The sequence below is a fragment of the Passer montanus genome, unplaced genomic scaffold (assembly GCF_014805655.1).
Source record: "Passer montanus isolate IOZ18808 unplaced genomic scaffold, ASM1480565v1 scaffold31, whole genome shotgun sequence".
Lineage (NCBI taxonomy): Eukaryota > Metazoa > Chordata > Aves > Passeriformes > Passeridae > Passer > Passer montanus.
In genome coordinates this window covers 11,208,793-11,436,561 of record NW_024367819.1, presented here as the reverse complement: position 1 = coordinate 11,436,561, position 227,769 = coordinate 11,208,793, and the positions used below count along the sequence as shown (strand labels likewise).

The 227,769-nt window shown below is 39.9% G+C and overlaps 2 protein-coding genes across 8 annotated transcripts; both read left to right on the top strand.

The window, feature by feature from the left end:
* The first annotated feature begins 1,590 nt into the window (after positions 1-1,590).
* Positions 1,591-147,029, top strand: GRB10 (growth factor receptor bound protein 10). Of its 4 annotated transcripts, XM_039714760.1 has the most exons (18): positions 1,591-1,756; positions 1,856-2,088; positions 37,699-37,796; positions 62,800-62,893; positions 90,530-90,746; positions 93,547-93,688; positions 122,623-122,779; positions 128,632-128,747; positions 130,764-130,838; positions 133,921-134,058; positions 134,585-134,695; positions 135,965-136,063; positions 137,494-137,571; positions 138,230-138,382; positions 139,215-139,281; positions 140,269-140,356; positions 143,006-143,099; positions 143,921-147,029. In XM_039714760.1, exons 3-18 carry the CDS (start codon positions 37,746-37,748, stop codon positions 144,065-144,067), a joined length of 1,827 nt encoding a protein of 608 aa, XP_039570694.1. In that variant the 5' UTR covers positions 1,591-1,756; positions 1,856-2,088; positions 37,699-37,745; the 3' UTR covers positions 144,068-147,029. The 4 variants fall into 4 exon arrangements, with proteins under 4 accessions (XP_039570694.1, XP_039570696.1, XP_039570693.1 ...); XM_039714759.1 differs by lacking the exon at positions 1,856-2,088 and having other exon boundaries at positions 1,592-1,756; XM_039714761.1 differs by lacking the exon at positions 1,856-2,088 and having other exon boundaries at positions 1,593-1,756; positions 138,230-138,346; positions 143,921-144,189.
* A 5,809-nt stretch (positions 147,030-152,838) lies between these two features.
* DDC (dopa decarboxylase) lies at positions 152,839-225,962 on the top strand. Of its 4 annotated transcripts, XM_039714889.1 has the most exons (16): positions 169,253-169,318; positions 169,456-169,523; positions 175,024-175,260; positions 180,456-180,569; positions 181,252-181,371; positions 185,724-185,858; positions 189,562-189,705; positions 196,000-196,066; positions 198,179-198,273; positions 200,072-200,139; positions 207,224-207,300; positions 210,981-211,000; positions 211,736-211,834; positions 218,365-218,466; positions 221,968-222,210; positions 225,056-225,962. In XM_039714889.1, the coding sequence occupies exons 3-15, from the start codon at positions 175,060-175,062 to the stop codon at positions 222,181-222,183; spliced, it is 1,458 nt and encodes a 485-aa protein (XP_039570823.1). In that variant the 5' UTR covers positions 169,253-169,318; positions 169,456-169,523; positions 175,024-175,059; the 3' UTR covers positions 222,184-222,210; positions 225,056-225,962. The 4 variants fall into 4 exon arrangements, with proteins under 4 accessions (XP_039570820.1, XP_039570821.1, XP_039570822.1 ...); XM_039714886.1 differs by lacking the exons at positions 169,253-169,318; positions 169,456-169,523; positions 225,056-225,962 and adding an exon at positions 152,839-152,990 and having other exon boundaries at positions 221,968-223,285; XM_039714887.1 differs by lacking the exons at positions 169,253-169,318; positions 169,456-169,523; positions 225,056-225,962 and adding an exon at positions 153,297-153,353 and having other exon boundaries at positions 221,968-223,285.
* The last annotated feature ends 1,807 nt before the right edge of the window (positions 225,963-227,769 follow it).

The following is a 227,769-nucleotide window of genomic DNA, read 5'->3' as shown; positions in this document are numbered from 1 at the left end:
ATCAATTATGACATCATTTTTGTCATAAAAAGTTGCACCATATGATCTTTGGAGTTCCCTTCCGATCTGGGCTGGATCTACGTGTGCAGAAAATTTCTTATGTAAGCATGTGGGACTGTGATGCCAGCCTACTGTGAGTAGGTGCCTTCTTGCCTCTGGAGTAATCTCAGGTAGAATCTGATACACCTGCATTCACCTGGACAGGAGACAGCTTCTCCTTTGGTGAAGCACCACCACTCCGAGGCTGGACGCACAAAACCGAAGATCAGGGTGAATAGTGGCTCACAGGAAGGCAGGACAAACCAGCCCGAAGGTGGGAAGAGAGGGCTGAACGGGGCTGGGAAGTGACAGCCCACAGAACAAGGTCCTGATGGACTGGGTCAGGACAGGACAGGTCGGGCAGCAGTGGTGCTGACAGACTGAAGAGCAGTGCTCAGCACTGCATCAGGCGGAGATGGCCGAGGGGAGCGTGGTGCCCAGGAGAGGCTGGGACTGGTGGCATGAGCGGCGTGAGCAGCGAGCAGGCAGCAGAGTGGCACGTGTGTCCAAGAGGCTGAGGTGACGCGCTGAAGGAAACTGGAGAGATTATTTGAGGACTTGAACAGGGAGAATAAGTGGTGAGAACTGAGCGAGAACAGAGCGAGACCAGAGCATGGCTGGAAACACGGGGACCGGAGGGCGGGCTGATAAGAAAAGCATTCCTTTAAATACAGTAAAGAAGAGCCAGGGAGGAAGAAAGAGCAAGAGCAAAGAAGATATCATGTTACATTTCAAAATATATTCAGCTCGGGCGCTCAGCCACAATACTTCCATTAGTCTACATGCATCTGTCTAGGAAGAAAAGCCCAGCGATTTCTCCCACTTCTCCTTGGGCTGAATTGCCTTTTATAGGGCTGACCACTTTCTTATGAGAGGTGTTTTTGCATCTAGTGAAGCAAATATTCCTCTCCTCACAGAGTGTGACGGCTCTCGTTGGAAGTCAATACATTTTAAACCAGTAGCTCTTAGGGAGGCGTGCAATTTGCTTCCCTTAACAGGACTTTTCCACAGTCCGAGTTATTTGCAAGCTACTTGGAGTTGCCGTGGTGAAACAGCGAAGGTCCCAGTGCACAGAAGTTGGCAGCAGCAGTCTGTAGGAGTGCTAGTGGCAGCCTGAGGATGCCGGGAGGGCAGGGCGCTATGCAGCACGGAGCAGCTCTGAAGAGCCCACCGTACAGTCGGCACATGCCGGGAGCCTGCTCCGCCTGTCTGGAGCGCAGGAAGGGGAGCTGGGGCACTTGCCCTGCGCAGTTTTGCGGGGAAAAATGCGAGAACAGGACAGGACCGATGAGGTTAAAGAAAAAGTCCAAGCACAAACGCCTCGCGTGTGGAGATGCTCTGTTGGTTTTCTTTTAAAGACAAAACAGCCCTTCCCAAGAAAAGCACGCGTCGGTGCTACCTGCGGGTGAGCTTTTGTTAGGGGGCAGGAGCCCCGCCACAGCCCCACGACCTTCCGCCTCCAGCGCCGCTCGCCCCGGGACGGGGGAGGGCGGGCAGGGGCGCCACACCGCCCGCGGCCGCCGGGGCTCCCGGCCGCCCCGGGAGCGGGGCGGGGCCCGCCGGGAGTCAGCTGGGCGCGAGGGGAGAACGCGGCGGCGGCGGGCGCCGTTAGCACCGGAGCCGGCAGCGCGGACGGGCAGGCAGAAGTTTTCTCCGCAGATCCCTCCCGCAGCCCGGGGACGCCTTGCGGAGGCGCGAACGTCCCTGTTCGCGTTGGGTGTGTTTTGCTTATTTTTTCCTCCCCTCCCCTTTTATTTTATTTTTTTTCTTAATTGCTTTTTTTTTTCAATTGTATGATTTTTAATTTTTTTTTCAGTTTTAATTTTTTCTTTTGTTATTGCTGGTTTTGAGGCGCGTGGCTCCGAGAGCTCGCTCTCCCCCGCCCGCGCCCCACTCCACCGCGCCGCCCGGAGGATCCCCCTCCCCGCCCGCGCCCCCGTCCCCGTCCGCGCCGCGCACGACCCTTCCCCCGACCCCTGAGCCCGCCCCAAACTTGGCGGGTGCGCGGCGCCCGGCGGGGACGGTGCCGGCCGCCTGCCCGCCCAGCAGGTAAGGGGCCGGGGGACGGCGCGGGGCGCGCAGGGGGGCGGCTGCTGCTGCTGCCCCTGGGGAGCCGCAGGGGGTGAGGCCGGGCCGGGGTGGGTGAGGGCTCGCCGGCTTCTCGGTGGCGGAGGCTGGTGGGAGGAGGAGGAGGAGAGCAAACTTCCTTTTCCTGGGGCCGCCGGCGAGCCCCCCCCACCCAATGCCCGCGGGGAGCGCCCCCCGCCCGGCGCGGAGCCCCCGGGGTCGGACGGGGTTCGCCGGCGGCCGCGGGGCTCGGGGGATCGGCCCTTTTTCCCGTCTCGGGGCTTCCTTGCCGCGTTTTGTTTGCTCGCCTGCTGCGCGCCTCGCCCGGCGGTGCCGGGAGCCGGGCTTTCCCGTCGCCCCGCGCTGGCGGAGAGCGAAGACCTGCCCCGCCAACTGCTGGCGGTGCTGCTGCTGCCGCCGAAACTCGCCGGGGTTCCCCCCGCTCCGTTTAGGGCTGGCGGATGGGCAGTTCGCAGAAATGCCACCCCGGGGTGCTGCCACCTTCCTGCTCACCCTTGGCATGGGATGTGCCCGGCCCCGTGTGCCCGCCGGAGAGCGGCCCTGCCGAGCGCCCGGCCGTGCCCGCAGCCCCTCGGCAGCCAGGGAGACCCTCCCTGGGGGGCGGTGCGGAGCTTCTCCTGCCCCAGCTCCCCGCCGGGAGAGGCGGGCACGCATGGCTCGCATTGTATAACCGTGGTACTGCAAGCCGGGGCTGAAACTGTGGCATCTTTATAAGAACAGTTTGCAGTTAATTGGTTTGGCAGATGAACTCCTGCACAATCCTCTTGCCCGCTTCTGTTGCTCAAGTGCCAGCGCCCCCTCCCACCCCTTTCCCCCTTTTCCCCGCTTTCCTTTGAAGCGTCGCATAACTCTGTATTGCCAGCAGGATGGAAAGTGCTGATTCAGCAGCCAGGAGCCCCACTCCATCTGAAGTGGTGGTCTGCCTGAAATGCTCCCATTTGTTGAAATGGGAACATGTTTTGCTGGTATGTCAAAGCAGCATTGATCAGGTTTTCTAAAACAGACCCAAAGAATGTGGTTTGCTTTTCTCTTCTCCAAGGCAAAATGAATTTGGGGTTGGGGCAAAGCAGGAGGGGGCAGGATAGAAAGGATGTGGGCATCTGCCACTTTCAGTTACACTTCTAAGGGGCAGCTGAAATTGTTTAGCCTCTTGAATGTGCTTATGTGTTTTAACGGAGATGTTGTGGGATGTGTAGCAAGGATGCTTTAACACTCCAGCTCCATCTATTCCTGCATTCTGAGGCTGGTAGTTGTACTTACAGCTCTAGAAAAGGTACAGATAAGGGCAACAAGGCTAATCCTGGGATTAAAAGGAGTGAGTTATGAGGACAGGTTAAAAAAGAAGCACCACAAACACATGGAGATTAGAAAACCTTCTTGGAAAAGGGGAAATATTCTTGAAACTTTAGATGAGAGCTCTGGCTGTGCTTCAGGATGCTTTTGGGGCTGAGGTGCGGGAGGTAAGCAGGATGCTCTTCCCATGCTGTTAGTCTTCCTTCAGGGCTTAACCTCTCAGAGCAGCATAAGAAGGAGAGCTGTTCCAGAGCTGTATTCCTCTGGCTACATTTGTACAGCTATACGTTAATATCAGAGCTGCTTGAGTTTCCTTTCTCTAACATCAGACTGTTGTTAAAATTCAGCACAGTGTAGAGCAAACAGCAGAGCCTGGAGAGTACTGTTTGGTAGCCTTCCTGCAAGCAGTAAACCAACAGGGCAACAGACCCTGACGCTTGCCTCTGGTGCTCATTATACCATGTTCTGGTCTGATTTATTTTCTTCACTTGGACGTTATTTGTTCTCAAAGTAGGTCTTGTTTGCCCTGGCTACATATTAAAGATCTTGTGGTACTTCCATGGTTTTCCTTGGTTTTGTTAATCAAACTATCCCTTCTCTTAGCACTGTGTGAGTTGGCTTTTATCCTCGCATACAGCCACACCTGGATTGCAGTAGAGTGTTCCTGTGTTTTTCAGTGAGTAGTCCAAAAGCTCTGCCTAAATGCAAAATGGATTTCTGCACCTCAGTTCTGCTGAAGTGTATAGTGTGCACTCTGTGAATAAAACAAGTGTTTGCAGCCCTCTGTCTTGTGAGTGCCTAAATTACTCTAGCAAGAATCATTACGAAGGTTTTTTAGAAATCTTTGGTCATGTTCCCATCTGTGCTTGGGATGTAAATGGACAAAAAGTATCTGGATCTTTCTGGCAAAGCTTATCCTTCCAAGGCAGGGAGTTCCCAGCTGGCAGAGGAGAGGCATAGCTGGGTCATGCACTGCTTCTGCCAGCAGCGCCAGAGTGTTGCTCTGGGAATTTGTTTTCTGACAGCCCCAAATGGCAGATGTCCCTCTAGATTATGAGGCACCGTCAGCTTCCCTGGATGCAGGTAGCAGCAGCAGCAGGCAAACTGAGGGGCTCCTGGGTGGTGTCACTCTGGGTGGGACCCTACTGTTGCTCCCTGGTGCTGTGCCTCTCTGCACGTGGCTGTGGAGGTGATGGTGCTAAATGAGGCCAGATTTCTAGGTATAACTTCTGCCTAGACCAGCTCAGCTCTGTCTCAGGAAGTGTATGTATATATTTGTGTGTGAAATGCACTCAGTTGCTTCTTCAGAGCACTGAAATGTGGGGTGGGCAAATAGGTGGAGGGGTGCCTTTTGATGTCCGGTGCTATGTGTTTTTAGGATGCATTTAAGTATTTGCTCAATTAAAAATTTCACTGTTTGCAGCAAACCCTGTGGTGAAACCCCTTACTATTACTTAAAAATTAATCTTTTAATTCTAGATCTCTGAGTGGACTTTATTAATGGGGTCAGGGGAAAAACTTCACTTTGTGCTAACATGTCTGTCTTAACTAAGACTAAGGAAAGCCTGCTTTTCTTTGGATTTATCTCAGCTATGAGAGTATTGATGGCAGTTCCCAGTGCAGTGTTTCTTAAGTGTGCCCACCTGGCCCAGTGTTTTCATAAACAAGGAAGATAACTCCTGAGACCTCTGCCTCTGTCAGGCTTGCATGCAGCTTGCCAACTGGCTTGGCTACAGTGTGATTGCATAAGCCTCCTTCTGTAGGAAAGCAGGCTAAGAAGTTAGGATTGTTTTTCTTGGAAACTGGACCTGCTCCTGGCTGTGTCCAAAATATACCAGTTGCAACTCTTCACCCAGGGAAATCTAGGAATGGAGATCCTTTACCAAAAAGTTAAAACCCCACAATCTTTTTTAGGAATTACAAGGGATGAGGTTGCCAAGGAATCCCTTTATTAGCATTGAGCTTTATTTACAGGTTTGCTATCTTTACACTGCCTGCTGGTCAGGAGAGCATGTTGCAATCTAAACTTGGATATGGCAAAATAGTCTTGATTCCCATTACTTTTTCTCCCAAACCAGTGGTTGTTTTGAAACATAATATTATGAAGTAAACAGAAGCCACCTCACTGACTTCTCTTTCTTTATACATGTTGAACTGTGCACTTCTGAACTAGTCCTGTGCCAGGTCTTTGCTATTCTCATGCCATCTGTTGAATTGGATAGCAGTTCTCCCTTTAGCTCAATATGGCTCCTCTGTCGCATTGGGAATGTGGAGAGCACTGTCCTAGAAAGCCAGAGTCCACTATGAGAGCATCATTAAAGAAAACTGTTGATCAGTATGAGGTGTCCTCTCTACAAACAGTCTCTTAATGTCTTCAGTGATGGAACAACTAGAATAGCCCGACTTTATAAGATTTTGTTGGATATATTTAACATTCTGTTTTCTTATATTTTTTCCCCTGGATACCACCTTGTCAGCAGATATGTGTGTAGAAAGACAGTCTCTACTTTTTTTGTACAGGTCCTTCATCTGAATATAGTGGTTATGTTTCTAACAGCTTTTGGACTTCAAATGTCCATAGGAGCACTGAATATCAGTGCCAAGAGTCTTGAAACTCTTTAATAAGGAGATGTTCAATTCACACTAATGTGCATCCATTGACTGAAAAATTCCTTCCCTCTTTGCCTTCCTATGATCTTTCATAAGTCATAGATGGATCAGCTCATACAGAGCACATGGACGTAGCTCTCAGGAGGCATTGCAAGTTCATCCTCTGCTTTAGAGTAGTGTCCTTGTGAACAATTCTGTCTTTCCTGGTCTCTGTAAGAGAAAAGACCAGGGAATTCTGTTTAATGGTGAGGAGTCATTCACAAAAATATGGGATTATGAGCACTTGGTGAGTCACTTTCCCTTAGAAGGTGGCAGCAGCTTTATGGCTGCTGCTTGGGTTTTTACAGGCAAGCAACCTGTAGTGGCACTGACCAGAGACTCAGGTGTGGATTGAACAAAACTAAAGTCAGGATGAATAATGATGGTTTCTTCAAAGCCCAGCACTAATGCTCATTTACAAGTCAAGAGAGCTTTTAATGAAACCTGCTAATTGCATCCCAATTAGTTAACCCATGGGGAATGCAGATTACCACTCCTGAACGGTTACAGTAAAAGCTGTCATGAAGATCAGTTGTTTTAAAGTGGATGATCTTTTCAGCAGAGTGGAACACCTTCTCCCATATCATGGGTAATACAGCATGTAACTACTGCTGTAAATTAGTGGGAGGGACCTTCTTTCTGAATCTTTTCAGAAACCTTTGGTAAGTCATTATATTCCTGGATATCAAATGATAACTTTGGAGTGAGTAAAATGGTAGAGGAAAATGTGTAGTTTGCTGACATATGATGTGAAGTAAAATTACAGGTTATATCAAGTTTGTAGATTATTCCAAATCTAGTTTGGCAATCTAGGCACATGGCATGAAAGTGTACCTCACTGGTACTGAGAGAGGTGAAATGCATGTCTTTTGGAACTCTGCCGCTTTCAAGACTGCTGTCTTTGAGATTATGCTGTTTCAGGTATGATGGGATAAGGCATACTTGCTAGAATGGTTTGACCTCTTCTTGGAGAAAGGATCAGCAGTGAGAAATTCCTCCTTTACCACATGATGATGGAACAGACTCTATTTATTCTTCCCTAAAGTGAGAACTGGGCAGAGGTTAAGGAGGGGTTGAAAGTCTTGATTATATTAAGCTGTGTATTTCTGAAAAGGGCTTTGGGACAATGGTTGATAGTCACGGTCCTTGGATGCAGAGGTGATGAGTGCCCTAGACAAACTTCCTGGGAACATCATGGACATCTCTGCGTTCTCTTCTTGTGGGCAGATGCTGTAGAATATCTGAGAAAGAAACTCAGTGCTCTGTTTCTGTTGTATTTTTTTGTTGGACTCCAGGGGAAGGCTGCAAGAGCTTTTCCCATTATCTTACCCTCCTGCTGTTGAGCTGTCATCTTTAGGCCAACAGCAAAAAGTTGGGCAGCTATGTTGATCTTAATGGCCAACAGTTGTGTTAATGGTTGCAGTATTAACCATTGGACAATCTTGTTGCTCTAGCAGTAATATTCAATGTATTTCTTAGCAAGTCTTTTTCAGCGTTTGTGGAGGCCAAATCCAAGGACCATGGGGACGTTCCAAAAAAGACTGTTTTGCACAGACAGGGATGAATGGGGTAATTGTAAACACATGTTTGGTTAAACCACGAGCAAACCAACCTCTCATTCTTCCCAGCCTCCATCAATGCCAGCTTCTACTAGCTCATAACAGGACAAAAATAGGAAATGACTTTCCTGGCAGACAAACCATAGAGGAAATACCATACCATCCTGTTGGAATAAACCTATAGCCCAGTGGGAAGGAGCTCTCCTGCTGAGCAGCAGTGGGGATTTCTGCATTTGTTCACACAGTAAACATCAGAGCATGGTCCTTCCACTCCCTTCATGCTCTTGCTGCAGAATTTGTGTCAGCAGAGAAATCTGAGAAACTGAGTGTCTGCATCCAAGCTGAGCCTGTGGTTGCTGAAGGCATCTAAGTAGGGGTGGATAATACTCCATGAGACCAGTATCATTCTTCCATTATGCATCCCTGGTGAGAAAATCAATAAGCAGGGAGAATCTGTAAGTCTGTAGTGTCTTTTCATGGTGGAAATTAGCACTTGATGAATACTTAGAAACTTCTTTCAGTGCTCAGCATCTAAATTCTCCCTTTTAATGACTTGATCTAGTGACTGCAGATCTGCCCAAACTCATGTTGTTGGTTTGTAGCATAGACTAAGTTTTCAGAAGTTACTTTTTTACTTTGCTTAACTTTATTTCTGGGTTATCTTCAGGTGCTTATTTTAATTTTGAAACTGTGAGGAAGAGAATCCATTAAATATCATCCAGATCTCTTACTGCTGATGTTGCTGTTAGTGAATTATCTGTGGTTCTGTGACTGATTTGACGCTTAAACATAGTTTTGGTGATGGAGTTGCAACTGGGCTCTGTCTGTGCATGTGTCATATATTTGTAGATGTCAAGCTAATTGGCAGCAAGGATTTAAATCCTTTACTAGAGAAAAAACTGCTAGAAAAATTTTCCCAGATACTGACTTTATTCGAGGATGGTAGGACAAGATTGTTGTGCATTAGAAAGGATTGGAGCAAAGTTTTCAAAGCTGAAATAAAAATGGGGAGGTGATTTTTTTTTCCCCTCCCTGCTTTCTTCTTTCCTTCTTTTCTGTGATGTTCATGTCTGCCAAACTACTAGGTACAGATTCAGATAGGAGAACGTTCTCTCTCCTTAAATGGGAATTGAGAGAGGGGGTGAGAAGGACTGGGGGAAGGTAAAATCTGTAGGTTGGTCTTGCTTAGTGTACTGTTAAAGCTCTGAGCATCCTTGGAAAGGAATGAGGAGCTTTTATTATATCAAAGCACAAGTGTGGAATTAAACTTCAAGGAGTTGGAAAAGCTAAAAATTCAGAAGGCTTTGGCACAAGACAAAAATATCACCAGCTTTCTTAAAAGGCCTGCTTTCCCTTCTGGCTCAAATATTAAAGTCCATTTAGGAGAATGCTAAGGGAGAAATATGTATTGCAAGACCATCGATTATTTCTGAATTAATGTCTTGTGGGGGATCATTCTTCATTCTAATAGCTGCTCGTGCTGACATCACCCGAGATGTCAGGGGATTATGTCAGAATTCAGGCCTTGATATTGTGCAGAACAATGGCTCAAGTGCTGGCAGATGCTTTCTTGGTGGGTCAGGTTGCTTTTGTTTATCCTGTCCATCTCTTACTGTGATGTTCCAGTTACTGTACATGGTCACAGCAAGAAGTATAGTAAACAATTTCCAAGAGAAGCTTATCTGTGCAGTGTGATTGTGAGGACAAAGTACTTCTTGCCTCTGCATCTTATGCTAGAGGCAGATTTGCCATCATCTAGATGCACAATGCATGCATTTTTAATGCTTTATGAAAAAGCTCACCAGCTGTAACATTGTTTTCTTTTGTTTTGTTCCATTATTTGTTGTATGATTTTGTTTGTCATTCCAGGAATTCTGAACTGAAGTCAAAAAGTTGAGTCCAAAAGTGGGTGGGTTGGGTGATGGAGGTTTTTTTTTTTCCCTGTTCTGTTGGTTGGTTTCTTGTTGGTTTTTTTGTTTTGCTTTTTCCCCCTCCCTGGCTGCTGGGCACCTAGCTTTAGTTTTTAAATTATTATAATGAAGGCCCTTGTGGTTTAACCTGTCAGGCAGCTAAACACCACACAGTTATTCGCTCGCTTTATCCCCACATCAGTGGGATGGGAAAGAGCTATTGGAAAGAAGAGAGAACTCCTTAGTTGAGATACAGATAGTGTAGGAGAACTGAAAAGGAAGGTAAAACAGTAACAACTGAAAAGGGGTATACAAACAAGTGATGATTTGTGTGATTGCTCACCACCTGCTGGTTGATGCCCACCCAGTCTCCAAGCATCAAGCAGCTGCCTCTCCCCAGTTCTTTTCATGATGCCATGCATGATGCTGTGTAGTTTGGAATATTCTTTTGGCTGCTTGGGGTCAGCTGTCCTGGCTGTATCCCTTCCCAGCCTATTGTTCACCCCAAGCCTCCTCACTGGTGGGGTGAGAAACTGAAGAGCTGTCGACTTGGTGTGAGTGCTATTCAACAATGACTACAACATTGGTGTGTTACCAGTATTATTCTCATCCAAAATCTGAAACACAGCTCTGTACCAGCTTCTAGAAAGAAAATAATTCTACCCCAGCTGAAACCAGGACAGCCCTGTGAGAGGAAAGAAATTGAAATAGCCCTTTATGATGCTCTAGAAATGAGTAGACTGGAATGTCACAGTCCGTGTGTGATTTTCCTGAACTGATTCTTTTGATATACTTTACTGGCAGGCTATTATAACATTACACATAGTCATCACATTTAGTAGTTGAAAAGTTTTCAAAGAGGGATTGTGTTTATTTTCCAAAAGGCTTCAAGAGAACTGAGCAGCAAGACTGTGAGATGAGCTGTAGGAATGGAGAGCAAATGCTGTTCGAGCTGCGGACATCTCTGATGTGTACTCAGACTTATTTCACATTCAGCATGCTTTTTTTTTTTTTTTTTTTTTTTTTTTTTTTTTTTTTTTTTTTTTTTTTTTTTTTTGTTCTAGAGCTGATGCTAATAAAGGTCAGGAAAAATCTCTGTGGAGTTCCTTGCTAGCAAAAGTGGGTTACACTCTTAACACATGGGGAGTCAGAGGAGCATTGCAAAGGTTCTTGCAGCTGATGCAGTTTAGGTGTGTGGTAGCACTTTTAATGCCCAGTTGATCTGTTGGATAATTTTCTTCCCCAGTGTGCTTTGAAAAACAGTATTGATACAACCTTCAGTAGGAGAATGGCATTGGCATTGCAAGATGTCTTGCTAGTCTAAGCCTTAGGTAATTTTGGTAAATGTGTAATTGATCTTCATTTACTTGGAAATGATTCCTCTTCCCAGGAGCAGGAGAAGTTCTGACAGGTGTTTAGAAAATGGATGAATTTGAAAAATTCAGTGAAAGAGTCCTGTGCTGTAACAGTCTGACTTTGTTTTGCTTGTATTCATCTCTGAGAACTTCTTGGGTCCTTCATGTCCGACAGTCCAGCTCTTCCTTAGAAAGATTTATTCCCCAGGGGTCTTGTATAAAATTCATGTGAGCTAAGGTGACATACCTGTAGGTGATGTGAAGTTGCCTTTCTGGTCAATTTGACAGTGCTTGGTAGAGTTTCAGGAAGACAGCACATGTGCAGCTGTCAGAGAGGCTGGTCACTTCTACCTCTTTGAGTATTTAAATACGAATTTTTTTCTGTGTGTGAAAGCTCTACAATTTGAAGAGGTGAAAAGACTTTTCTCCAGGAAGAGAGGCACATTTTCATTTCTCAAAGGACGTGGGCCATGCTAAGAGCTGACTGCTACCAAAAGCTTGACAATATTTTGTTGGAATGTTTTGGTGTCTTCCTGTGGGCCAGCTTGGTGGTTCACTGTGTGGTGCATGGCTGACTCTCTAACTGGGTAGGAAAGCTATCTTGTGTACTTGTTTTTTCTGGGATTGGTTTTCTTCTGGGATGAAGGATGGGACCAGTTCTTGGAAGCATGTAGTGGGGCAGCTGAGGTGAGGTGCTCTTCCAGGGAAAGGAAGAGAAATGAGAGAAGGATAGATCCCATGTCTTTTCAGTGTCAGCAAACTGCTGGGCCAGCTTAGCAACCCATCAAGTATTTTTTTTCTTTCTTTGTGAATTTCAACAAATCCTTTGGAGCTACACAAGCAAACAAGCTAAAGACTAAACCTGGCTTTGTAGAGGAACTCCAGAGCCTGCAAGTATTTGCAAGGTTTACCTGTCAAAGGGAGCTTTCTGCAATATGTAGGGGTTAAACTTGTGTTTGATCTCTTTGCTGCCCTAGAATGTGGATCAAATAGATCTTGTGTTTATTCATGTCTTTTAAATTTTACTTATTTTTCTAATAAAATGGACCTGTGGTACTGGGTTGTTTTCTTAAAATGAGCATGAAATGTGTCAGTGCTAGGTGGGGTTTTTATTGAGCAACTCAGCCGTAACAAAAATGTTACTCTTGCTTGTACATTTAAAGAAGATAAAAATAGCACCTTCACAGTTTCAGGAGATTATGTAAGGTATGTGTAGCTGTATCTTATTATATGATCGTCATGAAACAGAGCAACTGAGGAAGTAACTGGTAATAAATCCATCATTATTCATATTATGAAAAATAGTAAGCATGATAGCTGTTCAAACACCAGAGATTTGGTTGACTTGCTCTGAAACGTAGTGGTAAAACATATTTGTTTCAGACCAGTTACCAGCTGAAATGTTATTCTTTTTTCCTGGAATGTCTCATCTGTTCCCAGTTGCAGAATCCCAGAACTGCCAGTGAGCTGCTTCAGCCATTCTGCTCTGATCAAGAAGGGTTTCTGTAGCCAAAGTCAAATAAAGGCATTTGAGGTGACTGCTCTGGTATCTGCTGGGAAATGGTCTTGGTGGCTGTGGGGCAGATCTTGCTCTTGAACACCTGGGACTCTTGAGGCACTGCCTTAGAGCTCCAGTTTCTCAGCCATGTTAAAGCTAGTCTGCTTTAGCCTGAAAAAATCCCAACCAAACAATAACTCTGCTGACTGAAAACCAAAATGAGTTCTTCTGTAATTTCAGTTATTATTCTTGTCTGTGGTAAATGGGGAATGATTTTGGGGGCAAGGTGTTGTGGATTTTCTTCATTTTACCAAACAGAGTTAGGGAAGACTTGGGGTTCAGGATTGCACAGCAATGGCTGGGGTTTCTCTTTAGAAAAGTTCTGAATAGTTTTTCCCATAATTTTAGCACAAAAATGATTAAGTTTTGACTAGCTCAGTCCCTCTGGCTGGATACCAGTTCCATTGTATGTGAACTCTTGGATGGATGGAAGAAGAGATCTTTTCTCAGCCTTTGTTACAGGGACTTGCCTCCATCTAGAAAGAGTTTCTGTCTTTTGCAAGGTCATTTGGAAAGTGACAAAATATGTATTAAGTGTTCTCCCCATACCCTGTGTTTTACTTTGAGCACTCTATCAGCTGTTGACTGAAGTTCAGGTTTTATAGCAGATGCTACTTATGATGCTTCAGTTGCTTGGCATAGCTGTGTCAGGTTTTGGGGCCCTTGAGGTGAAGAAAGTAATGAATGAGCAGTAATTTCATGGGTACACTAATGTGGTTTTGTACAAATAGCAAGTTTCTTCCTCTTTTTAGGGTATCTGGCCAACCTGTGTGCTTTCCTTCAGCTATGTCTTATCTGCACTGACTTTGGCAGTGGTTCAGAGAAGATTCATCCAGCCAGAGAAGCATTCATGGGACAAGTACTTTCAAAAATTAATTGTTTTATTTATTTTTCTAAAGTGTGTGGGGACTGAAGCTTTCTTCCTGTGTGTAACTGTGGCTCATCTAAAGTCAATGTTTGAGTACAGACCAAGTGGTGTGGTCAGAGTGAATTTTTGCCTAAACCTATGTTAGAGCCATAAATTGTTGCATTGTGTGGGTAATGATGCTTTCATCCAGTACTTAGTCTTAGTCACCTCTGCCTGCCAATATCCTCTAATTCTGCAGTTGTGACTCTGTGAAACTAAGCAAGAAGTGTGTGATTTGTATGAGGAGCTCGAGAACTCTTTAAATCCTTAGTGTCTTGAAAACCTGGAGGTTTCCAATGTGCAATATATATGTACACTGGACATATTACTGTATTATACAGCTCTTTTATGGTGTCTGAGGGAGGTGTATCTCCTCTGCAGTTCAATGCATGCTGCATCCAACACTTCTTTGGAATCCCTGGGACCTTAGGATGAAGCTTTTCAGCAATGTGGTGTATGGAGGGCTGCTTTGTGTTGAAGTTTGAATGGGGCAGGGGGGTTGCTGGGCTTAGTGGTAATATGGGAGCTTTGTAGGGCTGTGGCTGGAGCTGAGAGGCTTGGAGGAGGGAGCTTCTGGTCAAGTCTTCTTAGAGTCTTCTGGGATCCTTTTAAAAGTAGTGCTGTAATGGGGTGACTCTGGATACCTGACACCTTAGCCATGTCAAATGAGGTCCCTAGAATACCAAGGGACTGAAAGGTTTTAATAAAAGTGATTTTTACCTGAAGTGCTGTCCCTGAAATCCATTAACATCCATCCAAATAGCCTACGTAGCTTAAATGAATTTTAATGACTTTCTGCCACTTTTATAAAAAGACTCTATTTACAACCTTGTTGCTTTAAGTGCAGCCTGGATTACAAGTGTTTTATTTTATCAATGGAGATGATTTTGTAGCATAGCAGTAATCTTCCTAAAGGTTTGCCTGGCCAATGAAGAAGTAACAGGATTTGTATAAACCAAAGCAGAGCAATCTGAAGTAGCTGTATCCTAAAACTGACCTAACCTATAAAGCTTTGAATTTTCATATCATCTTCCACTGGGAAACACCACAAAGTCTCCTGCTCTTTTGCATCCTGTAAGAAAGAATTGAGCCATCCCATTATTAGGGAGGAAAAAACTGAATACAGGCAAAATATCTAAAATTTATCTAAGAGTATAAATGAAGACTAACTAAAAATGGTTGGATTTTTTAAAATTGTGATACATACTGCAAAAGAAACATCAGAAACTATTTCAGTCTGTTTTTGAGCATTTGATTAGCAGTTTCTAAGTGACCTCTGCTCATATGTGTGTTTTGTAGCATTGGGAAGGGAGAGGGAAAGCTGCTTTAAAGGGGCCATGCTGAGAACCTAGAAGAGAAGACACTAAGAAGGGCAATATTGATACAGTTCAACTTTTTCATCCCCTTGATCTTTTGGAGATCTTTTCCTTCTCATAGTGCACCCATTTCTCAGCAGTGTGAGATGAGAAGGAATCAAATTGACTTCCATCATCACATGTGGCTTTCTAGTGTGATGTAGAGAAAAGGCAAAGTAGGTTGCACCCCACTGTTCTCTGCTGAAGATGATGTGATGGGTGGGGGAATGTCTTAACTCACAGCATGGCTAAATCATGGCTCTGAAAATCATTACTGATATGATTGTCTCTTTGGAGTAATGCTAACACTCTCTTGGAGCTGCTGTGAGGCATCTGTATGAGAAAAGCCTGCAGTTTTTGGTGGATGTTTTGTCTGTGTGATGGTTTTATCACTCTGTATTTGCTCCCACGTCCCAGCTCATGGAAGTTAAATTCTCTCAGAGATGATGGCTTCTCCAAAGGTGGAGGAAGTGTTAGGAAAAAAATGGGGAGAGAAGGAGTATTTATACCACAGTGCATAGTAAACATCCCACTTGTGATACAGGTAGCTAAGTTGTTTCTAAAACTTGGCCTGGTTTTGGTCCTGGTCTAAACTATAAGTCTTACTTTGGAGTGGATGTGCTGGCCATTTGGACAGTCAGGGATTCCAGGGATAACCACATGGTGAGGCACCTGAGCAAAAATGCTTCTGCTGAATGCAAATAGTGGCACAGTTGAGCTCCATGAAGTGGAAATGTGTGCTTAACCTTTCTTAACTTCAGGTGTCTACACCTATGGATTTTATTTTTAAAAACCATTTTATTTTTTGTTCTTCTATTTTCCAGCCCTGTTACTATTTAGGAGTGACGAGTGCTTTGCCTTTGGGGGAGTGTCAGCCTCGTGGTCCAAGGTTCTGGTATCTGCAGTTGTAAATCTGCAAAGTGGAGAGCAGAGGGTCATTCCTGATAGAGAGGGATGGGCACTGCCACTAATCCTGTAAATCCACAGTGGGTCCCTCCCATGCACAGAAACCTGATCTTAGCTCTTGCATCTTAACATCTACATCTCCTTCCTTTGCTGTGATATTTACATATAATTCCTACTTCTTTAAACAAGAGGGAGTTGGATCTAGTCAGATTTGAGGAAAGCTGCATGAGCTAGCCTTATGAATATTTATCTTTGCATCATCATCTTACTCAGGGATACTCAAGAAAAGATGACAAATGACTGTCTTTTTGACATGCACAATATAAAGCAAATGCAATTTCAAAGCCTCCCTTAAGCCTCTGTGGCATGCTTAAATATCTTCCAGTTGCACAGTTAAAGGCTGAAATAAGTCTGGATTTGTGAGATTTGTGAAATGCCTATCCCCAGCTACTTCCATTGATGAAAATGGTGGAGGTCAAACTGGTGTGTGGGGAGGGGGAGCTGAAGAGAGAAAATTGTCTGAAGAAGATGGTAGTGCTTGCAGTTATGTCTAATCAGAGTTCATTTCCTGTAGATATTCCCAGAGGTTTTGCATAGTGAGAACAAATGCAAATGCAGTTTGGAATACACTGGTGCTCACAGTCCATGAACTAAAAAAAAAATTGAAGGGAATGAAGTTTTCTTGGTTACCCCTGCCTATACCCCTCCAAGCTTCTAGAGATGCTTGCTACTGAGTAAGTGTAGTGCCAAGCTACAGAGCGGTAGGATTGCACCTTGCAGTACTGTCTCCAGTTGGTTGTGCTGGTTATCTTCCACCCTCTTCTGCAAGAAGAAATTTCTCTATTTCTTGTATCTTTCAAAAACCTGACAGGCAGTGAAACCATGAGATTTTGATCTACAGCTTGTAGACTGAGGCTAGGCATTAAAAAATACATATTACAGTCAAAGTGGTGCTTCTGCTATTTGTGCTCCAGAATGAGACTAAAGAGCAAAATTCATAGGGCTGAGAGTGCAATCCATGTGTCTCTCTGTTGTCAGGTTCTGGTTTGTTTGTGGTGTTAGGATGTAACTGGATCTGTGTATCAACAGAGGCGAGTGTCGATGTTACGCTTCTTGAAAAGGTATTTTGACACCTAAGGTTTTGAGTTGGTTGGGGGTTTTCTTGTTTTTTTAGGACTGAGTCCTTTCAGCCCGAAGGTTACAGTTGGTATGCAGCTTGTTGGTATTCTGATTTTGGGTACTGCGCTATGAGAAAAGAGAGGAGACAATGCATCTGTTAAGCTGCTTTTTTTTTTTTTTTTTTTTTTTGTAGCACAGTGCTAGAGCTGGAGAGGAGACTTGATTCTGGTAAACTAGTCAATGAAAAGCTGGAGTGTAGCTGTGTTTCTGATGGCAGCTTGGTGGCAGTGGTTGGGAGAAACTGCTTATTCCTCACAGTCTTGGGTATTGACTCACTGGGGTTTTTTTCCCCTTGAGCAATTTTGACTTGGTGCTTCTCTTTTATCTTTTCCCTATGCCCTCGCTCCACCCAGTACAGTAATGTTTTCCTAAATCTTTGCTTTTTAAACCTTTCTGTTTCTTCTGAAAGTTGTGGGTATGGAGAAGATATTATTCCCTCTTTCTTTGCAGCAGGCTTTCATAGATTTGAAAGATTTCATCATGACCCTTACTTTTGCTTCTTTTGGCTAAGCTCCAGTTAATTCTGTTTTTTCTTTTTCCTCCCAGATGTCATGTTTTTCTAATTCTGTGATGTTCCTATTGCTTTTGCTTGGATTCTTTCCAGTTGATCTTTTCTGAAATTTGCTGAAGATTGGGTACAGCTTCATGCTGGAAGCTTTATCAGCCACAAGTAGAGCAGAACTGTTGCTTCATGATTCTCACATATGTTCCTCTATACATTCCTCTATGGTACTTGCCTCTTTCTCAACAAAGAATTTTCCAGTTTCTAAAGCTTGCTTTGAATTAAGTCTTTTAGCAAGCTGACAGCTTGAAGTTAGCAGCTTCCCCAGGTTTAATAAGTATCATTTTCTCCTTCATTATCTAGATCATTAGTGTTAGAATAGTGTGGGACCAGGGCAGATCTCTGCAGAGGTTATTCAGTATGTCAGGCTATTATGTGAGTATGTCAATTTTTTTTTGACATTCCAAGCAAATATAAGTCAGTGCAGTTGCTCAGTCACTTTCAAATCTGCCATTAGGTGACTGTTTGCACTGATAACAGTAAGACAAAGCTTTCTTATCTTTTTTGTGAGAATGCAATTTGAATCTTTTGATGTGGTTTTGCTGATGTCAGGATTCAGATTCAGTGTCTATTGCTTCTGTGTTCCTAAAATACATTATTCTGACATAGTAGGCTGTTGAGTTGGTTTGACTTAGCTTAAACATGAACAACCAGTTTTTGTTGAGTTCAATCTTTTATTTTCTTCTTGGTGCTAGCCAATGGGTTTAATGGCAAATGTGTGAATTAAGCAACAAGTATAATTCTTAATGTTTTTCTTTCCACTCTCTTCCCCTCCCACTTCTGTAGGAAATCACTGTTTGCCATTCTCCAGCCTCTGCTACTTTGTCAATCCATTATGGACTTTCAAAAATAACCACTAATGATTTGAAGCTTTAAAAAAAAAGTTGGTCCTTTTTTAAAATCTCTTTCTCCTGTCATCACTAGCAATAGTTTGGGTTTATTTGTTTCGGGGTTTTTGTCATGGTTTGAGTTTTTTGGTTTTGGTTTGATTTTGTTACCTTGTAGCTTTTTTGAGAAAGTGATGAGTTGACTGACCTTTCCCTTAATCATTATTTTATTGCTGTGGAATTAGAGTCAGTTTTTTATGTCTCTTGTTTCACTTTCACTTATTTTGCTATTGCAATAATTGTCTGCAGGCTATTGCTCTTTTAGAGGAGTGCAGATGAATGGCCTTTGCTTGACCTCTTTACCTAGCAAGACCGACAAACTATTGCTTGCTTTTTGTCATGTATGGGCAACAGCAAAGCTTAAATATCTTGGGTCTGAGGATTAACTAAAAACTGAAGATGAGAGAGAATGAACACTCAGTGGCAGAAGGCTCTTATCAAACACAGAGCAAGTTCTTTCATCCAGAATCGATATACTGAATGGTTAAAGGGCAATGCCAAAAGGCTGAATTTTTGCCTCAGCTCTTTTATCAGACTTGAGTTTGAGAACAACATTTAGTTGTTGCCCCTGATCAGCTCAGCCATAATTCAGAAGCTATGAAAAGTTTTACATATGTTGCTTCTGCTACTGTCTGAGGTTAGAATAATTGGAAATAGAAAGTACTGAAATATACTGATGAACCCAAAATGCCTAAATAGTGATGTGATAAACTAGAGGCTTAGTCTTGTGTCACCACCAGATCTAGAAGTGTGTTGGATAAGGGGATGTTGACAGAGTGGAGAGAGTGAACAATGCTGATGCTGTTCACAAAATAAAACCCTTCTGAAAAGGAACGTACAGTTTCAAGAACAGATGGTCTAGTGGTAATAGAGACTAACAAATTTTTGTTGGCTGGCAGCCGTCTTTCAGGTTAGGATTTTGTCTTTAAAGCTCTTTCATAGAGTTGACTTCCTTGCTGCAAAGTACTTGGTAAAAGGACGGAGTAAATTCCTCCTGGGACCTTGTTCTTTCTGGTTTAACAAAAATGAGATTACAGTGGAAGTGCAAGGTGAGCAACAGTCAGCTCACGGTGACAGGTAAGGCTTTGTTGGAGCAGCCCATGGATATTTTGGATTTTATTCTGCTCCCTGCACTCCAGAATTAGCATGCTGCAGGACGGTTGTCACCCCTGTGATGGAAGGTGGGATGACTGACTTGGAAATATGCACAAGTCTTGCTTTGATCATCTCATTTCTTCTGCAGAAGAAGCATATTGTTTGTGAGACAGAGCTTACATAATCCTCCTTCTGTGGTGTGTGTAAACATATTTAACACAGGCCTTTTGTTTCTTGACTAGTTTAAATTTAATCCATAATGTACGTGCAGTGTGGAAGGGGACAGAAGAGGGGTGAGTTAGAGTGCATTTTAGTTTTATCCTCTCCTTCAGTGCCCCAGAACTTGTGTGGATGCAAACCAAGGAAAATGGAGATAGAATAATCCCATTCTTATCTTCTGTCTGTGCCCTAAAGACAAAGTGACTGTCTCTAACTAATCAGTGGTATTGCAATCCTCAGTCTTTCCTTGCCGGGTTGGTTCTCTTGTTGCACAGTAGCTGGGAGAGAGGCTTTAAATGCAGAATTAGCATATAAGCCTGTGCCATTTTTGGCTGGCTGTTAATGTTTAAAGTCTTTAAAGTTGCCCACCAAAGACAAGGCAGAAGAACAAACGTTGGCCTGGGTATGTGGCATGTGTGTTCTTGTTTAACATCGGAATTTCTGGTATGGCCAGGGATGCATGCCAGCTTTGGCAGTACAGGGCACAGTTCAGATACTTAAGTACTGTACTAAAAATAACAGGACTATTTTAGACTGGGACCCAATTAGGGAGAGAATGACTTCTTGCTCTGCAATAAGTAATCTGAAGTAGCAGGCAGGCTGCAGTGAGCACGTAAACTCGGCTGTTTTGCTTGTGGAGCTGCCAGTTTTGACGCTGCGTCCTCACTGTTTCGTTAGATGCTTTTCCAGAGGTTAAATTAAAAAAAACAAATGAAAAAAAAAACCAACCCAAAATGCTCCTCTTCTGAAGGCAGGCTTTATGTGCTTTAGTTCACATTTTGATATTGAAGTGTTTAATAGCATTACAGCTCCTAATCCTCCAGTGTTGGCTTGGGAAATTCCTAGAAGGCAGGGAGCAGGAGGTGAGGAGCGATGCTCTCCCTGACACACTGAGTGAGCTTCACTCTGCCACACAGAAGGGCAGTGAGGGTGAATTTGGGCAGTCGAGGAGCAGAGGGGCTGTTTGAAAACAATTGCTTGTCCCTTGGTTTGCCTCCTGGGCATGGAGGAGAAGGGAGTATGGTTCCTGAAGTTTGTTGCTGCTGCTGTTGTTGCTTTTCTGTGTCAAGAAGTACAGTGAAAATAACTTGCATATTTAACCTCCTGAAACAAAGCATTACTTTACACTTCACTAGTTTCTCTCTGATGGTTTTATTTTTTTTGGTGATGCTGCTGGCTGCCACCTTCTATTAGATGGCTTGGATTTCAATGAAGCAAGTTAGAGGAATCTGCATTTCTCAGTGCACAGTGTGTGTGGGGTGATGGGGAAGGGACAAGCATGCTCCAGCATCCAAATCCTCTGGTTCTGGAGGGTTTTCAAGTGATTGGCTGCCTCTGATCACAATTTTCTGCCACTGATGAGAGTGGGGTTGTGTATGAGGGAATGCTTTATGGAGCCTTACGCAAATGCTGCATTGGATAGACTTGAGCTGATGTCGAGATGAAAGTGAAATGCACCTAAAATTTCTATTTTTGTAGACGTCTTTCTAGCATGCTATTTTGAGAACATGAAAAAGCCATAATCTTTCTGGTGTTGTGACTCTCAATGCTGTTTTGAAAGTAGCTCTACATTTTTTTCTTCAAAAGAAAAAGCTGATAAGAGGTGTTCAAGGCTTTGTTCAGCTGTGGTCTCTTAGCAGTATTCAGTATGGTGTTAGCCTTAAGTTGTGATTTTGGGAGGACTTAATAATGTTTCCTTAATCATGTGGGAATCATATTCTTTAAAACATTAGATTTCATTTGCTCTTGTCTGGCCTGAAATGCAGAGGAGTGGTCTTCATAGATGCCAGTTATGAAAACTGCACATTCTGTATTCCTTGCTAAAATGTATTGCATCATGGGCGTAGTAAACTCCCAGGGAAATAGTGGGATGGGCGCTTTGGCGAAGTGGATCATGTTGTATGTTGTGGAGAGCCAGCGTTTTGGTGTGTGCTTGTCAACTTGTGGGCTACACGTATTCTTCCTTCTGCATGCTGCAGCAGCCTGCAGGACTTGCTGTTGAAAGTAAATGTTACATGGAGGATGCCTAGCAACTGTAGTTTTTATGTCTGTGCCTAATTGTTCAAGGTGCAAATCTGTTAGATTGGTACAGCGTTTTCTGGAGGATGCAGTGTGGCAGTGCTGAGGTGGTGCTTTGGAACCATGGTTATGTGGCTGTTCCTCCAGCTCTTCTTCACCACTATCCCCATTAGGTTAATGTCTAGCACCCACAGTTCTCAGCCAGCAATGTTAATTAAAAAAGAAAAATGTTTATTTGAATTGCAGTTGCTTAGGTAGAAAGCCAGCAAGGAGTTTTTCTCTGCTTTTAGACCCTTCTGCTTTTTGGTGAGCTGTGCTGCAGTTATCTGGAATGTGCACGTTTATTGCTATCATTGCTATCCCTTATGAGCTTTCCCCAGTGCTTGCCTGAATTATTATTATTATTATTTTAACACATTCATAAATCCAGTCACCCCATGGGAAAGATTTTCAGGTTTCCTATAGATTTCAGATTATCTGAATTTTTCTTTTGAGAGGGAATGCTTGTTCTCTGGGCACTTTTTCCATGTCCTCTATAACTGACTTGATGTCTGCCTTCTTTTCCTTCAGCTGTCTCTTTTCTGTGCCAAATGATCCAGTACTGTTCGTTTCTGCTTTAGGAATTCCTCTTCTCTGTACTCTTTCTAATTCTGTTTTACCCTTTCAATGTCATAACAGCCCACAGTTTTCAAGGAGTGGGTGTGCCCTGGGTTTAATGACTTGTCATGATTCTGCCTTGCTTGTGGCAGTTCGTTGATTCTTAATACTGTATTTCCTTGTGAGATATTTTCAGCTTTTTTTTTTTCTCCTCCCCTCCCTCTTTCCTCTAAGATGATACTTCAAACAAGAATTCAGACTCCTGACACTTACTTCAGTGGTACACACAGGCAGGGTTATTCTTCTAGCATATTGGCTTGAGTTTGTGGAAATTAAATCAGAGTTGCCCTTTTGGCTACCAATTTGCCTGTGGTCATGAGATCCTTCTGCTGTGCTTTGCATGAAGCTCCAGCTCTGACTGAACACATTATACTGCTGGAAAACTTTGTGTCACCTGGTTGTCACATTTCAGAGAGCTTAAGGGTATGTTGAAAAGAATGGCCACTGTGGTAATTCTGAAGACTTCGTGTATGGAAAAAATCTCTGTGTTTTCCTACCTTTAACTGTTATCCTTTGGCTGGGTGCTAAGGGGGTAATTACTCCTGCAAGCTACAGCAGCTCGGGTCCTTCTAAGAGTCCCTAGGGATAATGGCCACTTGTGTCTTGTTCACACAGTGCCATAAGCTTTGGGTGGATTTGAGTTATAACTTCTGCAGAAGCTGTAGTGACATTTGCTCGTGCCATCTTATTGGTTATTCATGTCTGTGTTATCTAGTTTTAGCTAGTTCTTTCAGAAGAGAAGTTTCAAGTTCCCTGGATTTACCTTGAGCTCATTTCTGAAAGCATATAACTTAACATCTTTTGTGCTATGTCCAGATCCCTTTAGGTGTGACAGGGTATATAGAGCAATTAACAGCTTGATGTTTTACTTCTAGAAATCTTGACTGAATTATTTCCATTGTGCAATTTACAGCAATCTTTTAATGTTGGTCTTAAAATGTAATGTGTGAGCAGTTATTTAGTAAACATGGTGCCTGGTTGGCTTATTTATTTTGACTTTTTTTTAATGAACAAATGTAACATCTCTTAAGGAACTAAAACCAAGCAGTCCTTACCTTTTCTTTCTGTCAAGAGTCCTTGAAGTTTTGTAATCCTGAATCCTTTGCAGTTAAGGTGAGTTTCGATGTGAGAGGTGGGGGAAAGACTTGATTTTCCTGTATTTTGCAGCAGAGCTGGTAGCTGATGCCATTCTAGTCTGGTCTAAGTCTTGTGCCCCAAGCTCACTCTGGGCATTTTCTTGAAGGGACCATAAACATGAAATTGATTTGCACTATCCTGACTTCTGGGGCTCCTGCCTTAGATTGTAGGGCATGTCTGCATCAGTACATCCTGGGTTTAACTTCTGAACTTGTGTCCCTCGTCTGCGTTGCCTGGTCTCAAATTACTGGGACACCAAGTTAACATCTTTGAGAACACTTGGCAGAACAAAGTCAGAGGAATGTACTTCTTGGTTAGAAAACCTAAATCGTCAAGCTCTGCAGCAAAAAGATGGATATAAAATTTCCGTACCTGAGTAAGAAGTCAGGCAGGCTTTCCCCTAGCAAAGGAAAAGACTTGGGAAGCTCTCATGTATCTTTTGCAATGTTTCTAGCACATAATTAAATACTGCTTTCTTGTCCAGTCTGAGAACTTGTTTATGAAACCTAATACTGCCCTGTGAAACTCAACACTTCGCTGCTTAATACTACAGCTTTAGTGATACCCAGTGAGGTGGACAGGGTGCTTTGTGTGTTGGCTGTTTCAGGCGTCGTGAAGGCTAAATACAGCACTTCCTTCACTGGCACTTGGAGGCTGCACCCATTCCTGGGGAGGGGAAGAAATGTCCACCTCAAGGGTCAACCCTGTAGCAGATGCATCCTTAAAAAATGAATAAAACAGCTGAGTCACTTGTTCATTCTTTTTCTTCCATGCTGCTGGCCAATCCAAATACTCTTGAATTTCACACAGGAGGGAGAAGGCAGACAATACTGTCTTTTATTATTCATACCCTGCAGCTCACTATCTTCTTCACAAAATACGGGTGGCGTCTGTCTGTCTCCACTTCATGGGAAAGATTAACAACAATTAAGGTCAGCAATTAAGGTTGTGAAAACCTTTGAATAACTGCAACATCTGTTCTTATACTAGAATAAATAAAATAAAGCTGAAGCTCTAATTGCCAACAGAGTACTTGCTCATATCTGTTTTGTAATTGTGGGCTTGTGAAATTCGTGTTGTTAACTGGTCCCTTGCTGGCCAGCATCACTGGTCAGCAGTCAGTGCAAGCTTCCACGCTTTTCCCCAGAGCCACATGCTGAAATTGAGGGTGTTGGATGAGAAGTGGGAGCTGTGTGTAAAGTTGGGGACTCTGGTGATGGGGGTCAGGTTGTTCCTGAGATGGCTGTGGGATGTTGTCGGCCCCTTACCTTGGACATAGCTGTTTATCCTCTGAACTTCCCAGTCCATTTCAGTGTCAAATAAAACCATTTTTCTTAAACTGCTCTTGACTCTGTTTTTACTCTTACTTTGAGACAGAGCAGGGTTGTTGATGGGAAGGTTACTTTTTCTCAGTCAACTGTCGTTTTTTTCCATAAGCTCAAATATGATGGCAAGAGGGCAACTAATTGGTCTGAGATGGACATTTTTAGAAGTAGTTATTTCCAGTGCTGCCTCAATGCCTGACTTGCATCAGAAAAAAAAAATAATTACAAATTAAAGAGAATGTCCTGAACTTCAGTTAAGACCATTCACTCAGGTAAGGCAATTTTGGTATATAAGAATGTTCCTTGAATGGAGCATTGAATGTCTGGTGAATGGAGTAGAACATTCCAATTAGAATGATCACCTGTAGTGATCATTCAGTCCAACTGTCTGACCACTTCAGGGCTGACCAGAGGTCAAAGCATGTTGTTAAGGGCATTGTCTAAGTTCATCTTAAATACTGTCAGGCTTGGGACATTGACCATTCCTCTAGGAAGCCAGTTCCAGTGTTTGACTACCCTCTTGGTAAAGGAAGTGTTTGTGTGTATCTAGTCTGAACCTCTCCTGACTCAGCTGTGAACCATTCCCACACATCCTGTCACTGGATATCAGGGAGAAGGTTTCCGGTAATGAATGACACACTTGCCTAATTTTGTCTGACTATCCGGGGTGATTTCTTAACTTGTCTGCAGTGCAAACGGTCAGCAGTGTTGTATTTTCCATCCAGAGAATGAAAGCTTCACTGCTGCTCAAGTGCCAGGAGCTGGAGCCTAGTCCTTCTTGGCACATGTGGCTTCCACAGAAGGAGCTGTTTGTGTTCTGACTTGGCGCAAAAGCAGAGTCATTCTGCGCTTTCCAGTTGTCTTTTTTGGCATGTTTAAAAGTGGATCTCATTAGGCATTTAAACCTTAAAGGGTTTAACCTGCCTAAGACAGATCTGTGTTAAGACTTAGGGATCTACCATCAAAGTCTGGTAGAAAATCGAGCATGTCTTTCTGTCTCTTAGGCCATGGGACAAACAGGTGCTTGTTTCCTGGTGTGCTCAATATTTTTCCCTCCCCGTGCATTGGTAGTGATCTTCTGTAATCCTGCATTTCTTAACTTGAGCTACAAAGTCTTTTCTGACCAAGTGCTGCTACTTACTGTCATGGGAAAAATTATATCTGTAATTCCTGCTTCTTTCTTGTCCCACTGAGACTGACCGGAGTGCTGCATTAAGCAATGTGTTGTTGCATTTCTGTAGGAGCAGAATGTGAGGGTATGCCTGCAGCTTAAGAGACAAGACTAGGAAATTCTGCAAGCTGGGAACTTCTCTGGGAACAGTGGCTATCATCACCCGCCACAGAGAGAAGAGCACTTCTGTATGGAGCAGCCTTCTCAAACCTGACTTCTGAGAGGCATCCAGCTTCAATGAACTTCTTCTGTCTTGTGTTTTGGAGAGAAACATTTTGGGTTTGTATAATGAGGACGTTGTAATTTAGTTAAATGGGAGAGTCCTCATGAAAATTGTGCTGCTCGTTTTAGGCTGTTGACTTATACAAGTTCCTGGACTGGAAAAGATGCATAGGCAAAGATGTTGCAGGAAACAAATGTGATCATTTCCAAGACAGTGCAATTTATCTAAGACCAGTAATGCAATAAAGAGGAGACAATATTGGGCATTGGTGGCAAATCCTGTGCTACTGCTGTCAGTTTGAAGGAGATAGGGAGTATTACAAGCTAGCGATTGCTGAGATCTGTAAGCATCAGAGCGTTAGGTAAGGGGAATATTCTCCCTCTTCCAGTGACAGAAAGTAGCATGAAATCCTGTGGGAGGTATTTGTGTAAAACAGGCAGTTGTGTGAAGCCATCTCTTCATGCAGAGCTGGTTTTTAATAAAATAGAACCGCTAATTAGCAGGGCTGAAATGAAAATCGAGACTTTTCTGATGAATCTGTCAAATTGATTGTATTAATGACAAGTGAATGCTTTTATAGATCAAAATACAAAGTAGCAAAAAAAGAAAGGAATTGTTATTTTATCAATTAACAGTGGCAATTAGAAATTCAAATTTATGAGGCTTTTGCAAGAGAGCTCATCTGCTCCTTTGATAAACATTTTGTTTTATTATACTGCAGTGTATTTTGGGAGAGGGAGAACTTTTTGGAAGAGCAAAGTGTGAACAAAATCTGCATCAAACGGTGAAAGAAACTCAGGAAAGGGAGCTGAGATTTTCTTATTTTTCATGAGGTTGACTTGTGTTCTGCCATGGCATCTTGCATCCTGTGCTGCTGCTAAAGCATCTCTTAATTTAGAGTTCATAGAGTTCACAGGCACATGTAAGTGCATATGTGTAATATGTGTGTATAATGTATGTATTATATACACAGACACACTGAGTGAAATTAAACCCTTAATGGTGATGGGAGAAACTGAAGCTTTGTCAGGATTTACTTCTGCAGTACAAAGACCAAAAGTCTGGGCATAGTGCATGACTGGTCTGGCATAATTGTCAGTCTTGTCCTAAATTCATGTTGTTGTCAATGGAAAGAACCAGGTGCTCCAGTGGTATGCTTCATTGAATTGTGTAGGTAAAGTGGCTTCTTGAACTCATCTCATGTGAGCCCTAGCTTTTTTTGACATCCAGATTGCTGCTGTGGAATGAGATGGACTGCACAAAAGGAGAGCCTGTTTCTCCTCTCTGACTGATGTGGCGGTGCAGGCGTGTACATTTCTCCTGTATGCACACCGCCACCACCTAGGACATATGATTGCCTTCATATCCTGTAATAAGTGCTCAGCTCCATGTGCAGCCTGGATGTTGATTTGCTTCTGTGGGCAATGTACTACAGGCCTATGAAACAATGTTGTGTGGAGGGGGACGCTTACATGCTGTCTTCTCCCTCCTTTCCACTGCTGCCAGTACCAGTTGGACAACCTTGGAGGTGGGAGAATGCAGTTGGGACCTATGTGTGGGTTCCAGGCATGGAAGGTGATTTGTGGGTTGAAGTACATTGGTATACAGGGAAGGCACTTTGGCTACATCTGGAGCCTACACCCTTGGAGAACAAATGTTCCTCTCTGGCAGCTCTGGAATCTGAAGGTTAACTAGGGATGTTCCTTGTTTGATGCATATCTAGTAAACCTTCAGTTCTGGGGATATTCAACATTTAAACAGCCACATAAGGCCTGACGCGAGGCCTGATTTCCTTTATGGCACTCTGAAAGTACAGTAGGGAAGAAGCTGTTAATGTAGGTGGCTTGGTGAAATATTCTAGTCAAGTTATTTGGCCTGCTATTCAGCCTTCAATATGTAATCTTTTGGTACTGCCAAAATACCATTCTAATGAAGTTGACATAGTCTATGAAGCCTGGGTGGTATTACTTCAGTTTTCTTCCCTATGTTTTCCAACACTGCATTTTGAAAGAGTTGGTGGAAGCTGTGACACTTGCAACCTCACCACAGTCTTCATTAAGCTGGGATTTTTGTCACCTTATGACCTTCAGAATCAAAGGAAGAATATCTTCTTTCTTCCTCTCTGCAGGTACAAGTTAACAGCAGTAAATAAGTGTTCACTAATGCACATGAAACATGTGATCAGCTGGCCAGATTTCAGCTTTTTGTTGAACATTAGCTCTTGCACAAAATATTAACCTATTCTGTAGGTTTATTTTCTCTTTTGTTTGTACTTACTTGAAAAAGCTATGCCCTGTTTGTCCCAGGGTGGTATTATATTTGCAAGTAGGTCAGCATACTCGCTTTTGAGATGTCAGCTTGAAATTGTTTTTCAAGGGCTAAAAAACGTAAGAGGGTAAGAAAGACTTTTGCATTGCTGATATCCTTTATTTATTTATTTGTAGAAATTCTTAGCCTGTATTCAAGAATAGAGCACCAGTAACATTTTAGTTGTGTTCTGAAAGTCGGCACTGATTGCCTGCTGCTAACAGTAAGCCACCCGTGGATTTGAAGCTTGTGTGTTGCATAATGCCAGCAAATGCATTTGAGATTACAAAATGGTCTCTTTGCTCTAAGAAGAGATTGCTGTGATTTGTTAGTGAGGCAGTGTTAAAGTACACATGGGGTACCTGTGACATCATTATCTTAAAACTACAAGCAGTTTTTTTGCAGTTGAGCGAGCTCTGGCACTGCCTGGTGCTTCATTGCATAGGAGTGAATGAGTGCAGTCTCCAAATTGGGTTCAGTTTTTTATGTTCCAGTCAATCAAGGGCGTACGTGTTCCTTTAATTTCTGTGTGTTATCCCTTGCACTTCTTGCACTTCTTTATTATAGCCCTCTTGAATAGGCAGGATTTTCTGTTCATCTCAAGAGCAGCACAGTATTTGTTGGAGTTGCCTCCTTGCACTCTTTGCAACTGGAAGCAGAGTTGGTTGTTGCCTGGTTGCTTGGGGTTGATGTAGTCCAGAGCTCTCCTGGCTCTGTTGCATTATCACTTACAAGCCCTTCTGTGGTAACCCTTACCCTGCTGTACATGAGAGGTAAAAGGGGTTTGCTTGTTTATTTTTGCTACTTGCTGCTGTTACTTACTGTGGTGTCCTCATCCAAATTGTTTCAACAGTTGAATTATTTGGAATAAATAATGTTTGGGAGTAGTTACCACAAAACTACTTGGAGGGTGAATTAATGTACAGGTGATGCTGGGTGACGCATCTCTGCTCACAAAATGTGATTTTTCCTTTCGGAGGCTAAGCAGAAAGTCATTCTTTTGAGTGCTCTAACCATATAAATGAGGTATACTGAGAGTAACAGTCTCACTTAAGTGTACCTTTTATGGTATCTCAAAAAGATACCATCTTAATGAGTAGCTGGCAGTTTGGAGTTGAAACGTCTAAACTTGCCTTCTAGCCTCAACCATTTGTATGGGATGGGACTATGTAAATAAACCTGTGCTTATTCATGAACATAAATCACAGATAACTGCAAAAGCCTCTTTCAATTGATTTTCTTCAAAAATGCAAAGCTTGATGTCTATATAAAAGCTTCTGATAATCCTAGTTAATAACTCTTCCCAAAAAAATCTTGTACCAAGAGAACAGCAAGTGATACATGTACAATTACTGTGTTAACTATCAGCATTAAAACCTGTAAATTGTCAAAGTAAAAGCCCTAGTGTCTGGTGTCATTGGTCCACAATAATGAAGTTTTAAATCCAGGAAAAGTGTTTTAACCCACCTGAAAAAGTTGGGGAGCAGAAGAGACCCTAAGGAGGGATGTGAATGGTATTGATAGATATCTGCCTGTTGCTTTCTGTGCACAAATGTGAGTGTTGGTTTTGAAGTCAGCCTTATGGACAGCCGTCTGTAGCTAGTATAGTGTAACAAAAACCTGGCAAGTTCTTTGAGGAGCTACGATGCCCCCTGAATAAAGATCCAAGGAAAGAAAAATAGGCTGTGAATAATTATGGTGATTGATGAATGCATCATTTGGATGCAACAGGCTTAAAGAGCTTGAAAAACTGATCAGTAGGTCATGTGATAGAAGATTGCCTTTTGTTGTTTCTCTTTTTTTTTTTTAATCTTTGTCCTTTGCATCAGCCAGGAGGGGAAAAAAGGTTTCTGCATGCTTTGGAAGATTCTCCTCCAAAATGAAGGAGTGTTGTAGAGAAATAAGGGAGCAGAAGCTGGGAGCAGGGCACCTTTGCTGCACATTACTACTTTATGAATTGATAAGTATCTCTATCAAACCTTTGTATATATATTTCAACTGTTATTATGAACTCCTCAGCTGTTACTTTTACAGCCTCCTAACTTCTGTCTGGAGGAGTGCATGCTGAGGAGTGCAGCTGAGGAGTGCATGCTACCATCTTGTCACCTTAGTAAAGGCAAGTTGAGTCTGGTAGATCTGTCCAATGGATGTTTATGGATAGGCATGTAGATTAAGATACGGTTTCAAACAGAATCTGTACTGATCTGACTTTAAAAAAAAAAACAAAAACAAAGAGCGACACTGTGCAGAGGCTGATGAACTCTAATTGTTTAGAAAAATATCTTGTGTCTAGTTTAGTCTCTTGGTTGGGGGGGTCTAGAGCCCTTGGCTTTCAAATCCCACCACAGAGCAGAGGGAAGGACCATTCACACCAGTTGCCTGTTGGAAACATAAAGGCTCAGTAATGTGTTAAATGCAAAAAAGCAATGTTTTGGTAAGTTCGCAACAAAAGCAGACTTTAATTGAGTTGGTACCAGAAGGTGAAAGTGCTTTTGAGAAAAACTTCTTATTTTATTTGGAGATCTGTCCGAATGTTTACTTCTGTGAGATGCCTGGAAAGCATTAATTCTCACGGATGTGCAGTAGGAATGATTTGCCAGCTCCTAATAGCAGTAAACAAAGAAAATGAAAGTTCACAGGTTGCCTTGGCCAATGTAATAGTTAGCTGCCACTGGAGAGGGGGTGATCCTGTTCCCTTCCCCTCTTGCCCATAGTCTCCTGCCGTTCACATTGTGCCAACTGAACTGCTTGTCACATCTAAGTTTATTGCATTTGCTTCCTTAGCAGAACACTAACCCAGCAAAACAAATGTGTTAATTAACACAAGCTGAACTCATTAAGGACCATACATGGTACAAAAGGGGGAGAAGGAGGGAGTGCCATGAAGCTGCTGGGAGGAAGTGGAGGAAGAAAGCAGAGCAAGGGCTGATGAAGAGAGTGGGATGTCTGTCCTGTTTTTGGCAGTAACAAGCTATTAAATCATCTTGACTGTTGTATAACTTCACTCTAAGTCTTCAGGTTGGATAATAAAAGCTTAAAATAACATAAGGAAATAATTATTTAGACTGCTTCCCAAAATTACAAAATTTTGGATTCTGTTTTACGAGAAATGTGACTAGATTGGGGTGGGCAGGGGACGCAAGACAGTGACAACACAGAGAGAATGGAGGCAGTGTTTTTTTGGTTCTCTGGAGGCAAACTATATATGTAAAATTGGAGACCGCTAGTCATGGCATTGTCAGATGACGTTCACCTTGGGCTACCTCACTCGTGTACCTCTCATGTCCCAATCATGCATCCTTGCACCTTCCCTACCTCTGCATATGGCTTGCTGGTGGGGTTGTCTGCTGTATACTACATGGGTTTTTATTTCAGTTTCTGTCTAATTAACATTTCATTTAGACTTTAGTAAAGTCTCTGTGTAGTTGCCAAAGTTCCTGCTTCAAAACTATTGATTTGAAGCTATTAGGAGATAGAAGAGGATTTTCAGTGATGAAGGAAGACAGTGAAACTGCAGAGTTTTATCAATATTTCCAAAGGTCATTATAGATGTGGGATTTGTTGTTTGGTTTTTTGATTTTGTTTTGTTGTTTTTTTGGTTTTCTTTGTGGGGTTTTTCTTTTCTTTTTTTTTTGTTGTTGGTTATTTTTCTTGGTTGTTTTTTTGATGGTGTTGTCCAATGTTGTTGGACTAAATGCTGTTTTGTTTTTCTTCTCAGGACCTTATCTTTGCTGTCAGTGAAGATGTTCTATCAGGAGGTGAATATGATTTCACAGGCTATGAGTCTTGAGCCCTTTCAAAATTTTAGGCAGATTCAGGAAACCAAAAAATGCTGAACTGCATATATGTTATTTAATTTTATTTGGCAAGGCTCAAAGTGGGATGGCATCAGCTCTTCTGTGCTTCTTCTGAAGTATGTATCTGTTTTGGCTTTCAAAAGCCTGAATTGCCGTTGCCAAGATTCTTCACTTTCTGGCAAAAGTACAATGGCAAATGGCTTCCTTTACAAGGTGTAATATTTAGACTAACAGCTTTGCAATTAAGAATGGCAAAAGAGAATTATATTCCCTTTTTTTATAAGACCAGATTTTTTAGTATGGTTTCGTGGGAGTGTTTGGACGTAACTGAAGTGCTTTTGATTGATGATTTATATTTTGAACAGTGCTTTTCATTTTAGTGCGCAACACTCGCTTGAAATTTTAGCTAGAACAATGCTTTGTTTTCAAAGATGTTCAAAGTATTCCTCTAGTTAGGCAGTTGCTCCATATAATAGACTTGCAAATGCCTTTTGGGTACATATGTGTAACAAAATGAGTGTGAAGATACCAATTCCTGCAGTGAAAATGGGGAGAAATTGGGAAAGCTGCAGGTATTCTTAAATATTACCTGCTGTTAATCTCAGTAGGCCATCAGGGTGTTGACGATTGTGTCATTAAGTATTTTGTGGTTGGAGAGTGATTCCATTTGGAGTGTTTGGGGACATGTTTTGGAGGAAAAAAACCAAACTTGTTTGAAGGGAAACTAGGCAGGTATTATTTTTTAGAATGGGCATGCTGGAGACTTTGGGTGTGAGGAGGAACATTCAGAGCTGGGGAGAGAAGCAAGTGTGTGTTTGAACTGAGTAGGTGAGAAACTTGACCACTTGAGAAAGTGGTCAGTAAAATGTTTGAGGGGATGAATTCAGTCTTGCTGACCAAGTGATTCCTTAAGGAGGGAGAGGGGCATTCTCAGTGTTGTAAATTGACACAGTCTCCACCTGAAGCTATCAGTAAAAGAGGGGAAGATGCTTTAGAATTCCTTGTGTGTACTGATTGCTGAAGCCATGATGAAATCTGATGGCAAACTTGTTTGCTGCTGAGGGTGTTTTTGTCTCCTTGGTCCAGCCATTTCAGGAATCTGATGGCACTTTCTTTTCAGCCCACATAGTCATTCAGGCTTCATTTTTGTGAGAATTTGTCTGGATCTTGCATGAAAAAGCACATCTGGGTCTTGCAGTATCAATGCAGCTGGGGACATTGCTAGCTGTCAGGTCTTTCAACTAGGGAAAATTCACTGGCATGCCTCATGCTGCTTGTATCCAACTTTATTTCCATTGTAACTATGGCAATAGGAGTAGACTGGTAAGAAAGTGTCAGAGTATGGGTGCTCATGCCTGTCTTGCAGAGGGGTTGCTTGGTGGATCCATAGAACTACCTCACCTCATCTTGTAAACCTGTTTTGGTGATAAACACCCGTGCATGTGTGTGTATAAATATATATATGTACACACATGTCTGCAGTAAAAAACAGAACACTTTCCTAGATGGTTTGAAGTAGTGAGGAGCCTACAGCCAGGAGAACAGCCAGATAAAGTCTTGGAGATTGCTCCTTGTGTAGACTGAGAAGAGAGGATCTTTTTCTCCCTGGGTCTTCAAGATGTTAAATCCAGTCCAGTAAACTTAACTCAGACAGTTCTGAAGGTAAGTTAGGGGAGAATATTTTTAAGACCTTGTTCTAGTTTCTTAGGAACATCCAGGGGTCTGCAAAACTTCATTCAGTCTTGTGAGGAGAAATGAATAGTGATACTTAGTGTCTGAGAGAATAAAATATATACATTAAAGAGGGAAAGATTTTTAACTTGTATGTAAAACTTGAGATCTTAGATAAAGGACTTCAGGTCAAAATTAAGGCTATGCTGAAGCTTTTCCCCCTTCCCTCTTTCACAATAGTTCAGCTACAGAAAGCAGAACATTATAGAAGAAAAATGATGAAATACTTAAAAGGTTATAACATTCAACAAATTTGTTAAGTTACCTTTTATAACAGAGCATAAATCCAGTTTTCAAGAGCTCTGGAGCTTGTCTTGCAACTCTGCCAGGTTAAAATCCTTTTCTTTTTTTTTTCCTCCTCCTGTTCCTAACTAATCTGCAAGCAATTGCGTTTTAAAAATTATTTTTCTCTTGAATTTAAAGACTTTGACAGATGGCACATGTAGAACCTGGAAAACTTCCTGAATTGGCAGAGTGACCATACCCCTGCCATTTTCCTACCACAGTATCCGTAGGTGCGTAGGCTGTGTCTGCTTCCAGAGTGCTGGGCGAGATACCGTTTCCTCTGCTGGGAATGTGCAGATAACAAGTGATAAATCAGAAAAACATACCTGGTGATGGGCTTAATTTGCAGTTAATAGACAACTTAATCTGCTGGTTAGCTGAGTAATTTGATTGTGACTTAACCCATTCAGAGCAGTGACAGTCTCCAGGGTGCATACCTGCAGTGTTTTCCATGCAAGATTAATATCAATCTTTTAAATTGTGTGAGTTTGTTTTGCACTTTTGGGCGGCTGAGACATCCAAGCTGTGCCTCACAATAGTCCATTCTTTATTCTGGAGAATGTTATACCAAAAATTAGTCTCTTGACCTTTGAAACATGGTTTATCATGACTCTCCTTCTTTCAGGGCCTCTGTCCAAGGCAGAGGTCTGAAGCCAATAAAAGCACATGAAATCTCCTGGTTCTGAATGTGCACAGGCTGTCTCGCTTGATGCTGCATGACACTTCTTTTCACCACTGAATGTCCTGACTTTTGTAGCAAGTGATCGACTGCATAGCTTGTTTCCTATTTACAATCCTTTGGAATTTCCCTCCCTCATCTAAGGCATTTTAGGAAGGGCAGTAGCTTGGCACTTGAATACGTCTTTGTGATTTGTGCTGTGTATATTGTGTGGAAAGAACATGTATGTCTGTGTGCAGCTACATCTGACGAGAAGTGACATGTTAAATACCATGTTCAAAGACAACAGCACTGGAAAAATTGATCTATTTTTCTTTTTAAGGTCATGAGCACATGAATTGGTGTAGAGTTATGTCCCTATGAAATTTATTACTTGTTGATGTGGTACAAAGGACCTTAGGTCTTAAAGGTGAGCAAAGGCTTTTTGTATTCCTGGGGTAGGACTAGGTTGATAAACTGTTTTTAGACAGATCAAAAGAGATGAGATCTTAAATCAGTGTTAATATGTGACTGACCAGGAATGATACCATCTAGAGATTATTGCTTTCCTCTGTTTCTGCAGTGTTAACAAATGAATACTCAAGAATGTATCAGCGAAGCAAATGGTTCTTGATAAATTATGCAGTCTTGACTCCAACTATTGTTTGAGGTAATTTATGATCTTCCACTGGTGTAATGGTGGCATAAACTGCAGCACGCCCTAGAGTAGACAAATTGGTCTGGTATTGTTTCGGAACATATTTACTCTATCTTGCTGTAAGTGAATTGGAGCCTTTTGCTGAAATGTCAGAGGACCAGTATTTGGATGTTCGGTCCTAAATAACCTACCATTAAATTTGCAGCAGTTGTGCCTTTTCCTGATGTCTAAATACTGAAGTGATAATAAACATAAAACTGTTGCAGTGTAGAGCTCAATTCTTTTCCCTTACCCCTTTATGTTAACTTTCTTTAGTCTTGTTGGGTTTAGAGGCTAATAATGCAGATCTCTTTATTGATGCATTTTACTAACTTCATAACAGCTATTACAGTGGCTTGCTTAATTTCTTTGTAGATGTATTTATGAGAAAGAAAAAAAATTGTACTCACCCAAGTGAAAAGACTTTTAAGAGCTTCTGTTAAATCCGTGCTTAATTCTCCCGGAACAAACTGAATGATTAAAGTGAAATCTACAGATCAATCTTTAAAAGTGACTGCAGACTTTTAGGTGTGGAGAAGTAGTTAGAAGGCTGTAGATCACTCTTTATATGTTTAAAGACTAGCAATAGTACAAGTTGAGTAATGTGCCTACAGAGTTAGATGCTTTATGTGGCCTCCCCCCACTTTGAATCCTGTAAGATTTTGAGTTTATTTTTTTTCCATAGTATTTGCTTACCTAGAATAAATAACCAGATTTGTGCATATTTGGTTAAATGGATTTTCAGACTTGCTATTGCCAAAACCAGTTTCCTCCCAGGGTACTTGGCTGTATGAATTGAACACTGCAGAAGCCCAGTAACTACTTCCTGGAAAGAAGTTCCCAGCAGTTTGCCTGCCTTACTGATAAAGGAGGAGGCTACCATACCTCCGCCAAACTCATCCTGGACCTAGATAAAATAAAGCTTCCTTGATGAGTGCATGGTTTGTGGACCAGAGGCAGGAAGTTGTTCAGGAGCAGTTTGTCCAAGATGTTTCTTTACCCTTGTCCCTCACTTAACTGTCCCATAAATTTTGCTGACAGCTTTGGTTTGCTGACAGGTCGTGCTTACCAGAGAGCAGTGGGTAGCCTGTTTAAAACTTGGGCTTTTGTTTTGAACACATAATTGATAATTAAGAGCAAGCCAGACAGGAGCTTGCTTGTGGTAGAAGTAAAAGTTCTGACTGTGCTTTGCAGCCTGCTTTCTCTTCCCCAGTCATACCTTTTTCATCTACTTGGAGGTGGCATCGCTTGTCTTACACTGCAGGGGTGTGTCCACCCCTGCAGGTAGGAAGAAATGCTGGAGCAGCAAACTGTGGTTTATTTATGTAATTTATTTTTGTTTCCTTTTTATGAGGCAGTTATAATAACTTTCTTGACGTTGTCTTGAGGCAGTTATAATAACTTCCTTGACATTGTCTTACCTTCTTATTTTTAGCTATTTAGCCATATGTAGCTCAAAATGTTTGCAGATTTCTTTTCAAGCTCTATTTGATCACAAAGTCGTGCTTTAAAGGATACACAACTCACCTTGCCAAGTTGCTGCTAATAATCACTCAGAAGAACAAGTGCAAGACCTGAATGAATTTGTATGTGACAGTCTGTTTGATATATTGTGCGAGAATAAAACCACGGGGGAAAAGGCAGGCAGGAAAGGGTAAAGGTTAGAAGTTCTGTAGACAGGCTTTGGAGGCTGATGCTGCATAATGGTCTTGGTGATCTTATGGGTTTTTTTCGACTTAAATGATTCTGTGATAAGTGACTGTCATCTTAATTAACTCAGATTTCAGTGTTTTCTTTCCACAATTGAAAACATAGCCTCAGGTGGTGAGAGCCAGTTTTCAAATGGCTAGGGTTTTGCTGTGAAGGGAGGCCTTCATTTTTGCCTAAACAGTGGAAATAAAGCAGGAGCCACACAGCCTGAGAAGTTATGTTGGGTTTTTAAATGAAATATCAAATTGAATGTGTTTGCTGGGCTGCAGGCAGCAAATGTGCACATTTTCTACTTCAAGTTGATGCAAATCCTCATCACCTCATCTTGATCTTCTCGGTCTCCCTCCTCCAACTGTTTTCAATAATAAGTTGATGAAATGTCTTCAGTATGGTTTCTGACAGTTTGTTTGTACTCTGCAGGTCCTGGGAAGCAGTAGATGTAATTTGAAGAAAATTTGAAGGAACAAATGGCTTTAGCTGGCTGCCCAGACTCCTTTTTACATCTTCCTTATCGGATAGTAAGTTGTGAAATTGCATGTTTGTGTCAGCTTGTAGCATCATATTGCTGTGTGCTGGTGATTGATTGTGCATTCAAACTTTTCATCAAACTGCTAATAGCTGTCTGGCAATTCTCTGGGTTTTGCTAACATTTTGGAAACAGAGCCTCTGTTACCATCCTGTATTCAAGTTCTGCTGCTGAAAAGACGGGGTCGTTAATATATGCGGATTTGATATTTGTCTTTAAAATAGCCGTTTCCTAACTGGGAGAAGGTACTTGTTTCCAAAGAAAAGGTGGCAAGCTACAGTCCCAGTGAAATGCCTTGCATCAAAATGTATCAGTTTGCAGAATGCTATATTTGTAGGAACAAAGGCAGAGATTTTTACACTTGGTTAGATCCTATGTTTTTGAGTCATTGTGCTGTATCTAAGCAGCCAATATGGCATATTACAAAGAGTATATTTTAAAAACCCTCAGCTAAATTCAAAGGTACTTGACAAAAATGCATGTAGAAGTTCTCTTTTTTCCCCTGGGCAGTTTTAGTTGGCATAATGCTTGCTTTGTATTTTTTATGAAACTATAAATTGCTGGTTTGGATATGATCTTTTCTTTTCACTTTTTATCTTCTGTTTTCATAATATGATTACCGCCCTGAGGATTCAGTTATGATTTTGGACCCTGCAGATACACAAATAATTAAACAGTGTCATGTGACATTAAAACCTTTTGCTTTTGTCCCAAGAGAAACATTGCTAGTAGTGATTACTACAGTCATGCTACTCATTTGGAAGAAAAGCAAAAAACTAGATAAAAACAACAACATTTCCAAAAAGTCTCTTTAAGATTAGGATTCATACATGTTGTGTAACATGTCAGCTTACAATTTTTTTCCCCCAACAGGAAACCTCTAATTAGTTAAAAGTCTAATGTTAGTATGTGCTGAGTTGTCAGCTGAATGTACCTGAATGCTTTTCCCGATAGCAGGAAAAACATAACAGTTCTTTTATAGCTTCTTTTGCAGCTATAAAAATAGACTGGACTTTGAGAAATTGGATGTCCTGAAAATCTGTTACTATACTTGGATCTATGAGTTTAAAAGAATATGTGAATAGATGTGCCTGGACTTCACAATTTTGATGCACTGTGAAATTATGCTTCCAATTCATTTAGAGCATCATCTGAGTCATGATGTGAAGCTGAGGGAAAGGAGAGCTATGGAAGAGAAACTTGACATTCTAGGCAGTCATTTTTGAGCTGCAAATTCTTTAACTGAGTGTCAATCTCTACAGTGAAAACAGTGTCTTTAGTGGTTCATAGGAAGTAAAAATGTGAATTTTCATTGGTATTCTCCTTTCTCTGACAAGCCTTGCAGATAATCTGCTTTAGTCTGGGGCAGGCAGCAGACTGGAAGTGTCAGAGCAACATGGGGTGACTTAAGATGGTGGGAAAGTGACTCAGTTATTTTTGGCCAAAGCTTACTGTGTATTAACTACCCTAAGTGCTTCTAACCAGTATGAAGACTAGCTCTGGAAGCCCATTCACAACTACTGTGCCTTCTGTCAGAACTGAAGTTTGCATTAAAAAAATCCTGAACATCTGTTTTTCCACCCCTACTAAATCTGACTTAGGAGCTTTCATCAACTTGTCTTTCAAATTTGGCTGCAGTGAAAGCATTTTGTTGGTAAAGGGCTGAAAGAAGGTTATACTAAATATGCTCTAGATTAGAGTGTAAAGAAATATTCTATTTTTTCAGCACATTTTCTTACTTAATGTGAATGAGAAGCTATGAAGGACAGCTCCAGAGATCCCGAGGTTGGGACCTTAATGCTGTAAATTCAGTATTAGAATAAATTGACACATTGGAGGTTGGGATTATATTCAAGGCAAGAAAAATGAGAACCTGGGTAAGTGAGTATGCCCTACAGAATATCCTTTAGAATGTCTTGCTGCCAATCCACCTTTTCTTATTTTTTTAATATTTTTAGAGAGATGGACAAAGTATAGATCTCTGACTTTCTTTCTGGGCTCTTTGTTTGCAAGGTTTGCTGCTTTCAGAACCTTTCAGGTCTTGTTTAAGAGCTTTTTTTTCTTCTTTTTCTTTTAACTTTCTCAGGAGTTAGCACATAAACCAGTCACACTGAGTGTGTTCTCCTAGAAACAATCTCTAGCTCTGTAAACAAAAAACAAAAAAACCCCACAAAAAACAAACAAACAAAAATCCTAAAAAAACCCAAACCAAAACAAAAAAAACCAAATCAATACTATCTTTCAGTGGCTTTCAGGAGTCCTTTCCAAATTCTTGAACTCTTCAATAAAAATCCAGCAGTGAGAATTGGCAGTATTTGTCTTCTGTTCCTGGAAATTCAGAACATAGTCCCAGAATTTCTCAGAAAAAATGGGATGATTTACTGTGTTTCCGTTCTTTTGCAATCTGTAGTCACAACAGTATTTATGTGCAGTGACTTGAACTCTTGGGGAATATTTAGTTCTTTAACCCTTTGCTTTAATTGTACAAGTCTCAGTGACATAAATAACAAAAAAAACCAAAACAAAACAACAAAAAAAACCCAAAAAAAAACCCACCAGGGTTTTTTTCCCAGTTTATGAAGATAAAATTTTGGGCATACAGGAATGTTCTGTTCATCTTCCACCTTCTGCCTTCTGTTTGTTTTCTCACGACCAAGATGCAGGTATGACTTCAGTAATAATTAATGTAGTTTGGTTTTAGTGAGTTGAATTCTTATTTGAGAAAGAACTTCTAACTTGGTATAAAATTGGACTACAAGCACTTGGCCACAAAGTAGGGAGAAAATGGAAATTGCTTTCTCTTATGTGTACAGAGCTGTGGATTTCAGGATTGCTAATAATCCTTTTGATCAGATAAGAGTGCAAAATAGTGCACATCATACTTGAGAAGCTTTGAGAATTCTTACTTCAAGAGTAAGAATTAAATACATAAGAGAATTAATCAGAGGCTAGCTACTGTAATGAAAGCCTCTTTCAGTGATGTCAGGTTTGTAGATGGGGAGGTGATTTGCTGCCAATTCTGGAACTATAATAACAGCATTGCACTGCCTTTGTCTGGAGGGGCAGTTAGGCAGAGGTTCTCCAGGTTTTAGTATGGCAGCTTTGATCCTTGTTTTCAGTAAAATGATACAGTAACTTAGACACCTTTGGAGGTCATCTGATCAAAGTCCATGGCATATTGTTTTTCTGGAGTGCTTCATCTTAGTGAGCATGGTTTTTTTTTGAAAAAAAACTTGCTTATTTTATTCTCAGGGGTGGCTTGCTTAGATTAGGCAGCTAGAGAAGAGAGGGTTTCTCTTTTAGTGAAAGGGGAGGAAAAAAACCCTTTTGATTTGAAAAAAATTTCTAATTTAATTAGATAATTACCTTGATGGATGCAATCATCCTTACCCTTGTGACATCCAGATGCCTTCTATATGACTCAGTCATCTCTGCCGCTTTGGTATTGAACAGTCTGTTATTTGGTGTTAATATAGGTAAACATGCTGCAGTCCATGTTTGTGTGCATAAAATGTCTTTTATCATAAAAACCTGCATGGGAAACATTTGTTTGCAGAATTTGTCTCCAAGTGATCTTGGAGGGGGCTGTTGAAACCTATGTTTCATTGTCTGCCTGACACTGTTTGAATATCTTCATTAGCTTGGTTGTTGACAATTGTTTAGCGATTCTTTGGCAATGTCACTTGCCAGTTGTGGTAAGAAAGGTGCCAGGCCAAAATGGTTCTGGTCATTCCTCTCCTCAGCTGGGCAGGGAGAAGAAAACATAGTAAAAGGCTTGTGGGATGAGGTAAAGGCAGGAGGAAATCACTTACTGGGTACCATCACAGGCAAAACAGACTTGACTGGGGAAGTTAGTTTAATTTATTACCAGTCAAATAAGAGTAAAGTAATGAGAAATAGAGCTGAATTTTAAAAGCACATTCCCCCCACCCTGTCCTTATTCCCAGATTCTACTTCGCTTCCAAGTTGCTTTCTCTTCTCCTCTCCAGTGATGCAGCGGGATGGGGAATGGGATTTCCAGTCAGTTCATTACACATTGTCTCTGACAATCCTTCTTCCCCAGGGGGAGAACTGCTCACACTCTTCCCTTGCTCCAGTTTGGGGCCCTTCCCAGGGAGACATCTCCATGAAGTTCTCCAGTATGGGTCCTTCCCACATGAACATAAGTCCCTTCCATGGGATGCAGTCCTTCTGGAACAGGCTGCTGTGCCATGTGGGGTTCACAGGGCATAACCTGCTCCAGTGTGAGCTCTTCTCTCCATGGTTGCACAGGTCCTGCCAGCAGCCTGCTCCAGTGTGGGCTTCCCACAGTGTCACAGCCTCATTTGTGCATCTGCATGCTCTGGCACAGAGGCCTGGGTGGGCTGTAAGTGGGTCTCTGGCTCCCCTGTGGGACTCTGCAGGCTGCAGGGACACAGCTGCTTCACCATGCTCTGCACCATGGGCTGCAGGGAAACCTCAGCTCCAGTTCCTGGAGCACCTCCTCCTCCTTCTTCACTGACCCCAGTTTCTGCAGAGTTGTTTCTCTTACGTATTCCCACTCCGCTCTTCATCTGCAATTTGTTGTGGTTTAGGAATGGTACTCCTTGCTTTAGTTCTCCCACTGAGACTCTCCAAATCACACTGTTGCTGGGTCACCCCCCAGCCCTTCCACTGGGGGTGGCCAGAGAGGAGAATTGGAGGCACAAAAGGCAAAGATAACAGGTTAAGATGAGAACAATTTACTGGAAACAGCCATGAGATAAGAAAAGGAACAGCGACAGCAACAATATTGACAACAAAAGTGTTCTTAGAGAGTGATTTCACATGCAGGATGCTCAAGGAACCTGACCAGTGTCAGGCTTGCTCGTCAGGAAGGAACCCCGTTCTCAGAATCAGATGAGGTGGTGTAGAATCACCTCCCTGTCCTAGTAATGCCCCTCCCAGCTGCTGTAAGCATTAACCCAGTCTTGGTCAGAACCAGGACACAGTTTAGCAGATGTGTTTGTTTTTTTCACACAGAAGCCAACCTGGTCCCTCCCCCCACTCCCAAAGCCTTCTCTTGCAAACCGAATACATGATTTTCAAGATTCAAAACAAACGGTGGCTTAATTTACTCTTATTAGGCTTAAATGTACAAGAATTCTGCTTGCATAAAATTAATCCTGGAGTTTGGGTTTTTCACCCTAAGAGGGCAATGTGGAAGGACCAGAGTGCACAAGCAGGCTTTCAAAGTCCTTGGGCATAGCTGAGTGAAAAAACACCAGATGCATTATTACATTGCATCATTCTTCTACATATTGCATAAAGAAAAGCTGAAATGTTGCTACTGCCAATGCAGAAAGTCATCAGATTTGTGAAATATGGTGTCAGTCAACAGATCTTTTATTGACGATACTCTTGTTTTAACAGTTTACATGTATGTGGTGTAGAGGGTTGACGGACTGGAGCAGACAAAGTACAAAGCAGCGTGAACATTAGTGAATGTTTTTACAAGACATGTTGCCTTCAATATGAAGTTATGAAATCTGTCTCCCTGGGTGCAGACTGCAAATGTTTTTTACAGATAGAGTTGATGCTGCTTGTTAGTTTTCATTGAAGACCAACTGAAGCTAGATTTCTAGCTTTTATTTTTCTTGGAAAGAAATCTGTTTAAAAAAATTGTCCCGAAAACAGTTGTTTTCATTAACATTGAAATAGAAGTGTGGTGCTAACCACACTCCACTTAAAGAGGAGTGGAAGTCTACTTGCCACCATTATGGTTTATCATCAGAATATGTTATATGAAACAAAATAACATCAAAGAAATTTGTATCTTGCACTAAGCTTATATACAATTCATTATAGTTTCCCTTCTGACAAGAAATAGAAGAAATAGTAATCAATCTTTTTGTTTTTGATGTACTAGTTTACCTTTCTATATTTCCAGTCGCAAGCATGTACCTTACTGTTTGCACTTTTGCTTTTGTATTCTAATTTACAGAAGTTGGTTGGCAAAACATGAAGTCTTTTTTTTTGAAGATGAATGCAAGCAAGAAATTTCAAGTGGCTCAGTTCACATTTTCCAATTACATGAATTTTTTCAACCCATTGAGAAAAAAGACTCAAAACACTCTAGTGGTCAATCATACCATTTGCTACTTGCATTACTACTACCATTGGTCAGGAAACAGCATAAATGTTGCAAATCAAGTGAGGAAATAAAGCAAAGAAGTTTAATTTTGCGTCTTCCTGTTAATGATTTCATGCTTAAACACTAGAGTGACCCTGTCATTAAATGCAAGCAGTTTCTTGATTTATCTCTGGTTTTCATTCATGCTTAAGCCTACAATTTGCTACTTTTATACTTGAGATAAAGTTGAGGGGAGTTCTTAGGAATGTATATAAATACCTGAAATGCTGTAAAGAGAACAGAGCCAGGTTTCTATCACTGGTGACCAGAGCCAGTGAACATGATCTGAAACACAGGAGGTTCCCCCTAGGTATTGGGCAATGCTCTTCCACTGTGAGAGTGACTGAGCACTGGCAGAGATTGCCTAGGAGAGGTGGTGAAATGTCCATCCTTGGAGATGGTCCAGCGCCACCCAGACATGATCCCAGGCAACTGGCTGAAGGTGGCCCTGCCTGAGCAGGGGATTGGACCAGGTGACATCCAGAGGTCTCTTCCAACCCCAGTCATTTAGTGATAGTGTGAAAATCAAAAGCAGTGGGTCTCTTTAGGTTCTGATTTCTACACAACTTTTAAGATGATACTTCCAGACTGAAAACTTACCCATGTTGATAAGAACAGAGTATTTTCTGCTGTTCTCTCACAAAACTTCATGAGAACATTCTGAAGCAATGGTAACAATCAGTTTAGCAGGCTATAGCACCAAACAAAATCCTGCATATTTTTTCATGAGTTGGATCTTTTCCAAATGAGTAAATATTTAACAAGCTGTTTACCAACTGGTTATTTTGGAGAAGTACCAGTATGAGTTTTTTCATGTTAATAACAGCTTCAATTTAACAGAAGAGAGTTGACGTACCAGTCCCGAGACAGCTTCACACTTCAAATGCCTGCATAAATATAAAAAGACAGAAACCTGAAATACAAAGGAATGGAAGCTTTTTTTTTTTTTGACTGCATTGGTTATAGCCAACTGGAATTACATTAGTGATAGTTTGGGGGGGATGTGTTTTTAATGAACCTTCCTCATACAGATGTTCTGTGTTCTACATTTGAGTAAATAGTAACCAGTGGAGAAGATTATTTTGTTTTCTAAGCAGAAGATAATATTGCTGTGTACTTGGAGCTGTCACTTTTCAAGAAAGCACTGTGGCTCAGATAGTTCTTAGTGTTGTTGTCCATGCCAGTTGGCTCAGAGGGATCTTTTCTATCCTTGGAAAAGACCAGTGATATAATGTTGCCTTATGTTTAAGTATTTCCAAGAAATATATCTAGATACAGACCTTGCATAAAGTTATGCCCAGTACATTTTCTTGCGTTACATAGTCTAAAGAGAATCTGTGTGATCGAAGGAGACAATATCTCATAAGCACTTATTTATATTTTTTTCAATGTTAAAAAAGATGGGAGAAAAAAACTCCCCCAAACTACCACCCCAAATCCTGTGATTCTGAATGAAGCTGTTTGTGTGATCACATCTGAGAAGAGAATATTCCTATTTCTAGAAAGAAACTGTGGGTACAGTTTCCAGACTTGTTCTTGTGATGCCTCGTGACAGAGACCTCCTTGTTTCTACACTTGCAGACTTTCTACTCCAAACTCAAGCTGCTGATTCAAAGAAGAGTGGAGAGCCTGAACTCACTGTGGCCTTGGTGTGGTGAAGGTGCCATTTACGCTTTAAAGCTAGGGATAAATATATCAGGTCAACCTAGTAGTAGCTATGACTGAAAAGTCTTTACTTGCTCTTTTTGCATCCCCTAAGAACTTTCTTTTCCATTCCTAATATAATGTAATATGAAGTGGTCTTTTAAAAAAGTTATTCCTACGTTCCCACAAAACACTGCCACTTCTTGAGGTGTGTCTTTTATTTCTAGTGTTGTAGGGGTATGTTCCCTTTGTAGAGAGGTGGGATAGAAAGTGCTGCACAGAGCAAGGACTTGTATGGCTGACTTTGCTTTTTCAGGATGGAATTTTACCAAATTGATCAGCTTTCAGGAATCCTTCATGAACAAGGGGCAAGATTATTGGTATTAATGGCCTTTTATACTAGATAGTATTGATATTTTAATCCAAGGCATTAAGATACAGTGTTTTTATATCTGGTTTTGAAAGAACAGTGAGCAATGAAAGGTAGAACACAAATGCCCAGCAAAGCTCTCAGGCTTTACTGCTATTTTAAGATAGCTTTGGCCTGTGTGCTGATACGACCAGTGTGCATATTTGAAATTCTAGCCTGTACAATGAAAAGACAAGCCCTCGGAAACAGCCAGTGGTTTTGGAGCATGCTGGTCCTTTGCAAGCTGAATGTTAAACAATGACTTAAGACTCTACTACACACTGGCTGTAGCTCTTGATGCCTTACACATTGGCTCCATTTTTTGACATAATTTTGGCAAGTGGGGGAGCCTGGCAATCCTTCATGCTAGAGGCCTTAGCTCTAATAAGGCGCTTTAGTTATTAGCACAAGTAAATAGTTGTCCATTTGTGCTTCATTAATGCATATTAGTCATACAGTAAATACTGTCATGCTGGCAAGTTCCCCAGAACAGTGAATACTTCTGTACAGTTCAGGAGGGGGTTTCTGACAAAGTGGTGTTGGCACCTTTCTTGAAGACGTTCTTGAAGCTAGTAGTGTAGGAGAGTGGCAGGCCATTATTTCAGCTCACATGAGATTTGTAGGATTGATACTTCAGTGGAGGCAAAGATTTTTGATGAACTTTATGTTGTTGCAGTAGGTTCTTCTCAAGTATTCAGCTGACTTTTCTACAGCCTTCAGCTGTATTGAGGCAGGTTGCTTTGGGCTGTAGGGAGTACAAATGAAGTGCCTGCTCTTCTAATGAAAATAGATGTTCCAGAAATCCCATATGATTGTCCAGTAAAATTTTAACTGTGTATTTGAAGAAACCTAGTTTGTGCAGCTAGATGAAATCAGAAGGTGACACAATGACCCATGATCTATGTGTGTGTTTGGGTATCTTGAGAGGTAAGACCCTTAGTACAAATGGTATAAAACTGCCAATGAGTATGACTTGTTCTTTGGTACAGCCAATGTAGATTTAGATTTAGAGTTGCTTTTTTTTAATCCTTTGAGCTCCTGGCAGTAACTTCCAGAAGGACTTGCTCCAGACTCTTGACAACTTGTCAAGGCTGACCAGCTTTTGGTTCTTCATATTGTCATCCTCACCTGTTTTGAAGAGGAATGTGTTCTCTGCCTCTGCACTTGCCAGGATCATCCTCTGATTAGTTACTTACTCTTTTGAAGATAACAGAGAGTAGCCTTGCTAGCGTAGTGTTGGTTAGCATCCTTGGCATCTGCTAATGCATCCTATCTGTTCCTAGTTAGCTTGTCTGATCCTTAACTTTCCTTTGCTGTCAGTAATGGTTCAATCCTCCAGGTGCTGGCACTGTGCTCAAAGAACTGGGAGACATGAGGAGGAAAAACTGAGGCAAAAAAAAATCATTGGTCTTTTGTGTCCTTAGCGGCTGGATCCTGTGCACAGCTGAGAACTAGCTAAATTAACAGTAGCCATCCTTTTGTCCTTACTTGCCTATATAAGAGTTCCTTGGGTTTTTTTGGCATCCTTTGCTTGGCATCCTTGCTCCAGCTTTTCTGCATGGGCACAATCTCCATGATCTTTCTGTGTAACCTCTTCCTGCTTTAACGCTCTTTGTGTTTAAGCATTTTACCCGAGGCAGGAGAGGCCTGTCCATTCAGTTGGCTTTCTGCCATTCCCCTGTGACTTTCTGCGTGCCACAATGGACCTTTCTTGAGGTTTGAGTAGGCTGTCCTGCAAGATCAGATTGTTGCTCTGGGCACCTTGGTTCTTCAGAGAAGTCTGCCATGGAAACCTCACATGCAGATCCTTGAACAGGCCAAAAATCTGTTTTCCCACAGTCCAAGACTGTAATTCTGCTGGTAGTCTTGCTCTCTTTGCTTACTCATTACTGTCATCTCTGTATCATCTCTGCTGCCATCAACCTCTTCCTCCCCAAATGGCTCCTCTTTGTCTATCAGTTGGCTTTACCAGCTTGTTGTTCAAGCAGCAAAATGCTTCCGCTGTTGGCTCACTGATCGCTTGTGAAGTTAACTTCAACCCACTCCAGAAATATTTGTAGAGTCCAGTGCTGGCTGCAGCTGGAACGGCACTGTTTGCTTGTGAGTGGGTCAGAAACGTGACTTAGCTGATTTGTGTCAAGTTTCTCCCCATCCCATGCACCTGGCTGCAAAAATGGACTCATTTGGTTTGAGCAAGACAGGTATTCTGAACATGAATCTTCGTAAAGATGGTGAGTGCTTCTTTTGGGAAGAAGTATTGAGGTGGAAAATGAGGGACTTGGCAGTGTGACAGAAGCAAAGGAGAACCTAGACGTGCTAGCCAATTGTCCAGGTGTTTCCTGTCCCAGCACTATCCCTTGTGGCTTCCCAGCCAGGCTCTTGCTACTCAGTTTCCTGTCCTGGCGCTCTCCTGGCTTCCTTGATGTTTACTCTCTCTCACAAGGCTTACATCCAAGTGTCTGCCATACTGCCTTCTCCAAGGACCTACTGCCAGCCATATCTCCCCAGGACTGTCCTTGGGATGGTGTAGGGAAGCTCCCCCTTGCCAGGTGGCATATGAGCATCTGCCCTCAGATCTGACTGATACTGCTGTCCTTTGGTCATGACTGCCTCTGGCTCCGAGTTATTTGGTGGGGAGACACTAGGGGAGTCCTGGCCAGATGCTCCCCTTTCCTCTCCACTGTGGGTCCATTGCAGAAGAGATGCTATCTGCATGGAGGCAGTGATCAGGGAGCAAGGGCTGACAAAAGCCTTCCAATGCATGAACTGTTTTATTGATTGTAAAGGGTTTGTGCCTCGCCTGGCAAGGCTAGCATCTCCCTTTCCTGCCTCTGGGTTTTCTACCTCTTCCGTCTCTGGCAGAGACCTGACCTCCCGGGTTTTCCTTGAGTGGTTGTGTTCAGGCTGATGGAGAGTAGTGCCTGGGGGAGCTTGGGAGAAGATGTTGTAGCTCTCCTGGAAAGAGATCTCCTGAAGGCTCTTTCAGGAAGACATCTTGGCAATGATGATGTTAGGAGACAGTTAACTGTATTTATGGGTAGTCCACTTCCATGGGACATCTTTTCTCACCACTCTCTGTGGGACTCTGGCTCTCCTGCCACCTGGTTGGGTGAAGCCCTTTTATCCTACACAGTCTGTGTGCTTGTACCCTGTTCCCCCTCTGCATATCCTGCTTCTTCCAGAGCTCTTTCTTGGGCTCATTCTTTGTGGCCACACCACCATAACCTCTTGCTATGACCTTTTGGAAAGATTTCTGCAGAAGGTAATGCCAGGGTCATATGTAACATGCATGTTACATACATCCATAAATAATTCATTTATTAAAGCAACTTGTGTACTCACCCACACATGCCCTCTCAAATTAGGCGATTTCCTTTTTTCTTTTCAAATTCAGGACAGACCCAAGGAGTTTTTCGACATGAATATAATATCAAATATTTGAGGTAGTCACCTTAAGTGTTTTGTAGCTGGAAGCATTTGTAGAACCTGTTTCCTAAGGTAAAAAGACTTCAGAGCACCTGTTTTTCTACTTCTGACTGTACAGAAGTATATAAGGCAGTGGGTTGCAAATTTAATGGAAAAAATTCCTTCCTATGTATTTGCTGGGGAGATTTCTGTATGAAATATATTATTCTTTGCCATGATGTGAGCAGAAGGGTTAACTGAAGTGTGCTAAAGATACTCTGAAAAAGGCATCTCTTGCAATCTTGTTTTTTCTGGAGTCCTTTATGTCCTTGGAATTATGACAAGCTGCTGGCTGTTGAACATAGACTGTCTGTATGGTTAAGTCACAAACCATAACTGCTATGCTGGATGAGAGCAAGTTGGAAAAATACTTTTCTGACAGCGTATCTTTTGAGTATGACTTGCCCTGAAGATTAAAATAATCCCAAACCCACAAGACCAGAAACTTATCATCCATCGTCCTTCCCAGTAGCATCTTCTGAACAGGGATGCTGACACAATAACATGTATTATTATGATGTAAGACACATGCTGTCAGTATTGTGGTGTGATAGTTTGCTTCTAGGTAACCTGTCACAGTTAATTTTTCTGGCTTAGCTAATTAAGTAGTCTTCTGTTTATCTGTATCCAGAAGGTGGCCCATTCCTCTCACCCACAGCTTGATTCTGAAGCCTAGTTCAAAGTTTTTCCTCTTCTCCACCTTATCCTGTGATTCCTTTTTTTTTTTTATGTCTGATTTGACTTTAATCTCTGCATGAATGTTTACCATTACCTTTTATTTCACAGACCTGCATTTTTGAGTTAGAAAGAATAGCTCAAAACTAGAGGAAGGAGTACAATAAATACTGGTTGTACTGGAAAAGGTGCCACCCTGAATTAATCACCATTCAGCTGAAGTCTGGTAGCTGCTCATGTGCAAGCTGCCAGCCACTTGAATTGCAAGGTAAACAAGTTACTTCCCCTCCCTGGTCTTCAGCAGTGGTTTCACAGAAGAGAAAGAAAAGCCACTTCAATACTGATTGAACAGCAGCTCATCCGATTGCATCCCATCTTTTCTTGGAGCGAACAGTAGAAATCCATTTGCAGAGATGTTCTTGAGGTTGATAGCAGTAGTGTGTCAGGGTTGCTAAAGCCAGCATGATCAAACATTGCACATATGGATTTATTGCAACTGTGGGATTTCTTGAACTTTTCTTCTGGCTGACCAGGTTTGCAATCTCTGTTCAGATCTCCTTGTTTGGTGACCCTTACCTGGACAGGTCTTGTTTTGAGGTGGTTTGCTTGTTTTGTTTCATGTGCTGCCTTGGCAATGTTTGGCACACCAGACCTTCCTCCAGTAGCATACTGGTAGTTAAGAAACCTTTTGATCTGTTGAGGCTTTAATGTAGCCTCAGAGACTTTGTGTGGAATTAAAGCAGCTGCTGCTAACCGTGTAGGAGTGCCTCAGTGTATGTTCTGATGTGCTGTGGATAACTTCCTTGGATGTGTCCAGTAGGTGTTAAAAGAAGTGGCGAGGAGCTGTATAAAATAAGTGGTCACTTGACACACGCTGTGAACAACTGTAAAACTGAACAAAACTAAAAGAAAACCTTCCAAGCATGAAGAGGTGATTGATGTGCTTGCTTTTAGTGTGCCAGCTTCTGCAAAAACTGAATATTTATACTTTGTATTGTGTTTTCTGGGACAACGTGCAATTTTACATGTAATTTGTTACTATTTAAATGCAAATTGCTGATCTTTTGTAAATTTTCTTCCTTCAGAGAATGTTAAGTCAATAAAGATTTTCTGATAAAGTCATATTCTTAATGCAGGATAACTGGTAGAGCTACTTGCAATTAACTCCCTTTCCTCAAGGAAAGGAAAACATGGCAGCTGCTACCTTGAGATGGATAGATACAAGTGTATATTTTTATTGATACTGGAACAAATGTAACAATGACACATATTTCATATGGTACCTGGATTTTTGAAAGTTAGACAGAGATAGGTAAACTGGGCAGAACATTGAGAGAAGTTCTCAGACTAAAACAAGCACGTCAAAGGTACGTGCTTGGATTTTACTATAGTCAAACCTAGATACTTGTTTTTCTAAGGACAATGAAGATGAGGAAAATCAGAATCATTTAGGTTGGAAAAGACCTCTAAGATGATTGAGTCCAACCTTTGACAGATAACCACCTTGTCAACTAGACTATGACATTAAGCTCTGTGTCCCGTTATGAGCACCTCCAGGGTAGTGACTCCATCATCTTCTTGGTCACTTTGTCCCATTGTTTAACAGCCCTTTTCATGAAGAAATTCCTCTTGATGTCCAACCTCAGCCTTCTCTGGTGCAGCTTGAGGCTGTGTCCTCCCATCCTATCACTGGTTGCCTGGGAGAAGATGCTGACCCCCCCTGGCTACAGCCTCCTTTCAGGGAGTTGTAGCGAGCAATAAGGTCCCCCCTGAGCCTCCTTTTCTGCGGGCTAAGCACCCCCAGCTCCCTCAGCCACTTGTTGTAGAACTCATTCTCTAGACCCTTTACCACTGCCATTGCCCTTCTCTGGACTTGCTCCAGCACCTCAATGTCTTTCTTGTAGTAAGGAGCCCAGAACTGGACACAGAGACTTAAAGGTGTGATGACTACTGCCCTGGCACTGCTGACCTGTTTTTGATACAAGCCAGGATGTCATCAGCCTTCTTGGCCACCTGGGCACGTGCTGGCTCGTGTTCGGCTGCTGTTGACCAGAGTCCCCAGGTTCTTTTTCTCTGGGCAGCTTTCCAGCCACTCTTCCCCAACCTGGAGTGTTGCATGGGGTCATTGTGACCCAAGTCAAGAGCTGGCACTTGGACTCATATAATTGTCCCTTTGATCTAGATCCCTCTGCAGAGCCTTCCTGCCCTGTAGCAGATCAGCTCTCCCACCCAACTTAGTGTTGCCCACGAACTTACTGAGGGTACACTTGATACCCTCATCCAGATCATCAGTAAAGATAGGAGGAAAAGGACTGGGCCCTGTATTGAGCCCTGTAATTTTCTATCATTTTGAGAAACTGGAGTAAGAGTGATGCACCAGAGTAGTCAGAATGGCTCATGTTATTAGTCTTATCTTAATTTTTGTTTTCTTTTCATTTGTTATGAATTGACAATTCCTACGATGGTATTTCTGTAATGCAGGCTGCAGCATCATTTGTGTTAGAAATTTTGTCCAGCGATTGTGTGCTAACACGTGGGGGTGGCAACTTAATGAAGTCTGATAGAGCATCACTGTGAGGATTTTTTTTCAGGAAAACTGTTTTGAACAACTGAGTGAAAGGTGCAGTTATGTATGTGACTTTCTTAGAGATGCACAGGTTAAATGAGATTCATACATAATTAAGGAAAGAAACACAGACATTCAGGCATGTTGTTCTGTTGGTAGGGTTTTTATGGTTTTTTTTCTCCTATTCTGAAGGCTTGCAAAGTAACCCATTACTGCTAAATATGCAGCACAAAACAACAATTTTAAGTACCTGTATATTGCAGACTGTTTCTTAGACTCCAGTATTTTTTTGCATAAACTACATTACTGATTTACTCAGACTGTAACCCTGATATTTGGTTAGAGGAGAACACAGCAGTCTGTTCCAATACAAGATCTGATGCTAGTTTATTAATCATGAATAATTTACTGTGCCTTAGACTGGTAGACTGTGATTTCTGTGGGGTTTAAGTAGGGTATAGAGCAGTCCATTGAAGTGTATAAACATTTGCCCCATATCTGAGATTCTGAAATGTATTTTTTTGGTTTGTTTTTGGTAAGGCTTGCTGTTTTAGAGATGTGTAAAGAATTAATTCTGTATTGAATTGAGAGCAAGTCACCAGAACTACACTGAAGTGAGCAGTGAGTTCTGGGGCAAATGGCACCATGTAACGGGAGAATGGATTTTTATCTGAGCAGAAAGGTGTGTGGTCCAGGTAATTAGGATCATAGGTTTGATCAGATGGGATAGGCACTTCTAGACCTGGTTAATTATATATCTAGTGCCAAGGATCACTGTTGGGAAGGAGGGGAGGGAGGAGTACCGAGCATACCCTAAATTTCAGCAACTGAGCAAATGGCCTAGAAAGTAGAGTGATGAGGTCCATGTTGCTAATAGTTAAGCAAGGAAGGGTAGCAAAGTAGTCTTGTATAAATTTGTTAAACGTGACACTTGAAATTGGTCAGATTATCAGTTTGAAAACTGAAGAGAAATTTCATTAGCAAGTGAGAGTTTGCTCACTTGCTAATTTTAATGGTACATCCAGTAACTTTTAATGGTACATGTGGGCACAGTGGCTCCTTCCCCACAGGAGGTTTATCATTTTATCACTTCTGTTGAGGGCTGTGAAGGACCATCTTCACTTGCTGGCCCATTCAGAGTCTCAGTTTGAACTTGAACCATCACAAAGACAAAACGGGGATAGCACTATTGCCGTAAGAGAGCAGACCCACATTCAGATGGTATAAATTCCTCTGTGTTTTATGCTGCTTGCATTCCTTTGTTGAGTTTCATCTGTCTTGATGTCTAGGGCTTCCTAGCTTTAAATTACACTTAAATGTAATTTAGGTTATCTCGCTGTGGTTGCCACTTCCCAAAGCATAGAGATTTGAATATCAATTCCTGAAGAGACTGCAATGCACTTGTGTGGAAACAGTGGTTCCTTCAACCCAGGTGGCATCTTCCCTTCTCTGCGCCCTCCCCTGGTCTGAGACACACAAATGTGTTGTTGCAGTGCCAGATCCAGAGTCCACTAGCTCATCCTTTCAAGCACTGAGCCTTCCAAGGTTAATTCAGGGCATCATTAGCCTGTGCTAGGACAGACTGTCCAAGGCATTTTGTGGAACGTCTCCTGTTCACGTGGTAGAAGGATGCTGTCAAAACCTGACTCCCAAAGCCAGTGTTCTTGGAAGCAGCTGGCCAGCAGTGCTGCTATAACCAAAGCTGTAGCAGATTTGATGCCAAGTAGAACAGATGAGCTACCTTGTATTTCACAGGTCTGAGCATGGGGAGGCCAGTGTGTTGGAAAGGATCAAATTTCCTGTACTTTCTTTCTGTGTTACGGCTTCCCCCAAAATAATAGATCAGATTTTTTTTTAAATTTGTTTCTTTTTTAATACAAGCTTAAAGGAAATAATTTTGAAGATGTTTTCTCAGACTGGACAGGTGTGTTAGCAAGTGTGTGATGCTGAAATTTTCCATTGCACCAGAGTACAAATATTAATTCCCATAATGTTTCTTTTTGTCCTTCTGATAAAGAAGGAATATAGTCTGACAGTGCACTTCAGAAACTTGGACAAAAGTAACCCTGGTAAGGATTCTTGAATAGGCTAAAGGTTTTAAGAGCAACAACACATTGTTGTGGGTTGCATTACTCCCTTAGATTGTGTGAGCATCCATCCAGTATAGTAGTTAACACGTATGAACTTGTGCTTTTGGCTCAATTTAAGTACTGTGGTCTGTTCTGTGTCAGTTCTTTGATACAAGATCTAATTAAAAAGCCTCTAAAAAAAAAATAATATGACATACTGCGTTAGATTATACTTTCTCATGGTAATAAAACTCAATTTTTAAATTGAATTCTTATTGATAAGTAGAGTTCACTCTAACAAATACCAGATTTTTCAGGGGCTTCAGTGTTTTGAGTCAGTATTGACCAAAACCAAAGGGCTTTGAACATGCAGCAAAGGATGTAGCTTTGAACATGTATCTTTGTCAGTGGTAGTCCCGTGCCAGTGGGAGTGACTTGCTTTGGAGCTAAGGCTAATTTGCAATTAAGTACAAGCTAGAGATACATTATCAGGTTCTGTGGGTGCCAGCAGAAGAAATAAAATTTTCATGTAAGCATGCTACTTTCCTACTGTGAAGAATTTCCTAATATAAACTTTATTTACTCATTTTTAGAAATGAAAAGAAACCTAGCTTGTTTTTTTTAACAAAAAGTTAAAGGATACTTTATCAGTAAGTCAGTACTTCATTTTTCTAAGTACTTTATAGGTGAAGACACCTCTAAGGAATGATTGCTTTCTCTGAGAATTTTGTGCAATTGTTTCTTTTCTGTATTTCAAGACTTTATTTTAGCTGTAAACTATGTAAACTGTCTCTAACAGCCACAGTGGTTTTAGTCTCATTAAAAATAGAACAAAGCTTTTAGCATTTCTAAGGCTGTCAGTTGGATTCCCTCATTGCTAGCTGATTAAAAGACAGCAACCATGATGCATTGAATTGTCTTCTACCATAATAAATGTCATTCTGGTCCAAGAAGTGCACACTGTGGAGTATACTATCAATTTTCTCTGTGCAGGGTATGGGGAGACAACTCAATTTTTGCAGAAGTGGTTGCTTCCTACTGGGAGAGGACTGCATCTAGTGAGAGAGTTCTTGCCAAATGTTGGGTTCAGGAGTGTTGAAAGCCTTGTTAAAGCCAGTTTTGCAAGGATGAGCTTAGAGAAGCTGAATCTCTAGTGTTAGCCTGTATGCATGCTGTAAAAGTGCATTGCTGGAGCTGTCAGCTAACACTCACTATGCTTACTCCTGCCTTACTGGAGAAATGCCTTTTAGGAGTAAACAGCTGCTACCAGATAATGCTGGAGGTTGCTAGCTGTGGTCCAGCTCTTGGTAGACTACATTAATTATTTAATTTTTTAATTAATTTCCTGGATGCCAAAGAGACACTGGGAGTTGGGGCCGGGGGTGACAGAAAGAAGCTGGGTGATGTTGCTTTTTGGTTTTTCCCTGATAGCAATTGCAATGCAAGTAGTGATAAGTCACATAACTAGACTCCTAAAAATAAATCTGAAGCACCTTCAGAAAAATAAGTTTCTGGCTCAGCTGTAGCAGTGTGATATAAGGCTTCTATAACTGTGTTGTGCTATAGCTTTTACGAAGAAACACTTCAGTGGCTCAGGGCATGCACACTATGGGGTTTCAGTGTTGACAACAGGGTCCAAACCCCCAGGTTTTTTTAGACTTGAAGGTTTTCTGATCAGTGAGTTGCTAAAGCCCAGAGGGGGTCAGGAGATAAGTTCCTCCAAGGTCAGACTGACAAGCCTTTCTGCCTTCCCCTGTATCATGGGACGTAATATAATTCCTGTGATTCATTTAACAAATTCTCTGCCACTGCAGAGACATGGACCACGGACGCAGGTCTGTCTTTTCTGTCAGCCTCATTTTCCTTCTCCCTTGGCTAATTTCTGCTCTGTTGTAGCTGTTGTATATGTTGTGTGGTGGGCTGGTAAGTCTGCCGAGGGTTGTAGGAATGTGTGGATCACAACAGGTCTGTGTACCCTGCCAGGTTATCGTGTGTTTTCAGTGATTTGTGGCGCAGAGGATTGGAGGTGCTGTGGTGTGTTGGGAGGAATGTGCTGCTGCCTTTGCTGCTCCTTTAATCCCGAACTGGCTTGTTTGTTCTTGGTCTCCAGGGTTATTGCTCCCAGTCTTGACAGCCAGTACTGTGAAATCAGAAGGATTCCTGAAGTTAGTGGCTTTGCTACTTCAGGAGAGAAAGCCCAACTTTTGACAAAGCTAAGTGGCTTTATTTTAAGCCCTTGTTTGTACAAGCTCTCTTAGCAATGGGAATGCTAAAATTCTAGGTTCACAGTTACGCTGTTGACTTACTGAGCCTTTCACTTGGCTCTTACCTAGTCAAATGACTATAGTTAAGAGGCAGGAAACCAGGTTACAGGTCTTTAATTATGTAATATGTGGGTTGTCTGAGAATGTGCTTTAAAGTTTTTTGCCTAGTGTGCAAAGCCTATGTTTTCTTTATTTGTATGACATGTTGAACACTCTGGCAGAAAACAGTAAAGCATACACACACTCTTTGAGTAAACTTGAAATTGTTTGCGAAGCAGTGACTTTGGACAAACCCAAGAACCTAGCACTTCCCTCGGGACTCTTAATTGGAACACATTTCCTCAGACTCTGGGGTGTTAGCTTGCTGAAAATACATTGTACCAAACAGCTGTCTGGTAGGGGACTGTGCTGTTGTGTTTTTAAGAAAGGAACGTCACATGAATTACTAATCAACTGTGGAGTTTGGATTAGAATTTGAACATTGGTCTGGATATGTCAGTTGGATTTACTCTTGTAATAGCCTGTATGCTTGCCTTCACAGGGCTAAGAGTAAAAGTGAGTGTGCAGAAACTCTGGATACCAATAAGCTACAGGAAAGTTTACTGAGATGAATAGCTGGCTACTCGGCACTTAGCATAATTGAGTCCATTATCCTCTTTGTACATTTGATGCTTGAAGTAAACCAAAGCTGCAAATACATGGTATAAAGAATCAGCATAGCTTAAAAAGCGGTGCAGGAAGTTACTTTACATAAATGCAAACAGTCTTTTGTTTGGAAAGTGAAGAATCTTATGAAGCATCCTCAGAAGAAATGCTGTCTAATCTGTTCATTGCTAAGGAAATTCCAGGAGCATGCTAAGAATAACATTACTGAGTCAGGTAGAGAAATGTTTGTCTATCTATGTCCTTCTAAGAGCAATAAGTTGCAGATACAAATTTCTCCAAGTATCCCCTTTCTGCTTCTGAAGCCCAGAGCTATGTCCACTTTTTCATAGCTCTTGGTGTTCACCTCTTCAGTGAATTTTTGTAGTTGCTTTTTTGTCTGGGAACCACTTACACTTGAGCACTCTGCAATAGCTTCCTCACTCTGTGCTAACATAAGGTGCTTAATTTTGCTTTACACAAATTGCCTGAACAGAGTAAAGCTTGGTGGTTCAAATAATAACTTTGCTAATTTTCTCTTTACACCCAGCTAGTTTTAAGACCTGTACCTTGGTGTGATGAAGGAGCACGGCCAGGTTGGCAGGGAGCTCCTGTTTGGCAGGAGTGCCCTCTCTGCAAACTGAGGCATATCTGCCGTGATAGTCTCCTAAATTGCAGTGAGACCCGTCAGCACGTCTGACTTTACTTTCTGTTGTGCTGGACAGTGTACAAACATCAGAAGTATGTCATGATCTTGATCTGTTGCCGTGGGACTGCTGGCATGAGTACGCGTGACTCTTGCTCAATTGAACCTTTTGTTCAGGGGCATGGCAGTGTGGGTTTGCAGGCAGCTACAGTAAATCCAAAACCAGGGACTGTCGTCTTGGTGGTCTGGACATCCTCAGTCTGGCCATGCTCCCAGGAGCTTCCGAGAAGCTGTGCTGCCACTTGTAGCCTTTCTTCATCTTGTAAACTTGCAGAGACTGCTGAAATTAGAAGAAGCTGAACCCTTCAGGGGATTTCCAGACTTCTCCAGAAAGCTGCTCTGTCTCCTCTTTTGCTAGACCCCTTTCTTCACAAAGAATGAAGGAGAAGGGAAGTATAAATGATACCTCATTATTTGTACATTCAAATCTGCCTCCTCCCTTCTCTAAGTGCTATTTACCTCTGAGATTACCCTGAATGACTGACTGGATAACCTTTGCTGAAAAAACTAGGATGAGAGAAGCAGCAGTAGAGTGGTAGCAACACACTGGTCTGTCTAATAATGCTGTCTCATACTGATAAATACTCTTCTAAACTAAACTGCAGGTGGGAACAGTGGCACTCGGAGCCAAAGAGGTGATTAAAGAACACGTGTGCAGACAGCAGAGCTGCTGTAGTATATGTCTGGTTGATTCTCTGATTCAAAGATGAGATTTAATGTTTTCTTAGATAACTGAAATGCTTATCGTGCTAGCACAAACAGCAGCAAACACTGTATGTCATAGTTAAGGAGTGCAACTTGAAAGGCTTGGTTATAGATTGAAAAATAAATCTAGATTGTCCTGGTTACTGATATGTAGAGATAACACTGTCTATGAGTGGACTTTGGCTCTTAAGGCGATGCAAGCACGTCACATTTTGTGTCATGCAACATAGGTTTGCAAAAGGACACTGTAATCTGACCTGTAATGATGGTGTGTTGGCTTTATGAAATGCTAATGCTTTAAAGGACCCTGCTTCAGGTCCTTCTAGCACTCTTGCTAGTCACTCGATTAAATCATCCTTGGTTGCAGAGGCCGACTGACAAAGAAAACAGCACATGCAAAAAGTCAGTGAGGGCTAATGCTCAGCTAGTTTCTAAAAATACTACAATAGCTGGATGGTAAAGTAAGTTAAGTAACATGCTTTAATTTCATATTGAGAGCATTTATTGGAAGAGGAGGGAGAGCTGGGGATTAAACCATGAAGCAAACAAATGACTTGTTTGGAGGCCATTTTCAGCTGCAGCCGGGTGTGGTGACGGACCAAAGCAGGTGCCCACCTTGCTTGGGGCCCACGGCTTCAGCCCTGAGCTGGGGCCCGACAACAAGGCTGCTGGCACAGAGTAATTATATAACTTTATTTCCTGCCCCCCTCCCCTTGCTTCTTTTACCCTTGTTCCAGCATGTGATCTCCACTGCAGCTGGCCGAGTGCCAGTGTTTGTCTGTGCACAACGGACACAAACAGATTCTGGAGGGTCATGCGAAACTACCCCTGGCTCTTTAAACCTCACCGCCCTTACCTTTTCCCCTCCACTGCCCGCATTGCTCTAACAGGTGTGGCTTTGTTTATGCACGGCCTGTCGCTTTGCTTTAGCACCTGGGCTTTGCTGGCCCGCGGTGTCCGGAGGAAACCTTTGCCTCCCTGTTTTGCTCAAGCTGCAGGAGAACTCTCTGGATCTTGCGGGCAGGCATTTGCAGCGGGCAGAACAGGCAGGGGCATCATCTTTAAAAGGGCAGCCCCAGCAGTCATTAGTCACTGTAACCTCTGCTTCTGAAAACTTTGATCTACTTTACCATGGCTTTGGCTTCACTTTGTGAGTAAGGCCTGTGGTTCTCAGCATCTTCTGGTACAAGATGTAAGGTGATTCCAGGGAGGGTGTATCCTCTTCCTGAAAATTTTTGGCAATTGCTAGTTAAAAGAAATAAAAGTCTGGTTTAATTGAAGAGTTACGGCCCTGGAGCCAGGTGAAACCTTGAAATAAGGTCTCTCAATTAAGTGTTTGTGTGTTACTGCTGTGGGAAACCCAAATGTAAAATCATGCATCTCGGCCCCATTTCACCTTTGTTACTACCTAGTACTTCATGAATCTTGCCTTCCAGAAGAGACTTTTATATGTTGGGACAACTGGAAACACATTTAAGTATGTGACAAATAGCTTATATTTGGTTTTCTTGTTCCAAGTTTTATTTCTTTTGGGACGCCCTGGTGCTCTTCCCAGCCAAGAAGCAATCTGTCACTGCATCCTGTGTTAGACATTGTGACTTCTTCCTGGGAAGTGGAACTAATGCTGCTAAACTGTATCTGTGAGGTTTTAGCTACTGTAAAAATTGGTCATGTTGAATTTCATGGAAGGAAATGCACAGAGAAAAGTTCTGGACTGGAGAGGGATGTTCTGAGTTATCCATGCCTGTGATGCTTACTTCTTAGCCTTTGTACTGAGGGCAGTCAGCTTCAGCTTTAAGTTTTGACTGCAACTTTCGTAGATAAGCATCTCCTCCCTACTGCTGCCCTTGGCACCTTGGAATAATTACAATTGAACTTTCTGGAGAACAGAGTTATAATTTTGTATGTCTTTCCTGCAGTTGTCTTCTTATGCTGCAAGTCCCAAATTTTCTGCCTCAAATTTGAAATGGAGATGATGTGGGTCAGGTCGGTGATGGCTGTGTGGTGTCCCAAAGAAAATGAGATAAATCTAGTGAGAATGATTAGTGCTTCAAAAGTACTAAAAATGTTACAATGTGATACCCTGTGGTTGCAAGGGATTTGATGAAAACAGGAGCTCGTGAGTTGCTTGTTCCTAGTAAGTGTGTTCAGTTAGCTCCACTGAAAGAGCTGTGTTTCAGGAAAGTAAGAACAAAGACAGTTGTGCTGACAGAAGGTCTGATGTGGTTTGAGGGTTTTTTTTTGATTCCTGAGAAGCAATAACAAAAACTCACGAGATAAGTGAGATGTGGCGCATGAAACAGCAGCTGCCAGTGTTGTGAAAATCAGTTGTGAAGAATGTAAAGGGCTATAAGGGGAGATAGCCAGTATGGAGGCAGATGTTTGAGTGGTCCTGGTTGTATCTGGCATAGATAGATGGATGCCATTTGTATCTTATCATACAGTGTTTACTCATAAAAACCTTCCTTAGTCATACCACTGTTGTCAGTTTCTGTCTTATAAATGCCTATGGGCTTCTGAACTGATCCCTGATGGTGATGACACTTGAGAGCAGTGCTTGAGTACTTGAGTCAAAGCTCAAGCATTTGCTGAGACAGTCTCTTCGATGAAGAGATAATTTATTTCATATACTGTATAGCTGTATAGAGTTCTAGTCCCCAAACACTACATCCATTATGATTTTGAGCATTAGCTTGTACTTTGTCTCTGCTGGATTGAGGGCTCATGGTTGTGTGTAGTTGAACTGCCACTTACTGTGTGCTTGTTTCTGCTCTGCCTTAATTACAATGTCATTTGCCATGAAGGTGGTTCCTGTGTTTTGACATAAAAGCAGGTCATGCCATTGTGTATTTAGCCCACACTTGGGGCACAGTGGGATCATGTGTATAGTCACGTATATCACAGCAGCAGCTTATGCTTGGTGATACATCACTGCAGTCAACTTTGCACAGTTTCCATACCCACCCTTAACTGGTGTGTGCAAAGGTACGCCAGTTTTGTAAAAGCACGCACCTGCTCTAAATCTCCTTCTCATTCTTCTAAAATGTGACTTACCTTGCTTTTCCTATTTTCTTGTTTATATTTAAATTTTCCTGCTTTCTCCTAGTTGACTTCTTTGGCAAGATCTGTGAGAAACTGTGGTGTTTTAGACTTAGCCAAATTCTGTTTGTGTTAAAACTTCATGAAACTTGATCTTGTGAGAATTCCAGTATGAAAAAAACAACAGGTTGGCATCCAGAGCCATGGATGTTTATCTAAACTGAACTTCTGATTTCTCTTGAGGTTTAGTAGTTCACTACTGATTCTGTTTCAGTCCAGTTAATTAGTTACAAAGCCCTAAGCCACAGACTTGGAATTAAAGAAAACAAAGCCCCAAGCCTCCCCATAATTTGATGCAAGAAGAAACTTTTGTTAAACTAGGAAGTGCATTTACATCACTGTTTCTCCGTTTGAAACACAAACTGGTGTACTGATGAGCAACAGCACAGTCATTGATTCTGGATCCATGCCACACGTATTAATGTGATAGCCTAGTGTCCCCCTGTGATCTGTTCCCCCATCTTCTCTGACATTGGTTTCTCCTTTCAGAGGCATGGCATGGTTTTTGTTTTGTATTGGTGGTTTGACTCCATGTAATGTAGCTTGCAGGGAGTACAGAATGCCTGGTTTTGATAATATACCGTGCTCTTCTGTTTTTAGGACAATGTAGATCAGACTTCAGCTCATGGTCGGCGGGATCTGGTGGAACCGGGTTTCCAAGAACCATCTAACCGCATCTCCCTGAACCACCAAGGTAAGGAATAGTGCATGGAAATCCAGGGTTCTCAGGTGAGTGCAGGCATGGTTTTGCCTCCATGGCTGTTTCTCCTCACTGGGGGAGAATGTTCTGGATGATTGGAGAAGGAGACCTGAAGAAATCGATTTTTGTCACAACTGTCCTTTGAGCTGTGAATGAAGGTGGCGAAGGACTTGTGTGCATCTCAAACCTCGCAGCCCGAGATACGATTACTGTCCTGGGGGATAGGGACATTCTCCTGTTTTTATGAGTAAGGAGGAGGAAAGTACTGACATTAAATTCAACATTTGTAATGTTAAGGTTGCATTTTAAAAAAATCTTTGACTGCCATAAGACAGGCTCTGGCTCAATGTCTGCAGTAGGAGAAGAAAACAAATCCCAACATATTTACTTGTTTTTTATGACAGAAATCAGCTCATTTGTTTTGACTGCCATAAGACAGGCTCTGGCTCAATGTCTGCAGTAGGAGAAGAAAAAACCCCCAACATATTTACTTGCTTTCCATGACAGAAATCAGCTCATTTGCGAAAAGATAGCCCTGAACTAGATGTTAATGTAGGTGTAATAGTTTAGCTTCTGTAATTCAACAGAACTATTCATAAAAAGCTAAATCAAATCTTAAAAAGATAGCCCTGAACTAGATGTTAATGTAGGTGTAATAGTTTAGCTTCTGTAATTCAACAGAACTATTCATAAAAAGCTAAAACAAGTCTTAAAACTCTGTTTTCACTGATTTCTGTCTGTTCACAGATCTAAAAGACAGCAGTTTCTATTATTACAGAGACTGTTCAGCTTTATTGTTTCAGGTTTGAAATAATTGATAATAGTGTTCTTTTAAGCAGTGAACCCTCTTACCCTCAGGCTTCCTGATGGTTTAATTTGAAACCAAGTCCTTGAAGGTCATTTTCAAATGTTGCTTCATCAGTGCAACAACTAATAATAATGCAGGCAGAACAAGACTATTGAAACAAAAAATATTTTAAGCATATTACTTAAAATATTTGCCAAACATGACATGCTTAACTTTTCCTTTTAAATTCCAGCTTTTTTTAATTTGTCAAGGGCAGCAAGACTCAAATTCCATGACTTGTAGATTATCAAGACAATTAAAGTTGCACAAATAAGTCCCAGAGTGTAATGAGGATTGTATTTTGACTTGCTCCCCTTTCCATGCTTCCGGTGTTCTGGTGTTTTCTAAAGCTTTGTTTTCAGTTGAAAAGAGAAGGCAACAGGTTGCAATGTAATCCAGTCTAAAACTTAGAGTAGCAGAGGCAGTGTGTAGTGGCATGTTTGCTTGCACAGAACACATTTTAGAAGTTCAATTTTTCATGTACTTTAGAATTAATACTGTTTGTTATATTATTTTCACCTATGTCAAGATGTCCAAATTGTGGAACAGATCTATACATGTGACTTCTGAAGCTATTTGTAAATATCCTACTTTAGTCAAGGGATTTGCAGGGAGGGTGGGGTGGAAGTACATCCTGTGTGGTCTGGATTCATATGTTTCAGTGCATGTGTCTGCTGCTTTTGAAGTCTAAACTTTTATAGAAGAAATAGGTAATACTGTGGATGTCAGGAAACGCCAGCTTTGCAGCTTGACATTTTCATACTTCCTTTTCAGGCCCTTCTTTTCCCCTATCAATATTGTACTGCAAAAGGATCCATACAGTGTCCCCTGACATGTGGCTCTTTCTCAGCCACTGTGAGACAAATGTTCAAAATAATTTAGGAAGCAGCTGTCTTTAGAGAAAATGGTTTGCATAGGGGGGTACTGGCAGTTCAATGCCTGTTTCTCAAGCAAGACCCATTTAATGTTTTTCCCCAGTACTTTTTGAAGTAAAGATTGCTTATGCAACCACAACTTGTTTGGGATTTTTCTTCTATATCAGCTGACCCACAGCAATCAAATCCGCTGTTTCTAATATCTTTCTACTTTTTTTGCTGCAGTAAGTGTATGGTACCTTATCAATCTTGATGCTGTTATTTTAGTGGTCTGGATTAAGAACTGAAACCTAAATGCTCAACAATGGCCTTTAATGCTGAGCTGGGCTGTAGGAGTTCTGCCTTCTTGCAGTGCTGGAGGGAATCAAGGTCCCTACTGCTTTGGTACCCTCTGGGAAATGGAAGTGGCCATAAGCGTGATGTTATGTCATGTCTTGAGTGTTTGCTCTGTCCAAGTAGGAGCATCTACGCTCTTTTCATAGCATATGAAATATATATTCATGTCCAAGAATTTGAATGTACAAGTATTTTTAGAGCTGGCGTATATTCTAGAATTCCAGATTAATGAATAGAACACAGAAAATTACATGAAGGGCTTCATCTCAGGGAGTTGTGACATGGTCTGAACTAGCTCCCATATGGGCATATTAGTCACACAGTAAATAGGAAAATTAGATTATTAACTTGAAATGGATTTTTACATTCTGTAGCCACTATTTGCTTTGGTTTTTGTTATTCTTATACTAAACTTTGTTATCCATTACTTTCTGTTAAAGCCTGTCTGGCACTGACACTCGTTTAAAACTTAAAAGAGTAAACCTGTGTCCAGAAGCAACTTGCAGAACCACTGCAAATAAATGTTTGGTGGTATGCCTTGATTATGTCGATGATAAAGATGTTTGGAACAGACTATGGCAATTTTTTGCTTCCAGTTATAGGCAACATTTCTTGCTGATTTAAGCACATGCCTGTTAGCCTAAAGCTTTCTGTGATTGGCATGAGCAGTAATTGGGAAAGGATTAGAATTGCCTAAATTATTCCTGTTTAGGTGTTTTCTGCCTTTTTAGTGTATTGTGCATTAAACACTGCAGCTGAACTTTGAGCGGCCATAGTTGTTACCTTGTTTTATGTGTGCACTTGCAATTCACACCTGACCACATTGCTCAGTGAGCGCAGCAGATTTGCCAGTTTCTGTTGAACATTAACTTGTGGTCCTTTGCTTTTCACTGGGAGAGCTTTCGGTACAAGCACCTGCAGTTCTGAACCAAGACTGCTTTCCGTAGCCTATAAAAATGGTGATTAGCTTCTTCCCAGGCATCTGAATCCCTTTAACACAAACTGGAAAAAGAGCATTCAAGTGGAGACTGAGATAGCCCTGCCAACTGTCCCCGCGTGAATAAGCCCTTTCTTGTGAAGGGTATTTCAAGTGCGTGTTTCCTGCTGAATCACTGTTTTTACACAAGCAGATGCTTTATAACTCTTCAGCTTCTTCTTTCAAAAGAATGTCTTGTATACATTGGGGAGCAGAAGATAGTTCTGTAAAGTGAGGAGTCTTTAGAATAGGAAGGTTTCATGTGAAACTAATGTGCAAAATTGAGTGCAGATGGAATAGTATTTTTTTCTTAAAATAGTTTAATATCTTCTTTTGTGTAGGTGTGCTAATAAACTTGCTTACTTTAACAATAAATAATTTTATACTAAGCCATTACTTAGTTTATGACTTCTCAATGATTCTGCTAATGGGGCAAGTTTTGTAAAGGTAGTAAATGCAAAGAGTGTGAACTATGATGTCTTTCCTATATTCCCCACAGGATGCTTCATAAATCAAATGTAATAGAAAAGAACAAGCTCTCTTGCTGAACAGTACTAGTATCCACTAATGTAAAGGAACAGATATGCTTCATATGTCTATTAAAAGTTAGAGAAAGGCAAGAACAGCCAGCCAGGATTTGGCATTTAATAACCAGCAAGTCTTAAGTATTTCTGCAACAGTCCTTCCAGAAGCTGTAGTAAAGCCTCTAGGCTTGAAGAATAAAAATGTGTCTAAACTATGTGGCTTTTGTGAAGAGGAAAAGGTAGGAGATGAAGATACAAGCAAAATAATTATTTATCATCTTCAAAAACACCAAGACGAAGTGAGACCATGCTTAGGAGGCAACGTCAGATATTGTTATTTCCAACACTTTTTCCTTCTCACTTTGCAAAAGATTCAGCAGTCACAAATATTTAAAATTTTGCAATGACAATTTTTCTGCACTGTGTAGCCTACAGTACTTGTGCTCTGTCCAGTAGTGAGAGGCAGAGCTGGGGACCCACAGTAGTGGTTTTTCTTCCAGTCGTTCCATTCACACAGGGATGCCATTTAGAGGCCTTCCACAGACAGGATAGGCTCCTGCATTTGTTCTCTCTTATCCCTTCCCAAAGGGTGCTGCTGGTTCTCCTCTCTCTCTCTCAAGTACCCTGGCAGTGCAGCCTCTGTTCCCCTTGGCTGCTCTGTGCTGCTGCTGTGTTATGCCACCAAATTTAACCTTGAATGTATCTCAGTAGCAGGATGAAACTATCATGTAGATTTCCCTGTGCTACTGTGGAAGAGCTTTGCTATATGGGTTGTGATGGCAAAATGCACTATGTTACAGAAAACTCTAAGCCAAACAGAATTTGTTGACTCTTGAACTACAGAAGTTTTAAGCTACCCACCATGCCACTGCTGTTTCTCTTGCTCCATACTTCTGGTGTTTTCTTTGTTGATACATATTTTGGAGCTCACTATTTTTGTTTGTTTTTCTAGCAGGCAGCAAATACAGCCAACTTCAGTCCCAGATGTGAAGTTTATGGGCAATGCTTTTTATTGGTACTTGACATGTACTTTTTGAGACTGCGTAGCTACTTCTAATTCAGAATTTTAAAGCCAGGCATAAATAAGGTACATTCTGTCACCTTGCCTTTTAGTAGAAGTGTTAGACATGCAGTGCTGGCACTTTCTGTATGTGTGTACTCATGGGATGATTGTCAGTTTCTGTACAAATGTGTTTTGCCATGGGTCTGTGATGAAAGATTTATCTTCCTTTTATTAGTGCATTCACACAAACTCTTCCTTTCCCAAGATGCTCTCAGCGCTTGCTGGTCTTGGTGCTTTTTATCACTGCAGTTTGCGGACAGAGTTGAGCTGAACCTTTTGGTACCCTCTGGCCCCACAGCAAGGTGGCTCCAGCAGCAGAAAGGAAATGGTGATAAGGTTGTTTTAGCCAACAGTTGTCCTTTCTTAAAAGCCTTTGGTCTTTCTTGGTTGGTGATAGTAGGAAGTCTTGCTGGTAGTGAGATGATGAATATGCTTTGGTTGTGGATTGGGTGGGCCCTAGATTTCCTGCCTGTATGTACAGACCACTTGGCTCCCAGTGAAACCGGAGGGATCTAGGGCATCTGCCAAAATTTTCATCATGCTGCAGTTGACTTTTGAGGTGGATGCTGTCCTGTACCTTGCTGGCTAATCATTAATACATTAATTTTTAGAGAGACAGTAAATGTCAGCATGGTGGAAACTTCCCTTCAAGCGCACTGGAACAGTCCTGTGTCCAAAAACTATAAGCTCGTGTAAATACAGGCAGACCTTGGAATGAGCATGGGTGTAGGTGAAGTATTACAGTGCCTAAGATTTAGCCCAGAGAAATAATACTGTGTAGCACTCTTTTTCTCCACCACTGTTGTTATTACTTGCTTTTAATATATTTTCTTCTGTATTTGCCTCAGGATAGACATGGGAGGTTGAGGATGTTGTTATTCATTCTGTAGCTAAGGGGGAGTGTGTTTAGTAACAGTCAGTGCTGCTTCTGAAATGCTTCAGTTGTGGGATCTGACTGGGATGAGTTGGTTATCTGGTGTGTCAGAAGTAACCCATGTTTTTTACAGAATCCAGCTGGTACTGAATTGAAAGTGTAGAATGAAAAACAAACATTGTTTGTATTTTGGAGACAATACTGCCAGACATTCATGAATTCTCGTGCTTTGTATAAATGTTGTTGTCATTGTCCAGCCTTAGAAAAAAGCCACCATTAGTGCCAAAATGATTTACACTGACTAATCTTACGCGGAGAGCGGAGGCCCTGCTTCCTGCCTAGCTCATTACAGTACCTTTGTCTTCTTTTGGAGAATGCTTCCATTTATATTTGGTGATGAATCTTGTTAGCATGGCTACTAGGAGGGCACCCATAATAGCTGTGTAGAAGTTTAACTTCCCTCATTAGATTAGTTTCCAAACCCTTGGGCTGACTGAACTCTGAAAAAAAATTATGAAAAGACAAAACAGTAGATTGGTGTTTAGTACAGATTGTTTCAGAGATCTGCAGCAAGCTACAGGAGACAGATGAACTGAAACTGATCGAGTTTAGCTGCAAGACTCTGTACATAATGTAATGAAGATTGAGTGAAAACAGTGAAATGAAAAGAAACAGACCAAAATATATTGAAACTATAGCATATTCAAAGAAAATAAATTGTAGGTAACGGATGGATTTTTAAAATTTTTATTGTATTTTTTATTTTTATTTTTTACTTTATTTTTTATTTATTAACTTTTTAGTATCAGCTTGCAAATCATCAGTTTTGGATTAAATTAATTTAAACACAATTAATTTAAAATTAATTGTGTTCCTGTCAAGCCACATGATATGAATAAAAAAACATTGTAATTTCTCATAGTTGACAAGCATGTATTTTAAGCCTGTTTATAATATAAGGATTCAGTGTGTCAATCTGTTGAATTTCTCTGACAAGACTGGATTCAGTGAATTCAGTTCAGGGAAGGAGCCCACTGTCTTGTTTGTATAGGGTTTGCCTTGGGGCCTTTGTTCATTGGAAGTTTAGAGGGTGAGCTGTAGAAAAAATAAAAATTTTAAGTAAGCCTAAACCAAGAAGTACTGGAATATTAAAAATTAATTTTAAGTTGGGTTTTTTCCTGTGGCCTATGGAAGAATAGTAAGGTTATTACCAGGTTTGCAATGACCTTCTTGCTGTGCTGGAGGAAGATGGTTGCTGGGGCAGAGCAAGTGGAGCTGGACTGGAAAACTGGGTTCCTTGCTCAAGATAGACCATTATGCACCATACTTATCCCTCAGGGCCTGAAGCTGTATGGATGTATGACCTCTGAAATAGTGGTTTAGGATTTTTTTTTATACTGCAGAGAGGTGTTCCTCCAGCTTCTCTTTCAAGATTTGTATCTGCTGTTACCATGGCACAGAAGGGAGTAAATTCACAAAGTATTAATTCAGGGTAATTAGAGGCTCCTTTCTTGTTCTTGTTAAATTCTTCTCTGAGGCTTTGGAAGGGGAAGGTATAAATTGGACATCTGGGTGATGAGCTTCTCTTGCTTCTTTACAGATCTGTCTCAGAAAGAGGACATTTGCTTCCCTCACCCTTTATGTGTTACCTCCTTGAAAACAAGTTAGCTTAGTGCTAGCATAAATGTACAGCGATGACTCTTTAAGAAACTTGCCACAAATCAAATAGAGAGAGACACTGCAAAATCAATTGTAAAATCAAATGTCCTTTTTAATTAACTTTTGTCTTTCAATATTAAAATATATGGATTTCCTGCTGCCACGGAAGAAGAACAAATCAACTGTTCTTTTTGCATCCTTTGGCTGGGTAATGCAAGAGGCAGCATGGGATGCCCTCTCTCTTGTTGGTGGATGTGCACTCGGGGGCATCTGGTGGAAAGCTTCCTCCCTGTGCTGCAGCTATTGTGCAAACATGGCTCAGGGGAGCCACACGATATGGGGGTGTCCTGATTCAGGACAAATTTGGGAGAGAACCTCCAAATGGCTTCCTCTAGAAAGGCGATTCAATGAGCCCCTCCCCAACTGGTTCGGGAAAAATACTTCCTCAGAGAAAAAGTGGAAAAAGCTGTTTATTTCACAGGCAGAGCATTCACCAGCACAAAAACAAAATGACAAAAAAAAAAAAGGAACAATACTGAGCAATGAAACCTCTTGCCACTCCAAAAGAGAGACAAGCTGCGACAGTCCCTTGGTGGGCTGCAGCTCGGCTCTCTCAGTCTCCGGTCAGTCTCTACGGAGCTAGAAAAGACACGGCCCATGCCCAGCCTGGTGGGCCACAGGTGCGAGTTCCAGGTGCTCCTCTGGGTGTTCAGTCCAGAGCAGGTTTGAACAGGTCCAAAAAAAAGAAAGAAGCCACAGTCCAGGAAACTTCTTTGCCTAAGCAAGCTAAAACTAACTAAAAGCAAAGGAGAGCTCTCTTTTGCTGTCTGTCCATCCGCAGACAACACAGTCCAGGAGCTGGAATGTGGAGGAGTGAGTGCAGTGTCTGAAAACAAACTCTGCACTTTTTCTCTCCCCCCTTCACTCTCTGGAACAAGTCTTAAAGGTACAAAACTTATTATCCAGCATAAACAGAAGAGATGATTGGGGATAAAAGCGTCATATAGCCAACCCAGGACAGGGGGCTCTCGGTGAGGGGCTGGGGTGCCGGGGGTGGGTACCTAAACACGCTGGTCTGTTGGGAGTGTCTGCGGGAGGCCGATGCTCACATCATGGATTTGTTCACGTTTTACAGCTCCCCCAGCCGTGTGCCGGCTCCGTGAGGTGATGTCACCGGTGGCACAGACACTTGCTGTGCCGCTGCCACCACTCCGGTGGTGTTGGGTCACCCGGCCCCTCGCTGAGCAGGCAGCTGTGTGCGGGCAGCCTGGCTGGTGACGCCTTGGGAGGGAGGAGAGCGCCTGGAGCGGGCTGGGAGAGGGCTCCTGTGGGGGAGCAGCCTGCAAGCCCTTCATGGGGGTGATGTTGTTCCAGGCATTCCCTTTCTCGGGCTTGAGCTCACGGGTCTGACGCATCTGTTTGAAATGGTGTGCCTGGGGAAATTCAGATATCCGAGGGAAACCAGTGGTTCGGTATCTACCTCGTGATGAGGTGTTTCTCCCAGGTATCAGGGCTGAGCTCATTTCTTGTGTTTATCTCACGTCTTTCATGAGGGAGTAAAACGGTTATCCTATGGGTGGTGCACTCCCTCCTCTTTAAGTGTATTTGCTTAGCAAATGGCACCATTCCATTGCTAAAGCAGTTAAATGTGATATATTTCACTATTTTTAAAATAATTTTATATACTTATTTATACCGTCCAACAGGTATTGGGGTACTTCTGGTCTCAGGTCTTTGTCTGTCTACTGGGCAGCATTTTTCTTCCATTTGAGTTAGTGCTCCAAAACTGAGCTTAGTGATCTGAAATACCCTCTTCTAATTTAATCAGTGAAAGTTAACTGTAAAATAATGGGATGAGCTCTTATGTCCTCTGGCATAACTATTGCCTTTATGTTTTCTTTTGTAATCTGACTAAATTCCTACTGTCAACATGTTAGAGCAAAAGAATGGAAATTAGTAGTATCAACACAGGCTCTTTTGATAGCTTCTGGATGACATTTTTAACATGGCTGGGTTGAATTCTTGCCTGTGCTCTACAACCTCTTCCTTTATGTTCTTGGATTTTGCATATTCCCTGATAGGGGGAATGCTTTAAGTGTATTTAGCTTTATGTAAGAAGCTTTTGAACCTTTTAGTGAAGGTGTTATAGCCAAATGTCAAAACATGGCTGTGGGCACTTAAAATAGTCTCAGTACTAATGAGATTCCCAGCTAAGAAAGTTGATTTATTATGTAGCCTGGCTTTTAATCATGCTATAACAATGACAGTTGTTCAGTAAAAACAGTGTTTCTGCAACATCAGAATATTAACTTTGAATTCTGACACCTTAACCAAAATCAAATTCTAAGTTTTAAAGGCAGTTTGATATATGAAGGGGAAGAATATATTTAGAGATGGAAACAATCCATATTCACTGCAGCTATACTGTTATATATTTTGAAAATAATCTTTTAAGAAGTATCTCTAATTTTTAAGATAAAAGTACAATGTCACTATGCAAGGTCAGCTTTAATGGAAAGAGAACTGACTTTCAGTATCTGATTACATGGAAAGCTCTAGGGCTTTAATCTGGTTTCATGACTCTGTTCAAATCTGAAATAAATCTATTCTGCTTATTCAGACTTTTAAGAGTATCATCTGTCAGAAACTGATTGCCATTTATCTGCAGCACATGGAATATTTGAAATCACTGTGACTGTTGAGGGGAGGCTATTTTATTTTATGAATCCCTCTGCTTTGGTAAAAGCAGACAAATTTCTCAAGAGAACAATGTTAACTGTGCCTCTGTGCTTTCTGAAGATGATGGGGGAAAATGGACCCCATTTCCTGTGTAACTGATTTCCAAGAGTGAGGTAGCAGTGGTGTGGTCAAGTAGGGACAGATATAATGTCAGAAACTGCTCCCTGAATTGGTATTGGTTAGACTTCATCTTTGCAAGAAACTTTTTAACAGCTTCACCTGAACACATAACAATTTTGGAATCAGATTTTTTAATTTTTTTTTTTTTCAAAATGAAATCCGTTTAACCAGATCAAGTCCTGATTTGCTCCTATCCTTGTTAAAAGCACACTGAACTGATTTTTGTTCTGTCTCTGACCACCCATGCACCTTTGATCTTCCTTATGATGCAGGTGATTTTTAATAGCCGACACAATGCAGCCCTCTTGTCTGCAAACAATTCTGGGAGATGTGTATCTGAGTTTTGGATTTTTGGTTTCCCCTGACCTTCAAAGTTATATTTTTGGTCTCTGTCAAAGTAGTGAGAGGGTGGAGAACAGGCAGTACAGCTCTTAGTTTCCTTCCATTGTTTGTCCTAATAAGTGTCCTAACCTTTGATTTCTGTCTCTTCTTTCCCATGCCTCAGGTGAAGAAAAGGCATGGAAAAAGAAAAGACTTTTTTATGAGCTTCATCTTTAAAGCAGAGCTTTTATCATCTTAGAAATTAATACAGAAATTCACTTCGGTTCTCTTATAAAAAAATAAAAATCTTTAAATAGAAAAACAACGAAGCAATGTCTATCTCTGTAACATTTCTAGGGGTGAGAAATAGAACAAAGGTGAAGAAAGACTTGTTTGCAATAGTAAAATGGGGCATATTTCTGATACTGCAGTTCTCCTGCAAGCTTCTGGTACTCATAAAGGCTTCTGGTGCTTTAGGATTCATTCAACTACTTTGTGCTTCTCCTTTTCACTTGTTAGAGGAAGAATTTACAAATGCTAAACAAAAGTTGTCCTTGTGCTTAAAAATTAAATGGATTTTAAAAGTTGGCTGACAGTATTATATCAAATTTAGGTTAAGCAGTCTGAAAAAGTACAGAATTTGTTTAAATTTTTAGTATCCTGTTCTGCACATTAAAATAATTTTCTGGAGCTTAAGTACTAGAAAAATGGGATTGTCGCATAGAGGCACAACACACTGTACAGCTGAGAGGAAAATGCCCAGTTCAAGTTATAGCTTAAACTTGATCTTCCTTAGAAATGTCTTCCTTAGAAATGTCTTTTCTAATCTGTATATAAAATAAAGACTGCTTCTGCCAGATGACTGGAAAGTCGAGGACTGCAGATTTTAAGATTTTCCCAGCATAGGAACGTATCTCTTCTAGTTCTAGTTGAGACAAACAAATTACACTGGAATGCACTCATGGTCTATATCAGCAAGTATACCTTAACTCAGTTATGTCAAAAAAGAACATACACTGTGGTGTATCAAAAAAAAATAAAATAAAAGGATGTAACTAAAAATACTTGGCTAATAAATTTCTGTGGTTTTGGGTCAATGTGAAAGTAGGCTTTCTTAGTGGCAGAGTTATGTTTATTTAAGTATCAACATGATTTTCTATGTTTAAAAAATTATGTAAGATTCATGAATGAAGTCTGACTTCAGATACCAAGAAGAGTGTAAAATGGTACAGGCTTTGATTACAGGAACTTTCTGGTTCTTTCTGTAAGCCCTGCATCTCTGCAGGGTGTCCTGCCTGTATTTACCACCAGTCCTTGCTGAAACAATGTGATTGACCTGAGGCTGGCTGGCAGCTTTATAGGTAGCAGGGTCCTTGTTGGGGGGTTGGTTATTTCTCACTCCTTTTGGAAGTTGTGTAGAGTAACAAACATGTGCAGCCTGTGCTGTGGGGTTGCCTGGACTCTTAGGCACAGATAGGAATGGGGGGTTGCACACTATAGCAGGTGATGATGGTAGCAGCAGACCTGCCCGCTGTGTGGTGGTAGCTAACCAAGCTGCTCAGAATAACTGGACTGCAGAAATCATGGCAGGATAATAACAAGTGTGTGCTTCTTTACATGAGCGTGCAGAAGCAGCCATGGGCTCTCCACCCCACAGCCCACAACCCCCTCTGTGTAGAAGTTGGGAAATACTTGTTGGGGTTGGCCACTGTGCCTGTGGGGAGCAGGGCAAAGAGTTAGAAGCATTTGTTTGGTGAATCAGCTTCTACATGAAATTAAACAAATAATGGTGTATGCCTGCCTACATTTTCCCCAACAGCAAAATAAGGATGCTACTATTGCAGAACTTCTGTCAAATCTGTGGTTGAGATCTGCTTAGTAGTGTGCATGGTCTTCTTGAAGACAAAGTCTCACTTCAGCATTGTTCATGGTGTTAAGTTGAAAGCCAGTTCTTCAGAGATGAAGTCAAGACTGAAATGAGAACATACATGAGATTGTGTCCTAATGCATTGGGTAAATCATAGGGTATTACTTTGATATGATGGGTAGCCTTTCTGTAAATTTGCTTGTTGGTGTGCAGCCTGTGACATGGAAGTGATGAGAGATGATGCAGCTTCTAAGTACCATAAATGCACTTTGATTGATGGTCCATAATTCTTGACACACAGTAGGGAGGAGGTCAGTGAATTAAGCTGAAGGGTACTTGAAGCTTTGTACATGCGGGGATTGAAATTAAAGTTGGGAACAGTGACCAAACTTGCCAGATGACATTGGAACATATACTTTAAAAAAAAAACCAACAAAATAAAACGGCCTTAAATGTGGGATCAACAGATAAGTTAAAAACACTTGAGGCATAAGTGAAAAGCCATGGAAAAGCCATGGAGTTTCTTTAAGATGGTTTTAGTATGTAGCTGAAATGGAACTATTGAAAGAGATCTAATTTGTTTTCATTATTGTAGGAGCCAAGATGTCTACTAATACAGTATTTATGTTTGTGGTAATATCTTTCTACCATTGTGTATCTCTATAAACTTTCTGTTTAAGAAAACGACTAAACAAAGCAAAACAAAAAACCCTCTCAACCCTTCCTCCCTATGGCAATAGTGCAGAGATTTTTTGGGCCAGGATACATGTCTCCTGCTGTGTTATGCTGGTGAAATACAAAACAGAGAGATCTCTTTCTGAAGAGCAAGTTTAGAGATGAATCTGTCAGACTGTTGGCTCCAAGGCAAACTGAGACGATCAGAGAAATTTGCTGAAGGCATGGCTGGGGTGAATGCCTCCTTTCTTACAGCAAGGGTGTTTCAGCAAGAAGACTTGGTGATCTTCGTGCTGATGACTTTGCCCTGAAAAGAGATGTTCTCAGACCATTTGCATTCCCCAGGGTCTGGTGTCTCCCAGGGGTTTGGTGGTACAGCTGCTCTGGCACTCTTCCTAATGTACTTGTAATAGCAAAAAACCACTTTCTCTGAAGGAAGTTTATTCTGGTTTGACAAGTGAAATGAAATGCAGCAATAAAAGCATTCTTAGGCACTTATACTGGGCTAGAAAGACAGATATTTTAACAGGAAAAGTAGTAGAAATGTGGAGTCACTTCTGTTGAACTGGTGGTTTGCAACCTTTCCTTGTATTTCAGGCAAATGTGCAAATACATTTTATTGGAAGCATGTGGGAAGTCTTCCCCTCAATTTTGAGGGGCCAACAGACAGACTCGCTAATGAGGGCAGAACTGGGGGGTGTTGTTGACAGAGTGGACACTAGAGAGGTTAATAGGGTAGAAAAGAACATAAGTAGCTCTCAATGAAATGGTACCCTACTGTGCTGAAAGAGAAAGACAGAATCTGAAATCCATTTGAGTCAAGTATAAAAGAAGGTGTTGCTCTTCAGCAAGATAACTCTCAAAATTAGTTCATTGCAAATTGAAAGGAAGCCCATATGGAGTGTCTGCTTTGGAGAACTGTTGGAGATGGAGGAAACTTTGAAGTGGTTTCTAGTGCTTTACATGGTGCAGAAGCCCTTGGTGCAGGTCTTTCCTGTTCTAAGACCATATGTTGGTGTTTTATTCATTTTATGGTTAGCGTTAAGTGTGTTTAGATGCATAAATGTGTCAGTAAAGAGAAATAACCTTCATTTATTTTTCACTACTAAAGATTAAAAATAATTTTAGGTAACTATACATTCTGATGCTGCAGCTGCCTTGGCTTGTGCCTTAGGTTGTAAATTTGTCAAATAAGGAAACAAAGTCTGTGCTTGTTTGTTTGTTTTTCTATCAGATGGTCTTCAGGTCCATCTAAGAAAAGATTGAGGAGCTTCAGTGAAAATATGTTATCATACCAAAGAAAATGCTTTTGAATTTTTTAAAGGGGAGTAAAACAGCAAAAGATAATATTGTAGTCTTGCATTATTTATGGTGCCTGTAGCTTTGAAAAAAAATCTTGTGGTGTTAAGGCTGTCCCAAAATGAACCAGAATAGTGCATTTCTGTAACTCAGATTTCTTACTTTGTCTATAAAGCAGATATAGCAAGCTTGAGACTTTTTTTAAGCTCACATAATAAGAGGAGGGGATAAAACCCCTGAAATTTCATAGCTTAATAAAATAAGCAAAATCTGTAGAAAAAACCAACTCTGTTGTATTTTGATGTCAGTTCTGCACTAAAATCTTTTACCACAGTGTGCCATTGTAACAATAAACTTCAGTCATCACTGTCTTTCAGCTTACCTGTGATAAGCAGCACAGTATTTATTTCTGCCTTTATGTAAACATTGTGCTGCAAGTGGTTCATGACAGCACTTCAGCAAGCTGTGTCATGTGAGGATACTTGAGAAATGCATCAAAGGAGCTGACATTCTTGCATTGAGGTTGAAAAAGGTTGCAGCACTTCTCTTAAAGCGAAGAAGCTTCAAGGGGAAGATCAATCTGAATTTGTTACGTTTTCTAAGTCCATTGTGCCTATTAAAAAGGACAAGATTCTGTCAAGCTAGTTGCATTTTCAGCTAAAAAAAAGCCAGAGTTAAATGGGGCAAACCAGCTAAACAAAAAAAACCCCTTTCAAAATATAGCATGAGATGTAGCTAAACTTGGAGTTCTTAACAGCAAGCAGCTGCTTAAGTAATTAAAGTATATAGGGTGCTACTGACCAAAGTAATTAGTATGTAATTTCATTAATGGCGTTAGGATTGCAGTAACAATATTTAAGTCTTTCTGTCCAAATCAAGATTGCAGGCAATTTGTGCCATGTCCAAGATGAGGTTGGGAGCAGTGCGATGTTAGGGTGTGTTACAGCACCACTGTCTGTGTGGATCTGTAACTGCGCAGGAGCATCTGGAACTGACTGTGCCTTGTTAACCCTCCTAATTAACATACATTCCTTGAGAATTTACATGTGCATGCACTTCTAAATTTTCATAAGCTAGGATGGCAATAAGTTTATATTTCAAACAAGGCTTCGTGGGGGTTGCTAATTTTTTTGTTTATCTTTTCAATTAATTTGTGAGCTTGCTTGCTGCTGTTCAAGGGCAATAGGGAGTTACTGTTTTTGTGTATGTTTTTGTGGTTTGTCCTTAAGTGGTTGAAAAATCTTGGAGAGCTCAGGCACAGTAGAGTGTTCCAAGTCCCTCTGAAATCTGAAGTACTGCAGATGATAGATGATAGGTTTTAAGTTGCAAGGTCTGCAACTCAAAGACAATTGGGTGATGAGCCCTGTGACCACAGCTTCTAGGCTCCAGAATAACCATAAATATTCTTCAGAAAGCTGACAATGAGTTTTAGAGCCTAAGCAGAAAAATACACATTGGGGGAGAATGTGGAATATACTAAAGTCGAAATACAGGTCACCTCTAAGGCTAGAGTGGCATCACTGATGAGTCACTCAGAGAAGCGAGGCTGGGAAGGTATTATTCCTATAATAATTATATTATTATTCCTATGGTGGGTATTATTCCTATGGTGGACCTGGAGGTGCTGACTTTGTTAAAAAGCCACTGAGAGAAGTCCTTCAGAGCCTTCAGGCTTTACAGCAACACTTCTGGCCTACCTTGAGCTCTGTCCTGTTGACGCATTGCCTCTTTCTAGGTCTAAGCCTTTCTAGGTCTGTAAATACGTGGGTGTGCTTTTGGCGGAGCAAACCAGTCTTCTCTGCTTTTCTGGGCTGTATTTCAGATGTGAAAACAGAGCGAGGTGAGCAGGTTGTCTCACCTCTTGAGAACACTGACCCTGTGTCCACAGATTTTTGGGGTATCTCTCCTAAGAGGGGTACTGGGGCGAGTTAAAGCAGTGCAGGATATTGGCACCCTGTGAGCTCATTTGAGCATGCCGGTGACATCCTTGTCACGTGGGGTAAAAGAAGTGGAGACAGCCTCATAAAAAGTGATGGTCTGTTAACAGAATACCCTGAAGGGAAAATATCTTGTGTTCTGTTTCCAGCCTTGTTCTGTGGACATGCAAGGAGGTGATCTAGGCAGGGGATTGGGCTCCATGAATGCCAACTAGATGGAGAAGAGCAGCAGGCTGATTTCCCAAAATCACAGGGTATGCCCTGTGTACCTGAACTGGGAATGTGCACAGCTTGTGAAATCAGGCACGTGGATCTCAGAAGGAAAGCGGGCATGATGGAAAAGTTTGTTTTGACTCACACAGAGCTGTGATGAGTCTTCTGCATAGCACACCTGCAGATTTTCCCTCTGGGTGAGCCGGATCTTGACTGATTTTCGCCAGTGCAGCTTACCTGTGGGATATAAATCACAAAGGACCAGGCTTTGCCTAGCTGAAAAGAAAGGAAACTCATTTTGGTGAGTTCAGAAGAAACATTAGCACATGATTTTCTTAGGCCTAAATAAAGTCAGGCTGATGTTACTGATTTTCAATGAAGTTTTGAATGGTAAATGTGGATTACTTGTTCTTTTGTATTGTTGCTGGTCTCTTGGTGACATAATCCTTGATTGGGGTTGGGGTTTTTTTTGGTTGTTATTTTATGTTAAAAAAAACAAAATATGTTGACTAATAGGAGTTCTTAGAATCAGTGTAGTCATGGCAGAGGGAGGCATCACAGAGCTTTTATAAATGACTGTTTTCCTCCTGAGTGGAGTGGGGTACAGACACCTTCAGCGGTGGCTCCACACCGCCATTTGGGATGAGACTGCAGCAATATGCTTTGCCATCTGGGGATCCGTGCGCCAGGACTGGAGCGTTCCCTTCTCATGCAGTGGAGGTTCACGCTTCCTTACAGCAGTAATTCCTCTCAAATTATCCACCCTTTGCTGACAAGGCCAAGGGAGGATATCTCCTTATTCTGCACCCCAAAGGACTGTGTGATTTTTCAGAAGCAGCTGCTCAGCTTGCCTGAAAGAAGAGCCTAAAATAGACAGCTGATTTGGGGACAGCAAAGCTGTGTGCAGTTGAAATTAAATGCGTGCCCCAAAACACTGCTCCTTTAGTAGGGCAAAGAAATGTAGGGAAAGCTTGTATCAAGGTGCTGCCTATGCAATAAGAGGACATCTTGATGGTGACTGCCTTCGTTTCTGAAGTGAAGCTAAGGTAGCTAGGCTTTCTCATCATTATTTGTCAGGTACTGGGTTTAAAAGTCAAGTCAGAGGCAATTTCTAATGTTCTGCAAGTAAGTTTCTACAAGTCCCAAACAGCCTCTTAAAGGAGGCTTTTTTAATGCAGTGTTGCAATTCCAAACAACTTTCCCCCAGTTTAGTCTCTTGTAGATATTTTACCAAAATAACAATGTAGTTAATACTGAACTATTAAAGCAACAGATAAAAAGAAACCAAAATTACCTGGTGTTTAAGCATTTTACTTTTTCACATGACTTTGGTTCTGTTAACTTGACAAGAAGTACCTTAAATATGAAATATGCCAAGTTGTCTGCTTTGTAAGTCCATCGGTCGTAGCCAGGTAACTATTATATGCTGAAAACGCAATATTTAATTAACTTGGAAGAATAGCTGATTCATTAATTGCTGTGTGCAACTTTTGGAACTTATATTATGTCCTCAAACATGCTTTCTATGCCAGCAACAAACCTGTTTGAAGCAAAATTCAAAACTCATGGTTTAACCTTAGGAGTAAAGGTTAGCTGGGGTATCAGGTGATGAGGGACACGCCTAATTTAATAATAATAATAATGCTTCAGCACCAGATCTGCAGACCCATCACTTCCTGAAGAGAAATGCTAATGGACTTTCTGGGTTAATCCAACCACTTTTTACTTGAAAGCTTTGTTGAAGTTATTGTGGAGTGGATTTGAAATGAAACCCACTATGCAAGAAGGCTGGAGTTTGCTGGCTGCCAGGCAGGGCTTCCCCAAGCAGTCAGGCAGTGCTCTCTTGGAGTAGCCGCTGGTGCTGGAGCAGGCAGGGCGTTGCAGGCTTTGGCTGGAGCTACGGCAGCACGTTAGGAGGTTATGCACGATGTTTCCCGGAGCAGGGATAAAGCCTGGGCTTTCTTGGCAGGATGGGAGGGACTAATCCGTGCACTGGTACTTATATTGATTTGTAAGGATTGTTCAGCTGGGATTACTCAGCTGGGTATTATGGTGTTTAATCAGGGAGGGAGAACACAGGTTCCCGAAAGGAAAGCAATAGATGCTTTGACTGTTTTTAACTTTGCCTTTAATAGCTTTAGATTTTCAAGACGTGTAGCTCTTCTCATCTGTGTGAATTTTTAATTTCCTTTTGAACTGTGACTTGTGTAGTAGTGTTATTTGTCTATATTTGATTAGCACTCTCACTTTTTTCCTTTTTTTTTTTCTACTCGGGCAATAGAATAAAATATCCAAGTAAAACTGTAGAGTAGCACTTTAAGTAGAAATCTGTATATGGAAAATGGTAGAATAAATTGGGAAAAAAATTTTTTTTCATGTAAACATAATAAAAATATTTAATAATTAGGTATTTTAAAACTTTTTATTCTGTTTCTGATGTAGGATTGGGTAATCTCAATAAAAATGCAGCTAAACCTGACCTTTTCTTTGTCAAATAGCAGCTCTCAGAGATACAAGATATCTTTTTTAAGACATTCTCTCATAAATATGACTGTCTAATATAATATGCAATCAAGCATTTACCTGTGGTCATCTGACAGTATTTCAATTCACCTCTTTATTGCCACCCAGTGATGTGCTTCTTGAGCTATGAGTTGTAAGTTCCTTAATGGCTCAGTAGATTAACATGGGTTTGCCTGTTTTCTGAAAAGTTCCAGTGGATTTTCTGTTTGTTTTGTATGGGCTGCAGAGGCCAGGAGCCCTACTGCTGCCCAGGTGTTCCACACACACATCCTCTTACAGGATAAGTGACAGTCTTTGTATGATCATCAGGGCTTGCTTTCTCAGTTTTGCTGTTGAGGTAATGCATCAAGAGTGTGGCACGCAGTTAATCTCACCAGGAAGGTAGGACTTGAATGAAGAATCCTTGGGGTCAGTTGATCTGTCTGTGTCTCATGTTCACTCTTCTTTTTTGTCCTGAGTTAAGGGTGGGCCACAACAAGGCTATAGGTTCATGACTACTCCTCACAAAGTTATGACAAGCTTTAGCTTTTCTTCTGTTCCTGTCTCCTTTTGGGCCAGGAAAATCCATCCGGCTTGTGCACTCTGTGATGTATTGCGGCATTCACCAATGTAATCGCTCTGTCCTTGAGGGTTTTTTTGAGGATTGGTCTATTCTGACCCTAGGTTTGGCAACTGGGAGAATATCCCATTCTGCCTTCTGTGATGCTGATTCTGTCTGGGTAACTGAGGCTGGTTTGGGTTTTCCTTGTCTTGATAAACCCAAACAAATAAATGCTTTCTTTTTAAAAGTCTTTATCAGTCTTTTTCTTAAATCAATGATTTAAAAGCAAGTGACATGAGAAAAAGGTACAGGAAAACCACTGAACCTCATGTTCATGGAAAAAACCCACAGATGTTACCAGTTACTTGAAAATCAGTCTTTTCACTGGATTTTGTAATCTGCTCAAGAATTATGGTTTCCCGGAGGTCTGCTTAATCTGGTGTTCTGCTTAAGTGATGTGCTTACTCAATAGTTACTCTACAGCAGTGGTTGTGCAGGCACTGGCCTGCAAAGAGGGTTTGGAAAGGCGACCGCCTGATTGCTGTCATCAGTGATAGCTGGACGAGGGTGTGCTCACCCAGCAGGAGGTGGGCAGTCCCCATGTGCAGTGACACAGGATCAGCTGGTGTCCTGTTTGGCTTTGGGTTCAAACTTTGATGCTTTTTTAGGAAGGAAGGTGCGCTTTCCTCTCTCTCTCTCTCTCTCTTTTTTTTTTTTTTCCCCCCCCCCCCAAGCTGCAAATTTCCTTTCAGAAAATGGGTGTCAGGAATTCTGTTTTCTAAATGGTCTGCATGAGTCTGGAAAAGGGACTGGCCATGACTTACCTATTTTAATCTTATCCTTTATAGTTGGACCATGTGCAATCAGAATTCTAGATGGTTTAGATGATTTCCTTGGATTTCAAACCCCTCTCATACTGATGCCATTAGTGCTTCAACACTTGTGTGTGCAGTAGAGTCTAGCAAGAGTTCAGCAGTGATGTTGGTGATATCCATCTACAGCAATCATCTGTCAAGGCAACCAATATCCATCCACTCTACAGAAGGACCAACCTGACTCTGCAGTCCTTGGGTTAGAAATGGGAGCATGTACAGTGGGAAATACTTCTGAATGTTATCTCTGAATAATTGCAGCACCATCAAAGGGCCAAACCAGTAAAATCTCCATCAGAGATATTCTTTGCTGTAGTTCATTAGCAAAGTAAGCAAAAAACCCTCCTTGTCCATCCTCCCTTCCCCCAAATACCTAGCGTTCGTCATCTTTACTTTTTGGGATGTCAAGCGTTAGGTGTGAACTGGACAAAAACTGAATTTTTCATTTTTTAGTCTTCCATCTTTTTCTATCAGAATTCCTAACACTCATTTTACCCACTAATCCAAGTGTACAACTTCATTCCTTCCTGCTGTAGGGCGCCTATAGCCAGTAGTTCCTGTTGCTTATTGAAGCTTCAGTTTTTTATGAGCACCTTTCATATGTAGCTTATTCCTATAGTTGTTACCTAGCAACGTTAATTTTGTTCAATTTATTTTGTCTTCTATTTCAAGAAATGTATCAAGTGTGTTTTGAGAACATATCTAGAGTTCAACCATGAACCTTTAGAAAGAGGTGTGAAATAATTTACAGAGAGTTCTCCCCAGCATCTGTAATTAATGTATGTATACTTGATGTTAGCCATCACAGCCCTCCTGGCAGAAATGGGAGTAGATGTCTGTGGCGTTTAAAAATCACCTGGACAATACTGTAGCAGTTACAAGTTCACTGTTGATTTCTCTGTGTGGTTCTCTGGTTTCAGTGTGCTCAAAGAGCACAAATGCCTATCTCAATTTCATGCTCTTTTACCAACCAGCATCTCTGTTTCTTGCCCCTCTCTCCACTGCATGGTCCATTTAGCATTTTGCAAGCTGCACATGCACTGATGTGACATTTTGTAGGCCAGCAACCATAGTTACAGTACAGAATAGAGGATTTCACTTAAGCTGAAGAGCATTAGAATGCAATAAAGGAAAGGAGTGCAGAGGCCCATAAGGAGACTTACAGGACATGTAAAGTTTTGGGGTTACAGCTTGTATTTTTAATTCAGACTGTGGGTACTCTGGGGTTAGTGATGCCTCTAGGACACAAAGTTGTGTTTGTGTCTTCTGCTTTCACTTTAAATGAACAAAAATACCCTCTAAGCTTCTAATGTTCAGCTGAGGCAGTCTTGATATTTTTGTAATTCTGTCTGACAGCCTTCTCTGATCTGGAGAACAGTGTGAAAGCATAGGGTTTGCAAATGTTTTTTTATATTGTCTTTTTGTTTCTTGTGCTAAACTTCCCATCCATATGGAGCTTTCAAGAAATCAGGAGGGGAGAGATTGCGTAGAATTGAAGCTGATATTGGAACAGAGGGTGTCATTCAGCTGTAGCATCACTGTAGAGGGCACTGTGAGGTTTTTAAAAAATTGTAAGAGATCTGCTTATTATCATCCACCTTCTGTTGCATGCATCTCTCTGAGGTGTAGAAGTTGCCAAGTACTAAATACATGCATCCTTAGGGGGCTGTGGATACCAATTATATGAAAATTACGGATTAACTGGTGCCTGTGGCATTAGTGGAAGCTGAAACCAGAGTATGGAGGAATATGAGACATTTGTGTAAACATAGTGAGTGTAGTAACATGCTCAGAGGGAGAAAGTAATAGAGGAGTATGAGTGTTACCTAGAATGGACTTCTTTTTACATCATTACAGCTGTGTGTTGTCAGTAATAGTACACTTTCAAAAAATGTGTGTGATGGAGATTTCTAAAAAGTTTTTTTTAAATGGCATTTGGACACAGTACTGGAGGGACATGCTACAGTGCTCTTGTGCCCTTAATATGAGGGGTAGTCTTAGAAAAGGGTTTGTATACACACCTCATTGTGGTAATCCTTACCTGCATTTTTGATCCTAAAACATGAGATTTACACAGTGCCAAAACCCTTGCAAAACTTAATTGCAACACCAGTTTGAATCAGAATAGCTTACATGTGGTTTTAGAGGATTTGAAATAGGATCTTGAGATAGATACCACAAGTACTTTATATGTCTTTTTTTTTTCTCTTTTCAAATTCTGGTACAGTTCTTCTGTTCATTTTACTATAAATGCATTTTCCATGTATCACCTGTGATTTACATAGTGTTTCACAGCATCATCAATGCAGGATGGTAGACTGTATGCAACTGTGTGTTCCTTTTCTTCCACTGTTTCCATCTGTTTCCTTGAGAGTTAATTCATGTGTGCTAGAGGGGCTACTCACAACTTGGATACCATGCTCTACTCAGCTAACTTCAGTGAAATCTTATATTAGGTGTATCATAGCTTTTTTGTTTTGTCAAGATGGCTCTTGAATGTGCGGCTCTGAAACTCGTTTTGCTGGTGTTAGGCTGTCAGATAGGAATAGGTGATCAATCAACAGCTGCCTGTCTGTTTATCTACACAAGAAACACTTGTTTATAGATGTGTTGTTAGGTTTCCTATAGTATCAGACATAATTCCATGGCGACAGAAAAGTGCTATAGTCTTTTTATAAATCTACTGAATTCCTAGTAGCTCTTGCATTAGTTATCTCTGGGAACTGGTACAAGGGATAATGCTGGATGATTAAATTCAAAAATAAGCAAACAAAAAGGAAATTATTTATTTTTTTAAATAAAATGTTTTTACAAGCCTCTTAAGTCACAGCTAATTTAGGTCCTGTGATGTTTTTCAAAGTGTTCCCTATGAACTGTGGACAATATGTGAAAGGGAAGGCTGTTTGCTGAACATTCATTTAGAGACATTAAATGCATCCTGGTCTGTAGTCCAAAGCTGAGATTCTTTCCATGTTTATCTCTTTTTCAGTAAATAGAATTTCTGTGATGCAGTGAGCCCCTTGACAGCCGTGAAAATACCTGCTTTCTTCAGGAAGCTGGCACAGCTGAAGATGAGCAGGATCATTTCAGCTTTGTGTCGCTTCAGAATAAGTGGGATCCTGCTTAGTCTTGTTAGCTGAGCTTAACATGTCAAGGCCAACAACTACCAAAATAAGTAAATAAATGAGGATCGAGGGGATAGAGAAGGGCTAGAAGCAGAAAGGCAAGTGGGACATGGTTAAGTACAGATTAAAGTTTGCTCAGGCCTAATTTAGGGGTCATCAGCCCTCCTGTGTTATGCTTGGAAATATCAAAAATGTATTCAAGGTGCTTTCTTTTTAAATGGAGCATGACAGCTTACCTATCTAGCTAGCTTAACTAGCTTAGTAGAGTTTTTGTAACAAAGTTTTCCTCTTTCCTTGAATGTAACTTTTAAATCTTTTCTTGTAATTGAAATCATGATTTACTTTACCAAAAATACTACTTGCAACATCAAGTGGAGCTGGTTTCTGAACAAAGCCAAAGTTTAACAAATTGTGGGCAAAGAAACAAAAGGAAGTTCAGACAGCTGCCAGTGTGTGCACTTTGGTTCTAGTTTGGGAAAGAACATAGTTCACAGAAGAATCTACAAAACTGCCAGTACCCTGTTCACCACCAGAAATATGTCAGACCTAGGTTTTGCAAGTGTTCTCATTTAAAAATGACAGTCAGAAGCTAAGAGTTGTTTGCATGTTTGTGCATGGAGGTGATAGGTAGCCTCTGTGCTCTTCAGTTGAAATGGAAGAATAGACCTTGAATATCCACTTTCCTACTCCTTGATTTTATGACCGATATTCCATACAGATTAAGGAAAATATCATTTTGTATCCCTGGAAGTGCATGTATGCAAGATATTTGGGGAGCTGGAAGCTCCTCAGCTACCTGTAACTCTGCATGCTGGATTCTTTCAGGTCAGTCACAAAATCTGTGTGTGCATGGTGCTGTGATGGATCAAAGTCCAATGATATGCAAATTTTGCTGTTTACTAGCAAGCCTTCTCAAAGACAGTTTTGTAATTTATTTTTTTTTTGCATAGTGTTGTCTTGATGGAGGTGGGATCTCACTGGTTGGTAGAGAGATAATTTGAAGGATTGCACTGTATATGAAATACACTTCTGAACAGTATGCCTGCATATAGTTGAAACAGTTAGAAATCCTATGAAGGGCTTATTTAATTTTTGTTTAGTTAAGCTCTGTGGAGAGCCATCACAGTAACATCCTGGATTACTTGGCAGGCTGAGACATCTGCTGGCACTTCCGAGGTGTAGGCTACGGCAGTGAGGTTTCCTATTGCATCATGCTGAAATGTCTCCAAAACATAATGGTATTTAGTAGTAAATGCCATTGTATAGAGATGAAACTGTATGAAATTCAAGATTGCAGGCTTTGTCTTCAAAAAGCTTGAGGATCTTAAGGATCTTTTGCTCCTGCAAAAGTTTTATAGCAAGACTGAGGGCTATTATCAACAGTGCTGCACCCGTGGAGAAAAGGAGCTGACAGAGAAGTGAAACCAGATTCTGGACTTCAGTGCAGCATATTATTAGGAGAACTCTATATGCACCTTGTCAGTGCCTTTCCTGTTAGAAATTGAATTTAGGAGTGTAATTGATATACTTAAATGCCTGCTAATGGTAATTTAATGCTTTAAACTATGTACTTGTTTTGCTTAGTGTTTTGCATGAAGGACCTCATTTTGTGCATATTAACCTACATAGGACACCTTTGCAACTATATGCTTATTCAGGGATAGCTTGAGATGACTCTTAATCATTCCTCCCCTGTTAGAATCACCTGAAAACTTAACGATCTTGCAGGCTAATAGCTTTGTCTAAATTGTTAATAAATTAGCAGCCTCAGGGACCAAGCCATATGGACTTCCACTGAATAAATGCCTCGACTTTCTTCCCTTTCTGCTTTTCACCATGCTAAACAATTGCTGTTAGTTGCTGTAATTTACTCCGACTCTGTGGTCAGGGTCTGTCTTTTATGTCTCCTACATCCAACCCCTAAGCTTTTACTTGACAGCCATCTGACACCCTACAGGTCAGTACTTTAGATGAATGATAAAATTTAAAAGCCTTGTAATTCGGCCTCTCCCTCTTTATGCTCCTGCTTCTGTGGTTCCCTTGTGATTGCTCAAGAAGTGTTTTCGATATGTCCTCTCCAAAGAGGATAAGAATCTGGAGGATGGAATGAAATTTAAATTGCAGCTCTGTCTCGAGATCACTAAAAATAGCAGGAAAATTATTGTAGACTTTGTCCAAGAAAAGCAAAGCTTAGATTTTTGAAAATGCATCAACTAGCTGACATTCAGAGAAGATGGTGTAACCTAGTGAAGGTGAGTCTTAGTAGTAGTGTAGTAGCTGTTAAATAGAAAAATTGAGGGATATTACCATAAATAATTGAAAGGAAGAAACCTGTTTTTGGGGTGGCTTTTTTCCTTTCAGTTTTGGTGGTTTTTTTCTCTTTTTTTTTTTGACGTGTTCAAACCTTGAAATCCTCTCGAGTACATTCTAAGTAAAGGCTAAGTGTCTGTTACCTAGTGAAGGTGAGTCTTAGTAGTAGTGTAGTAGCTGTTAAATAGAAAAATTGAGGGAAATTACCATAAATAATTGAAAGGAAGAAACCTGTTTTTGGGGTGGCTTTTTTCCTTTCAGTTTTGGTGGGTTTTTTTCTCTCTTTTTTTTTTACGTGTTCAAACCTTGAAATCCTCTTGAGTACATTCTAAGTAAAGGCTAATGGCTGTTGCTTTATAGTAAAGAGCCTACTGACTTGCAGTGAGAAACATGGTGTTTCAGGTCACTAAACAGAGCTCAGGCGTAGGGGCATGACCAGAAACCTGTTTAATTCTGAGCAGGTCTTTTGTTCACCCAACACTGAGAATGGAGGTCATCAGCATCCCAATTCAATTGCCATGTAAATGCCATGTTCAGATCTTATTATGGCTATCAGGGCATGTTGTTGGTGGACAGAAATTGAATGATGCTGTTTTAGATTATATCCTCAAGAAATGTGATATTTGTACAAAATCTTTTATGGTATCTAAAAGAAAATAGTGCAGCTGGTTGCAAGCTGCTTCTGCTGGTTCATTTACCTAGAAAACATGGCAAAAGAATAGGTATTAGAAAACCCAGTGTGTTTAAGCTGCAAAGCAGTGTGTGTTTGCCAGCTCCATCGTTTGTCTCTACTTTCCATCCCTATCATGAAGAGTTTTGTGAGACAGAAAGTTTGCAGGCAGCAGTGTTATGTTTTGCCAGGCTAGTTGATACAGCTGGAAAATGAGGGCACATTTTTGGCTGCACAAAGCTCTGTTTGGTCAGGAGTAGCTGTTCAGGCAGTGGCTGTGCTGTAACCAGAAGCAGATATCGATGTGTGTGTTCGTCAGCCTGCTGAACTCCTGATAGGGAGTGATGTAACTTGTGGCTAGGGAGTAATTACAGTGCTCTGCAAGAGGAGTTCAGAGAGTGGTTAGTGCAAAGGGCTTGCAGAGTTCTCTTGTCTTGCAGAGTAATTATGATCGTTAAGGAGGAATGATTCAGCACAAGTTACTTATTTACAGTGAGGTAAGGTGGCGTATATAGAAAGGTTGGTGCCCTTTTTAGGGACTGATGTTCCTCCAGCCAGCCACACCACATCCTTGGTTGATTTAATTTGTACTCTTTAAGGTAGAAGTCTATGTATCACACTGCAAAAGCAAGGATACAGATAGATCTTTTTATATGAAAGTTGCTGGACTGCCCTTCAAAATACCATATCACAAAAATACGGTAGGATTTTTAACAGGATGTAATAATCACTTGTATAATGATGTATTCCAGGACTGCAGCACTGTCTTAGTTTTTTCTCTTTTACATTATTCCATCTTGCAAAGTATTTATTACAGTGTTGGACAATCTAAACTTGATACTTTGCCAAGCCAAACTGAGGTATTTGGAAGTGATATGCTTTGGAAATATATGGCAGTTTATCAGTAAGTGAAGTGGTGCTTCACATTAGTGTTGTCATTATTAAAAATCCCACCAAATTCTGGTTACACACACACATATGTGTATAGAGAGAGAGAGGGAGAGAGAGAGAGTAAATACTGTAATATTTATTCTGTGTCCATAGCTTTTCTCCATGGAAGACAAAACAAATCTCCATTGCTGGCTCTTGCTTGTTGTGGTTTTCTACTCTAAGAGAAATACATTATTTCTGCAATAATAATTTGCACTGTAAAAATGTAGTTAAATAATTATGTTACAATTTTACTGAAATGTAGTCTTTGTTCTTACCATTCCTTTGCTTGGGACTTCCAAGTGTGTTACATTGCCTTTATTTTGTCTTTCAGATGACGATGTGGACCTGGAAGCTTTGGTAAACGACATGAATTCCTCATTTGAAAGTTTATACTCTACATGCAGCATGCAGTCGGAAACCGCTCCGCTCCTCCAGAACGGCCAGCTGAACCGCAGCCAGCTGCCCTCCTCGGGGCCCAGCACCCTGCAGCCCATGTCCCCGAGGCAGAAGGTGCAGCGCTCCCAGCCAGTGCGCATCATGGCAGTCAGGTAGGGACATGGCACTCGCCTCCTTTTCCATAAGTTGTCATGAACTGACAAAAGAAAAAGAACTTCAAAAGACATATATTTTAAAATAGCAGGTCCACTTTGGTAAGGAACTTAATGTTATGCTGGCCTTTTGCATAGAAAAGTGTACTAAGTAGGTGAAGGGCATAATATTTCCATGTATTATCACCCTTCCTCTTGACATGGTTTGAGGTTTCTTCAGTCACTGATTTGTAGGAGTGTGTCATTGGTACCAGTTGGCAGAAGCTATATCCATAGTTATATTTTTTTCCGTACTGTTAAAACCAGTGCTTTCAAGTCTGGTGTCCACTGACAGTCTATAGGTTTTATTAAACGTAAGAGATCATGTAGATAGATGAAGGTAAGCACAACTACTTTTGATATACAGCAAGTGCCTCTCTCTATGTGGAGGTTTCCTGAATGGTTTAAGACCAACAAACAAAAGGGTAAGCACAACTACTTTTGATATACAGCAAGTGCCTCTCTCTATGTGGATTGTCTGAATGGTTTAAGACCAACAAACAAAAAAGGAGCATGTCTTAGTTATGTATCTGTTCTTCACAGAGCACTTTCAACTCACTCACTTGAGTGTGCTGTGTAAGTCATTACCAGAAAAAAGTGTTAAAGTTGTCCCCCTGTAGTAAGGCTGAGGACTGGAATTCAGGCTTCAAGTGGAAAACTCTTGATGGTGACAGGGGAGTACATATGTGGTGTACAGGTTCTTAAAATATTTTTAGACAGCAAGAGGAAGGGAGTTCCTGTCAGCATGAGTAGTCAAATTAATCTCTTTCCTGCTAGTTAACAATTTGTTCTTTGAAGGAAGTGAAAAGTAGTAATATAATAAAAGAAAGTGTAGAATGGGTGGCTGCTTATAGGAATGGTATATGTAAGACAGGCAGCTTTTCTATTTGAATGGATATGCAGTGCAGCTAAGTCAGCTACTGATGCCCTCATTACAGTTCTGCAGGTATTTCATAGTTAACCTCAGATGGGGCTGTATTGGGAAATGTACTCTCTGAAGTACTATAGCTGTTGATATTTTGTAAATATCTCAGTCAAAACACTTGAATTATTTTTGGTGTTTAAAAACTTAGAAACTCCTATTTTGAGAACACTCTGCCTTTTTTGAAATCTGTACTTCCATGCACACCAGGACATCCTGTGTTTATCAACATCAAGGAAGGTAATGGTGAAGCTTCTATTCAGGGTTATCTGGACCCATCTGGTTTGCCACCAGAACAGAGTGATTTGACTGTGGTCTCCTAGGAGCACAGGTTTATGTGTGTATCAGTTATGAAGTAAATGATCCACTGGCAGCAGTACAGGCGCAGCAGAGCACAGCACAGAGAACTACCAGCTTCAGGAAACCACACTTTTCTAATTGTATTGAGTCTTTGGTTCCACTTCTTACAGTGGAGGTCAGTCAAAAACTTGCAGCACAGCGCCCTGTTGCACAGATATGACATGTCTCCTGGCCTGAAAAATTTTACACTGTCCTTTTACCCTGTGCTGTAGAGAGCTGCACGCATGGGGAACACAAAAAAAAAAAAAATTAAGCAGGTCAAGTAGTTGTTGGCATAGTTCATAGGTACGGTTGGAACCTGCTATTTATTGCAACCTCCCAGATCTGTAAGACTCATTCATGGAATACCAAGGCAACTAAATTGCAGGACAAAGTTACCTGTGGAGCAGATTTCACAGTAGTTAAATTTTGCCATCCCCCAGCTAGAGGCAAAGACAATGCGAGTACCCAGAGTGGGAGATGCTGCCACGGGCAAACCCAGCAGTTGTCTCCCAGGCAGGTCTGTTATATAGGCCCTGCTTGCTGAAGGCATGCAGAAAAATGAGAGCAAACTGAGTTTTTAATGATTTGCTTTTCAAATTCAGGAGTTAGTTATTTGGAAACTTTCATGATTGCCACTAGATGGTGCCTTCTGCTTAGGCATTGAAGGGCAGCCTGCTGCAGTCAGCTAGTGCTTCTTCAGTGGTGATGCCCTGGCAGCAGGGAAACCAAAAGCCATCTGTGTAGTCACAAATAGGTCTTACAGCTTTTCTAGTAGGTTTTAGTTTTTCTTTTATTGGTGTGGGCACTGCAGGTGTACTGTAAACTGGAACTTGAAACTCTGTTACATGTAGACTCATGAGACATACTTTGGTGGATGCAAACTTGTCTGCACAGTAACTGTGTGGTGGTGGGAGGGTACAATTCCAGCTAATTGCTTATTGCTAAAGCCACCTCTTTGCCTTTTCATTTCTCTGGGAAATGCCGAGTTGCTTGGAGATAGAATCTGGTATTATAATGAGGTGACAATATTGGTTTAAGTCTCAGCTTAGAGAACTCTACAGTAGGGTACATGTTTGTTTCCAAATCCACTTGGAATTTGGCTCTGAGTGACTGCCATTGTTTTCTCCTCTTTCACATTGGCTTGGAAGAGCTTTACTGACTTTCTGGCACACACAGCTTAAGCTTGTAATCTAGTGCTTACAACAGTGAGAACAGATAGATATTTCTCTTTATTTTATTTGCACAGTTACCTCAGTTACTCACCCAAGTAATCAAGTTATGAGTAACAAAACAAGCATGGATGCCTGACTGGTCATTTTTTACATGCGATTACCTACTTTGCACTAGGAGTTGCTGTAACTGTATAGTAGTTACCTAGAAAAAGAGTGGGTTTGATTCCTTGTCTTTAGTGTCATTATCACAAACCCTGAGGCAGGAGAGCCAGGTCTAGTGATGCCACTTTGCTCCTCTTAATGCACAGTGCTTCTGTGTTTACAGGCGTCTTCAGGAAGAGGAGCAGCAATTCCGAACATCATCTTTGCCGGCCATCCCAAACCCTTTCCCAGAACTTTGTAGCCCCGCAAGCTCTCCAGTGCTGGCCCCTGGATCTTTACCTCAGAGTCAACCTGCTAGTAAGCATGTGAGTATGGGATGAAGCTTTGGGTCATCCATTCGCGTGCAAACCAGCAGTGGACTACTTCATTTTGAAGGCAGAAAGAAAGCTTCCAGATAAGTAAAAACACCTGTGGACTTTGTCTGTGAGTAGGGCAGCACTGGCCGAGAGAGTATCTTCAAGTAGGATTCAGACATTTTTTAAAAGGTTTGTAAGAAAGGTGTGTAAAAATTAAGTAAGCCTCTTTCAGATAAATGCATGTTGTGAATGGAGCAGTAATGCTTAATATCCTTCAGATTTTGTTATTCAGCCTAAATATTTACTAATTCTGAAGTCAAGTGAATTATCTTAGAGTTGGATGAGGATCTGTGCCTTTTATACTGCATATTCCAGGTGTCACAAAAACACTGACAAGCTGAATTCTTTAAAGACATGGTGGTGCTTTATTTGCTGTTTTTCATGAGCTGCTCAAAAAGAAAAGGCGTTCTTAGAGCTTATAACTAGGCACAGCTCATTGTAATGAGATTTAAGGAGAAGGTTGTTCCATGGAAAGCTGGTGGAGTAATTTTCTGGGTTCTTGGCAGTTAAGATAGCCCAGACTGAGCTCTAATGTGGTCCAGAGCAGTAACCTCAGTGACACAGAAGTTTTTCTTTTCTGTCCTACTCCGCCCTATAAGAAACAATCATCTTGTTTTGTTATCATTCCTCAAGCACACTTGAAGACTAAAGCTGGGTTTTTACCTTTATTTTGTAAACTGTGCTGACCTGCATGTGAATTAAAAAATGGGTTACTCTGACTATTGTCTTACAACAATTCTGTTCTTGAGTACCCAAAAATATGGAGAAGTGCCACTGCTCAGTTAGTTTGTAATTAGCTCCAACATACTGGGAGATAAAGGGCTTGGGTACAGCTACAAGCAGAGGACCCAAATGTGTGTTCTGTGTTGCATTACAGCGCCATAAACAGCTGCCTCCTGTCCTGAGAGACACAGTGCACCTCCACTGGTTTTACTGTATTTCTTACCCATACAAGACAGGCGGGTAACCAGATCATGCCCTGGGAAAAAATTGAGCCACCCCATTGGGAATTTAGCACAGGGCCCTGTCAGAGACCCAGGTACTGGCTAAGCTGTTGTGGCAAGGCAGTGTTGATGTGACTCTGGGGAGATAAAACCAGGGGCAATTCCGCCTCCTGGCACTTGCCAGCAGAACAGCAGCAGAGCTGTCTTTCTGAAATAAACTTCAGTTTCTGATGAACCTGTGTTTACCTCTCCAAATATTCCCCTGGTTCAGGGTTTCTTTGCCTTTTAGCTCTATGTTTTACTAAAATTACCCAAGCTACCCTAAACTTGGCTCAGTAAAACCTTAAAGAACCCTAAATGATCTGTGAGTCAGTTTTTGATTGAATTTAGAAACTAGTGGTTTAACAGCAGATAAATATAAAAATAACCAGCCATATAATGTATGTAAGAAGATGGCTATAAAGGCAGAATAGAAGATCGTTTCACAAGTTTTACCTTACAATTTTTAAAAAAATTATTCTACCTTACTTTAAAATGAAAATTTTTGACAAATGTTTTGAAAGCCTAAAATGCAATAATTTATATTGTACAGATATGCTTGCTGCTGAATTTTTTAATCAAAGACAATCCATTATAGTGGTAAAACCTTTTAGGGTACAAGCTGAGGAGGTAAAGCATGTTGGGCAATAATGGTTTATTTTGTAGATGCAAATACACTGTTCATTTCAGCCTATCAACTCATTGGTGGCAGTTGAGAAACTGCCTCAGGGTGTGGGAAGAATAGGGAAGTGTTCTTTTCCTTTCTATCAAATTATTTTGCTCTCTTTAATGAAGGGTTAGAGAAACAAAACTGAAAAAAACCTTCTATTTTTAAAGTATGAATGGTAAAAGAGAGTAGGTTTGGTTTCTTCATGAAGGAAGAAAACTACCTCAATTTAAAACATGGAATATCACTGGATAACAAAAGAATTTCTCTGTTCAACCTCTTCGTAATTAGTTTAATTCAGTTTTATTTTCCTTCATGGGAGTCTGCTAAACATCATGAGTAAAAAAAAGTTAGTAACTTAAAAAGTGTTATACTTCTTTCCAACTTCAACACATTAAAATATGTAGATTTTGGGAATTTGAGTAAATTATTTTAGGATATGCTCTGGCCGAGATAAATGTCCATCAGTACAATACAAACTACTGATTAATAAAATGAGTGATGAGTTTAGTTAAAGGAGTGCAATAGCAAGTTTTAGTACCTGGCAGCTAGGGAAAATAAGTTGTGCTTTAAGGAAAATTAAATGCAATGTTAAATGCTAACCAAGGTAAAACATCAAGATGTTTAACTTAGGTTCTCTGCTTGCAAATTATGAACACAGATTAAAATTGGAGATGGGACTGAGCCATTCTGCTTACATGGAATATATGAGGTGCTAGTGAGTTCCTTTGGTGCTTCTTGAGCATTTACAGGTAAATAAGCCAACAGCTGTTCCAGCCAGCAGCGCTGCAGCTCTGATCACACAGGGCATCACGGCACACACGTGGTGTGGAGGAAGCGTTGCCTTTGGTCAGCTCGGATTTGTGGCACTTGAGAGGGTCTCAGGTTAATGTAGCCTTTGGGGATTTCAGAAATAAGTGAGTATTTTGTTTGCTGACCATGTGAAACTGTGGAGAGATCACTGGGAAGCTGGAGGGTCTTCGTAAGAAAGGAGATTTCAGTATTGTTCCTCCTGGAACACCTTTGTGTTATTTAATAATTGTAAAATACACCTCTGCAGCGATAAAATCTAGTACTGGTTATGCAAGAGGAATTTAAAGGTCCAGTCTTGTTAAACATAGAAGAGTCTCGTGTCATATTGCCAAGCCTTAGCATAAAGAAATGTCAGCTCTCTTCAAGTTTTACTAAAAGTTATACTTTTTCCCAGTGTATTGTTCCCTCTAGGAAAAGGATGTATGTGTGAATGAAAGAGTGAATAAAGAAGCATTCAGGTCATAAAGCTTGAATTACATTTTTTGCTGAAAAAATTGATATTGTCTTTTCATGCAAAATTTTATTCTCTAGCTGCAGCCTGGCATACAAATTTCTTGTTGTTTCTGAGTCTCTTCCTTATTTTTTTCATGTGGTTGCCACTGCTTTTTTTAACAAGCAGTTCACAGCATTGCTTTATGCACTGTTCTCTATTTGTTTCCTACTCTTGCCTCAGCAAAGAAAGATAAAAACAGTAAAGCTGTGAAAAATAGCTGTAATAAACCTTTCTTACTTTTTTGTGCTAGGTTCTTTTTTCTGTCTTCTCATGGTGACAAAGCATTTTCTTTATTGTACTCAAAAGAGTATATTTTTTGGAAAATATTTTTACAAGATCTGGGTAATGGTACTAATTTCACCACAGCAGGAAGCAGTATGCCACCTCTAACTCTGCTACCAGTCAGGCACTGAATACTGCTTTTAAAGCTGATGGCTGCAGCAGTGTACTGCAGCTGCCCCCCAGAAGAGAGACAACGGTGGGAAATAACAAGTCTTCCGTACTAGCACAAAACTAAATACACATGCAGGCAAATGGGATAGTCATTTAATGGGAGAAGCAATCTGGGAGGTAAAAGTGGAATGTTAGGCTTATTGAAACCATTTGAGATTTGTTTTTTAGAGGGTGCTTTTTTAATTCTGGATAATCTTCTTTGCTTTGGAAAAAGAACTTAATCTTGTGGATAATTTTTTTCTGAGCACACGAAGGTTGAGAAACTGGTGCACAATTTAGTAGTAAAAGACTTAGAAGAGAAATAACTGTGAACTTTTAGGTTACATTTCAAAGGCTGTCCTGCTATGAACAACATCCACATCACGTGTGCTGATAGGGTTGTGTGACCAAACAAACCTGGTGATGGACATTCAGAAGTTATTTGTAATTAAAGAGATACATGCCTCTTTGGAGTTCAGCAGTATGATCCTTTATTGTGGGTCTGCAGGTGGAAATGGTCCACAGTGAGCTTAGTTTTATAGTGAAAAATATTAGATATTGGGTTGTGAATAGTGAACAGTGCATGGGTCTGTTAATAACGGCACGGCTGAAGTTTTAGTGATGTAGCCCAGCAGCTGGTGAGCACCTGGATGAGAAGTACCAACCAGTTATGCTGTTGGGTCAGTAGCTACTTCAGTTGCTGGTGTGGTGAGTGAGACAGTGCAGATGTCTTGTGCTTGGAAAACCATGATCCTTCACGTGATAACTGACAAAGAACTCTTTAAGTCCCTGAGTTGAAAGCAGCGATGTCTGTGAGCTTGGACAGGAGGCTGACAGGAGAGGAGCTCCTTGATCAGGGCATGCCCAAGCATTCCCTGGTATTGTCCTCTAAGTATCACCATCTACCCATCACCACAGAGCCCAAAACTTCAGCAGACCTCTGAGAGCACTCCCACTTTCCATACATGGGAAGGGCAAGAAAAGGCAGGAGCAGGAAGGACATGGTCTGAGTGATACCAGGGGCATTCCAAGACCACTTGATATTTTTCTTTCCCTTTTCCCCACATCTTTGGCTCATGCACACCTATAAACACAAGACCACCCCATGTCTGAAGTGGGGGAAGTTGGGTTGCAGGCCAGGAGAAGGGACAGCTGAAAGTTTTTAAAACATTGTTTAGTTAACAGGATAAATATGTTTGTCTAAGAAAAATGGAAACCAGAAAATTACACCAAACCAAGACCAAACATTTGTCCAAAAGATTGCTAAAAACATCAGACAGCTACCTTACTGCCAATTGAAGTCCATCTTTGTGTGGCTGGTATAAATGAAGAGCTAGTTGGTAACTTAGGTTATAATTTCTGGTTGTGTACAAATATTTTGGAAATAGCATGCAATAATTACATGTAGGTCACTGCAATGCCACAGGATATTAGGCTTAAGTATCTTGTGTGAGTCAATGAAGCTTTCAACTGTAAAAATAGGGCAAATTTCTCACATCCCCCCTCTATACAGCCCAGGCAAACTTCCAAAAAGCAGTTTGATGTACCCAAATTATTTACTCTTTTCTAGCAAATTAAATTCACAAATGGGTGTGAATTAATGTCATTCTTTTTTCCAGATTTAGTTACTCTTCAAGGGAGCTTGTGTAAACAGACTTCTTAGTTTTTATTGTTCTAATTACATGTTATGATGCACATTTTTTTATTTTTCTTCCCATAAAACTTTTATATTGGCTCTTTTGAAGATGTGGATGTTGATTTTCTAAAGAGAAGCTGTATAAAAATATGAACTTCTGTATAATGCAGGCATTATGTACTAAGTTGGATTTTGCGTGTGTCACAGCAAATTTTGTACTTGATCCTTCAGTGGAACAATCCTTTGCAACAAGACATTTTGAAAATAAATACTGACATCTAAGTCAGTCAACAGGGCATTACTTTCTTTAAATAGGCTAAATCTATAGCTGGATATAATCTGGTCCTTTCCTTAGGTCTAAGTCTAGGCATTCCGTTTGGCCCAACTTTAAAACATGGGTTTTCAGGAGTATCTGCCATGACAGATCGTGTTGTTTCTTTCAAATCTTTCTTTGCAGCAAGTCCCTTATGCTAAATAAATAAACCAAACATAAATTGCGCTGCAGAATGTTTAACTCAGATGCTTTCTTTAAATAGTTGCAATTGTGTTTGGAAGAAATAGGGAAAGAGCAGGCCTCTGCTGCAGGGCTGTGATCTAACTGCATGAAAGCAGGCCTTTGAGTGCCCCTCTCTCATTTGGAGAAATAACACTTCCCCAAACTAAGCGAGTTAAATTTGATGGGCAGGGTAGGAAAGATTTCATTACTTGTCATCTTATCTCCTCTCTCGTGGAAACACATTGTCCTGAAGTCAGGGTGCGGGTGAGTTCACATCTTGCTGAAAGTCGCATTTACTTGTTTCTGAAGAAGAGAATGATGAATACCTGAGGTCTAACAAGTTTTCTGGACTAAGGTAAAGGCCAGCAGGCCTTGGTGCTGTTGGTGGGTCTGCAGGCTCTCCTGCTGGAGCCCTGCACATGGGCTGCTAAGGACTGGATCAGCACAGAGGCAAAGCTTCTATTTCTCCTTCCTCATGCCTCTTACAGCAAGAAGCTTTGTGGAGGAAAGAAATAAGTCCTTTTGTTCTTGCTTTTTGGAAAGTGCCAGAACAGTAGTTACAGTCCCAACATGAATTACTGGAAATATGAAAGGCATCTCATGCTCAAATCCAAGACTATGTTATTTGTTGGGATTTTTTTTTTTTTGTTTGTTTCCAATGACACAAACCTGGCCCAGCTCCCAGGAGCATTTGGGCTACCTATCTGGAAGTGATGCTCCGGCCACGGAGGTGTGTTGGGAGGAGGGCTGTGTGCTCAGGACCAGCAGGGAATGCTCTATCCATCCGGTGGACAGAGCCAACCTGCCCAAGCCTGCCTTGCTCTATGTGTGCTGGTACCTCACTGGGTGTCCAGTCACACAGTAATACTTGCAGTTGTTTTAAAAAGCTGTTGCACAGTAATAATACTGAGCAGTCTGTACTGTTTGTACCAGTAGCTGCATTAGTGTGTCCATACTACATTTTTCTGTGTGCATCTTAGTTACGTGTGCACTTGCACATTTTGTTGCACATTCCTCTTGTTGTATTTTATTAATAGCAAAGTAAGAGTATAACTTTGCTGTTCTATGTTTTGATCAGGAATTGACAGAACTGAGGAGCAATCAGGCTGAGAAGCAGTGAAAAATGGGAAAGCATAATATGAGAGGAATTTAACTTTCTCTGTGCCTAGTGAGGCAGGCAGGAATGGGGTTTGGTGTAAGCATAAGTGAAGTAGAGAATTTAAAAAACCCCAGAACTAGACTGAGTGACCGTAATTATACCATAAACAAATGGTTGAGATGAATCAGAGATGTCGTAACTTTGTGCTGATAGCCTTTAAGGAGTCATTCAGCAAGGTAGGAACAGCCACACTGAGTCTGTGTGACATCTGTGCTGTCTGGACTCGAGGTGTGAGTTCAGGTGACCTTTAGACATTTTGGATAGAAGCCTTTTTGGACCTCTGCTACCCAGAGGGCAGGTGAAAGAAAGCACCAGCTCATAATTTAGAGCCTCTGCTCTGTGACCTTGTGGCACCAGTTTGTTGCCAGCAGCTGGTAGGTGAGCTGACCATGAGGTCCTTCCCGAGGTGAGCTGTGGCAGCTCTTGCAGAGCTGTGCTGGCACCTGCAGCTGAGCTGCTGGTGATCCCTGGTGGATGCTGTGGACGTATGGAGTGCAGGACTGGGAAGACACCCAAGTTTTTGCTTGCTTCCTGGCATCTACTTCTAGAGATGGCAGGCAAAGCCAGTGTTTAGTTTGTTCCTTTCCAACCTATCAGCACAGTTGTTTCTTAAGTGTGAGGAGGGATGTTGTTCATTCAGAGCAGATAAAAGGCTTCTTTGGACTTCTTTTGATTTCCTGGACAATGACCCATGCCCACAGTTAAAGTGGAAATCTGTTTGAAATGTCCATCTTCACTCAGGTGGTGTTTTTGTGTGGGTGCATGGGGAAGAAGGAACTTGGAGTTAGTTCATTGTTTTGGTAACAGGATATTCTTGCATTGTGCCAGAGCTTGCAGATATAGTTTTGTTCCATTTCCTAAACAGGGGGAAATGTCAGTTGGAATTTAATAGCAAGTTAATTAAATCATTGTGGGATGAGTTTAAATTCTCTGTGCTTTTGGTTTATAGCCTCCTATTGCTATCAAATTCTTATTATATTATTCTTCCTCCTAATAAGAGTGCAGAAGTTACTGTACTAAAAAGTGATTTTGTTTAATTAATGTAAATACCTTCAATCTTTGCTTCAGCCTGGCTGTAATCTGAACATCATTTACAAAATTTACATAAATGTGAGTTTAATCTGGACTTGCTAAAGGACAGGCCATCATTGGTTCCCAGAAACTACAACTCATGCTTCTCCATTGGCATTAGGATTGCTTGTTCTCTCCAGCAGCAGACCCTGCTGCTGCTGAGGTTTACTGGAGCTGGTTTCTCCTGCTGCATTTCAGGAGGCAACAGAATTGGAAATACTATAGTTGTACTTCATGCCTGGGCTGTTTGGGTTTTTCTGGTGTTGCTGAGGGAGAAATGAATAGCACTCCGAAACAAAATGGACTGACGATCAGCTGGAAGTTTGGATGCAAGATCCCATCCCAAGAGCATGGGATGTTTCTGGGGAAAGTAGCTTTGTCACAGCAGACTTACTTGCAGTGAGATTTCATTAACAGCAAAGAAAACACTATTCTGTAATTTTTTGGGAATTTTTATGGGAAAAGGGGATGAAAGGGGGAGAGACCTTTAAAAGCTGCTTCTGTGTCTTGCCAAACAGGTGCCACTTCATAGCACCCAGGTCTTCTTAGCTACCCCTTTCATCTGCCTAGGTTTCTTGTCTGGCCAGAGTGAGGAACTTCTCTTTTCGGGGGTTATTTGGAGATGGGCTATGAGGACACTGCTTCACTCTGCACACACACAGTTTATAGTGTGCATTGTCCATCCAGACATTTCATAGGAATGTTATCTCTGTATCTGCTGTAGAGGAAGCAGCTCCTGAATGATGGGACTGATGCCTGTGCCTGACAGTCACCAGGGAAGGTTGGCTGCCTCACCATGTGCTGACCTTGCTCATATTCCTCCTCTTGTTTTTTACCTTCACCTTTAAAAATTTTCTTTCCTTACCATCCTTGCCAGAATAGGAAAAAGCTGTTCGTAAGGAACAAAAACTGCTTTAAAAAACGCTGAAAAAAAGGGAGGTGCAAAACTTTAATGAGAGTATTCTAAGCTAAATAACAGTGTCTGTGTTGTAAAACACCTGGATTTAATTTTACAGACAAGTCGCCCTCAGGCTTCTGTGAGTCATTTGTGAACATGTCCTTGCCTGCAAAATTTAAGAGCAGCTAATTACTCTGAAGAAACTTACTTGTCACATTATTGCTGGTTACACTTATTTTCCCTGTTGCTTACTAAAATCCACCAAAAGCAAGATGACCAGAGTGTTTCTGGAGTTTATAAATAGCTTTACAGATGTTTTTAGGAATTTTCATTCACCAAGTACTCAGTTCTGCTGAACAAGCTATAGATGGGATCTTTGATAAGCATCAGGTATCAGGTACAGAGTTTTAGCGTTGAAAAATACCTGTTGTGCTTTAGTTTGTGAATGCTTTTTACTAAGTCACAAACTCCAGAGCAGTGTTATGTTTAAACATTTGAAGTATATATATATATATATACACACACACACACACATATATCTACATTATTGTGTATAGGAGAAAATGAAAAGATTGCTTGCAATACTGTCACCTTGTAATGAGTTTATGGGACAGCTTGAAAAGAAATAGGCATTAAATATATAAATTTACCCTCCTCCTCATAAGGCAAAGAAAAGAAAGCTGATGTTATGGGAATAACAACATCTAGTCATACAGGTAAAACCTTTTATTTTATATTCTCTGTATGTTTTTCTGTGTTATATGCTGGTTTGTTCTATGTATTTTTTTTTCCATGGCTGACCTCTGAACCTTTTTCTTTAGCAAACTAGCTTGTTAAAGCTTTGTAAAGCTCATCCAAGTGAGGCTGAGCCTTGCCTCTTGTTACAGCCTTGTCAAATGAGCATGCTCTAAAAGGCAGACTCAAATAATGTTTTGCTGAAAAATGCTCTTGCTGCACTTGAAGCTAATGTCATGCCATTTCTAGCACTTAAAAGGTCCTAAATATATTTGAGAACCTCTTTTGTTGTCTTCATGAGCAGTGCTGAGACTGGGTTTTACTCCTGAATGTGGATCCAGTCAATGTTTTAGGTGAAGGTTTTGGTTTATGCTTTTGATTTTCTTTGAGCGTACTTACCTGCCATTATTTGCGTCCTAGTCTGTTGGGGATTTTGGTGGTTTCTTTTTTTTTTTTTTTGCATTGGGTTGTTGTTGGGGTTTTTTTTAGATGCTGCACAGGTGGAAAAGGTAATCTAAGTCCTGAGTCTTTCATCTTCTGCAGTGAGAGGCTGTCAGTTTAAGGGAAGTGCTTGTCAGCTGGGGGGTCATGAGAGCACTACATTCAGTCCCAGAGTTAAAGATTATCAATTTCTAACCATTTGTACGATATAAAACATTTTTTAGTATTTTCTAGGATATTAATAAGAAGTGGAAAATCAGGAGGCTGCCAGCTATATTTGTGCAAATGTACCTTCAGTGTAATTTCCCCTGGCTACCAGTGAACATTCAGTTCTGTGTTACACTGCATGCAAGTTACAAGTGAGCATTTGCTTACAGCCTAATTAAGCATAGCTTAGAGCAGTATTTAATTGCAACACTTCAAGTAATACAGAGGAACTGCAAGCCAATCTGACTAACAAGAAATTAACTTTGTGCTCTGCCCAAGGTTGTGCTAGCTGCTGTGTCTGTAAGGTTTCATTGTGTCTTGCCTTCTGTGTCCATGGAATAGCACTTGGGCAATCTTCAGAGGTCACAGAGAAACCTTTTAGGATTTCAGTTAAAGCAAGAAATCCTGCAAGAAGTGAGGCAGAGCATGATGGAGTCTTTCAGTGAGTAGAAAAATTGCCTGTGCAGCAGATGCTGGCTTTGGGTGTTTCCAGCATTTCATCTATTGATGTCTGAATGGCTCTGAGGTGAAAGACTGCTATGATGGTGTATAATCATTAAAATGAAAGAGTTGAATGAACTTCATAGGAAGCTTTCTATATGTTACTTTTATCCCTTAAATAAATAAATAGCCTAGTAGCTCTGAAGATGGTAAAATAAATTTTACTGCACTGTAAACATGCTCACATCAGTGAGCAAAGTTTCTCTGCTTTGCCTCTTTCCCAAGGTTTCTCTAATGTGCAGCTGTAAAAGCTGTGATGCTTAACTCATCTATCAAAATGCTTAAGGATGATGTGCTCGCAAAGGGCTTGTTTTATCCCTATGCCAGAGGTCTGGAAGTGCTAATAGCCCTGCATTCAAATACTAGCCATAAAGAAAGGGGAGATCCTAGTAAAATTCCAGAAAAAATATTGTAAAAAAATGTGTACAGTGTCAGACATGATTCATAGTGACTGCATTCTTTGAGTTTGCAGCAGTCTCTGCTTTCTGCATAATTGAGTTCATCTCTACTACAGCTATGTCTTTTCTGAACATATTAGGTAGAACTTAAGGGCAATATCTAGGTATGAGAACTGATGGATTGTGTGGGAATGAGCTGATTATCTTCATTTCTTTATTTTAAAGTACCTTAAAGTAGGGAAGAAGAAAGTAATTATTTTTTCCTCTTACTTTATGTCACAATATTTATATCAAATTTCAAACCAGTAAGGTCTCACTGAGTTCAAGAAATACATTGGAAATGCTTGAAGTGGAGGTGTTTATAGTCTGGCTGGATAGTTGCTCGGATTACTTGGCTTAGACTTGCAGTCAATGCAGAACTCTGACCCTGATATAGAAGGACTTCTTCCATGATTTTGTGTTCAAACCTAATTGTGTTGGTGCAAAATTTTTGCAAGGCAAATTTTTCTATAGTGACTTAACAGATTTTTTGAATGGTTGTTGAAGAGTATTTCTTTATGCTGGACAGTTCTGCTTTTGCACTGCAACCATAATGAAGTGTTTTTGAAGGACATATTTGACTTTGCATAGCATGATTGCAAGTTAGGTTTGTATGCTGTAGCTGAACTACCAGTATCTGGAAATAAATACCTATTTTGATTATTGACTGCATATTGAATTATAAAATCTGTGCATTAATGCAAGACAAACTTGGAGGTCTTTACCTATAACAGACAAGTAGTAAGAATGGCCAGTTCTCAAAATTTTTGCTTGCAGTGGCTTTTTTTTTTTGCTGTTGGAAAGTAGCATGTAGACTAATGAACATATCCTGCATAGTTGTTTTGCCCACCTACAGAGAGCCCTTTTTTGAATCTCAGCTTGGAAGAAGTGGAGATAAAAAATTTCAACTTCAAAGAATAGTATTGGAGTTTATTGGTGAAGAAATCCTGATGTTTTTGTGTCCAACTTCGTACCATGAGTGGTCAAATCAGCAGTTGTCTTAAACTCAGTGCATAAGTCTCATAAAAGTTCTGTTAGAGATTTGGGTTTAATCACCCTTATCTTGTCAGATGCAATGATGGTAGTCCCAGCCTTTTACTGTATTTACAGTCTATTCACAGACCTCTTCAGCTATATGTGTGCTTCTTTTCAAAAACAACAGCAAGTGCTGTTTTGGGAAAGTGTTGCATTCCATATTTTGCTTGATAAGCCTTATGGTCTGACCAAGGGACCTTGGTGTGTGCTCTGTTCCTCCTCACCTCTTACTTGGGTTGCTTGTCTCCAGTTAATGGTGACACAGGGAAGTACCTTTAAGTGTTTTCATGCTGTCTTAGGGTAGCAAAGGTATAAAAGATGATAGGTTGCACAAGTGCCTCTTCCTCTTTCTGTTGACCGCAGTGGGAACCTGAATGACTAGTGAAGACAGGATGTGTTTTGACTGAAGTGGCTAGTGACAGCGGAAATGACTGTCACCTCTATGTAGTTCAGGAGGAATGTAAACCAGGTAGTGATCTGTGTTCATGAACATCCTTTCCTTACCCTATGTTACTGAGCTGTTTTATTAGGACCAAATTTGGCCTGGTTTATAAGTGGGAAATTTTTGTTGACTATGTGCCTGAATGGCCAATGTCCTCAGTTACTCCTGGAAGAAACAGCAGAATTTGTTTATCTGGAGAGATGCTGGCAGTTCCAGGGCTGATTTTTTCTGTCATTTGTTAAGGGCCTATGGAAAATGATGAGTTTCATATCACAGTCTTGTGCAAATTCAAGTCAATACTCTTCCACATTTGTTCAGCGATTTCACTTCCGTGGGCTGTGTTCAGACATTTGGGGTAGCCTTTTCAACAGATGATTATAGATAAGATTTAGGGACGGAATACAGACTTTAATGGACAGATAGTTTTAGCCACTGGTACTTGATGCACAACAGTGATGCCAGTTTTTGAGAAAAAACAAAATTTAGTAACAAATGGGAATCTGGCCTGGGGAAATATCTCTTCTTCAAGAGCCAATAAGCCCATTGCGGGGAGAGCAATAGCAAGAGTTTCTAAGGGAGAGGGTTGAGGAAGTGGACTGCCTTACTTTCTGACATTTCAGAAAGTAATTTACCTCTGATTTGCTTTCTGATTTTGTACTAGGGAAAGCTACCCTTAGCTCTTAGTTTGTGTATAAAAGCAAATGCAAGAAACTCGAGGTGGTTTGTGAAGAAGGAAGGAGGTTTAATTTCCCCAACTGATTATCCTCATTATGGACAATCAAAGTCATTAAGATCTCTTTCGGATGCTTTAGCTAACTTAAAATGCTGAATTTGTCATCTCAAGGTGCTTTCCATGTTGAACCACAGAATGAGGCTACCTGGTAATTTATCTAATCCAGTCTGTACATATGGAAAATAATGGTGTCTGCAGAGAAGATCAAGACGTTTGGCTTAACGAGGCACTGTCCATGGAAGAAAAGTGTGTTATATCACACTCAAAGAGAATGTACCTTTTCACTTCTTCAAACTGTGTTTTCATGGTGTAGCTGAAGGAAATTAATGCACTAGCTATTTTGTTACATTTTAAAAAGTACAATTCATAGGGTGCACAGGTTGGCAAAGCCTTGGTTGATGTGAGCCAAGGAAATTTGGGTTCACTGAAAGAAGAACCTACAGAACTCTGGAAACAAATCCACAAAACCACTTACTTATTACGACTTACACTTTAGGTCTGATTAGTGTCACTTATGTTGAAGAGTGTATAAGCAACAGTTGAAGCAAAAATCATTTCAGTACCGAGTGTTTCTTGTTAATACTCTGCAGGCAGCAAAAAATTTCTGCTTTTGCTGTGTGTAATATTGTGCAGGAAGATGGGGGAGTTGTGGAACAAGCAAGTGTTGTGACACTTTTCTGTGCTGTACAAAAGGCAAGATAGATGTTCCTCCAGTAAGAAGCCTTGTGCTCTGCCACCACCCAAAGCCACCAACCTTCTGAAGCTTGAAAAGACAATAAAATTTTTCTTATATGTAGAATTGTCTCTACATGAATGAATTGAAAGTGGTAAGTAGTGAGATTTGCTGAAGTCAGCAGATTTGGTTTGACACAGTTACAAGTGAAGTATTAATTAATAGTTAATATTATTATTGTCATTTATTAATACAATATAGTTTTAAAGGATGCTTCAAAATAAATTAGTTTTCTTATGTACAACTATGTATTTAACCTATGAAATGCTACATAGCAATTAAATGGAAGAATTAGATATTGAAATTTGAAGTGTATAGAATGATATTTAAGTGTATGTTACTCGTTTACATAAATACAAGACTGCAATAAGCATAGAGATAAGGGAAGCAGATCTTAGTATTCAGATTTGTATCAAACCCAAGCTGCTGTTTGGGGAAGGAAGGGAAGGGGAAAACACTGTTTATGTTGAAATATATTTGATTCAAGTTTTGTTTAGAGGAGACTATTAAATTTTTATGTTGCCCGGGACCCTGAGATCCTGAGATGTTTACTTGTCCTTCCTTATACGTTCATCTAAATTGTCTTTTCCCTTTTGAGGCTAGCTTTCTTAAACTTATGTCACTGGGTCTGTGAGCCAAGTGCACAGCATTTTAAAAAATGTTTTATTTTGACAGGGAATGGAATTATGCACTCATGGAAATAGAAACTTCAGAATAAGAAAGATGTCCAAAGGATGATCTACCTTCTTCCAGTCAATCTGGGGGGGAAAAATGAGCTTGGGATAAGGCATTTTCCTTTAATAAACCTGACACCAGTGCCTTTATATTCTCTTTCATTTTCTCTGTGATTCAGTTCAAGAAGGTTTCAATGACCCAGATTTTTTCTCAGCACAATCCTAAAGAAGATCCATGATATAAATACAGAGCCATCAAAATCCTTTGAGAAAAAAATTATCATTCGTGCCAGGACGGAGATAAAGTTACTGGTATCTTTCCATGGTGAATTTCTTTAACCCCTTGACAATTTACAGAGGGGAGAGAGGGGCAGAAGGAAGCATGCTTGTAGGTAATGACATTTATCTGTTACCTATAGCACATAAAAATACAGTCAGCTCCCTTGTCATTGCGTTTTGGAGTCTTGGAAATGGTTGATTTCTCTATGATCAGCCACAGTAGGCCACTCTTTAAAAGATTTCCCACTTAATATCATGCCGAATTTGTTTCTAGAGGGTGTCTCTTCTCTTAAAAGATTCACCCAATGTTTGCTCTTTTCCTTTTGTGATTTTTTTCATACCCTTTTGCTTGCACTAAACGAAGAAACTAGGCATATGAGCTATTTGAATATAATTGTCTTTTTAATACAGGTAATTATTTTAAATGTTTAATGGGATCCTCATGAAAATTGTTGCATAAACTTTACAATTAGAGAGAAGGCTCTTTGATTGCATTTGTGTAAGATATTTAATTGGGTGGACAGCACAGAATGAATATGTTTGGAAATTATCTCAGATTACCTGCTTGTAGGGGGATGCCTATAGGGAGGAGAAAGCTTTGCTTCCAATTAACTTCAAAGATAAGATAGCTTAATTGGAAGCTGACTGTGCCTTGACAGCTTCAGAGCAGCAGTGACTTCCATGTAAAATAATCTGAAGCAGATGCTGAATGAAGAAGTAGCATTTTCTTTCATGCAGCCTTTGGCATCAGATCTCTGGCATTATGTTATCTAGTTCTATATGAGGAAGCATTTTTTTATCGTGACATTGATTTCAGCACAGTATTTCATATTTATACCTACGCTGTTAAGTTAATCAGCCTTTGACAAACAAACCATAACACTAACTTAAAGGGAGCTTCGAACCACTTTGGCTTGGCTTGGGAAAATAGTGATGAAGAATCCTACAAAAAGACCATTTAGGGTTCCTGATCTATGATCAAACAAGATCTTCTTTATGCTTTTAGTTAATGTTGTGGTTATGTAACTTTTCACTATCTGTATAAGAGCTTGGAGGCTAGAGAAATGGGCTGCAAGAAAGCTCATGAAGTTTAACAAGGGCAAGTGTAAAGTCCTGCACTTCTGAAGGAGCAACCCGAGGCAGCAGTACATGCTGGGAGTTACCCAGCTGGAAAACAGCTTGGCAGAAAAAGACTGGGGGTCCTAGTGGCCTCCAAGTTGAATGTGAACCAGCAATAAGCCCTTGCTGCCAAGAAGGCTGATGATATCCTGGACTGCCTCAGGCAAACCATCGCCAGTGGGTTAAGGGAGTTAAGGGTTTATTTAGCACTGATGAGGCCACATGTGGAGTATTGGGTCCAGCTCTGGGCTCCCCCAGAGAGAATATCCAACAAAGGCCTGGAGAGATGATATGGGGACCATAGCATCTCTGCTGTGAGGAAAGGCACAGAGAGCTGGGACTGTTCGGCCTAGGAGAGAGAAAGCTCAGTAGCATCTTATGAATGTGCATAATTACCTTGAAGGAGGGTGTAAAGAGGAGAGACCCAGGCTCTTTCCAGTGGTCCCCAGGGTTAGAGCCAGCAGTAACGGGCACAAATGGGAACACAGGATGTTCCCTCTGAATGTGAGGCAACGCTTTTAACTGTGAGGTTGACTGGCTGCTCTCAGTCACAGCCCAGAGAGGTTGTGAATCTTCATCCTTGGACATACTCCAAGGCACCTGGACGCTGTCCCAGAGAAAGGGCTCTAGGTGACCCTGCTTGAGTTACAGGAAGGATCAGATATCCTCCAGAGATCCCTTCCATCCCTCAACCCTATGTGAGCCTGTGATTGTTCCTAAACTTTTATAATGAAAAAAAAAACAAAACCAAAAACCAAAACCCTCAACCCAAAAAAAGGTGAAAGGTGTGTCGATCTTGAAACATACCATCTCTGTCTCGTGTCTTTAATAATAAAGTTTGGAGTTGAAAGGGTAAAGCTCCCTGTTAATTAATTTATAACTACTGAGTTTCTAAGAGTAGTATTTTTTCTTGCCTGGCATGTGCCAGCATTACCAACATAATCCACGTGAATATCTTGTAAGAATTCTATTAAAGTTTACTTTAGTGGAGGGATTTCTGTGTTGAATGTTTGGATCTTATTTGATTATGAATAGTACTGAAATTGAACAATGGCAATCAAAGTACACCTAAATATGTGTTCTATATATGTGTGTCATATATCAGTAAAAATAGAGGAGTTGTCTGATTTATAAATGATGAGAACCTGGACCAGAGCACTTAGAAGATAATCTGTTCTCTTGGGAAATCCTCAGCCTTAGAGGCACGAAAAAATAACGTCACTCAAATGCTTATTCAACTAGTCACAAGGGATAGAATAAAAGATTACCAGTTGGCAAAAAAGATGATGGAAAACATTTAAGGGCTGTGAAAAGAGGTTTATATGATTCAGTGCAGCTTTGCACTGAAATCTGTTTGATAAGCAGCAGTGGAATATTGATAATGATGTACCTGCAAAGGAGACAGACGTGCGTAGTATGATGGGAAAGACTGGGTGGGGAGGGTGTATTGATGTCAGGGTAAGAGGAGCTGCTCTGGAGTAAGTGTTGGTACAAAGCAGCACTCACATCTCTGCACTGTGACCTGCAGCAGGAGATGCAGGAGCTGACATGTTAATCTTCAGGAGCAGGCTGAAGAGAGGAGCTGCAAGAAAGGAAGCATGGAGCAGTTTGTGATACTTCAAATCAGGCCGCTGAGAACTGGGGAGAACATAAGAGGGGAGAGGCTATTACTGTTCATCCACTCTGTGGCCACAGGTCCTTTAAAGCAACTTGTGTGTGTGCCTGCTGAATGTCTTACTTATTGTCGCTTTAGCAAAGTAACCTTCTTTTTAAAAGTTGGCATAAATGCTGCAGACTTCAATCCATATAATACAATCTATAATGAGCTAACTACTTCACTTTTGAGCCACTGCTGCTCCAGGAATTAATGCCTGGAAACCTCAGTACATGTAGATGATAGGGGAGAGCTGGAGGACATTGTTGTGAGTAGGATTGTATAGAGGACCATTTAGTTGCCTTTGTTTCTCAGCTTTTGGTAAAAACCGGTTGATTCCTTTCAGTTCATAATAGGCTGAATACCAAGCTGTTTCTATAATGTCATGGATTGCTTGTTCGGCATCCTTTTAATTAGTGACATTTTATTTAGTCCAAATTAAATATGCCAGATGTAGCTGATTTAGTGGCTAACAATGATGAGTGAGGGGAGGGAGAGCTAACATATAGCCGTCTGTTCTCAGGGAAGTTTGGTTTTTTTTGTTTTTTTTTCCTTTTAATTTTTTTTTATTTCTAGTTCCACAGGAGAAGTTGGAGTGGTAACCATGGCAGCAGGGAATTTGTCCCTGCAAGCTAAGCAAATGGTTGGGTTGTGTGGGGTTTTTTTGTGTTTGTTTTTTTGTTTGTGGTGTCCCTATTTGGAGGAAGGGGTGTGCAAAGTGGTCTCAAGCAAGCCCTGGAGAGGGAGCTTGGAAACAGATAAGTTGGAGATGCTTGCTGTGGACTTAAACTCGAGAGCTGATCTTCCTCTAGTGTGCCCTGATGGATGGGTGCAGCAGTGAAGCAGAGCAGTGAGAGATATGAAAAATTTCTTGGTACCTTGGATCTCTACATGAAGTGTTTTGGGATGGTGTAATTAGACACTGTATGCTAATAAATCTCTTGTATTATTGTTTTTGGATTTATGCCAATATTTTTCTCACTTTTTTCCACTGAAAATGAAAAATTCTTAGCAGATTGGAAGAGAGTGAGATTTGCATGGGGTTAGCTGCATCAGCCCTGGAAACTTTTGCTGTATCACACCATTATTTTCCTCTGATACTTTAATCTACCAAAAATTAAACAGCAGAGCAGTTTCATGAAACAGTTTTCTTCCTATCAGAGAAATCACTAAAATGAAAATTGCACATGCCTTGGGGAGAGGATAACATAAGCTTGCTTCTTCCATTGACATAACTTTTCCTGGGTGAAGATCTGCAGGGGGTTAATTCTGGCCGCACAATCGATGCTTACACAGTTGCGCAGAAATCCCCTCCCCGCCCAATGAGAGCAGCTCTGTTAACAGCATTTATTATGTGCATGTGATAAACTGACCCATAAAACATCCTGAACATTGCAGGCAGCAACAATTAGCTGATATTCACTGCTTGGAATCGCCGGCTTCCAGAGCCGGTAGCTTGGGAGACGGGAAGTTAAGCAATATTGCTGAATACTGTACGGCATGGAGGCAGCTGATGGCACGGCTGGGCATTAGGGATGCTCTGCCATGCTGCTGGAGTTAAGCCTGTCACCCTCTCCTTGTAAAGCACCCTGCTGCTGCTGCCAGAGCAGTGCAAACTCAGCCCGCTTGGAAAAACCGATTGTGAGTTGTGCCCGATGCTGTTAGAGGGCAGGAAATTTGTATTTCCAAGTGTGCTTGAGCTTTTGGGATTTTCAGTGCATGGAAGCCATTGTGCTGTAAATTTCATAGGGTGTTTATTCTTTAAATGGTCATCACTCCTTGAGTGCCTGCAGGTTCCGGCCAGTTTTCCTAAGGAGTCTTTTCTTCATGTTTTCCTTTTTTTTTTCCAGTAACTTCCGTTATCTTTTTCACTGTTCTAAGTTGTTCTCATCTTCCTATTTTCACACTTAGGTTGGTTGTAGTCCTTGTATTTTGTCTCCATGTGGCATATCATGCTTGATTCTCCTCTTATCAAGCTTTGCATGTTGAATTCATAGAGATTTTTCTTTAAAAGTTTCTTTTGTTTTGCTTTCTAGCTTCCCCCTCTCTCCTGGCATCTTTGGTGTAACTTCCTATTCGGGGATGTCATTGCTTCATCAGGATGTGTGTGTCCATGTGTGTGTGTGAGAAATAAAGGAACTCTTGTAAAGATAGATAATTGATTTCTTTTTTCTTTTTAATCTAGTGCACTGCTGTGTCTGTTTCTGAAAACTCTTTTCATGCTGCTGAAGTCAATGCTAGCCTGTCTAGGAGCTGGGGCTTCAGCTAAGAACTTGTTTTCATTAATTTTTTTTAATTCATTTTATCCCTCAGGGATGCAGAGGAATCCTTAGGAACTGTGCTCTTGCAAGCCCTGGGGAACAGATTCACAAGTCCTTAAATCCTTGACTTTTTCGCTCCTTGTGATTACTTTTTTGGGAGGTTGGAGGAAGACACAGGAGTGGGAAGAGGGTCTATCTTTGTCTTACCCTGTATTGCATTCTAAGTTTAATTTCTGTTCAGCCCTATGTCTTAATGCTTGCTTAGATTCCTCTGCTACCAGACTAGGTAAATTGGATTGCATTTGCTCAAGACAAATTTCATAACTATTGGTTCCTAAAATAGTTTGTTTTGTTGTGTCTGGACATTCCAAATACATTTTATTTGGCATTGCCCCCTATTATTGGGCTGCTGTTTTTGTTCTGTTTCTGTTATTACATCAACCACAATCAAAATCCCAAGGTCCCATTTTATCACGTAAGAGCCAATCACCACCCAAAGGTTTTCCCATGCATTAAAAATGCATACATTTTCAAATACCAATCCTCACTCTCCAAAGACATCTTTGAAAGCAGGCTCTGGTCCCTTTCCAACTAATATGTGGCTGGACCTGTACATGTAAATAGCACGCTGGGGCCCGGTCTAGGTGTGTGCACAGTGCTTAAAGGTGTTCCTGTTGTCTGCTCTGCAACCTCTCTGCTCCTCTCTCCTGAGAAAAACATGCAAGGGAACGGGGGGGTTGTGGCCTACCCACACAGAAGTTCTGCTTGGATAATTGTAAATCAAAGTGAGAAGCCAACTGCACATTGCCGGGCCCTGTGCTAGAATCAGTTTTTGGCTCATAGGGTGCCTGGGCCCTAGATGATAAGGGCCTCAGCTGCTGTTGTCACAGTGTTCTACTGGGAAAGAAGGAGCCATCCAAGTCTTGGGGACCTGTACCATTTTCCTAAATCCAGTGGGAAGCTGTTCCCTGGAGCCTTGTTGCACCTTCTGCCAAGCTTCAAATTAATGTGGTTCTTGTGGTTGGAAGCCTGTGCGGCAAGGAAGATGTGGTAACAATTCCTTCTCTACAGAGTAATTTATAATGGCAAAGCAATTTAAAATACTCGGTAACTAGCTTGGTTACTTAAGGATTTAATCAAGAAATTATTATGGTTTTTCTTTATATTGCCCTTTCTAAGGTTGTTAAGGATTTAAATTGTGTTTGTAAGAAGTTTTGTACTAAACCTTGCTCTTGGAGCAAATTCAGATAATAAATAATGCATTCTGTAAGCACAGCTGAGGAGAATTGGAAGCTATCTAGGGATAAATTGCACAATAAAATATATGAAAGGTAAAGGTTAATGCCAGCAAAATAATTTAATGCCTTTCATTACATAATCAAAGGAGTGTAACAGTGTCTGTAACTGTCTTTTTTAATGTATGTAAAGGATCTTGAAACCAGAAAGGATTTTTGCATAAAAAGCAATTGCTGTTAGGAGGAGCTGTGTGGAGAGAAGGGAGCACATTTACAGACTTACAGTCAAAACTAACAGAAAATACTGGAACAGTCTGGACCCCCAGATCCAGAACTGAGTGAGCTGTTGTTGCTCTCCCTTCCTGATGGTGTAGACTGTCGAAGCCTGTACAAACTGCTTCCCAAGCCTTCTCTCTTTCAGCATTCTGCAAATACCCTGAAGCTTCAGCAAAATTCATAAAAGGCCTATTGTTACTCTTAGAAGGATTGAAAAAGTCTTTCTCCTTTCTTTTACCTAAAAATGAGAGGCAAATGAGGAATTGAGTGGGAAGATGTGAAAATGTCAAACAGGTCAAATGATCTATCTGAACATCTGAACATTAAACCAAAGTGGGAAAGAGTTGAAACAGCTTTTGGGAATACTGTCACAAAATTGATGTGTTGTCTGTATGTAGGTATGTATCATTTAAAACTGCATTCCGCTATTTATTTTTAAAATATGGAAATTACAGGGTAGCAGCTTACAGTTTCCAAACCTTCAGCCTCTAAGTATGTGCACACACATTGAAATAAATCTTTTGTTCATGCAGGCAGTGGTTATGACTTGAAAATGTGCTCTGCACAGTTGTATATAAATAGCTGAGATTTTTGAAGATGCTTCAATGCAGTTGCTGTACGATACTAAACCTATTCAGAGAGAAATACTTTTAGATTTGAGAAATGCTTTAAATTTTGAGAAGATAGAAGCAGATAATTCAGTGCCCGCAGAAAAAAATAATTATTTTCACATGCAGTTTTGAATTAGAGGAGGAAAAGCTTTGGCTTGTTACTACAATACTTCTGTTTCAAAGTTTAGCAGTACCCCAAATGTGCTCATTGTATATGTTCCTTTAAACATGCTTTGTATACATGCAACATAACACACTTTGCTTATATCTTTAAGCTCAAATGTCAACAATTGCAGTGTGTAATTGTGCTAGTTTTGACTGGGGTAGAGTCAGTTTTCTTCATAGTAGCTGGTATGGGGCCATGTTTCGGATTTATGATGAAAGCAGTGTTGATGATTCCAGAGATGTTTTAGTCACTGCTCAGCAGGGCTTACAGAGCCAAGGTCTTTTCTGGTCCTCACCGTATCCCTCCAGCAAGGAGGGGAATGGAACACAAGAAGCTTAAGGGGACACAGTTGGTGCAGCTGACTCCAACTAACCCCGGGGAAATCCTGCACCATTTGGTATCATACTTGGCCTATGGAGCTGGGGGAAGAAGAAGGATGGGGCAAGGGGGGAACATTTGAAGTGATGGTTTTTATCTTCCCAAATCACCATTACTCATGATGTGCTTTTCTGGTGATGGCTGAACGCCTGCCTGCCCATGCAAAGTGGGGAATGAATTTCATGTTTTGCTTTGCTCATGTGCATGGCTTTTGCTTTCCTGATCAAACTGTCTTTGTCTCAGCCCATCACTTTTCTAACATTATTCCCTCCAATTCTCCCCCCCACCCCACTGGGGGCAGTAAATGAGCAGCTGTGTGGGGCTGAGCTGCTGGCTGGGGTTAAACCATGCTGTAAACAGTGCAGAGAGATGTTTGCTTGATTAGTCACCACGGTGGCCTGAATTCAGCCAACGGCCAACGTGGCTTACAGCATCCATCTTAAGTCCAGAATCAAGAGCCTTTGTCATGTGCTTTAGACAGTAAGTTGCTCCATCTCTCTGCCTTAGTTTCACAAGGAATGTAACTCTCCAGAATTACCGGGTGCATGTGTGACTGGGTGTTCATGGGTTCAGGAGAGCTAACCTTCCGAATACCAGTGCTGACTTGAACCCAGCACTAATCCTGCCCTGCCCATCCCTGTGATTCCCAAAATCTCTCTTGCTGGTACAACCCTCCTGGGGTTTATGACTTCAGTACTGGTTTTGATAAGCACTGAACATAAGATGACATTATGATTCCCCTTCAGGTCAGGTTATTCCTCCAACCCTTGGAAATGGGTTTAAAATTCAGTAGCCCAGTGAAGGGGGACAGAATGAGCATTTTGAAACACGGCCAACTAAAGCAGGGTTTGTGGGATTTTGTTTTGAGGTTACTGTTCTGAATATGAAAGTCATAGACTAAGATCTTGATCGTACAGCAGTTGTTCTCATTTGTTGTTCATAGGCTTTTAAATGTGTACCTAAATATAGTGTATGCCAGAGGAGAGAGTTAATGTTGCTATGAGAACCTTAACCTCAGCATTTCCAAGGGTTTTATGTGTATATGTAGGGGGGAAAAAAGCAATGATCAAATACCTCACAGGATTTTTTCTTTTATAAGGAAGTACTTATCTGATGCCTTGTGTGTAAGTGATCTTATCCACATTGTATTGCTGTTACCACTGCTGTTTGTCTGAAGGGCTATTTTCCTGCATGAGCAGTGCAACAGAGAAGGCAAAAAGAGCCATAGGGTTGACCTATATATTTATTTCATTGCAGCAGTTGAATTTTCCATGTCTTATAAAGCTGCCTTAATGCTACTAGGCAAGTAAAGGGGGACTGGCTGGTGCTTCAGCATGTAGATGTGGCTGACTGGGTTCTTTGCCTGTCAGGTGTGCACAGAGCGTGCTTAGAGGCCTTTCTTTTTCAAAGGTTTGTAACTTCAGGAAGCAAAACCTTCCTTTATTTGTTGCTTTTTCAACCAGGCAAATAGCAGTTCAAGGGTAGCCTGCAGGCTGAGCTTGAGTCTTCAGCAGCTTTGTGTTGTCTGGTCCTAATTGAAAGATTCCTCATTCCTCCAGTGATTGACTCTGCTCTTGTGAGCTGATAAGCTTTGATTATTAAAAGCTTTTAGAAAAAAGATATCATCAAAACAGGGTTCCAGTGAAAACAGCAAGTACCTGCCTAGTACACAGGTGCCTTCTGCAGTAAATAGCGCTTCTGGTTGCACAGATTTCAGTTCCATTTTCCTTCTATGTACCTCACTGATTGTATGATTATCATGTCTGAGCAGTCTGGATGAGTGAAAGTGGGGGATGGAAGTCAAAACTTGCTGGACTGATTTTCTGTTTATGCAGCTCTTAATAATGACTTTTCAGTGTACTTTAATAGCTTTCTGTGAGGTCTCTGATCTACATCTCTTATAAAGGGAAACTCTAAAAGAACTAGTGTACTGAAACCTTTGATCTATTAGATTTCAGTCAGAGGGCCTTCTGATAACTGGTGCTTCCTTCTTCTGTTTGGAGTCATAACCCAGTATAACATGGGTTGGTCTGCACCGATATAAATTACGCTGTTTAATTTCAGATTGTAGAATGCAAATTTAGATCTGTTTCCCACTGAAGATTATTAGCATAACATTATGTAAAGGAGTGAATTTCTGTGATCATTGTGTATAGTATAGGTTTTGTTTTGAAGAAAAAGGAAAGAAATAACATGAGAAATGGAGAAGAATTGATGTGACCATCACATGACTGTTTGGGTTTTCTGGTTTTTGTTGTTGTTTGTTTTTCCCTTCACATTCCTAAAATATTTGCATTACTTGATACACACAAAATACTGAGCAAGGTTGAGGAACTGAGGCTGGAAGATGAAAGAGCCATGAAGATACTCAAGATATGCGACCCATTATATGAAACCTCTGAAGTGATGAATATTAATGTTCTTTTAAATTTTTAATTTTTAAAGTCTTTTTCGTCTTTAGAAAAAAGAAAAGAAAAGCTTGGGGGAAGACTTCTTCCCAGAACAATGGTGCAGTCTGTTATCTGCTCCTTTGCGCTGTAAAGCACTGAATGTTCAGCCAATATAGTGCTCTGGTTGGCTTAGCATTCTTAACCTTAATTTTGAATAGAAGGTGCCTTGTGCTGCTGACGTAATTAGGGCCTTTTGTAAATCACTGTTGCAGGCAGTCTGCTGTTGCATTTCACTGCATTTCTCAGAGGGATGCAGTGCAAAAGTGTCAGACTAACTTTTTGAACCTCTCATCAGGCTAAGTGTTTTCATTATTGGAGTATTTTATTCGAGTGAATCTTGCTTAGTTTTCCTTTGTAGATAATAAGCCCTAAAACAGTTTTGGAAATGAAACAGTGTTTCTGCTGGATGAAGTTTGAATAGGGAGCCCTTAAAGTGGGAGGTGCTTCCTTAGGAAGAAAGAGAGAAAAAGGAAAAGTGAGAGAGTTGGATATGACCAATTGACTTTAAATTCAGTTCCCTCTGTGATACAGAAATACTGTTATCTGTGTCTTCTGTCACATAAATTCATGTCAGAAAGTTAGAGGTCGTCAAGCTGGTTTCGTATTTGTGGTTATACTTCATAACTCTGCAGCATTGTTTGGAGGCATAAAATCCCCTTACCTTCCATGTAAGCCTCTTAGGGGCTGTTGCACTCTTGCCTCTGCAGAGGCACAGGGTTTTATCTCACTTCTGCCTCTCTCCTGTCCCCTGGGGCAGGGTTCAGTGCAGGCCATTACATCCCCTCCTGATGCAGTGTTTTATATCTGTGATGTCAGTGTGATACATGGCCTTGCACTGTCCTTGATGGCAAACACAGCACTATTAATAGTCAGTGAAGTTGACTTGCTCACCGCTGCATTCACGCTGCCCATCCATTGCACTTCAGACCCTGGAGTGCCTTAAGGGCCCTGTTAACACCCCAAGGGCTGACTGGTCCCATAAATGAACATATCCATGTTTGTAACCCAACTCCCATAGTGGCTGTGGTGTGGGGATCGTGGGTGCTGCCTCCAGGGCCTGGCTCTCCTGAGGAGGGAACATGGCATTACAGTAGTAGTGCACCAAACTGCTGTGTTGGGTAGTTTGAAATGCTGGGTACTTCAGGGGGGCTGGCATCAGCATCAACATCACTTCAGATTCTGGGCAAGGAGGGGGAGGGTGGGACACGTACCCCTGACTACCCCTGACCCCTTTACTTCACACTGAGACAGCACAGCATGAATGAGCATAAAAGACAGCTGCAGCTTTCTTCCAGTGGCCACAGGGCATTAAGGCTTTCCATGCTTGGGAGCAAAGCGTGGTGGTTGTCTTTACACTCTCTTCCACCTGCACGGGCTGGAGAGGCACCCTCAGCAAAAGAGCTTTGCCTTTCTTCTGGGACTTGGCACTGACAGTGATCAGGTGCTGTCTGTACCACTGCCTTGTTCCCAGCAGGAAAGGAAAAGAGGCGGGGTTTGTCCTCCAGGTGTTGCGAAAGTGGCGATTGCTGTGGCGTATTCCTGATTCGGGCTCCCCTGTGAAAGCTGAGGCAGAGAGCAGAGGGCTGTGCTTCTCGTGACTAATGAATGAATGATGTCACCAGGTTGGTTCCCGAGGCAGGAAATGCATCCAAAACAGTTTAGTTTCAATACAGAAAGTGCAGTTACGTGCAGAGTAAGCTCAAAGTAGAAAGGAATTCTTTCACCACCAACTTTTTGGTCCAATCTATGGCTATACTGTAAAAAGTAGAAGAAAAAAAAAAAATCAAGCGGGTATTAGTCCCTGCCGTTCCCCACTAAAACAAACAAAATAGCTACTTTCTGTCTTGCTGCATACTGGCCTTTCGGTGTACTTGCCCATCCTGGGAGGGAGCATGAGAGCTGCGCTCCCCACTAGCACACTGCGGGGTGTCTCGGACATGGATCCGCTCGTGTGGCCCCGTCCCGCGGGCGCGCTGCCCAGCGGCGGAGCGGGCCGGGACCGCTGCGGGTGTGATGCGGGGCTCTGCTGCGACACGGCGCTAGCGACACAACAGAGACTTGCCCGCAGGACAGAAAACGGGGGCACCCCCACGCCCAACAAATTCCTGCGTGTATGAGGATGCCTCTGGCTTGGCTAAGCGTTGGCAGGAGTGCAGCCGTAACATTGCACAGCACGCATGCCTTCCCCAGAGCAACCGGGATTCCCCCTCCTCTCCTTTCCGGAGCCCACTTCTGAAAGAGCTGGCTCATCCCTGCTGTCAGATGAAGCCGTTTCCTGAACGCGCGGGTTTGAGTCACTTAGGCTGGATGAGGCTTTAACTCCTCCCTCACTGGGCTCGAATTTGTGCGTAGCCGGGGCACCGGGCACCGGGGAGCGGGGGCGGCGCCGGCCGTGCTCGCTCGCCGCCGGCGCGGTGGCACCGCCGGGGCCCGGAGCGGAGCCGGACCGGGCCGGGCGGGGAGCGGCGGCGGAGAAGTTCAAGTGCCCAAGTTGCAGGCGATGACATCAGCCGGGCTGCGGGCGGGACCGGCACCGGCGCCGGGGCAGCAGCACACGCGTGCCGGGCTCCCCGCACCCCGCCCCGCCGCCGCCCCAGGGGTCTCGAGCGCCCCGAGGTCGTCATAAAATCCCCACATTTCCTTTGTAATTCCTTTTTTTTTCTTGGGGGGTGGGGGAGGCGGGAATAATTTGGAAGTCTGATAGTGTGTGGGAAATGATTACATCAGTCGGAGGGAGGGCTAGGATTGGTCTGCACAGTGTGGTTTGATTCACTACCGCAAAGATTGCGTGTAACCCTTTGAGTGGAGCTCTGGCAGAGTTGTTTCCCTCCCCAGAAACAGTCCCCATAGCAGGGGCTACGTGACAGGTAGGGTACGGCCGCCCGGCACCCCAGGCGCCCAGCCGCAGGCTGCAGAGGGTCGGCGGAGGCAGAGAACTAACTCTCAAGAGGCAATCCCCATTTAAAATGCCATCTTGTTCTTCCGACTGCTGCCTTTTACGTGCCGTTGAGGTAAGATTTTCCATATCGAATTACCCTCTAGGTTTTTGTTAGACTCTCCTTCTCTAGCTAGGATGCGGAGCGTTTTAAACGCGGAGCTGATTTAAATCTGGGACCTGCACATTTGCCCGGAGAAATAATTTTGCGGGAAGTGTCTCTCGCTTGAGCAGAACAATGCAAAGAGGAAAGCATCTGTATAATTCAGGAGGTGGGGGAGAAGGTTCTTGACTTGTTCTCTCATCCCCATTGATATTTAGGATGTGCAGCGTGTGCACATTTGGTTTCAAACTACTTTCAAGCTAGGATCAAAAGAGAAGTCAGGGCAGGGAGAGAAATGTGTGCACTGTGCTAGGTAATTGATTTGCCGGCAAACTGTGAGTGGGACTTCCACACATGAAACAATCAAAAGTTAGTGGGGAACAAGAGAGCCATTTTTAATCTTTGGGGTCTTGGCCTGCTCCTCTGTGAATGTTCAGAGGCCTCCAGTGGGATCGCAATGAAAATTGTGTGTGTTTGACTGGATGTGATTTCTCTCGCCCACTGTTGCCAAAGTATTCTCTCGACATTGTTTCACGTTTGCTTGCCTTACACAGCTTTATACAGAACCTGCTCTCTCACTTTTCCTGTGTACGTGGTCATATTAACCCTGCTGAATCTTTGTTTAGTGCAGGGAGGTGTTGGGGAGGGGGGAGGGGAAATAGGTCTAGGGGGCATCGAGAGAAAGTGTTATAAAGTGAATCATCCATTTCATTTGTCCTGCCGAGGTGCTTGGAACCCTCACACCAAGAGGATGATGCTTTTCTACAGTAGCTGTGTGGTTTGCCTATGTTCAGAGCTGTTGATCTGTAAGTGTACCCTTTATGTTGCAGGATGTAAAAGTCTTTAGTGAAGATGGAACAAGCAAAGTGGTCGAGATTCTAGCAGACATGACAGCCAGGGACCTCTGTCAGCTGCTCGTTTACAAAAGTCATTGTGTGGATGATAACAGCTGGACTCTAGTGGAGCATCACCCTCACCTAGGATTAGGTAGGGAATGGTCAAAGGGGTGGCATGGTTACCTGGGAACATAAAACATGTAATTCATATAAATGTGCTTCCAGACGGAACGTTTTCTTTTCCACTGCTTTTATTTGTACAATTAGCTGAAGTCACATATGTGCTTTCTGTGTATTACAATTTGATGTGTTAAGCGTTTAAGCCTTTATTTAAAAGTCCTTCCCTTATTTCCCATCCTCTGGGTTTTTTTATTATAAGAAGAAAAAGAATTGTCTAATCTTCACGCTGGCGCTTTGTTGCTACCTTGCTGTGTCTGAAGCTATTGCAAATAAACAGCTTAGGCAAATTAAGCTTGATCCTTAGAGTATGGTCCTATGAAACAGCTCAGCTCATCACCAGCTGGGAGACCTGGGTGAACAGACTCAGCCGTACATACCTACAGTAATGCTTATGAAAGCTAGACATGCTGAGGTGGGGGAGGGGGTGGGCTAAACTTGACTTCAGGCAGGGAAAAAATGGTGGCACCACCCGCAAATCCATGGGCAATTTCTGGACCAGAGGTGGTATCTGCTCTCCAGGCAGCAGCTCCTCCACCTGATTGAAATTAAGGTGTCATGGTTACAGTTTCAAGAAGGCAGCAAAAGGAATAGCTGTGGGGAATTAAATAACACCGTGAATTGGTTTAATTACAGTACCTGAAAGTATCTCATGTTATTCAGTCTTGCTTTTCCTGTTATTTTGTGGCACTGATTAGTTACAGGGTTCTGCTGTGCAGCTTGCAACAGCTTATCGCTCAGATAACACTATCTACGATTCTCCATGGAATACAATAACGCTTTAAAAAGTGTAGCATTCGGAGTATTAGACAATATGCTTCATGGGCAATGTTTTTTCTAGAAAACAGAAGAAGGCAAATCATAAGCTGCAATCGCCAACACTGGAATTATGAATGCTATCTGTAGCTAACAGAGGGGGTTTTATGTCTAAAAATGTAATTCAGAACCCTTACGAATAAAAAAAGGAAATTATTTGCTGGAAATGTGATGCTCTAAACCAATACTCTTAAACAATACTAATAAATTCACTGCTCTGCAGACTAACACTTAAAAAAGCCCCAAATAATGTAATTCAGAACCCTTACGAATAAAAAAAGGAAATTATTTGCTGGAAATGTGGTGCTCTAAACCAATACTGTTAAACACTAATAAATTCACTGCTTTGCAGACTAACACTTAAAAAAGCCCCAAACACACAGGATATCCCGATTAGTTAATGTTTTTATTATCTCTCCTAGTGTAGAAATATATGAAAAAATTAACATGAAACACTCACTGGTCTGTGTCTGTGATATACTTTCAATTCTGAGGACATAGGATGAGGTGAAGAATTAAGGTATAAATTACAGAATCTTTATCTCCATAGCTTAATACGCCACATGCACTTCTAAAAACCTTTACAAATATTCAGTTTTATCAATGCTCATTAAACTACCAGGCTCTCTTTTTCTATATTCTCTTTCCCATCATTGCTGATTACCAAGGTATTGTGTAAACAGAAGCCTTCTCCTTTGTAACCAACATCCTTCTCCTGCCAGATTCATTCAATGATGCCACAATTCAGTGTTTGTGACATCACAATAGCTTCCATGGTGACTAATTGTGCTGTCAAACTCTGGTGTGTGACATCTCTGAATGAATCGGGCAGGAGGCTGATTAGGAAATCAAAAGCTTCTGTTTACACACAAATAACTTGGTAATTAACAATGATGGGAAAAGAGCAAGATACTTATCGGGCTGCATTTATATACATGGGGACCTGCCTGCCTTGGACCTCTGTCTCACACTGAAGCACAAAGCAGGCCCCCAGAGAAGCGGGGTGTGCAGGTTGGGGCTTCAGCAGCCACCAAACTTGGTTCCACAGGGACGGCCCCAGGGCTGTCCGCTGTAGGCCATGAAGTAGATCTCTGTGAGAAGTAATGCAGCCTTTGGGGGTGTAAAGCCAACAGACAAAAAAATATTTCAAGAATAAAAAAAATGTAATTATACAGGTTTCACATATTTGAAAGGATGAGGACAGGAAAGGGAATAAATTCGTTCATTTAACAGGAGACAACATCATCCAGTTTATTAAATTTGGCATCTTAATTATATATATTCAATAAACTTTAAATACCAACTGTCCACTAGTTTTGGTTGCAGTTTGAATTTTTCATTATTTGGCTGCTTATTCCTAGCTCCTCTGTAGCTTACATGCTTTCCTGTATTTCGGAGACTGTCAGATCAAGGCAGTAATGTGACTGCAACCTGGATGAAGTTATCATCAGGCACATTATGGTCCGTATTTGCTCCTCTAGATGTAAGATTGCTAGTATAAGTATGAAACAATGGTGAATAAATACATAGTGTGAAGAGAAATATGGTTAAAGAGCAGTCAGAATTGTGTGTTTCTAGAAGACATTATTTCTTATACAATACATCCTTGCTGACATAATGCTCCAGGTGGTAGTCTTGAAGCCCAGCAAAAGAGAGGAGTTCCTTCATTTAGTTCACTCTGGTTTTTTCCTCCCTGTATTTTGCCTAATAGTACTTTCCAAAAGAGCTTTTCTTGCAGAACCAATTCATTGTTTTACTATTGGACAGACTGAGACAAGATGAAATTTTTTAAGCCAGCTTCATATTTATCACGGCATTGGTCTTTGAGGTCCCACTTTGTAGGGAACCCCCACCTCACTGTTTACTTCACACACATAGCCAAGTATATTCCAAATAAAATGTGTGCTTACACATGACTTTAAACACCTATTTGACTGTACAAGATATTGGTGTTCTCACTGGAGGCAGTGATGTGACCATTTGCCATCATACTTTCTTGATTTGACATTTGAAAGTGGTTCCTGCTGCACCATACCAGTAATATCTAAGCACGTTGTAGTCAGTATTTAAGCAGTCTGTGAAATTTGAATTGGTCCCATTATTTCATATGCTACTATAAGTATACCTAACTATATTTATAAATACCACATTTATAAAATGTGGTATTCTCCCTGTATTCTATTCCATACATAACTATCATCCGTTTAGGACAGAGACAGAGATCTATGTATTGGGCATTAACAAAAATAATAATGGTGAAGACATTCACATGATTATATGTGTCTGGACGCTGAAAGAATCCTTCCCTAGCTACACACTTCATTTTTCGAGTTCCAGAATTGACTGTACACCTTACTAAATACAATTCAAGCAGGAGAGAACATAGAGGGCTCTGAAATATGTGAGGGTTAGAAGAAAGCATTTCTGCAGTTTTGTACCTGGATTTTTTTGTTAACGTGTATTGATTTACCTTAATATGAGTGAATTAAAAGTGGAACAGTTAAACACAGTGCTTGCTTAAATGCAAAATCAGTGTGGGCTCTTTGATACAGGGGTCCACCTGTCATTTGTAGTGATTCCCTGATTGGGAATTTTGGGCTATGCCTGTGAGTTCTTCATGATGGAATCCAGCTCCTTTTCCCACCTTGTATCACTGCTACAGTTTAGTAGAAGTTCTGATAATAATGCAGATTAACTTGGGTGGGGTGGAGGAAAAGTCTGTTCCAGGAAGTGTATAGAGGAGACTGAGTGGAGCCTATCAGATAAACTGAAAGGACACATTTCTGGTCACTTCAACAGCAATGCCACTTGAAGACAGACTGACCTCTTGAACTGAACAGGCTGACATCTGTGCTTCTAGTTTTGTAGCAGGAAGCTCAAAGCAGGGCTCAGGCTGAGTTGCTCGTGTGTCAAGTTCATCCCATTGCACCAACCAAGTGCAAATTACCAAGCCCTTCCCAAGTCTATGTACTGCTATGAAGTAATAGCAAACTGACCAGGACTAGCTTCTTTTTTTTACATGCACATGCTATGAAATGCTGCACCTTTTCTCCAAGATGGCTTTGACCATCAAAATGAAAATATAAACATTAAATCAGCAGGAATATCACCACAGAATCTCAGAAGGGTTTTGATATAGTAACAGAATACATCTAGGTCACTTGTCTAAAGCATCTAAGAAACAGGCACTAAGTATATTTACACAAACTAAACATTGAAATACAAAACCAATTCACAAATGTTCATCTATACTTCATTTCCTCAGAACAGAATAAAGAGGTTTTCCCTGACAAGCAATTTTTAATGTGTTAGGAAAGCGAAGACCACAACTTTGGGTGGTGGCAGAACTAGACTGTAACAGGACATGGGATCTTTTGGGGCTCATACAGTGAAAAAGCTTCATACAAATGTAATTAAATGTTTTTTTTTTGGGGAAGTACAATTTAAAAAAATAGGCCCTTCACCCTCATAGGCCCACAGTCTTCACCACAATATGGAGGAGATTTGACTTCACCAATTGCTTAAAAACCATGATAGTAGTGCCAGATTAACAATACCTGAAACTTTATCTGCAAAGCCCCTAGAAATTAGTAGGTTTAGGTGATGAATGATGAGGTGGTGCCAAATGTCTTTTACTAGCAGCCACCCTGTAGCAGTATTGTTGTGCACTTAGTCAAAGAACTACCCTTCAAAGTGGTGTTTCACCTGATGCACTAGGAAACATCTCTTTGTTTGAAAGCAGCCCACTATGGAGGTTTTTCAATGTTAACCCCTTTGAAAACACAATCTGGAGCAAGGCTGGACATCACAAATGCATAGTAAATGCTGAAGTCGTCAATGAGCTGGTGATGACTGACAGCCTAAGTGCAGGAGAAAAAGATCATGGAGTCATTTAGTCATAGGTTAAATTTTCAAAGAACACCACATAATCTGCTGAGTTCAGTAATTCCAGTGATATTCCAGGCCTTGCTCTCTTAGAGATGCCAATGATTGCTTGCTTTCTGTCCTGAAAACACCCCCAGAGAACTTGGGTGGCACCCTGACATTTCTTACTGTAGGAATACAAGGATTGCAGGAACACAAAGTGGGGAAGGGACTCTCCAAACTTCTTTGGTCAGCAGGTCACAGGCATTTTGTTTAAAGTTTTGCAATAGTTATGTTTTGACCTAATTTTTAAATTTTGTATTATATAAGGCATGAAAGCACTGACTAGTTAAAACTTCTGAAAAATACTAAATATTTTCTCAGAAAGTTCTAAGACTTGTCAAGATAATGAGTTCATTAAGTAGTGCACACTCAGTTGCCTTCTTTCGAGTTACTACTTTCAGTAAATTGGGTTTGTTAAGCTATCTGTTCATGCTTTGATGTCCCATTCTTTTGACCAGAGAAGTGGTGGGTTATGGGCAGTTACCTTGTAACCAAATCTAGAGCAGAAAATTGCCCTGTCATGTGTACAAAACATTTGTCTCTGTCAGTATTCCTGTAAAGTAGATCCTGTGACCTCTTTCATAATAAACCCCATTGTCTAGCATCTACAATAAAGGCCTGAAGTTCACCTTGAAATGGACTGATTTTATAGAGTGTGATCAAATACAACACTGTATTTCTGTGATAGTTCAAGACCTAACAGTGGCCTTTCTGTAACTTTTTTCCCCCTTAAACCTGTCCACCTTGCCAGTTCCACAGTACACAACCACTGCCGAAAGAAGAGGTTTGTCTGTATTATTGTAGCTACTGCAAAAAAAAAATAAAAATCTATTGCTTTCTCAAAAGTCTGTGCTTATGAAGCCTTGATATAGGAATTCCTTGAAGAACACTGTCATATAATGTAAACTTTGTAATACATTACAAATTAAAGTATTGCCTTATGGCAATATGGTTTGAGAGTTAGAATGTGTTTTGCTAATTTCTTAAAAGGTAATGGAATTACACTGGGTTGTTTTAACTTCTGTTCTTAGTTGGTCTCACTTCTGGTTGGCTGTGCATTAACATCATGTTCTTTTTCCACAGAGAGGTGCTTGGAAGATCATGAGCTCATAGTTCAAGTTGAATCCACCATGGGAAGTGAAAGTAAATTTTTGTTCAGGAAGAATTACGCAAAATACGAATTTTTCAAAAATCCCATGGTGAGTCTCATTACTTGGTTGTTTACACCACAGAGGGGTGGATTGCAATAACATTGCTGGGCACTGTTATGTCTTAAACATTTATTATAAAAAAAACAGGCAACCAACTGACAGAATTCTTTCCAAAAAAATTTTAACCAATGTTTAAATTCTGTCTACTTTCCTCCTAGCTTAAAAACCTCAAGTGTTTTCAAAATGTTGTTTCAAAATGTCTGTAGTTACATTGGAGAGTGACCAAGACAGGGAAATGTTCATTAGTTCAAGAAAAACAATCAGAAGTGCAATTTACTCATTATTGTCAAAGTTACTTGTTTCAAAGCAAATTCATCACATAACAAGCAGTATCTAAACCTTTTAATTTCTGACTGTAATAATTAATAAAGCACCAAACCCATCTGGGTGACCCCTAAAGCACTTACTCCATACAAGGAATTTCCAGTTTATTGTTAAATATATCGAGCATTTTTCACCTATGGCTCTGCTTTACTAGTGTGCTCTGCCTTCTTTACTGATCACAGTAGCTTGCCCTCTATATCCCCAGTATACTCATGCTTGAAAAGTACTGCATGCCATACCTATTCCTGGATTTTTAAGATCTTTTGAATGTTGTCATTTTAAGCTGGTTACTGTGTAACTTCTTATCTGAGGAAGACTTTTTCACATTTTATCCAAACGATTATGTTGGAGCAGACTGTTGTCATGAATCAGTGTCAGCTGACAGCTGGTGCATCCCATTGAGATAGCTGAGGAAGGGTAATCCAGAGGTGGTTAGGTAAGAACAGATTTTGGGTCAGTCAGGCATCTGTGGTGCAAGAAGGAAAAAAGATACATGAGGTCATGTTTAAACTCACTGCTGAAGTAACTGCGCATGATAAATTAATTCCTCTCCTCATAGATGCAAGTGCACAGTTGCTGCATCCTCACACGTGTGCTTGCATGTACATTTGTCATCTGCTGGTGCTTATTTCAGAGTCTGTGCCTTGACTTACTCTGTGAAACATTTCTGTACATGGAGTGTTCCTAGTTTTTCACTTCTGTTGATCTCACCATCTGATAACCCATGAACATCTGAGCGTTGTACAAAAGTTTTGGTATCATAGGAGCTAGAGCATTAGTTTCATGTGGTATATTTTAATTAATAACAGAGCATGGGAGTAAAACCCAGAATGCTTGGCATTCAGTCCCAGGCTCCTGCAATCACAGAATAAATCATTCTTGTGGTGTAAGAATGCGAAGGCTCCCTATCCGTTGCATTAGCTGTTGCCATATGGCACTGTTTCTACTCAAGAGAGGCTGGTAAATGTTAGCTTTCATAACTCATTGTGCAACTTACCTGGCAGAAGGGTGATCCCTCTTCAGCCCTTCTCTTTATGCCCTAAAGACTGAAATTTATATTGCCCGAAGAGTGACAAATGTTCTAAACTGGAAATGTTTTTGTTGTGATTCATCTTGTTACAATCAGTCATTGTTTTGTTTCAGGCATTTCTGGATGTCTCCATGCTTCAAATAATGTTTAAAAACTCCAAGAATTATTTCCTGTCATTGCTTTGTGTAGTAAATTCAGTGTACCAAATTATACGTGAATTTTAAAACATAGCAGATGAAAGGGGAACTGGAGGAATAAATCTGAAGTCAAGTCATTGGTGCAATAAGCGAGGAGTCACTGCATGCTCAACTTGCAGGACCATTCATCCTTATCTTCCCAAGAAAGTAGAGGCTGTTAGAGATCCCCAAAAGTCCTAGGTAGAAGAGGAAGTGAGAGGAAAATGCACTTAGGAAATGATGCATAACAGATATTTTAAAAACCCGCAATCTGTCTGCATGGGCATCTGGTGAGCAGAAGGAAGGGGAGAACTGCACTTGAAAAGCCCTAATATTACTTTCTGTGTCAGGGGATCTCCAAATTGATTTAATAATGATAGTTCCAAAAAATTAATGACTGGAAGAAAATGTCACTAGTTCTCTATAAGTGTTTAAATATAGTGTGACTTCCAATTGTCTTCTTTTTGTGTCTAGAATTTCTTTCCCGAACAAATGGTTGCCTGGTGCCAGCAAACAAATGGCAGTATCCCACAGTCACAACTTTTGCAGGTACTGTAAATTATCTGTATGGACAAAGAAGGTGAAGGTGGCGGGGTGGGGGGGCGGGTAGGGGGTGTTGAGAGGCAGGCAGGAAGGAAGAGAATTCAAAAATGTGGAAAATAGTCAGAGAAAGACCAGTACAGTCAAATAGCACGTGGGGCTAATGTTGAAAATACTTGACAAAGATCTTAACCAGTGGCATTGAGGTGTAAATTGTAAACACAAAGTATTCATAGCTATGGTCATACATATTTGTTCCATTAATACTCAACTTACTCTGTGGGTGTCTGGTTTAGCCACCTGTTGTTACTTGCAAACACTCTTGGCAGGTATATTTGTAGAAAAACAAATACAGATTTTATAAAAGGCAGAACAGGAGTACTCTTCTGTACTCCACATCATAGCACAGGAGAAAGTGTAAAAATGCCAGTGGATATTAGAAGATGAGTTTGAGATGATGAGAGGTTTTGCTTTTGCTTTTTGTGTCCCATGTTTGTGCCTGGCAAGAATTAACAATAAGGACCAACTTCCCCATGGTTCAGCCAACTAGCTGCTCTTTTGTATAGAAAAATAATGCCCTAAGAAGTAGTGCAAGTAGAAATTCGTACACAGTATTTGCAAAGTAATCCCATTTAAAGCTCCCTGGGTTAAATTGCAGGGGTGTGTTCCTTACGCATACGTGTTGGTAGAGTTGTGCAATCTGTGTGGTGGTAGCACGTGCGCTGCATTTATGCTGAAGTTCTGGTGTCACTCTACAGTTTCGTGCTTGCTCATAAAGGAATGGGGTGGTGGCATGGTTGGTTGGCCTTCAAGGATTGTGCTGGAGGGTGGGCTACCTCTCTGACCAGTAACTGATTTACTTAAATCTCTTCATTTTAGCACTCCAATCTATGCCTCATAGTCTGTAAATCCTTTTCACTTCACTTGTTTTCTCAACCTGTGGGCATTCAACTCCAGAGCAAAATTAAAACACAATTTATTAAAGAAGTACTGTGCTAAGAACATATGACCATGATGCCTGGAAGACAGTATCATGAATAACAGGCAAATTATAGAGCAGAAGCAGAAATATATGAAGAATATAAACATACACGTAACTGATTTTAGCTTGATTTCTGTAATTTTGCATGTTTGCAAATATATACTGACTCTCTGTTTAAAGACAAGTTTCCACTGACTTTTGATCCAGTGCAATTGTTTTGTCTCACAACCATACTGTAGTCCATTAAAATCTGGTTCCACATTCACTGAGAAGAATTTAAAACATGAGCATCACTTATGTCTGGGAAACAATCAAACAAAAAAAAAAAATCAAGCCCTCTGGAATTATAAATGAAAGTCATGTGCAGTGAGGTTGTAATCAGGAACCAAAACTGGCATGGACTGGCATTGCCACAGACAGGTAGGAAGGGAGGTCTTCACACCTTGGACCTTTCTTCCTATAATTTAAGTGGAGATTTGAAGTTGCTTGTTAATATGAGCAGCGGGACTCCCCAAAAGACAAGATGTTCTTGAAGATGGAAAAGTTTTGAGGGTACCTCATGTGGCAGCAAAAGGAAAACCTTGCAGCTTCATGAGGTATGAGTTTCCTTCTTGGGAGGCTCAGAAAAGGACAGTCCTGAAGAAGCATAAGTCATAGGAGTTAACAACACAAGAGGGTGGGGGAAAAAAGGTGAGCATATTCCCTCTAGTTCATTGTTTACCCTTAAAAAACCTATTTTTGTTCCAATTTTTATATTAAGTACTTCTTTTGAAAAACACACAACCATTTTTCAGAATTTCAATGGCATTTGTAATTTATTCAAGATAAACCTCCTTCAGCCTAGTAGTCATTAAGCATGTTGCAGCTGAGGCCTCTTAGACACTGAGCAATTTTGCTGGTTTTAATTACACACGTGACAGGGAAGAATATTAAATATCATTTCATGATATCATATACTGCATTAAGAGCTAGTATTTTTAGTCATGACAGTAGCATTAAAACCAGTGGGATCTGTTTTCCCAAGTGTTGACCTGGCTCTGACATACAAGAAAGCTTGCCATCTTAGTTTACTTTTGTTTTAACTGACTGGACAAAAAGAATCTGTTCTCCTTTTGGTCTTTCCATTTCACAGCTGACAAGTGGATTCATAGTACAAACAACAAGAAAATTGATTGTTCTTTCCCATTCTGTTAGATGAGATGAGGAGGAGGACTGGAAAAAAAATTAGGGTTTAATGGAAGTAAGAATTCTGACACAGGGTGCTGGTTTTGGTTTTGTTTCCTATGGGCATTGTCCATACCAAAACACAACTTTGCAGAATTGCTGAGACATCTAGGCTAACCAGGTTTATGCATTTTTCTTCATACTTATTGAATTTGTTAATTTGGCATTTAACCTAATGATGAAGTCCTCTTGTGCATTTAAAAACCTGTCCTGTTGTAATAAGGGAGCAATCCATCAGTTCTCCTCCCATAATTAATTCTTCCTTCCTGTGATATATCAGAAATCAAATTTTGTATGTGGTTCCTCAGCTGATGTCAAGAACTTAAATGCTTTTCAATCCTGAGGTCTGATATAATTGCTGGCACTTACTTGACTGCTCTACATTTAATTTTCAGTTAAATACTCTGTTGTCTGTTATACCTCTTGTCTTGGGACAACATGAAATCCCTAAATAGGCTCTTCCCTTTCAAAAACTTGAGGACAAAGACGGAGATTTTGGCCAATGTTTCCAAGTTAGACAATTTGCCACAATTGCTGTGACAGGGTATTATTTTAAGAATTAATAAGCTCACTTTCTCTCCCTTCAGGCCAGGTGCAAGACAAATGGGAATACAGAGAAGCAGTAGCTTTTTTGAGATTTAAGTCTTGACGCAGAGAATAGGAAGGTGTCAGTTGCAGGAGGAGATGGCCAGGTAGACAGAATGGAGGAGCGGGAATGATATGTTTTGGTCATAAACCAGATTAAACATGTAGGTCAGTTTAAGCCTAGTGTGAAACTGCACCTCAAGTCAGCAAAGTGATTTATTCTCCATTCTGCAAATACAGCGACAATTTTACAATTCATCCATAGGATACAATGTTGATCTACATTTTCCTCTCCAACAGAACTTTTTAAACTCCAGTAGCTGCCCTGAAATTCAAGGTTTCTTGCATGTGAAAGAGCTGGGTAGGAAATCATGGAAGAAACTGTTTATGTGTTTGAGGAGATCAGGACTTTATTGTTCTACAAAAGGAACGTCAAAGGTAAGATTAGAAAAGAAGTTGCACAGTACTAGCATGTGAAAGCATTTTCTGCTTTTACAGTGGGTATTTTTTGCTGTTTTTTAAAAATCTCCACACAGTGTTCCCATTTTTGGTTACACAGAAAAAGCTAAGTAAGGGATGATCAAATGGCAGTTGAGCTCTGGGCTCTCAATGCATGAACACAACCATAGAGTTTCATTATAAAATAAAAACAAACCAGCCAGGCAACATCATTGTGGCCACTAAAGTTGTGCTAACCTTCAGATTTCTGTGGACCAATGTAATAGGCCAGGCCATTTTTAATATGATGGGTTTGCATAAGTATTTTGTGAGCTTCCTGTACCAAGCACTTTCTGCTGGTAGGCTGGTATTTAAGGAGTGCGTGCCATGGCCACTTGAGGCTGCCTGGGAGAGGAGCAGTGTTCGTGCACTGCCCTCTGTTGGAGGCTGAGCTTGAGAGACTGCAGAGCTTGCACATCTTCCAAAACCTTTCACTTACCTGTGCTAAATCATGTTATTTCCCTAGGAGCCAAGACATTTGCAGTTGTTGGCTGACCTAGAAGACAGCAATATCTTCTCGTTGATAGCAGGCAAGAAGCTATACAATGCTCCTGCAGAGTATGGATTTTGTATAAAGGTAAATCTTCTCACCGAGTTCTTCCAGACGGTGTTGGTAGCTCAGTCACCCCAACCCCCAGCTAAATGGAATTTGTATGTAAAAACTCTGCAAGCCATTTCTGTCACAAGGACTTGATCTTTAACATCTTTCATTTGGCAAGCGTGTCCTGTGAATCTTGCCATCATTTTTTGTGACACTTTTAACACTTTATCTGGTGCTCCTTTGGTTTGGGAAATTTTTGTGCAAGAGCAGCTCAGAGCTGAAGCATGGTGTGCTTGTGAGATGGCCTTGGTTCACCTCACAGATGAAAGCTTTTCCAAAGTTCACTAATCAAACAGAAGAGCTGCTGTGGACAGTAAGCACCAAAACTATACAGCAGCAAAGGATCAAGCTCTGATGGGGCGCAATTTTATTATTATTGTGGGCCAGAAGTTTGCCTTTATTAAAGTGTCTTGGAAAAATGGAAAAATAAATGTAAGAAAAACCATTTGCCTTTGAAGATTTTTTAAACTGTTGTGTTGAAAGATTCACTTGGAAAATATTTCAAAGGTTTGAAAAGTGTAATTTTCTGAGAAGAAAATAAGACTGGGAGCTGGTTTTATGGCAGTAGTGAAGTCGTCTCCTTCCTAGCAGCCATTCCAGAGCTAGACAGCAAGAGTTTGCATCAAAGAGACTGGCTGCAGGACGCATCCTGAACTGATGGAAGCAAACTTTCAGTTACCCTCAGTTATGGAAACTTTCATCCTTCATTTCAAAATGGGGGTTTATAAAACTTCTCACAAATTTGAAAACAAAAAATTAAAAAAAAACAAACAACCAAGCCAAAACAACAACAACAAAACCTCAAAAAAAAAAAACCAAAAAAACCCAAACAAACAAATAAACCTCTCTAACTACCGAACCCAGCAAAACTAAGTGCCCAGGTCTGGTTCTAGCATGGCCAAAATATCTTTTTCCTATGAACTGCTAGGACTGCAGGTTATTTCAAGCCATACAATCATAGAAAACCCTGAGTTGGAGGGGGCCTACAAGGATCAATGACCCCATCTTCTAAAAGTCAGGAGGCACCAACATTTGATCTTGTTGGACCCAGCTGAGAGAGTGATTTCCTTCAGAGCATGCTCAGCCTCTCCTGAGCTTTAAATTCAGTGTGGTGGGAGCTTTTTCTGGCTAGTTCTTAGACTAACACTGTAGCTGCCTTTACCCTGCTTACAGTGATTCGAAGCTTACAGCGTTGTTGGTTTTCTAATGAATGTATCTGACTTCTAATCTCTTAATACTTTAAAGCCAAACAGAGTGAGAAATGAAACTAAGGAACTGCGGTTGTTGTGTGCTGAAGACGAGCAAAGCAGGACGTGCTGGATGACTGCCTTTCGACTCCTCAAGGTAGCTAATCTCTTCTACTTTCGCAAAGCTACACCTAGAGTTAAGTGGCATTTGTTATTTTGTTAATGAGAAATTACCTATATGTTCTTAAATATCATCTGCTCCAAAACAATACTGATAAGAGCAAAATGCCAAGCAGACCTGTCCCACCTAAGAATTTAAGCACGGGACTAAGATCTATTCCTTCACATATGAATCAAGTATAGTTTTAGTTTGGGATCCAAATCTGAGATATGAGAACAAATTAAAAAACCTACTTAACATGGTATTTTCAAGTTATCATAAAGTTAAAGAAAATGTTTTTTATAATAGTAAGTGGTTCCCTTTACCAGAACAGCATTCCTTTAGCAATTTTTTTCCATTTTTTCCATTTTTCTATTAGAAGAGGTAACAAAAATAAGTAACCCTATATCTGGATGAAAGTTACTCATATCTGAGAGCATGCAATGAAACTTCTTGATAATATGATAGGAGGTTTCACTGCTTTTTGAAACAAAATCAGGATGGACGGAACTAAGGAGAAAGCTGACTATTTGGTGCCCTTTGAAGGGGGGAACTTCCTGATCTTCATAGAAAAATGTGCATAAATTCTGGTTTGGTTCCAAATTTTTTCTGAATGTTCTGCTTTGAAAACTGCTGTGTTTTTCTCTCTACCTTACTACATCCTATGTACTGAAAAAAAAAAGACTTTGTTTTTAAGACACACCAAAAGATGATTAAAGGTGTACAGTCAGCGAAAATTAAGGCTTTGCCCCAAGGCTATATCTATAATGCTCCTTTTTATTCACCATCTCATTTAGCTTTCCATAGTCCTATATTACCCTGTTTGGAAATTGTATAAACTGTTTCAGTTAGAACATTCAGTAAGCAATGTTGCTCTCCTTCAGCACTGTGCCTCTAAGGAAGGCACTGAGTAGCTGTTTACCTATCCTAACTACAAGTGTTGCTAAAATTCATCATGTTCAACCAAGAGCATGACTGGAATTCAATAATCTTATTTTTTTTAAGATAAGTACCAAGTGACAGTGAAATTTATTGGAAGAGCTAGTGAATTAGAAATGTTCTTATTTTTTATCATTATGAAAACTGAGTTTGAATGTCTTGTGCAGAATTTCTTTAAGTTCTAGAGGGTGAAAAGAAGGGAATTAATATGTGTGTTCTGATCTCCACTGAAAGCTTGTGTTCTACAAGGAAAACATGATTGTAGCTGAGAGTGGCAAAAATAACCTGTGTATATCACTCAAGCTTGTATTTTTTAAAATAAAACTTTTTGTGCATATTTACTCTTTGCCACCTGCCAATCACTATTACTCAATACAAATGGATTTGGGACCTTGATCTAATATAAAAGTGGTATTAAGAAATCACTACAGGTTTTTTTTTCTAGGGCATATATTTGAATAATAATGTCCTTGTGTTTCTGTTGGCAGTATGGAATGCTACTGTATCAGAATTACAGAATTCCCCAGCAGCGAAAAGCCATGCTTCCACACTTTTCCACTCCAGTAGTAAGTGATGAACTTTACCTCACTGATGTATGATGTTGGAAAAAATACATTTGCTTTTGCATTTTAAAAGTGGAAAATTTTACGCTATAAAATGTAAATTCAGCATTGTGTAGCAAATCAATGTAAAGTTCATGTTTTGCATGAGTACAGTTTTTGTGGTTGGCTCTCCATTATCTTAGGCTTACATGATCCACATGATTGAAAAATCTTGGCTACGTCACGCTCTTTGAGATGTACGGCACAGAGAGACATCTGGCTGTCTCTGCAGAAGCCAGCTTAGGTCTGGCAAAACTAACACGTAGATTTCCTAAAATATGTTGGGCCAAGAGCTGACTGTTAACTACCTAAAAGGGAAGAGCCTATATTTGGATCCCAACTGGCCCTGAAAATGACTGGAATATAGTAATAGGGCAAGTGGGCAACTTGAGCAAACAGATTTTATTCTGAGCCTTTGAATCGTCTCCCTCCCCTGCAGTTGAAAAAACATCTATTTTTGTGTCTGTGAACCTTTTGAAAGGAGAAAAAAATGAGATGTATTTTCTGTGCTGTTGAAGGAGGACTTTGGACAGTCTTCTGAAACCAAAACAGTTTGAAGTGAAACTCTCAAGCTGGTTTTTCCTTTCCCTGTTTTTTGAAACAAGTGAAAATTCCTTTTCAGAGAAGTGTATCTGAAAACTCACTAGTAGCAATGGATTTTTCGGGGCAAATAGGAAGAGTTATTGAAAATCCTGCTGAAGCACAGAGTGCTGCCTTGGAAGAAGGACATGCTTGGAGGGTAGCTATCTTCTCTTCTTTTCTATTTTTGCAATCAGTAAGTGTCTGTTGAGAGCCAAAACACAGAGTGTGCTATGATGTTAGTGCAGTGCTGGTCACAGTATAGCTTAGCTCCGACCTGAAGCAATCACACTGCAAGCATGCAGATCTGAAAGTCAATATCCATCTTTAGCAAAACTGTCACATTCACAACAACCTTCTACCACTGCTTCTCTGTCCCCCTAGTGTCCAGAGGAAAGTTGAGGGGGAAAGCAGACCCACCAGAACTTTACTGCCAGTTTGCAAAACCAGTCTCTGAGGAGGAATATGTCAAATTAAATGCTTCCCCACATGGAAGAGGCTGGGGCTCTGACTAATGGCTTGCTCCCAGTAAGTTTAATTGCAGAATATACAAGAGGCAGGACCTCTTGCAATGAAAACTGATGTAACTTGTTTATAGTGTCTTGTGGACAGACAGCTGCAGTACAAGTTTTCCCACATGCTCGTCTTTTAGGGAAAAGGAGTCATTACTGAAGCATTAGCTGGTGCTTTATGTACGGGAGGGAAATACTGCTTGATTTACTGAGTGCCTGGTGTTTTGCCTGAGCAGAAACATATCAGTCTTTACTTTTTTTTCTGTCTTTTTTTTCCTTTTCTTTTTTTAAGATACTGAGCTTTCATCATTAACATCTGGCTCATGTTTTAAGCCAATTGAAATGAGCTGCTGCTTGTAGATTAGTCCCCTCCAAAGTTGCATTTCTTTTTCTTATCCTTGCATTAAATCTGCCCAGCCCCCAGTTTCCTGTAAATTTAATCTTTATTGCATGTGCACTAATTCTCTTCTCCCGAGATGTTAGTGTGGATTTAACGATAATTCATTTTCTCTATAGAAACGTAGCACAAGAATGAACATCTTGGGTAGCCAAAGTCCACTCCATCCTTCCACACTGAGTACAGGTAAATTCTGATGGTTTGTAGCCATAGTGTCAGAGGTCTCTGTGGGTAAAGAAAAGGTACATTTCATACAGACACAGAGTGCAGCCATGTAGTACGAATGCCTTGATGTCAAATACAATCCTTATCAGTAGCTCCTGTGTCATTAACATGCCTACCCATACAGACACCATAGAAGGAACTTGTTTTCCTTTGATGGCCCACTCAAACTTTTCTTTAGGACTAGTCTTTTAAAACTTGTATTTTGTAAAAATAGACACTCCATAAACATTTCCATTTAAAAGAATCCAGCAGTTAATTTGCCATTTGGGATAAGGAAAGTCAATGAGTAATCTTTTAATCTGTAAAGAGTAGAAATGAGAGTTTTCAAAATGGAATTTGTTCCATAATAACTGAAAAATATAAAATATGCAAGTCCTCAACATTTATTTGAGACTGTAAATTTATTAAAGCAACAAGAAATTTCATATTAATATCCTATACTTCTTGGAGGAAACACAGCTATTTTGTCTTGCTGTTTGTTAACAAAATTTTAAAATACCATTTGAAGAACAAAACAATAAAGATAAAAATATTGGGTGCTAACTCGACTCTTGAAAGCACCATCTAAAGTGCATTTTTTTATTTGAGATTTAGAGGGACTTCTTTCTAACTCATTAGTTCATACATTGAGTTCTAAGGAATGTTAGTCCCAGTATGTTCAAAAAGCTATGAGAAAGCAATATTACAAGAGACTTCTATCTTTTACCTAATTGTATATCTGCAAATTGGAAAACACATGGAGATATGATGCCTCTCTACTTGGTATATTAAGTAGATGCATTTTTTTATATTGATTCTTTTTTATATAGGTTGATGGAAGATACTTTATATTCTGTAAGAGATCTATACCCACTTTTAAAATGTTTAAATAATTAGTATGTGAAAAAAAATGGTTGCAAGTGTAACTGTTTTTAACCATCCTCTCCCTCTTTTTCCTCTCACCTCCAGTTATTCATAGGACACAGCACTGGTTTCACGGCAGAATCTCTAGAGAAGAATCTCACAGGATTATTAAGCAACAAGGGCTTGTAGATGGGTAGGTATTCTTGTTGCTCGGTATTTATGATCTGACAGTAAGCTTTATAGATGAGAGCACAACTTATGCTGTAATAGTTTACAGGTTTATGAGCATTTCTGAGTAACCTGATTGTTGAGTAGTCCCGTTATAACCTGCCTGGATTCCAAAAAGTCAGAGTGTGTGCTTGTAGGAGTGGATCCTAACTTTTAATTTGAAAAGTAAAATCTTAAAATACACTTAATTGTCTTTCTTTTTTTCCAGCAGAGGTAGTCAAGTTTTAGATGATAGAATTTGTAAATAGCTAATTCTTGTAATATGCGTTGAGGAGATATTTTTCAGGCAAAGCTGTACCTAACCATTTGCCAACAAATTTATAATCAGCCATCCGTGCTCTTCTGCATGAATCAGAGCAGCTAATGGTGCTTGCTCACTATTTCTGTTCTAGAGCAAAGAAATGCAAGTACCTGTTCCAGCACTCTCTTAAATGTCTGTGGTCGTATTTTAAGTATCTTCTGAGCATCTCTGTTTTGCTTATTTATACGGAGTTATGGTTGTTGCTTGAACTGCATTCAGCATTGTTGATTTGTAGGATGGGGAAAGCATGGTTGCCTTTGGTTCGCTGTCTTTATTCTCTCAGGGTTAAGGTAGAAACATCCATGTTGGCTTCACAGGAGACAGTGTAGTTCAAACCTTTCTTCAGCATTTTCTGATTCAGAAGCAACACTAATCTTTCTGAAGACTAAAATACATCAGGGAAGTAGAAATTGCTAGTGCATATATATTCATCAAGCAGTGTTTGCTTATTTTGGGGGGGTTTGTCTAGTCTAAGGCTAGACAGGGGGTTTTAGCTAAGCAGGTTCAACAGAAAAGAGAAGCTGAGATCACTGCTGACTTTTTGTGTTTCTGGTTTTCTCATGTTATAATCTTGGGCTCGTTTTGTTTTGTTGCCTTAGGAATCTGGTGGCCCATCCTTCTTGAGGCCTTTATGAACGTGTTCATGTGTTTGATGCTGTGTTAAATTTGTGCCTAATCAGCTTAGTCACTGTGGAATGTAAAAACTGGTTAATTTAGCCATAGTAAGGTCCACCAGCAGTGACAAAAGAACCAGGTTACCTATGTGTTCTGAGACAAGGATCAAGATTTTCAGGGTGGAAAGCTCTTGCCTGTGTTTTCCTGCTCTGTGTGTTCTTGAACAAAAGAAGGTAAAAATTAACAGTCTCCTGATGGTTCATGGAAGAGGCTCAATACTGCATACAAGCAACTGGTGCTGCTATCTTGGATATCTCTGGAAGTTCTTGCTGAGGATACATCTCACTTAATAGCCATTGTTTGTGTGCAAGCTGGTTGCTTGAGGTTGATTAAACAGTTGCAGCATCAGTTGTGCAGACCTTTGCTGTCTGCCACCAGCTTAGGATACCATGCCTGATATGAAACAGCTAGATGAAAAATAATTGAGAGATACCTGCATGAACTGCAGCAGCCACAGGGCAGGTATGGTCTTTCTCCCTCACATGGATGCTAATGTATAAAGGCTTTTGTCCCTTTTCCACACATTTGGTCTTCCTAGGATTACAATGGAACGTTCAAATATCATGCATGGTTTCTGAGAGTGGCAAGATATGCCTGTCCCTTACTACTGAACTCACTGGTTATGATGGTGCATTTTTCTGGTACTGACATTTCTTAATCAATTCTGAGGAGCTAGAGTAAAATCTTTTGGGTTCTTAAGACTACAAGCAGTTCTTTCAACTGCCCCTTGGAAAAGTGTGTTCCTTGTTTAGTGGTCAGCAATTAAAAGGCCTGCCCAGTCCTGTGCTCAGCCATCTCTCAAAATCCACTTGTGCTTCCTGCTATAAGCCTTCTGCCAAAGGTATATTCTTTTTTCCTGTGGCATGGAGAGGATCGGCTTCCTTAGTTCTTAAATATCAAGGGGAGGAAACAGGGTTTTTTGTCTAGCTTTTTTTCTCCTTTTCCCAGTATGAATGTTAAATAAAGTCCATTTGGGGTAGGACTTCAGTTTTGTGGGTTAACTTAAAAGTGACAGCTACGTGGTGTATGATGTTGGTAGCTGTATGCCTAATGTACATTTTTTTCCACATGCTGAGGGGAAAATACTGTGACTGTTCTAGAGGAAAAATCAGTGTGTGTTTTCCCATCTTGATAATTCGGAAGCTACTTTACTGGTAAATAATTTTAAGAAAGTATTGGCCTGTTTCTGTGCCACTGTAGCCATTTAACCGACACATAATTTTGCTGAGACTGGATTTCTGTGACCTGATGCAAGATATTGTAGTGAGATCAGATTCCCATATATTACTTTCCCATCTACAGAAATTCATATTTTCTCTAGAATTAAATTATAACATTTTCTTCATGAGAGTACATATCATTAATAGAAAGCTGAGTTAGAGGGAACCTTAAAAAAAGCCTCATAGGTACATTCTTAGGGGAAGAACTACCATCATGTATCTTGCACTTCTTGTTTCTTCATCTGTTAATGTTGCATAGTCATGGTATAATAATAGAAAGCAAATTGCCAGTTAGAATCACCTCTTAACGCCTCTAAAGAAGAGTTCAGCAGTGGCACACTATTGCTTAGTAGTACTGATTATTTAAAAACAAACAGATGGGGGTATTCAATTTGTTCTTAAAAATGTTCTCTCCTAGATTATTTCTTCTCCGGGACAGCCAAAGCAATCCAAAGGCATTTGTACTTACGTTATGCCATCATCAGAAAATAAAGCATTTTCAAATCTTGCCGGTAAGTAGATTATTTTTGATACTGATAAAAAACCTGAAATTTTAAACCATTAAGCTTTGCCAACATCTGAGGAGATCTCTTATTAATTACTGATTTAACTAACAAGGATGTTTCCATTAGCAAATATATAAGTGGATATTCTTTAGAATATTCTTTAATCAATCCAATGTCTGATTAAAATTATTGGTTAACATTGCTGGAAAACTATTGTAAGTCACTACATTACACAGGTCTGTCTAATGCACAGAACTTGTTTTCTGTGACTGTCAGAGACAACAGCAGCTGTTGTCTCCCTTCTCTCTTAAGCAAACGTACAACTTTGGGAAACTTTAAAAAGTTTTATCCTGGAGGTTATCCAATAATGTTGAGCTTCAAACAACATTACACAGAGATGTTGGAAAACAATTTGATTTTTATCTTGATCCAAAAAAGCATGAAAAATTTAAGATTATATTGACTTTTTTAGGTTTGTTCCAAACTCTCTTCTATGGTTTAGCCCGCCAATTTTACAAAAAGTTAACAAATCCTTTTAGGGTATTTTTGTTTTATCTAATGAATGCCAGTGCTTTCTGTACAACTTTCAATTACTCTGCCCACAAGTTTTCACTTTCATAAGCAAAATGTTACAAGCTGGGTTAAGGTATGTTTTTTCTAGTCCTGTGCATGGTTTCATAAAGAACTGCAGATACTGTGTTGTTTATGCAACCAAGTGCCAACCGAGTGCCCATCATTTATTTATGTCACACACTGGTGGTACTCTTAAGTTTTTCCACTTGTGTATCTCTTCATGTGCAGCCTAACTTGATATTTTGTTTTCCTAGTGTGAAGATGATGGACAGATATTTTTCAGTCTGGATGATGGGAACACCAAATTCAGTGATCTAATCCAGCTTGTTGAATTCTATCAACTAAACAAAGGAGTCTTGCCCTGCAAACTCAAACACCACTGCATCCGAGTGGCCTTATGACCTCAAATCTGATTCTTGCTGAAGACTGGATTTGATAGAAGAGTAATTGTAAGAGAACGTTGACACTGGGGAATTGGCAGATTTGTAAGTTGGTTAAAAAAATAAATATTATGCACCTTGGGACTCTGAAAGGGATGGATTCGACAGGTGCCAACAGACCAAGATTGCTGGTTTGTCTAACACCTAAGAGTGATTGCTGCTGAGTGTCCCAGCATCCCAAAACTGGGGGGAGGGTCTGTAAAACAATGAGTAAATTTGAAACAAAACTGGAAAATATCTTGGCTGGGCCACTTAACAGGAACAAGTGTGAAGAGAAATCTTTGAAAAGAACTCTTGCCCTGGAATAATCTTGACAATTAAGACTAGTGTGTTTACTTTTTGTATTGATCACTTTTTTTGCACTCCTACTTTGTTTCGGATATTGTATGCAGCCTATATTAGGAGCTGATGTGGCTTTTAAAATTCATGCAGGAGTTGGGTATTAATCTGCACCCTAAAATGTATGGAATGCTTCAGCCTAAAAGGATCTAGAAGAAAATCAAGAAGTGTGTGTGTGCGCGCGCGTATGTCTCAGTACTTCTCTGGAGACCTGAGGTTCAATGATCTGCCGATGTCTTTGAAGAAGCAATGAGGATACAATTCTAAAAGAACATACCACCAATATACGTACTCTTAAAACTGTTGACTTGTAGCATTATGGCTGTAGTATGTTGATGGCATATTAGTGGCATCCAGTCATGCAGAGACTGTATTAGATTCTATGCACAAATTTTTATTATTGGAGTGGTGGTTTGTTTTTTACAGCCTTTTGACTGTTTTCCTGAGGAAACTTACTGTTACTAAATAGAGTAGGACTGAATGACTACACTTGTATTTGAAACCACCATTTTTTGTGAGAAGATTCTTCTGCAGGTAGTCTTAGTATGACAAAATAAAAAAAAATTAAAACCAGTGTTTTTAGCTTTATAGCTCCTTGAATTTTCAGACTGTTTCAAAGAGCTCTTTCGATAGAGTAAAGCTACAGTGACACAACACTCTCCTGGGGATAGGGCATAAGAAGAACTGAACCCCTTCTGCTTCTTGTAGGGTAGTGAAAGTTTACATGGTGAGAAGGAACATGCTGGGAATAGAAACAGGTTTGTAAAGTAACTGCTGGCAATATCATCCATTGAGGTAACAGGTGATCCCTGTGTCATGTGTGCTACTGCACACCAGTACCTGTGGCAGACAAGCATGTATCTTGCTCTGGTTTGTCATCAGAACTACTTTATTGTTAATGTTTAAATGAATTCTTTAATGTTTACTCAATAATTCTTTCTGATGATAAATCAGTATTAAAGTCAGACAAGTCCCACATTGATCCTGCAGTTGCAACCAACCATTCCTTCAGCAACTGTCTGAAATGAAATAACTTCCCGGTGCTTGGTGCCATTTGCCACAGTGAGAAGTATTCCACCCTGGGAACTTGCAGAGTGTAGTGCAGAATGGAGCATTTGTAAAATGGTAAATTATCTACACAGGCTAGTTAATCCTTAATATTTGCCACTGGGTTTGAAATCCTAGCCATCTGAAAGGGTAAAGAAGGAAAACCAATCCTACACTTTTAGGTCTTCATGTAGTGTTAAGAATAGCTTAAGACAAACCATAACCTGCCTGAGTCGTCCATATCAGCTTAAACTATGTCAATGGTATAGAAACACTGTATTTTAGTTTACAGAACACATTTAGTATTTTTTTCCATTTAATGTCTAGATACTAAAAATGAAGAAACTTGATTTTGTTTTTAGTAGAAGCTGTTTTTGTTCTGTTTTGTTTTGTTTTGCTTTTTTTAATTGTACATAGTGAAATGAGTGTTCCTGCTTTCTAGACAATGTATTTTAAAACCTTGAAATTAAGCTAACTTAAGTCTGACTTCACTTTGCATGCTTCTATTTGGCCCCTATTAGGAGAAAAAAGATACTTGTATTGACTACATTACCAGTTTAATAAGACCATTTATGCTGTAGTTTTAAGTTTTTCTGTTTACATAGCTTAGTGACAACCATGCATTTTTCCCAGTAGGCAGATAGTATTTGCAGTGTTTCATATTTATAAAAAAAACAAACTTTGCATCTTATTTAAATTGAGAATAAAAGTTTGACTATGAACCATGATTTTTGTATGTAGATGGTTGACTTAGTATTTTGTACTCTTCCCAGCTAAAGTGAGCTGTTTTGAGAAAGTGACCACCTTCAAAGTGGCAACAATCTTACTTAAGCAGATCACTGCTTTGTCTTCTTTCTGCTGGAAAACAGTCAATGCCACCTTAGTTTTCCAACAGATTCAGCTGGCTGCCAGCTCAGAATACCAAGGACTGAAGGACATTTGACTCTTATTTTTGTATTTAAATGACATGAATGTAAAGGGGATGCTCAGGGTTGTTTTGGAGCCTGTTGAATTTTTATCTTTTTGCCTGTGATTTTATTTTCTAAATAAATACTTCATGTAGCAATCTTGAATATGTTGAGAAGGAAAATGCCAAACCATTTTGGTAATGAGGTTACTAGTTAAGTTATGTTACGATAGGTGTTAAAGTACAAAAAACTTTTTATTTGTTAATTAATCTTGAAGAAACACGTGCCTCAGTTTAGATGTTTTGTCTTATCTTTTCTGCACTAAATACCTGACAGTTTGACCAATCAATGCACCTTTCCAGTGGCAAGACTTGCTTATCGTAAATTATATTGTCACAATGCAAGATTTCGTGACTGTAAAATGGAATAAAGTTTAAAGTTTCAGGGAATGCAAAAGGTATTAACTTAAGAGACAAAACCTTTATTCAATATGCTTTGCTTCATACTGTAAATAGCTTTTTGGCTTGTGAACCTAATTGTAATCTTTCAGGTATTTTTGTACAAATAAGGGACTGATATTCTGTTTCTTGTAATTAGAAATAAACGTTAATACAATGCTATTCATTTTATATTGGAATGAATGTCGTCCTTTGGATATATCAGTACACTGTGTATCTCTTGCCTCAATTCAGGTTAATTGAGTAGGTCATGTTAAACAGTTTTTAAGAAGTGTGGAGACGAAAACACAATCCCCAAAATACGTTTATTCTGGCTGTTGTCCTTAATATTCCTACTAGGATAGACTGCATTTTATTTAGCAAAGAACTTATTCATTCCTTTTGTTTGAGAAAAATTACTGGGGATATTCTGCTATGATATTTACTGTATTCATTTGGGAAGGCTGCTACAATCGTATCAGAACACATTATGACCAACTTTCAGTTCATAAAGTTATAACTCATTGAAAATGCACACTCTGCATAAAACATTTATTGGCCTGATAGCTGTTGGATCAGAAAATTTCTCAATAGTACTTCCATAAAGCAGTTGTTTAGCCCTGTAGTTCTTGTATTTGAGTGGTCTGTCAGAATTTGGGTGGAAAAGCGTCATCTGCACAAAACACATCTTTACTTAAAAATTCCAGGGGGGTGGAGGAATGGGGTAGAGGGATTGATGGTTCTTTAGGCAGGTAGAAAAACAGAAGGTTGGGAATATTTCACTTTTATTTTTTTGGACACAATCCTTTCCTGTTTTCTCCTTGTTAATCCACAGAAGCCATCAAATGCATTCTGCTCTGGCTTCTGCATGAGCATTAATAGTATGAGTTAATTAATTAATTAATTAACAGCATGAGTTAATATGTTAACATGATGAAAAATCATTCATCAGCACATAGAGGCAGCATACTTCCTTTGTATTTTGATATTCCTCAGGGCTTTTTTCTATCTGGGCATGCATGTTAAAGTGCTTAGAATTCACAGATGCCTATTTATTGCTTGGCTAGAGGAGGCCATACCAACATTGAAACTGACTCCCGCTATGATCATTAAAGGTCACAGTAATTCTACACAAACCTGTTTAAAAAAACCCAAACAAACAAACAATACAAATCAAAACCAAAACCTCACCTTGCTTTATTGTATATATTGCATTTGGAACAGACAAGAAGATGGCATTAACAAAAAGCAACACGGTAAGAAGATCTCAGTAAGCCTGCCCCATGGCAAGGTAGTGCTGCCAGCATGTTTGTCCAAACTGCCCACCTCTGTGGCAGATGCAAAATGATACCTGTGAAATCTGGCCCTTGGCATTAGCAGTGGGTGCTGGTGCTATCAGAACATCACCAGTACAAAGTCAGTCTGGACCAGAAGTGGGTCTGTGTTACAGATTTTAATTACTTGCCTGATAGGTTTTTGCTTCTTTTCATTAGTTGCAGAACAACAGACATGATCAGACATCTGATCCCACATCAAGCATCCTAGCATGAAGTTCACCAGGCAAAACAGCTTAAATGCATTTGGACCTGTGAAAAAATTCCTATCAGACTCATGTTTTACAGCATGTGGCTGCAGGACTTTCATCCTGATACAAAGAACCCTTAAATTAGGATTCCTTTAATACTAAATTGTTGCTTCAGTCTGTACCTGCAAAACCGTATGAAAAATCACCAGATAAACCACTTTCCTTCAAGTTGAACTTTGGTCTTTGTTATTGCTAATTTAGTAATGCTTTAATCTGGTTTGTCAATGTCCAGTCTGTAGACTGCTTTGTGTCTCAGTCATTTTTTTCTAACATCTTGGAAACTTCAGTAACAATGTCAGCAGATGGAGAGAAAAGATACCTTCCTCTGAAATATCCATGCTGCCTTCATTTGGGTTGCTTCTGCATCCTAAATCTTAAGTCTTCCCTCCTTAACTTGAAGCACAATTTAATTAGTATTTGAAAATCCAATGTAACCACAATTATGTCCAAGGCCTATATGATTTTCATTAGATAGCGTGGTTAGGCACATCTGAGATTTGAAAATGAATTTGTTTGTGTAACACACATTGCAAACCCTTAGCCCAAAGCCAATTCTGCTCTAATTGCTCGTCATTTTGCACAGATACCAGCAGATGTTTTAGCAAGAAACACAGGTTCACACAGGACACTAAGCTGTGATTAACAGGATCTTAGAGCACTTGTTAGTTGCCCAGGTTTGTTATGCTTTTCTATAATCGTGTTTTTCATCCTTGGCTGCAAGATCCTGGTGCCAAAACTTGGGAATAGGAAGGCGCAATTACAAGCAGCTGCTGGCCCTGAGCAAAAATACAGCCTGGCTTTATGGGCTCTGAATCTCAGCTTGGCTGTGCTCAGAGGTACAACTCCTCAGAGCTCAGAAGAGAGACAGGGAGGGAAGTGGAAGGGAGAAAATAATTACTCTTGGGCAGTATTGTCAAGGGCTGGTTTGGGCTGTGACTAGGAGCACAGAGAAGACAGTGTTGTGATGCCAGGAGTGCTGCACACCGTTCCCTAAGAGTCAGTTTCTCCTTCCTCCCCCAAACTTGTGAAAACACTGCTGCACCGAGACTCCCATCGTATTTGCCCTTTGAAACATTCTCTGGAGGTGTTAGGACTAGCATCTCACATTACCAAGGAGAGAAACAGCAGTGGAATTGGTGTTCTCTACAGCCTGCCCATTCTCCAAAACAGCCTGTCCAACTGCCATTAGAAGAAAGGAAGGTGGGAGAATGGTAATATGGTTCTGCCAAGGACAATGATGATTAAAGCAAATGGCTAAGCACAGTCCTGAAAGAGTACAATATCATTGCTCCACAAAGAACCCTAAGCACATCCTATTTTAAAATTATTTAATTAGACCTTTTCATTATTTGATTTCTTTCCTAATACTTCTCTTTGCCGCTGAATTTGAGCATGATAATAATGTGCTCTGTGTCACTCTTACCAACTCCTAGTTTTCAAAAGCTACAGCACTCTCAGAATCAAAAACAAATATAGAAATTAACAAAGCTGTGAGGACTGGAGCTTCCTGAAAAGTAACTCCACAACACATCTAGTTCTGAAAGAATGTAAATTGGTAATTATAGAATTGGTGGACAGAAGACTTATTTGGGTTGGTTTCTTTTTTTTCACTAGACAGTAAGGTTTGTGAAAACAGCTGGCTGAACAAGGGTGAAAGTCGCTGAAGGCTCACAAAGTTTGCCTCAAAATACTTAAAATTAATTGCTGTAACAGGCATTTGACCTGCTCTGGAAAACAGACGGCTTCAGAGAAGCACATGTACCTGGGAAGGGATTGCATGCTCTCTCCCTAAAAGTGTAAGAGAGCAGGAACTCCAATGACAGCAGAAAAAGACTTAGGATGCAGTACAAATGGAAGACCAAACATGAAGGTCAGAGGAACAATCAAATATATAATAAAGCAGTTCCGTGAGCTAGTATAATAGATTTATAGATAAACATAGGCAGCTGAGTAGAAACAAAACAATTATGATATTTTTTGATACATAAGTCACCTGAAGTATGCAGAAGACCAGTTCAGGAAAACCAGAAGTATTTCTTCATAAACTGCTCATCTAATCTCTTGTATTGTCCACCACAAAATGTAGCACGTGGCAAAAGTTCACATGGCTTCACAAAAGGCTTCTATCACATCATGATAGAGAAAACTCAGCTGATGGATAATAACTACAAAAACCTTTTTCTCTGAAAGTCCATTGGTCATATGTCACCAAGTGCCAGGAGCAGTCTTCAGAGGAAGAATCATTGCTTGACAGCACATATGTAAGTACATCTTTCCTGCATGTCCACTAATAAGACAAGGGCTAGAGATACTTTTTATCTGATCCAGTAATGTGCCCACATGAGGGCTGGCTCTTACAGAAGTAGCAACTGAAGGCAGCACTTAAGACCTGAGGAACAACCAAGAAAACCTGCTCTACAGTCAACTGGAGGCTCCCTTTGACTGAATTAAGGCTGGCCTTAGTGAAACAGCTATGTAAGTATGGAATTTGCTTCCTACCACCTCACCCCAGGAAGTGATACCCGCAACAGCTTTCCTGTCCTCGTGCACCTTCCTCTGCTGCAGCCTGCCACTGGCAGGGTTTGCTGCGGGTGTGCGGGCTGCCACAGCACAGCTGAGCCCATCAGGGCTCTGAAGTTGTTCAAGAGCAGTGTCCGGCTTCATTCAAACTCAAAACTGGGTCATAATTGATCAGGACTGAGCTTTTGAGGTGTCCTCTAACATGAGCTTTAAACAGAGAATAGGTGATACTCCCTTTCCAGTCAGAAATGAGTATACTGTAAGTTGCATGGAAATGGGTATCCCTGGGCATTACTGTTCAGTGGTGCACAGGGATGTGACGTGAAGGGTTCTCCTGGGTAAAACACAGGTCTTCCTTACACCATTGACATCTGGGGAACAGAAGGGGGTGTGCACCTGCTCAAGCCAGGTGATTTTTCTTGCTGAAAGCTATGGTGCAGCCAGAGGGAGAGTGCTGTGCTGGGGTGGGCAGGCCAGGAGTGGGGGACACACTGGGAGCTGCCCAGGCTCTCCCAAGCCACCCACTGCTGTTCAGGCAGGGAGAGAATGAAAAGAGTAAATCACAGAATTTTTACGGTTGGAAGGGATCTCTGGAGATCATCCATTCCAATCCCCTGCCATGGCACAGTCACCTAGATCAGGTTACACACGAACGTGTCCAGGTGGGTTTTGACTGTCTGCAGACAGAGTCTCCACGACCTCTCTGGGCAGCCTTTTCCACCCTAAATGTAAAGAAGTTCTTTATGTTGAGGTGGAACTTCAACATAAAGTGTTGAAGTCACCTGTGTTTTAGCTTATGGCCATTGCTCCTCATCCTGACTCTGGGCACCACTGACAAGTCTGGCACCACCGCCCTGACACCGCCTTTGAGGCATTTCTGTGCACTGATGAGATCAAATGCTGGTGCCCAGCCCGGTTCCATGGGGGATCCTGCTGTCTCCAGGCGTCAGAGGCGGCTGGGCTCCGTGCTGCCCCAGGGAAGGGCTCACCAGGGCTGGCCCCGGGCAGCTGCTGCCCTGCGAGGGGCTGCGGATCGACAAGCGGGAGCTGGGGACAAGAGAACCCCATTTCGCTGATTTCTACTCTCCGATTCTGACAAGTCTAAATCCTGGAGTAGGTCGCATCAGCGCGGGCCAGCTGCCACAGCTGCCGGGCTGTGCCGCCCCCGGCGCCGGGCAGGCCGGGCGGGCCAGGCCGCGGGGCCGCGGGCAGGGCGCGCTCCCGTCCGCAGCCCCGGGCCGGCAGAGGGCGCGCGGCGCGGGCCTGCCCCGCACGGGGGCCCGGGGCTCTCCCTGGCTGGGGCTCTCCCTGGCTGGGGCTCCCTTGGCTGGGGCTCCCTTGGCTGGGGTTCCCTTGCTTTATGGCGGCAGCCTTGGCCTCGTCTCCTGTAAAACAGCTCCAAGCCCGGCCAGGGTGCCTCCGGCGGGGAGCCCGCTGCAAATGGCAGCGCTGGGCACGGCCGGCAGCGGCGCCCGCCCCGTCCCCGCCAGGAGCAGCACGTCCCGGTTTGGGGGCGGGAGGGTTTCGCCGTGACCCTGAGGAGCCCCGGGAGCTCTGCTCTGGGGTGTCCCGACCTGTCCCGCTCGCTTGCCCGTGTGACTCGCCAGACGCCTCCGTGGCGTGGACAGCCTCCTCCCGGCAGAGGCAGGGAATGCCGGGGCTGCTGGCTCGCTCCATCCCACGTGCCGTTGGATCTTTCACCCACGGCTCTGTGAATAAGTGAGAACTCCCACGTCCCTCCTATCGCAATGGCTGTGAATTGCAGCTGGATGAGCCCGCAGGTTTTCTGGTTTCCCCGTGTTGAGAAAGAGCGGCCGATAAAGCTGACATAGGGCCGCGCCTGGTTAATGGTTAACGAAGGAGTGCAGGGTGAAGCTGCGATAGCTGCTGCAAAAGCCGTAGAAATTTCTTGAGATTAAAATTCCTTAGCCACTTCTGGTGACCTCTTCTTCCCAGGGCGACTTTGAGGGAACTTGAACTAACTGTAGGGAACTAAAACCAATACCTGTTTCCAAGAGACCTGGGAAAGGAGTGAAATCCCCAAAAAGGTAAGGATAAAGTCGGTAATGTCCGAAAGTGAAGCTACCTCTGCGCTTTCACCAAATAATCTGATCCAACAAACCCACGTAATTTGTTAGGTATTAAACTAGTCAGTGTTTAGAAGTGCAGCATAATATGCTAAATGTAAATATTTTAATTGACATGTGCTTAAGCCAGTTTTGGTGAGTCAGGAGTTCATGAAGTATTTTGAAATCAAAGCGTTGCAATTCACAACATTTTTAAGCTAACTGCTTAACTGCTGTTAAAACTTGAGTTGAGGGCACTGCTGCTTATGGGAAGCAGTGTGGAGGGATGGCAGTGCTAAATGGTGGTGTACTGAGCAGTCTTGGAGCTGGATCCCAGCTGACAAGGTAATTTTATTAATATTTTCAAATTTGGTCAGAAGAAAAAATTCTTACTTGTTTGAAAATTTTGTGCACCTAGTCCTTGAGCTTGGTTTTGTTGTAAGCCTGTCACATGAGGTGTATCCTCTTGTAGAGATCCTTTTTATGGCTCAGGATCTGAAGTGATCCTCATATGCTGACTCTCCAATTTATGTGGGGCTAAATGTGAAACAGCAAAAATTATCACAGCATTACTGGGATTCGAAGAGTAAGAAGATGCTGAAATTGAGAAAGGAAAGGTGAAATAAAGTGACAATCACTATTTACCTTACAGAAATTTACTGCTTATGCCAATGGTAAATAAAAGGGAAAAAGAAAATACTGTAATGAAAAGTCAATGAAAACCAGATTTGCAGTATACCTGTGATACATGCTGAAAGTTTTCCTTAGGTGAGTGATGCCTCAAGGAAGAGCATCCTGGAATTTTGATGTTCAAAATGTGCATCCCCCACCAGCAACACAAAGGGAGGAAACTGGAATTTCTTGCTAAAATTGCTAAAGGTTGTTTAAAGTTGTAAGAGAGTTTCTTTGGTCAATTGATACACACCAGTGGGAAATTTCTGTATTGCTTAAGTGTGTGTTCCATACTCTGTTCTTTCCGCTATGCTGTGTCCAGTTCTGGGCCCCTCAGTTTAGGAAGGATGTTGGGGTGCTTGAAAGCATCCAGAGGAGGTCAACAAAGCTGGTGGAGGGCCTGGAACACAAGCCCTTCGAAGAATGGCTGAGGGAGCTGGGGGTGTTTAGCCTGGAGAAAAGGAGGCTCAGGGGAGACCTTATCACTCCTTAAAATTTTCTGAAAGGAATTTGTAACCAGGTGGGGGCTGGTCTCTTCTCACAGGCAACCACTGACAGAACAAAAGGCCACAGTCTGAAGCTGTGCTGGGAGAAGTTTAGGTTAGACATCAGGAAAAAAATTCTTCACTGAAAGAGTGATTGGGCACTGGAATCATCTGCCCGGTGAGGTGGTGGAGTCACCATCCCTTGATGTGTTAAAAAAAAGACTGGATGTGGCACTCAGTGCCATGGTTTAGTTGATGAGGAGGTGTTAGGTCATAGGTTGGACTTGATAATCTCAAAGGTCTTTTCCAATTTAGTTCACTCTGTGATTCTGTGAAGAACTGTTCACCTCATTCTTCTGAGTCACAAAAGAGATTTTTTTCAATCACAGATAATATATTGTGTAATCAGAAAAACACATGGCCAACAGTATTTCATTATTGCTAAGTGAAAAAAAGAGTTCAACCTATACAACAAACTCAATTTACTTCCAGTATATCCTAATCCAAATCCTGTTACTCACCTCTGTTTCCTCTACATGTCCACAATCCTCTAGTGTTCCTCTGATGAGTGTTTTCCCATTAAGCCAGTTCATACTGATTATATTTTTTTCTCCTAGCAGTGATATTCTTCCTGTAGAAAATTGTGGAATGAAACAACTGTTTTGTTGTACATTTTTCACCTCTCTTGATCCTGTGTGGATTGTATTGCTATCTACTCAAAACCAAATGAATAAACAGAAGAAGCAATACTATGGCAAAGAGTAATTTCTTCAAAAATATATTGGGATTTTAGTTTCAGGCTCTTTGTCAGAGAGCTGGCAAGAGCATTGTATGTTTAAAAGTTGCTCTTACAGTTTACTATTAAATAATACTCTATCATTCCCCCTCCCCCTTTCTCCCTCCACTCTCCTCTTGTTTCGAAAGAGGTTTTAAAATCTGGGGCAAGTTTGTAAAGCTTTGTGAAGGTGTAAATAGAAATTAGTTTTATCATTCCTGGTTATATGTTTTCAGAGGAATTGGGTGGTTTACATGGAGTCAAATGCAGTTTAATGTTATTATTCTTATATTACATCAGACATATTACTTTATTCCTGAATTTGTTTTTTACAGCTTCAGAGGCAGACAGAGAGATTTTTTCCCTAAAAGGTTGATGACTGATGCAAGGATTAATGGCAGCACATGATTTTTTTTTTTTCATTTTTTCTCCCTCAGTGAAGTGCTGTGCTGTGAGTCTCAGTGTAGGAACAGGGGATGACTTGAAGGCAAAGATGTGACTCCAATACTGTGTCACCTATCAAAACAGCCTCTGTAGAGGATGTATCTCCCCATCTGTTAGGTACAACTTATCTTTGCAAGGCTGGATATGAAGCAGAGAGGTTAGGAAGGTTTTGTTTTGAACAAAGATAAAGTGGAAAGGTTTCAGTCACTGAAAGGAGTATAAGGAGGGAGGACACGGGATTCATCTGATCTTAACAGTTGAGGCAATTGAAGCCATAGTAACAGCAAGTGTGCATTCCAGTAGAAGCTGGAATATGTATAACCCTAAGTCAGGGTTATTATTAGCATTTCAGAGTTTCAAGCCAGTCATGCTAGACTTGGGTTTGTGACATTCCTTATGCTTCAGATTTTTAATTTTTTTTTTTTTTATACCAAGTACCATCTACTGTCTGATTGCTAGGGCAACGTCAAGCACTGGTGTCAGCAGTACTGGCATATAATTTGGAGTTCACTTTACAAAAAGGAAGGGAATAATTGCTTCCTGCTCAGTAGACAGGATATAAGTAGCAGACTAAAATTGGTGCAAAAAGAGGTCCTAGGAAAAAAATGCACTGGAGTGTATTGTTTAGGAAGGCTATGAATTCAGCACCAGAGTAATGCTGCTGCCAAGTGGCTTATGACACCTCCCTGTGTTTTGGCCTCACTTGCACTCAGTTATGCTGTTGACAAACTGTATCATTTGAATGAATAAACCTCACAGATTTTTAGATTTTCTTTTTTCTGACACATGACAACGCAGGTACAGTTAACGTGACATAACAAGAGGGAAGCATCATTACTGTGACTAGTCATGCAAAAAAACGAGATGGGAAATTACAGATATACTACATATGGTGCCTTCTGCTTTTAAAAACAGTCTGAGCTCTGAGAAGTAGAAAAGATCCAGCTAATCGTAGAACCAGCCCTATGAATTTCAAGGCAAATATGCGTTTCCAGACACATGGGACAAGCTGAAGACTGCTGAAATGTCAGCATGCTGGGAGAATGGCTGGCAGACACCTTTTCATCTCGGACAATACCGTAAAGGAAATGGCCTTTCAGCATGGCAGATATTGTCCCTTTCTGTGCTGCTTCTTTAAAGGGAGGGAGAGAGAATGAATGCAAAGGATTTCAGAGGAGGTGTCATTTCTTTAACGGCATCCTGTGGGTGCATTGTCTTGCAGAGACCTTTTTCTTTGTCTCTTAGTCTGATTAGCACATGTCTTTGTGCAGTTTTAAAATGCTTGGACAGTTTTCCCTTAAGAAATACATGTGCCTTCCAGCAGTTTTAAATTGCCTTCGATATGTTTGATATCCTTATAGATCTGCAAACCCATCAGAATCTTGCTGAGTTCTTGACTGTAATTCTTCCTGTGGTAATTATATTTTCTACAGTTTTAACTACATGTGATGTGAAAAAGTGTTTCCTTCTGTCCATTTTTAATGTGCTGTCTTTAATTTCCCAGAATTGTCCCTCTTGGGCTTTTAGAATTTGAAAAACAGAAAGAAGTTCTTTGTCTTCTCCCTGTACTCTTTCACTCTCTTATGCTTTCCTTGGTTTCTCTCATGTTGTTCTGTTTTCAAAGCTAACCAGGCCCACTCATTTGAATCTTCCCCAGAGGACAGCATAAGTGTCTTTGAAGAGAAATCTTCTCTTATACTCCAGGAGGGCACTGAAATATTTTTGAAAGTGAAAATCTGAGAGAATATTGAATGATCGAGAAATGTTCCAACAATTGATCAAAAGTCACTAGAATATTTATCTTCTAATTCTCCAACTTGTTCTTAGTGAATCCAAACTTCTTGCTATTCTTGATCATGCTACTTATTAAACAGAGGTTTTCATCCAACAGTGCCACCAACATTGGTTAGACTAAGTTTGACCCTTAAGACTTCTTAACGCTCTCTGTATCCTGCGTTGCTTCAGATTATTTGTACTGAGCTTCTTACAACTCTGTACTGACTATGCAAGATGTGACATTCCTGGCTCTTCTCCCCAGTTCCTATGGCTGCATCTTTAATAGGAAAAAAGGAGAGGGGGAGGGGGATAATGGGATGGTGGAATGATACTCTTTCACTGCAAGTTTTTGTATCTCACAAATATAAAAGCCCCCAGGTATTGTGGCTTTTATATATTTTAGGCAGCTGAAGTAGAGGACTCTGTGACCTCCAGCTGTGGTTACAATGGGACACAGAAAGAATGGACCAGAAAGAGTACTCACTATAGTGATGGCTAGTGAGAGGTCTGAGGTGGGAGATGATGAGTAAGCCCATATTCTAATAAAAGACAAATAGTTAAGAGAATTTGTGGGAGAGAAAGAGGAATATTGTGTGTATCTCTCTTATGAAAATAGTCTGAGGGAACTGGGCCTGTTTAATCTACAGAGGAGACAAGTGAGAGGGGACCTCATTAATGGCAATAAATATCTGAAAGGAGGGTATCAAGAGGATGGATCCAGGTCCTTCTCAGTGGTGCCCAGCAATAGGACAAGAGGTAACAGGCAGAAAGTGATGCACAGGAAGTTCCACCCAAATATGAAGAAGAACTTTCTTGTGCAGATGACTGAGCACTGGAACAGGTTGCCTGGAGAAGTTCTGGAGTCTCCCTCACTGGAGATATTCACAAACCATCTGGACACAGTGCTGTGCCATTTGCTGTGCCATGACCCTGCTTGAGCAGGGAGGTTGGACCAGATGACCACTGTGGTCCCTTCAACCTGACCCATTCTGTGATTCTGTGGTCTGTTGCCCAGGATTATTGACACATACTGAAGATGTTCCATAAGATGATCATATTTTCTGCCCAAGTATAAAAGACCAGCTAATTTTATGGATTTTGTGTTGCAAGTGGAAACAGGGAACAAAATAATTGATTTTTGAAAAGCAAGAAATTATGGCTAGAGAGTTTATTTTTGAAATATTTCTAATGAAAGATAGAAGCTAGGAAGGTGTTAGACATCTTCATATTAAATAGTAAAAGTTTAATAATTAAATGCAACTTTGTGATGATCTTAATCTATGAGGAAAATTCCTTCATATCAATAAGTTTCCAAAATAATGTGTAAAAAAATTTAATATCACAATGTAGAATCAGAGGAAATACTTGATTGTGAGAACTTGAAAACCTCTGTATGACTACTTAACACTATTATTATGAAGGACCAATGATAAACTGGCATATGAAGTCAGATTTTGTAACAAATGCAGATACAGAACTATAATTTCTCAGAAATAGAAGTCCTGAGACCAAATACATTTTTTAGTATTCATTCACCATACTTAACCAATTCAACTAATTCATTCAAACTAACCTATTAAGCAATACAAAGCATTTGTGAAGCTTTGTAAACAATAACAGCAGAAGCCTTGAGGAATGTCCACACTCAAACAAAAAGCATTTTGCACCCCAGCTAGAGTGCCATTACAGGCATCCCCAGGCAGTTACCAGCCAGCAGCAGAGCCCTGGCCTGAGCCAGCAGGAAAAGCCAGAAACCTCTGACTGGATGTACACCTTACACATACTGCTGTGATTTTCCTTTTTTAATGTTTTTCTTTTAGCATTTTAATCTTCTTTCTTATGGCATATTTTTATGTTTCTTCACTATTCTTTTCCTTCCAAGGAAATTTATATTTAACTTGGCATCTTTTCCCTAGAATACTCCTTTTTATCATCAACTATAATTTAATTATTTAGCTATGCATTCCTTGTTTCTTGAGGCTAATGACATAAGCCTGTACTCAGGTAGGTATAGCGGTACATGCTTATATATGTTAAGCTTCTCTTACAAGATCTTTTCAGACTCTCAAAGTCCTTCGTTTGCTGGTTGTTAACATGACAGGTGCCTCACACGCTCTCTCTCCTGTGTTCTGTTGCCTTACACATGCCAGGATTTTTTTCTTGGCACTACTTACTGAGGCAAAGACTTGTATCCTTGTTTGTCTGCCCTGCCAGCTCTTTAATGGGCCCATATTGTACCATTCTCCCTGGGTACCTGGGCACCAGGTACAAAGGTGTTGATTCCTGAGCAAGTATTGCAGGACCATATCCTGAGGCCTGCCACATCTGCCAGGATAGAGACCTATTGTGCTAGGCTGCTGAAAATGGCATTTATTATAATGAAAAGTTAAAATTCAAAAGGTAAAACCCATAGCCTTGCAAATGTGTTCTGTGCTAATGAAAGATAAGGCACAAAAAATAGAATGCATTATTATGATTGTATGTAAGTGTGAGGATTCTCTGTAGCTGCTTCAGCAGCTCAGCTAGTTATAAGGCTGATCTCAAGAATATCTGCCCACGGCACACAACTGTTGTGTGAATTCATGCCCTGGGTTGTTCTTACGCCTACCTCTGCCTCCTCCTTTTCAAGGTTATTGATACACATTTCTATTGTACATCCTAATGAGTATGTTCCTGCCTTTGGGTGATTTCCATTCCAGCTCTAGCCAAAAATCTGAGATATTAGACAAACATATTTTTTGTCTAATTTTCATTTTTCTAAAAAAAAAATATATATATATATATTTTTTTTTACCATTGCAGTAACTTGTTACCATGTTGACTGCTGTTCTGTTCAGCCCAGTAATTACTTAATTGCATACTAGTCCTCAAATGACTTTAAGATTGAGTGGTGAACTACTCATTTGCTACTACTGTGGCTTTCTCACATGTTTCTTTTCAAGGTTAAAAAGCAAATAAGACAAAAAATGTCAGTCTTCTTTGCTAGAGTTTTTGCTTTATTTTGAAGTCTCCTTTGGACAGTGTTCTTTTAATTTTTCAAGAGCAGATTTCTTACACTTTTGAATATATATTTCTTAAAAATATATTATGCCATTTTGGAGCAACAATTTTTGATGTAATTCCTCTTTATGAATAGTCATTTTAAAAGCACATAAATTTGGTTAAAATTTCATAGCTGGCAGAAGGAGTGAGATATTAAAAGTGGTATAGGGAAGCCAGTGTTACTAATATCACAAAATAAAAAAGGTTATTACAGATCAATAAGTACTGTGTGTTAGTGCCTTCTTTCTTACCTGTTCTTATTTATCCTGCTCTTGATAGTGGCTGTTAAAAAAACACCTTTTGGTGACCATTTTGTTTAGAAAATCATCCCTAATTTGAATGTTTCATTGATTTTGAAACTTTAAATGATCTTGGTGTTATGCAGGTTCTTTGGTGGACCTGTAGACTTGTTTATACTGTTTTACTGGGAAAGGCATATTGACACATCTTTAATTTATCTTGCTTGTTTTGAGGGTCAAGTTCCATCACAAGAACGAGGCTATGGAGGCTATTTGCTGCAAATTGCATTCAAGTATTTATTTTTAGGGTATGTATGTTTGGTACACAAATTACAAAAGTTGTGCGAAGAAAGGTGTTTGCTATTCTGAAGTTTTGAATGTTATTACATCATGTTGTTACAACATAATTACAATACAAAGATTATCACATCTAGTACAGCTGACCTTGCTGCCAGGTTTTGATTTGTCATCTTTTTGTGGTTTCTACTGCTCAGCACAACTCCATGGTAGAAGTGAATCCAATACTTGTCTTCAGGAGAGGATTAGGGGTTTTTTTTTAAAAAAATGCAGTTCCTACAGACAACTCATAGTTACTTTAGCAACAGAAGCCTCTGATAAGTAGTGGAAATGTTTCGAAATCACTAAGATGATGAATCAAAATTTATTGTATCCAAAGTAGGCTAAAATATTATTTTGCTGGAAAAAAGTACCTGTTAAAGGAAACTGGAAGGAAAACAGAGCAAACACAGACATAGAAGCACCATTAATTTATTTGAAAAAGAGCAGAAAGGTTATCTTTTTAATCAGACAGGAAATGTTATGAATGGCTTATTCAATAGATGTTTAACAGGACAAACATAGAAGAGAAATATGAAATAGGTAATGCTAGATGATGCAGTGTAACTGAGCTGTGAGTACAGGAAATTGTGTCCACTGCTGTAATTTGGACATCATTCCCTTCTTCACTGCACAGTGCCTCTACACTCCCATTTTGGTCCCAGGCACAATAGTGCACTAAGAAAAAAATTGATTTTTGATGCTTGATGAGGATGTGAAGAGCTTCACTATAAGAAAACCCACAGCTCCACCTATCTCTATTTCAAATTCAACAGACAGAACTATAGCAAATGTTCTGAGTCTTAACACAGGTTTTGAATCCCTTATTCCCCAATCGTGTTCCACGTGCTACTTGAGGATGCTTCTGGTCACCTGGTCATCACAGTTTTACAGCTTGTCTTCCTGGATAGCAGCAGTGGCAGCCAGTAAAGCTGAAAACTGTAGAGCTGAAGAGAACTGTATTGTCTTGGGCATCCAGAAATACTGCCAGGCTTTTTGTGACAGCTTGCTATTCTAGCATTGGTAGAAACCAGCTCTTCTTTGTAAGTATCCATTGAATATAGTGTTACACTGTTTCTCATGGGATTTTATTTTTCAGTGAAAGGGAAGTAAGGAGATCATGTTAAACAAATCCTTTGTTTAACATAGCTTTGAGTTATTTCTTTCAGCAGTGTTACAGGATTGGAATGTGGTTGATACGTGTTGTACTCACAGATGAAGAATCTTGAGTTAGGCTTTATATATATATGTATATAGTAAATTAATTTCCACAATTATTCTTCTTGAAGACTACAGTCACATAAAATGTAGACCTGGGTTGTATGAGCTGGTTATTATGTAAGATAAAGTAAATAAATTATAATTTTGATGAAAGATTAGTGTGATTTTATGTGCTCAGCATACATATTAAGAAAGAAAATTAGCAAGTAACTTAAAATTTTAACTGCTTTTAAATCAGTCAGAGAATGTAGGTACATAGCTGTTTTCTTACTTTTTGCTTCAATGGGCAACAGTAATAAGTTGAGACTGGTGTGTTGATGAAAGAGAGAAACTGAAAATATCCCCTAGAATTCAGCAGAAGCTATGGGCAGGTAAGTTATCTTGCTTCCTTATATTTTGCAATATATGTAACATAAAATGTGGCAGTGATTCTCCTTCCCTAAGCATAATTTCACACCATTCTGTGTTCTCTGAGCACTGAAAAACAGTGAAAAATTACATTTCTTGACCATTTCCTGCTGATAAAAGTTAGCCTGGTGGTAGAGGTGGAAGAGATGTTTCTTAAGACTACACAGAACAAGATCACCTAATAAGAGAGTGCTTTTTTTAAGAGTTACCAGGAAGGAAGAAAACAGAAATCTCAAAATTTCCAAAACTTTCCTAGACTGTCTTTCAGAGAATTCTGCAGAGTATCAGACTGCTGTGAAAACCATTTGCTTCTAGACTGGCTCCATCTGACCTCAGCACAGAGAGGTTCAAAATTTTTGCTTCTGACCAGAGAGAAACACTGCCAGAGTTTTGACAGAGGGTGCTGCCACTTTAAACCTGGCCTAGATTTAGGCTGTTTGGATTCCAAATCCAGCTGGAGCCAAATGTGGTAGCACAGAAAAATAAGCTGGAAGAGAACAACCCTTTCTAACAAAATATTTTATGGAAAATTCCTCTTAGAACTTACCTAGCATTTCACAGCATATGGCAAAGACTTGCATCTGTACTTGAAAGCAGGAGCTTGAACTAAGGCCTCTGAGTACAAATGTAATGAATACATTGGACTGTCCTTCTCATTTAACTGCCTGTCTCTGCCAGTAAATCCTGGCTAAATGAGAGCCTGTCTCTCCTAATGATAATGTGGAAGCTGTGATTATTTGAGGTGTGGAAGTGAACAAGATCATAAGGAGAACAGATGGCAAGCAGTTCTGAGTGGGGAGATGGCTGGCTGCACTGTGGTGAAGCTACCTGCAGCAGCTTAAGCTGTTATCTTTCCTGGCTCACTGTTTTCCCTCCTAGCTGGAGATGATTACATTTCTTATGGAGTTGGCAGGAAGGAGCATGTGAACACTTGGTGGCTCTGTCACCTAATGTCACAGGGACTGGCAGATTCTTTTAGGGATTCTTGGTAGAATGAGAATTTGCTGCTGGGTTTTAGGTACAATTAGACCTTTATTACTACAATTAAATACTTAATTTTCAGCATAGTTTTTTTGTTATCTACATTTTGTAGGATTTAATGTAGTTTATTGCACAGTTTTTATGAATTATACTTTCAGCTAAGAAAAATTTGTAGTAATGGTTGTCGTTTTCTTGCTATCAAGAGTCTTTGATTACTACACTTTTAGTTACTTGGACCCTCTGCAGATCATTTCAAATTCTTAGTAATCAGTGCATGATACAATAATCATAATCTGGACTCAGACTTTACCCAGGAAAACGTGATTCACTCCATCTTCAGAGGAAGAAGACAGCAGTGGCTGTATCCCAGACCATTGAGGGATCACGGGTTTTGCTGTCCAGCATCATGCCTTGCAGCTGTTTGGTTTTATAGGCAGTATCTCATGTACTGTTAGATTTCTGTATTCCAGATCAGGTGTCACCACATCCCGGTAGCAATCTTGAGGAGCAAATAGTTTTTTCACAATGCTGACAGGGCATCTGGCTGTTCTGTAATGGGGGTCATCACATCTTGGTGACAACTACGGTGTTGAAAAGGGGAAAAGAGGAGGTGATATGCGACCAGCATGCTTACATGTTATGGCTGTCTAAGGAAATGGTGTTGGTTATGCTAACCATATTAGCAGGAGTCAGGAGCAGGGTCCCATGGCTCAATGGAAAGACTCATCTTAGTGTAAATGCATCTTCCGGCACTCAAGCAGGTGGGCTGTGTACATATATCACTCCCATCCCTGAGGCAAAGAGAGCAACCCAGAGCAGAAGGGAGCAAATATTACCTTACCTGTTGTTTCAGCTGTGAATGTGTGTCCATGACCAGGGAGACCCTGTGCATGTGGAAGATCTGGTTCCCACTCAGTGCTCTCATTTTGGGATATGTGTGTAGTGGGTGGACCCTGGCTGGATGCCAGAACCCACAAAAAGCGTCTAGGTCACTTTTCTCCACAGCTGAATGGGGGAAAGAAAATGCAATCAGGGGTTCCTGGGTTGAGATAAGGAGTGGGAGAGAGCATTCATCAAATATTATCATGAGCAAAACAAGCTCAAATTTGGGATATTAATTGAATTAATTACTAATAAAATCAAAGGACAATAATGAGAAGTAAAATAAGTCTTTAAAACACCTTTGCCCCAGCCCTTCCTAGACTCTACCTCCTCCTTCCCCAGTGATGATGGGAGACAGGGAATGGGGGGGTTATGATCAGTTCATCACAGGCTGTTTCTTATGCTGCTGCTGAGATAGAGTCTTCCCCTGCTCCAGCATGTGGTTCCTCCCACAGGAGACAGTCCTCCATGAACTTCTCCAATGTGCTCTACTAAACATAAAGTTTCCTGAAGCTTTGCATTGGTCTTTTCTAGAAAGATGCATATGTTTGCACAGACTGAAGGGAAGCCAAAGACACCTTTGTAGAAAAGCTGACAGGGAGGTACAGCAAGAAACACTGGTGTGATCCTTTGCCATAGCACTTGCTGTAACCTCAGACAACTGGGCACCAACATGCCCTTTATGAAGAGACTCTATAATGATGTTCTCATCCTTTCAAGAATGATTCAAGTCTTAGAGTGGTGGCAAATGCTCTTCCAAGCTTATTGCAAGTGCATGGCCTTTGTGCCAAGGTGTTAATCACAGTCAGTGATTAAAATAAATTAAAAATACCCTCTCAACCAAGCACTGTGTGTTCTTTGATATTTTTGTAAACAGTGATCCGAACAAATCACTTGCTCAAGAGCAAGTGCTGCATTGTTTTCCCTCTGTATCTCAAGCCATCTTTGTTCCTCATGCCTCATCTGGGTCTGTCTTTTCATCCACACAGGGGTTATTCCATTCATAAACTAACTGCTCTAACTTGCTTTTCTAACATGAGGTCTTCACAGCACATTTAAGGCCTCGTAGCAGTTCATCTGTCAGCCACAGCTTCTGTGAAGCTGACAATAGTCAATGCTTGAGAACATTCTTTCTGTGAGCAATACATGGCTGGATGAGTGCCCTGGCAGTGCCTACACCCCTAGGTAAGCACATCTCAGCTCACAGCAGAAGCTATTCCTATCTTGGTGTTGGAAGACTCTGCCTACTGTGATTGCAGCCTGCTCTCACTGTCTCTGTGACTCTTCACAGCCTGTCAGTTTTTCTGTTGACACTTTTTCAGTTCATCACAACCTCTCTTTTCTGTAGGCTTGCTTCCATAAGAGTAATATGTTCAGGCTGCCTCGAACCAGCAATGTTAATGGTACATTAACTTCTCTGAAACTGTGTGTGTGAGTCTGTGTCCATGTTCTCTTTGTTAGCAGTTCCTTTTTTCCTTCTTTGGTTTACCTTCACATGTTCACACAACCAGCAATAGGAGCTGAACAGGGAAAACAAGTCACACATAAAATATTTATGAAAAAAGAGGATAGTTACTTTCCCAGCTTGTCAGCTCTGTCTCAGATTCATCTCCTGGCTAATCTGTTGCAAAGTCTACTTATGTTCTGCAGGAGACTTAGGTTTTATCCTCATACGTTGAGAGAAATCCATCTGTTTGTGTCGGAAGGCTTTATTTAATTCTTACTTTCTTCCAAAGGAATATACCCTTTGTTTTAATTAGGAAATTTTTAGTTGCACATTTTATCTAAAATACTCCTTTCTTGTCTCATCTTTGTACTTATGCAGATTTGGACCTTTTTTATGGAACATAAAAGTATTTTTCATTCCTTTCTCACTTGTTTGTGTTTCTTTTACCTTCTCATAAATAATTTCCTGTAACTAGTATTTTTACATTAATGGAAGAATATGCTGGGGGGAAAAAAGAAAGACAAAGATAGGGTTCTACTACTGTTCTCTTTTTGAAGGAGCAGCTGCAAGGAAAATGAAAAAATGCCTGCAGTCTCCAAACAGTATCCTTAAACCACAGACACAGAGTAAACCAAATACAACAAATCAGTGGATTTTTTTATGCATAGGCAACAGTTTCTGTTCCTTTGACAAATGTGGACAGCAGGCACAAACATTGTGCTAGATCTCTAATTAATTGTTTCAAATTATTTTCTCACTGTCTAAGATGTTGAGTGTATCTGAGTCAATTTAAAGCCCTTCATGTTATAGCTGCTGGGGGGAAAAAAGAAAGACAAAGATAGGGTTCTACTACTGTTCTCTTTTTGAAGGAGCAGCTGCAAGGAAAATGAAAAAATGCCTGCAGTCTCCAAACAGTATCCTTAAACCACAGACACAGAGTAAAGCAAATACAACAAACCAGTGGATTTTTTTATGCTTAGGCAACAGTTTCTGTTCCTTTGACAAATGTGGACAGCAGGCACAAACATTGTGCGAGATCTCTAATTAATTGTTTCAGAACAGGTTTTTTCAAACAATGTTAGGCTCAGTGAACTACAGCCCAAACACATCTTCATCAAATTTAGTACCTAGACCCACACCGTGTGGCTAACACAGACACAGAGTAAAGCAAATACAACAAACCAGTGGATTTTTTTATGCTTAGGCAACAGTTTCTGTTCCTTTGACAAATGTGGACAGCAGGCACAAACATTGTGCGAGATCTCTAATTAATTGTTTCAGAACAGGTTTTTTCAAACAATGTTAGGCTCAGTGAACTACAGCCCAAACACATCTTCATCAAATTTAGTACCTAGACCCACACCGTGAGGCTAACATGAGAAGAGTGTCAGGCTATTCAGGTGAGGGAAAAACAAAGTTGGGAGTAGAGCCATAGCTGGACTAAAAGCCTGAGGAAACTGCCTTTTCATTTCTAACCTGAACTCTACAGTCATGGAGGAGGCAAAAGCTGTTAGAAAGTAGGGACAAACTGTTTAATCCCCTCTGCTTTGATCTATGTTTTTGCATAAGGACTGGCAATGGGACTGCAGTGATTGATAACTCATTGTCTGCTTCATTTTGTGGTGCTGTGCTGGAGCCTCCTGCTCAAACACAGCCTCTCTCCCACCTTGTTTGCAAACCAAAGGGTCCAGTAATGGTAATAAATGGTGCTATTACTGCATGGGCACAACATCATTTATGTATCATCATCATAGTTGACTTCCATGTGCAAAAAACATATTGAAGCTTGTCTCTTGTTAGCTGTGAATAATAGGTCTGTTGGGTGCTTACCAATAAGCCCCAGCCTTTAAAACCTTTGGGATCATCTGTTATTTCTCACACACTGGTATCCTGAATTTTGGAGCAGTTTGGCACTAAAGAGGGAATCTCTATTTGTTGTGTTTCAGTAGTAAACAACATTGTTCTCTGTTTGTGAAAGAGAGAGCAGTCTGAAGGGTCTGGAACAAGTTCATCAGGTCTGACCTCGCCAGAACCTGTGATAGAAAGCTTAGTGATCTTCCTTTTGTCCACCAAAGAAAGATTCTGTTAAACAAAGATTTGTTCATTGCCAACAGTTAATGATGAGATTTATGAAACTAGTAAAAGCCAGAAGAATTTCTGAATTATAGAAGAGACATGGAGCATGATTTTTAGAAGGGCATTTAATTCCCCTTTTCCAGTTTGCCTGTTGTACCTTCACACTTCATTTCCTTTTTCTTCCAGAGAAATAAAAAAAGAAATATTTTAATGGAAAATGCAGCCATTGCCTATTCACAGCAAGCTTTACAGATACAGCAGAGAAATAAAAACACATCAGGGGACTTTGAGGCTGTATTTCAACACTGATTAAACCAGCATTTTAATACTCCAATCTTAATTTTAGTTTCCATTTTTAATTTCCTTTGAAAGTTATTGACATTTTGCAAGCCATTTGGATGAAACATTGAAGTGAAATTTCAATTATCTTTAAGTTTGCTAGGGACAGCTTCAATTTTTGAATCTCTTATACCCTCACAACAAATTTTGAATTTTCAGCTTTTTCAGTCAAATTCAGGAAGAAAGAAATATATAGGAAAAATCTCCAAAACAGTTTTTCTGTGGGGTCCCAATGTGCCCAGTTTGTAACTGTGAACTCAGGAGCTGATTTGAGGTGGAAAACATTTCAGAGGCTGTGGCAACTGACTCTGGGATTTCTTGGTGCTTTTCAAGACTGAAGAAGTAATCATTATAGCAGCCAACCTGAGCATTGGAAATGCAAGTCAGATCACAGAATAACATCTGGCACAACAAGTGCAATGACACCAGAAAGCTCACCTGGGAAGTTTAAGTACTGGTTTTATTTTGAATAGGCTCCTCCAGAATTGTAGGAGAGTTGTCATTGGTTTTGTAACATTAGAAGAGAAAACACAGCCATGACGGTTTTAAAAAGCTGTGACTTATTCCTCCTTCACAAAAAGGTTAGCTGTGATAATACTGCAATGGACTGGAGACTGGTGTGAGAGCAATGACCATCCCAAATCTGCCACACTACCTGTCTGTAAGCTGTTTAGGACTATGAAATCCTGATACTATTTTTTTTAGATTAACTTGACTGAAATAAAAATGCCAGGAAGTCACCTGGATTCACCTAGGAAAGAGAACTCCGCATAAAACTGCTAGAATAGGAAAACCAATCTTAAACACCCAGAATTGCTTTTAAGTGTACATATGATCAAAGAGAGAAACTGGGAAAAGTTGGATAAAGCTTATCTGGGGATGTTTATTCCACAACAGGATACCTGAGCTTGCAGTCACTTGAGTGGTACTTCAGCCATATCTGTGTTCCTTTCCTGGCAATAATATTTCACAGAAGTGAATCAAAGCACTTGCTGTTGCTGCAGCAGCCTCAGCAGAGATGTCCCGGAGTGTGCAGCACAGACGGAGAGTATGTGATCAGACACTCACTGCTAATGAACTTGTGAATGGAGCCCCTGGAAGAAAACACAGGGCACTGTGGAGTTAACCTAGGCAAGGGCTGTTTCTCCGTCGGATCCCGCTGCTTTTCAGGGAGCTTCCTTTGCAAGGTATATTTTGGAGGAGCTGTGGGAGGGGGAGATGCTGCTGCTGCACGTTCAGTGCAACGCCTGTGGCTGTGATAGGCTGAAGGGACATGGATACTCTGCCTATATATGCTGGCAACTGCATCCTCTCCGCTTTGTAGCTGTCACTGAGGAGCAAAGAAGGGCAGTGAGAAAGGCAGGGGAGAAGCAAAAACCTGACCAACTCATTGTAAGTAATATTCTTTGTCCTTAAGGCTTTATGGCTATTAAATTCAAGTAGGTGCATTTGTATTAATGCAACAATTGGTTATGGAGAGTGGGATCTCAGTTAATAAACAGCCAGCTTGTCTTATTTTAGGGATAATGATAGCAATAATATTTATTTTCAATCCAAGTTTGCACAATGTAATGTACATCTATTGTGTTGTGTTTGCTTTTTGTTACATCTGATGTATATCAGCTGTAACTGTTTATATGCATTTATGTAGAATCCCACATATACAAAAGTTTGTACCTTGCCTTTCCAAGTACAGCAGTGCTTGCAATAACCAAGCAGAACTTGAGAAATTCTCTGCCATATATTCTGAATAATAGAATTTCAAGATAAATTAAATGCATTACTTTTTTAGGGTGAAGTTTTCCTCAGAAATAATTGTTTGCAATTACTACAGTAGTACCTCAGCAGGGAACATTATGAGGTTGCAGACACTGTGCCAGTGACAGTAAATGAATACAGCCGGCAACTTCTGGAAAATGTAATTCTTTAAATGAAATGTAGGGGCTATAACATATACTCCTAATTCTTGACTAGTGCAAAGGTAGACATATAGTGTAGATCCAGTTCCTTTTTACTTGTGCTGAAGTTAAATCCATCCTTTGGCTCTTTTTCTGGCAATATCCTATTGCCAGCAGGGGAAGTTCAGCTTAACAGTGGCAACAGCTGCAAAAACCTTCAGTTGGGTTCAGTAGTAGGAAGTTCTCGTGGCTTCAGTGGTGTCACTGAAACACCATGAGCCCTTAAATTACATTTTGGTCTGCAACAATCAGTTGGCAGAATAGAAAACACACTTGACTCATGTTGGAAAGAGACACAGTTATAGCTGTCTTTGCTCAAAAAAAGTAAAGTTTTAGGTGCTATTAATGTGTCTATGCATTCTTGCCATCTGTATTTATAAACAGGAGCTGCTGAAAGATTTTATTTTGTTAGCTGTTGTTTATTTTAGTTTGATCAACTGGAGAAGAGGGAGACATAAAATTATAATGCATCAAATATACCTCTCTCCTTATTTGTTCTGCTTGTCCTCTTTTCCCTCTTTTTTCTGCTTTTTCATATTTTTTTTTTCTTTCTCATAATGAATTTCGTGGTAGCATTTAGATATATTTTACATTCATATTTATCAAATATGAAAAAACCACACAGATTTTGAAATAATAGACAATACCTTTTAAGAGAAATAATGAATAAGCTGAATGTTACCAACATAAAAGTACACCTATAAATATATTTAATAATTACTTGTGTGTAAATTATTCATTTGTATGGTTCAATTTCAGATAAAGTAGAAAACTGCTGGCAAATGAATGTATGCAATCTGAAGACCAGAAACAATTTTCAGTAACTTCAGTAAAATAAAATGTGTCTGCATTCTAATTTCCGTGCTCTGAGGTAGAAGGCGTAGTTAAAAAAAAGCAAAAAAAGGATATGTCAACTTTAGACTGTGTAGTGTACTTGTCCTCTGACAAATTACAGCAGAATAAAAGATCAAGGAGTTTATATATGAATAAGTAAAAAAAGATACACTGATATAATTTAAAGTTTAACATGTTTTTTCTTGGTTTTACCTGCAGTTTAGAGCAGAACTCAATCTTCCCCAAGCAGTCTTCCCCAGTAAAGTAGGATTTGATCAGAAGTATGCAGTGGTGAGAGTAGCCATTGATTCTTGCTGGGAACAAAAATGCTCAGGCAGAATATATGCTTGGTAAAATTGTATTTTATCAATCAGAGTGAGGCTGTCAATGAATTTGCATACAGACTGCTCACAGTGTGGCAGAGGTTGATAGTTAGGCAGGGCACCTCCTAACTTTAAATAGTTTAGTAAGATTCTTAGTTTTTCTGACATTTCCCTTTAGTTTTGGAAACTTGGCTTGCATTATTTTGCAGTTTAAGTTCCTTCAAGTTAAGTCAATATTTTGACTGCATACAGACTGTAACACTCATCCCTTCATAAAGTACAGATTCTCTCAAACAGCATTTTCATTTTAAACCCTAAGGCCTGAGTTCTCTGAAGTATTTTGCTTTTTAGAAAATCTCTATATTTTAAAAATATACTGGCATAGAGGGAAGGTCTCTCCCTATGTGTTGTGTTGTTGCATTGCACATGAGCTTTATGTGTGTGCAAGAAGTAGAGATATTCTGTACTGGTAGAAAGATGAAGTAATTTGCATTTTGATAGTACTCACTAGTGAGCATTACAATTGTCTACTGGAGATGGCTTCCATAGCAAGTAGTACTTTCAAGCAGTGAAATGAGATCTATAGCAAACAGTTCAGGAAGAGAATAAAAATAGGGATGAAAGGGTAATGGGTCTTGTCAGTCACAGAGAAACAGATATAACATAGGACATGAAAAGGATGACCACTGTGTTCCTGCAAGGAGTATGACTTCACAGCTCCCCCGTGAGATAGGTGTATTACTGTAGGTAGGGGATTTTAGGAAGGAAGATGCATGAATAGAAAAAAGCAGATTTTTAATTTCTTGGTGTTGTCTTTGGAGGAAAGAAGGGTTAAATACTTTGCTTCTGATCGAAGCAGTTTGACATACTTCACTGCATCAGACTGAATTGTTAGAGTCTTAGAGATTAAGTAACTATTAGTTCATATCAATTTATAACAGTGCAACCACTATAGCACATTTGGGATGAAAGGTTCAACCTTTGAATTTTAACATTTAAGCTTCTGGGTTCAGTTACTTCCATGCAAAACAGTGGGTTTCCCCTGTAATTTAGTTCTTTACCTGAATTTTGCTATTGCAACAGTGATTAATGACAGAAGCAGTGCAGCCAGAACAATGCTAGGATGAGCCAGTGAACCTTCCATTCTTGGGAAGAGGTAAAGTTACCCAATAACAAAACAAGATCTTTGTGATAAGACAAAATGTTTATTTTGTCAAATTGAGTTTCATAGCAATAGACTAAAACCACAGAATGTGTATCTGATATTTAGATATAATATTTTATTTCCTTATCCTGATATCCAAAAATAACTTTGTCCAAACTTCTAATAATAAAAATAATAATATGAGCATACTGTGTAGCAACAAGATGATGTAAATGTCATAACCTATAAAACATACCATGTATGTTCTGGTAATATAATTAAGTGAATTATTTTTTTTTTTAAATAAATTCTTTTTTCTCTGTGTTTGTGAGCTGTGTTGAGCTTACACGTAATGTGATTTAATTTATGCCATTTGATTTGTATTTTAGGAAAAGACCATGTGATCCACAGAAGTTTTTATGTTAAGTGGTCCCTTTTATTTAATTACTACCAGGTAAAGCTAGGGAGTAGTGTAGTGATGCTCTTATGCAGTGATGCTCTTACCTGTCTTGAAGCTGTACTTGGGGTTCACTGGAACTTCAGATGTGGAATGAGATACTCAGCTGAAATAATCCGTGTGTAAAGGTTTGTAGGAATAACTGTAGCACTGTGGTGAGCAACAACAGCAGTGCTGGAAACAGCAATCCTCATGTTCTGAGTCAGTTCAGTCTCAGGCATCTCCCTCTAATTTGTCAGTTGTTTGTTAAATTATTTTTTTCATAGCTTTCTTCTCTGAAATCAGAGGAAACAATAACAGATCATCTCATGCAAGTTCTTTAGGGCATGCTGTAGCAAAGAACCCATGAATAAAGTAGCATAAAAGAGATAATAATAGCGTGAGTTAAGAGTTAAGTTAAAGATGCATTGAAAAAGAAGTGCAACAGTACAGTATTTCAATTTCTTCTGGCAAAAAATATCTAAACCAAAGAACAGAGCCTTGGTGTGTAATTAGATTGCTGGCACATAAATGCATATTGATTGCTGCAGTTCATTGCTGATTGCTGATTTCTTTAGAGAGTTTATTAAAATTTTGAACAATGAACAAAGAGGTGTTAAATTAAAATGCATATAAATTTGTGGGGTATGGAAGAAATTGAGTCATCCTGATTTTAAAAGAGTAGAAACAAAACTGCTCACTTAAACACAGGTTTTCAAAATGGAGTTGACACACAAAGCTGCCCACTGCACATTCTAAGGACTGTAATGAGCACTGGTAATGTATTTCCAGCAACTTAGTAGCAAGATATGAGAAAGGTCCTAATACCCCTTTATGAAAGGTAGAGACAGAGACAAATAAACACTTACATGATAATGAAAGATAATACTAAAACTCTAGTAAAATAGCAACAGGAGCAACGATCTCTGGGGATCTAGAAGTCCCTACTGTGCAAATCCTTGCTCTCCCAAGTGTTTCATGACATACAGCAGCACCCTGCCTTCTCAAATAGAAGTAGCAGCTGCTCCACGCAAATCCCAGATCCTCTGTTTGTAGCAGCAGAGACGTGTCTAAGACTGTGCTTATTAATGTCTTTCTCTCGTGATGTTACAGTACTAATTCAAATTTAACAAAGCCCAGGAGGTTCTGTTTTCACAAAATTCGCAGTTAGAAATCATTATCACAAATACTTGCTATCTGAAAAATTGTCTTCTACTTATTTATTATTCACATTGTGCTTAATATAATTATTTCCTTATCAAGTGAAGATCTACAGGTGTGTGAGCTAAGCACAATAGTTCTTGAGACCAACCATGAGTATCCTTTTTTCTCTTGCCAGTCTTCTCTGACTGGATTCCAAGGAACAGTATCCCTCAATCTGGGACACTTTTTTTGGTACTCAGTGGATAAAAAGTTTCAGCCATATATTATTCACTGAGTCCTCAAAATGCACAGCTAGACAGAGTAATAAAATTGGGTGGGCCAGGGTGGTGGGAGCAGTTACTGTTATATCATGAATTTATGTTTGCAGAGCACTTTGCAGATGAACTCCAGCTCATCTCAGTGGAGCTGTGTATCACCTTGGGTATGCTCACACAATCTGCCTATCTCAAAGAATGCCTGGAGCTGCAGACCAACGTCTTGGAAATATGGACAACCCCAGATAGAGCTTCCTCACATTCTCCTGCAAAACACAGTACAGATCAACATGAAGTGAATTCTTTTTGAAACCTCACAGAAACAAAGTTTTGTAGATGACAAAGCATATGCATTTACAGTGCAAGAGTAAAGAAGCTAGATCTTGAGGCAAGATAGGAGTTGAGAAGCAGCTAAAATGACAGGGCAGCACTGTGATCCACTGTGATTATTATAGCTTGTTATTGCAGATTATAATAGAGACACACAGCAGGCTGTTTTCTTACACTTCTCCATAAGGCAGGAGGGAGTGGATTATGTGCCACTTAACAGTGCCATATCCTTGTGTCAGCCAGCAGCTGTAGGAAATAAATCTGTAATTTTTGAATCTTCATCATTGTGCTTCTACTATTCTTCTGTGCTAAATTTATTCTCTATCTGTATTAATCTAATCTACTCATATCATGACCATATGAGTCTTCCTATAAATCCTAGGAATAACAGCTTTAAAACTGGTAAAATTCTCTTTCAAAATTGATTGTTTTTTCTCTTTCTTTTCAAGTGTTTTTCTGAGAATAGGCCCTAAACTCTGATACCCATGGATGCTGCAGAATTCCGCAAGAGAGGGAAGCAGATGGTGGACTATGTTGCAGATTACCTGGAGAAGATAGACAAACGACAGGTGTTCCCAGATGTGGAACCAGGATACCTACGGCCCCTCATCGCAGACTGTGCACCCCAGGATCCTGAGAGCTTTGAGGATGTCTTTAAAGACATTGAGAAGATCATTATGCCAGGGGTAAGAAAAATGGAACTGTAGTGCAATGTTCAATACTGCATTTAGGTTTTCAAACACCTTAAAGAAAGTGTGGATTTACCAACACAAGTACCCACACTGATTAACTTCTGGAAGGCAGGAGTCAACTTTACATGTTGAATATGATCTAACTAATGTTTTCCATTCTTCCTAGAAATAATCAAATCATTATTTTGCTTCATGCATGGTTTACTTTTGAAAATAATTCCCTTTCCTCCTTTGAACTGTTTAAGGCAAAACTTCAGAACTTTCAATTTCATGTGATATTTTTACTACTTTCATAGCACAGTAAATATTTTACAAAATAGTATTTTTATTAGTCTGCTGTGCCCAAAGTGTTTCTTCAAGCTGATCTTTAAATGTTAAAATTCTCTTAGGAGACTTCTTTTTATTAGACAGTTGACTAGAAAGGATTCTTCCCAATACTTGTTCTGTTGACATTGTCTCTTAAATGTCAACTACTTCTCGTAACTTCTAAGGCAGACAACCACTGCCTAAATAGTAGTCCTTGAAAAGATCAGGTTTGGACAGACAATGCAGAACATTTGGCAAAGCATCTGGCATTTGTTCAGACCTCAAATTTTCTTGTTTTTCCACTCATGGAACACCTTTTTTATTTTAAATATGTACTTGTGTCTTTAGGCCTTTAAGTAGCTTGAAGAGAACTGAACTATTAGTAGATGGTAATGAGGAATCCCTCCTTTGGATCTCTTCAATAAACACTTTGGATTTCTTTTCTAGATGCAGCTAGGTTGTGATGGGACTGGACATCACAATTGAAATGGCTTTAGCTAGTGTACTATGATGCCAATTCCTTTTCATTGACCAATGTAAATATTGATTATACAATATGATTTTATCTTGTTTTCCTTGGAGCCAGCCTACTGTACTTGAACAGGCAAAAGCTCCACTGAAGTCAGCTGAAACCTCTGCATTCTTTTCAAAGATTTGAGGATCAAGTCTTAAATCCAATGGAATTAAATCAATGCAGATTAGATAAGAGAATTATGTCCAACATATGCAAATACTTTAATTGCTTCTCATAGATACAATTGCCTTTTCTTTTTCGTTGTAGGAAAATAGTAATGTCTGTGAAGTAGAAAACACTTTGAACACCTGAGAACTTCCAATAAAATCATAATGCATTAAAAAATAAGAGATTAATCACTCGAGAGTAGAAAATGAAACATTGAATTCCAATTATGTCATCAACATGTCATGTTCTCTCTTAACTAAATTGACTTTTTCTTGATATTTATGTGCCCTGCAAATAAATTTACTTTTAGGAAGTGATATATTCTGAAGAAAAATCATTCTATCCTAAATTTTTCCACTGGTGTGAAATGTTAGAGACACAAAGAGCACATATTCTCTCTCCCCTGCTGCCCACACTGCTTTGAATGCAGCCCTGGGCACTCCTTCACCACTTCTTTCCTGTTGGTGAATGTGCAGTCCCACAGCATGTCCCACATTTTTGTCAGTTCCTCCACAGTTTCCTGTGGTAGGTAATTATCAGTGCACTCCAGAACCCTCCAGACTGTGTCCTGCTGTGTTGTCTGTCCAGCAGATGTAAGGACTACGACCTATGAACATGAGGTTTCGTCCAGCTGTCTGAATGCTGCACTCATGTGCTGCTGATCAGGTGGTCTGTAGCAGACATATACCCCCAAATACTGCCCATTTTTATATCTTCACCAGTCCTGACTCACAAGTTCTTGACTGGCTGATTGTCCATTCTTAGGCAGAGGCCAGTGCATTCCTGCTGTTCTCTTCCATAAAGGACTATCCTCTGCCTTGCCTTCCTGGTCTGACCTTCCTGAGGAGCCTTCCTCATCTGCTGCATACAGCACTTCAGTCATGCGAGCAATCCCACAGCATCTCTGTGATCCCAGTGAAATCACAGCCCTGTACCTGCACACAGCCTTCTGTTTCCTTCTGTTTGTTCCCCAGGTGTTGTGCCACAGCTTATGGGTGCTTCAGAGAGGCACCTCTTTGTGTTGATTCCCCAGAAAAAATGTGAGAGCTCCTCTGTTCTGGCCCTGCCTTAATGCTGCCCTCCCAGCACTTCCCCATTTGTGTAGATATACTGGGGATCGGTCTGCTTTAGCCTTAGCTTCTTTCTGAGTTCTCTCATGTCCATGTTATCCTTCCCCCTTTGCTTGCTAGCTGGGTCCATCTTCCTCCCTTGATTTTGGGTTTTCCTCTCTGTCCCTCATCATTCATAATTTAAGGCTCTCCTTACCAGGTTATCCAGCCAGTCTGCAAAGATGTTTTTGCCCTAATTGTTCAGGTTATATTTTCCCTTAATCTTCTTCCCATGTTTTTCCTGACAAGAATAACATTTAAAAGTACATCTAGTGTTTTTCATCTATAGGATTTAGCCACTGTTTGACCAGGGAATGTCTTATATCCATCGAAATGAAGAACTTCAGAAAGGGCTTTTTCAGAAAGAATAAGTAATATGAAGTCATAAACCCTTGTTTTGCCTGTAAGCTATTGGTGGCCCATAAGTGATTATTGTTTCATTCATGCTGACATCTTTACTGTGTTAGTTTTGTTCAGATATTCGCTACTTACTGTATGACTAAAAGTGTGAAAATGGTATTCATTCAGAAGGGCAGGGATCAATTGTGTGAAGTGATAATAATGCAGTAGCTATTGCTGTCTTCACCCTGCAGGAGAAAAGCATTCATGAGAAGTGAAACTTCTCATGAAATTGTGAAATGTAAGGTAGACCTTCAAAGGGCAGTCCACCCAATGATAATGACAATAATGGCACTAGGTTCCTGATTCTAAAACTGAGACAAAGGGAATAACTGCAGAACTCTGATCTCCATAGCAGGCAGACAGTAGGAAAGGTTCTGCATGTAAAAATGTCAGTCTCCTTTCACTCTCAGATTTGCTTTGTTGTCCTTCTTTTTTAGAGCCAAAAATGATCAAGTGTAGTTGTAACTGCAAACTCAAGATGCTATTTTTCCTCCCACTGGATCCGTTAATCTATGAACTTTCAGCTGAAGTACTTATCCTTAGTGTGTGGTAAAGGAAGAGTATTTCTTAGACTAAGCAAGCCAGAGAAAGACATCCTTAGAAGAAATCTTGGAAATAGAATGTCTCTGACAAGCACTAGAGTGGTAATTAGAGTGAATCCAAGACATTTGTATATCATTATTTATCAGCAGAGGGCAAAAAACCCAGGCATCAATTATGTCAGGCTCTTTGCAATATCTGACTAAGTGTATCTGTTCCAACATGGTGAAAAAAAAGAATTTTACAGCTGCTTCCAGGGACGGGGGAAGGGGAGGCAGGAGGAAGAAGCACAGCTGCACTTGCCCCAGGGCTTTTAGCTTTTTCGCTTTGTGTGAGTGGTGCAACTGGAATCTGCTGTGTTTCATCAAGCAAATGGCTCCCAGCAAGCAGTCAGTTTAACTTGATTAACCTAAGATGAATGTCACAAGTCTTACAGATCACAGAGGATTAGAGCTGGGGAGATGAACAGTGGCAGCTCTGGCTCATTACGGGTATCAGTGAAAGTCTCTGCATGTGGATCCTATCGGAGACCACTGCTTCTTGAATATTTTATTGTTTTCCTGTGGAGAACCACGTCCCATACAGGATTTTTTTTCTGATTTGTGAAGGAAGGCATTGCCACATTTGTTACAGCAAAGAAGGATATCCAAATACGAGATACAGCTTAAAAGATTCACAGTGGCTTGTCTTTGGATAACTGATTTGACAGGTTTCAACCTAGTAACCATTAAAAATAAAATCTTGAACATAGCAGGTACAGGGCTAGTTTAGAAAGTGGAAAATTATCATGGATAGAAGATGTTTTCATGTGAAAGAGATGGGCACATTTGAAATTGGTACACTGCAGCAGGGGAAGTGATACCTGATTCATTCTGTCAAGAGTTTAGACAGCTTCCCCTTAGCATGGACCACATCCCTTAAAGAAGAGCTGGTTGTTGACATGAGGAAGGTTAGAAAAATAAACAGGTTATTTGCAGCATGCAGAACAGTGTGGTGTAGCAATTCCTGAGTTAGCTCTAGAACCAGAAACCTTATTACAGACTGGGAGAGAGGAGTGTAAAAGCTAAAATTCATCAGAGAATGAATGTGGCACAAAACAGCACAGAAACACTGAACTCAGGCAAGAGAGAATGTATAGTCATACTATCCTCCAGCTGTAATAGAAGAATTCCAGTACTAAAAAGGAAACAGAATGATGTAAGAAAAGGCTAGCCTCTAGACTTCCAGCTATGAAAAAAATCTTACATAGATCTGCTGAATTATTACTTACAGCGGTGGAAGCACTTTTTTGAAAAACTTGCCTTTTACCTTGAATGTAAAAGCTATTTTTGCCAAACATATAGCATATCACATTATTTCCACTGAACATTGCTCTGTGGCTGTGATTTCCTGCTTTCAAATTTTATTAGATTGGAGTTGTGGAGCACTATCAAGTATCTCACAGATCCTTAAAATTGCTTGGAAGTTACATAAGAGAATTCTAAACATTGCTTTGGCAAGACAATTGACTACCATTTATGCAGTTACCATGTTGTTCTCTCATATTAGTTCATACGAAATGGAATTGTATATAAATCACAACTTGTTAGAGGGAGATGAGAGTTTAATTTTCTACATAAGGTATTATATACAGGGATGGGTTGTTTCATTTTGTGGTGAGGAGCTGTTTGGTCAGATTCACTGCCTGAGAATTAACAAGCAACATGAGAGGGTGGACAAGAGAGTTCTGTGGACTTCTGCTGCACTGAAGACACTCTTCCTACGTCTGTTGCATGGCAGAGATGGAAAACCAAAATACCAGAGAGTCCCTGACAGTAGAGACTCAAGAGCAGTGAGCCTGAGCTTGCACAGAAGCTCAGGCTGCCATGACCCACGCAAATCTTGTCTTCTGGAAAGGAAAATGGAGAGCTCTGGTTTTGGAGCTGTTGGGGGGTTGGGGTGAGAACTTATTTTTATTTTGAGTAAAAGATGGCTAAAAAAAATCACAAAAAAAAACCCAAGGTAAGTTTTTCTAAAAAATGGAATCCTGTATTACAGCCAGGTAGTCAAGAACTGTTGGCTTGTCACAACCTCTAACCTTTTTTGATTTTGTGACAAATTGTTTCTGCTTCCTGTGTTAGTTAAAAATAACTATTTTCTACTTAATACAGGTGACTCACTGGCACAGTCCGTACTTTTTTGCCTACTTCCCTGCAGCCTCTTCCTTCCCAGCTCTTCTTGCAGATATGTTGTGTGGTGGAATAGGATGTGTGGGCTTCTCTTGGGTGAGTTTACTCTGGTGTGTGGTAACGGTGTTTCACTTTGCTAGGATTTTAAGCATTTCAGTAACATTCTACAATGAAATTATTTATTATTAGCAGTGAAGTCACAGGAGTATTTTTGTAGGTAAATTTCCTTGATGAATTGAGGGTTTTCACATAGACATCCTGAATGATTCCAGGAATAAAAGGCTATTTCCTCATACAAGTTTTGCTCTTAAAAAATCACCAACATTTAGAGCTAGTGATAGAAATGCAAACATACTGGCAATCCAGTAATAAGTATGACTATAGTTTGTTATTATTGTTGCCATTGTTGTTATTTCTCTTTTCATCTGGATGAATGGAAAATTTTCTTACACCCTCCATATGAGGTTCATATGAGGTATACTCTTCTCAGAAGTGGTTGGTATTTGATGTTGAGAAAAAATATGCAAGATGCAAATCCTAGCTTTGACATTTGATAGTCATGGTTCTATGTAAGGCTTATTTTGATATTTTTTAGTAAGTGTTAGAAACTATATGCACAAAATGGTCTTCAGGTCCCTAACTTGGCTGGTGACATTAGTAATCTAGTCTCTGTAGCGAAAGAAAGAGAGTAAGAGAGAGAATTATTCTTGCTCTGGTTGATCTGATTTCTCTTAATGGTCTAGTGAGATTATTCCCTCTGCTCTGTTTTTCAACACAGGCTGCAAGTCCAGCTTGCACAGAGCTGGAGACTGTCATGCTGGATTGGCTAGGGAAGATGGTTAATTTGCCTGAGGAGTTTTTAGCTGGGAAGGATGGCCAAGGTGGAGGAGTCATTCAGGTAAGAGGGGACATGAAGAAAGAATACAGATTGAGTTTGTGAAACCATGATTTTGTAAAATCTTTATACTGGGACACTAATGAAGAATATTTTCTTTTTTTTCACTGCCACATGGGTTCCTTTCAAATTTCCAGAAGCACGGATGGTCTGTGAGAATGTTTATAGGTAGGCAGGATCATTCATGTATCAAGTATTGCTTTTGTTTTTAGAGCAGCTGATTTCTAAAACACTTCTCAGTGAGGAATTGTTAGTAGTTAAATTTAAAATTCAGGCTTAAAATTCAAATCAGAATTGTAGGATGGAGACTTTCGCTTGTTACTCAGTGAACTGAGCTCATACTTATCAACAATATGCAGCAGTGTTTCATAGCTGAGGTTAGAAGTCCACCTTTTATATGTTCAATTGTTTATTTCAGTTACTTTCCACAGAACCTTGGAGATAAACTTTGATAAATAAAAATAGCAGAATGTAGTAAAAATTTTATCAATTTTTGCCAAAGAGGTTGAAATTTTTTAAAGTTTTTCTTATATAACAAAAGGAAATATCAGAATATTATATTAAAATGAAGAGTTGTTTAAAATGTGAACCTAAGCAGTTCTACCAATAGATAATACAATTTTGAAACTACACTGCATATCCAAACTAGAAAAAAGTCCCCAAACTTTGACATTGACTGCTGAATGAAACTTAAAATGCCTGAGCAGAAAACCTGAACAATAATGAATATATCATCAATGGGCAATCTTGCATGCATAATAGAGCTATGTTGTTTGTTGGCCATGGCTCCACTAGCACATGATCATTCTGCAAATGCAACTCTGGTCACAGCTATTATTCTATCTGAAATAGATTGCTTCCATGAAGAAGATTGAAATGTAAATAATTGTTCTGTGCTCCTGTGATAATCTCTGAAGTCTGGTCATTGAAGGCCAGGGCACAATCCATTTTATCCAAAGACAGGCTTCTAATATACATCTGATTTAAATGCTTCTTTCTTTGATCTCAGCTGCAAATGCCTACAGTGTATTCCAATTAATTCTTCCCAACATCTTCCCAGGAAAGAATGAATTTAATCTAAATGCTCTCATTATCCTAGATGGACCTGTACCTACACCAGTGTATTTCCAGTATACATATAGTTTTTTACTCATCTGCTTGCTCTGTTAGTATTTTTATCATTAGGATTGCCTGGGAGAGCTTTATGTTCAAGAAATCAAGCTTCCCTCATGCATCGTAGCAGCATCTATTTTGTACCAGTAAAGCAAGCAATTATGCCTGATTGTTATCAGCAGGAAATATTTCCCCCCAGGCTGACAGTGCTGGATTGCCCATAATTTTCATCAGAAACTGGTCATTTTCAGAATCGAAGTGGGCTCTCTGTTCCAGCTTATGATGCAGTCATTTGGGCTGTAGATCTTGTCTTGCTCTTGAAACAATAATGATCCAAGCAAGAGAGCGTGAGGCAAAGGCAACGTGTGTGAAAGTGCCAGTCATTCTGTTCCTAAATGCCAAGTAATTATTGTGCTATTGGGTAAAACTGAGCCTGTGAAAATTGCCTCTTAATTACATTTGAAAGTCTATGTCAATATGAAGCACTTTGTTGTTGTGTGCAAGATGACACTTCAAAATGGCAAAAGATGAAAGAAAATTTCAGTTCAGAGCTCTGGTGGACATGAACATCAGCTCTTGCTGATATTTCCTCCGCCTCTTGAGCCTGCTTGCCATGGCAACCTTTGTCTGCCTGTGGTAAAAGCAAAGGTATCATCATCCTTCACTTAATGCAGAATACAGCATTCAAGAGGAGAAAAAACAGCTTTCAAAAATAAGCGAGAAAGCAACTTTCTTCCTGAAGTTTGTAACCTGCTGTTCATTCTAGATAAATTGCTGGAAAGTGTACCTGCTTTGAATTTTAAAGAGTTTTCTTGCTCTGCAAAGAAAAAGTATTTTAGGGGTGAGACAAAATTATCTTTGGCCTGGCAAAGAACACTGCTGATTTATCTTAACTTGTCAGTTAGCCAAGTAGTTCAAGAACCAAGGCAGTTTTTTTTTCCCTCAAAAATATTTAGCACAAGACTTTGGTGCCAAGTGTATAGAAGAGCATTGCAAACCAAGCAATGCAAGCAGTGGAAAAGCTTCAGTGTAAAAAAGGTGACTCAGTATAAAAAAAAGTGATTTATGGAAACTGAGGCAAGGGGGAAAAGCCTGTGTCTATTGTGAGACATCCAAAAGCATTTCCAAGTTGCTGGATTCAGGTACCTTTAGGCTATGTCTCAGCTGCATATCAGGAGGCAAAATTCAGCTAGGCAACAGGCCCTTTTCTTTTCATCCTTGTTTCAGTAAAAGGAAATTCATACAAGAACTGTTGTATACATTGACTATGCACCAGCATAGATGAAGAGCCAGGATATCTTAGGAAATGGAGGCTATTCTTCAGACTAAGTCATTTGCCCACCCAGCCAGGTCATCACCAGAATAGTGGGAGTCTAAATTTCCAGATCGCAAATTAATGCCTTAGGCTTTATCATTTCTTACAGCCATTTTATTCTATGCATTAATGCCCATTTTTGTAATATGTGTATTCTATTAATATCCTAGAAATGCACCTACAGTGTAAATTATTATTTTATTTCAGCTATTTTGACTTTTTAGACAGAAAAAGTAGGAGGATTTCTCCATGTTCTTATATTGTGATGAGATCTCTGTCTTGCTACAGACCATACACAGAATAACATTATTTGAGGATATGGCCAAATTATGTTTTCTGTAATTAAAAGACCAAATTTCCTTTGCCCCTTGCCTCCCCATGGAAGTTCTACCTTACTTGACCAAAAGGAGTAATTGTATCCTAATTCCATACTGTATCTGTAATAATTCCCTCGGTTGCTGAAATACTGTATGCAGCAGCAGCAGGTAGAAAAAAATGCACAAGAAATGCAAACTAGTGCACAAAACTCTCCAGCTTGTGTTAATACCTTTGGGTCTACATTCCTCAAATCTCACACTACCAGAAAGGCAGATAAAATATATTAATCGTTGGCAATACATTCAATGAGTGTTTCAGGACTGTCCTTTTCCCTGATTACTCTGTTGAATTTCGGCTGGATTACATTCATTCACTGTTGAGATGTTGACGTGATGGCAAAAGATGAAAGATGTAAAAGGGAGCTTGGTCTCATATGAGTAGCCCAGCCAATTTCAGTGTAGGAGAAAGTCTGAACTCACTGGGATCATTCTCACATGTGAAATAAGGCTCACCTTCAGGGAAATAAAACTGCTTCCCAAACATTTAAACATTTGTTGTAATTAGTAACTATACTCAAGTCTTCAACAGAGGGAGGAGAGAATTTTGGTACAGGACAAGAAACATCACTCCAAAATATTTTGTTGACAGTGGGGTTATTTCTGAGACATAGTTACTAAACTAAGTGACTCTATTCAGAGCACTGTTATGATTCACAAGATGTTTAATCAACTTTGAAAGTGTCTAAAAACTTCATCTTGCTTAGAGACTCCCCAGTACATTGAAATTTATGAGTGTGTATTTACAAACTGCTACTTACAATTTAAAAGAGTAGTTTAGGGCATGTTTCAGGTGCATTTTCTAGATGAAAACTGTATGAAGAATTTCTGTGAAATCTATTGATAAATTGATACAAAAAAATATTTCTGTTATCACAGTGTATGCAAGACACATTTTAAACTGGTATTTTGTGAGTCAAAGTGCAATTTAGAAATAATGTGTCACTGTTCTTTTCATCTTTGTTGGTGATGAAGAAAACATACATAACTAATACTTTGAAGTACAATTAGTTACATTGAATCATAGCAGTTTTGCTATTTCAGTGGTTTTTTCTCTTTTAGTCACAATAATTTACTTGCCCAAGGTAATTCTAACATGAAAGAAGGCGTATAATTAGGCATGTGTCTTGATAGAAGTGAGAGTTGGCATTCAGGTTGTGATGGAACTTAAATGTGCAGAAATCCAGAGTATCAGAAATCAACAGTTACTCTGACATTGTTATGAATTAAGAGCAGACTGGTGCCTGATTTGAGAGCCTTTTCACATTTAAGTCTTAGTGAGTCCAGCTTTGTAGCTCTTGGTTGCAAGGCTGTTGCCTAAACTGAACAAGTATAGAGATTTAAAAGAAAAGGCAGAGGCATTGGGAAGGAGGAGACCAAGATCAAACAGAGATTCCTCCCTTGCTGTCAGACATATTTTTAAAAAACATGAAATTGCACAGTTTCTCATCTGCATTTTCTGTTAACTACTTCACAGATTAACACAGAATGAATGTCGCTTTTCTTCTTCTGCAATGTTTTAATTTTGAATCTTCCCTCAATTTATCCCACAGGGAAGTGCAAGTGAGGCCACCCTGGTTGCACTGCTTGCTGCAAGGACAAAGACTATCAGACAGGTGCAGTCAGAGAAACCTGAGCTGACAGAAACAGAGATCATGGGCAGGCTGGTGGCTTATGCTTCTGATCAGGTGAGTATCTCTCATTAACTTGGAAACACAGTGTCTATACTTAACAATTTCTGCTATCTGAATAGGCAGGTGAATTTAGTATAAACTCTTTGGACTGGTGACTATTTGATTTTGGTGGTTTAAGTCTTACTGTACATCATAAGTGTGTTCCACAGGGGTCTGTATTGGGAACAGTGTTAACGTCTTCATTAATGACAGACAAAGGGATCGAGTGCACCCTCAGCAAATTTGAAGATGGCACTGAGCTGAGTGGTGCAGTTAACATACCTGAGGATGAGATGCCATCCAGAGGGACCTTGAAAACTTGAAAACTGCATCGTGGGTATCTCATGAGGTTTATATAAGACCAAGTTCAAGGTGCTGCACCTGGATCAGGGCAACCCCCAGTATGCTGATAGGCTGGGGATAAACAGATGGAGAGCAGCCCTGCCCAGAAGGACTTTGGAGTGCTGGTGGATGAGAAGCTGGACATGAGCTGGCAAAATGTGTTCGCAGTCCAGAAAGCCAAACAAGTCCTTGGCTGCATCCAAAGCAGTGGGGCCAGCAGGGCCAGGGAGGGGATTCTGTCCTTGTGCTCTGCTCTGGTGAGACCCCACCTGCAGTGCTGCAGCCAGCTCTGGGGTCCCCAGCATAGGGGGGACAGGGACCTGTTGGAGAGAGTACAGAGGATGGACATCAAGATGATCAGAGGAATGAAGCACCTCTTCTGTGAGAAAAGGCTGAGAGAATTAGGATTTTTCAGCCTGGAGAAGAGAAGGCTTTGGGGTGACATAATTATGACTTAAAGCCTATAAGAAGGGCATGGGGGGCCTTTTTACAAGAGCATGTAGTGAACAGAGCAAGGGGGAATGATTTTAAACTGTGAGTAGGGTGATTATACTAAAGAAATTCTTTATTGTGGGAGTGGTGAGGCATTGGTACAGGTTGTCCATAGAAGTTGTGTATGTCCCACCTCTGGAGGTGTTCAAGGCCAGCATGTATGAGGTTCTGTGCAACCTGGTCTAGTAGAAGATGTTGCTGCCCATGACAGTGGGATTTGCACTAGTTGATCTGTAAGGTTCCTTCCAACCCAGGCCATTCTATGATTCTGTGGTAACTGAACTGGAATGTCATGTGTGCTATCATAATATAAAGGATAAATATCCAGATGTCAGTGTCTTTATAAAGAGCTTGTTTGAAGTAAATAAAGATAATTAAATAAGATATTAATTTCAGTCATGTTTAGTAAGTCTAGGGTACCTTTTGTTACATCCAGTCTTCTATGTCCATCTGTGCACACAGTATTTTCCTCCTACAAACACATGTGCAAGCAAACATCCTCCCCCTATATGCATGCATGGGTACAGATGCATGTACACAGAAAAAACTAATGCATGAATAAAAGCAAATCAGTCACAGTACTTGAAGAAGCAAAAATACCTTTTTTTTCCTCTTTTAAAAAATAAAACCTTTAAGATATCCATCTGCCAATCCAACTAAGAAATCTTGTAAGGAAACATAAAATTTAATCCTTGGTTTCTGACTGTGAGTGTTATTTAGCAGACTGAGTTACACTAAATTCTCAGCAGGCCATGACTATGAGAGGCTTTTAATGTTAATGAAAACAAATTTTGCCCATGTGAGTTCTGCTGCTGCTATGTTTCAAACACAGTAATCCTACTGCAGGGCCGTGCAATGTTGTTTCTCTTAATATGTGTGACATTTTCTTTCCTACGTGTCAATGATACAGAAAAACGCCTTCTCTTAGTACTTACTGTTTATTTCAAAGTAATATCTGATGTGCAGAGTAAAATGGCCAAGTTTCAGCCTTACTTTGATTTACTACTAAGTATATGTTAGATAGCACTGTAGAAGTTAACACTACACTTGCTCTTTGCTGGTGGGAAGAGGGATTACACTTGCATGGTGGGAAGATTCAAGACAAGAAAATATGAGAAAAGATAACTGCTTTCAAGAGGCACAAAGGATATTTATCCTTTCTTCTTGTTTGTTTGGGACCCTGAGGTCAGCATTGTGCAGACCACCAGTCCCAGAGCTCTGACCGACCCAGTGATGCACAAAACCTTTTACTTGTTTTGACTTTTTTGTCCCATATAAGAGGCTGACCTGAAATGAGGACTGACAGGCCTTTCTGCCTACTGAAGGTCAGAGGATCTTATGTTTACAGAAGGATTTGCCTTAAGATACTGCTGACCTTTCCAAGCAGATTGTTACCGAGCTCACCGTTCCTTCTGCATTAAGAACAGACCTGTGTGACTCATAGGCAATAATCCACGAAAGAAAGTTCAACGCAAGCCATTCTGTGGAAGGGAAAACTATTCACTGACAAAGCCCAACAATACCAGAATGCATTTAGAAAAGAATCTTGTTACAATTTTTGAGTCTTGATGAAGCAGTTCAGGGGTTCTGACTGGCTAACGACCTCAGTGTATTATTGTAGTTTGCTTATTTGCAATTCTAGTATAAATAAGTTCTAAAATACAGTTTTCATTGTACACTTGAATGAAGTATGGTATTGCTATGCCACACACCTCATTTTTCCACTTAAAAAGTTATATTTAAAGTCTAGGCTTCCAAATTTTCTCAAGTTGGTGCCTAATTAGTTACCAAAGCACATTGAAAAGGGGCACTACTGAGATACAAATTAATGGTACATCTGTCTTTAAAACACGTCATTCTAGAAATATGTTTAGCTGAAAGGCAAAAACTTCATCTAGTCTAGTTCAACAAAATTCTGTTTTGCGATTATATGCTAAATTAAAATAGAATTAATAAGCAGTCTTAGGCACTGGCAAAAATCAACAAGGAGATTGTGAATGAGAATAGTCATGACAGGAAAAGATGAGGCATTTTCCTCTTTCAAATTAATGATGATTAATGAAATTATAGAAGGTAAAATAGCTTTTCTGGTTGTTTATTTTAATCATGCTTTAAAGGAGATTATTTTGTGGCTAATATATCTTTCATTGTCAGTGGAGTTTTTATTCCTGTTATTATTCTATTGTACTTCACAAATTTATGAGAATTTCTTAGTGATAACTTTGTTTTTATTTACAGAGATGTGATTTATTTTCTAAAAGAATATTATTTCAGGGGCATTCAAATTAAGTGTGTTGTGAATAAAATAACATATTGGGAATGATCCTTATTTGCCTAAAAACGTGAATGAATGATCGAACCACAATGTAGTTAGTATGTAATCAGAAAAAAATGGTCATGTAAGAAAATACCTGTCTGTATCATACTGTGACATGTATAATTTTAGAGTTCAGAAAAGCTATACACCATAAAAATATGCTAGCAGACACCTGAATCATTATCAGACAAGATGATTGTCTGCACATCTTTTGATTGATCTAGAGCCAAATCCTGAAGCTCTACATCAATCCTACCATATACATTAAAGCTCTCACTAAGGTTAATGGAACTCTTGTTTAATGCGATCATGGCAATGTTCTCAAGGGTGTGTCAGGTTAGTTTATTTTGTGTGTGTGTGTATTTATGTGTATGTATATATATATGTGTGTCCATCTACTGATAAGAAAGGTGGGGAATTATGTATCTGTTACATACCGTCAACAGTCCTAGGATCTCAAGTACAGCTTTACTTGAAAGGACTTACTTTTTTAGTTTACAAATTCATATGAACTTCTTACATTCCAGTAAAAGGTGTTGGTCTTAAAACTTGCCCATTTCCTTGTAGGCTCATTCATCTGTGGAAAGAGCTGCACTAATTGCTGCTGTGAAGATTAAAAGTGTTCCTTCAGATGACACATTCAGTGTTTGTGGTTCAGCCCTGAAGAAAGTACTGGATGAAGACAAAGCTGCTGGTCTTATACCATTCTTTGTGAGTACTGGATTTTAAGAAATCAGTGGATAAGATTCTTTTGACATGAATAGATGGTCTCATCCCTAACAGAGGCACTGGTAGGCAGCTGGGCTAGAATACTAGGAGATGTTCCATGAGTATTCTTTTGTGCAGGAGGAGAAAATAATTTGAGCAACTCGTTGCACTTCTCAGCAAAATGATGTTTGGGGTCAATTTTATAGTTGGATGTAATCCTGCAGTGGTATAATGTCCTAATTCCTGAATTCTGAACTGTTTACCTTTATTTTTCAGGTTCCAACTTACTTACAAATAAAAAGCAAGTTTAAAGGCAATAAATTAAATGATGCTATCTCAAGCTCAAGTGTCTTCAAGAAACAGTAGTTTCCTCCTGATAGTACTTTAGCAAAAAAATGAATCTCCATAACATACCCAAAATATCATCAAGATCAGACACAGTCAGGTAGTTGTGAGTATGTAATTAATCTCTAGCAAATGAGCTATAGAGAATGCAGATGTGGAAGGTTTAGGTGTCACCATTTCTTGTTATCTGTCCACTTTTTTTTTTTTTTCCCAAAGATTCCTGCTTCCGCAGCAGGACAGCAAAGGCAAATATAGTTATGTATCAATAGCTTAAGCTCATAATCCCCCAAGTTTTGACATAAAGTATTGTTAGATTAGATAAAATTCTAAAATTCTAAAGTTTGGTTGTACCATGATAAGTACCTGATCAAAAAGAAAAATTCATCAGATCTTATTCATCAGATCTGCTCCTCCTACCAGTTCAGAATATTGTTATTACTTCAAGTTAAAACAAGATTTTGCCATTTGATTTTTTCCCATAAAGTAAGTAACTTCTGATGTGGTTTTGTACATCACCAATAAAGTTCTTTGCTTATTTCCAAGCATTATGCTCTACTAAACTTGATAGTGACCACAGGCTGTATAGGTTCCTTAAGGGTATAACATGGTACAGAGAATATGTTTTTACTGGCCTCCACTGAAGAAAAAATCCTCACACAATTAATTTAGAAACTGAGAACTTCAGAAATGGGATTTTTTTAAAAAGATTCAAAAATAAGTCACTTTTTTTTCACAGAAAAGTCATGTCCGACAGTGGTTGTTTCTTTTCTTTCATGTTGTAACATTTTGAAAAGGGATAATGTAACTTAAATTTCTATGAACTGTTTTCAGAAGAATTAGAAGATTAAGCTTGCTTATACTCATGGATTAGTGCCAAATGGGACAAAGAAGCTTAAATTTCACCAGGCTCTTTTAAAATATAATCTTTTTACTCTTCTTGTTATTAACCTTTAGAAAATGTTTTTATGTAATATGAGGATGACTAGAATGAGAAGTGGTTTTCATATGTGCAGAACGCTGCTAATTTCTAGGGTGCCTAGAACTAGTGAGTCCTTAGGATGACCAAGCACATCCTGTCAATTGCTTTACAATATAACAAGATTCTGACTGAGGAAAAAAGCATTCCTAGAGATTCCAAAAAGAACTTTTTTCTGTGGGACGCACCTATTGAGGTGAAGAACATGCCACAGGGCATGTTTTGTGTCTCTGTTTTATGATCCTAACTCATAATACCTTACACAGGATCCTGTTTCTATATCTCACTGTTAATTTTAAATTATTACAAGTACAGCAGGATATCTTCATGCAATATCTGTGAATGTCTTTTTTCCTCAGCTTTTGTCCATTAGCAAAAAAAAATGCAATTTTCCCCTTATAAATATTCAGGTCTTATTAATTTTTCTATGTATACAAGAGAAAAAAAGTTTCTAATTTATGTATTCAGTGACACCTTTACAAAGGGTGATTTAACTGCTGTTTTTCTTCTTCTGTTTGTTTAGCTGTGCAGGCTTTCAAAGGCAGCAGAGGCTCTGCCTGAGTTAATACAGCCTGTATCGAGTCTTCCATTTATTTGTGTACATAAAATATGTCAGCTTTAGCTTAAACTAGATCTCATTATCGGTATGGCTGGCCTCTTAACTCAAAAGGTGTGTTAACTCTCTGTCATGCTGAGCAGCAGTCCATGCAGTGTATTAGTGCTCCCTTTTTTGGCTTGCAAATTTCAAAAGCCTTTCCATTTCTTTTGTTCCTGAGTAATTTGATGCTGTTGTATTTTGTTCTGGCGACAAAGATATGCACATTGCCAGGGAAACACCTTACGCCACTCGATTCCTTGTCTCCCTGTATTCACTGATCCTTCACTAAGGGGAGTGATCCAACATCAAAGCAACAAGTTTGATGGAAGAAATTCTGCCTGAAGAGACTTGTGACAGCAGAGACATCATTCCTAATGAAGATGTCTTGTTTGCATCCAAGCTGCTACAGTCTCCCTTAGAAGCAAGAAAAGGTTTTGTAAGGGATTAAAAAGAAAATACAAGTAAATTGCAATGCCTTATAGGCATCTTTCTCCTCTTAATGAATAAATGAAGAATCATTATACTGAACTTGATAGCAGTGCTTTCCCTGTAGAGGTGAGTGGAGAATCAGGGTCAGATTAACTTGATGTGAAACAGATTCTATCATTACAGCAATCTGTTAACTAAAGGTTTGCTTTTCACATACATAGGATTTGGCAGTCAGCCTTTTTTGGGGAGAGGCATTATCTTTAAAAGGAATATTTCCATTCCTACCCACCGTCAATGTCCTGTAGCACTAGTAAGTGTATATCATTTCGTTCAGTAAAAGCTGTTGCCACTAGGGTACCCTGATCTGTACTTTTGTTTTCTTTCTTTTATTTCTGAGTTCACAGTTGTGTTAATTCATCTCTATCAAAATGCTTTTGCAGAAACTGAAACAGACATATTTTCATATAGTAAAGCAAGCAGACTGTGCAAACAAAGCACTTAACCATGTCAGGTGTTGAGGCACTAAAGTTGCCACAATTTACTAAGGAGCCATTTTCCAGCATAGATGATGTGCAGCCCTTGATCTGTCCCCAAATGAAAGGGGGAGCTTTAAAACACATGCTGCAGTCATGTTCATTTCATTAAGGGTCAACACACACTGGTGGTTAAACCTGTGTGTTAATGCCTCTCTTAGTTGGGCCCTGTGCTCCCAGCTTGAGACAGAGCTCTGTGTTGGCAGAATGTTGGCTGGGATGCTTAAAAGTGAAGACCACTAAGTTAAGCACTCCTAAATTCAGATAGAGTACCCACTGCATTCAAGTCTAGCTCACCTAAATGTGTGTAGGTGGCCTGTGAGCTTTGTGCTCTCTTTCATAAGTCAGCACTGATAGATTGCAGCTGGCATATACAATATACTTCAACGACCTCAGCCAGTATAAAGCTGCTACAACACAATTGCCTGCTGCCCAGCATGAAATCTCTCTGATTTTAGATGAAATGACTCTTCTGAATGTGATCCACAGGATATTAAGAAGCAGGCTTTTTGTATCCAGACTCACTCGGGAAACAATAAATCAGAACCAGACTGACAGAGAAGCCATCTTTTCAGTAGAACACTTAGATCCTGACCACAGATTTCCTTTGGGAAGAAACATTCTTCAGACATGTACAGATGTCTAGGGTGATGTTTCTTAACCCACAGTTTGTGAATGGTTGCTGTTCTGTAAAATACTGAATGGTGGTTTAGAGAACTGTTGCAATTTTATTCAGGCCACAGACATTTTCATGAGTGCAAGCTGGCAAGAACTAAATAGGAGAAAATAAAAACAATATGTGAACATTGAAAGTTCTGCCTCATTTTAGTTATTTGCAAATGAAAAGCTTTGTGGTAGAACCATGCAAAATGTGTCACATCTTTTTCAATAGCTGTAGGAGGTCTTCCAGTTGAAAAGATTGAGAGTAATTCTCAGGAATCATAAGGATTCATGTATGTTTCCTGACATAGCTCTCCATTTCAGGAAAGTAATACATGAGATGACTGACTTAAGCATTTTAGCTGCTTTGTATTCACAACCAAGGGCTGAGTCAAATTTGAAGTGCACAACCTGAAAAGGAAAAGGCCTGCAGGCTATACTGAGCCATCAGTCCCATTTCTGTGATGCAGTTTGTGCCCTGCTCTTTGTACAAATGTGATTTTTCTGGTGTTACACAGGCTACAAATTGAGTTAGATTCATTCTGTAGTACTGAGGCGGGGTAATGAGAGTCCTGACAAGGGCAGATGGTGTCACTCTAAGTGGTTTCTGAGAATTAAAGAAAGTAGCTTTGAGGCTTAGACACCTGCAGAGAGGAAAACAAAATTATTTTAGAAATTGAGGTATACTTTACAGAATAAGCCATTATTTAAACAACTAAGCATATGTTTGAACTCATATAATCTCTCACTGAAAAAACATGCTTCTTATCCTGATTAGGAGAATACCTTAACTGCAGTACAAAAGTAATATCAATAATGTGTAATTTTTTGTTATAAATCTCCATCATTATTGTAATTGCTGGACTAACCAAGGCAATTTCACTCTAATCTTGTCAGAAAATTCATACCATCTACCATAAAATATATGTGTAAAAGCAGAGTTAAATCTATAGTGCACTCTTTTTATTAATTTCCAAATATATGCATTTTCCTTATGCATATAAAAAAACTGGCATTTTCATCATGGTACCCTCCACTGTGATAGATGCATTTTCACTCCATATACACATGCCTTCTTACAAAAAATAGAAACCAAATATTTTCCTCCTATTTAAAAAAATACCCTGCAATCTTTTCAGAGCAGCCTCTATCATTGGGTGATTAGTCTTCCAGAGAATTCTTAAATGTACCTCAAGGCACTTCAGTTTTCTGTTCTTCTGTGTCTCAGGAATATAGGAGGGCCCAGTATAAAGATCAGCTATCTTGAAGGAAAAATATGTTAGCTTAGGATTTTACTAACTATATACATACAATGTGCTTCTCATTTTCAGAACTGTATTTGTTCCAAACTCCAATTCTTAGTAGATTAATATAGAAAAAATACTGAATTGTCCCTTTTTTATTTTAATAATTACCTTTTTCAAGCTTTTTTGGGACAGAATGTTTGTTTCTTGAAAAGTCCAGTGGATGGACAAGTATAATTTAGGTTTTCCTTTTTCTTCTTATTGTTCTCATCATGAATTTGCTAAAGGACACATACACACAGAAAAATATATCTAGTTCCAGATATATAGGGAAAAACTGTAGGAACAAAATATGTTGCTTCACAGTGTCCTTGGCAGAAGAGGTAACATGAAATACTAAAATTAAAGAAGCAAACTTCTGGGTTTGGCATTTTTACAGTCATGTCCTAGCTGTTCTGTAGTTTATGTGTGACCTTGGATAAATTATCTAACTCTTTTTTATTTCAATATTCTGACTATAACACAGCATACTTTATTTGTCTGTTTAAAGTGTAAAGTGTCTTTTATTATGTAAAAAATCTAGTAAAAGACAAAAAGCATACTCAGCCTTTATTAGTGCTTTCAGAAATAAGACAGGGTGTTTAAAACATAAGTGTAGCAATGAAAAATAAAATTATATCAGTTTATATGCCCTTGGTAGTTGGAAATTTTTTTGATTAAAATTCTACCTGCATATTCGCAATAATTACAATAGCTTATTTTCACCTAGTTGTATTCTCTTTCTACTGTGAAACTTCAGCATTTATGTTACCTCTGCTTTTGGCCCACTGGTCACACAGAAGGATACATTAAATGAGACATTAACACAATGAAGGAAGAACTGTTCCAGTGTTCTAGGATGAATATGGGGAAATAAGTTTCTCTGTGAAAAAGTCCTGCAAGCCAAGTAGTGAACATATGCTGCTAGTGAACAGGTTCCAGGTTGCAAATCTCTTGAGCATAAACTGGTTACAAATCTCTGTTGCAGAGCTGTGGCTCTGATCAAGACAGCAACATTTGTCGATCTATTCTGTCAACAATAATTCCAGCACCTTTGAGTTGCTCAAGTTCAGAATTTGCTTATGTACCATGAACTGCAAGTCATTTTGATTGGATTTGCATATGTTAAGGTAGTATTGAGCCACACAATAAGCATGTGGAACATACAGAAAATACATAAAATATAGCATTAGCACAACACTGTGCCTATATTACAGTACTTATTACTCAATTTTATATAAACATTTTATTTTATGCATCTGCTTCAATGGACTGTTATGGGAGCTTTGAAAAAAAACCCACCCACAGTCTCAAAAGTTCCACTAAGGGACTACTTGACTTTCACTGATGACTAACATAATTTTTTTTGTTCTGTAGTGTCTATTCTTTTTGTTTATTGATGCCTTTGCAGACTGTTTTTCTCCTTTGGTAATTTTCTGTGCTGTAACACTTTTTTCTTTTTTGGCTCTGCAGTTCTGTGCAACACTTGGAACCACCCCTTGCTGCTCCTTTGACAAACTGTTAGAACTGGGTCCTATTTGTAAGTCTTTGCTGCTTCTTTCTAAAACTGCAGATACCAGTTTAAGCCATGCTAAGTCATTTCCAGGACATTATGCAGTGTCAGTGTCCAAATACAATAAAGCTACTTTTAGATGAGACATTCAGTTACAGTTTTATTTCTAATATTAGGTCAAGCAGGAAATGTGCATTCTCAAGCTGTTAAAAAAGTTAGAGGACATTGCCTTAAGGGTTTCTTTTCTAGGGGGAGACATATTTTGGAATACTGTCAGTTAAGAATTACTGTAAGTGCTTCAGTTTGTAACATACTTCTTCAAGCCCTTCTACCTGCAAGGGCATCTAGAACAATGCTGAATATCAGGGAACTAATATTGAATTCTTAATTCTACTCTGCACCAAGTGTTTTGTTTCTGCCTGGTTCTAATAACTATAAAAGGGAGGGAAATATGCACCAAAAATCCCCATCTATTCTTAATCCTTGCTCTCCCCTTCCCAATTTCCTTCCTCTTCCAAGAAAATAGGACAAATGCCAGTGTGCTTAATACAGTGATGAAGTAATGGACGCCTCATAAGTATTTCTTTCTCTGTTATGGTTTGTTGTGTCAAGCTTTGATCTGCAGCAGGGTTTGGTCAAATCCCATGTTTGGTGGCTGATGAAAATGCTACCAAAGCACACCGTATCTCTTCAAGTGAACATTTAGAACAGGAAATCCATAGCTGTAAGCCACTGGAAGCAACTTCATAGAAACACAGCTTAATTTGATGTCCTGTTAATTTATTCAGGGGCTTGCATGGTGGTCATTTACTCTGTAAGGTTTGCTGCCTTCAGCACAAGTCCCAGTGATTTGGTTTCTCCCAGTCCTTTTTTTAAACAGGTTCCTAGTAGTTTGCTTAGCAGCTACAGATTATTTTGCTGTTTGTGTTATTCCTAAAGACATATTAAAATAGTGGCACCAATGTGTTTAGGTGTAGCAATAATCATGTGTTTCACTTCAGTGATTCCTTGCTTGTGTAGCAGAGCCCAGCTACACAATGGCATACCAGTGAAGTCACAAATCTCATGCTAGCTTTTCTTCTTAATTTTCTCCTTAGCATACATGAGCAGCAGTCCTATGCTATAAAGGCAGTGTCTCAAACCAAGTATATTTACAAATAGATAATCCGTTAAAATTTCAACATGCTTTAAAATAAACCTGAGTTGTGGATGTTGTGAAAAATATTTTATTGGCTTTCCCAGGCATTCATGCAAAAAGAAAATTTAGTTCACAAGAATGCAAATTTCAGCATGAACTTGGTGCCCAACTGCAGATCTCAGTGGATGTACCTCTGTATGTGGAAATAACCATCAGAATTATTTGGTGGCCAGTGAAACATGGGCTTCAGCCATAAACTGATAGACCATGATTGTTACTGAGTGCATTAAAACAGTCTTCTCTAGTAGAGTGTGAATACTTAATTACAGACTATGTGTGAGCTACTCATATGCCAAAATATTTCTGCAGAAACCATTCAGTGACTAATCAAAAGTAGAACTTTCTTAGCATTTCAGTGCTTGCTTTTGCCTAAGTGTCTCCATCCTTGAAATGAGTAGTTTACTGTGCATAGTTCAAAAGCATGTGCATGCACATTTATCAATATGTAAAAAATATACTGTTTAGAAATGTGTTTGTGATTCATGAGTTAGAAGTGGGAAGCACAGCTAATATTCTATCTCCTCCTGCAAAAGTAGTTTTATTACCATAGAAATGATAGCTAAATTTCTAGATAAATTTTTGAAAGTGTATTTTATAATGGTTCTTAAATCAAAACCAAAAAATAGTTTATGTTGCTTAATTTTAGTAAGATAAACCTAGATATGATGATCCCTATGGGTCCTTTCCATTGCAGGATATTCTATGATTCTATGCTTCTTTAACTTGTTTCCAGTAGAAGTGGGAAGGAAGAATAATACGTTATATACACAATTTATATATTAATGAAAACCCAGATGGTGAAACAAGTTAATTTCTTAATTTAATTACAAATTGGGAAAATAATAACATCAAAGAGAAATCTCTCAGGCATTTGGTTTCATGCAAAATAATTGGGCTTTTTAATCAGCTGTTTAATTTATTTCCTTCAATTATTTTTTTAGGTAATAAAGAAAATATCTGGATGCACATTGATGCAGCCTATGCAGGAAGTGCTTTCATCTGCCCTGAATTCAGGCCTCTTTTAAATGGAGTGGAGGTGAATAAGTGTTTTTTTTCTCTAGCAGCCTGCTGAAAACTTGCTCCTTTATAGAATTTGTGTGTTTTTTACGCGCCCAAGATTAATGGCTCTTCCAGAATCTCTGAATAAGCTGCACCTCAGTTTGCACTACTAATCCCTGTACATTCGATTACATTACTTGAATTTTTAAATTTTTAATGGTTTATACTGGGATTATGCGAGTACCCCTCTATAAGAAGTTTGTCATTCAGAGTAACAAGTAGTACTGAATCAACAAATAGAAAAGAGGAACTTTTCCCCAAATATCGCTAAAGACGTATTTGTAACATCCTACATTACACAAAAAGTGAGGAAAAAATAATTTTGACAAATTAATGAGCTCATTATGTTTGGTTTTCTTCTTACATCCTGAAATTCATATAGTGTAGAGCGAGTTGCTGTATCTCAAACAGACAGGGTTTAATAACCAAGAGACCTAAATGAAATATTCCCTTAACAGCACTGCTGTTCCTTTTCCGCTGCCTTGCTGAGCTACTTGGCATTCAGTTGCTTAGATAAGAGTACTTCAATTTCCTGCTGCTCCCCTCAGTCAGATAAGTCCTTGTCTTCCACATCAGTGGAGAAAATATTACTGTTTGGTAAAGCCAGAAGTTTAAACACAGCACTGATAGGCAGTGAGTAATGAAGAAGAGGCGGGAAAACCCCCTCACAAATAAAGCATTTCTTTTTGTCTCTTTTTTATCAGCAAATGAAGCTTGTTGTAATTTCCTGTGAGGGAATATTTTTTTAAATTATTGTTATTGGATCCTGAAGGAAATGAAACAGCTCCCTTGTCTGGGCCACCATTTGTCATAAGAGTAAATATTTAACAACCATGAATAGGTTTCCTACCTTATATAGTACAGGGTGATAGCAAGATAGATGGATAGATAGATAGATGGATAGAGAGACAGGTCATCTTCTCTTATTGGAGCATTTGTTATTTGTTTACAGGTGACAGGGAAGGTTATGAGAAGCAAATGAGAAATGAAAAGTGCAGTATGGAATAGTCAGACCTAGGTGCTGCTGGGTATCCATCCCCAGCTTTTTAAGGCTGGTGACATCTGCCTTTCTTAAACCAGAAAGCCTTACTGAAATCCTTGACCACCTGGGTTTCTTCTGATGCCCCACCTAAACATGTCAAGTAAACCAGACCTGGCACATGGTGTATAAATATGTATTTACTACAAGTGCTTACATTTTGGTGGTTTTCCTTTTGATTTAGATGAAACAATAATTTCTAGTGAAAGAAAAGACCCTGTCAAAAAAACTTCCTAGTCAGTTGTAATTTTTTGAAGGAATATGATGTGCAGATTCTGAATTACATATATAATTTCTTGCTATATATGAACTTTATGTGTATTAGTTCCATATTTTTGGACGTAGAAAGCATAGGGAATTATTATTGGAAAATGTGATGTGAAGCCCAGTGAACTCAGAATGTTTCTGAGTATGCAAATGTATTTATTTATTTAAGATCACAATAAGGTATTCACTTTTCCATAAGATATGTAGCAAGAAAGTATAATTGTAAACAAATGCTCAAAATGTTGATAATACCACTAACCTAACTCTATACCTAATGTGAATTCCATTCCCAAAATAAATGAAGATTTAACTCCCAACAGTTACTAAATAAAGTGACATCAATATGAACATTATGAAGACCTGATTCAGGAACTGATTTATAGTTATACAGACAATTTGACAAAGTCACATCATTAGCACATGGATCCTTTCCTCTTTTGTAATTCCGTTTTTATTTATCCGTTCTCAGTTTGCAGATTCATTTAACTTTAATCCTCACAAATGGCTCCTAGTGAATTTTGACTGCTCTGCAATGTGGTAAGTATTACAGTAAAGGAAAACATTACAAGAGACAAAAATGAGATTATATTAGTCTTCCTTTCTAGCAGTAGACATTTCTTGGTATTTTTCAACTGAAATGGGAAGAACTGCATAGCTTTAAATCTTATAAATTATTTACAGAATTCAAACTTTCATTTAATCCAAGTTTCCAAAGCACAAAGTTTTGAAATAGACCTGAGCTCTGTATTATGTTCCAAAAAGAGAGAGAAGTCCCCAAAAGTCTGAAGATTTATACTTGCTTCATTTTGGGACTGTTTAAAACATAAATAAAAAAACTTATTTTAAGCATATCAATGCAATGAACAGCATGCTAAACAGTTTTTTTTTCTTTCTTCCTTTTCTTTTCCATAACATTTCTTTTTGTTTGATTCTTTTAAAAGCCGTTCTAAAAATGTTGAAGATTTGGCTGATGAAAAGTGGTTGATTTCAAAAAGGCCTATTTATGTAATTTTGTACTGACTTTCAATTTTCCCAGATGACAGCCGAGACATTTTGATATTAAATGATGCTTAAATAGAAACCCATAGACATACTTTCAAACAAAGCAAAGTATCATGGCAGTAATGATAGCATGGGTTTGTTAAAAACATTCCATAGATGATCCTGTTTTGTCCCAAACTAAATGATTACCAGCATCACAATTAATGATGCTTGTTAGCAAAACAGCTATTCAACAAATGCAGACTATTTATCAAAATAAATGAAAACATTAATTTCAGTTGTAATAGAACAAAATTTGCAACAGAGAAAAAAAGAAGACTCCAAAACATCATCCAGAAATAGGTCACCTTATTTAAAAGTGGAATAAATGTAAGACAGTGATCACTCAGTTGCTTTTGGTTAACCTTCATCTCTCTTAATTTCCCTGGCAAAGTTGACTCTTTAGGTAATATATTATGGTTTTTACTTCAATATTTCAGCTGATGTAGGCATTTTAAATCTTCCTACACATTGTGGTTTTTTCTTTTCCTTAGGGTAGACGGCTTACATTTTGACCCTAATTCATGAGTAATGGCAGCACCCCATAACATGCTGTGTCTCTTTGTGTAAGGAGGTGGAAAGATGCTGAAACAAACTCCTTTGCTACTTCCTCCCATCTTTTTCTCATCAATCAAAGACATTGTTAAAAACATAGCCACTTGCAAATTAGACAATACACTATCATTGTCTTCAGTGTTTGTAGAACAATGAGGAACCACAGTCTAGTTCCTAACAATTTAGTTTCTAATTAATTCTGCTTTCCCTGAAAAACCTGTGGAGCTATGTTAAAGGCATTTTACAGGGCTTTCAAGTAAAAGAAGTTATGTACAATCATACTCTGAGTTCCCATCTCAGGTGACTTTAGGTTATTTCTAGTAAAGCTTAGACTCCAGACTTAGGAAGATATTTTTTCTACACTTTGTTTCTTGTTGGGATTTTTGGTTTTTATTTTTAGATAAGCCAGTGCATAAAATGCTTGTTTTTATAGGTAGGAAGATTCCAGTAGAAGGACTCTGAAGAGACCTTGCAACATCTCCTTACTCAAAGTAAAAGTTTCACAACTATAGCCACTCAGGCTTCAAGTCAGCTAGGCATTTATGTATAGAGGTTATTCACTTAATACAGAATAAATGTACATTTAAACTCTTTGACTTGAAGCCAAGTCCATTGTTCACCTAATTCTAAGACCCATGTCCAAAATTCACCTGTCTTACCAATTGTAACACTCCCTCAGAAGATGAAAAGTAACACTAAAGGATGAGGGATGGTAAGAAAAAGTAACTGTGAAGGATACATTCTCTTAGGATCCATGAAAAGTATCGAGTACAATACTATGGTAGTATGGAAAGAGTTCAGTAAACACTGGACACCATTTCAGAACCAAAGTAATCTGAATTCCATTGATGAGCAGACTTCGAAATAACTCAGACTCCTCAGCACTTTCCCCAATAAACGCTTGCATTTCTTTTCTCTTCAAGCTGATTAAAATAATCTACCCATTAGATCTGTAATGTAATTATATAAATACTCTGTGCAATATGTGGCACTGATGTAGTTTCAGATTTGGAGACAATATCATTATAAACCTTTTATAAAATATTCTCAGACTTCCTGATGTACAGAAAAAAGCAGTCAATTTCCTATAAAAAGGAATTTCATAAAGTCAGTCCAAGAAGGGTGTATATTCTATATATGCTTTGTCTTGAAACTACAGTCAGTTTTCCTGACTTGTTTAAATGATATTCTGGAATATTATAAAATAGGATTGATTGTCTTCATTCAGAGAGAGTGAAAATAATAATCTTGCAAAGTCTTGATGTTGTTGACTTTTATTACTCTTTTCGGAGTTTAAATGTTAGGGTGTTTCAGTAACTGGAAGAAGGTGCTTACAGGAAATACTTATCTGTAGATCATAGAACACAGAATAGTTTGGGTTGAAAGGGAACTTAAAGATCATCTACTTCCAATCCCACTGTCATGGGCAGGGACACCTTCCACTAGCCCAAGTTGCTCAAAGCCCCATCCAGCCTGGATCATGGCAGTAATGATAGCATGGGTTTGTTAAAAACATTCCATAGATGATCCTGTTTTGTCCCAAACTAAATGATTACCAGCATCACAATTAATGATGCTTGTTAGCAAAACAGCTATTCAACAAATGCAGACTATTTATCAAAATAAATGAAAACATTAATTTCAGTTGTAATAGAACAAAATTTGCAACAGAGAAAAAAAGAAGACTCCAAAACATCATCCAGAAATAGGTCACCTTATTTAAAAGTGGAATAAATGTAAGACAGTGATCACTCAGTTGCTTTTGGTTAACCTTCATCTCTCTTAATTTCCCTGGCAAAGTTGACTCTTTAGGTAATATATTATGGTTTTTACTTCAATATTTCAGGTGATATAGGCATTTTAAATCTTCCTACACATTGTGGTTTTTTCTTTTCCTTAGGGTAGACGGCTTACATTTTGACCCTAATTCATGAGTAATGGCAGCACCCCATAACATGCTGTGTCTCTTTGTGTAAGGAGGTGGAAAGATGCTGAAACAAACTCCTTTGCTACTTCCTCCCGTCTTTTTCTCATCAATCAAAGACATTGTTAAAAACATAGCCACTTGCAAATTAGACAATACACTATCATTGTCTTCAGTGTTTGTAGAACAATGAGGAACCACAGTCTAGTTCCTAACAATTTAGTTTCTAATTAATTCTGCTTTCCCTGAAAAACCTGTGGAGCTATGTTAAAGGCATTTTACAGGGCTTTCAAGTAAAACAAGTTATGTACAATCATACTCTGTGTTCCAATCTCAGGTGACTTTAGGTTATTTCTAGTAAAACTTAGACTCCAGACTTAGGAAGATATTTTTTCTACACTTTGTTTCTTGTTGGGATTTTTGGTTTTTATTTTTAGATAAGCCAGTGCATAAAATGCTTGTTTTTATAGGTAGGAAGATTCCAGTAGAAGGACTCTGAAGAGACCTTGCAACATCTCCCTACTCAAAGTTTCACAACTATAGCCACTCAGGCTTCAAGTCAGCTAGGCATTTATGTATAAAGGTTATTCACTTAATACAGAATAAATGTACATTTAAACTCTTTGACTTGAAGCCAAGTCCATTGTTCACCTAATTCTAAGACCCACGTCCAAAATTCACCTGTCTTACCAATTGTAACACTCCCTCAGAAGATGAAAAGTAACACTAAAGGATGAGGGATGGTAAGAAAAAGTAACTGTGAAGGATACATTCTCTTAGGATCCATGAAAAGTATCGAGTACAATACTATGGTAGTATGGAAAGAGTTCAGTAAACGCTGGACACCATTTCAGAACCAAAGTAATCTGAATTCCATTGATGAGCAGACTTCGAAATAACTCAGACTCCTCAGCACTTTCCCCAATAAACGCTTGCATTTCTTTTCTCTTCAAGCTGATTAAAATAATCTACCCATTAGATCTGTAATGTAATTATATAAATACTCTGTGCAATATGTGGCACTGATGTAGTTTCAGATTTGGAGACAATATCATTATAAACCTTTTATAAAATATTCTCAGACTTCCTGATGTACAGAAAAAAGCAGTCAATTTCCTATAAAAAGGAATTTCATAAAGTCAGTCCAAGAAGGGTGTATATTCTATATATGCTTTGTCTTGAAACTACAGTCAGTTTTCCTGACTTGTTTAAATGATATTCTGGAATATTATAAAATAGGATTGATTGTCTTCATTCAGAGAGAGTGAAAATAATAATTTTGAAAAGTCTTGATGTTTTATTACTATTTTTGGAGTTTAAATGTTAGGGTGTTTCAGTAACTGGAAGAAGGTGCTTACAGGAAATACTTATCTGTAGATCATAGAACACAGAATAGTTTGGGTTGAAAGGGAACTTAAAGATCATCTACTTCCAATCCCACTGTCATGGGCAGGGACACCTTCCACTAGCCCAAGTTGCTCAAAGCCCCATCCAGCCTGGTCTTGAGGAGTGCTTAAAATAAATTGTATTTCACTTCCCAACTCCAGCTGAACAAACTTGAACAATCTACTTGAACACAAACTGAAATTTTCCTGCTGGTTCATAATATGAGGTCACCTTTTTATCTCTCATTTAAAATGTACAAAATAGAGTGAGACAGTTAAAAGCTGCAGATGTGCAATTCAAGTCACTTCTCACAGATTTTCATTACTTATTTCACTAGGAGTTTTTTGTGCATTTTGTATTATGAATACTTAATATGGATCTGTGCTACTTAAGCTAGGTCTTGGTCTATTAGCATAACATCTAGCTTTAAAAAAAATTTAGTTTACCAGTATAATTTGTGAAGTACATATTCACAGGATCACAGATTCATTAGGGTTGGAAGGGACTTCTGGAGAATATCTAGCCCTATGATTTTCCTCTTGAGAGGCAGTCAAAGGACATCTTTCAGGCTGGTGGATGTATACCTCAGAGCCTCTTTAACACAGAGCCACCCACTACAGTCACTCAACTTTTCTTTTTACACTCACCATTTTTGGCTCCTGATGTAGGCTCTCCTTGTTTGTCTTGCTCACAGACATCTTCAGACCTCTAAAGAATCATACCTGATTTTGCTCTGAATGTTGGAGGGTGGAGGTTGGAGCCCTGCTTTTTTTTGATCACTCGGGTCCAAGGTGTCTCAAGCTCAGTGTTATCCCCTGGAGGTGTATGGTTCTGGAGACACATATCTACTTGTGTCTTGTAATGCAGCCATCCGACAGGTCATCCACCTGTGCACACCTTGTGCAGGTACCAGCCTTTTCTCCAGGAAAAGAATCTGAGTATCCATTGCAAGCTACCAGCTGTACTGACACCTCCTTGCTTAGCAATTCCTTTTGGGTGGCAGCTTCAGACTTCTCAGGGGCTGCCTCAGTCGACACACTGGGTTTGGCTCCAAGGTGGGGGCCCACCATTGTGGCAGAGACCTTGAGCACTGAGCACTCTGGTGTGGACCTCCTGAGCACTTAGGGCTTGCCCAAGGTGTGGACCTGCTTGCAGAATTCAGCAGCACCTTCCTGCATTCCCTGCTATGGAAACTTCCATGTCATTTTTGTGTGTTCTAAGCTAGATGTTGCTACAGAATAGTTACCCATTGCATTGTTTAATACAGCATCTTACAGGAGAAGAAATAAAGTGTTCACAAAACATCTAAAGACACTGCTTGAAACTTGGATTAGCTGCATGGAGAATGAGCTACTGAAACACAAATATACCAAAGTAATCAAATACTTCCAATAAACTACAGTAGAACAACCTAAAATTTGTTACAAATATTTATTCTCATTAAACCTGGTTTAAATTATTGTTTTCTTCCTTTTGTCCATGGGACACTTTTAGCAATAATTAGGTTATTCATTTTTTTATTTTATCTGAAAATCTGTCATTATTTTTCATATGCGTAAGTTTACTTATTTTCAGCCATGTACTTCCCATACCTGAAGGCAAATACTTAACTGTTGACCTTGGTACTTCCCTGACCATTAGGGAGACGAAGGCTTTTTGTTTGTTTGAATAAGATGTTTTATGACCACAGTCTAGATGTGAATGAGGGTGTGAGTATGTACTGGCCTGTGCATTTATACATACACGCTAAAATATTGGAAATTAGATTTTTACTTAGAAATTTACAATTTTACATTAAACCATTAAAACATAGAAAAAAGGTTTGGACTTTTGTCTTTTAGAGTATCCCTGTGTTAAGTTTTGCTTACTTTGTAATATATTTATAGGCATAATATAATGATGTAGCAGTCTTTCCCTTTTTGATTTATGGTTTCTTCTTCTGCCTCTATAAACCCCAACATTTGTGGAGGTGAGTCAGTCTTACTCAGCATGAACCATGAACCAGAAAAATCTTGTTATTAATCACTGGCAAAGCACCTTTTATTCTCTCTAAAGGGGACACACTGGCTTTTGAACCTCAGTCCAGTCACACCACCCCTAGCTGGCAATAGTAAGTTACACTTCTCAGTGTAACATTGTGCTGTAGAATGTCTGCCAGGAATTTTGTAGTGGATCCAGCTAATGGCAGGGTGGTACAAGAGGGGAGCCGGAGTCAGAACTGGGGGCTTGTCCCTTCCAGTGGCTGCTCTTGCTACTTCCACAGCAGCATGGAGAGAGGGTGGCCAGCACCCCCAAAGCCTCAGCACAGCTCTGTGTGATGTTTAGGAAGCAACAGCTCTTCCCACGCAGCTTTGTACTGCAGTAATTTCAAGACAACTTCTGTTGACTGCAAACATTAACATTGCTTCAGCTAGTCTCACATTCTGGTGTGAGTGTCTATCACCATAAAAAGATCCTCTATGTCTGTTTCTTGTCTGTTTTTAAATATGCAGTCGTGCAGTTATGCTGCCCGTTCCTGCTGAGCCTTACACTTAACTGCTTGTAAGTACAGTACTGATATGGCTGTGAAAAAGCACTGAAAATGGCACAGGCTGTGCTCAGGAAATATGCCAGTTTAAACACATTCAATTTGACTTCACGTCTTGTGGAAATTTAATCCCTTAAGTCTTTATTCTTAAATTTCTTAATTTGATTTCTTTCTTTTTTTTTATACAGGGTGAAAAAAAGATCAGATTTAATAGGTGCCTTTAAATTAGAACCTCTTTACCTGCAGCATCACCATCAGGAGTCTGGTAATTTTATATTTAAATGAGATTATTATTATTTTGCCTGCACTCTGATATTTAATGGGAAAATAGGACTTAAGATGAAAACAGCAATTCTTAAACTACCCAAGTTGTTTAGGAGGCCATTTCCATTTTCTGAGCACTCTAGGGAGCTAAGCTTATTAAAGTGCAAATACATGTCTAGTGAGATTTTAGTTAGTTAAAAGCAATACAAGAAAAGTAATTTCATAAAGCATTGTGCACTACTGCTTTTGTATTGGGATTTCCCCAGTTGCAGACTTACCACTGATTGATTGCAGGAGTGTTGAGAAAACTCTTATTATCTTTTGGCTGTCAGATAAATGTATTACTAGGTGTTGTGTAACAAGTCTCTTAACCTGTCTTCCCCAACGCATCTTTCTCTAGAATGATTTCAGGATCTGATTTGGTTTTAGAGTTTTTAAGGTCTGTGACTTTTTTTTTTTAGTTATTCATGCAAGCTCTGATTCAAATTTTTCAGAAACACATGTGGGGGAAAAAACACTACCAGAAACTACAAAGAAAGGGCAGACTGTGTTTGCTGTCTGTGCTCTGCTTTTGAGTGATAGCTTTCTGGGACATTGTGCTGTAGCCCTCATGCTCTTACCCTGGCTATAGGGAAAGGTGGTAAGAATGGACTATCTGTTTTGTACAAAATGCTCATGAAAGCTCTTTACAAAATGCTCACAAAGAACTTAAAATCTCAGGCTCTGGACAAAGCTTCTTAATGGATTAGTGCTGGTCCTTGCACACACCTAGCAACTGGAGAGTGGTATTTGCCATTCTGAAGCCCATTTTTACACATCTGGTTATTAACTGAGTAATTGTGAAGAAGGTCACAGCAGTGCACAGTCAAAATGTGGTAGAAGTTCCTTCATAAGATTCTGAAGAGAGTGAATCATCAGTAGAAGGTCTTACAATATACTCAACCTCATCATTTTCGTGGAATTGCTGGTGCTGATCTGTGTTCAGAAGTGCATCCTGTTATGGCTATGAACTCACTGACATTTAAATTAATGCCACCCAGAATTCCACTATTCACTAAAAAGCCCTAGGAAAAATGGATTCATGTGCCTTAATCCTGAACTAGCATAAACCTTGCATTTTATTTCTTTCCTCCATTTCCAAGGAATGCAAACATAGAACAATGCAATAAACAGGAACATGCAGTCATTCTGGAGCTGATGTTCATGTTCTAAAGGCTCAAATTATTAAGAAAAAATATACTTTTTTTTGCCTTTTCTAATGGAATATACAAGTTACAGCAAATACACTTACCTTTTACTTAACATACAACAAAAATATTTATCTTCAGGTGAAAAAATTCCAGCCTTAACTAAAATGAAAATATGTTCTTGAGACAACTGATAGTGCTGATACAAGAACTTTTGGTCTTACCTGGGTTAAATAACACCTGAAGAATACCAAACCTTTCTTAAAAACAGGTAGTTTCAGTAAGACCACCAAGTTGGCCTAAAAAACTTTGTCACCCAGTTGGAGAGAGTTTTTTAGCCTTCATCTTGCCTTCAGAAGTGGGATAGCATGTTATGTTATCTAACATACTGATTTCGAGAAGATCAGCTGAGTACTAGCAATCTAGAAATGCCATTTTTTTTCTATGCTCCATTCCCATGTGATACCAATTTTCTAAGGAGTTGGACAACACTTTTCAAATGCAAATGACTCTGGTTAAACTTCCAACCCACACTTACTCCTTCAATAAACACAGTCAAATTTGCTACATGAAGGTGCTGCAGTCCCCATTAACCCCTGTGTGATTTGTGGATGTCAGCACTCCTGAAAATATGACTTGCCAAATGGAGGGTCTTGAATTCTCAGTATTCTCAGGTCTGAGAATTCCTATCCTGGTTTACTAAGTAAATGAAGTGGCATTTCTGAATTCACTTATCTCTCACTCAAGAATTTAAATAAGCAGAAAAATATCTCTGTCCATGAGCAATTACTCTTATTAACCATATGGCAGTTATATGTGTCCCCAAGGGGAGAGTCTTTATTTTGTCATTAATTATAATTTTATGTGATTTGCATCACCACACCAGAAAGATTACACTAGCTTGCCTGGCAACCCAGGATATAGGTCAAATCCTCATGGCAGTGTTAGAAAAGCGCAGCTTTATACTCTATTGTGAACACCACATACGCTCCCACAATGCAATTCCTCCTGGTTAAATACAGATGTAAGACTAAGGCTTGTAATCAAGGAATCAAGCACTAATCATTGATTACATTCTGCTTCACAGCTTGTGAAAGGCATTGTTGTGGATCATTAGACATAGCCCCTTACAGGAGCGTAGGATTATTTATTTGTCACCAGTTGCTTTACTCTCTTTGCTACCAGTCTTGCAGCTATCAAACAGAAATGGCTGCTACAATGCAGAAGAATAGGAATGTTATCAATTTTCCTCATTGCTAAGCAGACACAACCACATTCATTTCTAGAAGACCAGGAACAGGTTAATGATTGTTGGTTGCTTTGTGGATTTGAGTTTTTTACCATCTGGAAACCAACATAGTGACAGGTTAAAGAACCTAATGGCCTTCTGTTACAGGGAAAGAAGGACCTTGTTTTTTCCTATGTTTTGGCTGCAAATGAGAGAACATTGGCAAGAGAGCTTGTAGCACAGAAAAAAGTTGTTTGGTTTTTTACCCTAGAAAACATAAAGGCTGAAAATTATGTAAATGACATATACTGGTCAAATTCAGAAGCTACAGTTCAACCTTCCAGTTAACAGTTCCAGGAACATTTAGCATTTTCCAAGGAATCCAAGTACATACTCTCCTATGAAACTTATACTCCAATGCAGAGAAATAAAGTAGAATAAAGAGGCTAAGCAGATGCTTCCTAGAGAAGTGCTTTAAATATTACATCAATTTAATTTCTGTTACTGACTTACAGCAAGTAACTGACTGTGTTCAAGTTTATTTCACTGTGAAATCAGTTGAATTCCTTGATTCAAAGAAAAGGTAGGTGAATCCTAGACTGCTTTGTGGCTTAGTCCATCTGTGTAAGGCGCTTTCACTCGATCAAAAGAAAAACCATAAAAAATTGCAGAATACTGTTCTCCAAGCAGGAGCAGGTAAAATTCTGAGTCAATTTTTCGTCACTTAGTAGATATCCTGAAGAATTAGCAACAAATATATGCATGAGTATAAAAGGAATTTAGAAGTGGATTATTTTAAAGAGTGTTACCAGTTCACTAGGGTAAAGGCAATGACATTTCACAGCAGAGAATGGGTTATGAAGTGAGTCTGGGGTTTCTGCAAACTGTTTAACCCAAAATTACTAATAGTTATTTTATCTACTGCTTGTTTTCCCTACAGGAAGAAAATAAACGTAATATTTGATCTGTCATCTCCATAGTATCTGCAGTATAACAGAAAGAAAAATAGTGTTTCTTCTGTAAACTGTTTGTTATTGGCATATTTTGTCTAGCTAAGGAACCAAGGTTATTGCAAGCGCCTTCATTTAACATGCTGCCAAGTACCCAGCTAGATATTTAGTGGTCCTGTTGACATTGATGATGCAGAAGTTTGCAGCATATGTAAAGGATAGCTAAGATACCGCTTTTTCATTAACATTACAATGATTGAAGTCTTTGGCTGTTGTAATGATGATGCAATGTGAACATTTTTTCTTTATTTTCCAGGTCTTGTAACAGATTATCGGGTAAGTACAGTATCAATGTAATAATTAATAATATTACTTGTATGTACTGGTATTTTTAGGACTTTATTTTCCATTACTACCATAAACTTCCAAACTTTATGTATCTTTACAAGAAGGATGCAGCTCAGTAAATTTTTTAACAAACAGAAATTTGGGGTTTTTTTTGTGTTTTGAAAAAAAAAAAACTTTTAAAGGCAGAAATTGTCTTGCATGTGCAATATCTTTAGATTCAGGCAGGACAAAGAAATTTTCTAAAGTTGTGGGTTTGGTGGTTTTTTTCTTTAACATAGTGAATAACACAATTAAAAGCATCTCTATTTTAATCTTTTACCATGGAAACACTGTTGTTTTGAAATGGAAAACGTGCCTGTCTTTGTAGATTCTAGCCCCACAACTTTAAACAAGCCAATGTACATGAGTTTCGCAGATACCTGTTTTTCTAAAGCCTTTCAGGAGAATTCAGGATGCACAAAGAAAATTTGATTTGCCATGTGACCCTTCCATTCTGACTCCAAACTCCTTTGCCAATGTTAATTTGAAAAATTTGAGTATTAAATGGTGTTAATAAACAGGGGTTAATAAAGAATAGATATTTCTTCTATTATTTGATACACCTCCAGCAACCGCCCATAGGATGTGGCAATGTGGCTCACTTCAAAACCATGGCAGAGCATGCTTTCTGCTGTGTCACTGCAATGCTGGCCTCTGACACGGGCTCTTCTCTCTGGGTTGCAGCACTGGCAAATCCCCCTGGGCAGGAGGTTCCGCTCCCTGAAGCTCTGGTTCGTGCTGAGGATGTACGGGGTCAAGGGGCTGCAGGAGCACATCCGCAAGGTGACTGGGAATTGCCTTCTTGGCTACCCTCTGGTGGGATGGCAAGGGAAAATGAGCTGGCTGCTAGTCTTCTCTCCATGACTTCTGTACACATCAGAAAGGACAGGAAACAGTTTGAGGCAGCTCAGTTCAACAAGGGTGCTGCTCGTTTGCCCCATGTAAGGTCACCATTTCGTATCATGGCCGCAAAGGTGCCATTCATTTTGTGCTCATCTTTAGGAAAGAAACGTCTCAGAATTTGGAATTTCTATAGTATGTATCACAGTCCCCTCTCAAATTAAGCCAGAGCACATAGATAGTTTTATTGTGGAAACACATGGATATTCATTACTTCTTTATTTTATTAATTTGCATGCATTGATAGGATGTTTAGATTCTGATTAAGGAATACAGTGACTTGTTTGGCATACCTACCTCTGCTGTTGCTTTTTTCATGTCTAAAATATATTTTTGTTAAAAATAGAATGTGTACAATTTACAGTCTGTTGATACTGTTATAAGTATTAAGTTTTTTCTTGATGAAAAAAGGAGAGTTTTTTAATGACTAAAAAACACATGTGGCACCCATCTAAATTATATATATACTTCCTCTGTAGCAGTAAAGTCAAATTCAAGCATACCTTTCCATCTTTATGAAGTTCAGGGAAACCTCTAGTGAGGGGGAGATCCATGACTTGGCTCTAAATATTTACAAAAATATCCATTAGCTAAGGGCCTAGCCTAGCATACCAAATTCCCAGCAGACACACATTGCTTTCAATTTTGGTACTAAACATAAGAATTCCTAAGAAAAGCTTTGGAAGACTCATATCAATTGCATGGCCTTTTGTCAGGCTGGTTTCCACAGGTTAGTATTTACATTCAAAAAATTCCCTCTTTCCTTATTTCCTACATATTTCCCTGGCTGTCCTGCCAAAAGCTGCTTGTCTTCATAGAATCATAGCTGAGGACCAAGCATTGGTATTTTCTGTAACAATTCAGTTCAGGAAAGCTAAGCAAATGAATATTTTCTTAAAGATATTGACTCCAAAATAAAACCCCTATATGTTTCCTCATTTGTAAAGGTGATTCAGACAGCTAAGATTTCCAAGGGCTTGTTGAAATGAGTGTGTTTGGTTTATATTTCTAAGGTCTAAATTTTTCTTCAGTACAGATATAAAAATAAGTTATGAAAAGACAAGACAGATAATTAGGTGAAGAATTTTTCTCACTGTATACATCTTGAAATTGGAACCATTAAATTAATTTCTCCTCATACCTCCATACAAACCAGCAATGAATGCTGGTTCAAAGCATCTTAAAAAAAAAAACAACCAAAAACTATTTATATCTATAGCAAGCCTCTGTTAAACTTAAATTTCAAGAAATAATTTCATTTCATTTGTTCCATAGCAGAATTTAGGGTATCTCTTGTGAGTTTTCAGGTATGTTGATAAAATTATATCTCTAGCTGGAAAATAAAAATTCAAAACATGTTTCTCACCTTGTACTTTTTCCTGTCTTTTCAGAAATTATCATGAGCTCCAGGTAGATTGTGATGACTTTTATTTTGGTAGAGTAGTAATGAAGTATCTAAAGCAGCCGGACATTGGTTTAAATTTTCAAACCTACAGACAAGTTTCCAAATGAAAAATAATTTGGAATTTAGCTTCACTTGTTAGGTGAACTCCAACATTGCTCACCTCCATGCCTGACCTCGAGAAGCTGCTTTCTTTTAAAAATGCTGTTGCATCTTGCCAATAACAGTTTTTATATTCCCACTGCTGGCCAAGGCGGTCACAGGCAGTTCCTGCTCCCAGGCTGGTAGTGTCTCCTGTGTACTTGGGAATTTTAGCTGGGTTTTAAGGGAAGCCTTGTAGGTGCCAGAATTATTTCTGAAGCTGCATCTGATGATTTAGAGATGCATTTGAGTGGGTGATAGAGTGGACATAGGTAGAATGAGAAGAGACCTAGGAACAGTGACAGAGGCAGGTATTGCAGCCTTCCAGTGGAGCACAGAGGGCTGGAGCTGGGGAAGCAGGAAGAAGTGGTCTCTCTCTCTCTTGTGTTATTAAGGAGCTGCCCTGAGGAAAGAGTAACAGAGTTGGGCAGAAGGGTGGAGGTTTGAAGCAGCTCCTTGAGCTGGAATCTGGGAAAGGAGATGCCTAGGTTTGCTCCTAAGTCATGGAAAACACTAGGAAGATCTGTGCAGTGTTTCTAGGTTTCTAGTTAGGCTTCTTTTGTCCACCCTGGTGTTACTTACAAAGGAATTTGAGATTTTCAGGAGATGAGCTTCTGACATGACATAGAGAGAAAAAACCACTGTAGATCCTTAAGAACCCACCCTATTTGTTGTGTGGTAGCAAGTTTCTATGTGGAAGACCAAAGACGTCCGTAACTATCTCTTGAGAAACCTTTTTTTCTTGATGTAAACTGTCACAAAAATTATTTTCCCCCTCTTTTATTAGTATATTTTAAGGAAAATATGTTTGTTGTGTTTGCACCCTTAAGGTCTACATCAAAATGACCGGATAACCACTGCAACTTGACACTTGCTTGAGGATGGCATTTAGGAAGTAGGATATTCCCAGGAGATGAGAATGTGTGACTTGGATTTAGATGCAGTAACTTTTTTTGTTTTCCAAACATTCCACTAATGCACTATTTTCACACACAGCATGTCATATTAATCTATTCCAAAGTATAGGTTTTAAACCAGTGGTAAAGGGGAGGATAGTCATCTTTGAAGGATGTGGGGAGAGACAAATACAAATTTTGGAGTTAAGTCCTAAAGCCACAGAGGAGATGTAAAAAGAGGGCAAACTCAACAACAACAGTCTTCTGGACTCATGCCAACCACTCAGAGTCCGTATAAAAGTGAAATCCAAATGGTGCATTTGTAAATGGCTCATTTGCAAACCGCTCTGTCTTATTCCTTTGTTGGTTTAAGTCCTCACAAAGAGCTCAGAAGTAATTTGCAAAATTTAGTATGCAATTGCTATGAACATTGTGACTCAGCTGAATCCTCCTTAGGACCAGAAGTAATCAGTGTACTGAGGATAATGATTGCCATTAAAAATTAACAGTAGAGTCCAAGAAACTGGAAGTGTACATAACAGCAATACTAGAGATAGTATTTGAACTGGAGAGAGGCACAGTCCAAGTGGCTGTTAAGAAGACTCTTCTGACAGCATTTGTCTTCAGTGTAGTGGAATGCAGGCTAAGGCAGGCAAAGAAGTAAATTTATAGGAGAAAAAGTATGAAGTGATCAAGACTAGGGCAGTATTCTTATCTGCATATACACAGTAGTGTACTCTGATGCTTCAGATAAGCTCCCTGCAATCAAAAGCTATTTTAGCTCTTGAAGGCGTTGCCAAAAAATTAAAATTCAGCTTGAACACTTCAATGCAGAAGCATTTAAATTCAAATTTATATTTATATTCATAATTATAGTTATTTACTTACAGACATACATAGGAAAATATAGATTTTTTTAAATAGAGACCACTTCTTAGTGCCTCACAAGTTTACTGTTCCTATTACTGATTATGTAAGATATTTCCCTTAATCCAGAATAACCAAATTAATTAGATCCTGTGTTTCCTTTCTCACTCTTCTGGAGAAGAGCAAAAGTTATGTACCTGAGATAAAAGTGACACATAATAAGCCTCTTTTTTTCAATTGTCTAAATTGCACTGCAAAGACTGGGGCTGTTATTCTGTTCCTATATACAAAGATACTTCAGGACACTTGCACAGTCCATGTGATTCCACTGTGAGAACACACCTGATGGAGGGATTGCTCAAATGGTAGTTTTAGAAACAGTATATGAGTTGGTTTGCTTATGTCCACACTTTTGTTAAATCAAATAACAGTTCTAATAAAATAATTTTGAAAAGTTAAATAATGTTTGAATGCAAACGTCAAGTTAATGGTGCTAGGGACACAGCTTGACACAGATGTCAAAATGAAAAGCACTTGGAGGATAAAGATATCCATAGGGCAGGCTTAGTATGTACACATTCAGCAGAAAACTGACAATAGCCTGTCTGTCAGTCTTTTCCTTCCCCTTCTTTCCTGTCCTCAGTTTCAATGCCTGCAGTTTTATTTTCACAGTGTACCCGCACTAAAGCCACACGAGTCCTCCTGTGAATTATTGCCATGCTCACACCCAGAGCGTGGGTACAGCTGTTGAACTTAGAGAGGCTCGTGTGACACCTAAATGCCCTGCAGTTCCACAGAACTTGGACTTCCAGGCTTAAAAATATTTAACTTCTAGGCTCAATAATATTTAACTTTACTGCTGCAGCAATCTCTGTAAGAGCAAGTCAGGATAACACCTTATGGTTCAAAGGTGCAGGGCCTTGGGTAACTATATTTATGCAAAGCTATACACGTGAAACTCCAGTTAAATCCCTTCTTTCTCTTATTCCAGTTGAGTAAAACCTAAAACGCTTGGTGCCCCCCAGTGTCTTTACCAATTATTGCTGTTTGTTAAGACTTGCTGTGAATAAAAGTATTTGCATCCAGACATGAATGCAAAATACTTCCAGAATTTTGGTTTGTGACTCACCTAAAAATTTTCTATTTTCCTTTTATTTCTTTCAAAATCCTGAAAAATCATTTAGTTCAAGAAGTGGACATAAGTACCTGCTATAAAATGTACAGCTTGGGTCTGGAGTTTTCTTGTACAAACTTCTCACAGTAAGCCAGATCTTAAATGTTTGCTTTATTCAATTTTTACCCAGATAAATTTTGATGAAATTCAGCCGGTGATTACATTCAGCTGAACAGTTGTGAAATTCTTACTTCATGGAATATGATTTGTGCTTTTTTGTGGAGCCATGGAAAAGACATGTTTGGTTAAAGCTCTAGAACATGAGGATAGGAGGAGACAGTAAAAGCCCATTACAACACCTGGGCCTATTTTACATATGTTTTTCATGCAGTTATTATGCATACAAGTATCTGTATGTATGCAGATACTTCTGGTTGGATTTCACAGCAATAAATTCATGCTCTGTGTATTAGCAGATCATTCAAATGCCTTGGAAGGGATTGAAGTTTTATTGGTCTCATTCCTGACTCAAGGAGCTTTCAGGCTAATTTTAGAGGGAGATGATAAATGGATGTAACAAACAGCAGAGCGGAAGTGGTAACAACAGGAAAACTGGCTGGTTACATAGGGTACCAGTAAGCCAAATATGAAGGTTTTGAAGAAATATTTTGATTCAATCTAAACTATGTTTTTCTATTTTAGAGAAATAAAAAACACAATCAGAAAGCTATGATTAAGATTGCAAAATGTGTTGGCTTTTTTTCTTCTTTATTTTTCCCTTTTCTGTAGCTTCTGTTTTGCCTTGTCCTTTTGGATGAAGTTCCTGTGGGATGATAAATTCCACATTTAACCTTGGCCCAAAGTAATATGTTTCATTTTTGTTTAATAGCCATCTTTGAATTTACAAAAAGTCAAAGTGCAAAAGCAGAGACTTAGTTGTTTATTTTTGTAAAATTATTTGCAATCCTAAATATATAAAAGCTGAAAAATCTTCAAACATTACTTTCTAGGTGTTTCAGATAATTTTTGGTATAGACTGGCTATTGCATGAAGACAAACTATAATTCAAATGGCTGGTTGCTGTTGTTGTCTTAGCTTTTTTGGTTGGTTGTTTGGTTGTATTTTTTGGCTTTTTCTAGAATAGTGAACACTAAGTTAATGATATAGCCAGTAGAAGGGGGACTGGATAGGGTACTGCAGGTATCTGATGAGGATATGTGTTGGTTTTTTGAAAGTGCTTTTAAATTATTTTTCTCTTTGAAAGAAAGCAAAGAAAAGCATGGCATGAGTATGCAAGTATCACTGACTAATGTTAAGACTTCCCAGCTGGTTTTTAGTATGTCTGTAGGTATTTTTCCTATTTTTTTAAATATTTGTTTCATCTGCTTCAAAATAATTGCTCTAGCTTGGTGCCCAGTGTCATCCTTTTTTGCCTCAGTAACTCCTCAACAGGTTTGCTGAGATTTGCTCTCCATTTTCTTGATTATACTGCCATCAGCTTTTTTTTCAACTGAACCTGAGCACCACAGATTTCTCATATTAAGTGAGCTATTCTAAAAAGTGTATCTTCCCAGCTCAATTTTCACTGAAATTGTGACAATTTTTTCCCTGTATATCTGTGCACTTCCCCTTTCCCTCTAATGACTTCTGGATTCTTTAGCCATTCCCAGCCAAAACTAACAGTGGTACAAAACCTAAAGGAGAATTATTAAAATTATTTACTCTTAATGTGGTATTATATCAAATTGTGCTGAAGTGTCTCAAGAAGCAGACCAGCACTGCCTAAGACAGACTGAGATCCTAATACAGCAATGGCTCCATATGGTCTCTGGAAGTCATAAACGGGATGGAAGTTAACACAAACAGATGGCAATATGTGAATATTATCACACAGCAGCAGAAGGAACAGAGCAATGGAATGGAAAATACTTCAGCACACCTTTTTTCTTGGTGAATCAAATGTATTCAATATAGATACTCTTTCTCTTCTCAGCACATTAGACTGTCGCATCAGTTTGAACACTTAGTCCTTCAGGATGAGAGGTTTGAGATCTGTGCTGAGGTTGTTTTGGGACTGGTCTGCTTCCGGCTGAAGGTAAGGCAGCTAAGATCTCCCATTTCTTCTCTCATGGTTTATAGCAACACCAGAACCTGCAATTGAATACAGTAGTTGTTTATGTAGTTTTTGTACTTGATTATTTTTTAAGGGAAGTAAAGCAAGTTTTTTTAGAACAAAGCAGATGACAGAAAAAAGCTTCAGACAATTTTGTTAAAATCGAATCAAAAGCTTAAGAGAAATTAAATCATATTAAGGTATGGAAACATACAGTCAAGGCAAACAAATGTTTAAATCAGTCATATGAAATTACTTACATTCTGTGTGTGAGGAGCTTTGATAAAGATGACTGGTTTAGTATTTCCCTAGACTTCTGAATATGATGAGTGTGTATTACTTGTTTCTTGCCAAGTTAATTTCTTATGTGTATATATTTAATATTCAATTTTATTTTTAAAAAACTGAGATAAAAATCAGAGCACTAAACACTTTTCTTTAAAGACTGTTTTTTCATCTATAAAATTTGATGGTAAAACTGGGAAAATTATAGTAAGATGTGTTTAAGAACAGGTTACATGGGAGGCCAGCTTTCCTGGTCTGCTTTTTACTGCTGAACATGATCCTTTTGCCCAAAATCTCTCAAAGTGCCAGGTTCATTGATGTGGAGGCCTTGCCCAATGGAAACTAGAAAATTCTTTCTGCACTTGGAGCATAAAAGCTGCAGTAGTTGGGAGAGCTCATTTGTTTCAATCAGCCATTAAAAGGGGATCAGTGTCTCAGTTTAGGTAAAGCAGTCATTTTCTAGAAGAGCTTGCAGCTAAAGCCTCTGCAGAGGACTGGACTGTAACACTAAATTTGATCACCAAGCAACAATAACAATAACAACAGCACTAGTGTTTTCTAGTTAATGTGATACCTAAATGAGCTTCTAGCTTTTCTGAATGCTTGCAAGCACATCTTTTCTTCTTCTGGGTAGTTTATTTTTAACAAATTCTTTTCCCAGCCATTCAGTTGCCCCAGTTACCTGAGTTTGATGCAAATAGCTGAAGAAGCTAACAAGTAAATAGTAAAGTAATGGTGAGTTCAGCTAAAATAGGAAAATGGTTTTGTTTGAATTTATAATGTTTAAAATGAAATTTAAAAAGACCCTGTGTTTAAGGGATCAGACAGATTACAGAATGTAGTTTTTCCAGACAGTGGAAACATGAATATAACCTCTTTCCTAACAAGAACTTTTAAAAGATGTTGAGGGATAGATTCTGTGGCTTTTATTGCTCAATAACAAAATGTTGGTTGCAGTCTGCTCTCTCACATGGAACAAGCAAACACTAGTTTTGCAGATCCAGACACAGCTGTTAGTCAGTGTTCTACATTTACTTTGAAGGAACAGTTCTGGTGAAATAGAGCATAGCAACACAGGAATTGTCACTTTTGATCAGACCAATAGCTCATCTGCATCTGTTCTCCCGTCCCTCATGATTCAGAGGAAGAAATCTAAAGGGAAAGACAGTTTTACAATAGGAGGTAAATACTGGATCTTTAGCAAATAAATAGTTGAAAAAGTTGTAGAATAAAGGCCTGATTCCACTGAAACCCAGTGTTAAAAGGGCAGTGTTTTTATTTCTTGCCTACCCAATCCAAAAAAAAAGAAAAAAAAAAACCTAGCAAGCTTTCAAATTAGGAGGTTTTTATAGCTATTTTAACAGCTTTATTTGCTGTTTATACCACTCCTTCAAAAATCTCTCTGTCATTTTTATAACTCATATAATCATATAATTCATACATCTTAGAAGCAGGATATTTGTAACTTTTATGTAGTTACAGTAGGATTAAGGGTCAGGGGACTTGAACTATATAATACTGCAGAGCTGTAAAAGTACGATTTTTTTTCCTTACTTCCTTTGTTCTTGAGAAGCCCTTTTTAATTTTTTTTTTTTTTTTGCTTAGCTGTAACTTTTAATTCTTTTTCTTTCACACTGTTGAGCAAATGGACTAATTACCTATGACTTTCATATTATAATTATTTCATCGAATATGTCATGCCAAAGGGTTAGTTTTAGGCCTCCTTGTCATGACTGCAGATGAATACAAGTCAAGCTAGTAATTTCTCCAAGGGGGTGAGAATGCTGTCTTATTGAAGCTCACAGACTCAATCAAAGCTGCCTTCTCAAAGCTCTGGGAGCCGGTTAGTCACTACCAACTTCAATTTGACGTGACACCCGAGTGTCACAGCAGCCCTAAGGTGGAGCTGTGAGAGTGGAACAGAAGAAAGATAAATGAATCTTTCTTCTTCCTCCCTGTGCTCCTGCCAACTTAACATCATATAACTGCTTGTATTGCCTGAAAGTCAGTGCTGTGCATTTGATATTAAAGGCAAGCATTGTCATTTTAATAATGCATTACCTTTGATAAGAAAGCAGGACATCATTGTCAGCAGTGACTGTCCTGTAATAGGTGGGGACTTACAAAACACTAAAGCTGGTCCATTTTCTTAGTTAGGAGCATTTCAGTCACATAAATATCTCCTAGAAGAGTAAAGCTAAGCCATGAATTTTAGGACTTCACACCAAATTCATAACACCTTGTGCTAAGACAGAACAAAATTTTGACTTTGGTTCAACTCTTAATGCTTAATATAACCTAAAAATATGAGAGTGATGCATTTATCCTTGCTTCCAGTAGGAAAATGTCTGCTTTATGTTTTGGTTTTATATGGAAAAGGCTAAGCAGGAAAGTCACAATTGGATTTCAGATAAGGTGTTTTCTGGTCAGGATGTTTACAAGAAGACCAATACTGCCACAGTAACACAACTGCTGCTGAACAGAGGGATTTGTCCATTTGCAACTATTTTTCCACAATCAGTGCCCAGTAAGGGGGCACTGCAGTAAAAATGCAGATGCTCTGAGAATCTCTTGCCATTGTGTGTTGCCACCAGTGTAATAGAGAGAGTAAAGGTTGTACAGTACCTAAGATACTTCCTCTGATGGATTCTGTGGTGGGTAACTCCTATAGAACTTAAGGCAAATACTTTTTTAGGGTTTCCACTGATCACATGAAACCTAATTACACCAGGGATATATTACCTTTAAAAAATTTTAAATTAAGGGTAAGATTTAATATTCAGAAGAATCTTTCACAGCAGCCATGCTCCAGTGAGGAAAGTTAGTATAGTTCACTGCAAAACTTTCTCCCATGTTTGTTTGATTAGATCCAGGAAGAGTGTAATAACACAGATACAATAATGAATGCTTTTAACGCAGCTCATGACCTTAGGTAACAAAAAGGCAGTCAGCTATCACAAACACCCCAGTGTGAGCACTGCTTCTAAACTGAAGGTAATCCCTAAATCTCTTTGTGGCTCAAAACTTCTCTCTTACATCAACATCTTTTTATGATCCTTTGATGGCAAAGCACTGAGAGATGAGAGGGTGACTGCTTGTTACTGGTGCTACTTGAGCTTGGCTGCTTGGTGGGATTTACATTTTCCAGAATTGTTTCTGAAATTCATTGCCATATTCATTGAATTACAATGATTTCAGGGCTCAAATGAACTAAATGAGGCACTTCTAAAAAGTATAAATGATGCCAAGAAGATCCATCTGGTCCCGTGCCACCTGCGAGAGAAGTTTGTGCTACGTTTTGCTGTTTGTTCCCGCACAGTGGAATCCACCCACATCAAGTTTGCCTGGCAGCACATCTCACAGCTGGCAACTGATCTTCTGAAAACATGGGATCAAACCCACCACCAGCAGTAACAGCAGTGAAGTATATGTGGAGATGAGGTAATTAACTGGCTTTCTCTGTGTTGCCAAGTTTTATTTTAGGTGCAGGTGGGAAAGTCAAACTATGAAGGAAAAAAGTACAAAACCTGTTGTTATATAGCCCAGCTGCAGTAGCAAAATCCTTGCCAAGTTGAGTTGTAACCATAGTCATTCCTTCTCTGTACTGTAGTTTCATCTTGCTGTTTCCAGGATGCACATAGCCAAGGAGAACTGAGCTGTCATTTCTTACCAGTTTGTAGTCAAGAGCATTTGTTCAACCAAGCAATGGAAATGGAAAGGTTGGTGCTCCCTCCATTGTCCCCATTCACCTCTAGCACACCCCCTCCTTTCTTCACAGATGAAACTAAGAGGTCTCATAACCAGTTAATTTAACATTACTATGACTGCAGGAAGAACCCAAGTTGGGGAAGTTTAGTTCAGGTTCTAAATATGTTAGTATCTGAATAGGCATGCACAAATGTTTCCAGGATTTGGGGCACTATCATGTCATGATACACTTGCTGCAGGAATTCTGTAAACGAACAAAGGACAAAGGACTTCAAGACTTCCTTCACTTCCTTCATTCCATAGTCAAACTTAGGGGAATGAGTACTAATCAATTACTAATTATCTTTCTCACAGGTTCTCTACTTTCCCCTAAATGGTTTGCTTTTAAAACAGCTATTTTGTCAAATTCCAGCAAATACCTTATGCCGGCTATTGGTTTCCAGATTGAACATTCATATTGAGGTCCCTGAAAAGCTCATCCTAAAGAGTTTTGTCAAAAGCTATGTGCTACCTGGTATTTTATAATTTTAATCAAGTTATTATCAGCAGTGATTACTTAAAAATAGTTGGTAAGATATGTTCTACACAACTGAGTTGTGGTTTTTTTATAGCTACCATTTTGATTACTTCATGGTGTAATAAATCTTTGACAAAATGTGCTAAGAAATGTGACGTCAAAAATATTATTACTCTTGGTTTCTCAAATTAGCTAGGAGATGAGTAAGCAAGTGACAATAAAAATAAAAAGTTAGAGAACGAACTCCCCATATCAGTTTGGTGTCCCCATCAGTGGTTTTCTTCCATTAACAGTGATGAATGGAGTAAAAATAAAAAGTTAGAGAACGAACTCCCCATATCAGTTTGGTGTCCCCAATAATGTCTCCATTAACAGTGATAAATGGAGAAAGAAAATACTGGAAAACCTCTTTCTGAGAAAGTCAAATCATACATATTTGACACAAATCATTGATACATCATCCTGTCAAAGGCAGGCACAGTTAAGAGCTAAAATGAAAGTTAGAGGTGAATGTCAGAACAATATCAAGTCAACTTTTGCCATTTTAAAAACATAAATTCCAGACAGTTATTTCTGTGTAAATAAGAACAGCATAAGTAGCTTCTCCAAGAAAAATAATAGGTAGGATTAATTTCTACATTTGCATTTCAATCTTCCTTTTTAATGTTCACATTAACTTCTACAGTCTGTTGAGCAATGTGCACAACTATTCAGTTTTCTTCCTCCATCCCTTTCAAGCATACTTCCTACAGCTGGGAAGTTGCAAGTAGACCTGGAAAAATGGATCAGGACAGTTAATTTGGCACGTGGTCTGCTCCTACCTCTGTCTTTCCTACTCTCCTACTTCTGGGGTGCAAACTGGGAAGGATGCTATTTCCGTAATGAACTGATTTTCCAGGTAACAGATTTAGAAAGGGATAACCAAAGAATTTGGTAAAACCCAGTAACACTTGAGCAGGTGACTGACACAAGACAGTCAGCTACAGTGTCAGAAATTTTGACAGCACCATTCTCTTCAGAACTAATACGAAATTCAGCTTTTCTGTGGTAGCACAATGCGGAAGATTGGTAGACTGAAGAGAGTGGAAAATGCTGGCAGTTGTTGCCTTTCCCTGTTACTATATTTTTTTAAACAAAATATTCAGATCACATGACCTGGAAAACAACATTCATCCATAACATGTATCATCCACACTGATACAATTTTACAACTTTTACATTATGAAAACTCTAGAATCTTGGAGCCAAAGAATTACACTTCTCTGTGAGACAGACTAGTATTTTATATGTGAAATATATAACCAGGACTGTCCATGAAAAAAAAAAAAATAGAGATCAGATTTGGATCAAAGGATCAAAGCTATCACAGAGTAAATCCAGGATAATTCCACTGAAATGAAATGGAGTTGCTTTGGGCTTAGGTGACTATAATTGAAATTAAAAATCTGACTAATAAGTATTGGAAAAGAAAGGCCTAAGGTAATGCACCCCTAAACTGAACATAAGAAGATTCTGCTGGAAGTCTGCCCCATGGAAACCAGAGCAGAGATGAATGCTGCCTGCCTGTGCGAGGCTCAAACTGCTTTAAAACTGGAATGCAGGCAGGATGCACACCCAAACCTAGGAGAGGTGAAATGTCCTCACAATCCAGAATTAGACATAGATCCCTTTAGACATTTGTGGGAAAATACTGCCAAAACTGACATTGAATTAAACATTTTTCAGTATCTGGATATCAGTTTAAGAAGTGGCTGTTGTCCAGATACAGAAACTCCTGTTGGCAAAGAATTTAAGATAAAGGCTAATTTAAAATATAGATGAGCAAAAGTTAATTTTTGGGGTTTTTTTTAAATAAGTGACATTAGTAAATCTGTCTAATAAACAGCAGTGATGAGACCCATGGAATTACATTTCCCCCTGGCTAGCCCAGTACCAAAACCTGAAGTTCACAGTTCTGGTGTTTCTGAAATTCTAGAATGCTTCAAATATGTAATCAGTGAAGGCCTTCATAGTATTCAGTCTCTCATACCTTCTTTTCTTCATGTGCTAATTCCTTCTTAGACTATTAGGTCATCTGACAAGGAAATATGGGCTGTGTAATCAACTCAAGAAGAAGCATTGAAAGGAACATTTTAAAAAAGAACATAACTGCTGTTTCTGTCCTGTAGCTTTGCAATGTATCTGTAAGTGAGAAACACTGTATTTATGAATAGTTAGTGTTAACTTGGATTTATTGTGCCTTGTGTGCAAAAGCTAATATAGCCTGTGTCGATGAATACTGTTTGACAGTAAAAGTAATTACAAAATCCCAAAACTGTACTTTAGTAGAATATCCACATCTCAAGGAAGACTGCGGCTATTAGAGGAGGGAAAACCTGACTTTTACTTTCAGGAACCTCAATTTATTTTTTTTAAACTAGCAGAGTACAGTACTTACATTCTTAATGACAGATTATATTTTATTACTGATGGTGAAATAATGAAAATGTATGTATTTATGAAAGTGTTGGTAATATATTTTACTCTGAACTGCATTATAATTATTAAATTTTTAATTTTTTCTTGCATTTACATACAAGATTTTGCTTATGGCTGTTTTGTTGTTGTTGAAGTACTACTCATCGCCATGTGTGATGAGTAGTAATCACATTGAAGTTGCCTTACAACAGCAGTCTAAACCTTGAGATATATAAACCTGAATTGCTCAAAGACAGCAGCAAACGAGAAATAAAACTGAGGATCCTGAAGATCAGGGTGGTTGGTGAGGGCAGGTTAAATAACCATCAATGGATAATATCTGTATATCATATGTAGAGTTTGTATGTGCTAAGTGAAAAAATAATCAGAAGTCCAATGCTCTAATTATGATTTGTGAGCTGTTGATTCCCTTTAAAATCTGTACCCAAAACCTCCTGAATACACATATAGGTTTTAATTGGCAACACAAATAAACCAAAACAAAACTACAGCTATTGTCCCTTTGTACTTAACTAAGCTTTTCTTGTCTCATTCATGCCAGATGTCCTGTAAGAGACCCAACTTCCCCACTCATATCAAGTCAGTCATATCACTCCCTGACTTTCACTACCAAGGACTTTTTTCAATCCATCATTCATGCCAGATGTCCTGTAAGAGACCCAACTTCCCCACTCATATCAAGTCAGTGACCTGACTTTCACCACCAAGGACTTTTTTCAATCCGTCCTTCAATTGCTTTGCATATGGGAGTTGGCAAATTTTCCTGCAGGAAGTTTCCTCCTCAGCAACAGGTGTCTGAAAAATACCTGGCCATATCCAGAAGGGCCAGTGCTGACCTTTCTGCCAAGCTCTGCACAGTGCTGCAGCTGGATCTGCCACGGAGCCACCTGCCCAGCTTTGGCTGTGGTTTGTAGCTCCGGTGCCATCCAGTAGGACAGGGAAGGGACCCCTGACATGAGTCCTGCAGCCCACGCCCCCAAGGCTGCTTTGCTCCCTGCCTCTGTGCAATCCCAGGGAGATCAGGCAAGCATGCCTTGGGAGAAATTTGATGGCAGCAGTGTCACACGCTATTTAAATGTTAGCCCACTTGGGTCTGAGATGATAGCTTGCACTCCAGCACAGTTCAATGTGCTGTCTGCACTGATGGCATAACAAGCCTGATGTATAACAAAAACCTGACAGTAACTGCAGGAAAGGTTCCTCACGGGAACTAAAATGCTCACCCACACAGAAGCGTCTCTGTTAATACCAGAGGTGTAACTGCAGCTTAGAGTGCTCATTTGCATCTAGATTGGTGTGCTAATTTGAACGTGGGTTGGTGTGATCCAGATGGGGACTCCACCACCACATTCAGTTCATGGGATACTTCCACACGGACCAGCATCTTTTGCCTTGTATGAGTGTGTGCAATTCTTCTTGTCCTTGTCAGAGCTGCTCTCCCAAAAAGGGCCGTGCAGCAGCTGTCGTTTTCAGGAGGGTTAGACAGAGTCCCCTGCCGTGGTGACACTGCCGTGGTGGCTGTGGTGGTCCTGCAGCCGGTGCACGGCGGTAGAGATGAAATAGGTGGCCGTGGAGGTCAGGTCTCGTGTGCCTAAGGGCCAGGTACCCATCACAGGCTGCGAAGTCACCACCAGGGCCAGGGCTTTGTGCTTGGGCCATCACTGATGGAACCTGCCTCCTGTGGAGCCCGTCCTGCACGGAGGGCGGCTGCCAGGGACAGAGCCGGGACACCGCTGTCCTGGCCGCCCGTGAGCCGGGCACAGCGCATCCACAGGCCCTTCCGACTGCCGGGAGAGGAACGAACAGTGGGAATGCTGGGGGTGCTCTGCCGGTCACCGCTGTCCTGGCCGCCCGTGAGCCGGGCACAGCGCATCCACAGGGCCTTCCGACTGCCGGGAGAGGAACAGCGGGCAGCGGGAATGCTGGGGGGTGCTCTGCCGGCGTGGGCAGCCAGAGCCGAGTTTGACACAGGAAGAGCCACGGCGATTCTGCTGCTCGAATCACCGAACTGAAGGTAAATACCTCGTCTGCCTCACAGAAATTGCACACCTCCACGTTCCCATTTTCTGCTGCTACTGAAATGGCCCGGACGGGCACTAAAGGTGGCAGAACCTATTCCATTCTCCAGCCTCTCCCCTCTCGGCCGCTCTGACCTTCGGCGGAGGAACCGAGGCCTGACCAGAAAGCTTTTTCACACGGCTGTGAGCAGGGCTGGCAAGGCGGCAGCCGAGACACCGGCAGCGGCTTCGGCGGGAGACACGGGAGGGACCGGGAAGGGCGGAGGGGACACCAGGGGA

Excerpts from the sequence above, each read along its gene's own strand:
- GRB10 (XM_039714760.1), top strand. The coding sequence starts at position 37,746 with ATGGCTTTAGCTGGCTGCCCAGACTCCTTTTTACATCTTCCTTATCGG. Across the intron at positions 90,747-93,546 it reads GTGCGCATCATGGCAGTCAG|GCGTCTTCAGGAAGAGGAGC; the intron begins GTAGGGACATGG and ends CTGTGTTTACAG. Across the intron at positions 130,839-133,920 it reads CACAGTCACAACTTTTGCAG|AACTTTTTAAACTCCAGTAG; the intron begins GTACTGTAAATT and ends CCTCTCCAACAG.
- DDC (XM_039714889.1), top strand. The coding sequence starts at position 175,060 with ATGGATGCTGCAGAATTCCGCAAGAGAGGGAAGCAGATGGTGGACTAT. Across the intron at positions 200,140-207,223 it reads TTTGACTGCTCTGCAATGTG|GGTGAAAAAAAGATCAGATT; the intron begins GTAAGTATTACA and ends TTTTTTATACAG. Across the intron at positions 207,301-210,980 it reads GCATCACCATCAGGAGTCTG|GTCTTGTAACAGATTATCGG; the intron begins GTAATTTTATAT and ends TTTATTTTCCAG.